At 41.2% G+C, this 287,656-nt stretch overlaps 1 protein-coding gene and 1 long non-coding RNA gene across 3 annotated transcripts; one reads left to right on the forward strand and one right to left on the reverse strand.

Moving 5' to 3' along the window:
- Positions 1 to 97,858: 97,858 nt before the first annotated feature.
- Positions 97,859 to 103,778, reverse strand: LRATD1 (LRAT domain containing 1). 2 transcript variants are annotated; one of them, XM_019970681.2, is made up of 2 exons: positions 103,462 to 103,778; positions 97,859 to 102,547 (listed from the first exon to the last, which is right to left on the reverse strand). In XM_019970681.2, exon 2 carries the CDS (start codon positions 102,509 to 102,511, stop codon positions 101,618 to 101,620), a length of 894 nt encoding a protein of 297 aa, XP_019826240.2. In that variant the 5' UTR covers positions 102,512 to 102,547; positions 103,462 to 103,778; the 3' UTR covers positions 97,859 to 101,617. The 2 variants fall into 2 exon arrangements, with proteins under 2 accessions (XP_019826240.2, XP_019826239.2); XM_019970680.2 differs by having other exon boundaries at positions 103,532 to 103,777.
- Positions 103,779 to 103,976: 198 nt separating this feature from the next.
- Positions 103,977 to 224,338, forward strand: LOC139185826 (uncharacterized). Its single transcript, XR_011569377.1, has 3 exons — positions 103,977 to 105,533; positions 181,202 to 181,301; positions 222,559 to 224,338. It is a non-coding gene; the product is annotated as an uncharacterized lncRNA (long non-coding RNA).
- The last annotated feature ends 63,318 nt before the right edge of the window (positions 224,339 to 287,656 follow it).

Genomic DNA, 287,656 nt, shown 5'->3' on the forward strand with positions numbered 1-287,656 from the left:
AAAGTAATATTCAGCATCTTACATGAATTATTAACAGCCTCTACATACATCTTCTAACTCGATTACAGTGTGTGTTGTACCTCTGCTGTTGAAATTTACCTTCGCACTTCAGTTATTATGTTTGTGGCTAAGGAATGATGGGTCCCCAAGGAGTATTGTGACCCAGAATTGGTTTTCATATGTTGAATACAACTTCCCAGAGTTTTCATATCCATTCACTTGCTGACAACTCATATGTGTATCCATATAAATACAAAATTAAAAGTCTTATTATTGAGATTTCAAGAATATATTAAAAGAAAGAGTACTTGCCTGGACATCGCGTGACCTGAGTTCTAGTCATAGATTTGCTGTTGACTTGCTGGGTGCCTTGGGCAAGTCCCTTTTTGCTTCATGTTCCTCATCTGTGAAGTGAGGATTTGGGAATAGACAAGATTTATTTCCTGCAGAGCACAAGGAGGCTCAGGTCACACACCTGAGAGGCTGGAGGAAAGACAGCTGCAGAAACTCATCGAGAATTTGGCCAATGAGACATGCTTCTGGAACTGAACAAGCCATAGGCAAGTGTAGTTTTCCAATGGGAGGAGAGGATGGTGGTTAGATTTCACCTTGTGACTAGAACTTATTCAGAAGGAAACGGATCATTCCACTGTCAGCCATCCTGAACAAGAAATACTGTGGTTCTTAGTAGTAAGGGAGAGGAAGATTTTCTTCTTAGTGTAGACTGAAAGTCTGTGTCCCCCCAAATTCATGTTGAAATCCTAGTCCCAGGGTGATGATATTAGGAGGTGGGACTTGGGGAAGTGATTAGGTCATAGGGGTGGAGCAAAGTCGCTCAGTTGTGTCTGACTCTTTGCGACCCCATGGACAATAGCCAACCAGGCTCCTTCATCCATGGGATTTTCCAGGCAAGAGTACTGGAGTGGGGTGCCATTTCCTTCTTGAGGGGATCATCCCGACTCAGCGATCAAACCCAGGTCTCCCACATTGTAGGCAGACACTTTACCATCTGAGCCACCAGGGAAGTCCATAAGCAGGATTAGTGCCCTTATAAAAGGGCCCAGAGAAGGCTCCCTCCCCCCTTCCACTATGTAAGTACACAGTGAGAAGATGGCTGTCTAAGAACCAACAAGCAATCCTCATTAGATACTGAATGGGTCCATGCACTGATCTTGGATTTCATAGCCTTCAGAACTGTGAGAAGTAACTGTCTGCTGTTTATAAGCCACCAGCTTATGGTGTTCTCCTGTGCTCTGTTGCTCAGTCACGTACAAGTCTTTGCAACCTCATGGACTGTAGCCTGCCAGACGCCTCTGTCCATGGAATTTTCCAAGCAAGAATACTGGGGTGTGTTGCCATTAGCTCCTCCAGGGGATCTTCCTGACCCCGGGATCACCACTGAGCCACCTGGGAAGTTCTGTGGTGTTTTTTAGAGTGGCTTAAGCTGATTGAGACATATATCTACTTGAAATCTAAACTCACACATGTGGAGATGACTTGAAAGGTCTTGGGTAAAGGTAGAGTTCACAAGAAATGGGGCAGGAGTTGAGTAAGGATTTTGAGGTTGGATTTGTGTCAACAGGTTTTATTTACAGCTTCTAGAAAATGCAAATTATCCTTTCTCCTTTGTTAGATACTGGGGTCTTCAGCATGTCTTTTTGACATAACTTGGGTCTGAGTTCTATTATGGGGAATTAAAGAGATCAGTGTACCTACCTGTGATACAAGCTGATACAAGCTGGGGTCTTAGGGAGGTCAATACTTCTCAGACAGACATCAGAAGCTATAGAGGAAGCATCATGGAGACTTGCCCAGGAATCTGGGTGGAAGGACTGGAGGAACTTGTTTCAGGGCTCATGAGATGCAATCTTCTGGGAAGCTCTGAGATTTAACAGGTGAGAGCAGGATCCATGTCTGGGGCAGGCTAGGGAGCTAAGATCATCTTACACTCCATGCTGAAGATCTTAGCTTTCATCTAGGAAATGGGAGGCGCTCAGAGTCTTTGGAGCCAGGTGTCCATTATCATCTTTATATTTCATAAAGGAAACTGTGAAGACAGTGTAAAGTGGTAATGGGGAAGAGAAATGGAAATTGGTCCAGTGTCACTCTTTGCATTCTCTGTCAGGTTTCATAAATTCCAGGAACTCAGGTTTGGGGCTACAGATGTCTAGAGTAGCCAGTCTGGTGATCTTGAGTTCTCATTTTGAACATCAGGTTGTCCAGATTTCCTAGTCCCTTTAAACTCCTCAGTAGAGCAGAGCACAGGTGACTCACATCTCTAAGTTTGCATTTAATGCATTGATAAGCATCACTATTTGAAATCTTCAAAAAGAAGGAGAGTGAAAACACATTATGTGTGTGTATATGTGTGCATGTGCAGGTGCATGTTGTCTGCCTGTGTGAGTGCACACCCAAGTGTGTGTACTGCTTGGATTTTACAGCATGAAACCTCAAGTGCAGGATGAAGAAAGTGCCAGCCCAGGAGTTAGAATACCTGTGCTCTTATTCCTGCTCCTCCTGTGCTGTGCTCAGCCACTCAGTTGTGTCTGACCCCATGGACTGTAGCCCGCCACACTCCTCTGTCCACGGGATTTCCCAGTCAAGAATACTGGAGTGGGTTGCCATTTTCTGCTCCAGGGGATCTTTCTGACCTAGACATCAGACCTGCGTTTCTTGTGACTCCTGAATTGGCAGGCAGATTCTTTACCAGTAACATCATCTGGGAAGCCCACTGTTATTCTTGCCCTGTGCCAATTAGCCATTTAACTCTGGGTAGATCACGGCTTACCTAGGAGTCTCCTTCCTTCTCTGTCGAATGGAAATAGGGAGTGAACTAGACTTCCAAGCACTGTATCAAATATTACATTTTTATTTTATAAATAATATCTTCCATCATAACTTAGAACTGGCACAGAGTTTACAGACATTGTAAACTGCTTAAACTCCGTGGCATGCCATATATTTTATGTAAGAAAAAAATAAATAACAGAAACAGAGGGAAGACTATATTGCATTTGACCTTGGCAGTTTCATTTTTAGAAATGTTTTCAAAATGGCATGAACAAGCAAAAAAATAATCTAAGCAAACAACTGAGAGACCTTTTACCATGGAAACCATGAGACAATAGAGATTGTGCTGTGGAAATGAATGAAACTGACAGTATGAACATGTAATACGCTGGGAACATTTCTGCTTTGCAGAAGACTTGGAAAAAATAAGGTCTTTTGGTATCTGCCCATCAATAAGGAATGAAGGTCTGAATTCCAAAATACGATATTAAACTCACTTATATTAAAATAAGACAAAGTTTGATAAATGTTGGAGCAAAATATTTCAACAGAAAAATTTTTCAACAACAAAATATTGAGGTTTTGGACCAAATAATTCTTCATTGTTGGGCGGGGGCGGGGGTGGGGGCACTGTCCTGGGCATTGTAGCATGTTTTACCAACATCTCTGGCCACAAACTAGAAGCAAGTAGCATCGTTTCCCTCATCCCCACATTGTAGAAATTAAAAATATCTCCAAGTACTACTGAATATTCCCTGGAGAACAAAACTACTCCCATTTGAGCATCACTGTCCTAGAGTCAGGATTTTTAAAGAGTAAGTAAGCATCGTATTTTCTTCTCAGGTGGCTCAGTGTTAAGGAACCCGACTGCCAATGTAGGAGACTTGGATCCAATCCCTGGGTTGGGAAGATCCCCTGGAGGAGGAAATGGCAACCCACTTCAGTATCCTTGCCTGGGAAATCCCAGGGACAGAGGAACCTGGCAGGCTACAGTCCCTAATAGGATCACAGAATCAGACGCAATTGAGTGACTGAGCATGCACACAAGTATAAGATTTAGAGCCAGACAGACCTGGATTTGATTCTTGGTCCTGCTATTTACTAGCTGTTTAATCTCAGAAGAGTTACTTGTCCTTCCTAAGCTTTGGTTTCTTCATCTGTAAAATGGTGATAATATTGACAATCTCCCAATGTATCATAAGGATCAAGTTAGATAGAGTGTAAAGGGTCTAGAATGTAGGTGCCTGGTGTGGGAAAGCCATGCTGGTGATAAATAGGAAAAAAGGGGAATGCAAGCCCTATGCTTGGTGGGGCTATTTCTCCACTCTTTTCCAGCAACATATTGGGCACCTACCAACCTGGGGAGCTCATCTTTCAGTGTCATATCTTTTTGCCTTTTCATACTATTCATGGGGTTCTCAAGTCAAGAATACTGAAGTGGTTTGCTATTCCCTTCTCAAGTGGACCACATTTTGTCAGAACTCTCTACCATGACCCATCCATCTTGGGTAGTCTATACGGCATGGCTCTTAGTTTCATAGTTAGACAAGGCTGTGATCCAAGTGATCAGTTTGGCTGCTGCTGCTGCGTCACTTCAGTCGTGTCCGACTCTGTGTGACCCCATAGACGGCAGCCCACCAGGCTCCCCCGTCCCTGGGATTCTCCAGGCAAGAACACTGGAGTGGGTTGCCATTTCCTTCTCCAATGCATGACAGTGAAAAGTGAAAGTGAAGCTGCCCAGTCATGTCCGACTCTTGGCGACCCCATGAACTGCAAACTACCAGGCTCCTCTGTCCATGGGATTTTCCAGGCAAGAGTACTGGAGTGGGGTGCCACTCCAGTACTGATTGCCTTCTCCGGATCAGTTTGGCTAGTTTTCTGTAATTGTGATTTTCATTCTGTCTGTCCTCTGATGGATAAGGATAAGATGCTGGGAAAGATTGAAGGCAGGAGGAGAAGGGGACAACAGAGGATGAGATGGTTGGATGGCATCACTGACTCGATGGACATGAGTTTGAGCAAGCTCCAGGAGCTGGTGATGGACAGGGAAGCCTGGTGTGTTTCAGTCCATGGGGTCACAAAGCATTGGGCATGACTGACTGACTGAATTGATTGAAGCCCTACTCTAGGTTAGGAAAAGGCACATATCACAAAGAGTTGTTTGCATTTATATATGGTTGCAGAAGCCAACATCACAACCTGAAATGTTCACTGCACCTTTAATCACAGTAAAGAAAAGAAGGAAACCACAGTAAAGAAAGCAGAGGTGATGTTTACTGGGCATCACCAGTAATCATCAACCAGTATCACTGTATAACCCCCTGGGCATCCAACACTATGCTAACTCCTTTCTGTTCATCACCTTCCTTGGTCTGTCACTACCTGTGTGTGATATTCATTTATGAGGCCAGCTTTCAGATTAGATAACTGAGGCTCTGAGAGGTAAAGGATCCTATCTGGAATCACACAGTAATGTCAGGTTTGTTCAGTTTCAGAGTCCCTAACTTCACTTCCCCCAAAGATGAGGGGGGAGGCCAGGGATACAGCTTTGAAATCATCATATTTGAATAAGAGGAGAATTAACATGAATTTGAAAGGGGTTGACTCTGCCAGTGACAAATCTTGCTTGAACATAAATCATGATAGCTAAGTGAGTTTGTCTCAAGACACCAGGTTACAGAGACAATGAGAAGTGTTCAGAGAGGATGGGACTCAGTTTGCAGAAGACAGAGCGTGTTTTTCTCATGGATTCACTGCACAAGAAAAGCTAATGCCATACATTTAATACAATTAATTTATTCTAATATACAATTAAAAATCTGGCTAACTAGATTCTCCTGTGTCAGCTTTCTTCTGTAAAAGCTGTGCCTAAGAGAAATCTTTCTTCCAGTCTTCCCTGGTCCCAATCTTTCACACTGGGAAAGGGGAAACCCTGATTCATGGGTCAGATAATTGGGTTGTATTGCCTTTGAAATATTGGTGCATGGTAGGAATGGTTTCCAATTACAGCAGACTGAGTGCACAGTCCCAGCACTGTTCTATTTAAATAACTGCTGAATCGCCAGGGCTGCTTTCCTGTTTCTAGCTCCCTGAACAAGTAAATAATGGAAAGAGAGAGAAAAAAATAAATCATCTCTTGTAATAAATAACCATACAACCTGGGGTTGGAACCTCGTTTCTTGATCATATTTCCTCCCCTACCCCAACTACTTTTTTCCTAATAGAACTCTGAAATACAAGTTGCCTTTTAAAATAAAATTTAGAATCAAAAATTTTGCTTTTATATTTAGGAAAGCTTCCAGCAGCATGTTGCAGTGGGAAATAATACCAGCTTTGGAGTCAGATTTTGTGGTGAATCCCAGTTGTTAACAGGCAGTGTAGTTATGGAGTTTGAATTGCTTGGGATTTGACATCAGACCAACCTGTCAGGGAACTTAAATCTCTGTGAGCATCTGTAAAATGGGTAGGTTTTCATATGACTGGCAGGGTGGGGAATCAGGATAATTTATACGGAATCTCTAGCATAGTTCCTGCTATAGAGCAGTCATTTAATAAAGGGACAGATATTTTTCATGTTATCAATTTCCTTATTAGACATAAACATATAAATAGGTTATTATTCAATTTAAGTTATAAAATGTACAGAGCTGGTAAAATGGAAGTTATACTAAAGGCAGATACACAGATGAACTTAAAAAAGAGAATTTGATGTGGACCAGAGTTTGGCATTCTTTTAGGAATGACATGTCGCATTTGTGAGCTGTATTATGACACGTGGGTGATGGGGCTGGTTGGTAGTCTTGATCTAACACTTAGTTACCAGGGGGAGAGATAGGAGGGTTGCGATGGGGTGTCGAGGGGCCTGGGAGCACAGGCTTTCTGTCTGTATGCCCCCAGAGTCACCATGATAAGGGGGGAGCTTTTTGATGACATTCCCTCTGACTGACTAGCCCAGGGAGGTAGAGACAAGTGCGCTAAGCGGGCAAGAGGATTTAAAAAAAGGATTGCAGAAGTCCACTAGATGACCTGATTTAAAGGAATCATTTGGTCCAGGCCCAGCAGATGTTTGAATTCCTACTACATCTTGCCAGCAAGATATCTCCCAGCCTCTACTTGGGCACCTCAGCAGTGGTGAGCTCACGGTTTCCAAAAGTGATCAGTTGTGAACATCAGAGAAGAGATTTCTTCTCTAGATGGAACCTGGCCATGTTTGCCTGTTGTGCATTCTCAGGTCCTTCTTCTAACCTCTGGGGTCACCCAAAGTCAGTCTGTTTTCTCCTTCCAGTGGGGCTTTCTGGATCTCCATGGCACCTGCCATCTCCTCTGCATCTCACTCAGCATCCCCAGGTCTCTGATGGCTTATTCAAGGCTGTGCTGAATGTAAAGCATACTTGCAATTCCAGTGAAGGCGTGGAGAAGCTGTAACCTTGGGTGGAAGTGGATCTTGCTAGAAGCTGGGAATCTCTGTACTTCCCGTATGCACCTGAGGACACAGAGGTGTGTCCTTGTTGGCAGAGAGAGCGTGAGAGGAGGACCTGAATGACCTTGCAGGTCACTTGAGCTGTATATGTGTCACTTCTTGTGAAATGAGGACGATAGTATGTCTTAAATTTGCAAAGCTCAAGTGAAAAAATGTGTGTGAAAATACTGCGTGAGTTGTGAACCATCTGACCCATTGATAGTAGATCTCATGACAGTGGCTGAAGGCATTCCATGGTCATCTCTCTTTTTTAAATTAGTCCCAGAGAAATTTCCCAGAAGTGTTGCTAACCCCAAGAGTTTCCTCAGACTTGTGCTTTTGCTCTGGCTTGTTTGTAAAAGTTGGTCATTCCAGGTACTTGACTGGGCACACAGATCATAGATAGATGACTTTGTCATTGCCCAAGCCAAATGTGGCATGAAATAATTCTAGCTGGAATTTAGGTCAGTCTCCTTCCTTAATGATGAAAAGTCCCCAGAGATTTGCCATTGAAAACACAGAGGGTGTGTTTTCTTCCTGTCATTGGCATTGGCTCACTTTGCTAAATAGTGCTGCTAATTCAGCTGTGATAGCTTTGATGGTTGACCTAGAAATTGGCTACAGCCCAGCACCAGACTGCTATCGCTTAATCACCAAGGACTCCTTGACTACAGAGGATGGAATGTTCTCCACCGTCTCTTGCTTACATCCAGGTCTTCTGCTGGGTGCCAGGGAACAGGAGACAAACTCTAGATCAGTGGGAGATGTAGACAGAGCCACAATCACAGTAACCAGGAAAGTGCTAGAAGAGAGGTTACACATGCTTTGGGAAGGGGAGGGACACCTTCCACCCTCAGCCTGGGCAGAAGTTTCTCCTCTTCTCTGGACCCCACCTCAATGTTTATATATGCCTCTGTTTCCTATAGCAGCATTTACCCTGTGGTATCTATGAGTTGGCTTCATGTTCTTGATACTCATTTGACTGAGCACCCTTAAAAGCTGGGTCTACTGATCAGGCTTTTATTAACAAGCATGGTTTCTGACACAGTAGTCAATAACTGTGCAGTGAATGGCAATTGAGATTGAAGAAATGTTTCTTGAAGAAACTTCTGGAAGCTGTATCTTGAAGCAATAGGCTCACCATTCCTTCTATGGGCTAAAAGGGATGGTGAGCACTTTGAATCAAGGCTGGGAGGTGGGAGAGCCTGACTTCTTTGGCTTAGAGGCTGGGATCCAAGTTCATTATTGTTTGTGGAATGCCCATCCAGGACACTGGACATCATTCAGAACTTATTGATTAACCAGAACATCTTGGAACACATGTATTGTCTGATGTCCATTGTCAACATCAGATAATGGACATTGTAAATAAATAAATTGTAAATAAGTAAATAAATTGCTAGAGTACTTAAAGCAAAGTGACTAAACTGGGACTTGGGATTCCCTGGCTCTGAAGGCCATTGTATCTCAGACAAGGCATCTGAACTATATGTATTGGATGTCCATTGTCAACCTGAATTTCATACCCTTCTGAACCTGCCCACCCTGAACACACATGCCCCCACACCTAGTAACCTATTCCAAGGGCATCTTTCTCTGGAAGTTGTTCTCTTCCTCAGTCTAATCTCTGGGCAACATGCTTTAATCAGAGATTGATTCAACAGAGGACATTAGAAATCACTGACTTACGATCTTTGTAAGGAAACAAGGCCCATATGGGTGTTTCCTGGTCCAGCGTCCCTGAAAGCAGGAAGGGTGGGGGTGAGCAGATCCAAGTTTCCTAGTTTGTTTTATTCCAATTGCCTCTATGCACAAAGGATTCCAGGGAATGTGTGGTTCCGCTTCAAAGCTGCTACCGAAGAGATTGTAACATATGGCAGGTAGTTTTAATTGTAGAAATTAAGGACACTATCCTTAGATGGGGAAACTCATTCTGGAAAAGTGATTTCTATGTTGACAAAATATCTAACTCCACCCATCTGTCACTCCAGTTACTTACACAGCACCCATGCCTGGTTTCCCCTAGATTCTGTCCTTCAGAGGCATGCGGGTATCAGATCAACAGTGGCCACATGTCAGCTGTCCATCGTGATACTAAGAAAGTCCAGGATCTGGGCCTTTACCCAGATCTGGACCTGTCTGGACCTGTCTCACCAGGTCCCAGACCACACATACAGAATAAAGAACTTACTGAATGAGTAATTTTCAAGCACCTTCCTATGGGGAACATAAGATCCAGAGCTGTGGAGGTTGCAACCTTCACCCAGGATCTCCTCTGCTCTCCAGGGCCACACCACATGCTCTGAGCATCTACCATGGGCCCGATCCTGCTATGGCATGCTCATATTTGTTATCTAACTTAACTAGCTGAGTGATCCTGGGAGGTAAAGATTAGTTCCCCTATTTGCAGATGAGTGCAGTGTCATTAAAGTCAGCTAAGAGATGCGCCTAAAGTGAAAAATCGAGCATCTGGTACCTTTTAGCAGTTTGAAACAGGGTGAACAGAAGGTAACAAGCATTAAGTTGGAACTGATAGTGTAAGAAAGAGTAGGCAGGGGGTAAATTCAACTTTGGTTGGAAATAGGACATCAGGCTACTTCTTAATGCAGCTGCTCTCTACAGAGTCAGTAAGAAAGTTGTTTGTCTTAGCCTGACGTTGCTGATGAAGTTCAAGAGGGCAGGTGGCCGTCTGTGTGGAGCAGGGGATATAGGGAAGAGAAGGTAGGTGGGCTGGTGGGGGACATCTCCCCAGTGGCCTTGACATCTGACTCTGAGGCCCAGATCCTGGATTTTCTTAGTACCACCACGGACAGCTGACAGGTGGCCAAACCCTCACTGATGTCCTGAAAGAGTAGTGTATGAACAGATGCCAATTTAGACTGATAATCAAAGGTATCCTTTTCTGAGTAAGATGGCTGTGTCCTTCATACAGGGCACCTCTTCATCTAATATCAAGGTAACCTGGGAATTTGTAATTGTCAACAAGAGTGCTTGATGAGCTTGGAATGAAAGCAAAAGAAGGCAATTGGTTTAGTTTTCCAAAAAAGTTCATTTGGGTTTTGATGGGGAAGATCCTTTGGAGAAGGAAATGGCAATCCACTCCAGTATTCTTGCCTGGAAAAATCCCATGAACAGAGGAGCCTGGCAAGCTACAGTCCATGGGTTGCAAAGAGTCGGACACGACTGAAGAAACTTAGCATGCATAGAAAAACACGAGCAAACTTTTTGACCAACCCAATATACAATCCTGGGCTTGGGAAGTTCTGGCTCACAGGCTAACTCTGACCTGCCACCTGTTTTTGTAAATAAAGTTTTATAGAACATGGCCAGACCCATTTATTTATAGGTGGCCCTGGCTGTTTTCATGTTAGAACAGCAGAGTTGAGTAGTTGCAAGAGACCACATGGGCTGCAAAGTCTACAATAATAACTGTTTTGTCCTTTACAGGAAAAGTTCGTCAACCCCTATTCTAGTTCATATGCTTGCTGCCCCTTGTTTTCTTGTTTCCAAGTACTCTGATTAATTCTATTTCTCTAGATCTCCTGAATCTGTCTCTCTTCTCATTCACATGGTTTTTTCCCTTAGGAATCTTAAAGAATTGCAGATGACTTCCCCCAAATCAAAGAAATGTGGGCAAAAGAGGACATAATTGGCTCATACAGTATAGTCAAGGTTGAGATGGCTTTGTAAACATCTGCAATCATAGACATTGGAACCACAAAGTATTTTGCATTCTCTGAACCTCTTTTTTTTTTTTTTTTGATCTGTGAACTATTCTCGCCGACTATAGGAGGCTACTTCTCACTGGGGGGTGTGACTGTTGGCTGCTTTGGGTCTTAATATATGAAGGGGTTTCCTTCCCTAGCTCAGGTTGAAAAGCCTTAGAAGGGCTTCCAGACCAGTCTAGCTTTATTCATGTACCCACTGCTTGGGACCAATCAATGTGGCCAGTGGTGGAAGGTAGTGAGGAGCTATCATCCTGGGTCCAGATTGGCTTCTGTGGATGTGGTCTGATAGTAGAAGGAACCCAGAAGATACAGGGCCTGTGGGCTGGGCCCCTTTATCGAACTATCACTCATATCGGATTTGCACCAGCCCCACCTGCTTCCTTCAAGCCCACAGCTAATCTCTTTAGACCAACTGCAGTTGGTCTCAGCTCACTCCATTCAGGTCATTCTGGGCACTGCTGCAGGAGGATTGCTAAATGCAATCTGATTATATCCCTACATTTGAGCTTAAAATGCTGAGATTATTTCCATCCCCACCTTCTCCCCCATGGCCTAGTGACCAGTAGGAAAAACTCATGATCCACTCTTGCTTATCAGTTTCAGTCCTTCTCTTATCACTTCCCTGCACATACCCTTCATTCCAATCAGATCCATAGGTAGTTCCTCACATGTGTCTGTGGAAAAGGCAATGGCAACCCTCTCCAGTACTCTTGCCTGGAAAATCCCATGAATGGAGGAGCCTGGTAGGCTGCAGTCCATAGGGTTGCGAAGAGTTGGACACGACTGAGTGACTTCACTTTCACTTTTCACTTTCATGCATTGGAGAAGGAAATGGCAACCTACTCCAGTGTTCTTGCCTGGAGAATCCCAGGGACGGAGGAGCCTGGTGGGCTGCTGTCTATGGGGTCGCAGAGTCAGACATGACTGAAGTGACTTAGCAGTAGCAGCACATATGTCTGTGAATTGCATGCTGCTCTCTGTGCCCAGAATATTCTGCCATCCCTATCTATCCAGTGAGCTTCTGACTCCGAGCTTCCTTCTTAAATCCTTAGGATGCCCCAGCAGGATGGATGCTCCTTTTCGGGCCTCTCACACCCTCTGTGCTTCTTGCTGTCATGGGCTTATCGCACTGCTCCAGAGTTCTCTGTTTGTTGTTGTCTTCATTTGCTGCCAGCTCCAGTTGGTGCTTCGCGCACCTTTGTGCTCACATACGGCACCAGGACTGCGACAACTGTTTTCTGGATGAAGCACTTCTGCTCCCCAACCTTCCCCCAAGGTAATGTCCTCTAGTGGTTAATGCCCTCCTACAACACCCCAGGTTTCTTTTCTCAATTCCTCTATCTCATCACTTATTTAAAATAGTATCTTCTCATTCTAAGCTCATCAGTTATTTAAAATAGCATCTTCTCTCTTTCCTATGCCAGCCTCAGTGAATAAGTTCTGGTCAAGTAGCAGCTACCCTGGACCTAGTCTTTTCTGCGTCTCCTGGTTCTTAGTGCCAAACATACCTTGTTTTCATTCCCAAGTACCCATCTAGATTGCCACTTTGGGAAAATAATCTATTATGGTTTTGTTTGAGAAAAAAATCCCTATAGTGTGATACACACACAAGTAGGTATATATCCATGTATTATATTTATATAATATGTGTACACACCTGATGTAATATACATATATCAGTAATTCTCAGAAATGCCTCAGATCCAAATGGGATATTTCCAGGTGACTCTGGAAATTGAGGGCAAGAGAAGGGAGTGACAGGATTAGATGGACAGATGGCATCACTGACTCAATGGACACGAGTTTAAGCAAACTCTGGGAGATACTAAAGGACAGGGAAGTCAGGCGTGCTGCAGTCCACAGGGTCACAAAGAGTCAGACACAACTGACTGACTGAACAATAAGGTGACTCTGGAGCAGATTAAAAGGCCTAACAGAGTTATAGCCTGGGGACTCCCATTAAAAAGCTGTACATTCTACTTATATAAACTTTCTGTATTTCAAGATTTAGAGAGAATAGGATTTGGAATCACAAGTCCCGGAATTCAGTCTGAGTCTCCCTTTTCTGTGTAATCACAGAGAAATGGTACTTCATTGGCAGGAGTCTTTATTTCTGCACTTAACGTAATAATTACCTCTCACCGATGAGTGACCAAAGTTAAGGGAGAATGTAAAGGGAAGTGATTTATAAACTGCAAAATGCTGTAAAAACATCAGTTATTACAGATACGGGAATCTAAGAATTCAAACGCGGAATATTTAAAGTGATCTCCATGGGGAAATACATTTTCAGCCCTCCCCGCCACAATCTGATATTTCCCCTAACAAAGTATGGCATGGAGCGTCCTGGGTACCTTAATTACCTGGTGGCTGACAGCCGCGTGCGGATTCTGGCAGGTTTCAGACAGAAACTAAACAGGCGCTCACAGATGCGGCTGTCTCTTCCCGGGTCCCCTCAGTGGGGACCGGCAGCTGCTTTGAAATGTGACTCTGCTTTTGTGAAATTCTCCCGACGGAAGCTTTATTATTATCCTTCCTTTTCCTCCGGACGGCCATTTTCCCCGACAATTCCAGGCCGATCTGCGAGAACAAAGATTCTCTCTGAGAGAACAAAGATTCTCCGCTGAGAATCAGAGATGCTCTGTGAATAGGAGGGGCGGGGCCGCAGGTTTCTGAGGTCTGTTCACACCTCAGATGGAGCCTGCAGACAGGTCCTAACAATGCCGGCAGCTGTTGGAGATGAAAAGACCGTGCAACTCGTCAGAGGGTTTTGGCAGCGATGCTGGGAGATTTGTGGAACGGCTCAGCAGCCTTCCTTTCCCCGAATTTGGAAGAAAACCAGCTTGAGCACTGTTGGGAAGGAGATAACAGGAGGGAGAGTGGTGGGTGAGGAAGTCAGAATTTACCAGAAGTCTCTGGGTCTCGGCATTTGCTCCCTTTGCCTTGATCGTATCAGTGTTTATAAATAGCTTGTGTTTTTCCTTGAGCTGTAGGTAGCACTTAGGAATCTACCACACATGGGGTGAAACCGGGAAATAATGACCTGCAAGGGTTTCTAGTAGATGTGTGTACCCTGCCCCCTGCAAAGGACAGAGTTTTTCAAGTGACTTATTTCCCATTCTAACTCCAGCAAGCTCCAGGCGGTAGACCCAACACACACATATGGTCTGTGCCCCATCAATATTAAAAATGCATTAGACAGTCTCAGTTTTTCTTTTGTATTTTCTAAGACTTGTCCATCACCAATGAATAGATCCTATTTGTAGAGAAAGAACAGCTTTAAAATGACAAAACCAGAACATTTCTCCAAATCCTGGGAAGGGCTGGCACTTTAAAAAAATAACCAGCGACAAGAAAATTTCAAGTGAGTTGTCTTGGACGCCTGTCAGATTTGCAGGCTCATGGCTCTCTCTCTCTTTCTCTCTCTCTCTCTCTCTGAGTCTGTGCATCCCAGATGGAGTGGTTTCTGTAGAAAAACAATCATGGTTCTATTCAGGAGAGCTTCTTTGGCAAGAAAATGATGATCGAACTGATGCTATTATGACATAACGTAGGAGTTTATAATTGCAATTTGTTATGAAACAGTTGGACTGAATCCCAAGGATGGGTATTTTAGTGCTTCATGGAGAAAATGGAAAGAAAAGCATTGGCAAGGACGGATGGGGGCTTGTAGGAAGTCTGGCTGCTTGGTTATTTACCTTGGTGAAACCACAAAAGTTCCGGTCTGCCCCCTCAGTCTCACAGCTCTGGAAACTCAACCAATGTCCCAGGGGTGACCATATTCGAGAAGGCCAGTTAATACTGAGTAAGGGTTTCCCAGGCGGTGCTAGTGGTAAAGAACCTGCCTTTTAATGCAGGACACACAGAAGACACCAGTTCAATCCCCGCATTGAGAAGATCCCCTGTAAGAGGAAATGCAACCCACTCCAGTATTCTGGCCTGGGAAATCCCATGGACAGAGGAGACTGACAGGCTATAGTCCATAACGCAAAGAGTTGGATATGACTGAAGCAAGTTAGCATACTGAATAAACTCAGGTATAGACTCTGGGAACAACACTGTTTATTTACCAGGGGAAATAGAACTGACAGACAGGCCCCAGCCGTTCTTCCCGGCATAATCAGTTCATGCCCTATAGGCAAACTCCGCAGGGAGGCCAAACTCCCAGCAAGCCTGGTATCTGGAAAAGGCCAAGTTTCATTAACCGTGGGTAGGTCTCATGCATCTACCATCACAATACGTAATGCTCAGTGTTGGGATAATGGAATCATTCTTGAAGTCTGCAATGGGACACCTTTGGCCCTAGGGCACCATGGACAGCCCCTCCAGTGGCCCCCTCAACTTTCCATTATTGACATTCTTCTCCCACCAACCCTGCCATCTTTCTTTAATTGTGATAGCACTTACAATTACATTAAAATTGGGACCAGGCCAATCATTTGGCATCTCTTCAGAGTGATATTTGTCAAATATTTGCTCAGCACTTCTATAGAGGAGAAACTGAGCTGTGTGTAGGGGAGAGGCTGGGAAGCAGGGCTCAGCATCTGTAGCTCAGGTGCTTCCTCTCTGGACCAGCCTAGACTTTCCCTTCCAACCAACAGTGCTTGGCAGACAACTGGATCTACCTTCCCAAGAAGACAGCTTAAAGGTCATCTATTATTTGTTGATCTAGGTGGCTCAGATGGAATAAAGAATCTGCCTACAATGCAGGAGACCTGATTTCGATCCCTGGGTCAGGAAGATTCTCTGGAGAAGGGACTTGCTACCCACTCCAGTATTCTTGCTGAGAAATTCCCATGGACAGAGGAGCCTTGTGGGCTACAGTTATGGGGTCATAAAGAGTTGGGCATAACTGAATGACTAATACGTTATTAGTTGAGTCTGGCTTAACGTAAGATTCTCTCTAACCACAAGCTATTCCATGAAAGAGATTCTCCTAGATTAAATTCACTTTCTTCTAAAACACACGCAACCACACACACTTCTTTTTAACCCAAGGATCTTTCAGAACATCTTTGAATCAATGCTATAGGCAGCTACTTGCTGGCTTGCTCCTGACTCCAGCTAAATTCAGAGATAATTCTTTGCCTAGCCTAGGAACCCTTTGCTCTGTTTATGATGTAGACTAAATAGACTTGTATATCTCTAAAACCTGAGGATTTATTTTATTTTACCTTTATTAAAAAAACAATTCTATCATCATCCATCCATCCATGCAGCAAACATTAGCTTCTAAGATGTGCCCAGCATGAGTTAAATATATAAAGAAGGATAACACACAGTCAGTTCCCCCAAGAGCCATGTTGACCGAGGGAGACAGGTGGGTAAACAGGTCCTTGTAACTCAGCATGGTGAGGACAGCAGTAAGAAATGCCAGGGAACTTGGGAAAACAGAGAAAGAAGGGAACTCACCTGGGAACCGTGGGTGGCTAGATTTGGAGAAGCTTCCTTGGAGGGGCTGCTGGAGAACAAGCAGCCAGTCTCAGGTCAGGGGAGGGCATCTTAGAGTAGGAACCTGATCTTACCCATTATGAGCTGGCTCCATGGTTTAATTCCCAAGGCAGCATGAGCTCTGGTTTTCCAGTTTTCACCCTGAGGAGGGTGATGGTGGTAGTGATCTCTCTCTTGCCCAAGCTCTTCCTACACAAGTGTGAGAACCACACTGAGTGATAAAACTCCTGGATCTAATAATAACCATTAGAAGATGTCCAATACTTTATTATTTATTAAGCAAATTATGGCAGTGATTTTCAGCAGGACTGACTCTACTCCCAGGTGACCTTTGGTATTGTCCAGAGGCATTTTGTATTGTCATACTGGGTGCTGGGAGGTTCTTACTGGCTTTGATTTGGTACAAAGATGGTGTGAAACATCCTACAAATCACAGGCCCTGTGCCCCGCAGCAAACATTTATCTAATGCAAAGCATCAGTAGTATCAAGGTTGAGAAAACGTGTCTTGAGATTACCTCCATGTTTAAAAAGAGAGAATGAGTTCCAAGGTCTAACTCTATTTAAATTAGCTGTGTGATCTTTGGCAAATCATTTAATCCTGAGCTCTAATTCTCCTACTCGTAAAATGAATATCAATTTTTAGATTGAAAAAAGTGAAAGTGTTAGTCACTCAGTCGTGTCTGACTCTTTGTGACCCCATGGACTAAAGCACATCAGGCTCCTCTGTCCATGAAATTTCCAGGCAAGAAGGAGTGGGTAGCCATTCTCTTCTCCAGGGGATCTTCCCAAGCCAGGGACTGAACCCAGGTTTTCTGCATTGCAATAAGATTTTTTTTTTTTTTTTTTACTGTCTGAGCCACCACGGAAGCCCATTTTTAAGATTAAATGATTTATCAAATCATTTCCAGATTTAAGATCTGTGAGACCAAGGATTCAAATGTAGATTTCAATTGGCAAATCAGCAAACAGAATTTTCCTGCTGCAGAAGTTACTGTTGTAATTGACTGGTTCTCAGTACTGTTTTATTTGTACAATCAATAAAAGCTTCACTCAGCTGGGCACTTGAGGGTGTTTTCAATATATGTGGCTAAGGCAGGAGGAGAAGGAGGTGACAGAGGATGAGACAGTTGGATAGGATCACCAACCCAATGGACATGAGTTTGAGCAAACTCTGGGAGATAGTGGAGGACAGAGGAGTCTGGAGTGCTGCAGTTCGTGGGGTCGCAAAGAATCAGACATGACTTAGCAACTGATAACAACAGAAGGCTGGCTTTCCAGAAGGCACTGCTCTCTCCCTCCATCTTTGTCCTCCTCCACAGCAGAAGCTGTGAGTTCAAGTTACCCTCAGGACCATCTAGCAATTTAACCAGGACAGAACAACTCCTAGGGTGAGTGTTGAGATCATTAAAGTTTATCTGTGTCTGTCAGAACCACCCCCGCCTCTTCCCACATAGGTTTTCCAAACACTCCATCACCTGACCACCCACACATCCTGCCCTCAGATGCAGGTGACTATGTCATGGTGTTCTGGGAAAAGGGTGTGGAGAGTAGCCTCTTTGAAGGCTAAGACTGTTGCTAAAATACAGTGGAAATAATAACTTAACTCGCTGAACTCTTATTATGTACTTTCTATATGACATTCTGAATGATGAGTAGTATCCTTCATACTTTTCAGATAGGGAACCTGAGGCTTGGAGAGATTAACTTGCTTTGATTTTTTTTTTTTTTTGCTTTATTTTGGAAGGAATGATGAAAACGACACATTGTGAGTGTGAAATTTGAAACTATTAAATTTATGGTCCAGATGAGATGGAGGAGAGAGTGCCTGTTGAGTAGTTTTTCTTTTAAAAAATTTATGTTTAATTGGGGGATAAATGCTTTTCAACATTGTATTGGCTTCTGCCATATGTCAACATGAATCAGCCATAGGTATACATATGTCCCCTCCCTCTTGAACCTCCCTCACACCTCCCACCCCATCCCGCCCTACTGGGTTGTCACAGAGCACCAGATTTGAGCTCCCTGAATCATATAACAAATTTCTACTCGTTCTCTACTTTGCATATGGTAGTATACATGTTTCAATGCTACTGTGTCTATTCATCTTGCCCTCCCCTTCCCCCACGGTGCCCATAAGTCTATTCTCTATGTCTGTGTCTGTTGAGTCGTCTTTACAACATTTGATCCATATGTGTACCAGGACTGATGACAGAAAAACATCGTCTTTTAAGCCTAACTAGTCACACTTACAAAATAGAGGTAATAATTCTTGTCTTAGACACTGAATGTTATATGTTAAATGTAAATTATGAAGCCTAGACTATAGTAGGTGCTCAATAAATAATGGTAGCTGTCATTACTGCTATCTGTTCCTCAGTGCAGGTTTGATTTCTAATACCTTCAAAGCTGAAAAGAGGCAGATAACTGGAAGAATGCTGAATTACAACACATGAGGTTGCTTAGCATCAGCAGTTTTTATACATGAGCCAGACTAATTTAACTGAATACCCCCCACATGTATTCTCAGTCCTACAAATTCACTGGGGTTGGTCTATGAAAATTATGTGGCAAATTCTTATTCTGTCAGATTTATAAATTGAGTCATTTTTTGACCATATTATCTGCCAGTTTATTCAACTCCCTTTGTTCCCATTCTAAATTCATTCTTGAAGGAAATGTTTCATATTCAGATTTGATAAAAATAAATCTAGTTCTTTCTCTGCATTAGGTACCCAGCTAGGCACTGTCATTCATTCTGTGGGTTCCCATGGAGATCCTTCCCAGTGGGACTACAAAGTTGAGGATTCTTATTGATCCTCGACAATTTAATGCCCCAGTAGAAAAAGAATCTGATATCAGCCTCTCTCTCTCTCCTGTTGCTGCCATGGGGAAAGCAAGAGCCAGTGGAGAAGGCAGGTGTAAGGTGGAAACCTTCCCCAGTCTGCTAAAAAATCATTGCCCTCTGTTCAACAGAGTTAGAGAAAGTTACAACCACTGCATGAGTGCTTTCCAGTTACAAAGGCAAGGCCTTGTTTTTTTACTAGCTAATGGATGCTTCATGATTCAAAATGAATAGAATTGCTTTGCACTTCTTAACATATATTCTGTTTAGGTGCCGTTTTCAGTTTTCTCAAGAAAAGTGATACAGGATGGAATCGTGCCCCCACCCTCAAATCCCTGTTTACCCAGAACTTCAGAATGTAATCTTATTTTGAAGGTATAATTTAAGGTGAGGTCATATTAGAGTAGGATGGACATCAAATCCAATGTGACTGGTGTATTTATAAGATTAAAGATACAGCATACAAGGAAGATCCCTGTATGATGGCAGACACAGATTGGAGTGATGAATCTCAAAGCCAAGAAATGCCAAGGATTTCTGGTAACCCCTAGAAGCTAGGAGAAAACCAGGGTAGAGATTCTTCTTCAGAGTGCTCACAAGACACCAACCCTGCTGAGATCTTGATTTTGTACTTCTAGCCTCCAGAACTATGGAATGATACATTTCTGTTGAACCAGCCATCCAGTTTGTGATAATTTGTTATAGCAGCCATGGGGAACTAATACAGATGCCTTGTTTATAAAATCTCAGTAAAGAACTGCATTGACCTTAATCAAAAATGAAAAATTTCCCTCATCATTTCTCTTTTGACATGTTAGTCTCAAATTTGTTTACTGAAGTAAACAAGTACAAACATCTTACTTCCTAACTCCTGAACTCAAAATAAGTTTTTTACATAATCATTCATGATGCTCCCTGATGATGTATTTAAGGGGAAGAGGGAACATATAATTAAGAAGAGCAAAGTATTTTAAGCCTATGCTGCTGATGTTTTTGTAATTATGATTTACTCTCCTGTATTGTTGCTTTTTTGAAAAAAAAAAAAAAAAAGTCTCAGGTGAAAATGTTTGACCAGGAAGAATGATTAACAGGTCTAAGTAAAATGTGGTCTCTAAATAACCTCACGTAGGCAGATGACACCACCCTTATGGCAAAAAGTGAAGAGGAACTAAAAAGCCTCTTGATGAAAGTGAAAGAGGAGAATGAAAAAGTTGGCTTAAAGCTCAACATTCAGAAAACGAAGATCATGGCATCTGGTCCCATCACTTTATGGGAAATAGATGGTGAAACAGTGGAAACAGTGTCAGACTTTATTTTTTGGGGCTCCAAAATCACTGCAGATGGTGATTGCAGCCATGAAATGAAAAGACGCTTACTCCTTGGAAGGAAAGTTATGACCAACCTAGATAGCATATTCAAAAGCAGAGACATTACTTTGCCATCAAAGGTCCATCTAGTCAAGGCTATGGTTTTTCCAGTGGTCATGTATGGATGTGAGAGTTGGACTGTGAAGAAAGCTGAGCACCAAAGAGTTGATGCTTTTGAACTGTGGTGTTGGAGAAGACTCTTGAGAGTCCCTTGGACTGCAAGGAGATCCAACCAGTCCATTCTAAAGGAGATCAGTCCTGGGTGTTCATTGGAAGGACTGATCCTGAGGCTGAAACTCCAATACTTTGGCTGCCTCATGGGAAGAGTTGACTCATTGGAAAAGACCCTGATGCTGGGAGGGATTAGGGGCAGGAGGAGAAGGGGATGACAGAGAATGAGATGGCTGGATGGCATCACCTACTCAATGCACATGAGTTTGGGTGAACTCCAGGAGTTGGTGATGGACAGGGAGTCCTGGTATGCTGTGATTCATGGGGTCGCAAAGAGTTGAACACGACTGAGTGACTGAACTGAACTCAACTAAAAAAAGGAACCTTATTGCGATTCTTTGGAACCAGAAATATTTGAACTCCAATGGACCCAGGGAACAATCAAAATTCACCACCATCATCATCTAATAAATACCACTTTTCTTTAATCTGCCAGGATACCTGCCATACACTACAGTGACACAGAAACCTTTGAATAGAGATAATTTCCTGGATGGAATTTTCCAGTTACTAGAAAGTTATCACAACATGCCTTCCTAGTTAAAAATTCTCCTTGGGTCTTCATTGGACTGTTGTTTTGTTTTTCAATTGACCTTTGTTCTAAATTGAACTTGAGCAAAAATAATGGGATTTGATATGACAATAAGATATTGGTTCAGTTTTCTATTACCAAGAGAATTCAATTTCTGGTGTGAAGAGTGCCTGTGGGTCTTGCTGAGTGCATCCCAATATATGATTAATGTGTTAACGGAGAAGTGATGTTTTAAAGGAGGAGCTTATGGTTTAAATTCTATCCAGCCTCAAAACAACCAAGAAAATAAGCAACACCAGTCACTTCTTATCAGAACCACCATCCTAGTACTGGACTTCAAATCTTTGTTCTTTTTGACTCTATAGGAGACATGAAAGAAAACTAGGTCATTTCAAACTCAATCCTGAGGACACATAGAACATGTGTGCAACTTTAGAGTACTGTAAGGCATAGTCTGTTAGGAAATTGACATGTAGGAAGAATGCAGCAACAGAGTTTTGGGATTGGTATTCAGAAAAAAGTGTGAAAAGTCCAGAGGTTGGGTCATTTCCAACCATAGCATTGTCTTTAGACTTTTTTGTATAGTCAAGTAGATACTGAGCAGAGATAAAATCTAAAAGGAAAGATGAGGTGAGTGGTGGGTTATTGAAATCTGATTTCTGATTTCTGTCTAAGGAGAACAATGAAACAAAGACAAGAAGGCCTCTAAACATCCCCAGTTTTTTCTCATGGTATAGCTGAACCCGACAGTCTCATTTCTGACGATTTCATCTCCTGGGATTTAAAATACAAGGTGATCACCTATAAGGCATCTTCGTATTTATTTTTTCACTTACCCTCCCCTACACTCATGCGTATACACAGAGAACTATGGGTAAATACCTAAACTGTTTTACCCGAGACTCAGTAGTTAAATACATTTCTCTAAATAACACAGCTAGTAAATAAGTGAGTTGAGATTCAACTATTAATCTGATTCCAAATCTGAGTTTTTCCAAGTCTACTTTGTCATCTTGAAAAATCCCTGGAAAGCTACTTCCTTTGACAGTTCTGAAAGGCTAATCAATACAAATCTAATTTCTGGGCTAGTTGTGAATGTTAATATAGCACTAGCAAATTAGCTAGTGTGGAATTACATTTTTACTAAAATTTATCAAATTTATATCTTTTCTGTTTTGAACATCAACAGACACATTTTAATTCCTGAAGAACTCTCCCTCTTCGGCCACACAGGCACATTTCTTTAAACAGAATCTTTTAGGGAATACAGAATAATTTCTAATGCCTATTTCACTGAAGGTGTTCACATGGGAACAAGCGATTCAACCGTATTACTCTAAATTACCTGGGAGCTAGAGATGGTACATTTCTCCATGTAACTGAACACAGGATGAAGGCAATGATGTCAACAATCTTAAAATGTCAAACTAACTTCCAACGTGTATTGTTGAACTTCTCTGTAGTAATTTAATTAGTTTAAGTAAAACATCATTAATTCAGTTCTTTGGAGGATAAATCCTGGCTCACCACTCTGAGTTGATCAAGTGCTTCATTAGCATCAGGTTAACTTCATTAGCAACTACTCCAAATAAATGAGGTCATAATATTAACCAAAAATAATACTACAATGTACCAGGCACACCATATGCATTATTGCCTTGAATTCTCACAAAACTTTATGAAATGACATTGACTCTACTCATTTTTTTTCTTTTAATCAGCAATACTTTAGATAAGAAACTGCAGGGTTAGGAGAATTTAGATATGGGGACGAGAGTCCACAGCTAGACCTAGAATTCAGACTTCATTTATGTGACTCAAAGTGCATGCTCATGATCTTAACCCAGATATAAACCTCAATATATGTTTCCCCTGCTCTCTCAAAGTTGTTGCTTAGTTGCTGAGTCATGTCTGACCCTGTGACCCCATGGACAGAAGCACACCAGGCTCCTCTATCCTGCACTATCTCCCAAAGTTTGCTCAGACTCATGTCCATTGAGGCAGTGATGCCATCCAATCATCTCATCCTCTGCCACCCCTTTCTCCTTTGGCCTCAATCTTTGCCAGCATCAGGATATTTTCCAATGAGGCAGCACTTTGTATCAGGTCACCAGAGTATTAGAGCTTCAGCATCAGTCCTTCTAATGAATATTCAAGACTGATTTCCTTTAGGATTGACTGATTTGATCTCCTTGCATTTAGGATTGACTGGTTTGATCTCCTTGCAGTCCAAGGGACTCTCAAGAGTCTTCTCCAACACCACAGTTCAAAAGCATCAATTCTTCAGTGCTCAGCTCTCTTTGTAGTCCAACTCTCACATCCATACATGACTACTGGAAAAAATCAAAGTTTTGACTATACGCCTCCTTGTTGGCAAAGTGATATCTCTGCTTTTTAATATGCTGTCTAGGTTTGTTGTATATTTCCTTCCAAGGAGCAAGCATCTTTTAATTTCATGGCTGCTATCTCTGTCCACAGTAATTTTGGAGCCCAAGAAAACAAAATTTGTCACTGCTTCCACTTTTTCCCCTTCTATTTGCCATGAAGTGATGGAACCAGACACCATAATCTTAGTTTTTTTCATGTTGAGTTTCAGGCCAGTTTTTGGACTCTTCTTTCACCCTCATCAAGAGGATCTTTAGTTCTTCTCATTTTCTGCCATTAGAGAAGTATCATCTGCAAATCTGAGGTTGTTGATATTTCTCAGAAAGCAGAGTGTTGCTAAAACCTATTGTAAACTAAAATAGTGTTCAATGAAGAAGCAATCCACTTAGGACACATCTTGCTAACGAATGCACAGAATAAATCCAGATAAAGATGCTCACAAGCACAGTTCAAATCCTTAGGAGTTTGGTGCTGAGACGCTGAGTGTGGTTTGTGGGGAGGAGCCTGACGATGCCTGTCTCCCTGCTCGGGCACACTCTACCTCTATTGTTACTTGCTACAAAATCAGCACTAAATGCCACTTATGCTTTTCAACTTTTGTAAATGGGAAAATCCTCTTCTGATTTCTTTTGGGTAGCGTAACAAGTACTAATGTAGGTCTCTTATAAAAACGAAGTGCTATAAAGTGAACTTTTGCAATGCAGTGGGTATCTGAGGACTCAATATTTTGTTTCCTTCTTGGTGGCTGAAGTGGTAGATTGGGGAGGCATGTGAAATGTTAGAGACCATGTTACTTACTACTCAAGCATCATCCAAAAAATATTTTTTGAGTCATTATTAAATGCCAAACACTATACTGTTTGTTGCTGATATAGAAAATAAATTTTTGTTGCTTAAACATTTAAGGAACCCAGCCTGTGTACTTTGTTATAGCAGCCATAGCAAACTAGTACAAGGAGTAGAGAAAAGGGGTTCTGTTATTTTTTAATCTGGAAAACTGAGAATATATATGTGTTGTTATTGTTGTTCAGTGGCTAAGTTGTATGTGACTCTTTGTGCCCCCTGAACTGCAGCATGCAGTTTTCCCTGTCTGTCACCGTCTCCCAGAATTTGCTCAAATTCATATTCATTGAGTTGGTGATGCTATCTAACCATCTCATCCTCTGCCACTTCCTTCTCATTTTGCCTTCAATCTTTCCCAGCATGAGGGTCTTTTCCAATGAGTCAGCTCTTCTCATCAGGTGACCAAAGTATTGGAGCTTCAGCTTCAACATCAGTCCTTCCAATGAATATTCAGAGTTGAGTTCCTTTAGGATTGACTTGTTTGATCTCCTTGAAGTCCAAGGGACTCTCAAGAGCCTTCTCCAGCACTACAGTTTGAAAGCATCAGTTCTTTGGTGCTCAGCCTTCTTTATCGTCCAACTCTCACGTCTGTACATGACTACTGGAAATATCATAGCTTTGACTTTATGGACCCTTGTTGGCAAAGTGATATCTTTGCTTTTTAATACACTGTCTAGGTGTGTCATAGCTTTCCTTCCAAGGAGCAAGCATCTTTTAATGTCTGCAGTCACTTCAGTGATATACTTATCTATATTTTTATGTAATATATATGAAATATTGTATGTGTCATATGTATACTTTTAAGAGAGTAGTTAGCTAGGAGGGAAAAGATAATGAGTTTCAAGGGCATAAATATTTATTAATTTGTCTCTTCACTGACTCTACATGGAGACTGGCTCATTCTAAAACTTGTGCATGGATGCTTAGTTGCTTCAGTTGTGTCTGATTCTTTGTGACCCTATGGACTATAGCCCACCAGGCTCCTCTGTCCATGGTATTTCCCAGGAAAGAATACTGGAATGGGTTGCCATGCTCTCCTCCAGGGGATCTTCCCAACCCAGGGATCTAAAACTTGGGTCTCTTACATCTACCTGCATTGGCAGATGAGTTCTTTATCATGAGTGTCACCTGGGAAGCCCTTCTAAAACTCAACTGAGGTCAATTGTAAAACTGCTGGCTATATGTCATTTAATGTGTGGCATGGCATTTTGCAGGTGACCTGGCCCTGTCTGTGCTCTTTCTTCACTTTGGTCAAAATAAGGAGGAAATTTCCCTACTGTAATGTCAGTCCAAGGTTGAAATATGCCTGGGCCCTTCTCCCCCTCCAGTGTTCTAATAAAGGTGCCAGGGCTGTTCAGAGGTGGGAATCATGTTTAACAGACCTGCAGCTGCTTTTAACTTCACAGAAGTAATTGAGATTTATGAACTTCTTATTAGCTCCTTAAAACAAAATGAGGAACTTGGAATTCCCATCTGTCATGATTAAGGAGGGAAGAATTTATTTTTGCTCTTAAAAATCTTACTTTCATAAAAATGATCCCTTTTCACCTTTCTCCTTTTCTATAACTTGGGGAGCAGTACCCCCATGAAGAATTAAAAATGAGTTAAGAGTAGAAAAACGGAAAGCCCAAATCTTTGTTTTTAATTTGGCAAATATGTTGAACATTTAGTATGTGCCAGAAATCCTGCCAGGCTCTAAGGATACAAAAATGAATAAAACAAGGCCCCTGATCTCAGCTGGAAAAAAAGTTCTGACTTAAATATATTATGTTTTGCACCTACTATGTGTCCAGAAATTTAGATAATTTTCTCAGTTTTCAAAATTATGCTTCAAGGTCATTTTCAAGAAAGATTAAATTGCCCAAGGTTGAATAGTGGTGAATGTGAGTTGATCCCAGTTCTGACTAGATTTTTAGGAGACTGGACTATTCTTTGGTTCAGGCATCACAGATGGCTTGGAGGAACCTTTGAACTCTTGCGTCAAGTCAAACCAAGCAGAGTTGGCTGGTTCCTGAGAGGCCAGCAGTGTTGGGAGTTTACCTGGGGAATATGGTGCCTGGGCAGATCCGCAGAGGGCCATGGTGTGTATGCATGTGTATGTGGGTGGAGGAGATTTTTCCCCACTCCTGTCTTGCAGTGGATTGTGGTCTTGCTTGTGCAATTTTCCCTGGAGTCTATTTTGTGAAATATAATTGAAATTGAAACGCCAGTGATTTTTAATCATACTCTCAATTTATACCTCATGTAACCATATGCCAGTGTTCTCGGAGTGTTACAGGGATACGAATTATGCTGAAATTGGATTAGGCAAATACACATTTTCCTTAAAAAATAGATACCCAGAGCAGTAATTTAATTCCACCAACTGTAAAGATTCTCTCAGAAACACTCTGTGTATCTTATCAGCAGTTCATTGTGAATTTTCTTCTAGGCTACTTTCTCTGCCTTTTCATTTTCTTCCAGAATTCACTGTATTTAACAAACATTAGCAACTGTAGGAAGTCAATTTATATCAAAACCATCCCTAAATAGAAGAAAAACAGGTTTTCAGAGAAGACTATCAAGACCCTTCTTCTGTTCTCCAATTTGGGGGAAAGAAAAATAGAATGCAATTAAGTACCATTTTCCTTCAAGTAGATTCTTTAAGCTATATCATAACTTGAGTATTTAAACAGTTATTAGACCAGAGCTTCAGATCCTGACAGGCTGTGAGAAAAGTACTATCTATTGTTCGATAATAGCATTATCGTGTTTTGGGGACACTAATATGAGCAAACTCTACTGAAAGGGTGTGCTGATTCTGGGTATTATCACTCTGTACATTCTGTTGACATAATTTCTTGCTACTCACAAACACTGAGCTTTAAATATTAGGATAATAATAACTCCAATTCCAAGTGTGGGTTTTTTCCCCCATACCACCAAGAAATTAACTTCATTCTGACACTACCTCCCCAGATACGGCTTCAGATCTTGCAGGTTAAAGGTTCAGGCTCACAAGAGTGCTTCCTCCACCCCCGATCCCCAATCTCCTGCCGCTTAAGGAACTGGTTCTAAATCATGTGTTCCCAGACACCCTCCTCAGGTTTGATTAATTTACTCAAGTGGCTCACAAAACTCAGGGAAACATTTTGCTTCCTAGACTGCCTGTTTATTTTAGAGGGTATAACTTAGGAACAGACAGGTGGAAAAGCTGCATAAGGCAAAGCATGTGGGAAAGGACTGGGAGCTTCTCGAATCTCCACCAGCCCAGAAGCTCTCAGAACCACATTCTTCTGGGGAATTTTATGGAAGCTTCATTACATAGACATGATAGATTAAAACCACTGGGCACCAGTGGTTGAACTCAACCTCCTCCTTGGAGGTCACGGTGGGACTGGAAGTCCAAACCCTCCAATCACATGCTTGGTTCCTTTGGCAGCCAGTGCAGTACAGATATCACCTCATTAACACAAATTCCAGTGTGGTTAAAGGGATTTGTTATGGTTATCAGTTTTAAATATAGCAGTGTGGACCTGTCCATCCCAAACTCCCTAACTATCCCTTCCCCCATCCATCCCCTTGGCCAACCATAAGTTTGTTCTCTAAGACCGTGAGTCTCTTTCTGTAGGTTCATTTGTATGATTTCTTTTTAGATTCCCCATATAAGGGATATCACATTGGTGAATATATAAGTGTTTTTTTTTTTTTTAACATTTTTTGTTTTGTTATGAATATCATGACAACTTTGTCCATCTTATCACTTAGGAAATTTTGAAGCTTTTAGGAGCTCTGTGCCAGAAACAGAGACAAAAACCAAATACATGTTTTTTGTTATAAATCACAATATGACAAACACATACTGTAACAGGAAAAGAAATAATATTGGAGCATAGCTGCTGCTGCTGCCAAGTCACTTCAGTCGTGTCCAACTCTGTGCGACTCCATAGATGGCAGCCCACCAGGCTCCCCCATCCCTGGGATTCTCCAGGCAAGAACACTGGAGTAGGTTGCCATTTCCTTCTCCAATGCATGAAAGTGAAAAGTGAAAGTGAAGTCGCTCAGTCGTATCTGACTCTTAGCAACCCCATGGATTGTAGCCTTCCAGGCTCCTCCATCCATGGGATTTTCTAGGCAAGAGTACTGGAGTAGGGTGCCATTACCTTCTCCAAACGGAGCATAGAGTCTTCTGCAAATAATTCACTGGGTATCTTTCTTATTGCTTCAGCAGTGACACTGTGGTGTGGGCACAGTTGTGGCTTCTATCATCAGATGGACTGAGTCTGTGTCCTGTCCCACACCTTCCCAGTTGTGTGACCTTGGCCTAGCTACTTAACTTCTCTGGGTCTCAGATTTCTCAACAGTTTTTCTGTGAGGATTAAATGAACTAACATATGTGAAGTACTTCTAATAATGCATGTAGTACTATTGAACAAGTGTTTCCTACTGTCATTTCAACACCATTTAATTGGCTAAGTGTACTTGGTTGTCACAGGCAAAATAATGGTTCCTGGAATCTCTAAATATTACCTCACACAGCAAAAAGGGACTTTTCAGATGAGATTAAGTTAAGGATTCTGAGATGGGGAGATTATCCCAGATAATCTAGGTGGGCCCATGGGGAAATACATAAAGGGGCTTCCTTGGTGGCTCAGATGCTAAAGAATCTGCCTGCAATGCAGAAGAAGGGGTTCGATCCCTGGGTCAGGAAGATCCCCTGGAGAAGGAAATGACAATCCACTCCAGTACTTTTGCCTGGGAAATCCCATGAATAGAGGAGCCTGGTGAGCCACCAGTCCATAGGGTTGCAAAGAGTCAGACATGACTGAGTAACTAAACTTTCAGTAGGGGAAAAGAGGAAGTCAAGAGGGTCGATGACAGAAGGAAATGTGACAACGGAAACAGGTCAGAGTGCTACTGATTGTTCATTTTGAAGGCGGAAGGGAGGCTCTCAAGCTGAAAGAAGCAAGGAAACTGCTTCTCTAGAGCTTCTGGAAGGACTGCAGCCCTGCCAACAGCCTGATTTAGTGAAACTTCTGGCCTCTGGAACTATCAGATGATGAATAGTAAAGTTGAGTGAGCCACTTTCCCAGTGAAAACTTGTTACAGCAACTATAGTATACTAATACATTGGGCTATTCATCAACTATTGTTCCCTGTTGCTTCCAACATGAAACAGGCAGCATGGCTGAAAGTTTAGGTATCCTCACACTATGACTCCTAGGCCACATGCTTTACTGGTCTATAACAACATGGATTCTGATCAGCAGAGAGAGGAAGAGTGCTGTTACTTCTACTGAAATGAACCCTGTATTTGTGCGGCCTATGCAGGGGGGGATACTCTTTGAGAGAAAAGTTACCTGTAGCAACACTCCCAAGAGAGATGGCTTAGCTTAGTCTGTTGAGACCCAAGAATCAATGAAGAACCATGATGGATATTGTCTTCATATCTTGATCCTCTTTGTTAATGTCCTCCCTCTCTTTTGGGAAACCCAAACTGATTACATAAGGAGAAATAAATTTTTCAGATTACAAATTCTTTTTATTCACAAATAAGAGTGAAAATCTGGACATGATGGTAAGTCACCAATCTGTGCCACAGTGGATGTTTTTTAGTAAGATATCTGCAGAAAAGTGGTTACATTTATGCTATAAGAAAAATAATAAGTTCCCTCCTTTCTTAGTGATTTATATTTGTGGAAGTTTAGCAACCTATCCGATACCTACTCATAAATTATTCCACAATAGATCTGGTGCAAGTCACCAGAAGGGTAAATAGAGATGGCATAGGAAATTCAACTCAGCACAGCTATTTACTGAACACCTATGAGGAGCAGTCAATTTTGAAGAGATAGAGTGTCTAGTCTCAAGGAGTTCACTGTGCAAGCCTGGAACAGCAAGTGTTTAATAAATTTTATAGAATGAATGAAGAAGATTTAACTGAGGAGCAAGAATGTTGTGTGAGGAGATCACTGATTGAGGATAGAGTACAAATATAACACCAAGGAGTGATGAAGTTGAGGAAGGGTGCAGAGACAGACAAGAGGGAAGACTTCATGGGAAGTTAATCCTGAGTTATGTTATCAAAGATAAGTACAGGTTTCCAGTGCAGGAAAGGTGAAGTAGAATCCAGAAAAGCTTGGCCATCAGCATCCTTTATGCTCACAGTCACTCAGTTGTATCCAATTCTGAGACCCGATGTACTCCAGCCCACCAGGCTCCTCTGTCCATAGGGTTTTCAAGGCAAGAATACTACAGTGGGTTGTCTTTTCCTTCTCCAGGGGATCTTCCTGATCCAGGGATCAAACCTGTGTCTCCTGCATTGGCAGGTGGATTCTTTATCACTGGAGCCACCTGGGAAGCATTCTAGTCTTCACTAAATGCCATCTCTGTTGATCAGAAGATTGCACCTGCAGACAATCATTGAGGAAGCTGCCCTTCCTGCCCCCCACCCCAGCACCCCAATCCATACTTCTAAATGACTCCATGAAGCAGAAACTGGCATATGCCTCACCAAAGGAATTGGAAGTCCCCACATCTCTTAACCTGCCAATTACTTGAAAAGTTCCACGTGATTTTTGCCAGTGAATTTATTTGTATGCTCCATTTACTGCCTGAAGTGTGTTGAAGAATTTTTTTCCTGATTTTTAGAAGTTTATAGTCATCACCAGAAGAAACTTATTGGAGATATTTAAACATATGCATCATCACTTGTCAAGAACCTCTAGCCTCTCATTAAACTGGCAGTAAAGACACAGGCAAAGCAATATTATAAGAGTAATAAAGTCAAGTTATGTTATTTTCTTCAAAAAAATTATCTTTTCTTAGTAAAAATTTTAGGGGGAATCTTTCAAATTAAAAACAAATTCATAAATGGATGTTGAATTTTGTCAAAGGCTTTCTCTGCAACTATTGAGATGACCATATGGTTTTTATTTTTCAATTTGTTAATGTGGTATATTACATTGATTGATTTGCAGATATTGAAGAATCCTTGCATCCCTGGGATAAAGTCCACTTGGTCATGATGTATGATCTTTTAAATAAGTTTTTGGATTCTGTTTGCTAGAATTTTATTAAGGATTTTTGCATCTATGTTCATCAGTGATATTGGCCTGCAGTATTCTTTTTTTGTGGCATCTTTGTCAGGTATTGGTATTAGGGTGATGATGGCCTCAGAATGAGTTTGGAAGTTGACCTTTCTCTGCAATTTTCTGGAAGTGTTTGAGAAGGTAGATTTTTGGTAAGAATTTTTGGTAGAACTTTTGGCTAAATTTTTGGCAGAATTCAGCTGTGAAGTCATCTGGTCTAGGGCTTTTGTTTGCTGGAAGATTTCTGATTACAGTTTCAATTTCCATGCTTGTGATGGGTCTGTTAAGATTTTCTATTTCTTCCTGGTTCAGTTTTGGGAAGTTGTACTTTTCTAAGAATTTGTCCATTTCTTCCAAGTTATCCATTTTATTGGCATATAGTAGCTGATAGTAGTCTCTTATGATCCTTTATATTTCTGTGTTGTCTGTAACATAATAAAAGCTATATATGACAAACCCACAGCAAACATTATCCTCAATGGTGAAAAATTGAAAGCATTTCCCCTAAAGTCAGGAACAAGACAAGGATGCCCACTCTCACCACTACTATTCAACATAGTTTTGGAAGTTTTGGCCACAACAATCAGAGAGAAAAAGAAATAAAAGGAATCCAGATTGGAAAAAAAGAAGTAAAACTCTCACTGTTTGCAGATGACATGATCCTCTACGTAGAAAACCCTAAAGACTCCACCAGAAAATTACTAGAGCTAATCAGTGAATATAGTAAAGTTTCAGGATATAAAATCAACACACAGAAATCCCTTGCATTCCTATACACTAATAATGAGAAAATAGAAAGAGAAATTAAGGAAACAATTCCATTCACCATTGCAATGAAAAGAATAAAATACTTAGGAATATATATATACCTAAAGAGACAAAAGACTTATATATAGAAAACTATAAAACACTGCTGAAAGAAATCAAAGAGGACACAAATAGATGGAGAAATATATTGTGTTCATGGATCGAAAGAATCAATATAGTGAAAATGAGTATACTACCAAAGCAATTTATAGATTCAATACAATCCCTATCAAGCTACCAATGGTATTTTTCACAGATCTAGAATAAATATTTTCACAGTTTGTATGGAAATACAAAAAACCTCGAATAGCCAAAGCAATTTGAGAAAGAAAAATGGAACTGGAGGAATCAAGCTGCCTGACTTCAGGCTCTACTACAAAGCCACAGTCATCAAGACAGTATGGTACTGGCACAAAGACATAAATATAGATCAATGGAACAAAATAGAAAGCCCAGAGATAAATCCATGCACGTATGGACACCTTATCTTTGACAAAGGAGGCAAAAATATACAATGGATTAAAGACAATCTCTTTGACAAGTGGTGCTGGGAAAACTGGTCAACCACTTGTAAAAGAATGAAACTAGAGCATTTTCTAACACCATACACAAAAATAAACTCAAAATGGATTAAAGATCTAAACATAAGACCAGAAACGATAAAACTCCTAGAAGAGAACATAGGCAAAACACTCTCCGACATACATCACAGCAGGATCCTCTATGACCCACCTCCCAGAATACTGGAAATAAAAGCAAAAATAAACAAATGGGACCTAATTAAACTTAAAAGCTTCTGCACAACAAAGGAAACTATAAGCAAGGTGAAAAGACAGCCTTCAGAATGGCAGAAAATAATAGCAAACGAAGCAACAGACAAACAACTAATCTCAAAAATATACAAGCAACTCCTACAGCTCAATTCCAGAAAAATAAACGACCCAATCAAAAAATGGGCCAAAGAACTAAATAGACGTTTCTCCAAAGAAGACATACAGATGGCTAACAAACACATGAAAAGATGCTCAACATCACTCATTATCAGGGAAATGCAAATCAAAACCACCGTGAGATACCATTTCACGCCAGTCAGAATGGCTGCGATCCAAAAGTCTACAAGCAATAAATGCTGGAGAGGGTGTGGAGAAAAGGGAACCCTCTTACACTGTTGGTCGGAATGCAAACTAGTACAGCCACTATGGAGAACAGTGTGGAGATTCCTTAAAAAACTGGAAATAGAACTGCCTTATGATCCAGCAATCCCACTGCTGGGCATACACACTGAGGAAACCAGAAGGGAAAGAGACACGTGTACCCCAATGTTCATCACAGCACTGTTTATAATAGCCAGGACATGGAAGCAACCTAGATGTCCATCAGCAGAAGAATGGATAAGAAAGTGGTGGTACATATACACAATGGAGTATTACTCAGCCATTAAAAAGAATATATTTGAATCAGTTCTAATGAGGTGGATGAAATTGGAACCTATTATACAGAATGAAATAAGCCTGAAATAAAAACACCGATACAGTATACTAACACATATATATGGAATTTAGAAAGATGATAATGATAACCCTGTATGCGAAACAGCAAAAGAGACACAGATGTATAGAACAGTCTTTTGGACTCTGTGAGAGAGGGCAAGGGTGGGATGATTTGGGAGAAAGACACTGAAACATGTATATTATCATATGTGAAACGAATCACCAGTCCAGGTTCGATGCATGATACAGGGTGCTTGGGGCTGGTGCACTGGGATGACCCAGAGGGATGGGATGGGGAGGGAGGTGGGAGCGGGGTTCAGGATGGGGAACACATGTACACCCGTGGCAGATTCATGTTGATGTATGGCAAAACCAATACAATATTTTAAAGTAATTAGCCTCCAATTAAAATAAATACGTTTATATTAAAAAAAAAAAAAAACAAATTCAGAATGAAGCCAGTAGTATTTCCCTTGATAAAGTTTTAACCTTGGTGGTTGAGGTTGTGGTGTCTGGATATTATTAATGAAGAATCTGGAATCTTAATATAAATCCCTAGGAATCCAGTAGGTTATCAACAAAGAAAGATATCTGATCCTCAAGTTGACTAGTGTTTATCAAACTTGTCTCTTTTTCTTAATATTTAAAGTTATATATATGTGTGTGTGTGTGTGTGTGTGTGTGTGTGTGTGTGTGTGTGTGTTTAACATTCCTTCGTAGAAGTAAAAACTGGTAGGGAATTTGTTCATTGTGGTGTTCTCTTGGGTACCTAATTTTTTCCTTGCCTCCTTGGAGTCTCAATACTTCAACACTCTGTTTCTCATCTTACACATCAGTTCAGGATATAAGATCTGAATAAACTAGACCTGTGTTATCCCTCTATTCATAATAAGATAGAACTGCTACATGCCAAAATTCATTAAATTAGTTTCTGTTTTGTAACTATTGTTGGGTGATTTTCCACCTCTTAATTTCATAAAAATATTATTTACTTCTTAAGTGATTTAAGTTGACTCGAGGAGAAACTTTTTATCTTTTAAACTTATTTTTCTTTTCTTCAATTCTACCTACTTTCTTCCAAGTGTAGTCAGGACATATCCAATATCATGAGACCTCTAATTCCAAATCCTGATTCTGAAATTTCAAGTTCCAAATCTCATATAGAATTTAGTTTAAAAATTTTTGTATTTACCTTTTTAAAGGAAAACTAGTGAAGTAATTTTAAAAATTGTATTATTAAATATTTCCTTTGTTATAAACTGCTGTGAGAATCCTAGATATTTCAGGCAAAACCAAGGTACTTAGAACAGCTTTGTGTTAGAGCAATCTTAAAATGACTGAGATTCAAAAGTTTAAAAAAGTAAAGAGCTTAGGGAAATGAGTCATCCCCCGGGGTAAATAGAAGTGAAGTTGTTTTTCTAAATGTAAAAGGGTTTTTTTTTTTTTTTTTTTTTTTTAAATAAGGGATTGAAATGCACAGGGAGTATTTTTAAATCTTGTGCTACACAAGCTGAAAGCTCTGGAAATCTACTTCTATTTTTGTCATGTAAATTCTCTGAATGGGCTTAAAGGTCCTGATTCTGTAGTTAGGACCAGCAGGTGTACTTGCAGGCACTTCAAAATCCATAAGGAAATGTTTCTGGGCAAAGAAAGGGACAGGGAGAGGAGGGCTGGGTTGAGAAAAGATGGGCGATGGGGAGAAGGAGATACTGAAAGCTCCAATTTGACAAGAGGTCTGAAATGCTCCAATGGTAGAAACAGTTCTGTGCCTCAACTTTTGGATTTTTAATTGAAATTTCTTCTTTTATTCTCAGGTATTTTAAAATTTGATGTTTGTGTTTTCTACATATTTCGTTGCATTCCAAAATCCCTCTTCTTCCACAAGGGAAATATTAATTGGGACTCTTTTTAATTGGTTTCTTCAATTCTATGGTATTGTTTCTCTAGCTCACTCTCTCAAAATCGGGTTCTTCTTTTTTTTAATTTTATTTAACTTTACAATATTGTATTGGTTTTGCCATATATCAAAATGAATCTGCCACAGGTATACATGTGTTCCCCATCCTGAACCCTCCTCCCTCCTCCCTCCCCATACCATCCCTCTGGGTCGTCCCAGTGCACCAGCCCCAAGCATCCAGTATCATGCATCGAACCTGGACTGGCGACTCGTTTCATATATGATATTATACATATTTCAATGCCATTCTCCCAAATCATCCCACCCTCTCCCTCTCCCACAGAGCCCAAAAGACTGACATCAGTGTCTCTTTTGCTGTCTCGTATACAGGGTTATTGTTACCATCTTTCTAAATTCCATACATATGCGTTAGTATACTGTATTGGTGTTTTTCTTTCTGACTTACTTCACTCTGTATGATAGGCTCCAGTTTCATCCACCTCATTAGAACTGATTCAAATATATTCTTTTTAATGGCTGAGTAATACTCCATTGTGTATATGTACCACCACTTTCTTATCCATTCTTCTGCTGATGGACATCTAGGTTGCTTCCATGTCCTGGCTATTATAAACAGTGCTGTGATGAACATTGGGGTACACGTGTCTCTTTCCCTTCTGGTTTCCTCAGTGTGTATGCCCAGCAGTGGGATTGCTGGATCATAAGGCAGTTCTATTTCCAGTTTTTTAAGGAATCTCCACACTGTTCTCCATAGTGGCTGTACTAGTTTGCATTCCGACCAACAGTGTAAGAGGGTTCCCTTTTCTCCACACCCTCTCCAGCATTTATTGCTTGTAGACTTTTGGATCGCAGCCATTCTGACTGGCGTGAAATGGTATCTCACGGTGGTTTTGATTTGCATTTCTCTGATAATGAGTGATGTTGAGCATCTTTTCATGTGTTTGTTAGCCATCTGTATGTCTTCTTTGGAGAAACGTCTATTTAGTTCTTTGGCCCATTTTTTGATTGGGTCGTTTATTTTTCTGGAATTGAGCTGTAGGAGTTGCTTGTATATTTTTGAGATTAGTTGTTTGTCTGTTGCTTCGTTTGCTATTATTTTCTGCCATTCTGAAGGCTGTCTTTTCACCTTGCTTATAGTTTCCTTTGTTGTGCAGAAGCTTTTAAGTTTAATTAGGTCCCATTTGTTTATTTTTGCTTTTATTTCCAATATTCTGGGAGGTGGGTCATAGAGGATCCTGCTGTGATGTATGTCGGAGAGTGTTTTGCCTATGTTCTCTTCTAGGAGTTTAATCGTTTCTGGTCTTATGTTTAGATCTTTAATCCATTTTGAGTTTATTTTTGTGTATGGTGTTAGAAAATGCTCTAGTTTCATTCTTTTACAAGTGGTTGACCAGTTTTCCCAGCACCACTTGTTAAAGAGATTGTCTTTAATCTATTGTATATATTCTTACCTCCTTTGTCAAAGATAAGGTGTCCATATGTGCGTGGATTTATCTCTGGGCTTTCTATTTTGTTCCATTGATCTATATTTATGTCTTTGTGCCAGTACCATACTGTCTTGATGACTGTGGCTTTATAGTAGAGCCTGAAGTCAGGCAGCTTGATTCCTCCAGTTCAATTCTTCTTTCTCAAGATAGCTTTGGCTATTCGAGGTTTTTTGTATTTCCATACAGATTGTGAAATTATTTGTTCTAGTTCTGTGAAGAATACCGTTGGTAGCTTGATAGGGATTGCATTTAATCTATAAATTGCTTTGGGTAGTATACTCATTTTCACTATATTGATTCTTCGAATCCATGAACATGGTATATTTCTCCTTCTATTAGTGTCCTCTTTGATTTCTTTCACTAATGTTTTATACTTTTCTATATATAGGTCTTTAGTCTCTTTAGGTAGATATATTCCTAAGTATTTTATTCTTTTTGTTGCAATGGTGAATGGAATTGTTTCCTTAATTTCTCTTTCTATTTTCTCATTATTAGTGTATAGGAATGCAAGGGATTTCTGTGTGTTGATTTTATATCCTGCAACTTTACTATATTCATTGATTAGTTCTAGTAATTTTCTGGTGGAGTCTTTAGGGTTTTCTATGTAGAGGATCATGTCATCTGCAAACAGTGAGAGTTTTACTTCTTCTTTTCCAATTTGGATTCCTTTTATTTCTTTTTCTGCTCTGATTGCTGTGGCCAAATCTTCCAAAACTATGTTGAATAAAATCAGGTTCTTGAGTGATAAGAAATTTTGGATAATGTCCAGCAGCAGACTTTAATTTTGTTCTTCTGTCTGAAAGAAAACACCTTGTTGTATTGTAAATGGACCTAGTAAGTTTCCAAGGCATAGTTTAAATGTTTCTTTCTACTATCATTTTATTTTTGCCGTTAATCGGAACTATAGCTTTTATTTCCTAAATATTTGTTTAGTCCCTTTTGCACTTAATTTGAAAACAGAATGTTAAAGGTATGAAGGACATCAGAAATCAAACAATATAATATCTCTTCCAAAATAGGAATCTCCTCTGAAAAAAATGAAGTAGAAAGTGATTTTTCTGTGTTTCACATACTTATTGTCTGGTCTTTAGTCTTGGAGATTTTTTACTATTTCTGTTGTTGTTCAGTCCCTAAGTCATATCTGACTCTTTGCAACTCCATGGACTGCAGCATCCCTGGAGGCTCCCCTGTCCACCATTATCTCCTAGAGTTTGTTCAGATTCATGTCCTTTGAGTTGGTGATACTATCTAACCACCTCATCCTCTGCTATTCCCTTCTTTTGCCTTTAATCTTTACCAGCATTAGGGTCTTTTCTAATGAGTTGCCTCATTGCATCAGGTGGCCAAAGTATTGGAGTTTCAGCTTCAACATCCGTCCTTCCAGTGAATATCCAGGGTTGATTTCTTTTAGGGTTGACTGGTTTGATTTCCTTGCTGCCCAAGGGACTCTCAAGAGTCTTCTCCAGCACCACAATTTGAAAGCATCGATTCTTTGACACTCAGCCTTCTTTATGGTCCAACTCTCACGTCCATACATGACTACTGGAAAAATCACATCTTTGACTATACAGACCTTTGTCAGCAAGGTGATGTCTCTGCTTTTTAAATGCATTGTCTAGGTTTGTTATAGCTTCCCTTCCAAGGAGCAAGTGTCTTTGAATTTCATGGCTGCAGTAACCATCCAGAATGATTTTGGAGCCTAAGAAAATTTATCACTGCTTCCACTTTTTCCCCTTCTATTTGCCATGAAATGATGGGACCAGATGTCATGATTTTAGTTCTTTGAATGTTGAGTTTCAAGTAACCTTTTTCTCTCTCCTCTTTCACCCTCATCAAGAGACTCTTTAGTTCTTTGCTTTCTGTCATTAGAGTGGCATCATCTGCATATCTGAGGTTGTTGATATTTCTCTAAGCTATAAGCCCTCTCCCCTAAAAAAATTGACATTTCAATTCATAACACAATTCTTAAAGGATTTGTCAGCTTCTTGGGCCCCATTCTGGACTACCAGAGATTTCTGTAGGTCTCAAGAGAGGGACCCCTCCTTGTATTCAAGGCTTCTACAAAGTGATCATCAAGCCCTTCCCCCATGATTCTTTCTCCAGCAAAAAAGAACCTATGACTTACCCACGTAGCTCATTCTATTCTTGATCTACTCCTTAGAATGTTCTTCCTCTTGTTGAGTCTAAATGTGTCTTCCTTCAATTCTACCAGAGGTCTTTTTTCTACTACTTGAATTTCTACAAGACAACTGACTACTCTTCCCTATGACAACTCTTCACATCTTTGATGACAGAATTAATAGTCACCCCCGGGTCTTATTTTAAGTGTCCTGAATTTTTCCAGTCCTTATTTTGCCTAGTTTTCAACTCTTCTCACTAACCTCACTACTGTATCACAGAAAAGATTTGCAAACCTGGGACATGAGTTTGACGAGCTGGTGGGGGGCCAGCCACAGGGTTAATAGTTTTCATGCAAGGAAAAGGTTTGCAGAGGTCTTATAACTTAAGATAAGCAAAAATGTTTCAAGGTTCCCTGCTAGGGAAACTAATAAGAATAGTGGATTGTCACAGCTATAATTTGTTAACTCATATTTCTGGGGGATGAAGACAAAATTCTGACAAGTGAAGTGAAAGTCACTCAGTCATGTCCAGCTACCCCATGGACTCTACAGTCCATGGAATTATCCAGGCCAGAATACTGGAGTGGGTAGCCATTCCCTTTTCCAAGGGAACTTCCCAACCCTAGGATCAAACCCAGGGCTCCCGTAGTGCAGGTGGATTCTTTACCATCTGAGCCACCAGGGAAGCCCCAAAGCATCAATTCTTCAACAGTAACTGTGTTAAAGGTGAAAGGCAGAATAAACAGCCATGTATCTCTAAGCATTTTAACAGATACACTGTACACATCCAATGATAGGCAGGCCAGTTGGCTCATAAAAGACTAAAAGGACATTGTTTGAAGGTAAAGGAAAGGAAGCATTTTGTGTTTAAGGAAGATGTTTTTAAACCAAGGAACATAATACAGTGTTCAGATTCTAGCTCTACTCCTTAGTAGCTCTGTAAAATAGAGCAAATTGTTTGAACTTTCACATTCTCAACTGTTGCATTAAGAACAATAAAGCAAAAGTGGTGGTAATACTGCTACTGCCTAAGGAGGTATTTATAGAGTCTACATTAAACAATGAATGTTCATTACTGATATCTGAAGGGAGGGGCATAGAGATGGTTACATTCCCTTCTTCCTTTCCTCAGTTTATAGACTCACCTTTTCCAAAGTGCTATGTCATTATTCCTTCATTTCAATCTATGTCTAATTCTGAAGCAATGAGTGGGCCAAGAATTATTATCCATATTTTCTTATAGGGAATCTGAGACACAGAGCAGTGAAGTGCCTAAAACTGTAAAGCAAGTTTATGGTAAAAGCAAATTTAACTCCAGATCTATTAAGTGAATAAATTTAATTTTTTCCATACTACTGACTTTTATAAGAGGAGAGCTTTTGTAAGAGGAGATTAAAATTTCCCAGAGATAGCAGGATAAGGTAGTATCCAAAATGCCAAAGCCCCATCACCATATGCAGAGTTTATAAAAGAAATGGTTGAGAACTGGTTCTTGGACTCTTGGATTCATCAGTTACATGCAGTTACATGAAACAACCTTTGAAAAGAAGTCAGAGTGGCTCTCACTCCCGCCCATAAGGCTAGGAATTGCTCTCCCACTGCAAACAACTAGGAATTGGTAAAAATGCATCAAACATTTGCTCTAAGACATTGGGCAACACACAGTGCAAGACTCTGTGATCTCTGAGAGAAGGGAACAGGTCTATTGGGCTCTGTTATCACCCCCTGGAGGCATTTTCCAGATCCCAGAGGAAGGAAGGGCAGCTTAAACAAAGTCCCAGATTTCTCTGAATGGGAAAACAGAAATCAAAAGCCTAAGGAGAGAGAAGTGAATAGAAACAATCTGCAGAAGCACCCTCAGGAATCTCTGGCTAAATATTGATGTATACATTCATGATGTAAAACTCCAACAGGCTGACTGATTCCCAGAGTTCACAGAAGGATGGAAATAATTCGAATCCCCATCAGCTTAACGAAGGCAATGGCAACCCACTCCAGCACTCTTGCCTGGAAAATCCCATGCACGGAGAAGCCTGGTAGGCTGCAGTCCATGGGGTCGCTAAGAGTCGGACACGACTGAGTGACTTCACTTTCACTTTTCACTTTCATGCATTGGAGAAGGACATGGCAACCCACTCCAGTGTTCTTGCCGTGAGAATCCCAGGAACGGGAGAGCCTGGTGGGCTGCCGTCTATGGGGTCACACAGAGTCGGACACGACTGAAGCGACTTAGCAGCAGCAGCAGCAGCTTAAGGGAGGAGACATCATAACACAGAGAAGTGGGTAAAGTCCTCAGAAGGACATAGCTTTTGTGCTTAGTATAGCCTTGGTTACTTAGTTTTACATTAGAAGGTGCTCTGGATACATGGCTTCCCTGATAGCTCAGTTGGTAAAGAATCTGCCTACAATGCAGGAGACCATGGTTAGATTCCTAGGTCAGGAATCCTAGGTCAGTGGGTAGGCTACCCACTCCAGTATTCTTGAACTTCCCTTGTGGCTCAGCTGGTAAAGAATCTGCCTGCAATATGGGAGACCTGGGTTTCATCCCTGGGTTGGGAAGATCCCCTGGAGAAGGGAAAGTCTATTCTGGCTTGGAGAATTCCATGGACTGTATAGTTCATAGGGCCATAAGGAGCCAAACACGACTGAGTGACTCTCACTTTCACTTTCTGGATATGTACTAACAAACTTACAGACAAGCCTTGAAAGGATCAATCTTATCCTAAGTCATGTAACTGACACAAAATCTAGCACCCAACAAGCTAAAAGTTGTGATGTCTAATAGACAATCATATATTACTTGGCATTTCCTGAAACCAAAAGAGAGGGGTTATAGAGATGAAAGAGTCAAGATATGTGACATTGCGGGGAGCCGGTGAGGCATTCCACTCATGACAAAGGTCATGAGGAAGGAGGCTCGGCATACGAAAAGGCGGGATCGAGCCTCAGGAGTCCCCCCGGATATTCTCGAGCATTTTCCCCCAAAAAACCAGAGTCTGCCTACTTTATTGCTTTGTGCTCTCACCTCTGACTTTACTAGGGGCTGTCCCCTACCACCATCTCACTCTCTCTCTGTCAAAGAGTTAACTTACAGCTCCAATTAATAAAGTTCCTGGGCAATTAGGAGTGTTTAAATCCAAACCCCTCAGATGGCTCTCTAACTTGCCTGACAAGTTTACCCGGACTCCTGCAGCTATGCATACGATTGTTTACAGTCTCCTAGCCTCCAGAGGCACGGGAAGCTTAAGATATTCAAATAGCTTAGAGCCTCTCAGAGAGTTAAAAACTGTCAGAATAAACTAGTAAAGGATTTCATTGATGAGTCAATGCTTGTTGCCAAGTTTTCACATCCCCTGAATTGTATCCTTGAATATGTATTAATTAATAGTTGGTATATAGTAAAAAATAAGTAGTGGCCTTGGTGTTAGTAACTTTAGACCCTTAAGGTAATAAATTCTTTCTTTGTTGTAAACCCATTACACATCCGCCCTATAGGAATGCAATTTTATCTTTGGAAGATGGTGCCAAACCTTAAAATAATTACTCTTAGAGAAAATAAGTCTTTGTTGATAAGTCCTTGTCAAGAGTCATAAAATGTTAGTAGGCCTTCTGGCCAGAAGATGATGTAAATCACCTAAACCATTTGTATACGGTAAATTTGCAGGAAAGAAACCTTGGTTTTTGATAAGAATCAAAGACTGCTGACTTTGCATCCCCTATTATCCTCTATGTGTAACTTAGGGTATAAAAGCCCCTGTTAAAAATAAAGCTATGGGCCTTGTTCACCAGCGCTTGGTCTCCCCATGTCATTCTTCCCTTTAACTTCCAGCTGAGTCTCCATCTGGAGCGCGGAACCCACCACGCTTACTAATTATGCCTGGGCTTCTAAGACCCACTCGAGAAGGTGTCTAGGGTGAAGCACCTTCCGCTATTCGAGAGGGCGCCTGCGGCCTATGTAAGTGGTGCAAACTTCTTGTCTTGAAGTTTTATTGGTCTCCCGCATAAACCAAGCTACTCAGCTTCTTTTCTCCACTGAATTTTCCTACTGAGCTATCCTCATTCTATTGTTCTCTATATCTCTAATTAGCATATAAATAGTCGCCTAGGCCGTCTCTCCTTCGAATACCCTGGATCAGCTGGGGCTGGTCCCCGGCAGTGACATTTTTCTTGAGAAAGAGGAGTTGCTATGCTGTGGGTCTCTACCCTTTCTATACTCAAGGGGAAAGGAAAGACAAAAATCTCCTTTGCATTCAGCCCTGTGTGAGTGTGAGTGTGAGTGTCAGTGAGAGAGAGAGAGAGAGTGTGTGTGTGTGTGTGTGTGTGTGTGTGTGTGTTTGTGTTATGTAGGGATGTGGGGGTGCAACCAGTAGATCATTTGGAGAGTTTGAAAGAATTCCCTGTCCTTGAGAGATCAAAGGATGGAGAGAGCTCAAGCGGCTTTGGTAGCAGGATAATGGAGCCTGTCTTGTACTCCGCAGTTTCAGAGAAATCGATGTGTGAATGTCTCCTATGAATCAGATATGGTGACATGAGCAAGAAATCCATTGTGTCCTTTTGGTTCCTGTCAAATAAACCATGCCCAAAGACCGGGTTTTTCTAGTAAGAGGTGAGTGCCAGAGTCCAGGGAGCTGAGGATGAACTTGCTCTGTCCAGGTCAAAGAATGGCTTGAACAGAGTTCTCCATCATGGGATTACCCATTAAAAAGGCACATTGATCTTGACTATTAGCCAGAACAGAAAGGAGGCAGTCATGTGTCGAGTAAACTTTCCTATCACCTATTTCTTCTCTCTACCAGCTTTCACTCAGGCAAGTTGGAGAGTGCAGTTAGCTAGTAGGGAACAAGATGAGTGGAAAAGAGCTGACCTCATCCTATCTTCTTTCTTAAAAGAAGGTAGACATAGGTTTTAGCCAGAGGAAGGAGGAAGGAAAATCCACCCTCTGATTAACATCTCGAACTGGTCACTCTGTTGTTGTTCAGTCACTAAGTCATGTTCAACTCTTTGCAACCCCAAGGACAGTAGCATGCTAGGCTTCCCTGTCCTTCACTGTCTCCCAAGAAGTGAAGAAGTGAAGTGAAGTCGCTCAGTCGTGTCCGACTCTTTGCGACCCCATGGACTGTAGCCTACAATGCTCCTCTGTCCATGGGATTATTCAGGCAAGAGAACTGGAGTGGGTTGCCATTTCCTTCTCCAGAGAATCTTCCCAACCCAGGGATCAAACCTGAGCCTCCCGCATTGTAGACAGATGCTTTACCATCTGAGCCACTAGGGAAGTCCTCACTATATCCCAGAGTTTGCTCAAACTCATGTACATTGAGTCAGTAATGTTATCTAACCATCTCATCCTCTGCTGCACCCTTCTCCTCTTGCCCTTAGCTTGTAATTTAAAATGAGAGATTCTGTTACCTATGAGTAAGCCAGAAAAGACATGGAATATGCTCCTTCTAGTAATCAGAGAAAGATTAATTCTTTTAAACACATTTTAAAAGAAAAGCAGGAGACAAGTAAAATAAACACACAGAACTCTGTGGTCAATCAACCAGTAATATTTCCTAAAACAAAATGGAGCTCTGCCCATCAGTGCCTATTGAGGCTTGTTTTGATATAGCTGCTTATCAGTCTGTCTGTTTAAAATGAATCCTCAATCCTGCTGATGTTAACGCTTACTGTGTGCATTCTGCATCTGATAATAAGTAAGGTTTTGTGATAGGAAACACTTCTCTTCTCAAGGACAGTGCACTTTAACAGGAAAGGCAGCCTTGTAAACAAACATACTGAGGGTCTATGCTATGTGCAACAATAAAATCTTATCTGGAGAAATAGATTTTTTTTTTGGTCCCACTAAGTTATATTTTTCATTAAGATAAATAATCAAAATGTGCCTTGGTATACGGGTAAGAAAACTTGTGATTTTTGTTTGTTTGTTAAGAAGCTTAATAAAAACCATCTTCTCCCTTCCTGGTAAGGAGAGCTAGTTTGGGGTGGAGGGGTAAAGATTTCTCAAGAAGTCCAGGATCTAATGAAGGAATAGAAGATCCTCCATCTTTCTCTCCCTTTCAGCTGAGCAAACCCTAGAATTCTTGGTCAGTTCATGGGTAAGAAACCCCGGTGGTTCATAAAGAGCCTGCCTGCAATACAGGAGACCTGGGTTTGATCCCTTGGTCAGGAAGATCCCCTGGAGAAGGGACTGGCAACCCACTCCAGTATTCTTGACTGGAGAATCCCATGGACCGAGGAGCCAGGTGGGCTACAGTCCATGGGGTAGCAAAGAGTCAAACACGACTGAGCAATTAACACTTTCTCTCACTTTCATGGGTAGGAACAGGGTAAGGAGAGTAGGTGAGGCTGGAAAAAGCTCAAATGGAGGACAATGGACTTTTCTGAAGTGTGAGATTTGAGTGGCTCATGGGAAACATACTGGAGATGTGATTATAACTTGCATGTTTATCTGGGAGAGCAAAGGTTGTGTCTGCTACATATAGAACCACAGAGAAAGAAATGACTAGCATTGCCCATAGGTCAGGGAGGCTTCCAAAGTGCTATTGGATCTAATTAAGAAGCAGCCTGCAAGCTCATTGATGACAAAATCTGGAGCCGGGAGAGGGAGCCAGGGGCCAGGACATGAAGGGAAGGATTTTGAATTTTATACCAAGTGTGATGAGAAAACATGGAGGATCCTGAGCAGAAGAGAAATTCAATCAGATTTATGATTTAAGAAGAACATAAACTAACATGACTGCTGGACTGATAATATAATTATGGTGGCAGGGGGGAGGGCCGGGGCAAGGGTGTGAAAAGGAGAACAGTTAGGAGTCAATCACAGGGTTCCAAGTACCCACCCAGTATTCTTGCCTGGAGAATTCCATGAACAGAGGAGCCTGGCAGGTTACAGTCTGTGGGGTCACAAAGAGTTGGATATTACTAAATGACTAAAATTTTCACTTTCAAGTAGAGGATGGTATTTCCCTGGACTAAAAGTACAGTCGTATAGAGCTATAAAAGACTGAGAAGTAGTAGAACTGGGGTGTATTTGAAAGATAGAGCTTCTGAGATTTGTTGATAAACTAGATGTGTAGAAAGAGACCAAAAAAAAAAAAAAAAAAAGATTCAGTCTGAGCAGTGGGTGAATGGAAATATTGTTTACCTTAAGCAGGAAAGAGTAGGACATCAATAGGTTCGGAGGGGAACTTGAATGATTCTGTTTTACTTAAAAGATGGTTTTCAGATCAGATCAGTCACTCAGTCATGTTCGACTCTTTGCGACCCCATGAATCGCAGCACGCCAGGCCTCCCTGTCCATCACCAACTCCCAGAGTTCACTGAGACTCACGTCCATCGAGTCAGTGATGCCATTCAGCCATCTCATCCTCTGTCGTCCCCTTCTCCTCCTGCACCCAAACCCTCCCAGCATCAGGGTCTTTTCCAATGAATCAACTCTTCGCATGAGGTGGCCAAAGTACTGGAGTTTCAGTTTTAGCATCATTCCTTCCAAAGAAATCCCAGATTACAATTAGATAAGAACATGGAGAAAGTAGTTTGATACAGGAGTCTTGAGTTCAGAAGAGAAATCTGGTTGCAGATATAAAGTTGGGAGTTGCCAGCATATATGGAAATAGGATTTAATGCGATGATTCTGGGTGAGGTCCCCTAAGGAATGCAAGTTAGGTTAAAAGTAGAAGCAAGAGGAAGAAACCCTGGAACACTGCAGCATTTAGAGAGAAGGATTTCATTTAGATGAGAAGGATTCAACAGCCGATGGGACAACTTATAGAAAGAGACCAGAGAAGCTTTTGTCCTGAAAGTCAATGAGGACATATCTTGAAAAGGAAGATGATATCTACCATGTCAAATGTGGCTAAGGATTGACCACTGAGTTCAACAGCAGGGAAATAATGGCAATATCTATCTCAGTGGAGCAATGGACATGGAAATTGGATAGGAATGGTTTTAAGGGAAAATAGAGAAACTAAAAAACACTTACTCCTTGGAAGGAAAGTTATGACCAACCTAGATAGCATATTCAAAAGCAGAGACATTACTTTGCCAACAAAGGTCCGTCTAGTCAAGGCTATGGTTTTTCCTGTGGTCATGTATGGATGTGAGAGTTGGACTGTGAAGAAGGCTGAGTGCCAAAGAATTGATGCTTTTGAAGTGTGGTGTTGGAGAAGACTCTTGAGAGTCCCTTGGACTGCAAGGAGATCCAACCAGTCCATTCTGAAGGAGATCAGTCCTGGCATTTCTTTGGAGGGAATGATGCTGAAGCTGAAACTCCAGTACTTTGGCCACCTCATGCGACGAATTGACTCATTGGAAAAGACTCTGATGGTGGGAGGGTTTGGGGGCAGGAGGAGAAGGGGACGACAGAGGATGAGATGGCTGGATGGCATCACTGACTCGATGGACGTGAGTCTGAGTGAACTCTGGAAGTTGGTGATGGACAGGGAGGCCTGGTGTGCTGCGATTCATGGGGTCGCAGAGAGTCGGGTACAACTGAGCGACTGAACTGAAATGAGAGAAACTAAAGCTTTGCAAATGGCACAGTCTTATTCCTTTTTATGGCTTAGTAATATTCCACTGTATATATGTGCCACAGCTTCTGTATTCATTGACATATAGGCTGCTTCTATGTCCTGACTATTATAAATAGTGCTGCCATGAACATTGGGGTGCATGTATCATTTGGAGAAAGAGGGGGTAGGATAAATTGAGAGATTGGGATTCACATAGATACACTACTATGTATAAAATAGATAACTAATGAGAATCAACCATATAGTACAGGGAACTCCATCCAGTGCTCTGTGGTGACCTAAATGGGAAGGAAATACATAAAAAGAGAGAATATATGTATAAGTGATCCACACAGTCAAAGGCTTTGGCATAGTCAATAAAGCAGAAATAGATGTTTTATTGGAACTCTCTTGCTTTTTCAATAATCCAGCAGATGTTAATAATTTGATTTCTGGTTCCTCTGCCTTTTCTAAAACCAGCTTGAACATCTGGAAGTTCACAGTTCATGTATTGCTGAAGCCTGGCTTGGGGAATTTTGAGCATTACTTTACTAGCATGTGAGATGAGGACAATTGTGTGGTAGTTTGAGCATTCTTTGGCTTTGCTTTTCTTTGGGACTGGAATGAAAACTGAACTTTTCCAATCCTGTGGCCACTGCTGAGCTTTCCAAATTTGCTAACGTATTGAGTGCAGCACTTTCAGAGCATCATCTTTTAGGATTTGAAATAGCTCAATGGGAATTCCATCACCTCCACTAGCTTTGTTCGTAGTGATCTTCCTAAGGCCCACTTGACTTTACATTCTAGGATATCTGGCTCTAGGTGAGTGATCACACCAACGTGATTATCTTGGTTGTGAAGATCTTTTTTTGTACAGTTCTTCTGTGTATTCTTGCCACCTCTTCTTAATATCTTCTGCTTCTGTTAGGTCTATATCATTTCTGTCTTGTTTTTGCTGACTGTGTAGGGCTTCTCTATCTTTGGCTGCAAAGAATATAATCAATATGATTTTGGTATTGGCCATCTGGTGATGTCCATGTGTAGAGTCTTCTCTTGTGTTGTTGGAAGAGGGTGTTTGCTATGACCAGTGCTTTCTCTTGGCAAAACTCTATTAGCCTTTGCTCTGCTTCATTCTGTATTCCAAGGCCAAATTTGCCTGTTATTCCAGGTGTTTCTTGACTTCCTACTTTTGCATTCCAGTCCCCTAAAATGAAAAGGACATCTTTTTGAAACAGATGGGAATACCAGACCACCTGACCTGTATCTTGAGAAACCTGTATGCAGGTTAGGAAGCAACAGTTAGAACTGGACATGGAACAAGAGACTGGTTCCAAATAGGAAAAGGAGTATGTCAAGGCTGTATATCATTACTCTGCTTGTTTAACTTATATGCAGAAATGCTGGGCTGGAAGAAGCACAGGCTGGAATCAAGATTTCCAGGAGAAATATTAATAACCTCAGATACGCAGATGAAACCACACTTATGGTAGAAAGTGAAGAAGAACTAAAGAGCCTCTTGATGAAAGTGAAAGAGGAGAGTGAAAGAGTTGGCTTAAAGCTCAACATTCAGAAAACTAAGATCATGACATCTGGTCCCATCACTACATGGCAAATAGATGGGAAAACAGTGGAAACAGTGGCTGACTATAATTTTTGGGCTCCAAAATCAGTGTAGATGGTGATTTCAGACATGAAATTAAAGGACACTTACTCCTTGGAAGGAAAGTTATGACCAACCTAGACAGCATATTCAAAAGCAGAGACATTACTTTGTCAACGAAGGCCCGTCTGGTCCAGGCTATGGTTTTTCCAGTAGTCATGTATAGATGTGAGAGTTGGACTATAAAGACAGCTGAGTGCCGAAGAATTGATGCTTTTGAACTGTGGTGCTGGAGAAGACCCTTGAGAGTCCCTTGGAGTGCAAGGAGATCCTGCCAGACCATCCTAAAGGAGATCAGTCCTGGGTGTTCATTGGAGGGACTGATGTTGAAGCTGAAACTCCAGTACTTTGGCCACCTGATGTGAAGAGCTGACTCATTGGAAAAGATCCTGATGCTGGGAAAGATTGAGGGCAGGAGGAGAAGGGGACGACAGAGGATGAGATGGTTGGATGGCATCACCGACTCAATGGACATGAGTTTGGGTAAACTCCGAAAGTTGGTGATGGATAGAGAGTCCTGGAGTGCTGTGATTCAGGGGGTCATAAATAGTCGGACACAACTAAGTGACTGAACTGACTAACTGACTGATATGTATACATATGGCTATTTCACTTTGCTGTACAAACAGGAAATAGCACAGCATTGTAAGGCAACTATAGTCCAATGAAAGATTTTTTTTTTAAAGCTGAAGATAGTCTTGTCAACAAAAGATTAATCAGCTGATGTAAGAAAGAAATGAAATATTTTATTTGAGCCAAATTTGAGGATTATAACTAGGAAAGAGCATCTCAGAGAGCTCTGAGAATTGTTCCACCCATTAGAAGTCAAGGCGCAGTTATATACGTTTTTTGAGACAGAGGGCTACATATCAAATGATGTATTATTGACAGTTCACATAATCCAGACTTAAGCATCATCATCGTGGGTCATGTGACTCCCTTGCAAGATCAAGAAGCTATGCTGTCTTTTAAGGAGCTGTCTTGTTGATGCTGGGAGAATGTTACTTTTTATGATTGAGCAGGTATTCCTGCTGATGAGGGGAGATGTGGTTGAGAAGTCATGCAAATACACAGTGTGCAGTAAGGGAAGAGAGAAGGCCAGAGGGCAGAGAAGACTTTTTATTTTAACATTCTTCTTGTCTTGCCATAAAATGTGAATTTTATTTCACAGTCACAATAGACAACTATTGCAAAGGGGAGCAAGAAAGTCAGGAGGGAGATGGAATCAAAAAGTTTTTTGATAAGGGCTCTTACAGGAGGTTTTTATGTAGATGAGGGTAAACCAACCAAGACTGAAACATTTGATGATGCAGAAGACAAAAATGAGAACTGCAGAAGTAATAGTCTTGAGCTGATAAAAACAGATATGATTAAGTGCCTAAGAGAAGGCAGGGGGATGGACAGCATGTTCACTGTCACAGGAATGAGGCGAGGGAGGCTGTATGATCAGAGACTGTGCTGCGATTTCAGTGTTATGCACTCTTGTGATGGCTTAGGTCATTTAAAGTGGCTGTCTATCCAGACAGATCAACACTCTTGCTGTTTCCAGCTGTTAAAAGTCTGTTATACCATGATTAGGTACAGATAGTAGGCAGGTTTATAGATTCAGTGGTGGAAGAATGGAGCCACTTCTTGTGGTGGTTCTAGTTTGTTAATGAAATAAGAAGTAAATGCCAGCAGCTGAGAGAAAGAAAGGACTAGGGTTGATTTTGAGGTTTGAGGAAGAAGGATATGCTAAGAAACAGTGACATCAGAGAATGAGAGAACCAATAAAATAAATGCATTTGTGTTTGGAGTAGCATTTAAGGTCCATTTGAAGTTTATAATTATGAATTTAAATTGAGATTTGGCATATGAATGTGGGTTTTTCCCCCCAATCCAGTTTTGTTTAACTGTTTGAATGTGAGTATAAAATAGATTGAGAGTTGGGTGTAAACATTGTTGTTGTGTTGCCAAGACTAGAGAGAGGTGTGCGAGACTAGAGAGAGGTGTGCGAGTTGAAAGTTGATGCAAGAGAAAGGTAGTGATGGATCAGAAATCAAAGCCAGAAGCGAGAGGACACAAGGACAACGGTTATAGAAAGATAGTGAAAAGGTGATAAGGTCACTTGCTTTGAGATTTTGCTGAGCTCATGGAGATTTTGGAACCAGGTTATTGAAGAAGGAGGGATATTAAGTGTAGTATTGGAGTGGGGATATGTAGACAGAGATTCAGTTCAATTCAGTTGCTCAGCTGTGTCCGACTCTTTGTGATCTCATGGACTGCAGCACGCCAGGCTTCCCTGCTGCTGCTGCTAAGTCGCTTTAGTCATGTCCAACTCTATGCGACCCCATAGATGGCAGCCCACCAGGCTTCTCCATCTCTGGGATTCTCCAGGCAAGAATACTGGAGTGGGTTGCCATTTCCTTCTCCAATGCATGCATGCATGCTAAGTTGCTTCAGTCGTGTCTGACTCTGTGCAACCCATAGACTGCAGCCCACCAGGCTCCTCCATCCCTGGGATTCTCCAGGCAAGAATACTGGGTTGGGTTGCCATTTCCTTCTCTAAGGCTTCCCTGTCCAGCACCAACTCCTGGAGCTTACTCAAACTCTAACCATCTCATCCTCTGTCATCCCCTTCTCCTCCTGCCCTCAATCTTTCCCAGCATCAGGGTATTTTCAAATGAGTCAGTTCTTCGCCTCAGGTGGCCAAAGTATTGGAGCTTCAGCTTCAGCATCAGTCCTTCCAATGAATATTCAGGACTGATTTCCTTTAGAATGAACTGGTTGCATCTCCTTGCAGTCCAAGGGACTCTCAGGAGTCTTCTCAAACATTGCAGTTCAAAAGCATCAATTTTTTGGCACTCAGCTTTCTTTATAGTCCAACTTTCACATCCTTACATGACTACTAGAAAAACCAGAGCTTTGAACCTTTGTTGCAAAGTAATGTTTCTGCTTTTTAATACGCTGTCTAGTTTGGTCATAGCTTTTCTTCCAAGGAGCAAGCATCTTTTAATTTCATGACTGCAGTCACCATCTGCAGTGATTTTGGAGCCCCCCAAAATAAAGTCTCTCACTGTTTCCCTTGTTTCCCCATTTATTTGCCATGAAGTGATGGGAACAGATGCCATGATTATAGTTTTCTGAATGTTGAGCTTTAAGCCAACTTTTTCACTCTCCTCTTTTACTTGCATCAAGAGGCTCTTTAATTCTTCTTCACTTTCTGCCATAAGTGTGGTGTCATCTGCATATCTGAGATATTGACATTTTTTATATTATTGATATTTCTCCCAGCAATCTTGATTCCAGCTTGTGCTTCATCCAGCCCAGCATTTCTCATGATGTACTCTGCATATGTTAATTAAGCAGGGTGACAATATACAGCCTTGACATACTCCTTTCCTGATTTGGAACTAGTCTGTTGTTCCATGTCCAGTTCTAATTGTTGCCTCTTGATCTGCATACAGATTTCTCAGGAGGCAGGTCAGACGGTCTGGTATTCCCATCTCTTGAAGAATTTTCCACAGTTTGTTGTGACCCACACAGTTAAAGGCTTTGGTGTAGTCAACAAAGCAGAAGTAGATGCTTTTCTGGAACTCTCTTTCTTTTTTGATGATCCAGAGTATGTTGGCAATTTGATCTTTGGTTCCTCTGCCTTTTCTAAATCCAAGTTGATCATCTGGAAGTTCATGGTTCATGTAGTGTTGAAGCCTGGCTTGGAGAATTTTGAGCATTACTTTGCTAGTGTGTGAGATGAGTGCAATTGTGTGGTAGTTTGAACATTCTTTGGCATTGCCTTTCTTTGGGATTGGAATGAAAACTGACCTTTTCCTTTTCTGGGGCCACTGCTTAGTTTTCCAGATTAGATGGCATATTGAGTGCAGCACTTTCACAGCATCATCTTTTAGGACTTGAGAACCCCATGAACAGTGTGAAGAGGCAAGAAGGTAGGACACTGAAAGAGGAACTCCCCAGGTCAGTAGGTGCCCAATATGCTACCGGAGCTCAGTGGAGAAATAACTCCAGAAAGAATGAAGAGACGGAGCCAAAGCAACAACACCACCCAGTTGTGGATGTGACTGCTGATGGAAGTAAAGTCTGATGCTGTAAAGAGCAATATGGCATAGGAACCTGGAATGTTAGGTCCATGAATCAAGGCAAACTGGAAGTGGTCAAACAGGAGATGGCAAGAGTGAACATTGACATTTTAGGAATCAGTGAACTAAAATGGACTGGAATGGGTGAATTTAACTCAGATGACCATTATATCTACTACTGTGGGCAAGAATCCCTTAGAAGAAATGGAGTAGCCATCATAGTCAACAGAAGAGTCCAAAATGCAGTGCTTGGATGCAATCTCAAAAATGACAGAATGATCTGTGTTCATTTCCAAGGCAAACCATTCAATATCACGGTAATCCAGGCCTATGCCCCAACCAGTAATGCTGAAGAAGCTGAAGTTGAACGGTTCTATGAAGATCTACAAGACCTTCTAGAACTAACACCCCCAAAAGATGTCCTTTTCATTATAGGGGGCCAGAACGCAAAAGTAGGAAATAAAGAGATACCTGGAGTAACAGGTAAATCTGGCCTTGGAGTACAAAACGAAGCATGTCAAAGGCTAATAAAGTTTTGCCACAAGAACACACTGATCATAGCAAACACTCTTTTCCAAAAACACAAGAGAAGACGCTACACATGGACATCACAAGATGGTCAACACCAAAATCAGATCGATTATATTCTTTGTAGCCAAAGATGGAGAAGCTCTATACAGTCAGCAAAGACAAGACTGGGAGCCGACTGTGGCTCAGATAATGAACTCCATATTGCCAAATTCAGACTTAAATTGAAAGTAGGGAAAACCACTAGACAGAGATTGGGAGACTTATAATGGGACTTTTGAAAGAAGCGCATTATCAACAGTGACAAAGTCTAAGGAGGTAACAATGGCAGTCAGTGATAAGTGAAGTAGAAATGAATTTTTGGAGGTGAGGAATTGAGAGCAGTGTTTTGGTTTGGCTGTCTGACCATATTTCAAAATCAACATGAAGGAAGACAGGAATGTAAGTGGAGAAGCAGAATGACCCAGAAGTCCTCAATGGATAAAAGGGAGAAGGTGAAGCTCAAGGGTGACTCTTAGGGAAGCATGTAGGTGAACATATTTGCATCAAAATAGCTGATGGTTTTTAGGTGAGTTGAAAGAACCAAATCTGGAAATGTTAATGGAGAACCTAGGGAACTCTTAATCCTAGCTTCAAATCCTATAATCAGAGCATAGCAGAGAAAGTACTAGCAGCTTGTTAGGGCCACAAATATAATTCCTCACCCCAGAGTCCAATGAACTACAGAGAATGAGCAAGGAAATTGACATCACACTGAGCTGAATTCAAATTCTACCTCTTCCAGTCACCAGCCCTGGACAAGCTACTTAGTAATCTCCCTGAGGATCAGTTCTGTCATCTCCAAGATGGATGGAAGTCATGTGAGAAAGTGTGTGGGATGCTTCTCTTCAAACTGTGAATTACACCCCACCCCACCCCCAGCCCCACTACTTGCCTGTCAAACACTCTTGCTCCCAGTCACCAGTCAGGCCTCTCTCACTTATAGATCCACAAGTTATTTGTGCAATTGATTATTTATTCAAAACAATTTACTGGGCCAACATTATGCTGGGTCTTATGAGGATGAATAAAGCCCAAGATTCCAGGCCTTCCCAACTGTGGATACTGTATTTGATGACTGTAGTCCCTGACATGCACATATGGTCTAAAAACATTTTCACATCGATCCCTATGATATAGTTTTGAAAAGAGTTCAGAGAGGTTGACTGGTCCAAGCCAACAAGTGATGAGTCTGGGATCCAGTCACAGGGTCCTGACTCTCTAGACACATTGCCCTTTCTACCATGTCATTTCCGTGGGCATCTGATTTTCTGGCTATGTATGTGTGTTTTACAAAAATAGACTTCGTGTTATACATGTGCCTTGTCCATATGCTTCTTTATGGAGAAAATCAATTAGTCCAAGAGACAAGTGCAGCCTAAGGCCATCTTTAGAAAGAAGTAGAAGAAAAAAAAAATGCTGCTCAATCTGATGAATTTGGTGAGATAATAAGGGAAAGAGTTTTGGGCTTCTCTGGTGGCTCAGCGGGTAAAGAATCTGCCCACAGTAGAGGATACCTGGGTTCAATCCCTGGATCAGGAAGATCCCCTGGAGAAGGAAATGACAACCCACTTCAGTTTTCTTGCCTGGAGAATTCCATAGACAGAGGAGCTTGGTGGGGCTACAGTCCATGAGGTCGCAAAGAGTCAGACACGACTGAGAGACTAACACGTTCAAGTGTTTTTATGAAAATGTAAAAGTAAAAATGTAAGGTGGTATTTTTATAGACAGGATGATGTGGCAGAAGTTAGAAAAACCACAACTACCAACCTGGGTAACATGTAACCAGTCTTGCTCAAGGTACCCTTTCTTGGCTGAGGTTTCCTCATCCATAAAATTGAATCTGTGATACACTCTCTTAAGGATTGTCATGTGACTCAGTTGAGATGAGAATAAAAAAATATTCTTTTTAAAAAAAATGATTTACCCCAAAATGGACCTTCATATATTTGGACTTTGGAAGAGGTGTCCAACAGACTGATCCCCAGGAGTGGTTCAAGTGGGAAAGTTGGGGTAGAGCTGTAACAGCAGGTGGTCGCCCTGGGACCATGGCAGGAATGTGGTGTTGGTTGTATTCAGAGACAATGAATTATGCTTCCTAGAAACTCCTGGCGAGCAGTGAGTGATGCAGGTGTGGTCACTCGGGTGGTATCTGCAGGGAGCCTAAGGACAGCTGCTGGGATGGCCTTTGAAGAGTGGCACTGTGCCCCCCTCTCTTTTTCCTCTCTCCTCAGTAAACCCATTCACAGAAAGAACCAAATAACTCACAGAGGTTCAAGTCTGACTTTTGTCCATAGAGCCTCTATATTTTAGCATGGTATCGAGCCTTGATTTAAATCATTGCATCTCTAAATGTGGCCTTCCTTTCAGAAGGGACTGAATGGAGATATTTTGAAGAGGGCTTGGGGGGAGAGAAGAGGCTGCTGGGAACTCTAAAGAGCTCTAAAACCATGTTGCTAATCTCCTCTTTGTCTTGATCTCACCTCCATCGGCCAGCATGAAACTGGATACACACAGAGGTTCTCATCAGTGCTGATGACTGAGCCCAAAGTGTTGGTGATGGTTGGGGTGGGGGATATTTTCAGGGTCACAGGAAAGCAACCTGATAGAATTCAGGACACAATTCAGCTTGCAGGTCCACAGAATTGGTCACCCTTGTATTTTATGTCCTATATCCCATTATGAAAGAGTCTTATTTCCTTTTGTAAATAACTTAAGTATCTTCAGTTCACTTCTAGTGTATATTTCACCTTTAAAAGTCCTTTGCATTCTTTTTTGTTGGTTATTTATTTATTTATTTATTTTTGGTTCCCTTCATGACTAAGCACAGACCACCCAGGACACTGATGCAGAATGCTGTTGGAGGGCAATTTCTGTTTTTTCCTGCATTTCCTCATTTAGAAGATAAATTTAACTTTCGCCTCCTGATACTGTGCTGTACACAGTTGGACTTGGCATTTTTGCTGAAAACTATGAGTCATTTTTCATAAACAGGGATTGTCAAAAGTGCCTGATTCATATTATAACAACAAATACAGAAAAAGCCCCAAACTGAATGAGCTCAAAACTTTCAGGTGTTCTACAAAGATAGGGGGGTGAGGGATCACAGTCTTTGGAGAAGTCACTTGATTATTCAGGTCTTGGTTATTTCATATTTAAAATTAGGATAATAGGAATATAAAAGCTATGCCATTAATCTCAAAAAAACCATCTCATGGTTAGTGGGCAGTATTATTTGCAGATTTTGCATTATTCTTCTGTTTCTAAAATGTTATATATAAAATTGGCTATTAGTACAGTCTTTTACTTTACAGGTTATTTACACTGTTGTGTTTCAAGAATAAATCATTTTTTAGAAAAGAAAATATCATATATTCAGTACTAAAATTGGGATGTTTTAAAGTACTAGTAGAATAATATTGAATAGTGCAGACAATTTAAGGAAGCATCCAGACAAGACCCAGTTCAGACTGTGCTGGGTGATTGTGAGTCTACTGGGAATGTATTATTTGGGATAGGGGAAGATTTTGTTTAGGAGTTTTCCAACTCTAGAATACAACAAAGTGAACACTGTAAGATAATTATGTAGAACAAATGGAAACAATTATGTACTATGTGAACTATAAACTCATACAGTTCTACATCTGTGCCAAAATTGATAGCCTAGGGAATGTACTTCACCAAGTGAATATAATTTTACATAGTCAGATCCCATAGGAGAATTCAACTAATCAACTTCAACTGATTCTAGAGAGGCTTTTACCAAAGAATGAGAATGCAGTGACCAGTTTTGGTAATTGTTGATGTTCAGTCACCAAGTCATTTCTGACTCTGTGACCCTATGAGCTGCACACCAGGCTTCCCTGTCCTTCACTATCTCCCAGAGTTTGCTCAAACTCATGTCCAATGAGTCAATGATGCCATCCAAACATCTCATCCTGTGTCGCTCCCTTCTCCTCTTGCCTTCAATCTTTCTCAGCACCAGGGTCTTTTCCAGTGAGTGAGCTCTTTCGATCACGTGGCCAAAGTATTGGAGCTTCAGCTTCAGCATCAGTCCTTCCAATGAATATTCAGGGTTGATTTCGTTTAGGGTTGACTGGTTTGATCTCCTTTCTGTTTGGGAATAGTAGAAAACTATGTAGTATTTTAAAAGCAGCAGAGGTAGGGGTTGAGGTAGATTTACTCATTGAAAGTAACTCATTATAACTGAATAACAATTGTGTTATTGTAACATAATTAAATTATACAGCAGACACTCATGAGTGTAATGAGTGTCTACTGTCCTTTTTCTCTTAAAAATATTAGAGGCACAGTGTATTCAACTAAAGGTCTCCCATCCAAGTGAACCCCTTTAAAGAATTCTCTAACACCAAAGACATATTTCTCTAGATACAAAGAAAGTCAGGATATAGTCTTATTAGCTCAAATATTATGAACTATAAATCACATAGAAAACACAGAACATAGAAACCATATAGCTTAATGTTTCATTTTAGAAGTTGAGAAATTGAGACCTGGAGGAAAGGACTTCATTGCCTGGCTTTCTTTGTATCTATAGAAAGGTGGTGGTATGAGTCTAGTGATAGTGAAGTGGGGCTTTTGGTCCAATCTTTCCATTCTTCCTGAGTGAAAGCCAGATATGATAGCTGGAGCTTCAGCAACTACTTTCTTACCATGGGTGATTCTTGAGGATGGAAACCCGTGTGCTGCAGATGACAGCCTAGAAAGATTCAGTCTCTAAGAGTGGCAGATAGCCTGGAATTGACTGTATCTTGACTTATTTTATAGATTTCTTATCTTGTTTAATCAGTTTCATAAGGTCTTTTGTTAAAGGCAGCTGAACCAATCTGAACTGATATAAAACCATGAATTAAAAAAAAAAAGTGAGAAGAAATATAAATTGGTACCAAAATAAGAAGATAAAAGATACATAGGAGATCTCAGAAGAATGTTCTGTTCCAGTTCTTAGAGGAAAAAGAAAAAAGGGTTTGTTCTTTCTGAGACCAAAGGAACTCTCCATGGTTCTGCCTTGGGAATTGGGGATGGTGGAAACCTCAAAGTAAATCATGTTTATTTGGCCTTTGCTGCTTTCAGTGTGTACTTTTCCTCTGGGAACTTCTTAGAGAGGAAAGATGGTAAAAGGCAGAATAAAAGAGTTTATGTTCTAACCTAACAATATCTTGATAACATGTCTTCAATGATAGCTATGATCTTGGTGCAATTTGTAGTACTCAAATACAAGGGCCATGCAAAGTGAGGGCTGTGAGCTATAATTTTCATTTGTCATTGTTCAGTCACTCAGTCATGTCTGACTTTTTATGACCCCATAGACTGCAGCATGTCAGGCTTCCCTGTCCTTCACCATCACCTACAGCTTGCTCAAACTCATGTCCATTGAGTTGGTGATGCCATCCAACCGTCTCATCCTCTGTCATTCCCTTCTTTTCCTGCCTCAGTCTTTCCCAGCATCAGGGTCTTTTCCAATGAGTCAGTTGTTTGCATCAGATGGCCAAAGTATTGGAGCTTCAGTATCAATCCTTCCAATGAATATTCAGGACTGATTTCCTTTAGGATTGAGTCTTGTCCATTCAATAATGAATTCAACAATTCAATAATCTTCATTTGAAAACTGCTAAATAACCCCATAAATTATAAGTACATTATTCCTGATCATAATGGTAATGCATAACAGAACTAGAGTTTAAACTCAGATAGGATTCTGAAGGGGAAAGATTGAGGACAAGTGGAGAAGAGGGCAGCAGAGAATAAGATGGTTAGATAGCATCACCGACAACAACTATAACTCTGAAATCTGAAAACTATCAATAGTTGTAACTGTACATCATTGAAAAACAACCAAACCAATCTGTCATTTATTTCATAACCACTCTGGGTCCAGTAGCATCTATACATTTTACAGGGATTATTGTTTCAATCTTGAGAACAATGTTATACATAACAAAACAGAAGTCCACAGACACTTAGTAGTATGTTCAAAGCCACATGGTTATTATGTAGAAGAGGTGGGATTCAAACCTAGCTCTTGCTAGCTCCAAAATATGTACTATTTCCACTACAATATAAGGGTCTTCTCACAGGGATGTAGACAGTATATAGCTTGAACATTCAGTTCAGTTCAGTCGCCCAATTGTGTCCAACTCTTTTTGACCCCATGGACTGCAACATGCCAGGCCTCCCTGTCCATCACCAACTCCTGGAGTTTACTCAAACTCATGTCCATTGAGTCAGTGATGCCATCCAACCATCTCATCCTCTGTCACCCTCTTCTCCTCCTGCCTTCAATCTTTCCCAGCATCAGGGTCTTTTCAAATGAGTCAGCTCTTCGCATCAGACATCCTGGAATGTGAAGTCAAGTGGGCCTTAGGAAGCTTGAGCATTAGACACTGGGATTTTGGAATCAAGGTTGGCATCCAGATATGGTAACTGTGGCATAGAATATGGTCAGTCAAAGGTATGGCTTTTCCGGTAGTCATGTATGGATGTGAGAGTGGACTGTAAAGAAGGCTGAGCGCTGAAGAATTGATACTTTGGAACTGAGGTGCTAGAGAAGACTCTGAACAGTCCCTTAGGCTTCAAGGAGATCAAACCAGTCAGTCCTAAAGGAAATCAACCCTGAATATTCACTGGAAGGACTGATGCTGAAGCTCCAAGATTTTGGTCATCTGATATGAAGAGCCGACTCATTGGAAAAGACACTAAGGCTGGAAAATATTGAAGGCAAAAGGAGAAGGGAATGGCAGAGGATGAGAAGGTTAGATAGCATCACCAATTCAATGGACATGAATTTGAACAAGCTCCGGGAGATAGTGAAAGACAGAGAAGCCTGGCCTGCTGCAGTCCATGGGATCATAAAGAGTTGAGCACGACTTAGTGACTGAACAACAACAAAAAGAGAACATGGGCACTCGTGTGGAGTCTAGTGTGCAGAGCTAGAGCTGTCTGCATCCTGTCTGCTTGGTAAAATTGTGCATTAGCAGGGGGTGAGTGAGGACTCCCTTGGTGGTCCAGTGGTTAAGACTCCATGCTTCCAGTGCTGGGGGTGAAGGTTTGATCCCTGGTCAGGGAACGAAGATCCCACATGCCATATGGTGTGGCCCCCCAAATTTTATATATATATATATATATATATATATAATCATTAAAAAAAGAGAGACTGAGTGATTTTAGTTCTGAGAGAAAAGGGGAAGGTCTTGGCTTCTCTGTTTGTGACCAATGTTTCAAGGACACTGTATTGAAGTGGCCTCCTAAGTTTAGAAATTCTAGAAAAGAGAGACCTTGAGGCCCAGAACAAGGCTGCACTCTTCTCTCAGGAAGCTGCTTTTAGAAAAAGAACCTTCTCTGAGCCACTCACCCATTCTGTGGTGCTTTTTCAGGCTTTTCAAGCAGTTCAAATGAAATTTGAAAGCCTGTGCAACTAATATGAATAAGCAGACACTTAATGATAGATAAAAGTCTGCATTATACCGTGTTATACCCCACCCAAGACTGGGGGTCAGGAAACCACCTTCTGCTCCCTGTTGGCCATCTACTTCCACAAGACCATGGACAGCTTACTTTTCTCTGGGTCTCAGCTTCTCTGTCTATACAATAAGATGCTTTTTCAGTTCAGTTCAGTTGCTCAGTCATGTCCAACTCTTTGTGACCCCATGGACTGCAGCACACCCTCCCTGTCCATCACCAACTCCCAGAGTTTACCCAAATTCATGTCCATTGAGTCAGTGATGCCATCCAACCATCTCATCCTCTGTCGTCCCTTTCTCCTCCTGTCCTCAATCTTTCCCAGCATTAGGGTCTTTTCAAATGAGTCAGCTCTTCGCCTCAGGTGGCCAAAGTACTAGAGTTTCAGCTTCAACATCAGTCCTTCCAATGAACACTCAGGACTGATTTCCTTTAGGATGGACTGGTTGGATATCCTTGCTGTCCAAGGGACTCTCAAGAGTCTTCTCCAACACCACAGTTCAAAAGCATCAATTCTTCTATGCTCAGCTTTCTTTATAGTTCAACTCTCACATCCATACATGACTACTGGAAAAACCATAGCCTTAACTAGACAGCTTTGTTGGCAAAGTAATGTCTCTGCTTTTTAATAGGCTGCCTAGGTTGGTCATAACTTTCCTTCCAAGGAGTAAGTGTCTTTTAATTTCATGGCTGCAGTCACCATCTGCAGTGTTTTTGGAGCCCCCCAAAATAAGGTCAGCCACTGTTTCCACTGTTTCCCCATCTATTTACCATGTTGTAATGGGACCAGATGCCATTAGTATAAACGTTTCTCTTAGTTTTCTCAGGACTGATCAAATTTTAAAACTGAAAACTTTAGTCTTTTTTCCCGGACCCACCCCATCCAGTCTCAGGCAAACAAGGATGGTCAGTCTCCCCACCATTAGGATATGTGATGTCAGCACTGCCTCCCCCTTCCTCTCTCGTCTTGGGTTTCCCGTCTCTAAAATTCTTAATTTGAATTTACTGAGAGGTCTAAGGCATGGCATCACTAACCGTTCTGATATCTAGTCTTCTGTCCCATGTTCTGAGAAATCCCTCAGTCCTGGGCAAACAGGGAGAAATGATCACCCTGTGGACAGGGCTCTTTCCTGTCCTGATCTCCTGGTACTCGATACCACAGGGACAGCACATGCCCATGTGGGCCCAGCCTGATTAACATCCCCCTCCCCTGCTCTCAAAACACTGTGAAGTGGAAGGGCTGAGCTGGCTGTGTTTACAGCCTCGTGGTAAGATCTTCAAAGATTTCTCTTCTCAGTAAAATCTATGCAAAACTATTTAGTAAGACCACAATTAAATCAATGCCCTGATTTCACACATGTGTTTGCACAGGAAATTAGCTCACATAGTTTTCTAATGAGTGGCTTTAATCAAGCTCAAAAGAAAGAGCTGGACTCTAGTATAAATCAAATTACCTTATTTCTAGAGATAATCCTATGACCCTCAACCGAGTGGCAGATAGTATGAAGAAGACTCAGCCTAGCATGTCCAGGATAAAGGTCAATATAGGCAAGCCAGCGTGGTTAGTCTTAGGATTCCTTGGGGGTGGAGAAGAAATAGCCTAGGATACGGAGCAGAAAACTTGGAATCAATTGCTGGCCCCACTGATTGCTTGGCTTGGATTCTTCAATTACTGTCTTTGGGCTTGAATTCAAGGAACCTCACTACCTTTCTGTCTAAAATGATGAGAGTGCAGTGGTGGATTATATTACAGTTCAAAATACTCCCTGCCCCTCCCAGGGGTGCCTCTCCCTAAGGGGTCACTCCTGTGTGGGCATTATCCTTGCCACCCATTGATATCAGGCTTAACCTTATGTTATCCAAGGGGATGTGAGCAGAAGCTTTGGAAGGTGATTGTGCTTTGCCATCATCTCTTTTCTCTCTGCATCAGGACCAGTGTATTAATTTGCTAGGCTGCATCAACAAAGTACAGCGAACTGTGTGGTTTAAACAAGAGGAATGACTTCGTCTCACAGACTGGAGGCTGGAGATCAGGGTGTCAGCATGGTTTCTTCATAGGTTTGTGAGAATGTGTTCCATGCCTCTACCCTGGCTTTCGGCAGCCCACTGACACTCTTTGGCATTCCTTGGCTTGAAGGTGTATCACTTTGATCTCTTCCTTTATGTTCACATGGTATTCTCCCTGTGTGAGTCTCTGTCTCTGTGTCCAAATGTCCCCCCTTGTATGAGGACATTAGTCATTTTGGATTAAGGCCCACTCTCATGAACTCATCTTAATTTGATCAACTAAAAAGATTCTTTTTTCAGATAAGGTCATACTCACAGGTACTGATGGGTTGTTGTTGTTTAGTCACTAAGTCATGTCTGACTCTTTTGCAACACCATGGGCTGTAGCCTGTCAGGCTCCTCTGTCCATGGGATTCTCCAGGCAAGAATACTGGAGTGGGTTGCCATTTCCTTATCCAGGCGATCCTCCTGACTCAGGGATTGAACTTGTGTCTCCTGCATTGGCAGGCTAAGTCTTTATCACTGAGCCACCAGGGAACACAGGGAACTATATTCAACATCTTGTGATAAACCATAAGGGAAAAGAATATTTTTAAAAGGAATATATAAGTGTGTATATCTGGGTCACTTTTTTGTACAGCAGAGATTGATACAACATTGTAAATCAACTATACTTCAATTAAAAAAGATACATGAGTGACAGAAATCTGAAGGGATAAAAATATACATAATTATGGCTTCCAGTCAAAAATCTCAAAGCAAATTAACATCAGCTTCCATTCATAAAATTTCATGCCATTTTTCTCTTCTTTAGGAACCAAACTTTGATTTTTCTTGGCATATTATTCTCCAGATAGTTCAAAACCAAACCAAGCAATACATTTCCCAGCATCACTTATAGTTAAATGTGGCCACCTCTGTTTTGTTCCATGAGAAAAAATACAGATGCCATGTGTGATGACCAGGTACGTTCCTAATTTGGTCTGTCTTGCTACCTGATGGTTTAGGATTCAACATCTTTTGGAAGACACAATTCCTGATGACCAGCAATAGTACAATGCGGCTGCACTCTCATCCTGAATTCTGGAGTGGAAATATTGTGGAGCAAAGACACAGCGAGCCCATACTGGACATATATACGAGCGAGAAAGAAATCTTTGTTGTCACAAGTCCCTTTGATTAAGGCATTTTTACTGCTGCAGAAAAACAGAAAACAACTCTGTGACATTGTTGTGAAAATGAAATTAGACAAGGTCCATGAAAGAGCTTTGAAACTTACATATCCCTATATGGAAGTGAGGAGTAGTCTGAATATTTTTTTCCAGCTCCCAGCCCAATCATAATGGAATCTCATCTTGTGATATTGAGATCCCCAATATTCACCCGGAACAGCCCTAAATTCTGAGACAGAAGGTCTTTCTGACCTTGGCTCTAGCATCACTTGATGTTGGACTGCTCTTTCTTGATTCTGAGGTTCAGTGTCTCCCTCCGTAAAGTGAGCAATTTGTACTTTTCATGATTTCAAGAGCCCCTTCCAACTCTGACACCATGTGCTTTGCTCACATTCATCAAAATTTGTTGGATGGGTTAGATCGGTCTGGTCTGGCCCAGAATCATTTAGCTGTCAAACGTTTGGCTTTTGGAGGCACAGTTTTTTTTGTTTGTTTGTTTTTTGTTTTGAAGGGCAGCTGTGTCTGAATAGCTAATGGATTTAATCAAGGGGGCAGTAAATGCTGCCTCCTGAAGATATGATGATGTCAAAGAAAAAGAATTATTTCAGAAAGCTCCAATCATGGGAAATGAATGGAATTGTCTGCCTGAGGCAGAAGGGGCTGCAAAATGCCTGCCCCAGTGATTGGGGTTTCTTTGAGAAATAACAGGTTCTGGGAGAAGTGGCCAACTGTGGTCTGCCTTAGAGAGAGTGAGTAACCTCAGACTGCTCAGCTCACAGGGGCGAAGAAATGCTAGCTGACTCTAATAACCTTTATGACCCCAGGCAACTCAACTTCTGGGGGCGGCAGTTTGCTCATCTGAAAAATGGGTCTAAAGGGAGATGTTCATGAGGATCACAGGAATTCAGATAAGGTACATGGAATGGTTTGGAAATTTGACAGGTTTTGAAAATCCTGTTTTTTAAAGGAGTGCATGGTAAAATGAAGAGCGAGCTTTGGAGGGAGCTGTGGGTTTTAATCCCAGATCTCCCAATTACCCTGGACAAATTACCTAACCCATCAGAGCTCAGGCTTCCTCATCTGTAAAATAGGGGTAATTATTCCTACCCCATCAGGCTATTGAGAAAATTACACAAGATTTAAAAAATCTCCTAGCAGAGCATCGTATGCATATCAAATGACAGTAGTTTTTATGTTTTATTGGTTTTTGATGGACTTGAAAGTAATATATAAAACTAAAATTAGGAAGGAATTTTGTACGTCTCCTCCTCCATCATTTTGCAGATGAGATGACATTGATACAAAGGGAAATTGAATGTCTTGTTCAAGGTCACACATCTAGTAAGTTGAACAAGTGGCACTAGAGCCCATGTTTCCTAAAACTTTTTTTTGATGGTTTTTTCTACTTTTCCACACTTTAAGTGAATGTATTTTATTCCAAACACATAGAGTTAATGTGTCTATCACATATAAAACCCATGCTCAGAACTCCTAGGCCCTACCTCTTTACAACCCTTTGCCAAGTCAGTCCACTATAGGTGGATTGAAAGGAATTAGCCTGGCTGATGAAATTAGAACTTCCCAAGATGTGCTGATTGCTTGTCTTGGTTCTAGTTTTAATCTTGATAAATAATGTGTATTTGTCATGGAATGAACATTTCACACTTTCTTCTCTTTCATGTTTGGACTTTACCTTTGGGCTGTTGAAACACTGCTAAGGTATGTGGTAGTGGGCAGGTATAGGTTAGGGTCAGGGTGAAGATCAGATCAGATCAGTTGCTCAGTCGTGTCCGACTCTTTGCAACCCCATGAATCACAGCACGCCAGGCCTCCCTGTCCATCACCAACTCCCGGAGTTCACTGAGACTCACTTCCATCGAGTCAGTGATGCCATGCAGCCATCTCATCCTCTGTCGTCCCCTTCTTCTCTTGCCCCCAATCCCTCCCAGCATCAGAGTCTTTTCCAATGAGTCAACTCTTCACATGAGGTGGCCAAAGTATTGGAGTTTCAGCTTTAGCATCATTCCTTCCAAAGAAATGCCAGGGCTGATCTCCTTCAGAACGGACTGGTTGGATCTCCTTGCAGTCCAAGGAACTCTCAAGAGTCTTCTCCAACACCACACTTCAAAAGCATCAATTTTTGGCGCTCAGCCTTCTTCACAGTCCAACTCTCACATCCATACATGACCACAGGAAAAACCATAGCCTTGACTAGACGAACCTTTGTTGGCAAAGTAATGTCTCTGCTTTTGAATATGCTATCTAGGTTGGTTATAACTTTCCTTCCAAGGAGTAAGCCTCTTTTAATTTCATGGTTGCAGTCACCATCTGTAGTGATTTTGGAGCCCAGAAAAATAAAGTCTGACACTGTTTCCACTGTTTCCCCATCTATTTCCCATGAAGTGATGGGGCCAGATGCCATGATCTTCATTTTCTGAATGTTGAGCTTTAAGCCAACTTTTTCACTCTCCACTTTCACTCTCATTAAGAGGCTTTGTAGTTCCTCTTCACTTTCTGCCATAAGGGTGGTGTCATCTGCATATCTGAGGTCGTTGATATTTCTCCCGGCAATCTTGATTCCAGCTTGTGTTTCTTCCAGTCCAGCGTTTCTCATGATGTACTTTGCATATAAGTTAAATAAACAGGGTGACAATATACAGCCTTGATGGACTCCTTTTCCTATTTGGAAACAGTCTGTTGTTCCATGTTCAGTTCTAACTGTTGCTTCCTGACCTGCATACAAATTTCTCAAGAGGCAAATCAGGTGGTCTGGTATTCCCATCTCTCAGAATTTTCCACAGTTTATTGTGATCCACACAGTCAAAGGCTTTGGCATAGTCAATAAAGCAGAAATAGATGCTTTTCTGGAACTGTCTTGCTTTTTCCATGATCCAGCGGATGTTGGCAATTTGATCTGTGGTTCCTCTGCCTTTTCTAAAACCAGCTTGAACATCAGGAAGTTCACGGTTCACATATTGCTGAAGCCTGGCTTGGAGAATTTTGAGCATTACTTTACTAGCATGTGAGATGAGTGCAATTGTGCCGTAGTTTGAGCATTCTTTGGCATTGCCTTTCTTTGGGATTGGAATGAAAACTGACCTTTTCCAGTCCTGTGGCCACTGCTGAGTTTTCCAAATTTGCTGGCATATTGAGTGCAGCACTTTCACAGCATCATCTTTCAGGACTTGGAATAGCTCAACTGGAATTCCATCACCTCCACTAGCTTTGTTCGTAGTGATGCTTTCTAAGGCCCACTTGACTTCACATTCCAGGATGTCTGGCTCTAGGTGAGTGATCAAACCATCGTGATTATCTTGGTTGTGAAGATCTTTTTTGTACAGTTCTTCTGTGTATTCTTGCCATCTCTTCTTAATATCTTCTGCTTCTGTTAGGTCCATACCATTTCTGTCCTTTATCGAGCCCATCTTTGCATGAAATGTTCCTTTGGTATCTCTGATTTTCTTGAAGAGATTTCTAGTCTTTCCCATTCTGTTGTTTTCCTCTATTTCTTTGCATTGATCGCTGAAGAAGGCTTTCTTATCTCTTCTTGCTGTTCTTTGGAACTCTGCATTCAATGTTTATATCTTTCCTTTTTTCCTTTGCTTTTCGCTTCTCTTCTTTTCACAGCTATTTGTAAGGCCTCCCCAGACAGCCATTTTGCTTTTTTGCATTTCTTTTCCATGGGGATGGTCTTGATCCCTGTCTCCTGTACAGTGTCATGAACCTCATTCCATAGTTCATCAGGCACTCTATCTATCAGATCTAGGCCCTTAAATCTATTTCTTACTTCCACTGTATAATCCTAAGGGATTTGATTTAGGTCATACCTGAATGGTCTAGTGGTTTTTCCTACTTTCTTCAACTTAAGTCTGAATTTGGCAATAAGGAGTTCATGGTCTAAGCCACAGTCAGCTCCTGGTCTTGTTTTTGCTGATTGTATAGAGCTTATCCATCTGTGGCTGCAAAGAATATAATCAATCTGATTTCAGTGTTGATCATCTGGTGATGTCCATGTATAGAGTCTTCTCTTGTGTTGTTGGAAGAGGGTGTTTGTTATGACCAGTGCATTTTCTTGGCAAAACTCTATTAGCCCTGCTTCATTCCGTATTCCAAGGCCAAATTTGCCTGTTACTCCAGGTGTTTCTTGACTTCCTACTTTTGCATTCCAGTCCCCTATAATGAAAAGGACATCTTTTTTGGGTGTTCTAAAAGGTCTTGTAGGTCTTCAACTTCAGCTTCTTCAGCGTTACTGGTTGGGGCATAGACTTGGATTACTGTGATATTGAATGGTTTGCCTTGGAAACGAACAGAGATCATTCTGTCATTTTTGAGATTGCATCCAAGTACTGCATTTCAGACTCTTCTGTTGACCATGATGGCTACTCCATTTCTTCTGAGGGATTCCTGCCCGCAGTAGTAGATATAATGGTCATCTGAGTTAAATTCACTCATTCCAGTCCATTTCAGTTCGCTGATTCCTAGAATGTCGACATTCACTCTTGCCATCTCTTGTTTGACCACTTTCAATTTGCCTTGATTCATGGACCTGACATTCCAGGTTCCTCTGCAATATTGCTCTTTACAGCATCGGACCTTGCTTCTATCACCAGTCACATCCACAGCTGGGTATTCTTTTTGCTTTGGCTCCATCCCTTCATTCTTTCTGGAGTTATTTCTCCACTGATCTCCAGTGGCATATTGGGCACCTACTGACCTGGGGAGTTTCTCTTTCAGTATCCTGTCATTTTGCCTTTTCATACTGTTCATGGGGTTCTCAAGGCAAGAATACTGAAGTGGTTTGCCATTCCCTTCTCCAGTGGACCAAATTCTGTGAAGGAATACAGCATATGCCATTAGGGGAATTCTTGAGAGGAGCTTTCACAAATCATGTTATATTCTCCCCTCCCATGACCAACAGTTCCTCCAGTCAACTCACCATATCCCGAAAGTCTCTCTCATGAAATCATATGCCCTTTTCTGGGACACTTGGAAATTGCTAATGTGGCCACTGATTTGAGTGGTGATCAGGAGGCATGTAATTAGGAAACAATGCTTACTTGCTCTTTTTCTCTGCTGGGGGCACTCCCTAGCTCATGATAAACGATCCCCCCACCCTTGTAAGCCTTGAGGAGAAAATGCATACCATTTTTTCCACTTTACTGTCTCCTCCCCAGAGGGGAAGGGACCTACATGATTGATACCATCTAGGAGTAGGCCCTAATGATGCACAGGTCCCTCTCTGCTCTCCCTCGCCTGCAGGACACAGGTGTCTCCAGCTCCTTGTTCACATGAAGATAACTCACCAGGAGAAGCTCTGCTGCTGGCGTGGGAAGCCTTAGAACCTCCTGGGATGCTGCTATGACTGAGCAAGTACATTCCATTGCAGCCGTAAGGGTTGGGAGAGGAGCTGGTAGAAAGAATAGACTAGAAAGCACATTTGGGCCTGGTACCAACCAACTCCAACCTCCGGTCCAGTTCACCCGCAAACAAGTTGACATTCTGATCCTGACTCTTATGTACATTTCTTAGTAGGTTCTGAAGTCACTTTAGGTTCTCATATATTTAGCCAATAAATATTTGACTGTCCCCACCTCCCAAGCACTGCCAACTCCTGGGGATGGAGAGAAAATTAAGACCTGGTCTCTGCCCTCAAGCAAGCCATGGGATTGATTATGTACTCAGAGAATCAGGGTATAGGGTGGTGGTTCTAGGTTTTGTACAGGATGCTATAGGAGCAGAGAAAATGGGGTTTCTAGAGAGACTTGAAAAGCTGGAGGAGGTTTCCTGGAGGAGACCACGTGACCTGAGTAATGAAGATATAGGAGGCATTAATTAAAGCAAAACATGAGGATTGAATGGGAAGAAGATAATCTAGGACACAGTAGCCTGTTTGAAAGTCTCATGTGTGAGCACCTTGCAATTGGATATTACAAGTGGTTCAAGGTTGCTAGGACTTAGAGCACAAGGAGGGATTATCCTTATTGTGTTCAAAATTCAGTTTAAGTGCTTGTTATATGTCCAAAGAGTGATGGCTTATTCTCTCCTCCTCTCCAGGATCCTCTCTGCAAGCTTCCCCTTTGCTTTATCTCATTACAATTAAGCTGTTCATTTCTTTAAATTTTGTTTTATTGGAGGATAATTGCTTTACAATATTGTGTTGGCCTCTGCCGTATGCTAACCACAAATATACTTATTTTCCCTCCCTCCTGAACTTCCCTCCCATCTCCTACCCTGTCCCACCCCTCCAGGTTGTCCAAGAGCACTGGGTTGAGCTCCCAGTGAAAGTGAAAGTGAAAGTCACTCAGTCCTGTCTGACTTTTTGCGACCCCATGGACTACAGAGTCCATGAAATTCTCCAGGCTAGAATACTAGAATGGATAGCCTTTCCCTTCTTCGGGGGATCTTCCCAACCCGGGAATCAAACTGGGGGGTCTCCTGCATTGCAGGCAGATTCTTTACCAACTGGACTATCCCCCTGTGTCAAATAGCAAATTCCCACTTGCTATCTGTTTTGCATTTGGCAATGTATGTGTTTCCATGCTGTTCTCTCAATTCAACCCACCCTATCCTTTCCCCACTGTGTCCATTATACACAGTGAAGTAAGTCAGAAAGAGAAAGACAAATATTGTATGTTGATGCATGTGTGTGGAATCTAGAAAGATGGTACTGATGGATCTATGTGCAGGGCAGCCATGGGGACGCAAACATAGCAAACGGACTTGTAAGCTGATCGTTGTACACGGTTTCTATCTGTGCGCTGTACCTGTCACTGGAGTCTGGTTTTTATTTTGAGCCTCACTATCCTTCTGCTGTAGGCTGGACTGTCGAATGCGTCACTCTTTCCTATGGAATTTGGCCATTGTCTCCACCAAAGGTAGTGGATTTCGTCTGCCTGAGGCTCAGGCATGTGCTTGCTTTCCCCAGTGGGCTCTGAGTAGATGTGGTAGAAGCTGCGACTCGAAGTACGCTGTGCATGTGGCCTTTCTCTCTCACCTCTCCATCTGCCTTGAGATTCCCTCTTCCCGCCTTATGCCTGCTAGCTGCATCACTTCAGCCCGCATCCAAGAATGAGACGCTTGGAGCAGGTCTGAAGATGGGCACAAACTGGATCTAAAACTTAAAGCCCAGCTGCCCAGTCAAGCCCAGTCAAGGTCAGCCCCACCTGACCTGAGGATGAGAAGCAAGCCCAGCTGGGATCAGTAGGTCCACTCACATCTGACTCCGAAAAATAAGCTTCGTCTACATCATCAAGATTGGGGATTGTTTCTTATACAGAAATGGCTGAAATGTCCTCCGTATTTCTTTGGCCCATGTTTGCCTAGGGCATTGCTTTGCAAACTTTCAAATGCTCTACACCTGACTGACCAGGCAGTTGGTCAATCCATTCTTCTCTAGCTCTTTTCCTCTCTGTGAGACATTCTGTACAACCACAAAGCTCATTCTCTACACAGACCCTGGTCTAGGGACAAAGCGAGAACAGACAGCTCCCAGGCTGGCGGAGGAGACAGGAAATAACAGTGGATACAGAGAAATGGCCTAGAGTGCTCAGGAGAGTAAAATGTGAAAGGCTGTGTCTAGACTGGCCATGGGATGCATAAGCGAGCCTGCACAGGGTGAAGCTGGCCTGGGGGATGGGCCCTAGGCTCTTTCGAAAGGATGATGAAAAGAGTTTGAGGCCTGTCTCATTCTCTTGTTCTGCTTTTGTTATCTTTTGGATCTCAAGCACAGGCTTTTCCAACTCTGCCTTTAAGGTATCACTTGTTTTCTGATGCTTAGTACTTTATCTGTCAAATGATGCAAAAGCTTACATGTCACAGTGGTTTTGAAATGGTTGCATGATATAATAGATAAACATATACTCTGGAAAACCCCAGAAAAGTACATCATTGTAAGAAGTGATCATTGGTCTCACCAAGAGTGAAAAAGTATTTGGAAAAAAATACATTAGAAATTTTACAAAGTTAGAGACGATGACTTTGTCATAATTTACCAAATTCAGTTTTAGATAACTTTCCGCAGTTGCACAGCTTTGAACTGGTAACATGACATTGTTTGCATCCCTTATTCAAATTGATCTACTTGTCTCTGAAGGGGTCTCGTGACCCACACAGAAGGGCAGCAGCAAAACTCTCCTGCTAAATCCCTTGGGATGGGGAGGGTCCTCCTAGGAAGGGGATTAGGATGTGAAAACTGTCCTCTGCCATTCCCTATATTGAGCAGACACCCAGGCACTAGTTCCCAATGCCAGGGGAGGCCTGCCACATACATAATGGATTTATAAAAAGAAGGGTAGAATTGATCAATTCAAGCCATGATTTAAAAAATAGATTAAGAATAAATCTTAGAAAGTTCTGTGCAAAAACATTTGATTGCCTAAAAAAAAAACAAAAAAACCCTAATTTTCTTTGTAAACATAAATGACTTAAAGTGATTCTAGAAGAATGAAAAACCTGAAACAAACATGGAATTGAAAAAAGTTAGTAGAAAAATTATGCCTCCTATATGATCCCAGGCTTGGACAGTTTTACATATCTTATGATTTCATGTATGCTATTGAAATTGTTCCCAAGCACAGAAGAGCAAGAAATATCTACAGATATATTTCACCAGAGCCTGAGATTATTAATACAGGAAAAGAAACCAGGATCTCACCTGCAATTTTGACAATGCAGGTGGTGGGGGGAACCTTTATACAATAAAATGCTGAGAAATTGAAATCTAGAATGATATTTAAAGATTAGTATACCATGACTGAATTAGGTTTTATTCTTAGGACAAAAGATTGTTATAAAATTAGTTGTATCATTTTAGTACATCTTATTGATGTATTAGAGAGGAAACATTTTTAATCATCTGAAAAATTGCTAAGAAATCATTTAATGAAATTCATCACCCACCCATTCCAGATTAATGAGAAAAGGAAAACACACACAATGATGTGTAGTGAACTGAGAATACAAAGATAATTCCTAAACATTATAAAGAATATCTAAAATCAAGAACTAACTGAATACTAATGTTGGATCATTACAAACATTCCCATTAAAATTAAGAGCAAGCCAAGATTTTTTAAAATGCCCATTGTCACACCCTTTCAAGAAACCTTAGACAATTTAGTAATATATGCAACAGATATAAATGTTTCAGTGATTAGAAAGAAAAGTAAAATGATCATTGGTGGAAGATGGTATGATTGCTCATATAGTTGACCAAAGATGGCTAATTACCTAGGATATCCAGGAAAACCAGCAACCTGTTAAATGATTGTTTTTTCTCAATTCAAAGTGGTGCTAATCTGAAAGAATAAGTAAATAGGAAAGGAAAATTTGAGGTTGAGGGAAATCTTGAATGTTCTTCTTACCAGATGTTAAAAAAATTTTTTTAAATGATGATGATTAAAACAGCATCGTGCTGTTGCCTCGTTCAAACAGATGCCACACACAAACTGGGTAACTGGAGGAGAGTTCAAAAAGGGGACTGCTGACAAAAGTGTGGAAATTTAGAAGGGCTTGTGCAATATCTAGGCCAGCGACAGTCAAGAGCCCTTAGGCCTGGGGGGAGGGGAGAGTGGTTACAAAACCACCAAGAGGAGCACAGTGGGGTGAAGGACACTGACAGGAGTGAGTCCTCCAGCAGAGGGACATGCCAGCCCAAGGCCACGTGGCCAGGAAGAAACCAAGGAACAAAAACACCAACCTCAATCCTCCTCCCTCCGTCTCCTGGTCTCCTGTGAGATCTCCAACCAGAAGCCAGGGTGCAAAGGGACCATTTCTTTGTTTCTTTTCTTGTTTCTTTTCTTTCGTTTTTCTTTCTTTTTTGAAAATTTTCAGGTACGGTTTTCAGGGTTGTTTTATTTTTTTTTTCTAGTTAAAGTTTTAAAAAAGTTTTGCAAAACTATAGATTTATATGCATTTCCATTAAATCCGTGAGATTCTTTTGTCTCCCCAGGGATAACGTCTTGCAAATTATTTTAAAATATCATAACCATGAAATTGACACACATACAATCGTGTTTAGATGTCCCCCGTTTTACATGTACTTATGCATGTATTTGTTACTTACGTTTATGCAGTTCTACCGTGCATAGGTTCATGAATCCACCACCAGTGTCAAGATACAATTTCATTACCACAAAGATCCTCTGTGTTGCCCAAATATAATCACAAATCCTTTCCTCTTACCTCTTGATTCCTGTACCATGACAACCACTAATATTCTCTTCATTTCTATAATGTCATGTAAATGTTACATAAATGAAGCCTGTTAATGCAGACCATAAAGGTCAGCAGATTGAGGACAGAGTGGGACAGACTGCATAGATCCATAGATCCAGAGGTCCATCTTGAATGACAACTAAAAATACCATGCTAAATGCTGCCAAAATTGACAAAGGACCAAAACAGATAGTCTAAAAGTAAACCCTAATATATTTATTCATTCATTCAACAAATATTCATTGAGTGCTTACTCAACACACCAGGGCATCAGTGTAAGTCAATAAGAAAAGTAAGCCTATTCAGTAAATAGCACTAAGAAACTGAGTTCAGTTCAGTTGTCACTCAGTCATGTCTGACTCCCTGTGACCCCATGGACTGCAGCACGCCAGGTTTCCCTGTTGTCACCAACTCCCAGAGCTTGCTCAAACTCATGCCCATCGAGTTGGTGATGACATCCAACCATCTCATTTGTCCGCTTCTCCTCCTGCCTTCAATCTTTCCCAGTATCAGGGTCTTTTGCAGTGAGTCAGTTCTTTGCATCAGGTGGCCAAAAGATTGGAGTTTCACCTTCAGCATCAGTCCTTCCAATGAATATTCAGGACTGATTTCCTTTAGGATGGACTGGTTTGATCTCCTTGCAGTCCAAGGGACTCTCAAGAGTACTAACACCACAGTTCAAAAGCATCAATTCTTTGGCACTCGGCTTTCTTTATAGTCCAACTCTCACATCCATACACAACTACTGGAAAAACGAACTGAGTAGCCTTTGGAAAAATCAGACCAGTGCCTGTGCAGAATGTTGTAAAAGGGCTCATTCAGTACCTACCCTCCCCCTCTTTCTAGCTTGACTTCTTGTACCATAGAGGCTGGGAAGCCTAAAATCACAGGCTATATAATATAGTAATTGATTTGCTCTAATGTTACAAGGAATGCTCCTAGGGGCATAGATTTCTGGAGCCAGACAATCTGGGTACAAATAACAACTCTGCCATCCATTAACTGCTTGGTGCGGGGCAATTTGGAGGAGGAAATGGCCACTGACTCCAATATTCTTTCTTGCCTGAGAAATCCCATGGACAGAGGAGCCTGGAGGGCCACAGTCCATGGGATTGCAAAAGAGAAACAACTTAGTGACTGAACAAGGACAACAGTGGGGCAAGTACTTTTTGTGTCTTGGTTTCCTCATATGGAAAATGAGGATATAGTAGTACCTACCTCGTAGGAGCCTGTAAAAATTAGTTAACATCTATAAAAGCACTGAGAACAATGCCTGGCACTCAGTAAGCATTGTATAGTGTTCACTACTAATAGTCTAATTCTCATAGACTCCCTTGCAGCTAGCATTCAGCATGTGACAGAAGTGCTATCCAGGAGCTACAGTAATATATCATTATACAGGCAGAAGTGGACACCATAAAGTGGCAATGGTTCCCAGGAAGCTTGTTTTTATGGCAGAGACACTTAGTTATTCAGGGATGGTGGTTGTGAAGTTTCTGCTCTCCAGTCCCTAGCATCTAGCAGTAATGGATTCCTCTAATTCCAGTAATTTCCAATGTGACTGGAAATTATTTTTGTCTCTGTATTGCTGTCAACTCTATGGCACCAAGCTATCCTGGTAATTCAATAAATTAGCTTAAACCCCTTAGTAAATCCCTCTCTGCTTAAAGCAGTTAAAATAGCTTTATGTCTGACCAGTCCAGACCATTGCCTTATATCAAAATAAAACTCAGATAATTAAAGATTTGATTGTGAAAAGTAAAGTCATTGAATAAACAATAAAAAATAAATGCCAGTGCTTCAGTTATTGCAGCTTAAAAAAAATAAAACTGTAAATACAAAAACACTAGAGGAAAATCTTGAGAGGTTTGACTACACAGTTTATATGTTAAAGATCATAACTAAAAGTAAGATACATATAAGAGATCAAGAAGATTTCAAGAAGTTTGACAATGGTCATACTCTTAGCATATGATTTATAGAAGTTATTATAAAAATATTAAAGTAGCAGTAAAAATTCTGAAGGACATGATAATTTATATAAAAATAAATGATACACACACACACACACACACACACATATATATACAATATGTATGTACTGGTAACTTGAAAATGCCAATCAGAGCAAGGAATCATTTTTCTTCTTTGACAAATTGCAGCAAATTTTTTTAAGAAAGGATTTATTCTTATTCTGGCAAGGAGATGGGGAAAGTACTCTCATTCTCTGTTGGTAGGAATATAAGTTGGTAAAATCATTTTGGAGGACAATTTGGTAATATTTACCAAGGCTTTAGGGCTTCCCAAGTGGCACTAGTGGTAAAGAATTCGCCTGCCAATGCCAGAGACATAACAGACTCAGATTAGAGACCTGGGTTGGGAAGGTCCCCCAGAGAAGAAAATGACAACCCACTCCAGTGTTCTTGCCTGGAGAATTCAATGGACAGAGGAGCCTGGCAGGCTACAGTCCATGGGCTCACAAAGAGTTGGACACCACTGAAGTGACTTAGCATACAGCACTTTATGCATTCTATTCCTGGCTTTAAAAGCAGGCCACTCAGCCACGCTTCAAGCTGTGTCTGGTATGCAAAAAACAGCTTGACAGCAAACTGGCTCAGGCAGTTGCCAGCAGCCACTCCTGGACTATCATGAGTGTGGCCCACTCTCTGGCCACTGAATCCCAGCTCCAAACACCGACCTTGGATTCAAGAGTTTTGGGACCCTCAGTTACACTAGACTGTTCAGTCTTTAGTTTTCAGATTTGATTTGACATCTCACCCAGTCCTTAGCTCCCACTGCTCTAGTCTCCAGCATTTCCTTCAGTCTGGGATGGGAATGCTGGAGAGTAGAAATTGCAGGAGTTGTGGCTGAAAGGCAAAGGAGAGCAACTACTTAGAGTAATTGGTAGTGATGAGTTCAGCCTTTGAAGGGCTTCTGAGCAAAATGAATCAACATCCAAAATATATACAAACCATTTTATTCTTTAATATCCTTCTTAGTTGACTATTTCAAGGAAATATGTAAAGGAATAATAATAATAAACTGAGATGTGCAAAGCAATTGCTATTGAGTATTTAGAATAATAAAATATGAGAAACAGTCTCAAAGTCCAACTAGTCAGAACACTTTACATTAACATAAGTATTATAAAATAGTTTCCAGTTTCATCGGAAATCAGAAAGCTTGCCCTGCATGAGTGAAAAATGGTGTGACTGTTTTGAGTATAGCTGTACAAAACTTAAAAGCAGAAGGATTAAAAATAGGGAAATATTATAAATGTTGCCAAAGTAGTTCTCTTTGGTTTTCATTGATATAGTTTTAGGATGGTTTAATAGTCAATTTTTTAAACAGTTACTAATGGCAGAAAGCGAAGAAGAACTAAAGAGCCTCTTGATGAAAGTGAAAGAGGAGAGTGAAAAAGTTGGCTTAAAACTCAACATTCAGAAAACTATGATCATGGCATCTGGTCCCATCACTTCATGGCAAATAGATGGGGAAACAGTGGAAACAGTGACCGATTTTATTTTTTTGGGCTCCAAAATCACTGCAAGATGGTGACTGCAGCCATGAAATTAAAAGACACTTGCTCCTTGGAAGAAAAGCTATGACCAACCTAGACGGCATATTAAAAAGCAGTGACATTCTTTGCCAACAAAAGTCTGTCTAGTCAAGGCTATGGTTTTTCCAGTAGTCATGTATGGATGTGAGAATTGGACTATAAAGAAAATTGAGCACTGAAGAATTGGTGCTTTTGAACTGTGGTGTTGGAGAAGACTTGAGAGTCCCTTGGACTGCAAGGAGATCCAACCAGTCCATCTTAAATAAAATCAGCCCTGAATATTTGTTGGAAGGATTGATGCTAAAGCTGAAACTCCAATCCTTTGGCCACCTGATGTGAAGAGCTGACTTATTTGAAAAGACCCTGATGCTGGAAAAGATAGAAGGCGGTAGGAGAAGGGGATGACAGATGATGAGATGGTTGGATGCCATCACTGACTCGATGGCCATCAGTTTGAGTAAACTCCGGGAGTTGGTGTTAGACAGGGGAGGCCTGGCATGCTGCAGTCCATGGGGTCACAAAGAGTTGGACAGAACTGAACAGCTGAACTGAACTGACAGTCTACAAAAATGAAACTTCGATGTCTAATGAACTGTAAACTCATGGACTTGGACTTATATCTTGAGTCTAATTCCCATTTAGTGTAATAGTCAACTATCAGTCAACTATAAACATTGCTTCCAAACGCACCTGACACATTCACCAAGATATACTCTATTGATCATGACTTAAGTCTCAATACATTTCAAAGGGTTGAAATCATATGAAAGGTATTCTGTTTTCAAATTGGAATTAAACTAGAAATTAAAAACAGTAAGATGCCTTGAGAATATTTTATACTTCTAAATAATTCTTGGGTCAAATAAAATAATAATAAACCCCCTAAACTCTCAGATGGTAAAGAATCCACCTGCAATGCGAGAGACCTAGGTTCAATCCCTGGGTTGGGAAGATCCCCTGGAAGAGGGATGGCAACCCACTCCAGTGTTCTTGACTGGAGAATCCCATGGACATAAAAGCCTGGTGGGCTATAGTACATGGAATTGCAAAGAGTCGGACACAACTGAGTGATTAAGTACACACAATTACAAATTATTAGAATTGAAGGCACATCACTATACAGTCTATAGGCATTCAAAGACAGTGAATATCCATATAAAACTTTATGTTAATGAAATTAACAACTTTCTGAAATTCACATGTTCCATGAAAATCTTGATAGGTTATTGGAATGCAGTCAAGTTGCTAATATCTGGTCAAAGGGTGCCACACATTCATACCTGACTGGTAATCATTTGTCCAGTCTATTCCACCATCTCTCCAATCTGCTCCCATCTTTCTGACTTAAAATCTTAAAGGCTATAGTTTGCCAACAGGATAATGTCCTGGATTCTTAATTTGAAGATTAAAAACCAAATGTACTTCGTGACCTGTTTCTTACTTGCTTTTTCAGCTTCCTTTCTTTTCATTCTCTCCTATATCTTACGCTTCAGCTATAAAACATACAAAAAATTACATTTTATTGATTCTGAAGTTTAAATGTTCACAATTCCATATCTCTGATATTGGGATGTGTTTTGTGATTGTCTTAGTGGTACCTATAATAATAATGATAATGAAATACCCTTAGATGTTATGCTTTCTTTCATGCCTTTTTGATTAAACACAGAGAATTCCGTCTCCCTTCTTTTTCCTTATTTTATGCAACTGACCTGAATGCTCAATAGTTATCACAAATGTCATCTCCAGTTTCAGATTTTCCTTAACAGAAAACAAATGTTTATTGAGTACCTGTTATGTGCTAGGCTCCATGTTATATACTTTACTTATGACATCTCTTTTATCTTTTGTGGTCACTTGATGAGCAGGAGGCATTATCCAAGATTCACAGAGGTTAACTAAATTCCACAAAAGTCATGCAGCTCACTAAAAAAATGGCACAATTGGAATAGAACACAAGTCTGTTTGCTTCTAAATCCTCTGTCCTTCCTGTGACATCACAATGCTTTTCCTAACAATGCCCATTATTTGTCAAATTAGCCATACTTTTCTCAGAGTTCTTACAGTATCTATTTCATTGTATTATAATGATTTTCCCCTATCTTTCTGATTTATGAGAGGCTTCCCTGGTGGCTTAATAGGTAAAGAATCTTCTTGCAATGCAGGAGACCTGGGTTCGATCCCTGCTTTGGGACGACCCCTTGGAGAAGGGAATGGCAACCCACTCCAGTATTCTTGCCTGGAGAATCCCTTGGGCAGAGATGCCTGGCTGGCTACAGTCCATGGGGTTGCGAAGAGTCGGTCACAACTGAGTGACTAACACTAAAAATACTGTATTCCTAGATTCTTAAGACTTAGTAGGATGCCTGGTATACAGAAATACCAAATAGTAAATATTTTAAAGAATGAATGAATGAGGTATCCTTGACCCTGAGATTTTCCAGGTCCTTATGCTTCTTCTAGCCATACACAGTAGAGGTACTATCAGTGACACTGAAAAAATAAATACTTGGAAACTAGGATTATGAGCTAGAATTTAGAAATGTGAACTCTATAGCCATGATAACAAATGATTTTCAGCCCAACATTAACACTGTCTATTGCTAATTTATCAGAGTATTGGGCTCAGAAGGATTCCGGGGCTGTATTAGCTCAGTGAAAAGTACAGCAATGGAAATCTGCTTCTTTGCTAGGCAGTGTTCCTGTGATATATTTGCCATCAGCACATCTATTTCTCTCCATCCTTGGGGCCTTTACATTCCCTGTTCCCTCTATTTGAAAAGGTCTTCCTTTAGATAGGGCTATCTGTCACTCCCTTACTTTCTTGAAAATTTTGTTTAAAGATTCATTTGGTAGGAAAGTAGACCCACCACTCACTCTAAACTAGCATGTTTTCCACTCCATCACTCACTCTACCCTTTGAGTACTGTATTATTATTTCTTGCACTTATGGGCATTTTACATTACATGATATGCATGTGCTTATTCATTTATTGTTTATCTCCCCCTTCCCCCCTCCATGTGAGCTCTGAGAGGACAGAGACTTAGTTCTGCTCACTCAGGAACCCAAGAGTGCTGACCACATGGTTCACATGGAATCAATAACAAAGCCATCAGTATGATATTCTTTCTTTCCTCTTCTTTCATGGCAATAACAGCAGACAATCAGTGTGAGAAAAGACACTTATGTCCTCAAAGAATATTTTATATTTAAGGTAGGTCAATTTTATAAATTCCATATCCTTGGTCTGATATATTCTGGATCTCTGATCCTTTATAATTCTCTTATTCTTTTCTAATTCTTACACTTCTTTTTCATCTCTCTCTTTACATTTTTGCCAATAGAGACATTTCTGTTTCTCCAACAAGAGAGATTTTTAAGACATGTTTAGCCATTCAGTCCAAAGAACTGCCCTCTTTATTTCCTTAATGGATGATTTTTGATGATTTCAGATGATTAACCCCTATGGTTTTAATCACTTTTCCAAATATTTCCTATGGAAACAGTCCACCAACTGGGCCATACTATGGTGAATTGAGCTGATTTTTCAGTATTTCAAGGTCAGCCTGGGTAGCAGCTTGTGAAGTGAAAGTTAGTCATGTGTGACTCTTTGCGACCCCATGGGCTGTGTACCCTGCCAGGCTTTTCTGTCCATGGAATTCTCTAGGCAAGGATACTGGAGTGGGTAGTTGTTCCCTTCTCTGGGGGATCTTCCCAACCCAGAGATTGAACCCAGGTCTCCCACATTGCAGTCAGATTATTTACCGTCTGAGCCACCAGTAGAGGTTGAATTTTCCTCCTTTCAATGTTAGGCCTTCTGTTAGATGCAGAATCAAGTTAAGAGGAGAAGAAAGCAGTTCTGTCTTGAATATTATCGTTAAATTTAAAAACCCTGGGAAAGAGGATTTACAGTTGCGGCATTCGGCCTCTATGTTACACACTCTCCAATTATGGTGCAGCTCTTCTCTGGTGGCTCAGGCAGTAAAGAATCTGCCTGCAATAAGGGAGCCCAGGTTCAATCCCTGAGCCAGAAAGATCCCCTAGAGAAGGAAATGGCTACCTACTCCATATTCTTGTCTGGAGAATTCCTTTGACAGAGGAGCCTGGTGGGCTATATTCTATGGGGTACCAAAGAGTCGGACATGACTGAGCAACTAACGCTTCCACTTTTCAATCATGGTACAAGGTTCCAATAACACATTTAAGAAGTATATTAGTTAGAATATAGTTTCTCTGCCTTGTGACAAAGGTCCAAAATGGAAGTTCTTTATTATAGGATAGAAGTTATTTTGCTTTTTCCTTGATGTCTAAGCTTCTATGGCAACTGTCTGTCAAGAATCTCTCAGGAAGCCAGGCTTCTTTTCTATAACATTCTCCAACATTCTCAGGGATTTATGTCTGTCAACAAGGCCATGTTGCCCACTATTTCATCTACATCCCAGCCAGCAGACAGCAGGAAATAGAGTTAAAAGGATATACCCACTCTGCTCACATCTCACTTGTCAGAACTTGATCACATGAATACACTTAGGTACAGGGACGGCTTAGACACATTGTGTTTATTCTTGGAAACCATGTAGACAGCCAAATATGAGTTATTTCCATTGTCGAAAGGGAAAAGAGTTCGGTTACAGGCATACATCTCACAGATTTTCTCACAGGAAGAGAGGGTGGGTTTTTTTCTGGAGTCAAGAACCATCAGTGGAATACTTAAAATTCTTCTCATTGATTTCCCTGATGGTCCAGGGTATGTCATACAGCAGTGGTTTCTAGGCAACTAACTGGTTATTTAGATGGAATCACTAGAAACTGTTCCTCAGTTTTGTAGGTTTGGAAATATATAGTCAAGGATTGATGCTAAACAGGCTCTCAAAAGTTTAATATGTAAACCAGATTAAAATGTGATTTAAAATGAGGAAAATAACTACTGATTCACATGGGTAGTTTGTGACATATATAGTTGGATCATATGGGAAGTTACTAGGAAAGCCAAGGGATAACAGGAGTTTTGCTTGTTGAGTATAAAGAACAACAAAAAAAGAACTAGCTCTTTTTAAGTCAGTAAAGTTTATCGTCAAAAAGAAGAAATGTAGGTGACTTCCTGGAAGCTCGCATAATATATCATCTTAGATCTAGGAGGGTATTTAAAGATTGTTTAATTTAGTCTCCAATTTTTAGAGATTGAAACCAGAAGTTCAACATGGGAATATGACTTGTTGTAAAGAAAAAAAAAATCGCAGCTCATTAGAGGCAGAACCACAGCAAAAACAAAACAAATGAAAATAAAACAAAATCTCAAGTCCAATACAAGCAGGAATCTTTTCTAGTTCAATTTATACTAGATTTCATTTATTGTTTTATTTATTTAGTCATTTTAAACATAAAAAAACATCCTTATTTAAGTAGAGAAAAACACAACCCCACAGTTTCCACCCAGATTAAGAAACAGAATGTCATCAGTACCTTAGAAGTCCTCCTCATGCTCCTCCCAGTCTACTCCCACCCAAAGGTAACTACTTTTCTTATGTTGTTCAGCCGCTAAGTCGTGTCCTTCTCTTTATGACCCCCTTGGACTGCAGCATGCCAGACTTCCCTGTCCTTCACTATCTTGCGGAGTTGGTATCAGATTCATGTCCACTGAGTCGGTGATGCTATCTAACCGTATCATCCTCTGCTGCCTTCTTCTCCTTTTGCCTTCAATCTTTCCCAGGATCAGAGTTTTTTCCAATGAGTTGGCTCTTTGCATCAGGTGGCCAAAGCATTGGGGCTTCAGCTTCAGCATCAGTCCTTCCAATGCATATTCAGAGTTGATTTCCTTTGCCATAGATTTGTTTTGCTGTTTTTTTTAACTTCTTCTTTTGATCAGCATTAAGTTAGTGAGCCTTATCCATATGATTTCATGTAAGCATAATTTATTGATATTTATTGTGATAGAACAGACCACTGGACACAGCACACATTACTAATCCATTCTAGTGCTGAAGGTTTGAGTTTTTCTCAGCCCTTTGCTATTACTAATAATACTATTAATATTTTTAAACACATCTTTTATTATACCTATGTATGCATTTCTAGGAACTTATACCTATGTGAGATCTCTAGGTCACAGTATATGAGTATTTCCAAATGTAGTAGACATGGAAATTGTCCAGAGGGCTGGTATCAATGTAAATGCCCATCAATAGTGTTTATGACATTTGCTGACAGGGTTCCTGGAGTTTCACATTTCCACCAGCACTTAGTATTGCCGATCTTTTTCAGTCCGGCCTGTGGTTGGTGAATACTGTAAAGTAGAAGTAAAAAGAAATTCCTCAACTCAATAAAGGTCCATCTTTTAAAGCTCTGCCAACAAAGGTCCATCTAGTCAAAGGTCTGCCAACATAAGGTCTGCTGTCAAAGGTCCGTCTAGTCAAGGCTATGGTTTTTCCAGTTGTTATATATGGACGTGAGAGCTGGACTATAAAGAAAGCTGAGTGCCGAAGAATTGATGCTTTTGAACTCTGGTATTGGAGAAGACTCTTGAAAGTCCCTTGGACTACCAGGAGATCCAACCAGTCCATTCTAAAGGAGATCAGTCCTGGGTGTTCATTGGAAGGACTGATGCTGAAGCTGAAACTACAGTACTTTGGCCACCTGATGCAAAAAACTGACCCATTTGAAAAGACCCTGATGCTGGGAAAGATTGAAGGCAGGAGGAGAAGGGGATGACAGAGGATGAGATGGTTGGATGGCATCACCGACTCGATGAACATGAGTTTGGGTGAATTCCAGGAGTTGGTGATGGACAGGGAGGCCTGGTGTGCTGTGATTCATGGGGTCGCAAAGAGTCGGACATGACTGAGCGGCTGAACTGAACTGAACTGAACATATGTGCACAGGCTTGCCTGGTGGCTCAGTGGTAAAGAATCCACCTGCAATTCAGGAGATGCAGGAGACATGGGTTCAATCCCTGGATCAGGAAGATCCCCTAGAGGAGGGCATGGCAACCCACTCTGGTATTCTGGCCAGGAAAATTCCATGGACAGAAGAGCCTGGTGGGCTAAAGTCCCTGAGATTGCAAAGAGTCAGATACGACTGAAGTGAATTAGCAACATATGTGGACACAAAATAAAAAGGTATGCTTACATGACCACATACAAAAAAAAAAGGAATATATACATGTATATATGTATATATGTTTATCAAGCACATTAGACTGTATTAGACAAGCATATTAGGGATAAAGGGAATGAATGAGACTGGAAATAAAAGGAAATCAATCAATTGATTGATAAAATTTTCATGGGTCAATGATGATGACGTACCAAGAGCATAGACATAAACCCACCCTCCACAGCTGAGCATCCTTAATTGTTAGCTCTTTTATTTATTTATTTTTTTTGAAATTATGTGTCAGTGTGTATGCAAATCCTAAAGTCTTTCATATCCATCTACCAAGTAGCCCATATTGAGAAATATATTCTAAGGAAAGAACCCCATGAACTGTAGCCCACCAGGCTCCTCTGTCCATGGAATTATCCAGGCAAGAATACTGGAGTAGGTAGCCATTTCCTTCTGCAGGGGATCTTCCCAACCCTGGGATCAAACCCAGGTCTCCTACATTGCGGCAGATTCTTTACTGTCTGAGCCACCAGGGAAGCCCAACATTCTAAGGAAAGAGCTCAAAATATAGACAAAGACTCTACCCAAAGATATTATAGCATGGTTTTCAATACCAAACAGTATAAACAATGTAAAACTTAATAATAAAGATAATGACTAAACAAACCATGGCATATCTACTTAATATAATACTTTGCAACCATTAAAATGATGCTTACATGAAATTAGCATTGACACTGGTGATGCTTTAGCATATTAATAAGTAAAATATGTCATAAAAATTTATTTCTATGAATACAGGTAAAATGGAGATGTGCACTGGAATATTATTAGAGGAAAATATGTATAGGTGAAAAGTGGTTTTATATGGGTAGTACAACTATGGACAGTTTTTTTCTTCCTGCATTTTTTGAACATAATTTAATGTACAATTATTACTTGCAAAAATGTAAGACAAATTATACCAAGAAAGCAAGCACGGCTCCCAGTTTAATGCAAATTTTGTAAGAAACATGACCAATTATGAGCTGTCAGTACTTTTCTGGGGCACAAGGAGACAGAACAAATGATGAATCCCCAGGGCTAAGGGACAGCCAGGGAGTGCTGGTTTCTATAAAGTGAGTAATAGAGAGTAAAACTGGATGCTTTGAGAAAGCCACTAAGATAGAAAAGAGATGGGACACAAGTGAAACTAGAAAAACCCCACTGTAGATGGCAGAGAACTGATACACAACCCTTAATCCACACTGCAGATATTGAAAGGGCGGGTTTTTGAGGGAATGCACCAAGTCATAAGTCGTCCCCCACCCCAAACAAGAAGTGGGCTGGAACAATCATGTCTGACTTCAAGGGTAAAACAGTTAACTGCAAGTATGATGCCCATTAACAGAAGGGAACACAGATAATAGAGACCTGGATCTCTGTGAAGGATGGGAGAACAATTCCCGGAAAATTCTCTGACAGTAGAAGTACATCCACAGATGGTCCTTATAGGATTCCATACAGTTTAGACATAATAACTGAATAAAAAAACTGGGTAGATGCAGTTGTCCTTTCTTTTCTAGAATAGTTCTTATTTCCATTTATAAAAAAAATAGTCCCGTTCATCTTCCTCAGAGTACTTCTGTTTGGATGAAATTTCCGTAGCCCTCTGATTTTTATCAAAAACATTTTGAACAACTACTGTCTATTTGAAATTATGCTAAGAGGGGTTTAAAAAAATGAGTAAGACAATATTCATTCTCTTCAAAGATTTACTGTCTAAGTGGAGACAAGGCAAACTCATTCATGAGTTAGAAAACCTGTAATCTCAATGGTAAAAAAAAAAAATCACTTAATATCTTAAGTGATTGATTGCCTTTTATGTACAAAGCACTGTGGGTGGACAATTTACAGCCATTTTAAAATTTAATTTCATCTTAACCCTGTTAGTTAGAGTTCAAGATCTCCTTTTCAGATGTGAAATGACAGGAGCCTAAGGCAGTGATTTGTCCAAGATCACATAGCCAGAAAGCACAGAGTCAGATGTATAGCCATGTGGTTTTCAAAATCCAGTGTTCTTTTCATTATGCGCACCTTCTGTTAGAGGGTTTACTTACTGAATTTTATCTATTCAGCTTTGATCTCCAGTGAGTTCATGAGAAATAACTAATCCCATTCAGAAATGGAAATGGAATGGGTTGAGTCATAAGATATTCTTTCATGAGACTGGCCATGGGTAACCATCAACTCATTGCAGCATCTCATGGTAACACTCTCCTAGCTAAGTTAGACAGGCCTCTTTACATGTATAAATATGTCCATCCTTCAGTCAGATCTCTGCAGGGCCTGACGCATGCCATTGCCCTGCTGTTAGGACCAATCAGCCACTAAATAGGCATTCATTTGTGTAATTATTACAGCCTGTTGTCAGAAAAATTTAATTGCACTCAAGTCTACATTTTTAAAATCCAGAATTTTAGACTTATAAGAAATTCGAGACAGTATGTACTGACTTGTTGGTATTGTTGTTCTGCCTATTTTTGAGAGATATTTCCCCAAACACTATAAAGCAGCATAATGTTTATTGACCAATAAATGAACAGTTCTCTGAGGACTGCCTTGGATTCTGGTGATGGATATAAACTCCTTGAATATCATCCAACGTGTGCATCTCAGTTTCTGAAGTTCAGGATGAAAAACAGAAGAATCACAGTATTGAAGCTTGATTTCATTTTGGCTTTTAGACATGCATTTGAGATTTCCATTACAGGAGATAGAATATCAAGTCTAGGTGACTAGTATACGTATTGTACAGCTGGTCCAGACTTGCAATGGGTTTGTGATTTTGAATACCCTAATACATACTTCTCTTAGATATGTTACTTTGAAAAAATGAAGAGTTCATCTTGTTTAAAAAAAATTATTGAAATATATGTGCTGTGTGCTCAGTTGCTCAGTTGTATCTGACTCTTTGCAACCCCATAGACTATAGCCCTCCAGATTCCTCTGTCCATGGAATTTTCCAGGCAAGAGTATTGCAGTGGGTTGCCATTTCCTAATCCAGGAGATCTTCCCTCTTCAGAGATTGAACCCACATCTCTTGCATCTCCTACATTAGCAGGCAGATTCTTTCCTGCTGTACCCCCTGGGAAGTCCTTACTGGAATATAATTGACATATGCCTGGTGGGCTGCCATCTATGGGGTCGCACAGAGTCGGACATGACTGAAATGACTTAGCAGCAGCAATGTTGTGTTAGTTTCTGATGTGCAGTAAAGTGATTCAGTTATATACATATATATTATTTTTCATATTCATTTCCATTGTAATTTATTATAAGATATTGAATATAGTTCCCTGTGCTATACAGTAGGACCCTGTTTACCTAAGAGTTCATCTTTGTTCACCAGCTGCCATCAGAAGTTTAATACAAATAGTCTCACATGTTATCTGGAAACATTAAGACGGTTTTCCCTATAAGAAAACAGTCGAAGGAGACATTTGATTATTCCAGGAAAATCTTGTGAGAGACAAAAATGGCATTGCTTCAGGTCAGAATGCCTAAATTAAAGAGCTGGTTCTACTAAATACAAGATGTGTAATACTGAGGCACCTGCCAAGCCTCAGCACCTTCATTTGTACATAGGGGACAGTAAAACCTGACTGACAGGTTGGTTGTGAGGATGACAATGCGCTATGTAAGCTACACTTGGGGCTTCCCTGTTGGCTCAGCGGTAAAGAATCTGCCTGCTAATGCAGGAGACCCCTTGGAGAAGGGAATGGCTACCCACTCCAGTATTCTTGGAGAATTCCATGGACAGAGGAACCTGGCAGGCTACAGTCCAAGGGGTCTCAGAAGAGTTGGACACTACTTAGCAACTAGAACAAAGACTAAAATAAACAATCTACACTTTTCTGAGCAAACATTAACAGTAGAACTGTTATGTCAACTGATGATGTCAACTTATTTGCTTCCTTAGATTCATTATTATAGACAAATCAAATACTTGGGAAACGACTGTAGCTAAAGAAAGAGCTTGTGAAAGAAATAAAATGACCCTGGCTTTAAAGGTTGGAGACTTAGGATGTTATATTGGTATTTGTTACTTACAATTACTCTGATGGATAGATCCTTGCTATAAGCCATGCATATTAAATTCCACATGTAATCCTGTTGGAAGAATAGAATGACAGCATCAGCAATACTCCTTGAGGGGTCTTGTCAATTTGACAGATTTGACAGGCAGACAAATTTAATTTATTAAAATATTCTGTATGGCATTTTTAAAAGACAGGGGGTTTTTACACTGTAAATGGACTGTTTTCACAGCCTTATTAAAATAAATGCATAAAGTCAGCTGTTTTTCTTTGGAATTCATTAGCATGAGATTCAACACTTAGAGAATGGCAATCCAGTCACTGGTATTTGTGTTCCTGGATATTTTGGCTGTTTCTCAATCTTTGTATGTAATCTGGGATGTCTCCTTTTAAAGCAAATGGGGATTGTACATAAAAAGGAACATTCTGTCTGCATTATTTGTCCAATTTCAGGGAAATATTTACTGAAATTATTAGAAGCATTTAGAAAGCTGATGCTTTTCACCAAAGGCTGTTGGAAACACCTGAGCAAATTTGGGGTTTCTTTAAGTAAGAGAATTAGCTTTGTTTTTCTTCAGAGAAATTCTATTATTTTCATTGAATGAGTATTGTCAAAGTTAACAGATTTCCCGTTTTCTTTCCAAAGGTCATTTAAAAATTAAACACAATATGCTATAAATTGAAATATTTATACAGATGGTGAGCCAGCATCATTTCTTAGAGTTGTCAATTTCCTCTTAGTAGTAGTTTCATTGCAACTATTAATTCTATCTTAGAAAAATGGCTTTAATCTCGACACATTTTGTACACCGTATCTGACCAGTGTCTTCATGGCTTCTGACATTTGGCTGCTTTTTCTCTATAGCCCAGCTTGTCACTCAGGACTGACCAGTGGCCCTGACCTCCTGGTAGTGGCCTTTGCCTTTCTCTTCAAGCAAGAGCTTCATCTCTCAGGTGGCCTAAGATAATCATTGTTTTGGGCCCAGGCCCACTCCAAGAAACCCCTCATTTGCATAGCTTCTCAGAGAATTAGTCCTAACCCTGTGAATTAAATCCTAGACAACCAGTGAATCAATCAATCAAAGATCTTGCCTACAAAGATGCGCTGGGAGGTGAATAAATTGGTAAATTAAATGCTAATAACCTGCCAATCTCAGTAGTTCCACAGCAAAAGGGCTTTGCTTCAGTATATTTAAACCTCACCACTGTAGAATTTGTAGGTCCAAACACTCTAGAAGTAGCATTTTACATAGAAGTGACAGAAGACAGTCTAGTACATCTACATAACATGAAAAGATTGGTCTATTTTCTCAACTATTAACAGAGACTAAACAAAATTGTGTAATTATCTTAAAAAACATCATCCAGATCTTCTTTGCCAATGATTTTATTTCCTGAAGTTGATGTCGACTTTCAAATGCTTCTTCCTTTGACCTTCTATGCTTTATTTTTTCAAATTATAACTTGACAATGACCTATATCCCAGGTTGCAGTGGATTACGGCTAATAGTGTGCTTGTCTCCTTTACCAGATTGAGTTCTTGAAGTCTAGACCATGCTTTGCTTCCACATGATCTAAAACAAGGCTTACCTCTAATAGGAATCAACAAATGTTTAGGGAGTTTTTGATCTCCCATTAGACCATTGATCCAAAAATAGCACTTACTGTTCTCATAGAAGAGTAGTTGCTTCTGAATTAACTGAATTCGATGAAGTCAGCTTTGGCTGAGCAACTAATATGACTAGATATTAGCTATTAAGGAACCAAAGATCAAAAGTCCATGATCCCTGCCTCAAAATTAAAACCTATCTCAGAAGGTGATCTGGTCCCCAATAACTTAAGTAAAATGTTATTTGACTTAGGTTAGGGGCCGAAAATCTGAATATGAACTGGGTGGAGTGAATGTTAAATGTTCCTGTAAAGAACTAGAGGAGCTCTGTGAGAAAGAATTAATTTGGCCGTCTGTGGTCAACGTAGTGGGTGTTTCAGGAAAAGGAGAAGATTTATAGAACAGATAATGCGTGAATTGGGTTTTAAAGGATGAGGAGGATTATGATACAAGGTCAAGGAACGGAGAAGGATGTTCCATACAAATGAAACAGCGTGAACAAAGGCATACAGTGACATGGCTTTTGGGGGGAAACAAGTGGGTCAGCACAGCTAGTGAGATGTATGGTGATGGATAAGAGGATGAAGCTTCAAAGCTGGGGGATAGGGGGCAGAGCGGAGCAGAGCTTCAAGGATGCCATGAGCATGGATTTTGACTAGTAAGCTATGGAAAGTCTTTAAAAACTTTAAGGAAGTAACATGGGCAGAACAGATCTGGGCTGTCAAGCACTTATTTTGTTGGTCTGTAGAGGATGGAGTAACTATCTCTGCTCTTGCTTCCTTGTGTAGACCCTGCCTCATAAAATTATACATGAATAAAACAGCTGCCCACGAGGGGCACTGATTTTTGAAATCAGAATAGTGAGGCTGCATAATGAAAGCTCTCGTCTGCTCTCTCCTCTGAAAATTGCTCTCTGGGCAAAAGCAGTGTTTTACCATAATCCATATTTACCTGGGTTTTGAATCCCAAATTAGTAATCTTTCATTCTCAAGAAGTACTCCATTCTTAAATTATAATGCTCCTTTTCTCAACAGGATATTATAGTTTAAAATATCAAATTAAAATGGCTTTTCTGAAATACAGATAACCCTAACCATGACCAAAACTATATTAAATGTCCAGGGCTGTTAAGAGAATAATAATTGCCTTAAAAAGTACAGGATGCTCTTTCTAAGAGTCCAGGGAAAATATCAAATACAAAACCATATATATTTTATAACACATTAATTGAATTGCATATTTTAGTGCTTAGTTACTCTCCATATCATTTCAAATCATTCTGGCTGTTCAGCCAGCCTGGAGGTCCAAACATCACCTCTCAAAAGAGGCTGATTTTCTTCTGCTCCCCCTGTTGCAATGTCAGGTGAGGAGATTCACACTTGTTATAGGTATATTTGCTCAGTCTAAAATCGGGAGAGAGTTTACTTCCCAAAAGGGGAACAGGACTGGGGCATTTTGTACTGAGTGAACATGGCTGTTGAGGACCCATTTACTAAAGTTCCCCATGTGGGAAATATCTTGTCTCATCTTCACGCCTTTCAAGTCACTCCTCTGTGGCCTTCTAAATCTACAACTCTCAAAGCTATCTTACCTAGGCAGAAATGAAATTACCAAGAGGAGAAAAATCTATATTTCCATCATAATGAAACTCACAAAATTCATGGAGAAATGCTTGTACAGGTATAAGCAGCACAGAGAAAACTTTTCAACTACATAAGGTTAACCTTCCATCATTTGTAGAGTAATGTAATGCAATGTTGTAGGGCTTCCCTGGTGGCTCAGATGGTGAAGAATCCAACTACAATGCAGAAGACCCAAGTTTTCTGGGTTGGGAGCATCCCTTGGAGAAGGGAATGGCTACCCACTCCAGTATCTTGCCTGGAGAATTCCATGGACAGAGGAGCCTGGTAGGGTATAGTCCACAGGGTCACAAAGAGTCAGACATGGCTGAGCAACTGACACTTTATGTTTCATAACACAATATAGATTCCTCATAATCTTGGCTTATTTTCTAAACAAAGATGAATTTTCTTCTGTGTGGTTCTCAAGGAGAATAACATAGAAATTGATACATATCTTTAGCCCATTCCTCCTGTGGTTTGGCTCAGAGTAAGCTGGTGGGCAGGATGCCTCATATACTTAGAAAGTGAAAGTGCTGGTCACTCAGTCGTGTCCAGCTATTTGCGACCCCACGGACTGTAGCCCACCAGGCTCCTCTGTCCACAGAATTCTTCAGGCAAGAATACTGGAGTAGGTTGCCATTCCCTTCTTTACTCATATACTATGGAGGAGTCAATTCTTCTCCCTTCCTCACTTCCTCCCTTTATTCAGTAGGCGCTAACTGAGCATCTATTGCAAAAGCTTGACTTAACTTTACAGTTGCAAGAATGAGTAAGTCCCCAGATTACTCCATCAGAGTTCAGTGTAGGGAGAGACAAGTGTAAACAATATTTGCAGTAGAGGTGAGTCTGGGGGAGGTGTAGGCAAATTCACTGGGAACAAAGGAAATGACCAAAATTATGCTGGGATAGTTTGGAGATAGGCCAGGAAGGGTGGGTGAATAAGGATTTTCCATTCAGAAATCAAGGATGGCGATCAGGTGAAGGAGAACAACATAGAAAGTCATGGAAGAATGAATGAAAACTCCATGTTTTGTAAAATTCTGCAAGTTGAGAGAAATGCAGTTGGTCGTCCACAGGGATTGGACCATGGAGCACCCTGACTGCCATCTAGGACCTTGGCCTTCATCTTGTGAGCAGTGGGTCTCTATTGAGAAAGAACATCATGGCTGTTTGGACAGAACAGCCAGTGGGGGAGACAGGTGAGGAAGCTAGGAAATAGCCAGGTGGAAGGTGAGGACCCAGACTGGATTAGTAGCAGGTGCGATTAAAGACAGTGGTGTAGAATATTTCTGATTGTGTCTAGGAAAGGATTCATCACACACCCAACATGAAGGATGCCATGTTCTATTATCAAAAGAATAGAAGAATAGAGACACAGGAAACACTTCCCTATCCCCATTCGTACAGTCAACTCTCTCGATGATTAGGGACCCTGTGAACTCTTCCTTCTGAGGTTTTTCTTGGATTATGTACTAGTTTCTGGACCTGAATCTGGCTTTGGCCAGATTAAAAGACACATGAGCTATCTGATAAGACTTCCTTGATATGAGTAGGGGATGTATCCTTAGTTTGTTAGCTCTAAAATTACAGAGGTCTCCTAGAGATGGTAAGGTCTTCCCTGAGGAGGGTTGTCAAAAAATATGCTGGATATTCAGCTTCATCTGAATTTCAGATAAACAGATCATTTTAGTATAAGTATTTTTCCAGTAGTCATGTACGGATGTGAGAGTTGGACATAAAGAAGGCTGAGTGCCGAAAAATTGATGCTTTTGAACTGCGGTATTGGAGAAGACTCTTGAGAGTCCCTTGGACAGTAAGGAGATCAAACCATTCCATCCTAAAGGAAATCAAACCTGAATATTCATTGGAAGGACTGATGCTGAAGCTTCAGCTTTGGCCACCTGACCCGAAGAGCAGACTCATTAGAAAATACCCTGATTCTGGAAAAGATTGAGGACAAGAGGAGAAGGTGGTGGCAGAGGATTAGATGGTTGGATGGCATCACTGACTCAACGGACTTGAGTCTGAGCAAACTCCAGGAGATAGTGAAGCACAGGGAAGCCTGGCGTGCTGCAGTTGATGGGGTCTCAAAGAGTTGGACATGACTTAGGATTGAACAATAACAACAATATCCCAAATAGTACATGGAACATACCTATACTAAAATGATTGTTCCCCTTTTACCTGAAATTCAGAAGGAATCGAGTGGCCTATATTTTTATTTGTAAAATGAGGCAACCCTATTCTTGACCTTAGCCACTTTCTGGCTCAGACCTGGGCAAACACATCCGCTGAGAGGCAGAAGGCAGGATGAAATAAAGTATGTGCTGTTAGAAGCTGGAGGATGATTTAGAAAATCATGGCCAGAGCTGCTCATTTCCCAGGAGAATCTGAAAACAATGGGCAAAGAACAGGCATGCTGCAAGACTGTTGGAGGGAAAAAGATTGAATTTTAGAATAATAATGTATTTGTTAAATCAGATACCAGAATACTTACAATAAAGAAGACCACACATTTCCTACTGTGGCCTGAACAGAACATTAATGTCTGTATTATAGGTTAATGGCAAGAATTTCCTAAGGAAGCGGTAGCTTTATACAATCCTTTCTGTTTTTTGGAACATGGAATGTAGATCACACTAACTTCTGAAACATTTATTTTATGCTTAAAATGTAGGATATTGGCTCTATCCACACCTAATATTTTACAAGCTTCTTCCCTTTGAAACAAATTAAGCTCAGAACTCATGTTCACATAAAAACAAAAATAATTGGATTATGAAAGCCAACGGGCAGAGCAATTATTTGGAAATGTTAATATACGAGTAATTTTTATTTAGAAAGTACCCATGACCAAACTCCATCAAATCTAATTTTCCCAGAGAGTTAAACTAACAATCTAGTAAGTTTCTCCCCTGCACATCTGAAGAAAATTTCCAGCAAGAGCTTCAATAATAAGCTTCCTTCTGAAGGAATGATTTTGTGGTTTCATGTGAGAAAAATCTCTCCTTGAAGTAAATGAGAGATGACGCTGTGGAAGTTTTTCTCAGAATTATTTTTGCTTTCCCCCTTTCTAAGCAAATGATAGGAGAAGATCTTTTCTTTGGATTCTTTGATATTTATAATTTTTTTTCCTAGAAGCAAATAATATACAGAATATCCTTTAACTAAAATCAGCCTTAAGCCTCATAAATTATATTTCTGTGAGCTTTCTGAGGTGTGTAGCCATTCCCTTCTCCAGGGGATCTTCTAGATCCAGGGTTTGAACCCAGTTCTCCGGCACAGCAGGCAGATTCTTTACCGGCTGAGCTACTAGGGAAGCCCTCTGAGGTGGGAAACCCTCCAATCTCAGTGAAAGAAATATAGGCTTCTCAGGTGGTACTAGTGGTAAAGAACCCACCTGCCAAAGCAGGAGACATAAGAGATGCGGGTTCAATCCCTGGGTCGGGAAGATCCCCTAGAGAAGGAAATGGCAACCCACTCCAGTGTTCTTGCCTGGAGAATCCCCATGGACAGAAGAGCCTGGAAGGCTATAGTCCATGGGCTTGTACAGAATCGGACACGACTGAAGTGACTGAGCATACGCGCACGCACTCAATGTGTGTATGGTAGCCAGCAAGCCAGGTGGTAGCATTTCTGGTTTTCCGAATGATCAGTATCACTGAGAACAATGTAAGGTGGAGAAATGCCAGTTTTCTACTTACTGAGCAGCTACTATGTGCCCAGTGCACAGTATGTTTATTTGGGTGCTGTCCATGAACACAATAATCACAAAACTCACCTACAAAAAGAGCAGAGAAGACTATTTTTCCTTTTCCCTAACATATTCACAGGCTTAAATCTCTTACATTGCAAGTTCAGATGAGGTAAACATTCAACCTGTCAGTTAGGAAATCAGAGATTTTATAATTTATGAAATGGTCAGAAAATAAGATCTTAGCTTGACTGTCTTCAGTTAGAATGGAGAACAGATATCCCCTGCTGAAAAGCTTATTAGCTTATTTTATCATCTCATAACCCCTCTGCTTCATCTTGTGTCTTCTCTTTTCTAATCTTTATAGCTTTCCTTTGAGTCTTTGTCAGTTTTAGGGAAGCAAGAAACATAGGCTTCTAAAAGTGAGACTAACTGCAGCTCCCACATTTTCTTCTTTTTTATGCTTCATTTTAGGCAGAGCTACATTGAAGTCCCAGTTCCTCATTATCTATTTTGCACCCTGGAACTTTTCTTCCTGTTTTTGTAGATCTCAAGTCACTCTCCATCTTGATTTTAAATCATTTGCATACATGTGTAGGTGTATAAATCTATATCTCCAAATGAATTCACAATTTCTAGCTATATGTATAAATTTATATATATGTGTACACATATGCAGAGGTGCACATATATATATATATAAATGTGTACATGTATACATACATATGTGAATATTTCAATATATATCTATATCTACATATATTCTCCAAATAGCTAGCAATTCTCAACAAAAATATTGAGTTGGGTCTCAGACAACAATTTTCTAAACACAGTTCCTGATGTTTCCAGAAACCTGAAAGCCTGTGTTTTTCACTTGTAGTCCCTTTCTGCATGTGGCAAATCATGTCTGAAAGGCACACCTAACTACATCTCTTCATTTGTTTAAAAAAAGAGAAAGCAGAAGGTTTCAAAAATAGACAAGTAGATAAAAGTTCATTGGGGAGCTCTATTATGTGTGCACAGTAAGTATCAATTTCACTGGAATTTGACCCTGCTACATTTATTACATACCAATGACAATGAATTCTTAGGGGTGTTGAAAGTACACACACTGCATAATCAATAAGGTAATACTGGAAGACAGTTAGGATAAACTGATTACAACACCAATAGCATACTTTTCTGGAAAAAGAATCATTTTCAAACAAAGGCGTTCACCACGGAAACATAACACAAAGAGGAAGTAAATATCAAAATTTTGAAAATCTAGTAAAATCAGGTCGCATTGAACTTACAGCTGCCTCTGTGTTTGATGCTCTAATCTGACACAAGTGTTTTCTAACTTTGCTTCAGTTAATAAAATACAGTCATGACAGGCATTTAAAATTTTTAAATATTGAGGAACTTTATATATATAGGCTAATTAATATACTTTTAATTTAAAATATAAATGCAATACATGTATCTTCTACAAGTTTTTTTTTTTTTTAAACAAAGAGATATACTTTGGGAATAACAGTGTTTTAGGACTGGTTTGTTTAAAGTATGCCTAGTCTCCCTTCTCCCCATTCCAGGCTCCTTTTTTCTTAGTTATCAAATATGTAACAAAGCACTCCGTGAAGTAAAAATATTCATTTGTTTGTTTGTTTTTAGTTATTTGCTCTTCAGAATAACCTTCTGAAAGTGGAGAAAGAATGGGGGTCTTCTAAACCCCATCACTGACAGAACCAACGACCAGCTCAGGCACGCTCAACACCGCGAATATTGCTATAAAGTTCTGTTCTTGTGAAGAAAACTAAAAGCCACTACATTCCCGACTTCTATTAAAATGTCAAGAGGCTTTTTGGCTTAATTTCTGTAATTCTGATAACATCCAGAGATATTATATTCATTAAAAAAAAAAATCAAGTCTGCTGGTGCCATCTTCTAAGAGAAACTCCACCTTGGTGTCATTCCCATTGTTAAGAGCATTCTAAAACTAGACACATTTTCAGCATAAAATATTAGCCTCTTTATGCTGCACAATGACTGGAATTATTCTGCCACTGGTTATTATTAACATTGACCAATAGGTAATAATTATTTCAGTAGGAATGTGAAGAATATACAGACCTTTCAAGTTCCCTTTGAAACTAATGTTTTTCTCTTGTGAATCTATGGAAGTATCATCAACCCAATCCTTAATAGACCAACATTGTCATGAGGGCTAGTTTGGCTGCCAAACCCATTTGTATTGCTAAACTAGTGTCAGAGAGTAGCAAGCTAAGCGATTCCTCTGTTTTAGTGACGCAAAATCAGATTCTATGCCATCAGAGGAAATATATCTCAGTATCAGGTGTGAAAGACCATTGTTTCTTTTGCTAAAGTCCCACGCTCAGAGTGACAGGTGGAAGACAAAATGTCAAGAAGGAGTCCTGGTTGAACAAGTGCTTAGGATAGTATTTAATACAGCAGAGAGCCAAGATACAGTAGGACACAGTAAAGAATGTGGGCTGTGTAGATACAATATAGAATTTCGATTTAGGATCCACCATCTGTTATTTGAAAGGGGGATAAGGGAAATAAATGATTTTCAGTTCTCCATACATGCAAAGATAAGTTCATTATTACAAAAGTTTTGCTGTTGTATGTGCTGAAAGAAAAGCATAGGCGTTTAAACATTTTTTAAAAAATAAATCACTCAATAGGCTTAAGAAAAATACTCTAGTTCATAGTTCATTGATCTGACCTTTTGACTCAAGATCAGGGAATGAATCCAGGCTGAAAACCAAAAAACAAAACAGAGATGAATCATTTTACCATGAAAAAAAAAAAAAAAAAAAAAAGGCATTTCCAGTCTCAGCTAAACTTGACTAGTTTTTATTGCATTATTTTTGAAATGCCAAGAAACTGGCTTTGGCCATAATATTTGCTGTCCAACTAAATCGCAGCTGTCAGTATGTGATTGCTTGCAACAATTAGCTAAACACTGTTATTTGACAAATTCCCTTGAAAGGGAAATAGATGCTGGAGGTGTGTCTAACACACACTGAGTCAAGTAACAAGTTAATCAGAGGGGGCTGCGCACAGGAAGAGAAGTTAGTAAGTCCTTGACCAAGGAAGGGGTTTCAAACAATCTTACTTTTTTGAAAACCATATGTTCCTCCTGATCCTTGAAGTTCTCTCCAGTCAGGAATAAACTGTGGGACTGGCTAAACAGGAGTAGGGGGAGAAAAGCCACCAATTCTACATTCATTTTTTCAGAAGATCAGGGGAAAGGAAGAAAACAAACAATGCAAATATGGGATGGTATACAACAAGGAGAAATTAACACCATGGAACCTGCTAGCAATTTCCACCGAACCAGTACACCCCTTAACTGACAGAAATTCATCACAATATACACACCGATTAAAAACTCCACCATTACTCAGGCTGCCCTTAAAGTAAAAAAAAAAAAAAAAAATGAACCACAATATTCAAAAACAGAATTCTCATAAGGTTTGAGAAAAATAGAGTGAAAAGGCAATGTTAGCTAAGCTCTTAGCTAAATCCACTCTTAATGGCCCCCAGTATTTAAGCTATCATGGATTAAAGCCATGAAAATAAAAATTTCAATTTGAAATTTTATTAGCATGTTGCTAAAATGGTCAATAAAAAACATCAACATGATCGGCTTTGTTGACAAAGTTGGAAAACTGCTCTTTCTGCTTTTAAAACTTTATTTCCACCTCCCCACCTTCTGAGATTTCTGTTATAGACAAGCCAAACCAAACGTACTGGCTATGGTGCTGGAACAATGCTGGTTTCTGGAATGTTGCCATGTCTTCCCCTCCCTCTCCTCCAACCCCTTTAAAAATGTGGTTATTTTGGAAACGCAGCCCTAGGAGGGAGCCATCTAGGGTTGAGAACAGCACCCTCTTGACAAATTCAATTCGCCGACACCTGGCGAACCTTCCCTTTGTCCGGGGTGGGGGGCGGGACCGGTCCTCCTCACCAAAAGAGCTGCGCCTTCAACCTCCCTGGACCTGGAAGGCATTCCTTCTGTCAGCAGGGGAGACTCACAGGCGGATGCGGGTGGGGAGTGGCGTTCGCTTCCCTGGGTGGAAAGATCGGGAGGCAAACCGTAGTTTAGCCCGGAGCCTGGGATAACAATGTCAGGAGACCCGGGGCTGGAGAGCTGAGGAGTCCCGGGCGGCCTCGGGGTAACCTGGCGTCCCGAAGTGCTCTCTTGTGGAATTATTCACAAGTGCAGAAGGGACAGGCTCGATTTCTTGGAAATCCTGCCGTCTGGGGACACATCCATACTGGAGCGGATCGGTGCCCTGACACACTCGATGCTCACCTCCCACCGGCCTTGTGTGTGCACGTTTGGGGCGCGGTGAAGGTCCCTTTTTCTAGGAGTGATCGAGGGTCAGTCACTGACCAGTGACTCGCGGGGGAGGCCTGGTCCCTGCTCCCCTCGGCCCATTATCCAATCCCCACTTACAACCCAAGGTGGGTAGCGCACGCTGGGTCTCCCAACACCATCACCACCCTTAGGGAGCTCCGCCGAGCGCGCACCGCCCTTTGGGTCCCCGGGCGAGTTCCTGGGACTTCTGCCATCGCCAGAGAGGTGCGAGGCTGAGGCTGCCGCCTGGGAAGCTGGCCGCTGCCGGCTGCCCTTAACAGGGGAGCGGGGGTGGTGAATCGCCGGCCTGGAGCCTGGGGGCGGGGAAGGCGCCAGGAGACCGGAGGGGCGGGCGGCTCCCCCCTCCAGACGACTGCTACTCCTTGTCATCCACGAGGTCCGCGAGCTCCTGGAGCACCCGCAGGCGGCCGCTGGCGTCTATGCGGCGCTTCTCGCGGATGAGGTCTTCCAGGCTGTGAAACCTGGCCGTGTGCACCTTGTTGTCGGCCAGGTGCACCTTGAGATAGTACTGCTGCTGCGGGGGCTGCGTGCCGGCCGGCACCTCCCCGCCCGCCTTGAACTCCCGCTTGCCGAAGCGGCACCAGGCTGCGAAGCTCTCTGAGTTCGTCCAGCAGATCTCTTCGCTCTTGAGGCCCAGGTGGCCGCAGGCGTTCTGCACCACCAGCTCAGCCACCAGGGGACGGTAGCGGTACCAGCTATTCACCACTCGGCCCACGTTGGCCGCGCCCGCCTCGTACAGGCTGTCCTGGCGGATCTCGCCTTGGCACAAGTGGATGATCTGCCCGCCGCCCACGTACACGGCCCAGTGCGGGGCGGGCGCGGGCGGCTCCGGCGCGGGCTGCAGCCACAGCAGCTCCAGCAGGTCGCCTGGCTCGCAGAGTGCCGGCAGGGCGGTGACCGCGTAGACGCTCAGGTCGGCGCCTTGCGGGCCGCCGCTCACTTTGGAAAAGATGCATTCCTGGCCCCGAAAGGCGGAGAACTGAGTTTCGTTGAGGACCAGCTGGTGCAGCAGGTGGTGGTGGTGGTGGTGGTGGTGGTGGCGGCTGGGGCTCTCTGGGCAGGGGGCGCAGCCCGGGGGTGCCTTCACGCCGAACTTGTCGGGCTGGCCGCGTTCGTCCAAGTCCTCCTCTTCATCCGAGAAGAAGTAAGCGACCCCGACCCGCAGCTCGTCCTTTTCGATCCCTGACGGGTCCCCGGTGGGCAGCTCGCTGTAGTTGAGGTGGGTGATGCGGTCCAGTTGGTTGCCCATCAATGAGGCGGCGAGGCGAGGGCCAGGAGCAGGGATCTGCAGAAGCACAGGAGACACGCAGAGAACACGATCAGAGTCGCGCCCGGCCCTCCCCAGGACGAGCGGTGGCCCTGGGACCTGGCCGCCCGAGCGCCTGTCCTCGAGTCAACCGTCCCAGCCGAGTGCCCTTTGCCAACCGGGGGCCAGGACTGGCACAGAAGCCACCGGTCCGCGGACAGTCTCACAGTCTCAGACCCTGTACGGGAACCCGGGTCCAACTCCCACAAGAGAAAAGGCAGGAGGGCTGGAGGGCGTGCAGGGTCCTGGTGGGAAGGACAGGTGGGCTGGGGCAGCGTGGGAGTCAGGACACCCGGGAAAGGACGGAGGGCTGGGCTGGGAGAAGGAAGGGACGCCTCTGGTCCCAGAAGAGCTTGGAGCAAGCTGTGTTCACATGTCAGTCCCCACCCTCCCCAGCCCACCCCTCAGTTTTACACTAGATCACACTCCCCGACAGCGCCTCGCACAATGACAATCGCACACATCACAGGCACTCGCTTGACACCAACAAAATTTTGCACACTTGGGAGTCCAGACGCTGACAGGCTGGTACACTGGTGTGATAATGTCACATGCACACACAATGACAAACCTTCGCAACGACACACTCGGACCCCCACCTTCGCACACAATTCCAATCCCACGCTTGCACGCTCGCCCGGGCACGTACATCCATACTCTCAGGCACACCTGCCCACACAGGCAGGTGCACTCTGCCCCTGAGTTCTCTTGTTCCCCCCCACCCCCCTTGCCAGCCGAGTCAATCTGGCTGCGCCAGGGCGAGGCTGCTCTGTCTAAAATAACCTAACAAAGAGGCCAGGGGAGGACGAGGAAGCCGGTGCGGGGTGCATGTGTGCGGCTGTGGGTTGTGTGACGAGGTCCACTTGCAGCCAAAAGACCCCTGTCCCTCCTACCCGGCACAGGGTCCAAACAATCGGACGAAGAAAACACGTTTCCAAGGCAAAGCAAACCGCCTCTTCGTACCCGTGATTTCCCTGCTCCCGAAACCCCAAACTCCTTTAAAGTCTCCTGGTCCCCATGGGTGCCGCGGAGGTGGTGGTGACGAGCGGGTCCTGGGCGGCGAGCGAGGCTGCGGCTCAGTTCTGCCCCGCGTGGATCGGTGCGGTGCGGTCCCCGGCGCGGTGCCCGTGCGCCTGCCGGTCGGCGGTGGCAGGGGCGCCGGCTCCACCTGGGCAGTCCAGACTCTGTTCTGCCTTCGTGCAGCCCCGCGGACGACTCTTAAGTAGCCGAAGCGGCTGGTTCCAGGGCCCGCCCCGGGACGCGCTCATTGGCTGGGGCGAGTGCCCAGGCCCCGTCAATCTCCGCCGGAGGGGGCGGGGTGCAGGGGCGGGACTCCGGTGCGCGCCCCGCCCCGCCCCCGCGCACCGGAGCGCGCGCCGCCCTCGGGAGCGAGGTGTGAGCGCCTGCCGGGAGCGCGCGAAGGGCCGCCGGCTTACCTGGGCGGCCCGCTTGCCTCCGCGCCCAGCAGCTGCTGCTACGGATCGTAACCGAGCGCACCATCCTCCCGGAATGGTACTCTGCCCGGAAGAACAGATCCAAGCAGTGAAGCTGAATCTGGGGGTGAAAAATCCCCACTGCACCCCGAGCACTTGGCGCGGCCCCAGGGCGAGGAACGCCATTGTTAGAGGCGGGCACCTGGGGCCCTGTCGGGGACCCCTGACCCTGGGTTCCTGAAGCCTCCTGGACTAGTCTGGCGCACAGGCACAAACGTTTTTCCTGCTGGGCGCCGATGCCTTTGAAATTGCGCCTGCGAGGTTTGGCTCCTCTCCTTTGACCCGCTTGAAACTGCTGACCTAGCACTTCCGCCTGATTTAAATGGAGCGCGGTGTCAAATGCGAATAAAAAGTCTGACCCCGACGAGCCTCCTCCCTGACTGGGCCTGAGTTTGGCCTCCAATGGTCTGTCTATGAAAGGGGCGCATCAGGATGCCAACAGTGGGACCCAATCTTTTTTTTTTTTTTTTTACAGCCCCTGCTGCTGCTACTGCTGCTAAGTCGCTTCAGTCGTGTCCGACTCTGTGCGACACCATAGGCGGCAGCCCATCAGGCTCCTCCGTCCCTGGGATTCTCCAGGCAAGAACACTGGAGTGGGTTGCCATTTCCTCTTCCAATGCATGAAAGTGAAAAGTGAAAGTGAAGTCGCTCAGTCGTGTCCGACTCTTTGCGACCTCATGGACTGTAGCCTACAAGGCTCCTCCGTGCTTGGGATTCTCCAGGCAAGAGTTCTGGAGTGGAGTGCCATCGCCTTCTCCTTTACAGCCCCTAGAAGTGCCATTGCTAAGGGATTTTTCGTGGGAGAAGGGTGTCCATCTGTAATTAATGATTGCATTTCTGGATGGAAGGTTAATGAATGTGCTCTGGATATTGGATGCTAAAGGATTACTTTCATACCTGTGAAATTTTAGAACAACAGTTTGAAAAGCTTATGATGTTAAGACTTAAAGCGTTCTTAGACATCTAGTTCTACTTTCAAGGCTGGTCTCTTGCAGCTTCTCGGTGGATCCCAACCTCTTTCCACAGGGAGAATTGGGTGCTTCCTCTTTGTGCCTCCTTGGCAGCTGGCACAAACTCTTAAGAGCGCTTACCCCTGTTTCATTACAAACCTCTGTTGACTTTCTTCCTGTTTACAAAGTGAATGACTTGAGGACTGACTTGGGTTTCACGCTTCTTTGTACTGTGGGCCTTTTTTAAGTACCGGTATAGAATGGTTTTCATCAGCAGTAAGGAAAATGAAAACAGTCAACAAGTATTGACCACTTACAAGTTACTAGGCACTATGTTTTGAGGTTTAAGTAAATGACTTAATCTTCCTGCATCTAAGGATTCACTAATATTCCCATGGCAACGAATGAGAAACTGAGGCCCAAATACCCACATCAACAATCGATCCAGGGTCTATAGGATTTCACACCGGTCTTTAACCTTGTTCTACTGTTTATTGAATGAATAAAATCTTGTTGCATAAGGTAAGAAAACTGGTATTCCAGAGAAGTTAGCTGATTGGCCCCAGGTTACATGAGGACTAATACATATTACAAATATTTTTTCGGTAGATGATTCTGCTTAAATATTTTTCAGATTGCAGAGTCTCCTGCTCATGTGTGATTTCTGACAATTTGTGTATATCCCACAGCCTCCAAGTACAGCGATTTATCAAATTAGATGCTTACTAAGTATTGCTGAAAAAAATGGTTTTAAAATGACCATCTGTATACATTTGATGTGTATGAATCTTTTGAAAAACTTGGCCATTGCCCATGTAGGAGTTATGAGAATACCAGCTGCCATCCTTGGAGCTGACCACAGCTTGTGATGACATTTTTTAGACTTGCTATAAATAATAAGCAACTGATTTGGGCCCTGTAGTCAAGAGAATTGAACAAGTGGCTTCAGAAATCAAAAGTGAGTTATTGGCCTGGTTATAAACTGGACTTCAGGGATCTCTGGGAGAAGTATCTGAAGAGTTCATTACTGGTGTCTGAGAGGAAATCATTGGAAGTAGCTCAGATCAGCAGCAGCAGCAGCAGATCTTGACACTGAATAACTTTTTTTGTCCTCTGTCCATCCCAAGATAAAGTCCTGTGCACAAACATTTACAATATATTTGTATGGGATGCTGTGTTCTGTCCTCCTGTCCTATTCTTCACTGTTTCAGACTACATTGTAAGCAGACTGCTCTTCTTTGCTTACTTTTCCATCATTCAAAAGGATAATTAACAAAACATTGTTAGGGCTCTAAAAGATGGAGGTACCGCTAGATGGCCGGGGTCCAAGTTCCCCAGTGACTGTCTGCATTGGGTTGTGATGTGAGGGAGAAACTAATCTTCATGGGTTAAGCCATCAGAAAACATTGTGGCTATTTGTAACAGCAAGTAGCCTGTCCTGATCTGTAGTCTCTCCTTTATTTTAGAACACCAAATATCCCATCCCCCACCCTTTCTCTCTTAGTGTCTGTCCTCACTGTTGAGGTGGGCTTTCCAATAATGGAATTTCTGAAGGATCACAGCATCTTCACCCACCTAGAACTCAAAGAAATCCACAATGGATGTGTCTCCTCTAGGTACTACCCCATGTCTCCCTCCTACTTTTTTCTCTAAATTTTCATTCACCTCCTTGTAAGTAACTTATGCATCTTTCTAAATATCTTCCCAGCCTTCTACTTTTTTTTGGACCACAAAAATGGCAACTAAGACTAAAGGGATTCCTAGTAACCTGCTCCCCCTTAATCTCTTTTCATGCACTGACATTCTGACTTTCCATTTCTTCTTAAGTGAACTCTTCCAACTTTGCTTTGCACATTTTCTGAGTTTCTTCTTACCACTGGATGTTCTTATTAAGGTATCTTTGGAAGAAAGTGTTCATTGCTCAGTCGTGTCTGACTCTTTGTGAGTCTGTGCACTGTACCCTGTCAGTCTCCTCTGTCCATGGGATTCTCCAGGCAAGAATACTGGAGTAGGTTGTCATTCCCTTCTCCAGGGGATCTTCCTGACCCAGGGACTGAACCCAGGACTCCTGCACTGCAGGCAGATCCTTTGCTATATGAGCCACCAGGAGGAGCTTAAAGTATCTTTCATGGCTTCTTATCATTTTACCAGTAAAGAATCAATGAATATCCCCTGGGTAAAACTTTAGCACTTGTGGGTTTAGCATTTTGCTGGACATGGATTATACAAAGATGTCTCAACCCAGTATGAATCTCTCCAATGTGTTCTCTATAGATTTTAGGAGACTGCATGCCTTTTGCACGGGTCCACTTCTACATGGTAGTGATGGTGGAGCTCTGGGTAGCCCTGGGTCACTATTACTACCGCTGCCTCCTGTCCAGAATGTCTTTCCCTGGCTTCCTCAGCTAGCTTCGACTCAAAATTTATAATCCTTTCAAGCCTCTCCCACATGTCTGTCCCCTCACCATTCTAAAGGAGACTGTCTTTTATGCTCCCATGGTACCTTGTACCTACTGGTAATGAGATGTGTCACATGTATTGAAATGCTTATGAAATCAAATTTATATCATTGGTTGATTTTCTTCTCTTTCTTCCTTAAGGAGACTAAGAATTATGTGGGGAAGAGCCCCAAATCTAGTTCGAATCTGTAGTCCCTTTGCTTAGCATGAAGTTTAGTGCATAGTGGATACTTGATAGGTGCATCTTATCTGACTCACTGCCTGCATGAACCATGATCACTGTTTCAGTTACTGAGCTGACACTGTTTGTTTCAGTTTTCAAGAACCTGAGTACTCTGACACCTGGAGTATGTTCTCAATTAGATGATGTGCAAGACGGTTTCCCCTGTGATGTGTAGCACTGGGTTTCCAATGGTCCTCTGGCATCATCCAGGACTTTGATGCAAATACAGATTCCCAGGCTCTGACCCAGATGTAGTGAAACTTAATCTCGGTATGGGCTCTAGGGATCTATACATTTAAACAGTTTCCCTTCACATTCTAGATGTGGCAGAGTGATAAGCTCTACTCAAATGCAAGAAATTATTATTCTCCTGAGACAGCCCTTGAAGGTAGGCACTTAACAAATACTTGGAATTAGGTTCTCTCGACATCCTGTGGTCCATCTTTAATAGAAGCAAGCTTCATTTTAGACTGATCATATTAAACTAGTAAATGTGTATGTTTTCATTCAAAAGTGAGTGAAGTCGATTGGCTTTTTAAAAGTTATATTGTAGTCCTGGGGTAGAGCTGTGGATTTCTCTTAGTTTTCTTTTGATTCAAGCCCTGTGCTCTAGCCCGCTGTGCTAAGAGGCTGTGGTTAGAGCAGAAACATGAATGACAAGGAAACTCTGCTCCCAGGTACATTCCTTGTTTGCCTGCTGATTGATTGATGATGAAAATCCTGGCTTTGCCTTTCGCATTGCTTCTGAATTTCCCTCCTATGGCTGTTCCTTTTCTGATCCCATTTTTCTCAAAGATCGATTCATTGTCCTGGCTCTGAATGCCACTCCCTTGTACCTCAGTCTTTCAATCACCTCTTCTCTTCACCTTCGTTTATGATCTTAGTTATCATACTAGCTCCTTCCCACTTGCATGGAAACACTTTTAAGTCTCTCCCATCTTAGAAACACCCCTAACTAAACATCTCCCTTGATAAGTCCTCCTGTCTTGAAAGAATGGTCAGTACACATTTACCCTACCCCACCACAGGCTCTCTTCTGTACCCGTATTGCCAATATACAGCTCTTACCAGAAACACCAGTGATCCATTACCTGATGGATTCTTTTGGCTTCTTACTTTATTTGGCTTCCCAGAAGCAGGTGACACAGCTGACAACTTCCTCCTTCTTGACATAAGTTCTTCTTTCACTTTTCACTGTGTACACTCTCCTTGTTTCCCTTCAGCTTCTCTGGCTGTTCCTCTTTCTATGTTTTGTGGGCTCATTTCCTTCAACTTGTCTTTTCTTGAGAGTTGCTTTTCTTGAGAGTTCTCTTCCCAGTTTGTTCTCATCATGAGATCTTGTCCCCTGCTATTGACTTTCATCATCTTTCCATGTCATGACTCCCTAGCGGAAATCTCCAGATTCCATCTCTCTCCTGAACTGTCTGGAAGACATGACCCGAGGGTGTCCCACAGAGACCTAAAGGGCAGGATGTCCCTGGCTGAGCACTGAGACATGCTTGCCCTTAGGGTTTTCCTTTTGTGGATGGGCACTGTTGCCCTCCTAGTGTTTTGAGCTGATGCCTGGGCATCATCTACCACTTTCCCTCATCCTCAGGTTACATTAGGACCATGCAACCTCCTGCTGTTTCTCCCGTGTGACTGTTTTTCTTATCCCTCCTCTTTAGTCCATTTCGGGCTGCCACCTCCTTGGTCCCAGCCACTAGGAACTCCCATCTAAATCACTGCCACAGACTGAGTTGTTTTTTCTGACCCCAGGATTGCTCCACAGTCATCTCCCGCATTGTAACCAGAGTGATTTCTTTTTTTTTCATTTTCATTTTATATTGAAGTATAGTTGGTAAACAATGTTGTATTAATTTCAGGTATACAGCAATGTGATTCAGTTATAAATATACATCTGTCTATTCTTTTTCAAATTTGTTTCCCATTTAGCTTATTACAAAATATTGAATAGAGTTCATTGTGCTATACAGTAGGTCAGAGTGATTTCTAAAATTTGGTGGTGGGGTGGGGTGCCTCCCCTGCCTGACTCTCCTTCCCATCCTCAGTAATTCCATCAACCTTAAGAAAACATCCCAAGTCCATGTGGCAGCTCCAAGATCTTGCCCTTGCTTGCTTCTCCACCTCCTCTTTTGTTAGTCACCTTCTTGCATCTTGCAGGGCTTTCCTGGTGACTCAGATGGTAAAGAATCTGCCTGCAACACAGGAGACTTAGGTTAGATCCCTGGGTTAGGAAGATTCTCTAGAGAAGGGAATAAGTACTCAGTCCAGTATTCTTGCCTGGAGAATTCCATGGTCAGGGGAGCCTGTCGAGCTACAGTCTCTGGGGTTGCAAAGAGTTGGACACAACTGAGTAGCTAGCAGTTTCTTTTTCTCTTGCATCTTGCTTCAGCCTTCCCAGTTCAACTCAGTTGTTTGTTTTTGCCTTATCCTCTGCTTCATTGCTCTTTCTTGTGTTACTGCTTCTGATCCCTTTGCTAAGATTCTTTCTTCCAATCGCCCCCTGGCAAGAAAGTTTTTTAGGTTCTACTTCCTCCTGGTGGCCCTCTCTGCCTTACCACATCTGTCTTAGATTCCATTCACATTGCACTCTGATCCCTCCCAGTTATATTGACACTGCCTATTTATTTATTTATATGCATGAGCTCTTTAAGACGAGTGACTGTATCTACACTGTTGCTACCAGTATCCCCAGCCCTGAGTGCTTTCGGAGCTGCAGGGTGGAGGTTTAATGCATAGGTATGAATAGAATTGAATGGATAGTGATAGCTTATGGGAATCAGAGGAATTTTCTCTCCCTCTCTCTCTCTCCCCTTCCCCTTTCCCCTGCCCCCACCATCCCCCTCTATTCCCTCTACCCATCCTTCCCGTTCCATTTAAATTCCCTTACAACCTATACCACAGGGATGGGCAGCTCTGGTAAACTTGTGATAGTGAAGTGAAGTGAAAGTCGTTCAGTCGTATCCGACTCTTTGCGACCCCATGGACTATACAGTCCCTGGAATTCTCTAGGCCAGAAGACTGGAATGGGTAGCCTTTCCCTTCTCCAGGGCATCTTCCCAACCCAGGGGTTGAACTCAGGGCTCCCGCATTGCAGGTAGATTCTTTATCAGCTGAGCCACCAGGGAAGCCCAAACCTGTGACAAATGCATTGCTAAACGATAGAGACACTTCAGAATTCAGTGGAGGGGAAAGTGTTTATTTTAAAACAGTCATGAGGGTGATTCATTTTGCTGTACAGTAGAAACTAACACAACATTGTAAAGTAACTGTCCTCCAATAAAAACTAATTAAAAAAAAGAGTGAAGTAGCCACTTAGATTTACCTCTCCCCTGTTCTTTAGGGCTTTTCCTTTGGGTGTCATGGTGCATTGTTTTAACTGCCAATGCTGATTCATTTTCTTTTCCTTGCTCAGTAATTATATTGATTGTAATGAGATATTTATTTATTTAATGAGATATTTATTTATTTTCCAGTTGTCAAAAGTTTGGATCTGATTACAGACATAGCACATAGTTCATAAAGTGTGGTTTCTTATTTAAAAACATATGCTTAACATACCACTGCTGCTAAAACGTATTCAGCATATTTCTAAACTCCAAGGGCAGGGAGCTTCATGTGTATGTGTTCTTCTGTTCCCACTCCACCATCCCTCTGGCTCTAATGTTGCCCTAATTGCTCTCTGTGTCTTTGCCTTTGATCCTAACGTCTGAGCTTGTCCTCGTATTGTAGGGCAGTTTTCATAGATCAGTTCTCTTTTAGAATAGCTGGGTTCAGACTCTGGCGCCATTATTATTAGTTGTTTGGCCTTGGCTGATATGCTTAATCCCTATGTACCTCAGTCTATTCATCTTTGAAATAGGAATAATAATAATACAGTATTTTTCCTTAAGGGGTTTGGTGAGTATTAAGTGAGATAATGGGCTTCCCTTGTAGCTCAGTTGGTAAAGAGTCTGACTGCAATGCAGGAGACCTGGGTTCAATCCCTGGCTGAGGAAGATCCGCTGGAGAAGGGAATGGCAACCCACTCCAGTATTCTTGCCTGGAGAAGCCCATGAAGAGAGGAGCCTGGTGGGCTCCAGTCTATGGGGTCATAAGAGTCAGACACAACTGAGCGACTAAGCACGCAAGCACTCACACAAGTGAGATTATACATTATAAGCACCTAGACCACAATTCTGTATGGCCCAGACAGAATTTATTAACTATTAAAGAATTCTGCCCTACTGGGCCCATAGCATTTTTTCTTCTCTATATTCCTCCTTTATAATATTATGTATTATCCTCTTAATAATACAGAATGTTAAAAAAAATCTACTTCTGCTTTATTGACTATGCTAAAGCCTTTTACTGTGTGATTCACAACAAACTATGGAAGATTCTTAATGAGGTGGGAATACCAGACCACCTTACCTGCCTCCTGAGAAACCTGTATGCAGGACAAGGAGCAACAGTTAGAATTGGACATGGAACAACAGACTGGTTCCAAATTGGGAAAGCAGTACTTCAAGGCTGTATGTTATCACTCTGCTTATTTAACTTACATGCAGAGTACAACATGTGAAATGCAGGGCTGGATGAAGCAGAAGCTGGAATCAAGATTGCTGGGAGAAGTATTAACAACCTCAGCTATACAGATGATACCACTTTAGTGGCAGAAAGTGAAGAGGAACTAAAGAGCCTCTTGATGAAGGTGAAAGAGTAGAGTGAAAAAGCTGGCTTAAAACTCAACATTCAAAAACAAAGATCATGGCATCCAGTCATATCACCTGATGGCAGATAGATGGGGAAAATGTGGAAACAGTGTCAGATCTCATTTTCTTGGTCTCTGAAATCAATGCAGACCGTGACTGCAGCCACAAAATTAAAAGAAGCTTGCTCCTTGATAGAATAGCTATGACAAACCTAGACAGTGTATTAAAAAGCAGACACATCACTTTGCTGACATAGGTCCAGATAATCAGAGCTATGGTTTTTCCAATAGTCATGTACGGATGTGAGAGTTGGACCATAAAGAAGGCTGAATACTGAAGAATTGATGCTTTTGAACTGTGGTGTTGGAAAAGGGACTCTTGAGAGTCCCTTGGACAGCAAGGAAATAAAACCAGTCAATCCTAAAGGAAATCAGTCCTGAATATTCATTGGAAGGGCTGATGCTAAAGCTGAAGTTCCAGTACTTCAGCCACCTGATGCAAAGAGCTGACTTATTGGAAAAGATCCTGATGCTGTGAAAGGTTGAAGGCAAGAGGAGAAGGAGATGACAGAGTATGAGATGGTTGGATGGAATCACTGATTCAATGGACATGAGTTTGAGCAAACTCAGGGAGACAGTGAAGGACAGAGAAGCCTGGCATGCTGCAGTCCATGGAGTCACAAAGAGTTGGATACAACTTAGCGATTAAACAACAATCCTCTTATAATTATTATTATACTAGTGCTCATAGTGTTAAGTCTGAATATTAGACCCAGATTATACCTTCATTGGGCTTCCCTTGTAACTCAGATGGTAAAGGATCTGCCTACCATACAAGAGATCCAGGTTCAACCCCTGGGTCAGCAAGATCTCCTGGAGAAGGGTATGTCAACCCACTCCAGTATTCTTGCCTGGAAAATTCCATGGACATGCTTCCTGTTCTGAGAGGCTGACAGGCTACAGTCCTGACAGGCTAAAATCCATAGGGTCACAAAGAGTCAGACATGTCTGAGCAACTAACACTTTTTCACTTTCACATACCTTAGATACTGTCCATAACGTTAACTTCACATTTGATTGAAAAAGGAAGTATTGAGCATGTACTACTCTGAACCAGGCATAGGGCTTGGGCTTGAGGATTCAAAAGTAAAGAGGATACATTCCTTCTTCTTAGTGAAGCTGTTGTATATGGAGAGTTGGCTGGATATGATCCAATACAAATAAATGGAAGTAATAAAGTGTTTTAAAAGCATGTAAAAGCACAGAGGGAATTATTAACTAAGAGATTGGGAGGAGGCAATCTTACAGAAAGGCTTTGCAGGAGGAATATGATTTTTTTTTTTTTTCTAAGCAGGAAAGAGTGGAGGCCTTTCTGAGAAAAGGAGCAGCATGTGTAAATGCTCGAGAGTTGTGAAAATATGTGATATTTCCAGAAAGCCTCCAAGTAGTTTGTTAGAATGTGAACTAGATGTGGCTGTGTCAGGAAGGGACCCTTATGCTATACCATTTTAGAAGTGGTTTTTCGGAAGGTCATTCTGGCCCATAGTGTCAGATCTATACTGAAGGGGAGAGAAGCCAGAGTTGGGGAGAGGATGGATGGGGATGTGGCAAGAGATAGCTCCAGTTGCTAGAACTAACACCATAGGCTGGCTTCAACCACCTGCATGCATGTCTCATGGTTCAGGAAGCTGAAAGTTCAAGATCAGGGATGATCAGAAATGCCATGTACTGGTGAGAACCTCTTTCTGGCTCGCAGACATCGTCTTCTTGCCGTGTAGTCACATGTTGGAGGGAGTGACAGAGAGTGAAAGTAGTGAGAGGAAGGGAGCTTTCCTATCTCTTCTTCTTAAGGGCACTAATGCGACCACGAAAGCTTTACCTCCCCCAGGCTCCAACTCCAGATACCATCACAATGGGGATTTGAGCTTCCACATATGAATCTTGGGGAGACACAGACATTCAGTCCACGGCAGCAGGAGGGCCTGAGATAAGGTAGAGGATGAGATGGTTGGATAGCATCACAGGTGCAATGGACATGCGTTTGAGCAAACTCTGGGAGATACTGAGGAACAGGAAAGCCTGGAATCCTGAAATTCACAGGGTCACAAAGAGTTGGACACGACTTGGCGACTAAACAAAAACCACAAAGTGGGGGCTTTGAGATATCCATAGGAAGCAGACTTCATAGGGATTAGTGGCCATTTGGATAATTGGATATGAGATGAACTGGAAGACTTCCACTTTCTAGATTGGACTTCTGGGTTACACTTGGGTTACCTGGAGAGTCTGGCTTCATAGACCACAAGGCTGCTCAGTGAAAAAAGATGTCTACTGCTTTACCAATAACTCCTAACTCTCTAAAATATGACCCTCCCCTAGCTGTTTCTGTTTACCCGTTTTCCATTATTCACTTCCTGTTGTTCAGGAGGGCTTGTTTGCTTTGTTATTGTTCAGTCGCTCAGTGGTGTCTGCCCTTGGAGCCTTGATCACAGTGTTCCTTCTCTTGGCATGTGCTCTGTATTCTCCCTTAATTCATTCTTGAGTGTGACTCTAATCTTACCTCTCTAGGAGAATTTTCCCCAGCCACTCAGAAGGACACTGCTGTCTGTTCCATCTGCTTTTCCCATCCATCTCATTGGTTTTCTGAGGCAGATGCAATGCTGTATTCTCACTGCCATCTCTCCTGCTGGATATGCAGGGACATCTTTTGTCTCCAGCTTCCTTGTACTTAAAATTCCATCCTTTGAGCCCAAGTCCTCACTGGTGGAAATGTGAGTAGATGTGCTGTGTGCCGTGTAGTCTGAGGCAGCTAAAAGAACTAAGAGTGCTGGGAGCTCTCTGGATTTTGCCTGTCTTGTCTGAGTTTGAAGGCGGAACTCTAAAATGGTGACATGAAAATGGAAGTGACCAGGGATGACAGTTGTCAAGGGGAGAGGATTGGCTTAAATTGTTGTTGTTTAGTCACAAAGTCATGTCTGATTCTTTGCAGCTCCATGGACTGTAGCCTGCCAGGTTCCTCTGTCCATGGGATTTCCCAGGCAAGAATACTGGAGTGGGTTGCCATTTCCTTCTCCAGAGTATCTTCCCAACCCAGGGATTGAACCCATGTCTTCTGCATTGGCAGGCAGATTCTTTACCTTTCCGTACCAGGGAAGCCCTAGCTATAAAATTACATTTCATATAAATGACCAAAAACAGCACAATAGCTTTCTTGTGCTAAACTAAAAAGATCTGGGCAGTAATTTGTTAACACAGCGAATCATGGTATCTGACTAATATGACCACTAATAACCTGATGTCCTCTTGTGGTATAAAAATAAAATCAGGGATCCCTTTTTATCTAACACTGTGCTTTTCTTCTTTTTTTTTGGTAAGTATCTTTTGAATGAAATTGAACATAGATGGCAAGGAAAAAAGGCTTTCTCAGATGAGAGATAAAGTAATAACCAAATGCTAACAGCCTCGTCCCACTCTTGTTTTCCCCACTTTTTTTTTTTTTTTTTTAACACATACTTCCTTTCAGTGAGTGCCTTATCTTTTATATCTGAATCTGTTTCTTCCTTTGGGCTTCCCTTGTGGCTCAGCTGGTAAAGAATCTGCCTGCAATGCAAGAACCTGGGTTTGATTCTTGGGTTGGAAAGATCCCCTGGAGAAGGGAAAGGTACCTACTCCAGTATTCTGGCCTGGAAAATTCCACGGACTGTATAGTCCATGGGGTTGCAAAGAGTCGAACACAACTGAGTGACTTTCACTGTTTCTTCAGGTCAGCAAATGAACAGTATTAATTGGTCAGAATGTTTCACTGGATTATCCTTTTCTTTTATGAAGAGAGATTGAAGGAATGATATTTATCTGCTCCTGACTATTAAATCTTTTGGTAGAAGTAAGCATGCACATGTGTTATTATTTTTGTTGTTGTTGTTTAAGGGACAGAGGGATTCTGACCTCCGTCAAGGTGTTGTTAAGTGTTGCTGTGCTGCCGATGAGCTTGGTCCCTGCTTTTCCCACTTGTGTATAACACAATCTTTTATTTCATTTTTTCTTAACATCTCTATTCTGGTGGAATGCCACCAATTTCATATGTGTATACATTGCCTCCTGCCCTTGGGGACCCTCATTAAAATGAGATGTTTTAACTAAAATGAAACACATACAGTCTCCTCTGGTCCTGCTATTTTGTCATGAAGACCTCATGTCTTCATGTGACTGATTTTTCAAATTTATTATCCTAAAAGTGATTTTATATATATCACAAGTGAGGAGGAGGAAGAGGAAGGGTGACAGAGGATGAGATGGTTGGATGGCATCACTGACTCAATGGACGTGAGTTTGAGCAAACTCTAGGAGATAGTGAAGGACAGGGAAGCCTGGTATGCTGCATTCCATGGGGTTGCAAAGAGTTGGACATGACTTAGCGACTGAACAACAACAAATAATTACTACTACTACTACTAATAAATGACTGAAAAGCAAGGAGAAATTCCATCTGGATGAGAATGGTTATTTATAAAATCCTCAAGTTGTCTTCTTCCAGGTCAAAATACTAGCAGAATCATTCAAGGTTCTTAGGACTTGTTTCAGTAGAAAATTCAAACCATAGCGCTTTGTGTTTTATTTCTGTTTTCTTGTTTTTAAGTATAAGTTGCATGTTCAAACTGAATTCTCTCTCTGATTATGGAAAGTTTGTGCTTATCAGGCTTTGTAATATTTTTTTATTTCCTTTTTCTTTGTGCTCAAGTTTCCTTCTGGAATGCAAGGAGAATGACTAGCAAGAAGAGTTAGTTTTCTTTCCTTTTTCAGCTCTGTTGTAATAACGAGAGGGACCTGGTTCTGGAGTGGGGATTGGGAGATTTGAGTCCTTTTTTGGCTGTGAAATCACTGAGTGGCTTTGAATGAACACATGTGTTCTTATGGTACTTGTTTATCATGTGAATTAGGTGGGAAGCATAGGGATTGCTTATTTGAATTCTATAGGGGAGGACCTCAGGCTCTGAGAGGGGAGGGATCAGGCATAATGTCAGTGAAGGAGTTGTTGCTACAATGTTAGTGAAGGGAGATAATGAGCTGCTGGAGAATCTGGTTCAATCCTTGGGTCAGGAAGATCTCCCAGAAGAGGAAATCCCACTCCAGTATTCTTGCCTGGGAAATCCTATGGACAGAGGACCCTGGTGGGCTATGGAGCGTGGGGTCGCAAAGAGTCGGACACGACTGAAGCGACTGAGTACAAGCGTACTGAGCACACTCAGAACGAGCGACTGACTACGAGTACTGAAAACTTGACACGTTCATAAGTACTAATAGGACCTGACGAAATGCTTTGTATGAATGGCTTAAGAGTGTGTAAGGGTGGGGGCAGTCCTCCAGTGGAAGACAGGGCATTTGGACAGATAGTTGGGTGGAAGGAACATGGCACTGGAGCTCAGGAGATACTGGTGCTTGTCCTGGTTCTCCCATAGATGTGTTAAGTCAACTGAGGAAGGTCACTTGCCTAGTCTCGGTCTGTTTCTTTACCCACAAAATTAGAAAAATGGGTCAGGTGACTTGTAGAATTACTTGGATGCTCTAACATGCCGACTCAAATATATAGAGACACTATACTAGAAAATAAGGACGGAATGAATAATTTTAGAACAATGGCATATCTTACTACCTTGATGATTCTAAAAATTCTTTATAGGTAACATTGTGCTGAAATCAAATCATCTGTCTGAGGTTCTACAATGTTGGGGGAATGTAGAGCTGAGAGATGCTTGAGATACAGAGTTAATAAAAATAATCCTGTTTGTAGTATTTTTAATGTCACATGACCATGGAGTGAAGGACAAAGCCTTGTTTCTACCTCTCAGGCTCTCTTTTTCTCTCCTGTCACCAAGTGTCATGATGGAATAGGAGTTGGTCACCTTGGCTCCATTAGTTTTATGATCTCAGATAAATGCTCAGTTTCTTCCATTAAAATAGCAACAATATGACCAACTTTACCCTTTCCCAGGGATTCTTATGAGAATCACATGTGAGAACTTAAGTGCAAGCATTTACCAACCGTAGAGTACTATAGAAAGACCCTTTTTAGTGACTACATGTGTTCTGTTCATGGTCTCTGGTCATTCATATGTCTGTGAGAACAATGACCAACTCCCCTTGCCTGGATCACTGGACTCTGGCTTCAGTGTTGGGCTTAGAGAAAAAAGAGAAACTATTATTGTTAGTTTTATCTAAATCCCTGAGTTTGCTGGCTTACTTCCCAGAACATCATCAAAATGGAGTATGAACTTATGTGGTTGGCCAGCCCAGCATGGAAAGTAAATATTCAGATGTCATCTCTGTTGGAAGCTGTACACAATTAAAGGAGCAACACTTACCCACCATTATTACCTGCCCATTTCTTATCACAGCGTGTGACCTTGAACAAGTCACTTCCTCTCTGGGTCTGAGTTTCTTGCTCCTTCAGATTTTAAGGGGTTAGACAGGATGACTTCTGGATTCTATCCAACCCCTTAATTCCACAAGGTTTTTAAGTGATGAGTTTATGTACATATAAGACAGAGTCAGGGATCCTCCTGTGTAATTGTGCTTGGAGCTAGTGCGTCCCTGGGCTACCAGGGCTGAGGGCACAGGCTGGCCTGGCCACTGATGTTTTCCCATTTCCCTCCCACCATCCCCAACCCAGCTGAGACAAATGGGCTTGATTGGAACACAGGCCTGTTGTGCGTTAAGTCCTGCCATGCTCTCAGAGAGATGATACCAGGTCTGAAATCTTGAACATGACCATGTTGCTGCTGCTGCTAAGTCACTTCAGCCGTGTCTGACTCTGTGTGACCCCAGAGACGGCAGCCCATCAGGCTTCCCCGTCCCTGGGATTCTCCAGGCAAGAACACTGGAGTGGGTTGCCATTTCCTTCTCCAATGCATGAAAGTGAAAAGTGAAAGTGAAGTCACTCACTCGTGTCTGACTAGCGACCCCATGGACTGCAGCCCACCAGGCTCCTCTGTCCATGGGATTTTCCAGGCAAAAGTACTGGAGTGGGGTGCCATTGCCTTCTCCGATGACCATGTTAGCAGTAGTGAATCAGAATCTCTGGGTAAAGATTGGAGTCAAGTCCAAAATGCTACAATGCTCACTAAAGCTCCTGGGTCCAGTGCCTGCCCCTGGAAAGCAGCTCTGTATCTTCCACCTGTGTGGGCAGGGCCAGGCACTGAACTCTGTTCTCCAGTGTCCCCTCCCTGAGAGCAATGGTCATGGCACACCTACCAGTTAGGGAACTTTGATAATCAGGTAAGATAATGCATGGTACTAGGAGGCAAAACCGAAAGAAAAGCAAGGCCATTATTATCCTAAGGAGAGCACAGTGGTTTCTACTGGGTAGGAGGGAGGGAAGGCCATACTTCTGTCTGGGTTCTGGTTTAATACTGTTCTTATTATTTTAGCTTGGATGGCATTTATGTGGCAGATAACTTCCCGATTAGTCATTAAACACGCTATTTTACGTACCTTTCTGTGTCCCCATTTATGCACAGTTTTCAAATGCTAAAATGTTAGTACATGCACACGACATAAAGTGCCTAGCAAATGTAAGCATTTAGTGAGTGCTTTTACTGGTGCCATTGTCCCCAGCTGACTGAAACAAGCCAAGAATGGCACCCCTCATTTTGCAATCAGGCCCCAAGAGCTGAAAGAGCTCACAGATGGAGAGAAGCCTTCATAAGCAGCTTGGTGGTCAGATGTTGAGTTCCAACTCTATCTCTGATCCTTACATCAGTATGGAAAATTTGTTTCTGTCTGAGCCTCAGTCACATTCTCTCTCTCTCTCAGACATCGTTAAGGTCTTTGCTCTATGGCCAACACCGAGTATAAAACCAAAGATAAAATGACAAGGCATTCAGACCTTTTGAGGGATTAGATGTCTACCATGGGTAACAGTCATGTAAATGAATCAGTACTCTAATGTGTTTCTCATCTGGAGGCCTGAAAATGCATCTGGAGGCACATTACACATCCTTGGAAATGTTATGAAAGAACATAATCAGTGGGTTCAAGTTAAAAGTCTGTGGGGCTGTGGGTTTCTAAACCAGCTTCTGAAAGACAGGTGTGATGTTAGTTGACAAAGTAGAGTGGGAAGGATGTTTCAAATCCAGGTTTTGCATTTTAAGCAGAGTGATTTTTTTTCTTTCTCCCCTAGACATGTAAATGACAGGGCAATATTACCACAAGTGAGAAAAGATGTGCTTACCTGTCCATTTATGCTATGTCTCCTTTAAAGCATGTTTAAATATTGTCATTTTGTAAGAACTTCCTGGGATTTCAGAATAAACCAATTCCTTGTTTTTATAATCTGAAAAAGAAAATAATTTCAGCCTCCCCAAATCATTGAAATTTATATTAGTTTTGGATTTCTATTTTTATGGGGAAGACTTTTGTTTCAACAGAATTTCTTCCTTAAATGTGTTATTTAATTGGCTATGTACACTGTTAATTGTTTCTGTGTTAGCGTTTTTACCCTTTTATCTTCCCAGTAAAGAGCAGCATGAGCTTTAAAACACAGTATGCTGCTAAGTCGCTTCAGTCGTGTCCGACTCCGTGCAACCCCATAGACGGCAGCCCACCAGGCTCCCATGTCCCTGGGATTCTCCAGGCAAGAACACCGGAGTGGGTTGCCATTTCCTTCTCCAATGCATGAAAGTGAAAAGTGAAAGGGAAGTCGCTCAGTTATGTCCCTGCAGGGGATGATTTCTTAAAAATTAATATGAGAGTCAATACATTAAATGAATCATGGGACTCATTTAAAAAACTTTGGTGTGTAGGCTAATCCAGCATTTTCAGCTAATGTGTCTGGATGCACTGCCAGGCATCCAGGAAACTGCAAAATGCAAAGCACACCAATGGTCGTCTCCCAGATCATCTCGCTCTTTTTCTGTACCTCGATGCTGCTTCTGGGCTCCCTCCCTGCCCCTCTCCACATCCTTACTGCCCTCCTGCTGGACCTGTTGGCCAGATCCCATCCCTCCCACTGCTGAAACCCATCTTCCAATGTTCTCCAGCAGAACCCTTGCTGTCTCCCAACGTCTCTTCCAAAATTCCCTCCTCAATCATCTCCTTTGTCCACTTGGTCATGACACACATTCCATAAATATTTTGGAAGATCAAAAGGCTGTTATGACTGTCTCAACCATTGAGGAGTCAATTGACCAGTGGAGGGAAAACCGAGAATCTACTAAAAAAAATACAGACACCTTAAGGAAAATGACACATACATCATCTTAGAAAGTCCTTACAATCTCTGAATTACAGCACCTAGAAGCCGTAAGAACTGACATGATAGAAATATGTGTGTGATAGAGTTGAGGCACTTCCCAGATAAATTCCTGCTCATTCAGAGTTTGGTTTCTGAGTCCTATGATAGAAGAAAAGATACTAGAATATGATAAATATAAAATGATAGAACTGAAACAAAAAAGGTAAGGCATATGACTGTATATACTCTATCAGAGAAAGGTATTATTGCCTTTAACCAATAAGTAGTTGATTTAAAGACTGGTGGACTTGTTTGATGGACATAATAGTATCACCATTACCTGCTCCCCCTTCGCTACGAAGACATAACAGTTGTGGACTTTAGTCTCCTCTCACTTGGCTAGGACAGCGTGATTAGTCTTGGAAGTGACATCTGTCACCCCAGGCTGAGACAGTGACAGGCCTACTTGCAGTTCTTTGGCCTGCAGCTCTTTCCCTGTCAAGCAGGAGGCTTCATGTTGAGAGAGTGGGGTCACACGATTGCATTAGGCTGCCCTGCTGAACAGCCGCAAGGCTGCCACTCAGACCTGCCTTGGAATTGGTGTGAATGAGATGGAAACCTCTATGAGATGATCAGAGTTGTTTGTTCCTGCAGTATAACCTGGTTTCCCTTGGTGAATGCATCTACCATGGGGACTGGTGCTGAAGGAAGGATGTGCTGAATTCCATGGCTCTCTGATTTGTGGAAGTGGTGTTTTGGAGCAATTGGTTCTTTCTTGTATTTACATTAAGTCCCCTACATATGAACCTTCAAGTTGGAAGTTTTCAAAGATGTGAACATGCATTCGCATGTCCAATCACATGAACTAGTTCACATCTCTACATTGTCATATGCATGTATTGATTACAAGTCGTCATGCTTTTGTGTACTTCACTATATAGTACTGTCTAGAGTGGGCTTCCCTGGTGGCTCAGTGGTAAAGAATCCACCTGCCAAGAAGGAGATATGGGTTTGATCCCTTGGTTGGGAAGATTCCCTGTAAAAGGAAATGGCAACTCACTCTAGTACTCTTGCTTAGGAAACCCCATAGATTGAGGAGCCTGTTGGGCTACAATCCACAGGGTCACAGGAGAGTCAGACATGACGTAATGACTAAAATAGCAACAACTGTATAAAGTCTAGTAGTACAGTATCTTTATTTCAAGCTCAGGGAAAAGTGTGAAAAGTATTATAAACATATTACAGTACAGTACTATACAGCTGATTGTGTTAGTTGGATACCTAGGCTAAATTTTTTGGGCTTAAAAACAAATTGGACTTATAAATGTGCTCTCAGAAGGAAATTTGTATGTAGGGCACTTACTCCACTTCTTAATGTCTTCCTCTGTCCAGAGCAGAATACAAATGTCAGCCACATCTATGTGTCGAAATGAAAACAGCCCCATTTTGACCTCTCAAGTCTGAAATGTTGATCACGCCCATTTTGAAAGAATAATTGGTTCCAAGGTGCCTTCAGCCATTCCTAAAAATATTTTTTAGTTAGGTTCTTTCCTCAGGAAATTGCACAAATGGCTTGAGGGAAAGAAGAGAGTCAACACTGACCACTCACGTGATTAATTACAGGACTTAGTATAAGTGACCAGCAGTATTTATGGGTACCTTGGAGAGATTAACGCTGGTTAAATACACAGGTAGAGGAAGCAGATTAATGAATGATTCAGCGGCTGGGACAGGGGTCGGAGCATTTTTCAGTGGAGCCATTAATAAGCATTTCTACCTCCACATTACATGTGAGGGATCACACTTTAATCCTTTAAATGCTTTCACTCTCTGTAATTAGGCAATTAGTTTAGGGAACAACATAACAAATACAGGAGGAGAAAGAAAACCAACAAATGCATATGAATAAGTAAGAGCCTTTTATTTTATACCAAATCAGTACTTTCTATTTCTTTTCTTAGTGAGGTGGAACAAGCTTCCCAGGAGTCTTACAGCTTTTCCACAAAGACGGGGGCCGGTTTTGCACCGCTAAACAAAAGCATGGCAGGTCGCCCAGAACTCGAACCTCATGGAACTTCATTAAGGGCCTTTCAGCTTATTCTGAAGCAGGGTGTTAGGGGAGAAGTAAAGGGTGGGTGCTGGAAAGCTGTCTGCAAGGTAGACACCAGATCTTAAAGGGGCTTTGAGAGCCGTCCTTGATTAAAGAATGCCTTGGTATACCTTCTGTATCATTCTGCTCCTTCTCTCTCCTTCCTGCCTTCAATTACCGGCTTTTTTATTCCTTTCTCTTTTTGTGACCTTGTCTTGCCTTCACAGCAGGCCTAGTTGCTAAGGGATATTTAAAACCTTGCCTTGGAGAAGTTTACAATTTACTTGGAGTTTGAGGAATAAGATGTAGACTTATAAGAAATGAACTAATTATGAGACAGTATAAGCTTTGTACCAAATCAGTGAGGCATGCAATGAGGTCAACACAGGCCTTCAGAGCACTGGCTCGAGACTCATCTTTTCTCCTTCTGCTACCCTCCTCCAATACACACACCTTGATTTTTTTTTTCCTTTTCCTCCAGATCCATGGCCTGGGTCTGCTACAGTGCAGCTCTGACCTTTGGTGATACTCATGCTACAGATCATTTGTAAAATATATCATCTTGTCCATGTGTATGTAACATAAGGGCAACAGTTATTAACCCAGAAAGATGATTCTCAAAAAGATTTTGTGTGATGAGAAAATGGCTGATTATTATTTGTTCCTTGAGTTGCAAGTGATATGACATCCTGGGGAGAAGGAGCAGACAGGCTAAGATAACCCACAAAACAAAGAGCCTAGAAGGATTGGAAAAGCATGGGTCATGGTGAGAGGATCTTGGTTTACCCCTTTGGAAGCCATGGCTTTAGACAGAGACTGGTTTCAGTTTTTAGGTTCTTGAAGTTTCTTCTGTGGTCATTCATTCCTCAAGAAACTATGAAAAACTCTGCTGGTTTCTTTCTTTCTTGTTTTCTTTTCTTCCCTCCCTCCTTCCCCCACTTCCCTCTCTCCCTCTCTTCCCTTTTTCTTTTTCTTCCTTCCTCCCTATCTCCATTCCTCCATCCTTTCCTTTCTTTCTCCCTCCCTCTTTCCCTCATTCCTCCCTGTCTAACACTAAACATGCAACTTAATCTTGCAACAAAAAATTTAATTGCATAACACAGTATTGTTAACTCTAAGTGTGATGGCATACAGCAGATCTCTAGAACATGTCTGTGGATGGAAGAATGGATAAAGAAAATGTGATGTACACATACAGTATAATGCTGTCTAGCCTTAACAAAGAAGGAAATTCTGCCATTTACAATGTAGATGGAATTGGAAGGAGAAGGCAATGGCACCCCACTCCAGTACTCTTGCCTGGAAAATCCCATGGACAGAGGAGCCTGGTAGGCTGCAGTTCATGGGGTCGCTAAAAGTCGGACATGACTGAATGACTTCTGTTTCACTTTTCACTTTCATGTATTAGAGAAGGAAATGGCAACTCACTCCAGTGTTCTTGTTTGGAGAATCCCAGGGACAGGGGAGCCTGGTGGGCTGCCGTCTATGGGGTCACACAGTCAGACACGACTGAAGCAACTTAGCAGCAGCAGCAGCAGATAGGATTGGAGGACATTCTGCTGAGTGAAATATAAGCCAGTCACGGAATCACAGAGCTGCTTGATTCAACTGATATAATGAACCTAAAATAGTCAAACTTGTAGACACAGAGTAGAATCGTGGTTACCAGGGGCTGGGGTTGGGGGGAGGAAGTGGGGAGCTGCTGTTCAAGGGGCAGAAAGGTTCAGTTCTGATGATTTCTTCATATCCTAGCAGTAGCCACTTGACAGGGGCCAGGGGCCAGGCCTGGATTCTCCACCTCATCCTTCCCAGACAGCCAGGCCCCCTGGAAAGTGACTGGTCACTTTCTCTAAGGGCTTCCCTGGTGGCTCAGTGGTAAAGAGCTCACCTGCCAATGCAGGAGACCTAGGCTCCATCCCTGGGTTAGGAAGATCCCCTGGAGAAGGAAATGGCAACCCATTCCAGTATTCTTGCCTGGGAAATACCATGGACAGAGAAGCCTGGTGGGCTGCACTCCATGGCATCTCAAAAGAGTCAGACACAACATGGCAACTAAAATAACATCTTTTTAGAGCTTTCACCTCTCATGGTTCTCATGGCTCTTCCCCCAGTGGGTTGTGTTTCCTTGACCCTGGGAACTTGTGGCAAATCTCACTCTGCTCTTTAGAAGATTTGACTTAACCCTTTAGTCTCCTGCTCCATGTACCCTGGGATTTAGTGCATCTTTTGATGGTGGAAAAATGGACTCTTTCAGGCCATGCCCAATTTTGTCACTGCAGGTGTTTGCACGGACATCAGCTCTGCTGGATTCTGTCTTGCAGTAGAGGCCCTCTGGCTGCCCTAGCCTGGGTTCTCAACTGTCAGCCTTCGCCCACAAACAGCAAACACGTCTTCAAAAGGCAAGAAGTCCCCAGTGTTCCTCTCCAAGGGGTTTCCTTCTCCAGAGATTTTTGGTCTTAATCTTATCCCTCTTGGATTATCTAATTCTTTGAAATATGTATTTTCTTGTTTCAATTTATTTTGCTTTTCTGATTTTGTGTGTTTGTGTGTGGAATCATTGTGGTGTCTTGAAGATTTCTGCTTTGCTCAGAAACAAAAGTTCTCAAAATGTGTTTTCAAATTTACTGGAGGCAGAGTTCTAACATTTTTGCCTCAAAACTTTATTAGGCTGTATTAGGCAGGACCAACCAGCCAACCAACAAATAAATAACACTGGAGGGGGTCAAGATTTCACACACAGTTACTATGCATCTAACTGGGTATTTCTAAATCGACAATTGACATATACCTTTTAAAAATATAGCATTGAACAATTTATTGGACCCAGTGGTAGAGCTGTTACTAATTTTCACATTTAAAATTTTCCCTGCTCCATTTTTATTAAGAGAAAAAAATAACTGAACACTGAATTTCACCAGAATGAAACACTATTTCACCAGTGTTTTTAAAATATACACAAGAAACAAAAGATGAAAAATGAAGCCACTAAATACTTTCTAGAAAAAAAAAACTTTTCTTAATTCTCTGATTTCTGTAAGACTCATTGCTTAACTGTAATACTGCTCAACTTTGCTCTAGATGGCTAGCATCTTTTTGTGAGGAAGGAAAATTTCACCTTCTCAATCTGGGTCTCAGTGTGCCTGAAATGAAGGGTTTGGATTGCATGGTATGTAAAGTGTTTTTTCTTTGACTACTTTTATGAAATGAGTTTTTTTTTTTTTTTGGGAGAGAGATACTTTTTTTTTTCTTAATAAATCAGTTAGCATAACCGAACTTACTTTTTAAAATCCCATATCAGTAAGTGTGATCCTTCTTCCCAGCCCCAGGTTTATCCAGTATCTAAAACTTCTCTAACTTAGTAAAACTATAGTAGTGCACTCCTAATACAGAAAGTCTTCATTATTATCTTTTATTCAACTCTGCATGGCAGGATCCCCTTCTGAAACTTTCTGGAGCTATTTTAATGAGGAGTCAAAACTGAACAAATCTCCATTCATCCGAAGCTAAGCCAAAGTTGACTTAAATTTCAAGGTTAAATTGATGCAGTGATTAACTGGTTAGATGAAACACATTGAACAATACTTATTTTAATGCTTCAAAACTGTAATTTATTTTGAACATAATATTGTGCTTTATCTTTTCATGGAAAAAGTTTAAGTGGCTTTTGAACATCAGAAGTAAAATTCTAATCTCTTGTTTGTGACCAACAGAGCCACAGATGTTCATCAATCAAAGAAATTGTTGGGTATTTCTTTTCAATGGTTGGAATGCAGCACAGCGTGGTCTAGATAATCAATACAGCAACTTCATGATGTATTATAATCCTGTGCTGCCTTTCTCAAGGAGCCCGAGACAATATGCAATGGATTAAAATTTAGGAGGCTTGGATTCTAGCCAAGATTTACCATCAGCCAACTCAAAGATGGTCCAGAATCACGTCTCTTCTGGGCTTGACTTAATCTGGGCTGCAAAAATGGGGTGGGATTTGGGGGGGAGGATGTTGTAGTTTCATTGGTTCTCAAGAGCAAACAGAGAGGAGACAATTTGTCTTTCCTGGGAGTTTTGGGAAATTACAAAGGAGTTTCTGGCTGTCACAATGACTGGGGGATGTGGAAGGCAGTTGGAAAGCTTGAGGCTTAGACATGTTAAAGTTTTCCACCTGTTTGAAGAATTATTTCAACCCAAAAGCTCCTGTGTCCTTTTTCTTGGGAGAAACACCAGCAGATGAGTGCTCAAGTTTTTTCTGGCATTAGTGTTCTTAAAAAGACTCCTATGGGGACTTCTTCTGTCCTCTAGCAGCTTTATGTGATTCTACTTTTCCCAGACTAGACTCCCAGACTTTCTAGAGCTCATGTCAAGAATGCCCATCTATAAATTTCCCTGCTTTCCTTCTTCAGATGTCTCTGAAATTATAAGCCAGGATCCCCAAGGCTTTTTTCTGTAATCATGTGGTTATCAAACATGTACAGTTATTCTGGTCATTTTCAATTTCAGAGTCTAAAGAACTGACTCTGAGTTCTTCTTTTTACCCCCAGAGGAAAAGGTCATGGGAAGCATTGTCCTTCTGAACTGGAGTGCTCCTCACCAAGCTAAAATGCCCTTTATTTGTCACAGTCCTTTCCAGTGATTCTTTGTTCCATGAATCTCTTTGACAGTCTGCTTAAGGGGATTTCGTGCGGTGTGTGTGTTCTCAATTGTGTCTGACTCTTTACAACCCCATGAACTGTAGCCCACCGGGTTCCTCTGTCTGTGGGGTTGTCCAGGCAAGAATACTGGAGTGGGTTGCTATTTCCTTCTCCAGGGGACCTTTCTGACCCAAGGACTGAACCTGTGTCTTTTGCATCTCCTTCACTGGCAGGTGGCTTCTTTACCACTAGCGTCACCGGGGAAGCCGGTTCACGGAGTTTAGCAGGAGGTTTGAGGAGGGTGGAGGGGAGACTGAGGGACTGGGGTTCAGCTACTGAGTCAGGCATCCTTGCTGAGATCCTCTTCCTTAAACCCTTAACCTTCCTTGTTCCACTAAGGTTGCAATGCCTTTCTCAATAACTTCCAACGACTTCCTGAAGTATGAAACTTGATTCGGGCCAAAATAAACATTCCCACGGTCTAACTTGCATTATATTCAAAGTGATCTGGAATCACAGTGACCCAGTGCCTCAGGTACTTGGCTTGAAACTCTCATACCCACCGTGTGCTCCTGAGAATACCATTTTATTTCTTTAGTATCCGTGCCCTTTATAAATGATGAGGAATGGTCTCTACCGTACTTATTATGGAGGACTTCATTTTTTAAGAAACACAGGGCCCAAGGGAAGCACTATCAAAAAGGGATTCTGTGGTCAACTGAGTTTGAGAAATTCTGAATACTCTTAGAGATTCAAAATGGATACCAGTATTTTAAAGAGACCTGAGTAGATTGCAGAAAAGCATTTTTTTAAAAATTTAACTTAATGCTTCTTAAGTGTCTTTGAATCAGAAGTTATTTGATCTTTTTCTCCCCCACTACCTAGCCCATGGAATATACTTAGAGGAATGTTGTTATGGAGTATTTTAAAGTCAAAGTGGATGAAGAAAATATGAAAGTTATTTAGACATCTAATAACCATTTCTCAAGCATAGGTTGTTCAAACACACTTTTAAGAGTATCTTGCTTGATTCCCCGATAGTATACTTTCTGCTGGAAACATATAAGGTTTAGCATTTCTCCTCTATTTGCTCATTTACTTTTAACTCTGATAAAACAACAAGGGTAATATGATACAAAAACTTTGGCCACACAACAAGCCAGATTCCAAGATCCTAATACCATCACACTCTTGAATGTTTCAGTCCACTCCTCTCTTGCTCTTCATCTTCTCCTGCATCTTCCACTTTCTCTTTCTTTTATTATTTCCCCTGCCTCCCTTTTCCCTTTTCCTTTACTCCTTCTGATAACTGAGCATAGCCTTTTGGTTTAGGTCAACCAAGTGTTATGAGCCCTTAGTTATTGAGAAGAGCACTATGATGATTATGGAGTGAAAAAGAGATATGGCTTAGGTATTGCTCTCAAAAATCTTACTTTCTAGTAGAGAAGATGTATATGGAACACATGATTCTAGCTGAGTTTGGCCCATATAATAGTGGGATTCCCTCTAAGATATAGGATGTAGCCTTGCCAAAGGAAGGGTTGACTTTGCTGGGAAAGGTGTAAAAGACCTTGTTCATTGAATACTTCACAGAGTGTGGGATGTCTGAGCAAGAATGTCAGCAGTTCCTCTATAGTCAAGAGTAGGAAGGTGGATCCAGCAGAGAGGGTAGCATGGAGGAAGCCTCTGAGATATTAAAGTGCAATGTGTACGTTGAACACACAAACCATTCAAGTAAGTTGCAAAAATATGGAGAGAGGAAAGCTAAGACTACATTATGAGGGGACTGTATTTTTACTGCCCTTGGGATAGTGGTCTTCCAACTTTTTTAAAGAATAGCAAGGAGAGATAAGAAAGCCTTCCTCAGCAATCAATGCAAAGAAAGAGAGGAAAACAACAGAATGGGAAAGACTAGAGATCTCTTCAAGAAAATTAGAGATAGCAAGGGAACATTTCATGCAAAGATGGGCTTGATAAAGGACAGAAATGGTATGGACCTAACAGAAGCAGAAGATATTAAGAAGAGGTGGCAAGAATACACAGAAGAACTGTACAAAAAAGATCTTCACAACCAAGATAATCACGATGGTGTGATCACTCACCTAGAGCCAGACATCCTGGAATGTGAAGTCAAGTGGGCCTTAGAAAGCATCACTATGAACAACGCTAGTGGAGGTGATGCAATTCCAGTTGAGCTATTTCAAATCCTGCAGATGATGCAGTGAAAGTGCTGCACTCAATATGCCAGCCAATTTGGAAAACTCATCAGTGGCCACAGGACTGGAAAAGGTCAGTTTTCATCCCAATCCCAAAAAAGACAATGCCAAAGAATGCTCAAACTACCACACAATTGCACTCTCACATGCTAGTAAAGTAATGCTCAAAATTCTCCAAGCCAGGCTTCAGCAATATGTGAACCATGAACTTCTAGATGTTTAAGCTGGTTTTAGAAAAGGCAGAGGAACCAGAGATTAAATCACCAACATCTGCTGGATCATTGGAAAAGCAAGAGAGTTCCAGAAAAAACATCTATTTCTGCTTTATTGACTATGCCAAAGCCTTTGACTGTGTGGATCACAATAAACTGTGGAAAATTCTGAAAGAGATGGGAATACCAGACCACTTGACCTGCCTCTTGAGAAACCTATATGCAGGTCAGGAAGCAACAGTTAGAACTGGACATGGAACAACAGACTGGTTCCAAATAGGAAAAGGAGTACATCAAGGCTGTATATTGTCACCCTGCTTATTTAACTTATATGCAGAGTACATCATGAGAAATGCTGGGCTGGAGGAAGCACAAGCTGGAATTAAGATTGCTGGGAGAAATATCAATAACCTCAGATATGCACATGACACCCCCCTTATGGCAGAAAGTAAAGAAGAACTAAAAAGCCTCTTGATGAAAGTGAAAGAGGAGAGTGAAAAAGTTGGCTTAAAGCTCAACATTCAGAAAATGAAGATGATGGCATCTGGTCCCATCACTTCATGGGAAATAGATGGGGAAACAGTGGGAACAGTGTCAGACTTTATTTTTTGGGGCTCCAAAATCACTGCAGGTGGTGATTGCAGCCATGAAATAAAAAGACACTCCTTGGAAGTAAAGTTATGACCAACCTAGATAGCATATTAAAAAGAAGAGACATTACTTTGCCAACAAAGGTCCATCTAGTCAAGGCTATGGTTTTTCCAGTGGTCATGTATGGATGTGAAAGTTGGACTGTGAAGAAAGCTGATTGCCGAAGAATTGATGCTTTTGAACTGTGGTGTTGGAGAAGACTCTTGAGAGTCCCTTGGACTGCAAGGAGATCCAACCAGTCCATTCTAAAGGAGATCAGTCCTGGGTGTTCTTTGGAAGAACTGATGCTAAAGCTGAAACTCCAATACTTTGGCCACCTGATGCAAAGAGTTGACTCATTAGAAAAGACTCAGATGCTGGGAGGGATTGGGGGCAGGAGGAGAAGGGGATGACAGAGGATGAGATGGCTGGATGTCATTACTGACTCGATGGACATGAGTTTGGGTAAACTCTGAAGCTGGTGATGGACAGGGAGGTGTGCTACAATTCATGGGATCGCAAAGAGTTGGACATGACTGAGTGACTGAACTGAACTGACCTGAACTTTTTTAAGCCTTGAAACTCCTTGACATTTTACCTGGAAGCCCAGATTTTGCTTGGTAGTGCAAAAATAGAGCAAGGGCACCGCTACAGGCAGGCGCTATTTGGAATTTGCTGCAGTAGAACATGGTCACATTTGTGTTTTCTACTAGAAACTGAATACGTTTTCTTTAGAGGATGAAAATTTTCCCAAATTACGGAAAAGGAAAGGGGCAAAGGAAAACATTGACTTTCTGGGATCCTTATTTTAGATGAAAGGCCATGATCCATCTTTCTGTTCAGTCACACGTGGTAGCAACTTTCAAGAAAAAGAAGTGCTGATGTACACTGGCTCACTCTGCTATTAAGTGTGCTGGAACATATTTTAAAAACAGTTTAGAACTAAAATCATACGCATTTATGCCTTCTATTCCTTTGAGGCCTTTTAGAGACAGACAAGTCTGAACTGCGTTTATTCACGTGGGAGCAGAATTATCTTTGATTACTAAGTGCTTTCTGCTTCCATGAAAGCTATAATAAACCCCTGCTGGATCCATGGAGGTAGGTGTGGGCTTGTGAAATCAAGGATGGGGAACGTTTGGCTGAAAGGAAATTTCTTAAAAATATTACAAAAAATTGGTTTGAATGTGAAAGTGTTAGAGAAAGCTTTGGGTTACTTTATTGACATCCCTGGGTTGGCATCCCTTAAGAGAGAGTATCATACCATACTTACATGGATATCTTCCATCCACCCCCACATGATGTGAAGGGTTTTAACATCTTTAGCTCTGCCCATGGCAATACCAGGGGTTTCCCTGGTGGCTCAGCAGTAAAGAATCTGCCTGCAATGCAGGAGGCACAGGAGACGTAGGTTTGACTCTGGGGTCAGGAAGATGTGCTGGAGGAGGAAATGGCAACCCACTGCAGTATTCTTGCCTGGAAAATTCCATGGACAAAGGAGCCTAGCGGGCTACAGTCCATGGGGTCACAAAGAGTCAAACACGTCTGAGTGATTGAACACACACACATATATGTACACAGATATGGCAATGCCACAAACACAGAAAAATGTTCTGACCTGGCTTTATCAGCTTTTTACTCTGTATCTTGGCTCTTTTCTTCAATGTATACAGAAATGCAACACTGAGGCCTTGGTGTGTTTTTCCTATTTGGTTTTTAAATTTCTCTCTTTTTTTTTTTTTACAGAGTAATTCATCTTTACTACAGGTTAGTTTAAAAAACATTTATGCAAAAAGAAGAAATTAAAATCTACTGGTAATAACAACTCTAGAAATAACTACTATCAACACTTTAGAGTATATCTTTATATTTTTCTAGATTTTTTTCCCTTCCACATACATATTCAATGTTTATTTGAGAAATGAGAATCATGCTACACAAATGGTTTTGTTACCCAATTTTCTCAATTTAAATACATAAAAAACAAAAATAATTTTGAAGTCAATAAATATAGTTTGCTTTGCAACATTGCTTTGTAAAGCGTTTTATTTTATATTGGAGTCTAGCCTGTTGACAATGTTGTGACAGTCTCAGGTGCACAGCAGAGCAGCTCAGTCACACACAGACAGGTATCCATTCTCCCCCAACTCCCCTCCCATCCAGGCTGCCTCAGCACATTGGGCAGAGTTCCGCGTTCTATACAGTAGGTCCTTGTTGATTATTTTAAATATAGCGATGTGCACATGTTGCTTTGATGTGGGTACAGTGCTATTACTTTCTAAAGATAGACCCCAATTTATTTAAACAAACTTTTATTTTTAGGTACTTGGTTTCCAGGCTTGCCTTCTTAGAACAGTGCTAGAAAACTTCCTACCAGCTAAAATTTGCCTTCATTTATCCTTGTCTCCTTAGGACAATCTACTCAAGTGGAATTTCTGGGTCAAAGGCTCTGTATACTGTCAACACTGTTGGCATGCTTTATAAAACTGCCCTCAAGAATGAAGGCTATTCTTGTTTGTACTCCAAATGTGAATATATGAGGGCACTTATTTCCAATCAACATTACCAGTTCTATTAATGTTGTTTTGGTCAGTTTAATATCATTTTAAATTCCTGGGACTCCCTCCCTCTTCCACGTTTTGGGTCTAATAGAACATGTGCTCAAAAGGATGAGTTGAGAGGTCAAGGAGATAAATGAGGCAGAGAAGGACTGTTTAGGAGGGCTCAGTGATGTATTCACTGCTGCTGCTGCTAAGTCGCTTCAGTCGTGTCCAACTCTGTGCGACCCCATAGAGGGCAGCCCACCAGGCTCCCCCGTCCCTGGGATTCTCCAGGCAAGAACACTGGAGTGGGTTGCCATTTCCTTCTCCAATGCATGAAAGTGAAAAGTGAAAGTGAAGTTGCTCAGTCGTGTCCAACTCCTAGCGACCCCATGGACTGCAGCCTACCAGGCCGATTCTCCAGGCAAGAGTACTGGAGTGAGGAGCCATTGCCTTCTCTGATGTATTCACAGTTGATTTAATTTCATTTTGAAGATGTACCTCCTTGAAAGAGTTTATTGATGCGCTTTATATTTGAATTGTAGAAGATGCAGGATAAGGAGGAGCTTATTTAGAAACCAAGGTGATTTTCTGCATTCCAAGGGAGGTCTCTTGTCAGGTAGAGAGAAAGAGATGCCTCAAGAACTCTGCAAGTCCGTTAGGAGCAGTGTTAAGTCAGGAGGGCTTGAGACATGGTGCAGGGAATCCAAGAGGTTGGACAATTAAAAGAGTAAGCCTAATCATTGGCTAAAACTTGGAGATACTAAAAGGAGAAGAGTGATCCCTTCTAGGGACTTTCCACTGAGCCTTATGTTGGTATCACTGCCGCGTATGGAGCCTTGCTTTTTGTTCTGGATTGAAGAGCAATAGAATGTGATGATGGGCTTCCCTGGTGGCTCAGATGGTAAAGAATCTGCCTGCAGTGCTGGAGACCTGGGTTTGATCCCTGGGTTAGGAAGATCCCATGGAAGAGGGTATGGCAACCCACTCCAGTATTCTTGCCTGGAGAATCCCATGGACAGAGGAGCCTGGCGGGCTGCAGTCCACGGGGTCGCAAAGAGTCAGACACGACTGAGCGACTATGCACAGCACAGCAGACAGCGTCATGGTGAACTGTGTTGTGGGTGGAGAATCAGAATTATGACCCTGCCCTTTGCCTGCTTATTGAGTCTGAGTTATTCTCTAAAGTGTTTCCAGGTCTGTGAGGAATGAGGACGGTCCTGTGTGAGGATTCATGAGACAGTTTGTAGCAGTCAGCACCAAGCCTGGAATTATAGTAATAGTGACCCTCCATCCAAAGCAGCTGTTATGTTTACTTTGGCACTGTGCCCTCAGATAACATAAAGGCTTCTTGGATCCCCTGGAGGTGACTCACTGGGTCACAGAGGATGACAAACTTCGTCCCACCATTTACCAGTGTTCACAGTGTCCTGCTGAGCAGAGAACATAGGAGAACTTTCTCTCCTGTTTTCTTAAATTGAATCATTTTGCTTTATTTTCTTGGGAATGCTTCATTGTCCTCCAAATGAAGTAGAAGTCATACCACCTCTCGCGTCTCCCTCTCGTGTTGGTGGCTGGAAAACTCAAGGGTGAACGTGTGGTCCATCTCTATCTACTGTGTAGAGCTTCACAGAATTCATCCCACATACCAGCCACCCTGCTGGCTGTAACTTATCTTCCTTATATTTATTCCTCACCTGCTTGCATTTCCTCAAACTTAATCTTATCTTGTATGTATGCTGTAAACAACCTTGAATTGCTTTCAGAACAAAAAGCAAGGTAGAATGAAAGAAATAAAAATAAAAGAGAAAATAAAGCTCAGCTCTGGTACACCCATTCTGAGATAAATCCTATTTATATATTTATATGTTGTTATCATTTTCTCCCATTCCCTTTCCTTCTCATTGATGCCATTTCCATCCATCCATCCATATCTCCATCTATTCATCTAACTTAACTGTAGATGTGCAGTGTATGATTTTCAGATAGCGTTAGCCCATGAACAGTTTCTTTCATCTTAAAAAGTTCATCATAAAATGACTTTTAATGGCCGTCTAGCCCTCTTCTTGCCTGGAGAATCCCAGGCACAGGGGAGCCTGGTGGGCTGCCGTCTATGGGGTCGCACAGAGTCGGACACGACTGAAGTGACTTAGCATAGCCCTCTATCATGTAGATAAGCCATAGTTCATTACCTACTCTTCTGTTATTAAAATTTAGGGTTTTTTCCTTTGCTTCATAACCTTTATCTTTATAATCATTCCTTATACATTTTTAGAGCATTTTATTTTATTTATTCTTTTTTTATTTCAATTGACTAGGTCTGAGTTGCAGTATGCAGGATCTTTGTTGCCTCACGTGGGGGCTTTCATTGTGGCCTATGGATGCTCTAGTTGTTGTGTGCAGGCTTAGTTGCTCCATGGCACGTGAGATCTTAGTTCCCCAACCAGGGATTGAACCCACATCCCCTACATTACAAGGTGAATTCTAAACCACTGGACCACCAGGGAAGTTCTCTTATACACTTTTGTATAATGCTTTATTTTTGTTTGTTACAAAACGCGTTCATATACATTATTGGTGATCATCTTCTTCCTATTCAAAGAAGTAAAATGAAAGCATAAAATCATTAGTGCCTGTCCAGCAGAGTTGAGGGCCAGGAGGTGGGATTCCCTGTATCAGCAAGGAAGCAGGTCTATAAGACATGGAAAAAATATTTTCTCCCTTTAGCACCATAGACAGAGAGCTTCTCCAGAGAGATTGTTGAGGCATATAGATGATGGTTAGGGATGAATCTGGGCCACATGGTGCTTCCCCTTCCTCAAACTTCCAGAGGTTATCTCTGCTGATCGCCATCTAGGATGGAGGAGAGGATCCTTGCTAGGCATAGCTCCTGGTGGGTCAGGAGTTGAGAGACTCATCAGACCTTTCTCAAAGACCTTATCCCTTTTTTCCTGGTTTGCAGCCAAAATCTGAGATCCCCAGATATTCCCAGGTTTTGGGTTAGATGTTTTCCTTGCTCAGCTGGGCAAAACCTAAAGGACATTTTTAAACAGGATCTTTGAATTTTCAGCTTGTATCTTTCATTAAAGATTAGGAGCAGCATTTTTAAATGCCTCTGCCTCAGAGGTCCCCACTTGTAGCTGGTGATCTGCCTCTGTAGTTTTAGGAGAATGTCCTATCTACAGCTGCTGACTGTAGTTGTCCCTCGGTAACCAGGGGGATTGGTTTCAGAAATCTGTGAGGATCCCAAAATCTTTAGATGCTCAAGCTCCTTATATAAGATGGTGTAGTACAGCATCTGTGGATACAGAGAACCGACTGTATTTCCTGCTGCTGTTGGAATCAGACTAATATCTCCTTCAAAAACAACCACGTTGGGATTTCTCTGGTGGTCTAGTGATTAAGACCTCATGCTTCCAATGCAGGGGACTTGGGTTTGATACCTGGTCAGGGAACTGAGATCCCACATGCCACATGGTGTGGCAAAAACAAAAAAACACTACCATGTTGTCTGCACAGATCCTTCAGGCTGTGGTAAGATCTATGTTTACAAACACAGCCCTTGTTTGTGCTGTTTTCCAAGAAGCAGGTCTCCGTGGACTCTAGACTGGCATGTTTATCAGCTGTGACACTTTGAACACCAGTTATGACCTCAGTTTTCATGTCTGTCATACAGAAAACACTTCTTCCTTATAGTTCTTGTTGGTGAAGACTGAGATACCTGTGGCCGAAGGATATATTGTTTGCGAACATGCCTATCACTTTTTTGCCACAGTTATTTGACTTTGATTCAAGTGTTTGACCTGGGCACACCAGTGGGAAGCCTTCAACAGAGCAGATGATTACCAAGCACTTGATCTGTGGCTGTGACCAGCCCAGGGCCTTCTCAACAAGCTGACAAGGTAGATTGTATCATCTACCCCTATCCATTGAGAAGTTTCATGACTCAGCCAGATTTGAAGCTAGAAAAACAAAGTCGTGGTTGGAACTTAGGTAGAGTCTGGCTGTAGAACCTGTTTTCTTGTCCACCCAAGTGTATTGCTGAAAACCCAACAAATGGTTAAGAATGTGTTTCTCTTTAAAGATGCTCTTTAGCCCTGAGTATAGCTAGGCATTGGTCTCCCTGGCTTGGTATCACATCCCACTGCCAGCCCCATATCTCCTTGTCCCTCCCATCCAATCATGATGCCATCCCAGATGGCCTTCCTCTGCCACCAGCTACATTTATTCCTGACAGAGTGTAAACAGGGGCCTGTGAACATGTGCTGGTGTTTACTTCTCGGTAGAGTCTCGGTAGAGTTGGCCCCAGGGGAACCAACCCTTCATGTTCCAAAGGAGGGGGTTTGTGACCAAGCACATCAGCTATATAAACTGGGTCTTGTTCCATACAGAAAACTCCTGGGTGGATCCTTCCAGGAGATACTGTTAAACTTTTATTTTGTAAATCTTTACTCATGCCATATTTTAATGGGTACACTATTCTTTTGGCATCAGTTATGAGTTGGTTTTGAAACAGTTCAATTTTAAACCAGCTGGGATGACTTCTGATATCTCCATTCCTTTGGGGTGACTCCGCCAAGGTTTCATTCTGTTCCAATTTGTGTGCTCTTTGGAAGAAAAGTAATGACCGACATAGATAGCATACTAAAAAGCAGAGACATTACTTTGCCAACAAAGGTCTGTCTAATCAAAGCTTTGATTTTTCCAGTAGTCATGTATGGATGTGAGAGTTGGACTATAAAGAAAGCTGAGCATAGAAGAATTGATGCTTTTGAACTGTGGTGTTGGAGAAGACTCTTGAGAGTCCCTTGGACTGCAAGGAGATCCAACCAGTCCATCCTAAAGGAAATCAGTCCTGAGTGTTCATTGGAAGGACTGATGCTGAAGCTGAAACTCCAATGCTTTGGCCACCTGATGTGAAGAACTGACTCATTTGAAAAGACCCTGATGTTGGGAAAGATTGAAGGCGGGAGGAGAAGGGAGTGACAGAGGATGAGATGGTTGGAGGGCATCACGGACTCAATGGACATGAGTTTGGGTAAGGTCTGGGAGTTGGTGATGGACAGGGAGGCCTGGCATGCTGTAGTCCATGGGGTCACAAAGAGTCAGACACGACCGAGACACTGAACTGATATGCCCCTCTGGCAATGCAGAAAGTGACTCCTTAGCTAATACAGCATTGCCGTATTTATCATGGAAATCAGGTGCCTGTTTCCAGTGGCTCTGCCTTGACAATGTTTGCTGAATGCTTTGAACTCAGAGATGACTCAGAGGTGTGTGCTATTGGCCAACGGCGACGTGGTGGAGCTGAAAACAGAACTGTGGCAATAGCAGCTGCTACTGTTTTGCACCTTCACCAAGTACCCTTACCTTTTGAAAACGAGACTGCCAGACTTTTAACTAAACTTCCAAGTGTGGTGTTTAGAGGCTAACTTTTGTCCCACAAAACTTACCTAGCAATGTTTGATCCACAAAACATCTTACCTGGTTTCTCCCTGAGGGCTCACCATAGCGAGTTCATGAGGGAGGCCAGCAGCTTCCCCCCTGTCCCTGTTTCTCTCTTCCCTCCTCTTTGCTTTATTGAGTTCCTACACCAGGGGCTTCCCTGGTGGCTTGGACAGTAAAGAATATGCCTGCAATGGGGAGACCTGGGTTTGATCCCTGGGTCAGGAAGAGCCCCTGGAGGAGGGCATGGCTACTCACTCCAGTATTCATGCCTAGAGAATCCCATGGACAGAGGAGCCTGGTGAGCTACAATCCACGAGGTCGCAAAGAGTCAGACATGACTGAGCAACTAACAACAACAACACTGCGCTCGGTTTTGAGAATTAAAAGTGCAAGAGACAAATCTTTCTCGCTTTCCTGTTGAGTTCTCACGGGTGGTAAGTGGGGCTGTGCTTTGAACTTGAGTCTCTTGCTGGCCAAGCCAGGACATGCTCTCCACACAAGATGGCTTTCCAAACAGCTGCCAAACACTGCTTTCAGCATCGAGTTCTGGCATCGGTAACACAAAAGAGCTTGGATAAACCTCTTACTGAGACGATGGGTTCTAGGACTGACTTTCCGCATCCCTAGGGAATGGCTCATATCATTCATGTCAATCAATCATGTTGCATCTGATCAAACTTTTCTGAGGTCTTAGTCAAGGCTTCCAAAGTCACTTCTTGCAGAAATAGGAGTGGCTAAAGTCAAGACCTGTGTGTCCTGCTGGTGCTTCTAAAGCAGGACAGCTCTCTTGTAATTCATCCGTCCATCGATTCATTAATTTGTTCATTTTTAAACAGGGAGGCCCCCATGGTAATGGAGTGCGCTTACTATGAAACTTCTGTCTCTAGAATACAAATGCTCCCTCCCCCCACCCCCAGCCCCACTCCTATTTCCCAGTGATAATGAGTAGCAGCCCTGACAGTCAGTCTTCCTCTATACAATCTTCCTCCTCCTCCTAGCACTGGGTCTTGCAGTACTCCCGAGGATGGGAGGGGAAGGGTGTTCTCTAATTGGCAGAGGAGATGCCGGTGGCTGAGGAGGAGGTGACCTTGGTGAGTTGCATCCTTGCACAAGTAACTGCTCCAAGTCCCCCTCCCACAGTGGCTACAGACCCAGGACGCTGTCATTCTCCGCTGCAGTGAATCTTCAGCGTGGGGCTGCCCACTCCCCTGTGCTGTGCTCAGGGAAGAGGCAACAGCCACATTAGTAACAAAATTTGATTGAAAGGATACTCAGCAAAGATCTGGGCTGAGGTAGACCAGTGGTCATGCTGCCACTTATCGACAAGGACATCAGGAATGCAGCATAGTGAGGAGGCAGGGTCTCTCCAGCAGAAATGTTGAGCTGTCAGGACAGGGGCTCAGAAGGCTGACCCACGACAAAGATGGGTCCACAGCTAGTGTTTTGTGCTGGCCTCTAAGGTCAGAAAACAAACATTTTGAGCTGGAGTTTTTAAGCACAGCCACCTCTCCAAGTGTTGGAGGTAAAACATGTTCAGGCAATTGTTTGTTACTTTAGGAACCCAGATCTCCCCCTTCCTTTCCCTTGCTCGGGGTGAGCTTTCTCTTAACTTGAAAACACAAAGGGTCTCATCAGATCTTCTTTCTCAAGAGGATGATTCTACTGATCGCTTTCTGAGGAGGTCCCCCTGGGGATTCCCCAGTGATTCTCACTCCTGCCAACATTGTGACATGATTTGTCATATTTTTGTGAAAAGGAAGAAAAAGAAACGCTATTCCCATAGATAATCTGCCAGCGTCCATTTATCTGTTTAGTCATGTGGCAAACCCCAAGGGCCAGGAGTTTGTCAATAAACCATGGATATTCCCGACCTGGTCCCAGTGATGATTTGTTCACGTTTCTCATGTTCTGCTGGATCTACCTGGCTTCCACTACCTGGACTTTGTCCCCTGTTATTGGCTGAAGCACAGTCCTCACAATTGGTGGCTGAAGTGAGTTTCTCCCGCTTGATGCTGGGCACCCTTAGGACACAGCTTGTACTTGACTTCCTGGCCCTTTACTTTCCTGGTTCCTCTTGGCAGCTCCTCTGAATTACTGGACTCTTGAATTTCACTCTGGGGTTAGCCAGGCCTTAGCATCCTCGATGGGGCTGTGCTTACTGTGCCCTGTATGACAAATTGTTTAGAGCCCCATAAACCCAGGACAACACATTTTCAGAATTAGATTATTTCTAAAGTGTGCTTTTTTAAGTAACCTTTTTGAGAGGGACGGGGCTGGGGTTTAGCTTACCTTATTGGCAAATTATAAAACATAAATAGCATTTGAGTCCATTTGAGAAGCAATCTCCCTTCTTTTCATCCCCACTCCACCACTGCCCAATGTCCAAAATGCCCTTGATCCCAGATGGCTCAATGGACCATGAACAATAAAATTGAAAGAATTTCTCCTAAATGAATCCCCTCAATGACTAATTTCAAAGAGCACTAATCTACCATGAGAGCTTCTTCTTTGAGACCTGTCTTTGTCACTGGTTCGTTGGGAGACTCGTATGTCATTAACCTCTGGGATCCTCTTGTCCACACTTCAGAAACAAAGGACACAGCGCGAGTATTCTAAAGGGATGTGCATCATTAAGGATAGAACATGAACAGATAACCAGACCTTTGATTGTATATAATTTTGTGTTTACTATATGGATAAACCTTGATATTTAGACAGTAACAGAATTATGTGACTCTCTACATAGCCATTTGAAGTTAATAAGGCGGTGGATCTTAATTACCTACATTAGTTTAGCCTGGTAAAGTAAAATGAAACCATTTCCATGCATTGTCTTTCAATCTGCTATTAACAGCAGAGAGAGCCAAATATTCATATACTTGGTCAGTGACCACTGACTCCAGGCTGCTTTAATTCATGGCTGTATTTTCATCTCAGACTCACAGAGCTTCCAGCTCCAGAATAAGCCTCAACATTCTCTCTTAAAATAAGAATGAGAGAAATGTAAGGATTTAATAATACTCTTGCACAACATGTGAAATGGCAAATCTTAAAAACCTTTCCTTGGGCTATTAAACAGAGAAGGCAATGGTACCCCACTCCAGTACCCTTGCCTGGAAAATCCCATGGACGGAGGAGCCTTGTAGGCTGCAGTCCTTGGGGTCGCTGAGGGTCGGACACAACTGAGTGACTTAAATTTCACTTTTCACTTTCATGCATTGAAGGAGGAAATGGCAACCCACTCCAGTGTTCTTGCCTGGAGAATCCCAGGGACTGCGGGGCCTGGTGGGCTGCCGTCTGTGGGGTCGCACAGAGTCAGACACGACTGAAGTGACTTAGCAGCAGCATGCTATTAAATAGCTCTGAGTCCATCACACTCTCCTTCCTTAGCTCTTAAAATATTGAGTCTGCAAATATGTCAGTAAGGAAATTGCCATGAGAGTAGAGAAATACCTGGGAGTAAGGTCATCCTTATTTAAGGTGCCTTACACTGTCTGGATTCTCATGAAGTGTGGCACACACCCCCATCAGCATTACGAGACCTGAAGGATTTTGTTGTTGTTGTTCAGTTGCTAAGTCATGTCCAACTCTGTGCAACCCCATGAACTGCAATACAACAGACTTCCCTCTCCTTCACTATCTCCTGGAGTTTGCTCAAAATATCCATTGAGTTGATAATGCTACCTAACCATCTCATCCTCTGCCACTGCTTTTGCCTTCATTCTTTCCCAGCATCAAGGTCTTTTCCAATCAGTCGGCTCCTTGCCTCAGGTGGCCAAAGTACTGGAGTTTCAGCTTCAGCATCAGTCCTTCCGATGAATATTCAGGGTTGATTTCCTTTAGGATTGACTGGTTTGATCTCCTGGCAGTCCAAGGGACTCTCAAGAGTCTTCTCCAACACCACAGTTCAAAAGCATAAATTCTTTGGCACTCAGCTTTCTTTATAGTCCAACTCTCACATCCATACATGACTACTGGAAAAACTATAGTTTTGACTAGATGGACCTTTGTCAGCAAAATGATGTCCTTGCTTTTGAATACACTGTCTAGGTTTGTCATATAGCTTTCCTTCTGAGGAACAAGTGTCTTAGGGACCACCTAATTCACCTCCTCATCAGGTCCATTTTGCTGATAGGGAAACTGAGTCTCAGTGGGGCCAAATGTCTTGTCCCCACTTATGTAGCACTTAGTAGCAATTTAGAACTGGAATCCAGGGTTTTGACTCCCATTCTGTTACCAAAATGTATGTGCTTAATTTGATGAAGTGGAATTTAAAATGCTGGGAGTGGAAGGGAAAGAATTTCAAAAGATTAACCAAAGAAAAGAAAGATTTTCCCAACTGGGCTCCAAGCCCTTTGATGCAGGCAAAGCCTTGGAAGTGAAACTTGGTTAAGTTTCCTTGTGCGGCTCTACAGACTTACGCTCCTCTTTGTACCTGGGAAGATAGTGCATTATTCATGCAAACGGAATTTGTTTGTTCTGAAACTCTGCAGAGAAGGGGAAAAACAAGTTAATGGCAAAATTAAGAGAAGGAGTGATCATGGCTGTGCTTTGGCAGAACAACCCTGAACAGCCACCTGAAGTGAGAGGTGGAAGGCCTCCTTGGAAAAGGAGCCCAGATGAAGACTTTAATGAGAGCAGTTCTATTGATGTGTCTAGAATCCTGCGTACAGTGCTGCCTCTGGTGTCCCTGCCTTTCAAGTTTGAAGGCATTTCAGTACTAGACACGGCAGTCAAAATGATGTGAAGTCTATCTGTCCTTATTGTGTGTTTTAAATGTTGAACGTAAGTAAATGTTTTCATGCTGTAAGATGTTAGGATGGTACAATAAGGTAGGCTAGAGGGCTTTACAAAGTGGAAATATCTGAATGTAGAAACGAGGACTATTAACCACTTAGTAATTAACAGGTGGCTTTCCTGGTGGCTCAGCGTAAAAGAATCCGTCTGCCAATGCAGGCGGCACAGGTTCAATCCCTGGGTCAGGAAAATCCCCTGGAGAAGGAAATGACAACCCACTTCAGTGCTCTTGCCTGGAAAATCCATGGACAAAGGAGGTTGGCAGGATACAGTCTATGGGGTCCCAAGAGAGTTGGACACAGCTTAGCAACCAAATCGCAACAAAATTAATAGGCGCTTGCTTAAAGTCTAGGCACCTGCCAGGAATCACATGTTACTAAATATGTTGAATAGAATTTCTCAACAGGTGCTTTACAGACACCTGCAGATGACTCATCTGAAGCCCTTGATAAGTGCAAAGCCATAGGCAACTTCTGGGGCTTCCATAGACAATCCAAGGGTTGTATTTGAACATTTGCATTGCTAACCTGCTTCCTGGGGGCTTCCGATACAGGAGACTAGAGGATGGAACTCTTCTTTTCCCTTCCAAGCTGCTTTCTCCATTTGATGCGTAGCACTGAACGTGAGATTAAAGTAGGTCGAAAGACGGTCTGAGGCAAGTTGTGACTGGCCTTGTTTTCCATGCTAGCTAACAGGCTTTACTTAATAGGAATAGGTAGCTAAAGTAAAATACTAAGCTTGACTTCCAGAAAAATGACCCTGAAAGATAGCAGCGAGAAGACTGATATCCATAATCCAGAATTGGTTCTCAGTGACTCTTTCTCATTTTTTCATATTACTGCAAAATCATTTGGTAGGAAAGAAACGTGGGCTTCCCAGATGGCTCAGTGATGAAGAATCTGCCTGCCAACGCCAGAGGAGAGGCAGGTTCAATGCCTGGGTTGGGAAGATCTCCTAGAGAAGGCAATGGGAACCTACTGCAGTATTCTTGCCTGGAGAATCCCATGGACAGAGGAGCCTGGTGGGCTACAGTCCGTGGGGTCTCAAAGAGTTGGACATTACTTAGGCATTAAAGAGCAACAACAAGGGAAGAAATATATAAACTCCTCCCCCCCACCCCACCCTAGGCATCTCTTTCTCTCTCCACAAAAAGAAAGTCTTGGAGTGGGCTTTTTTCTTTCTCTTCATGTTTGCCCTCTTCCACATGTAGAGAAGTAACTATTCTGATTCCTGTAATATGCCCTTGTTTATAGTGCAGTGGTTCTGTATTAGGGTGTGCAGTAGAATCACCTGGAGGGCCTGTGAAATGGAACGTCTAGGCCCCGCCCCTGGGGATTTCTGATTGGTGGGTCTGGGCCCAATAAGCTTGTGTTTCCAAGTTCCCAGGTGGTGCCAATGCTGCGCCACCAAGTCTCAGACTGGGAACCACCGATTTAGGTCCACAGTCTCCTCCCTAGAAGCCTCAGGAAACAGTAAGTATTTTCTTTTTCCCTTTTGAGTTTTAAAAACAATAACCCCATGCAACAGGAAAGAAGAGGGTCAGGGGTTGGGGCTACCATCCCTTTGGTCTGTAGTTGAGAAAGGGGGCCTCCGTTCAGGGCTCGGGGAGAAAAGGCTCAGCCGCAAAACTTGGAAATGGGAGTCTCGCACCCTTTGGCCTGTGTTTGAGGGTGAGGGAGCAAGGCACCTCTAAGGGTTCTAGTCTTTGCTTCTGGGGCCCAAGAAAAGGTGCAGTGGAACGCCCAGGCTCTCTGGGGGAGGCTGGCTCTTCTGGGCTGGCTGAAGAAGTCTGGCTCTTCTGGGGCTTGTTCTGGAACAAGGGAAAGGAGGCTCAGACCATCCTGTTGGCCCAAATCATGCCCTGAGCCCTGCATTCAACTGCCAGGTCAGTGTCTTCCAGGTGGCAGACTCAAGTGGGTGAGCCGTTTTCTTTTTCAGTGAGTTAAACTCATCTCTGCTGGTCGTCGTTCCATTTTGAGGAGGCCCCTGCTCCACCTTTTCGGTCTAGGATGCCTTGTGTATGTCAACATGGGCCTCTTGGTGGGTTTAGCTGCTTCACTTAGGTCTAGTTAGACTGAGAGGCTTGTGTTGGGGCCTAGGCCCAAGTAGAAGCTCTAGTCTGTTTACTGTTTGATACTTCTATTCACGAGATTTCAGACAGGAAGACAGCATGAGGGGCAAGTCATAGGAATGGAGCAGCAAACATTTCATCATACTCTGTGCCATGCAGAAAGAAAGTTAACTTTCTGGAGAATCCGAGTCCTTGCTCACGTGAGCTGCTAGGCTAAGCGTTGGCCTAGAAAGCTGGAGCAGGTTGTGTATGGTATTGCCATGACAGGCTGATATTATATTACTGAACATATCATCAGTGAACAAATAAAAAGGAAGATTTCCCCAACTTGGTGGACAGAGGCAGAAAGGCTATTAGATGGAAAAACCTTGAGAACATCCTGAATGTCTGAAGCAGACTGTTTTCAGGCATGAAGTTTGGTCAGTTTTACTAGAGCAGAATTGGTTTTTTAAAAAGCGTGTTTTCATCTACCAATCCCAAACTCCCAGTCTATCCCGCTTCCTCCCTGTACCCTTGGCAACCATAAGTCATGTCTATGAATCTGCCTGTGTTTTGTATATAGATTCATTTGTGCCACATGTAAGTGATACGTGTGGTATTTGTCTTTCTCAAAAAAAAAAAAAAAAAAAAAAGGCAAAAAAAGTGCATGTTTTTATTGTCAGTTCAAAGACAGATGAGCAGAATAGTGGGAAACAAACAAACAAACAAAAACTGAAGGAGGATGTGCCCATTGAAATGGGGCGAGAGAGGGATTTTCTTAGCCAGAGACTGAGAACTCAAAATCTGAGAACACGGATATGAGTGGGAGAAATATGTGCACCATATTTAATTGCTTTTAGAGGAAGAACTAAGAATGAAGAGGATGATTTAGTGGTTACTAGACCAGAGACTGGATTTCTCCCCTGTTTTAGCCACGTTAATCAGCACATTCTTAGAGTGAGCCAGGATGGTTCCCAGAGAAAGACTGTCTGGAGGACATTGTTGAGAGACCTCCTCTTAGCAGCAGCTGGGGGAGGTGGGGAGAAGTGGCCTGCCAGTCCTGAGGGCAGATGGAAACCACCCCCACACCTGGGACAGACGCGTAACGAGGGTACATGAGATTCATGCAGATTGCTAAAGGAATATCAGCATAACATATTTACTGAGTTTTTAAGATACAGCGGCTAGTGAGAACAGGTGTGTTACATCCTACGAGGAGAACACAGCTAGGACATTCAGGGAGTAGAGAGATTTAGGACAGATAACATCCTAAATTTCGGCTGTAAAGGTCAACATGATTGAAATGAGATCCCCTGGGTGGCAGGTCACATTTATTTTTGGCCAGCCTGGAACTGACTGCATTTTTATCTCTCAGGCTGGGGACACAATGAAATCCTCTGAAGGTGTTGAGTGCTTAGCCCAAGAGCAAAGTGAAAGGAAGGCAAGCCGGGTTTTCCCTTGAGCAGGGCTAGCCCCACATCTGGTTTAGAAGAAAGAGAAGCAACTTAGAAAGTAGGTTAGAACATTTTAAATTTCACTTGGCCTGCTGAGAAGGAGGAGGGGGAAAAAGAAAAGAACCAGAACACTCAGAGACCTAGCCTTTGTGATAGAAAAATGAGGAAAGAAATTTCACTGCTAGGGAAATAGAACAGGTGAGCCAAGACCTGGCCAATGCAGAGGTTGAGAGAGAGGAAGATTTGCTGGGGAAGCATGTGGTCTAAGGCGTATTGATTCTTGCTGGTCCCCAGAAGCACACAAGCTTTTGGAAATACATGAATTTGCTGAAGGTAATTTTAAACTGAGACAAACATGGAAAACCAAGGACTGTCCTTAAGAGAGAAGCTTCCTAAGCCTGCGTAATACAAGAACAAGAGGTAGAAGCAATAGCCAGTCATACACAGAAATAAATATGCCTTAGTGTCTTGCTGGGGTTGGATAACATCACGGGGAAGCAAGGCAGTGAGGTTGGTTTGGTGAGCTTCCTGTGAGAAATACGATAAATGTGAGGAAACCTCCTAAGAGCCCATGCCACTGGTGCATAGAAACTGTACACTGAGAGCTTTAGGTGAGGTCTGAACCTACAGTTCCGAACAGAGGTGGCATTTCAGAGGGCCGGGTAACCTAGGAGAGTGTGTCTTTGCAAGTGCAATTGTCTAAATCAGAGAAGAAGCTGTATGATAGACGGATTCTCCCCCTGCACACCCCCACCCATAAATCATAAGGTCACAGTTGGCCTCTCAATAGAAGATTGATAATATAAGGATTAGGATATGGACATCTTACTGGAGTTGGGGAGGGGTGTTATTCTACCAAACACGGGGAGCAAGGATCTTCAAATTCAGTCCTCTAAACTTTATAAAGCAGAGAGATTTTCAGCTTATTTCTTCTCTTGGAAAGTAATGGGGAAAGTGAAAGTGAAGTCGCTCTGTTGTGTCTGACTCTTTGCGACCCCATAGACTGTAGCCTACCAGGCTTCTCTGTCCATGGGATTTTCCAGGCAATAGTAATGGAGTGGATTGCCATTTCCTTCTCCAGGGGATCTTCCCAACCCAGGGCTCGAACCCGGGTCTCCTGCATTGTAGACAGACACTTTACTGTCTGAACCACGAGGGAAGTCCAAGTAATGGGGAATACACATTCAAATTTGAGGCATTTTTTTTTTTAATGCTACTATTAATTGTTTATCCTCATAGGTGATATTTGGATGATATACTGCGGAATGAGAAAAGGGGAAGAAATGATGGCCTAGGATGCTACCTGTGATGCTAATTTAACTAATGTCTGACTCTTCCCGAGGACCTCTGGGGACAAGAGCTGCACTGCCCACATTGTAGGAGTGGCCCTTGTCGGCCTGGGCTCAAAGTCAGAATCCAGACCCTGCAATGAACTGATGATCGATCACAGCCTTCCTGGCTGCCAGGGTCTTGGCCTTTAGACCCAATGGGTTAAGAGGCAACAAAAATTAGGGAGAAGAGGAAGACACAGTCAACCTTTTATTCCAGTGTCAAGAAAGACTCTGTTCTTTTCCCCAGGAGGGGGACTATTGCAGTGAGCCACTTCAGATTTTCTCTCTAGCAGTTTTCTTGAGTTTCTACGCATCTGATTCCTGAGAGTCATTCTCTCTCTCTGCTTGCCTCAAGGCTCCATAATTCCTTTCTGCTTCCTGTATCAATGTGATAAGACTCCACTGACCTTTTGTCCCAGTACAGCTTCTTAGCTTGTGACCAGATGAAAGAATCTGATAAAGCCTTCCCGTAGGTCCCATTAGCATGAAGAGGGATGGGGTGAGGGAGTCACACTGGTCCTCAGACCCAAGTAGTAGTCTCCAAACCGACTCTTTTCAGAAACCCTACATTGGTGGTTCCTATACAATTTCTAAGATTCACAAAGTTGTTACTTTGATCCCCACTGACTTTTAATTCTTTGAAATTGCATTCAAAGGTTAAACCCAGTGGGATTGGGTGCTGTGCTAAATCACTTCAGTCATGTCCAACTCTTTGCGACCCCATGGACTGTAGCCCAACAGGCTCCTCTGTCCAGGGATTATCCAGGCAAGAATACTGGAGTGGGTAACCATTTCCTTCTCCAGGGAATCTTCCCCACCCAGGGATCGAAACTGCGTCTCTTATGTCTCTCGCACTGGCAGGCAGGTTCTTTATCACAGTGCTACCTGATTGGGGGTGGGGGAGTCCTCAAACCTACAACATATCTAGGTTGGAAATAGAGATCCTTGAAAGCAGAAGCAAAAAGATGTTAAAACACTGCTCTCGTCCTACCAGAGCTGTGATCTAAATTAATACCCACAGCTTTGTAAACACATATGCATGTTCATGGAATCGTCACCCACAAGGCTGTGATCTTCATCATTATCATCTTCATTAAAAGCAGATGGCAGCAACGTGTTGCCTACACATTTAGATAATGTTTAAATAATTCCTGGAAAAACAGCCCAGCAGCCTAAACTATTCTTTAAGGAGCTTCAGTGGGAGCTGGAGGGGGAAGGGGTTTTTATACAGTGGCTCTAAAAGATTAATTTATGGCCTAGGAAGATGAAGTATTGAAACTGGAAAAACATAAAACCCAAAAGATACTAAAATCTCATCAATATCATTGGGATAAATTTTTGAGCTGTACCATTTTTATTTGATTTTTTTCCCATTACAAAAGTATTTGGTTTCTTATAGATTTGGAAACCATAGAAAAGCAAATACACATGCATTCAAATGTGTCCCATTTCTACCCAGGAATCATTGCTATTTAGGATTGTGGTGACTGTGCTTTCGCTATATACAGCCTAGCCCTTCCACTCTGGGGCTATCCTTGAACTTCTGTATAAACACTTTGGGGACCATCCTTGAACACTCCTATATAAACACTATGTAAAGACTCTAGGATTCCCTGGTGGCTGAGACAGTAAAGAGTCTGCCTGCAATGTGGGAGACCCAGGTTCAATCCCCAGGTTGGGAAGATTCCCTGGAGAAGGAAATGGCAACCCACTCCAGTACTCTTGCCTGGAAAATCCCATGGATGGAGGAGCTTGGCAGGCTACAGTCCATGGGGGGTGGGGAGGGGTCACAAACAGTCGGACACGACTGAGCGACTTCACTTTCAAACACTCTGGGCCTCTCAGAACAGCTCCCAGAACTTTCTGTTTTGGTGTCTTTCCCTGGTTATGCTCCCTGCATCAGCCAAATTTTGTGTTCTGCTTCTCCAGTGACAAAGCAAATCTCAGTTTTCTGGAACACTTGTTATACTTTGTTTGCATCCCAGCCCCAGAACCTTGAAGGCAGGAACCCTTCTGTGCTCTGCAGGCAGATACTGAGGAGAGGGAGGATCAACCCTACTGGTCTGCTGAGAATTTGTTATTTTTTGAATGCAGCATGTTTTTCAACTAGTTTTTCCCCTGATAACACAAGATGCCTTGAAATCTGTATTATTTATTTTTCCTTTTAGAGACAAAAGTTCATTAGAAATAGCCTACGCTTATATCCTCTGTAGACAAATTTCAAAATCAGAATAAACCGATCTTCCCTGCATCATTATTTTTCTTCTTTACTATATGTTAAAGAGTGAGCAGAAAGTTTTTTTTTTTTTTTTACATACTATTTTTAGGGCTCAAACACCAAAAAAAAAAAAAAAAAAAAGTTAGCTGCTACAACAACTCAATTTTAAAATGATATTACAATTCTAAAATGAAATATATCTTTCAAATTTTTGGCCATTGAATAGCCAGTTTTGTTTTTTTCCAGTTGGCTTCTTTACTAGTTGTTCAGTCTCCCCCTTCAGAATAGTTGTAAAAGCTATTTACTATAAGCTGTGGCTATTACTAGGATTAAGTATTTTCCTGGACAAACAAAAATATTTTTGTGTAGTGATTATTTTCAGGGGCGTTTATTTGATCTCTTCAGGAACTCTGTGGTGCAAATGAACCAGGGTGTTGTTTCTATTGTGTGAGGAGGAAACCAGTTCACAGAATGTTTCATAACTTGATTTTCCTTTCTTGTGGAGTATCTCGGACTTTTAATAACATACATAAGCCCGTGACTTACACTGGTGGATGGTCACTGTGGTGACCTCAAGGCCACACAGCTCATGGATGGCAGGCCTGAGACCAACCATCCTGTATCCAGGTCTATCACTGTTGGTAATTCACATCCCTTTCTATCCAAGAGAACTACAGTCGTTTCTATTTAGGTGACTTAAGAAACATACGAGACCCTTGACTGGAGAGCTTTTGCTGTACAGACAATTCTCATGTTTGAAAAGCTTTATACTGGTGTTGGTGCTTCACAACTGTGTCTAAACCCATCAGTCGCTCAGCAGAGAGCATGCTGGGAGGATGGAGGGAAAAATGAGCACCATGATGTCTTCCCAGTTCTGGAGGGTCCTCTGGAATGCAATCTCCTAGAGCTTGTTATTAATTCATCCAACAAATATTTATTAAGCACTTGCTGTGGTTCAGAGCCTGCTCTAGTGCAGGACATAAAGCAGTGAATAAAAGAGACAAATAGCCCTTCTTCCTGGCGCTCACATTTTTATAATTGTCTTGGGATTTTATTTTTGTTTATATTGCTGTTAAAGCCTGCCTTTAACACCACGTATCTGAATGTGATCACTGTGACTGATAATTTTCATGGCAGGAGAATCCTTATTGTTTACTAGTTGCTTACTTGCCAGGCACCATGCTAAGCGAGTCACCCCTTATCTCATGTAATCCTGGTAACCTCTGTGTCTCAGGCTGGCATTGTAATTTAAAATTACACTCTATAAAATTAGTACATAGTAGGTCCAGGATTTTCACATAGGTCTGACTCCTAATCCTTTACCGCTCTCCACACTGGCTTCTGTTAAGAATTGTTGTCTTAGATTGAAGATCCAAGCTACTAGTTCAGAGTGAAAATTGAAATTGCTTTTTGTTTTATTATCAGATAAATTCAAAATAAATTAGCCTTCAAATCAGATGGAAAGATACATTCATCCTTTAAGTCCTATTGTGAGGAGGTGAATTACAAATGGAAACTTCAGGGCAGAGGATGTGTGTTTCATCACTTTTCTAGCTTATCAGGTATGTTTCCTTTAAAAATACATTTATTTTTGGCTGCTGAGTCTTTGTTGCTGGGCACTGGCTTTCTCTAGTTGCAGAGATCAGGGGCTACTCTCCAGTTGGAGCATGCAGGCTTCTGGTTCCAGTGGCTTCTCTCGTTATGGAGCAAGGGCTCCATGGTGCACAGGCTTCAGCTGTTGTGGCACATGAGCTTAGTAGCTGTGCTGCGTGGGTTAGTTGCTCCATTGGCATGTGGGATCATCCCTGGACCAGGGATCAACATGGTGTCCCCTGCATTGCAAGGCAGATTCCTAACCACTGGACCACCAGGGAAGCCTTTATCATGTAAGTTTCTGCTACTGTTGAAAACGGTACAAGATAACCATGGTTAGCAATTGTCTTCCATTCTTTGTGGTCTATCAAGATTACACAGTAGACCATATTGCATAAGGTAAAATTATTGCCCATATTTATTTTTGACTTTATCTTTGTTGGAAAATACACATTGTAACTTAAGCTTATATTAAAAACATTAATTTATGCTGAGGCAAGTGAATTAGTAGAGGCTGACAGATCTGTGTATGACATTTTGCAGCTCTTCCATAACCCAGGTCTTTGATCATCCGTATAACCCCTGACTCAAATTTTTCTTATGAAATGTTTGCCTGCTTTAATATCTGTTACTATTAACTGTTAACTGTGCCCTGTCATTGTGATTTCAACCATGAATTCAGCATAGCTGTGCATTCTAGGATTAGAGGCAGTTTAGATCGTCACAAATGTAGAAACAAGCATAATGTAGTGGGGGGAAATTAATGAAGAAAGAGTATCATGTGATATTAATAGTGCTATTTATTGTGAGAGCATCATACGGCAGGTACTCCTGGATAGTAGTTTACACACATTATCTCATTCAGTCTTTACAGCAGCCCAATCTAAGACATAATTGATGCTGAGAAGTTATAACTTGCATGTGGTTGTACTGCTTAAAGGTATTCAGTCAGGATTGCTGCTGCTGCTGCTAAGTCACTTCTGTTGTATCCGACTCTGTGCGACCCCATGGGCAGCAGCCCACCAGGCTCCTCTGTTCCTGGGATTCTCCAGGCAAGAATACTTGAGTGGGTTGCCATTTCCTTCTCCATCAGTCAGAATTGGACTTCAGGTGATTTAACTCTTCTCCACCATGTGACGGTGTCATGAGAACTCAGAAGTAGGAGAAATTAAGGCAGACTAGAGAGACAGGAAGGCTTCATGGAGGCAATTTCTATACACTTAAGTAAAACTTGCAACTAATATTTGAATCCCACTTGCATCCCTTGAGCATTGTAGGTGTAACTGGACAGTTTTGTAGCTACTTCCTTAATTATACTAAGATTAGATAATCATGTGAGCATTACTATTGGTAATTAGTTATCTAATCAAATAGTTGTAATGATCGCACTTCTCTGTATCTTATGTCTTATTTATATTTAAATCTGTGCACATTGTATTGTGGTTATCTTCATTTTTTTTGGTAACAGCCACAGAATGCTGAGGTTTGATTTCAAAGTTGTCTTCTTGTATTTTGTCTCAGATTCTAAGATTGCACAAAAAAGAAATTATATAACATTTCATGATATTCTTAATTAGAAAAAAAAAATTGTGACAATGTACAGGTATTTAGCAGAGAAAGCAATGGCACCCCACTCCAGTACTCTTGCCTGGAAAATCCCATGGATGAAGGAGCCTGGTGGGCTACATACAGTCCATGGGGTCGCTAAGAGTTGGACACAACTGAGCGACTTCACTTTCACTTTTCACTTTCATGCATTGGAGAAGGAAATGGCAGCCCACTCCAGTGTTCTTGCCTGGAGAATCCCAGGGACGGGGAAGCCTGGTGGGCTGCCGTCTATGGGGTCGCACAGAGTCGGACACGACTGAAGCGACTTAGCAGAAGCACAGGTATTTAGAAAAAATCATTAGGTACCTTGACCTTTATCATGACAAGTTTTATTATGAAGTCAATTGAAACAATGCTCTCTTTGGCTTTACAGTGCACCTGTTCTCTGCCCAGACCCATGACTGATCTTTACTGCTTTGTTATATGAATCGGAAAAATTTCCCCTCTAGATTTTTTACATTGCTCGGCAGGGGAACGTGCCTTGCTAAGTAGAGGTAGGCATCTCTTCCTTGGGTGAACGCAGCCTGGAAACAGCACACAAGCTTGGCAGGTGAGAAGAAGGGTGGACAGCAGCCCCTAGTATCCCCTACTTCATGTGAAACACACAAATGACACAATCATGCATGTTTGTGCCTGTCTCTAGAAGGAATACCTGAAAGAGTGCTGAGTATTTTGCATTCAGTTCTCATGGATCTATAGTAACTGTTAGCACGTAGTGAGGAAACTGACTCAGGCAAGCAAAGAACACAGCTATTATGTGTGGGAGCCAGGATTCAGACCAAGGTCGGATTAATTCTAAAGTCTGCCTCATTCTTGCTGATCAACTCACACCTTATCTCTGCTCTGCAAAAATTTTCAAATTTGTTGGTGTCACAAACAACATTCATGGAAAAAAACAGCAAACCAAACCTTCTATTCCTTGTGCACCTTGAATGCTTCTCCATTTCTTTGCTTGTGTTCAATCTCTTCCTTCTACAAGAAGCCCCTGTTTCTTCTTACTTGTGTTCAAATCCTACTTATTCTTCTAGATAGTGATCTTATGCTACCCTCTCCATAAAGCTTCTCTTGATTCACTTTGATAGGGAAATAATTTTTCTCCTACAAATCACCAAAGCACATCCTTCTACCATTCTTCTGGATCTAATCTTGCTTGAACTTGCACTATAGCTGTGTGTTTATATGCTTTTTCCCCTCCCCATGGTCGACTATAAAGTTTTGAATGTTACTTATATAGAACTACTCTCTTTATCACCACTGCCTGGCACAGTGTTAGAGATCAAGTTATTTGACTCAATGAATAAATTCTTGAATGAATGAGTTAATCAACACTAATCAATGTTTCTTTTGAATAAAATAGTTCTCAAGCAACCCATATCACTGGAAATGACAAAATTTGGATAAGATACTTTAGAAAAATCTTTAAATATCTTGGAATCTTTAAAGGGCTGACATTGCAAATGTTATGGGTTGAATTATACTCCCTCCCCAAATTCATATGTTGAGGTCTTAACCCCCTTCAGACTGTGACTTTGTTTGGAAATAGGATCACTTAACATGTAATTCATTGTTAGGAAGCTAGAGAGAAGCAATGCATGATCTATAGAGGAATAATTTAAACAACAGGGGCTTCTTTATCTGAAGTCATGGAAGCCAGAAAGAAGTAGCACAAAATATTTCAAAGACTGAAGGAAAAGAACTGTCTGCTCTGGATTTTATAGGTGGCAAAAATATTCTGCAGGAATGAAGGAAAACAAAATATAATGAAAGAAAACAGAATTTGTTGCTATCAGAACACCCATTCAGTTCAGTTTAGTCACTCAGTCGTGTCCGACTCTTTGCAACCCCGTGAATCGCAGCACGCCAGGCCTCCCTGTCCATCACCAACTCCCGGAGTTCACTCAGACTCACATCCATCAAGTCGGTGATGCCATCCAGCCATCTCAACCTCTGTCATCCCCTTCTCCTCCTGCCCCCAATCCCTCCCAGCATCAGTCTTTTCCAATGAGTCAACTCTTCACATGAGGTGGCCAAAGTATTGGAGTTTCAGCTTTAGCATAAGTCCTTCCAAAGAAATCCCAGGGCTGATCTCCTTCAGAATGGACTGGTTGGATCTCCTTGCAGTCCAGGGGATTCTGAAGAGTCTTCTCCCACACCACAGTTCAAAAGCATCAATTCTTTGGCACTCAGCTTTCTTCACAGTCCAACTCTCACATCCATACATGACTACTGGAAAAACCATAGCCTTGACTAGACGGACCTTTGTTGGCAAAGTAATGTCTCTGCTTTTCAATATGCTATCTAGGTTGGTCATAACTTTCCATTTAAGCGTGGCTAAAAGAACTTTTCTCAACAGGAAAGAAATAACAAAAGAAGGAGGTGGGCTTAGAGAAGAAAGAAAGAATGATGAAGCATGTAAATCTGGAGATAAAAGGCTTCCTTCTGAGAATGAGTTTTTTAAAATTATGTTTGGTTGAAGCAAAAATTATGATATTATCTGATGTGGTGCTTAATGCATCTATTAATAGAAGAAATGATTAACTTGCTGCTGCTGCTGCTAAGTCGCTTCAGTCATGTCCGACTCTGTGCGACCCCATGGACAGCAGCCCAACAGACTCCCACGTCTCTGGGATTCTCCAGGCAAGAATACTGGAGTGGGTTGCCATTTCCTTCTCCAATGCATTATTTATATATTAAAAGTGAGGTGAATAAAGGGACCTGTATGGAATTAAGATTTTACTTGACATGGTAAAGTGTCAATATTGGAGATTCTATGTTATGTGCATGTATTGAAATACACAGAGTAATGACTAAAATACTATTTGAAGTGATACATTAAAAAATTTTATATATAAATCAAGGTGAAAATTTAAAACTATTTAAGTAACCCACAAGGAGGCAAGAAAAAGGGGACTGAAGGATGAAAACCAGAACCACCAAACTGAAAATAAATAATAATGGTAGATTTATGCTCCACCATATCAATAATTAATTTAAATGTAAACAGTCTAAATACACCAATTAAAATATTGATGGAGTGGGTGAAAGACAGGACCTAACTTTATGCCTCTGTGAGAAATTCACTAAAACAAAACAAGATAGGTGTGTTTAACATAAAGGGATGGGGAAAAAATTCAGCATGAAGCATTATGTGCTGTGTAAGGTGTGCTTACATAGCACATGGGTCTAGAATGTTCTTGAATGTCTTCCCTGTCAAGCCTAATGTCTAAGTGGAGTTTTCTAGGGTCACTCAACTCACTTGCTCACTCACCCCTGCACTGTGACATCAGGTTAAAATAAATTATTCTTGCCAAATTCATCAGTCATCTTCATGGTATAAAGTTGACATGTGTGTTTCTGATACCTTTTATTATTTGATCACTTCGTAGTATTTGGCAGAGAAGACTACTTCTTTTGAAACTCAATTCTTTTGTCCTGAATTGATACTGTTTTCTTCTTTTCTTTGACTTCCTTCTCAGTATATATTTTTTTAAATACTAAAGTTACATCTTGTGGACATTTTTCTTCATATTCTGCATACTCTTGAGAGTAATCTCATAAATTTCTTCAGCTTATTTTTGGGCTTAGGTTTTGTGTGTGTGTGGCTTCTATCTGGTAACACTCTGAGATTTTTTTGTCAATACCATCCTATCCTCTGAGCTCCTGATTTATGTATCCAACCAGACACTTGTTAACCATCTTGCTGACTAATAGACATCATAACCCAACATATCTAAAATGTAATATGCATAGTGATTTTAAAATCTGCTTTGTGTCCAGTTTCCTGTTTCAGTGAATGGCACCAGCATCCATTCAGCTGTTCTAAATTTAGTTATGCGTGTCATTTTTTTTTAATTGAAATATAGTTGATTTACAGACTTCCAAGGTGACTCAGTTGGTAAAGAATCCACCACCAATACAAGAGATGCAAGAGACATGGGTTCAATCCCTGGGTAGGGAAGATCCCTTGAAGCAAGAAATGGCAAACCACTCCAGTATTCTTGCCTGGAAAATCCCATGGACAGAGGAGCCTGGTGGGATTGCAAAGAGTTGGACATGACTGAACATGCACACTTAATCACTTAAGTGTGCATTAACTGCACACTTAACTCCATGTGCTGCTGCTGTTAAGTGTGCAGTTAACTGCAGTGTTGTGTTAATTTCTGTTGTATAGCACAGCGATTTACCTTTACATATATATATATACACACACACACACGTATATGTGTGTATGTATACACATTCTTTTTCATACTCTTCTCCATTATGGTTTATCACAGGATATTAAATATAGTTCTCTGTGCTTTGCAGTAGAACCGTGTTTATCCATTCTTCATGTAACAGTTTGCATCTGCTAATCCAAAACTCCCAATCCGTCCCTCCCCAAGCCTGCTTCCCCTTGGCAGCCACAGCCCACTGTCTGTGAATCTGTTTCTGTTTCATAGGTAGTTCATTGGTGTCCTATTTTAAATTCTCTATATATGTGATATAGAATATCTCTTTCTCTTCTAATTTATTTCACTTAATATAATAATCTCTAGGTCCATCCATGTTGCCCCAAATAGCACTATTTCATCCTTTTTTATGGATGAGTAATATTCCATTGTATATATGAACCACACCTTCCTTGTCCATTCATTTCTGTCAATGGATATTTATGGAAGGTTGCTTGGCTATTGTGAATACTGCTGATTTGAACAAGGATACATGTATCTTTTTGAATTAGAGTTTTGTCTGGATATATGACCAGGAGTGGGATGGCTGGGTCATATGGCAATTCTATTTTTAGTTTTTTGAGGAGCCACTATATACTGTTTCCACAGTGGCTGCATCACCTTAAACTCCCCCCAACAGTTTAGGAGGGGTCACTTTTCTCCACATTGGGCATCATTCTTGATTCTTCAATGGATGCAGATTAAGGTCTTATTTCTCTGTTACATGTCTACTTTTCAACATTTTGACAGCCATCACCCCCCACCCCCAGATTTTGCAGGCACCATCTTTTATTTGAGTGACTGCCTCTAATTTTGCTGCTCCTCCCCATTCTCTGCAATGCTTCCTACCTGACTCTATTTTTCCTTTACTCAGAAGGGTCATGTCGCTCACATACTACTCTCTTACTGGCTTCCCAATTCCCACTAGAATTTAGTCCAAACTCTTTAATATGGGAATCATGAGTGCATGCCATTTGGGAGCCCAGGGCATCTAACCTGGTGATTTACTACTTAAAGAACATGCTTAATCCTCCATTCCACAGAAAGCCCATCTTCTGCCTTCTATTTCAGACTTCTAGAGAAGTTTAGAGGCTTTTTGGTCATCTGGTTCCTTTTCTCCATTGAGTTTCTGGTTGATCTATTTTATATGCCAAACACTCCCTATGTACTGGGCTTCATTTTGGAGGGCCCCCTCCTGATTTTTTAAAATTCTTCCAATATAACTTTAATGCAAGGCTATCACTGACTGAGGGCTTCCCTGGCAGCTCAGTGGTAAAGAATACACCTGCCAATGCAGAAGACGTGGGTTTGATCCCTGGGTCAGGAAGATCCCCTAGAGAAGGAAATGATAACACATTCTTGCCTGGAAACCCCCATAGACTGGGGAGCCAGGCAGGCTACAATCCATAGGGTCACAGAGGAGTCAGACACAGCTTAGAGACTAAACAACAATAATGGCTAACTTAACTGAAGTGACAGTGTGTGACACTGAAGGCTTATAGCACAGTAGTTGGAATAACTTGAAACTGCATAGTAGTTATCACTGTCATAAGCATTATTTGGCTTCACTCCCCATTCCCCTCCACTCTCTCTGCTAGAACACTCCCCTCACCTCTCTCTCTCTCGCTCATTCTGTGGTTTGATTGCCCTCCTGCACTCCTGGTCCTGGGCAGGACATGCCCTTGCTCATAGAGACCCTTCTGCTCTTGCTGCTTCCCACCTCAGTGTGCTGCTTCCCACACCCCTCCTCTTCTCCTTTCTGAAGCAACAGATCCATCATGATGTTCTCCTAAACAAACAATCAATTGCTTCAGAGGTAAGTTGCTTTATTCCCCCAGAATAAAGAACAACAACTTTAGCAGATACCTAGTTTACTAAAGAGCAGTCTTAATTCCAGCTACATGCTATGCACACAGCTCTACATGGCCCTGACTCTGCGCCCATCCTCTGCTTTGAGCATTCCTAAGGACAGCATTTTCACTTTGCTGATCTTTTCTGCCCTTGTGTATTTTCTTCTCTGCTTCTTGGAACTCCTTACCACCACTCTATTTCCTAGTTAAGACTTTCAAAAGTCAGATTTTATTTATTTATTTTTTAATTTAATTTTATTTTTAAACTTTACAATATTGTATTGGTTCTGCCATATATGGAAATGAATCCACCACAGGCATACATGTGTTCCCCATCCTGAACCCTCCTCCCTCCTCCCTCCCCATACCATCCTTCTGGGTCGTCCCAGTGCACCAGCCCCAAGCATCCCGTATCATGCATTAAACCTGGACTGGCAACTCGTTCCATATATGATATTATACGTATTTCAATGCCATTCTCCCAAATCATCCCACCCTCCCCCTCTCCCACAGAGTCCATAAGACTGTTCTATACATCAGTGTCTCTTTTGCTGTCTCATACACAGGGTTATTGTTACCATCTTTCTAAATTCCATATATATGCGTTAGTATACTGTATTGGTGTTTTTCTTTCTGGCTTATTTCACAAAAGTCAGATTTTAAGTTAATTCCTCCATCCAGGCTTCCCTGATGCTCTGGATTAGGTTGGGTGCTCCTGACATGTCTTCAAATGGCTCTGGGTTTTTCTTCCCTTGGCAAGTACCTGCGCTTCGTTGCAGTGATCTGCCTGCTCCCTGAGGGAGGGGCTGTGTTGTCCTCACCTCTGGACACTGTGTCAGGTGTAGTCCCTGGCCCATTATCAAAGTAAAAAACAAGGATGGCCAGATGGTTGTTGCCCAGCCCTGCTATATTAATATCATGTGATTGCAGGCAGTTTTCTTCAAAAGTAAAGCAAAAGACACTCTGCTTTTTTTACAGTTGCTAAGAAAAGTGGAACAGATTCAGTCTTTCCTATTAGATTCATCATTTTCCTAGAATATCTTCATTTAAAGCAGGCATTCAGATATAGCCAGGTTACTAGAGGAGTAATTTGGCTAATCCATGTAGCATGAATTTTCTATTACATTTGTCTACAATGGGCTTCATTTATATGCTATTTTATTTTGCCTCATTTGAGCTAATTGTTCTTGAAATATTCTATATTCTTCTATTAAGACAAACTTAGTTTTTCAGAGCATTAGTCTCTTGTGAGAAAGCTTTTTGAACCTTTAAGGATAAAAGAACCTCAATCTCATTTTTTCCATCCCAAAACCTTTGATAATTTATTTTAAAATTATTTAGCTCATGTTTTTTAAATATTATATCATAGTACCATGTGATTTTTTAACCAGAGATTTCAGAATTACCTATGGTTTTAAGCCAGTTTTGCAAAATGGGGATAATTAAAACTCTTCAGAACACAAAAGTGTTTCAGATAACTATGTCAAGGGACCCTCCAGCTACAGGAGAATGCAGACAATTGTATCCCCAGTTTACAGGGGACAGCATGAAAGTATAGAACCTTAATACAAGGAAAGCATTTGTAATTTTCTTTAACTTTGTAAATAAATAGAATTTCATAGTTTGATATTGTATTTTCATATAAATGTCACATTAAAATAAAACTAAAACAAGAAAATTTTAAGATAATATAGTTGTCTTAAACACAGTTTAAAAAGAGAAATGAAACTTTGGGGCAGAGTACTCGGCAGTACAAATGTACTGAAGACTTTTAGTTTCCTTTCCATGAAGTTAATCATTTGACTAAGGTGGTAAAAATATGAACTGACCTTCACATTTAAAATCGATATTAACCTTCTCTAAATACAACATTCAGTTAAGGAAAGCCATTTTTTAAGACTCAACTATAATGTATGTAGATATGTGTGTGTGTGTGTGTGTGTGTATGTGTGTATAGGTTTGTAGCATTTTAAATGTAAAGTTCCACTGAATTTTAGAGCAAAAAGGGATCTTTCAGATCTGCTAGTTTTGTGAAATTTCAAAGAATTGCAGTATTCTGAAGATGTCTGGAGATGTAGCCTAGGAGTTCCTAAGTACAATTTAATGTCTTGATTCTGATGTGTGAGGAAATTTTCATCAATCCTTAATCCAAGAGAAAAAAAATACCAAATTTTTAAAAACATTCAATTACATTTGAAAAATGTTTTTTCTACTATTTTGATTGTTTCATGTTTTTAAAATTAAAAACATACCTCTTTATTTGGGGCAATAAAAATTGACAATCCTTCTCCCCTTTCTCTGGGCTTGTGTATGGAATTTTATTTTAGCTTGTGATATCAAGCGATTTGACACTAAAGGATATTAGTCACTGCTGTTGCCTCCTAAGGTAAAGGCAGGTAAGCTGAGGCCAGAGGTGTGAGATGATTTGTTCTAGATTGTAGTTTAGAACCCAGGTCCCCTAATTCATAGAGCAGGTCTGTTCCTACTCCCTGTGCTGCCTCAGAAAGCATGGGATGCACGCACGCACGCACGCACGCACACACACACACACACACACACACACAGTGGGATATTTTGTGTTGTTTTTGTTCAGTCACTAAGTTGTGTTTGACTCTTTGAGACCTCATGGGCTGCAGCACGCCAGGCTCCTCTGTCTTCCATTATCTCCTGCAGTTTGCTCAGATTCTTGTCCATTGAGTCAGTGATGCCATTTAACTATCTCAACTGCTGCCATCCCCTTCTCTTTTTTTGGAGTATGTAATGGAATATTACTCAGCCATAAAAAAGAAACAGTGCCATTTGCAGGAACCTGGATGGACCTAGAGATTATCATACAAGTGAAGTCAAACAGAGAAAGACAAATATCGTATGATATCACTTACATGTGGAATCTTAAAAAAATGATATAAATGAACTTATTTACAAAACAGAAAGAGACTCACAAACTTAGAAAAACAAACTTATGGTTACCAAAGGGGACAGCTATGTGTGTGGGGGGTAGGGGATAAATTAGGAGATTGAGATTAACATATACACACTATTATATATGAAATAGATAACCAACAAGGGCCTACTGTATGCTTTAGGGAACACTTTTCAATACTCTGTAATTACCTATATGGGAAAAGAACCTGGAAAATAATAAGTATACACATGTTGTTGTTGTTTAGTCACTAAATAGTGTGTAACTTTGTGTGATCTGGTGGACTGTAGTCCACCAGGCTCCTCTGTCCATGGAATCTTCCAGGGAAGAATGCCAGAGTGGGTTGTTATTCCCTTCTCCAGGGGATCTTTCCGGCCCAGGGATCAAACCTGCATCTCCTACAATGGTAGGTGGATTCTTAGCACTGAGCCACCAGGGAAGCCCAGATATATATGTATAACTAAATCACTTTGTTGTACACCTGAAACGAACACAAGTTTATAAACCAACTATACTCCAATATAAAATAAACATTTAAAAACAAATAGAGAGAAAGCATGGGGTAGCTTCTCTCCCCCTTCTGTGCCAAATACAACAGTGGGAAGCTGAGTAGTCCATTAAGATCCTATTCACTAATTCATAAGGTGTTAAAAATTAAACCTATCTCTTTTGTCAAGTACCTTTCCTTTATTTAATTATCCAATCACAACAGATTCAGTTGACTAATAACCCTTGTTACATGTATTTCCAGCTTATCAATAAGGTCCATCGGGGTACTGTAGTGTATGTGAAAGAAAGTTTATTTGAAAATTATTGGAGCATTTACAATGAAGGTAAATAAAGCCGGCCTGGTCTCAACAGGAGAATAGTGGGAAATTCATGAGGAGGGAAAATTACTTTCAATAGTAATTTTAAGTAGATTCAGTCTCCAGCATTGAGCCTATGGAAGATAACATCTTAAATACAAATTTCATTCTCTGATGGCAGAAAAACTCTTAAACAGCTGGAGTCCAGGGAAGAAAATAGCCTGGAGTAGGGTACAATTCCAAAACATACAATAAAACCAAGCGCCTGATATTTTTATTTAGTAATTTATCTTGAAAGGGAGGCAAGTAAATATTTAAAAAACAAAGTCAATAATTTTCTTTTTATTTGTTCAGACAAATGAAAAGGTCAGTCGCCGAACTCCTGAGATGATGAGCTCTCAGGAGACAGGACCACCGCAGTGATTTTTTTTTTCTTTTGTTTTGTAATTTCTGCCAGTTTGCAAAGAGCATGTACATTTACATAATATAAAGCAATGTGTTATCAATACAGCAAAACGCAGGATACAGCATCTGGAGTTGGCAAAATTAACTGGACCTAAGGGGGAATTAACTCTTTTAGACTACACTAAATGTTCCCAGGACCTCTAGAAACTAGGCATTGTGGAGGTTGATGACAGGAACAGATGTTTCCTGCGATGCCTACCATTTCTGCAGATGGTACATACAAGGTGCAAAAAAAAAAAAAATTGAACAGCAAGAAATTAGAAATAATCCCTATGTTTCTATGAGGCACTAATATTTTATGAAACACATTCAGTCAGAATCTCAAACCATTCCTGTGATAAAGTGCAGGTAACACATGTGGGAGAAATGAGGTTCAGAAGCTTCCAGGAGCTTTCTCTAGTGGAAACTGGTATCATGTGACTCCAGATTTGGCCTCCCTGGCACATTCCTCCACTCCATACCCAACAAATGTGTTCTTCTTAAAATTATTATTCAATTGCCTTGGGAAATGCTTGCATTTCAAGATTTGCTTTCCAAGCTCCAAGCACATTCATTTTATCTGGAAGATGGCTATTGCTTTCTCCCAAAGCCTGTCATGACCACGTACTCAGAGTCTTGGGATGGGAATCTTGCAGATAAGGGTATGAAGTAAAGAGTTTGCCCAAACTCCAGGCCAGATCCAACCCCATGATTTGTTAACCATGTCTCTGGGCTTTCAGTTGAATTCTTTCCAAAACAACCTGTTCCTTCTCAAAGCTTCTTTCTTTTACTTTCTGACTCTCTGTAACTTCTTTCTGACTCTTTGCAACCCTTTGGACTGTAGCCCACCAGGTTTTTCTGTCCATGGGATTCTCTGGGCAAGATTAATGGAGTAGGTTTCCATGCCCTTCTCCAGGGGATCTTCCTGACCCAGGAATAGTCCTAAAACCCTTGTCTAACGTTGAGGGTTGACAAGTCACATGATATAAGGAGATGAGTATGCATAGAAAGGTTCGAAGAACTAAGATGGCTCCATTTCAGTCTTGCTGGGGTTTCCCTGGCACTGATGCTCTGACCTTCCTCTTCCCTGATCCATCTCCAGCAGCATAGGGAAATTTCTTGAGTTCCATTTTGCAGTGAGATTTCCTGTTAATTTTGGTGTCTGTAAACTTCTGGGGAGATCTTTTAGCTTAATGATCTTGTGACCTTAGTTGCTTAGTTGCTGACTTGTATTTGCATTTCATTCATATTTTAAAACAAATGAAATTCAGCATATCCCCCACCCCCCACCCCCTGCCAAACTCTTAAGACATATACCCTTTTGTTCTGCCTTACAGTTATCCTGGGTTCTGGAATAAATCATGATATGAGTAAGGACTTTGAGAGAGACAAAGATTCAACTACAGATGCTTAATTTATGATAGATTCAGTTAAAATGCTTTGATTTCAGAGAGCTCATCTGAATGTTATCAGAAGGAAGCAGAGTATGAGGCTTGGGATATGCAACTAGAAGCTCTCATCCTAATTTTACCACTAAGTTGCTCTGTAAACTCTGGGCAAGTCACTCTCTGTGAGCCCAATGGATTAGATGGGGTTAAGGCTGCTATTCTCAAGTCGCTGGTAACAAAAATGCTTCACTGGAAATTCTTGACAGGTGTCTGCTGCTTCCATATCTCTGGGAAACAGGCTATAAACATATACATAAAAACACATTCTCCCTTAGGTTTTTGGAAATGACTGTTAATCAGGTTCTTGAAGCATTTGACAAGTCTCAGACAGAGTTCTCTAATCCTAACCCTGGAGGTTTGGCAAGGTTCACCAGTTATGTTCTTACTTATTTCTGACTATTGGCTAGTTATGGAGTGGCAGGCATCTTAATTGTATGTTAATTAGGAGTTGATTACATTAACTCCTATTGTAGCAGCGAGTAATTATTAGCTTTCAAAGAAAAAGCTATTTTAGTTTAAGTAGCCCACACAGTTTTTCAGGTGAAAAAGAATACACTATGAGACCTTAGAGCAGAACTCTCAATGTCTCCAGATGTTCCATCCCTTGAACTTCAGGACAGAATGTGTCTTGGAGAGCAGGTCAATCATGCAACTTAGACTTCTTCTAAGAGGGGGTTATAAACACGTCAGGGCATTGGAGTAGACACCTGGGGTTTGGAGTTGAGCTTCCTTGTCTTACAATGTCTTTGATCTTGGACAAGCTCCATGTTTGATTTGAGAGTTGCCACTGGGTTGTTGCTGGGAGGGATGGGCCGCTCAGAAGCATGACCGAGATGAGATACCCGACACCAGAGGTCAGGGGAGGCGGCTGGGAGGAGCTACCCCACGTCCAAGGAGCAGTGGCTGCACGGGCACAGGAGGGCCTAAAGGAGCTAATCCATGTTCAAGGTCAGGAGGGGCGGCTGTGAGGAGATAACCCTCGTCCAAGGTAAGGAGCAGAAGCTGCGCTTTGCTGGAGCAACTGTGAAGAGATACCCCACATCTAAGGTAAGAGAAACCCAAGTAAGATGGTAGATGTTGTGAGAGGCATCAGAGGACAGACACACTGAAACCATAATCACAGAAAACTAGTCAGTCTAATCATACAGACCACAGCCTTGTCTAACTCAATGAAACTAAGCCATGCCATGTGGGGCCACCCAAGATGGGCGGGTCATGGTGGAGAGGTCTGACAGAATGTGGTCCACTGGAGAAGGGAATGGCAAACCACTTCAGTATTCTTGCCTTGAGAACCCCATGAACAGTATGAAAAGGCAAAATGATAAGATACTAAAAGAGAAACTTCCCAGGTCGGTATGTTCCCAATATGCTACTGGAGATCAGTGGAGAAATAACTCCAGAAAGAATGAAAAGATGGAGCCAAAGCAAAAACAATACCCAGCTGTGGATGTGACTGGTGATAGAAGCAAGGTCTGATGTTGTAAAGAGCAATATGGCATAGGAACCTGGAATGTCAGGTCCATGAATCAAGGCAAATTGGAAGTAGTCAAACAGGAGATGGCAAGATTGAACATTGACATTCTAGGAATCAGCGAACTGAAATGGACTGGAATGGGTGAATTTAACTCAGATGACCATTATATCTACTACTGCGGGCAGGAATCCCTTAGAAGAAATGGAGTAGCCATTATGGTCAACAAAAGAGTCCGAAATGCAGTACTTGGATGCAATCTCAAAAACGACAGAATGATCTTTGTTTGTTTCCAAGGCAGACCATTCAATATCACAGTAATCCAAGTCTATGCCCCAACCAGTAACACGGTTCTATGAAGACCTACAAGACCTTTTAGAACTAACACCCCCAAAAGATGTCCTTTTCATTATAGGGGACTGGAATGCAAAAGTAGGAAGTCAAGAAACACCTGGGGTAACAGGCAAATTTGGCCTTGGAACATGGAATGAAGCAGGGAAAAGGCTAATAGAGTTTTGCCAAGAGAACACACTGGTCATAGCAAACACTTTCTTCCAAGAACACAAGAGAAGTCTCTACATATGGACATCACCAGACAGTCAACACTGAAATCAGATTGATTATATTCTTTGCAGCCAAAGATGGAGAAGCTCTATACAGTCAGCAAAAACAAGACCAGGAGCTGACTGTGGCTCAGATCATGAATTCCTTATTGCCGAAATCAGACTTAAATTGAAGAAAGTAGGGAAAACCACTAGACCATTCAGGTAAGACCTAAATCAAATTCCTTAATGATTATACAGTGGAAGTGAGATGAGATTATCCCCTAAATATAGATTTAAGGCACATAGATAGAGTGCCTGATGAACCATGGACGGAGGTTTGTGACACTGTACAAGAGACAGGGATCATCACCATCCCCATGGAAAACAAATGCAAAAAAGCAAAATGGCTGTCTGGGGAGGTCTTACAAATAGCTGTGAAAAGGAGAGAAGTGAAAAGCAAAGGAGAAAAGAAAGATATAAGCATCTAAATGCAGAGTTCCAAAGAATAGCAAGAAGAGATAAGAAAGCCTTCTTTAGCAATCAATGCAAAGAAATAGAGGAAAACAACAGAATGGGAAAGACTAGAGATCTCTTCAAGAAAATTAGAGATACCAAGGGAACATTTCATGCAAAGATGGGCTCCATAAAGGACATAAATGGTATGGACCTAACAGAAGCAGAAGATATTAAGAAGTGGCAAGAATACACAGAAGTACTGTACAAAAAAGATCTTCACGACCCAGATAATCACAATGGTGTGATCACTCACCTAGAGCCAGACATCCTGGAATGTGAAGTCAAGTGGGCCTTAGAAAGCATCACTATGAACAAAGCTAGTGGAGGTGACGGAATTCCAGTTGAGCTATTTCAAATCCTGGAAGATGATGCTGTGAAAGTGCTGCACTCAATATGCCAGCCAATTTGGAAAACTCAGCAGTGGCCCCAGGACTGGAAAATGTCAGTTTTCATTCCAATCCCAAAGAAAGGCAATGCCAAAGAATGCTCAAACTACCGCACAGTTGAACTCATCTCACATGCTAGTAAAGTAATGCTCAAAATTCTCCAAGCCAGGCTTCAGCAATACATGAACTGTGAACTTCCAGATGTTCCAGCTGGTTTTAGAAAAGGCAGAGGAACCAGAAATCAAACTGCCAACATTTGCTGGATCATCGAAAAAGCAAGAGAGTTCCAGAAAAATATCTATTTCTGCTTTATTGACTATGCCAAAGCCTTTGACTGTGTGGATCACAATAAACTGTGGAAAATTCTGAAAGAGATGGGAATCCCAGACCACCTGACCTGCCTCTTGAGAAACCTGTATGCAGGTCAGGAAGCAACAGTTAGAACTGGACATGGAACAACAGACTGATTCCAAATAGGAAAAGGAGTACATCAAGGCTGTATATTGTCACCCTGCTTATTTAACTTCTATGCAGAGTACATCATGAGAAACGTTGGGCTGGAAGAAGCACAGGCTGGAATCAAGATTGCCAGGAGAAATATCAATAACCTCAGATATGCAGATGACACCACCCTTATGGCAAGTGAAGAGGAACTAAAAAGCCTCTTGATGAAAGTGAAAGAGGAGAGTTAAAGAGTTGGCTTAAAGCTCAACATTCAGAAAACGAAGATCATGGCATCTGGTCCCATCACTTCATGGGAAATAGATGTGGAAACAGTGTCAGACTTTATTTTTTTGTGCTCCAAAATCACTGCAGATGGTGATTGCAGCCATGAAATTAAAAGACTCTTATTCCTTGAAAGGAAAGTTATGACCAACATAGATAGTATATTGAAAAGCAGAGACATTACTTTGCCAACAAGGTCCATCTAGTCAAGGCTATGGTTTTTCCATTGGTCATGTATGGATGTGAAAGTTGGACTGTGAAGAAAGCTGATTGCCGAAGAATTGATGCTTTTGAACTGTGGTGTTGGAGAAGACTCTTGAGAGTCCCTTGGACTGCAAGGAGATCCAACCAGTCCATCCTAAAGGAGATCAGTCCTGGGTGTTCTTTGGAAGGACTGATGCTAAAGCGGAAACTCCAATACTTTGGCCACCTGATGTGAAGAGTTGACTCATGGAAAAGACTCTGATTCTGGGAGGGATTGGGAGCAGGAGGAGAAGGGGATGATGTTGGATGAGATGGCTGGATGTCATTACTGACTCGATGGACATGAGTTTGGGTGAACTCTGGGAGTTGGTGATGGACAGGGAGGCCTGGCATGCTGCAATTCATGGGGTCGCAAAGAGTCAGACACAACTGAGCAACTGAACTGAACTGGGTTATTGTGAAACTCAGATGAACGTATGAAAATGCTTAAAGTGAAGAAGTGAAGTTGCCTGGTCATGTCCGACTCTTTGCAACCCCTTGGACTGTAGCCTACCAGGCTTCTCCATCCATGGGATTCTCCAGGCAAGAATACTGGAGTGGGTTACCATTTCCTTCTCCAGGGAATTTTCCCAACCCAGGGATGAACCCAGCTCTCCTGCATTGGAGGCAGACACTTTAACCTCTGAGCAACCAGGGAAGCCCAAGAAAATGCTTAGAAACCACAAATACATGTGCAAGGATTCACTGCTACCTGTTCTGTCCATGCAAAGTTATCTCTCATTATCCTCCAGAGCAAAGACAATTTCCAAACCACTCAAGACAGAACTGGCTTATAGGTAACTCTGATAGATGTAAGATGCACAGGGTAGGGTTCAGGTTTATACGCTGAAATGACAGAAGATGTTCCAAAAAGAAGTGACTCATGCTGACTCCTCGGGAGACCTGGAGGAAATTAGGCTTCCTTCTTGGCACATTTCAGGGAGAGGCAGGGCTAGACTCCCTCCTCCACTGTGATTCTAGGGTTAAGGGTCCTTACCCCCGAGGTGCTTGAGAAATCTTCCTTCCATTTTTCTATCTTTTCCACATCCTTGTTGGAGGATAGAACACTTGTCATGCCCACAGCCCACATGGACAGAGGATTTGGAGATAGGCTAATGGCACAGGCTTGACAGATAGCTCTCTCTTAAATTCTGGGTCCATATCAATAGCTTCAAGTCCTTCTTAAGTTGCCCTCAGTTCAGTTACTCAGTCATGTCCAACTCTTTGAGACTGCATGGACTGCAGCATGGCAGGCCTCCCTGTTCATCACCAACTCCTGGAGCTTGCTCAAACTCATGTCCATCGAGTCAGTGATGCCATCCAACCATCTTATACACTGTCACCTCCTTCTCCTCCTGCCTTCAATCTTTTCCAACATTAGGGTCTTTTCTAATAAATGAGTTCTTCCCATCAGGTGGCCAAAGTATTGGAACTTCAGCATCAGGCCTTCCAATGAATATTCGGGACTGATTTCCTTTAGGATGGACTGGTTGGATCTCCTTGCAGTCCAAGGGACTCTCAAGAGTCTTCGCCAACACCACAGTTCAAATGCATCAATTCTTTGATGTTCAGCTTTCTTTATGGCCCAGCTCTCACATCCATACATGGCTACTGGAAAAACCATAGCTTTGACTAGATGGACCTTTGTTGGCAAAGTAATGTCTCTGCTTTTTAATATGCTGTTTAGGTTGGTCATAGCTTTTCTTGCCCTAGGTGAAGGCAAAAGATAATTTCTCATCCAAAGAACAGACATCTTGAAACCAGACTGTTTAAGGAGCTCTTGTCCCTTGAGTCACCATATATTATCAGGTTGGCAAGGAACTGACTTGGGTGCCATTTTTTGCCTCTGACACTGTCTACTAGATGCTCATCCTCTCTTCTCCCTGCACTCTAGTTCCTGCCAAATGTAGGAGCCAGTGGCATCCTCATCCATGTTTTCATTTGTTTCTTCTCTTTGCTCTTCTTCCTTTTTTTTTTTTTTGCTTCTTCATAATAGTAATAATGATTATTAGTACAGCAAGTCTCTTATATATGGATGGATTCCATTCTGAGAGCACGTTCATAAGTCCAGTTTGTAAATCCAACCAAGTTAGCCCAGCTACCCAACGAATACAACAGGCTATATAGTACTATACTGTAATAGGTTAATAATACTTTTTACACAAATAATACATAAAAAACATAAAGCACAACAAAATGAAGAGCATTTTTAGAGTACAGTACCTTGAAAAGTATAATAATAGGATACAACAGCTGGCATACAGGGGCTGGCATCGAGTGACCAGGCAAGAAGAGTTATTGACTGGGGGAGCGAGAGGAGGTGGGAGATGGTGGAGCTGAAAGATCATCAGCAATAGGAGACCAAGGGCAGCATGCAATTTCAGCCACACCTGATACTGATGGCACAGGTTCCTTGCTGGATTCAGTTCTATCTAACCTCTTGAGAAAATGACCCAGTGATCTCTGGGTGGTGGCTCTTTTGTTCTCATCATAGATGACATGGTAACACTGGATTGCATTCTGAACAGCTTCTGCAACCATCCCTTACTTTTCGACATTCAGGTCCTGTGCCTCACAAACTATGGGATCAAACCACACACCAATTTAGCCAAAGAGCCCTCTCAGGATTTTCTCTAAGATCCCCAATGTAGAGAAATGATGCCATTTCCTGACTTGATGCAGTTTTGGAAACTTTCCTAGTGACCTACTCCATTTGGAATGATTGACTTTACTATGTAGGAATTGCCTTTGGTGGTGATGGGGGAATTGTTTTAGGGAGACCTTGGAAGGCTTTGCGCTTCCTGCTCCCTAACCATCCCACTGTGGCATACAGAACCCTCCCTTTCACATGGTGAGATGAAGTTTAGGAGACCAAACCTAACAGGAGTTGATTCAGTTCAGTTCAGTTGCTCAGTCATGTCTGACTATTTGCAACCCCATGAACTGCAGCATGCCAGGCCTCCCTGTCCATCACCAACTCCCAGAGTTTACTCAGATTCATGTCCATTGAGTCTGTGATGCCATCCAACTATCTCATCCTCTGTCGTCCCCTTCTCCCCCTGCCTTCAATCTTTCCCAGCATCAGGGTCTTTTCAAATGAGTCAGCTCTTTGCATCAGGTGGCCAAAGTATTGGAGTTTCAGTTTCCACATTAGTCCTTCCAATGAGTACCCAGGACTGATCTCCTTTAGGATGGACTGGTTGGATCTCCTTGCAGTCCAAGGGACTATCAAGAGTCTTCTCCAACACCACAGTTCAAAAGCATCAATTCTTCAGTGCTCAGCTTTCTTTAGAGTCCAACTCTCACATACATACATGACTGCTGGAAAAATCATAGCCTTAACTAGATGGACCTTTGTTGGTAAAGTAATATCTCTGCCTTTTAATATGCTGCCTAGGTTGGTCATAACTTTCCTTCCAAGGAGTAAGCGTCTTTTAATGTCATGGCTGCAATCACCATCTGCAGTGATTTTGGAGCCCCCCAAAATAAGGTCAGCCACTGTTTCCACTGTTTTCCCATCTATTTGCCCTGAAGTGATGGGACCAGATGCCATGATCTTAGTTTTCTGAATGTTGATCTTTAAGCCAACTTTTTCACTCTCCTCTTTTACTTTCATCAAGAGGCTCTTCAGTTCTTCACTTCCTGCCATAAGGGTGTGTCATCTGCATATCTGAGGTTACTGATACAGTGACTGCTGTTGTGGGCTGTGCCCTGTGTGTCAAGGTCCTAGCCCTCTGTTAACTAGCCATCACCATCTGGGCTCTCTGGAGCCTTGTAAAATGAGAATATGAAGCTCTGTGATCACTCCAAATATTCTGAGATTTCACATTCTGTTTAAATTTGAGGTATAACTGATACAGTTCATCTTCCCAGGGCAACTTTCAGTAGAGAGTTGTCTGGGAGTGTGTATCTCAAGGAGGCCAGGAAGATGTGCCCAGTGGGTGAGGATAGAGGAAAACAGGAAAACAGCCATGGCTGGCAGGCTATGCTGGGACAGACACCATCTTTCTGGATGCTCAGTGCTAAGCTCCACCCATCTAAGAAGTCCAGCATCAGTTGTATATGCCCGTGACATTGTTAAACTCCCCTCCGTGCCTACACCCTCTGGAGACCATCATTTCCCTTCCTGGCTGTACTTCAGAATTCATCAACAGGTCAATCTGCTAGTCTGTATCCTGCCCACATGAGTAGATTCTGTGCCAAGCTTTGGCTTTCTCACTTTCCCTCTCTGACAGTCCACCTGCTTGGTCCTGCTGGGAGTGGGTCAGCCTGCCATCTGCCCAGGGCTCCAGGTAGGGAAACAGAGAAGGCATGGTTTGAAAGGAAACCTCCTCATTTACATGTGGCAGAAGCAGTTTCATGGTGGAAGCAATGTGTAGTTTTATTGTCTACAAATTGCCAACTCAGACCTCAACGTGAGGTCAGGTAAAGGGAAGACAAACAATAAAAATCATAACCTTGAAATGTACTGGGAACAGATAATTTTAGGAGCAGTCATCCTCTGGATTAATTATGGAATTATTATTAGTATACTACCAAAGAAATTACCTTTTAATGCTTTGAAGCTATTTCCTCTTCTTGAAACAGAGAATCAAATCCAGAAAGAATATTTATTCCAGGAAGACCACCTACTTTCAAAGAACAATCTTGCCTCTGTTTATGTAAACTTCCCAGTTGAATACCATCCTCCCAGCTTTTGCTAACATGCTTGTACATTATGCAGGAGCCATTTGGGTTGTGAAACCAGTTTACAAATAAAGAGATTTCAGAGATCTGTTTAACAAGAAAGCAAAATTAGTGATCAAAGAATTCAGTTGATTAGAAGGGGACCAGAAAAACTTGGGAGATAAGAAGAGACAGAAATGAAGGGGAAGATGATGACGTGGGTGTTAATGATCAAACCAAAAACCAGACAGCCCTAAGGCCTCAGGAAGACAGACTCATTCCCTCTCAGTGCTATTAGGAGACTGGGAACTGAGAGGCTGATGACACAAGGGTTGCACTTTTCTGCTTACAAAGTTCTTTCACTTACATCAATTCCTTTGATCTTTTCAGCAATCTGCAAATAAAGCAGACCCATTTCACAGATGAGATGGACCAGAGAAGTGACTTGCCCAAAGAAACACAGCTTGTTTTTTAACACAGTCATGATAGTCAGTCCATATCAGTGAACTCCACCTAATCTGTGCTTTCCATCAAGTCCACCTTCTCCATCAGTGAAGACATTATTCTGTTGTAATATAACTGGAGAGAGATCTCGCACACCTTTGGGCAGCCTGTAGTGGTGCCCATTCCTGATAACCAGACTTCCTCAGCAATCTCTTTCCAGAAATTACATTCTTAATTTCTTATGCTTTCTTTTTATCTTTTTCTTATGTTTTCTTTTGATTTCTTGCTTTGTTTTAATTTTTCATATAATTTTTGTTTTACATTGGAGTATAGTTGCTTTACAATGTTGTTTCAGGTGCACAGCAAAGTGATTCAGTTATACATATACACGGGCTTCCCTTGTGGCTCATCTGGTAAAGAATCCGCCTGCAATGCAGGAGACCTGGGTTTGATCCCTGGGTTGGGAAGATCCCCTGGAGAAAGGAAAGGCTACCCACTCCAGTATTCTGGCTTGGAGAATTCCCTGGGCTCTGTAGTCCATGGGGTCACAGAGTCGGACACGACTGAGTGACTTTAACTTTTTTCATACATATATATATATCCATTCTTTTTTAGACTCTTTTCCATGTAGGTTATTAAAGAATATTGAGTAGACTTCCTTGTGCTATACACTGGGTGTTTGTTGTTTATCTGTTTTATATGTAGTAGTGTGTACATGTTCATCTCAAGCTCCTACGCTTTCTTGGAAAAGGCAGATAGCATTCAAAGATTAATTTCCAAAGAGAAAGGCAACAAGGTGGGATGGAGGAAAGATAGATGGAAACTGTGATGGGAACACATTCTCTGGAATATCCTTCAACACTGAGTACAGAACTGCACCCAAACACCTCACCTTGGCACCTAAAACCCCTTCACTTTCCCATCCTTATATTCCCAACCTTGCTGCTGCTGCTAAGTCACTTCAGTCATGTCCGACTCTGTGCAACCCCAAAGACGGCAGCCCACCAGGCTCCCCCATCCCTGGGATTCTCCAGACAAGAATACTGGAGTGGGTTGCCATTTCCTTCTCCAATGGGTGAAAGTGAAAAGTGAAAGTGAAGTCGCTCAGTCGTGTCCGACTCTTAGTGACCCCATGGACTGCAGCCTACCAGGCTCCTCCGTCCATGGGATTCCTTAGATGTGGCCTAATCAAGGCACATACCATCACTGGTTGCTTCCCAGAGTACCCTGCATTCTCTCATCACTTCTCCACAGGAATCTCACTCTTAACAAAAATCCACCTCTCTGTTCTGTGTCCTTCCTTCTCTTCCTTCTTTGTTTTGGAACTTTATCCTATACTAATTGTAAGAATGGCTAGCATTAAACACAGTGTTTACTGGTTTTTCTATTGCTACTATAATATGTTGGGTTGGCCAAAACTTTCCTTTAGATTTTTCCATAAGATGGTATGAAAAACCCAAACAGATTTTTAGCCAACCAGATATTCCCATAAAGCGAATGGCTTAAAGCGATGCATATTCGTTTTCTAACAGTTCTATGGGTTACAAGTCTGCAGTGGTTCTCACTGGACTGAAATTCAGGTTTGAATTAGGGCTGTGTTCCTTCTGGAGGCCTTAGCGGGGAGTCTGTTTGCTTGCCTCTTTCAGCTTTTAGAGGCGATGTGTCTCCCAGGACTCACAGTCTTCTTCCTCCTTATTCGAAGCCAGCAGTGCTGGGCCTTTTCATGCCACCGTGTTTCTTTTAGCTCTCTTCTGCTGGGCTTCTCCACTGTAAGGACCCTGAGGCTTCCACACTGGAAGCAGGGCCTTCACCAGGTTGTTTACCGTTGTAACCTCAGGGACTGACAATAGTGAATGAAGGCTCTGTGTATACGTCACCTCCCCAAGCCGCTTTTCCAAATGTCCGCTTCTAGAGTCCATCTTGATACGTGATGCTAGGTTGTCAACTCCTGGGAGGGCTGTCTCAGAGCCTTACTTCCCAAGGTGTGCCTCACTGTACCCAGAACAGTGTGCACCCCAAACTACAAAGCCTGGGGGCCTTGCAGTTTCTAGCATCATTGGAATTACTTTGCCTAATCCCATGGCAGGGTACAGATCCAAATACTTTAGAATGCTCTTTCCAGCTCTTTCCTCCTCCAAGTCTGATGGGCGTTGATAAAAGAGTGAATAAACTTTTCTAAATCTTTCCCAAGCCCCATCATCCTATTGATCCTTCACCAGAAATGACTCCTGAACTCAGAACTGAGGAATTTCAAGCACAAAGGGTCATCACCCCACTGAAATGCCTGGTCAACTCCCACTTAAGATTCACAGGCTTGAATGTGCTATTGGCCAGCCTTCCCACTTGAGAGTCCTGGACTGAATGCAAAATTTCTTCCTGAAAACTCTGAAGATAAACCCCAAGGAAAACCAACTGCCTTCCCCAAAACCCTACTTCCTTTCCTTCCCCTACTTTCCTTTAAAAATCAATTTCTGATATCTTACAGAGTAATTAATACATGGAATTTGGAGTCAGAAAGACCTGGATTCAAATCACAGGACAGCTGTTTCCTAGGTTGATCTAGAGGAAAATGCTTTCTTCTGAGCAGGGTCACCGGGCATAGCTCTGAGGGCTGTTCACTGCACAACCTCAGTGGACGCTGTTCACGTAGCCCACCATGAAAACAGCACCCTCTAGAGTGGCATGCTGCAACAGCACCATCTGAGCTGTACTAGGTTGAAGGCTTCCCAGGTGGCGCTTGTGGTAAAGAACATGCCTGCCAATGAGAAGATGCAGGAGACTGAAGTTCTATCTCTGGGTCAGGAAGATCTCCTGGAAGAGAGCATGGCAGCCCACTACAGTATTCTGGCTTGGAGAATCCCATGGACAGAAGAGCTGCAGTCCATAGGGTGGCAGAGTCAGGAGTGACTGAAGCAACTTAGCAAGCACACGCATGCTACTAGGCTGAAGTTAGATCAGCTGCCACATGTGTTGGTTATGGAGGTGGGTTGACAATATTGTAGTTCAAGCCCTTGGTGTCTATTAAGGCCACAATAAATATCAGTGCATTTTTATGGTTTGAAGCTGGTTTGGGAATGTTCTCATCTACACTGGGCTGAGAGCATTTTCTGCCACCACTCACGAGTGGGTCCTTTAAGCCTTTTCAGTGCACACAAACATATAATTTGGCTCATGATGGATTGAGGCTGATTATTGTTTACGATGGAGTGTTGTGCTTTCATCTGGGCCGACTCATTAGACACAGAGAATGAGACAGGTGCTGCTCCATGGAGTGGTGACACCACATACAGCCTCTCTGCCTTGTCACTCTGGTTTGGGCACAAGGGAAAGAATGTTCCAGGGCAAATACCACTGCCTGGGTGATCTTTCCACATCTTGACTCTGAGTACATTGCCTTCCCATTGAGCTCATTTTCCATAGCAAAGAAGGAGTCTCACTCCATTTGTGATATGTACCCACTGCTGGCTTTCAGGCACTATGCCTGCCCCTTCCCTTTCACCCCTTTCTGGACATGCTGATAAGAAAGCCTGGCACACCCTCCAGCTGCAATTCTGGGCTGTGTGCACAGTGGTTTCTGCTCCAGCCCCTAACCATTTGCCCCTTTCTTTACTCAAGCTATTCCTTAGCAGTCTGGGTGTCTCTCCTGTTCATCCTAGAAGTTTTGTTATGTGAATATCAGTCTTATAATTTTGGTCCATGTGTAGCATCATCAGTTTCAATATCAGAATTAATTTTTTTCCTATTTTTTTTATTGGAGGCCAATTGCTTTAAAATATTGTGTTGGTTTCTGCCATACATCAATATGAATCAGCCACACATCAACATGAATCAGCCACAGGGATGTGTGTATGTGTGTATGTGTGTGTATATGTATGTCACTCCTGAACCCCCTTCCCAGTGGGGAGTTGATCACATCCTCCACTGGGTGCCCACACAGCATTAATTTTGCCTTTTAATGTTTTGATTTGGAGGCAACCAGGATAGAAGAAAAGAACAGTACACATGAGGCTGAAAGATTTGAGTTTGAGTCTTCACTTACCTGGCTATCAGCTGTATGGTGGTAGTGAAATGACTTACACACTATCACTTTTTTGAAACGGGCAGTGTGATGAGTCAGTGGATGAAGTCTTTAAAGTGCCAAATGCCATGTCCACATATGGTAGTTGCTGGGTCATGCTGATTCAATGGGATAATGACTTCATAGTGACTAGAATATGGAATAATGACTTTAAAGTGCTTAACACAATGCTTGGCACATAGTAGGTATCCAACAAAAGTGAGCTTGCTTTCTATTCACCCTGAGGTTCCTCTATCACCAGTAAGGAATTCAGTGATAGCCCTCTACTGCTTGCTCAGCTAATCTGTGTGTTCTGTCCAAACTTTGCACAGGGTCACCTATCTGAAAGTAAACTCATACCAGGAGAGAGCACCTGATTTCTTGATGCTAAGGGTTCATGAAAGGGGCAAGGAGGCATCATTGTCTGGAGTTGCCATCACCTGATCTGGACAATAGGCCTTGAGACTATCATTGGCCATTTCCTCAAAGGTCAGGTAAAAAGAGGAAACCAGATATTTGGATGTGAGTGAAAAAAGTGCCCATCTCATGGAAGAACAGAACTGCAGTGGCAGATTTGCTAAAACACAAATTGTGACTCAGACTTCTACAAAAGTGCACTTTGAAAGGAAGGAGTAAGCAGAACAGAGAGGAGAAATCACACTTTAGGATGGATTTAGTGTGGGGCTCAGCATCTTAAATGAAAAGGCAATGGTTGAGAAGGGAATCCTGAAACTCCAATACTTTGGCCACCTCATGCAAAGAGTTGACTCATTGGAAAAGACCCTGATGCTGGGAGGGATTAGGGGCAGCAGGAGAAAGGGATGACAGAGGATGAGATGACTGGATGGCATCACTGACTCTATGGACATGAGTTTGAGTGAACTCTGGGAGTTGATGATGGACAGGGAGGCCTGGCGTGCTGCGATTCATGAGGTCGCAAAGAGTTGGACACGACTGAGCGACTGAACTGAACTGATAGTTATGAAACCCTGTATAATGCAAGGTCTTGTCATTTTGAAGATAGCATTAAGAGTAATGATAGTTAACATGATCTTCTTTTGCTATATGGCAACAAAGATATGAGTGCTTATCTTTCCTTTCTCTTTTTAGCTCAATTTCCCCCTTATGCCCAGTTCTTTGCTGTTTACAGAGAGAGATGTGATAATCCCAAAGTTAGGTTTAATGTTCATTAATACACAGAAAACTCTTCTTTCAAAGGAATGACTCTGTTTTCTGGCCACCCCTCCTTTATGGAAGAAGAAAATTCTAGATTGTCAGAGCCAGAGATTCCCCTGAAGAATCCAACCCCCTGTTCCTAGAGATGAGGAGACCAAGGCCTAATGAGATGAAATATCTTACCTATGGTCATACAACCAGTTAAAGATTGTAGCACCTGCCCTTCTTCCCCTGTGTTCTACCACATACTACCCAAGCAATCATTTCTCAATATCAAGAGGAATGTTTTTAATCCATTTGTATATTTAATGTGAACTTGAGTTTTCCTAAACTTCTATCTGGGTCACTGATAACACACTTTTTCATTGACCCTGTTGTACTTTGTGGTCCTTCATCAAGTCTTAAAATGCAAGGAGAGCCTAAGTTCTATGCCTGAGCATCTCTCACAAGGTGGGAATTCCCTTTGTCACATTTCTGATGAGTAAACATCTAGTTTTCTTTAACAGTTCCAGTGGCAAAGAGCCAGTGCTGACTCTAAGTTGTTCTGCTTTTTCTTAGTCACTTTTAATACAATACCCTTGATTCAAGCCAGCCTATCCTTTCATCATCATGTTTATCTTATTCAAAAACTTAAATCCTTTCCTCTTAGACCAGAAACATTTTTCTCAAGAGAACATTTTCTTGCTTTCTCCCAAGTTTTCTTGACCCTGTTCTATTGTGTTTTTTTTTTGATCCATCAATGGTTCGTCTTTTAAAAATTGGAGCTTATTGCAGGGCTTGGAGAATTGTTTGCAAAAATGAACAATCCCGCCTATTTTGCCTTCTTTCTGATGATTAGTCATTGTGTGTTCTTTTCTTCAGTGTCACAACAACCTCATGGAAGAGGCAGTAGGGGGATGCTGCTGCAGATGGTGCGTGAGAGAGGAAGAAGTTCCTTCATTCAGAGGCATCCACTCAACTGGTAAGAGACTTCAGACTTGCACATTGATCAGTATCATTCAAGGTCAGTTTTGTTTTCTATTGATACAATACTGTGTGTGCCATCCTCATGAAAACATTGCTTTGCACCTGTGACTACTTTTGGGAATGGAAGGACATTTTGGGGGAATGTGGGATGGATCTTCGCATCCATAAAATCCATCCAAGATTATATCCACCCCCCTCCCCCATGTCTTGTTGATGTGACAAGAGCCACCAGGAAGTACAGGAAATTTTATTCTATACACTGTGTCTATTTTAAGTAGCTCACTCCCTCTCATAGCTAGCCTAGATCTCTTAGAATGGAAGCACAGTTGTTTTTGTTTTTTTTTGCAGATTGTGCACAGCTTCCCAAATTCATAACTGTCACTCGCATTTGATTTCCACGCTGGAATCTTGCCTATGAAATGTGTACAACTGTTCCTAGGTAGTTTCTCAGTTTTAGGTTAATTCCAATCATGTTGAGAAAAAACACACTTGTGAGACATAAGCTCAGCTTTTTGATTGTGAGAACTGACATTTTTTCCTTTAATTCTAGAAAGAATGAGAAATTAGTTGGGAGGGATGGAGGAGAGACAGCAGCTTTGGCAGTTGGCACAGTGCAGGGCAGTGAACGGGGAAGAAGGTACCTCTCTCTGTTCTCTGGCCCTCAGCATCAATGTTGGTAAGATAGGCGTCCTGATATTGACCTGCTCGTCTTCCTGTATATTGTGAAATAGCATGTGATTTCCCCCCTCATGGTGCTGGAAACACAGGAATCTCTTGGCAAATGGTGATTTCTTGTTTTATGACAAATGAGATCAAACACGAAACATGCTCTGTAAACTTCAAAGGTCTCATTACTATTGTATTGCTGAGAGTTTCACTCCTTAATTAAAGGCCACTCCCTTGACGTTTTTGGAACAGCATTAAATCCCAAAAGCTGCCTTTGATCTCCCTGACGAGGTCACACCCAGGTTTTTAAATACAGTTATAATCTTCAACTAATCATAGTATACATGCTGACAGCTTGCTGGCTAGAACGGGGTGAGTATAAACCAACAGTCTTACCCACCACTTCTGTCTCTCCATTCTTGGATTAATCAGATAAGAAGTGAGAAAGAGCTCCGACTTTCCTCTTTTGGAGGGCTTCCTGCAAAACAAGTCATTCTGGTCTAGGAAGCTCTGCAGTCCTACCTAATCCTTCTCGGGGGTGGGTAGGCAGAGAACAGGAGTCAGCACAGTGTTGAAAGCATGAGTTTTAGAATCAGACAGGTGGGCTGATTCAAGTCCAAGATTAGCCATTCCCCTGCTGTAGAGTAAGCGGTAGGTTATTTCATCACACTGAGTCTATTTCCCTCGCCTAAAAAAGGGAACCAAACTGCCTACTCATTGCGTTCCTGGGAGATGGAAAGGGATGATATGTGTGCTGTACTGACTTCATATCAGGGTTTCTTTTCAGACTCTCTCTATGTACACTGATGACTGCCTCATCAGAGTGCTTTTCTTTCCTGTGCAGAGGAATCTGCCCCCTCCCAGTCCCAGAAAGGGGCTCTTTCCACTCAAATGGCTTTGGTCTGCTTAAAGGGCCAAAAAGAACAAAATCCTCATAGGCTTATTCATTCATTCACTCATTCAATCTATGGACTCCCATCAAGATCCTCCAATATGAGATACAGGTTAATTGGAAATTATATTCCATGTTAATATACTAACCAATCTCTGGGACTGTATCAGAAAATAATCATTTAAGCAATGTCTTAATTTGATAGTAGAACCTCTGAGATGTTTTGTATTTTGGAAATGATATAAATCCTTCATATGCTTTCAGACATGTTTGAGTGATTCATTTATACTCTCATGTATCTCAGAAGCTTGCAAAATTATTTTATTTGAATGCAATAAATATGTATACATGTCTATATCTAATCTATCTCTTATATCCTTGGGAATAATATAGTCATGTCATGTTTCCATTATCCAGACAGATCCCTGGAAACAAAGGGCAGTGTGTTATTTACTAGCAAAATAATTCTAGATCTACTGTATATAAGGATTTTCGCTTTTCTCAGCCAAAGTGAAACACAGTTAACCCATGCTGGCATTTTTTGTTGAATAAATATTTACGAAATGGCAACTTCAAGGTGAGCCTGAGGAATTCCTCAACTCTGCCATTCCTGTTGAGCCTTTTCCAAAAGTCTCCTCAGGCAAAGCCAGATGTTGAATATTGTTGGTATGCTGTGGAGGGAATGTTATAGTTAAAAGGCAGATATTAAATCCAAAAGTAGTTGTTGGCTTAAGGAGGCAACAAAGCTCCTGATTGGACTTGTAAAGTCAAGTAGAGGATGAGAAAGAAAGGAGGCAGGTGTGGAAGGCATGTTGCATCTTTGTGTCTCTTGTTGAAACCCTAAACTCCATTCCCTACCCTGCCCCCTGAAGGTAATTAGGTCATGGAGGAGGAGCCCTCATGATGATATTCAGTCAGTTCAGTCGCTCAGTCGTGTCTGACTCTTTGCAACCCCATGAATCGCAGCATGCCAGGCCTCCCTGTCCATCACCAGCTCCCGCAGTTCACCCAGACCCACGTCCATCGAGTCAGTGATGCCATCCAGCCATCTCATCCTCTGTCGTCCCCTTCTCCTCCTGCCCCCAATCCCTCCCAGCATCAGAGTCTTTTCCAATGAGTCAACTCTTTGCATGAGGTGGCCAAAGTACTGGAGTTTCAGCTTTAGCATCATTCCTTCCAAAGAAAGCCCAGGGCTGATCTTCAGAATGGACTGGTTGGATCTCCTTGCAGTTCAAGGGACTCTCAAGAGTCTTCTCCAACACCACAGTTCAAAAGCATCAATTCTTCAGTGCTCAGCCTTCTTCACAGTCCAACTCTCACATCCATACATGACCACAGGAAAAACCATAGCCTTAACTAGACGAACCTTTGTTGGCAAAGTAATGTCTCTGCTTTTGAATATGCTATCTCGGTTGGTCATAACTTTCCTTCCAAGGAGTAAGCGTCTTTTAATTTCATGGCTGCAGTCACCATCTGCAGTGATTTTGGAGCCCCCCAAAAATAAAGTCTGACACTGTTTCCACTGTTTCCCCATCTATTTCCCATGAAGTGATGGGACCAGATGCCATGATCTTCGTTTTCTGAATGTTGAGCTTTAAGCCAACTTTTTCACTCTCCCCTTTCACTTTCATCAAGAGGCTTTTGAGTTCCTCTTCACTTTCTGCCATAGGGTGGTGTCATCTGCATATCTGAGGTTATTGATATTTCTCCCCGCAATCTTGATTCCAGCCTGTGTTTCTTACATGATGATATTAGTGCTCTTATAAAGAAGAGAGATTAGAGAGCTTACTCTGTCCACTTCATATTCCTTCCCGTGTGAAGACAGAACAAGAAGGTGGCCATCTGCAAACTGAGAAGAGAGCTCTCACCAGACCTAGCCAGGCTAGCACCCTGATCACAGACTTCCAGCCTCCAGAGCTGTAAGAACTTTCCATATAAGCTGTAAGTCAGTTCATTGTATTTTGTCACAGCAGCAGGGACTGACTGCAATAAAGTAGAAGAAGCATTTTGCTGCATGTAGAAGAATCATATATACAGCAGTGCATATGATTAAGATGGTGTAGATTAAGTGGTGTAGATGGATTCAAAGCATGGAAGACCAATGCCTGAGACATTGTTTTTTATTCCAACAATCAACAAGCCTTTACTGAGTATTACTGCATGGCCAACTGGAGATACAATATGAAAATATTATTCCCCTTAAGCAGTTTTGTCCACTGGTTGTACCCATTCATGCACTACCCAGCATACAGGTCAAGGGTTCATCTTGTCTGGTGTGTCTCTAATGTAGCTTAACATGTACCAGACAGTCATAGTTTAATGCTATTTGGTGCTTAGCTTTGATACTTACCTCCTCTCTCTCTCTCTATTTCTGTTTCTTCATGAGAAATAAGTATCTGGCTAAAATTTGATTTACCAGTTAACTCTTCTACAGGGATAAAAAGTGTTTGTCAAAAGAGGAGCTGCTCTCCCTGCTGGTTGTATTTTTCACTGTAAATTAATTAAATGATATGGGTTCAGCTTTGACAGATTGATTGTCTCTTTGCATCCTGGGGGAAAAATCAGGGTCCAATCTTGGACTGGTGAGGTAAATGCATATGGTGGGTATTCAAGAACAAATACTTCTTAACACCTTTTCTACTCTTCTCTGAGCAACAGCATACTTAGATATAGTAGGAAAGGGCACAAAAAATATGGTAGGCACTATGGAAAGGAGTGAAATGAGGTCTGTTCAGGAGACACCCTAGCTCCTGTTCTGACACAAATGCACAGAGTGATTCTTGGCAAATGGCTTAAAAAGACTATAACTTTTTCTGATGTCCTGAAAAGCAATAATATCTAGTCCTACTCCAGAGTCTTCTAAGGATATAAAACTAAGAAATAATTATAGTATGAATAATTATAAGAAATTATTATAGTATGAATAAATGTAAAAAAAAAAGCTTCATTTGTGATTATCATCCATGGCAGTGAGTCAGAATCACCTGTTGTGAATTTTATTTTATTTTTTGTTGTGAATTTTAAAAATCACAAATAACCAGGTTCTAACTCAGACTTCCTGAGTCATCTCACCCTCACCTTCACTATTCCCTACCCACCATACACAGAAAATGGATACACATGATATGAAAAAGAGGCAGAGTTGGAAGAGGCCATCCTGGGTTTCACATGAGCCATATTTTCAAAGTGAGACTGCTAAATTGAGAGTCTCTTTAAGGAAGGAAGCAGGGGTGGCTTTGTGTCTAGTTATGTGCCCTTCAGCCTGAAATGGTGTGTTGTTGCTGCTGCTGCTAAGTCGCTTCAGTTGTGTCTGACTCTGTGCTACTCCATAGACGGCAGCCCATCAGGCTCCACCATCCATGAGATTCTCCAGGCAAGAACACTGGAGTGGGTTGCCATTTCCTTCTCCAATGCATGAAAGTGAAAAGTGAAAGTGAAGTCGCTCAGTTGTGTCCGACTCTTAGCGACCCCACGGATTGTAGCCTACCAGGCTCCTCCATCCATGGGATTTTCCAGGCAAGAGTACTGGAGTGGGGTGCCATTGCCTTGTGTTAGCCAGTGTGTTAGCCACAGTCTAACCCAGAGCAAAGGCACCTGAGCAATGGCAGGAGACAGGGTCTGGATATTAGGATTTTAGTCTCTGCTAGTCATGGAGAAGGCAATGGCAACCCACTCTAGTACTCTTGCCTGGAAAATCCCATGGGCAGAGGAGCCTGGTAGGCTGCAGTCCATGGGGTCACGAAGAGTCGGAGACGACTGAGCGACTTCACTTTCACTTTTCACTTTCATGCATTGGGGAAGGAAATGGCAGCCCACTCCAGTGTTCTTGCCTGGAGAATCCCAGGGATGGGGGAGCCTGGTGGGCTGCCGTCTATGGGGTTGCACAGAATTGGACACGACTGAAGTGACTTAGCTGCAGCAGCAGCAGCAGTCATAGCTATGTGACCTTGGGCAAATCACTTTCTCTCTCTAATCTCTGATTTCTTGATCTGCAAATAAGGTGATATAATACGGTGACCCTTAATGTTTTCTGAAGTACAGATTCTCAGGGGACAGATTTGGGCTTGAATTCTGGCCCCAGCATTTATTTTTGACTGTATGCAAATTAAGTGGCACCTAGTCTGTTCATTTCCTTCTGTTTTCTGCTCTGTTTCAAACTGTGCTGTGTGTCTAATAGCAACATTTACTTCTGGTCTACCCTCTTCCCATTTTGCTCTCAATTAAATATACAGAATGATGATGACCAAACATGTAATGAAATGAGAGAAAGCCTGAGCTATGATCACAACTTCTGGTTCTAAAAGGTCTGAAACATGCAACATCTTAAGACAGTGCCTCTAAGGAGATATTGGCATTAACCACTCTGTCAAACATTATCATTTACAAAGTACTTTCCAAAACATGTTATCATTTGAACTTTCTAGCCATTCTGAGAATCAGACAGGCACAGATTGTTTTCCTCTTCTGCTGTGGGTGCATCTCAGGCCCAGAGATTTTAAATGACCAAGTCTACCTCACTTCTTATTCATAACAACATTAATCATTATTTGTAATACAATATATATGGTGTTCTTCCATGTTCAAACTCTTTCTGTATAATGTCACAGCATCTATAAATAGCACATTGAAGTAAAATTCAACCTTGCCAGCCCATTTTACAAACCTGAAGAGCCCTCATTTCTGAGAGATTAACTCATTTTTCCAAGTTCATGAAATGAGATAAGTAGCAGCTTCAAGAAATTTATTCTCTGAACTCTCTTCTTCCGTCCTTTGGAAACTATATTGACCGTGTCTTTAATTACTTTGGTAGTTTCATCGATTGATCATCTTTTTTGAAAGAATTATTTGATAGAATCGACAAATCAGACAACAAAGAAGAGTGGTCCTATTTGTGCTTATTTCATGCCTCTTGGAAATATCAAGACACACCAAGAGAAAGATCATCTCATCAACCCAAAGAATTCTTCACATCAGTTTCATTCATTGACAGAGAATAGTCCCTAAACCCAGATGTCATCCACTGAAGTGTTTAGATACAGGTCATTTCTGAACTGCACACCAGGATCACCCCATGTGGTTTCAAGTTACTTCAATCTGATATTTTGACTTGCACATGAACTCTATGTGTTGAGAAAGTCATTGATCTGAATTTTGTGATGGCTGCTAAATGCTGTTATGAGTTACAAAAATAAACCAGAGAGACAAATCAGAGATTTCTATCCCAAGTTCAGGGCCTCCCTGGTGGCTCAGTGGTAAAGAATCTGACTGCCAATGCAGGAGATGCAGGTCTGATCCCAGGGTCAGGAAGATCACCTGGAGTAGGATCTTTTCCTTTTTTTAGAGACTTTTTTTTTTTAATGTGGATCATTTTTAAAGTCTTTATTGAATTTGTTACATTATTGCTTCCTTTTTATGTTTTGGTTTTTTGGTCCCAAGGCATATGAGATCTTAGCTCTCCAACTGAGGATCAAAGCCGCACTCCCTGTGTTACAAAATCTTAACCACTGGACCTCCAGGGAAGTCCTGAGCTGCTTTCTATAATCAGTAGACTTACCTTATAACCATTTGAATTATTAGGTATGTGGCATTTCTCCAGAATTTTCAGTGGCATAGAATAACTGTAGCTTTTGGTACAAGTAAAAGATACAATATCAAAGATTTTTAAATGGTTTAGCAGCTCAGAAAAGAAAAATCATCTCAATTCAACAGTGTTCCCACCTGTTTGTGCATTTAATCCAGGTTCCTCTTTATGAGTTTTGGCTCTTGCTCAGTGAATTCTTTTTGCTGCTCTTTGTTCTGTTTATAGATGTATTTTGTTGAGTCTCCAAATGAGAAAAAAAAATTACAAAGAAGAAAAGACCGTTTACATGTTATGATTTATTGTCAAAATGGTTATGGTGGTGAGTGGGGATTCACTCTAGTTTATGAATAATATATTTACACTATTATGTCTCCTGGTAAATTTATAAGATTGATGTTCAAAAGAAAGAGACTCTAAGCATGATGAATTGCTACCACATAAAGGTAGTCAATCTTTATCAGCTTCCAACCAAAATGAGCTAGAATGGTTGCAGAAATGCCATGAGAGCTTTCCAACTGGTGCTTTCTCCTGTATTCTTCCAATTCTTTTGGAAAAGAGATATTAAGCATCAGATCCACATTTTGTGATAACTTGGGTGGGCTCAGCCTCAGTGGATGCTGGGATTTATTAATACAGAAACAGAAGCAAAATCTACAATTCAGTTAGAAGTAGGGCTTTTGGAGTAACTGAAGGGTTGAAATTTCAGCAGTTGAACTCACATTGTATTCAAATAGGCAGTGAATTTCATTTAGATTCAAGCTGGTGTTAAGGAAATGGATGTAGATGGAGCCAGGCAGCATCAATTTTCTGAATGGTGACTTTTTGTAGCTAGAAGGAGTATAGCATTCTGGTTTCTTCATTCAACTTATGTTCCTTTAGTGCCTACAGTGACCCAAGCATGGCCACGGGCCTTGGATACATCAAAGTACAAAATGAATGAGTTCTTGCCTTCAGGAAACTTACATGCTACTGGGAGGAAGATAGAAAGAAATTAATAAATAGGTAAGTAGGTAGGAAGTCAGATGATGAAACTGTGCTGAAAAGTGAAGCAGGATAATAGGAATGAGAGGGTGGCTAGAAGGATGATTTGCTTTTTTCATTTTAATATTTGGAAAGACCTTGTGGATTAAAAGGATATTTGAGGGAAAGCATGAAGGAAGTGAAGGAGCAAGCCATATGGATACCCGCTAGGAGCATTCCAGGTAATGGAGCAAGGCCCAGAAAGGTATTGGGGGTGGAAGTAAGCTCAGTGGGTGTTTAGATGGTTGGAATGGAAACAGCATCAGAAAGGGATGCAAAGATGGACGACAGTGCCTGCATCTGTGGGGAGCAGTGGTGGAGTATGGAAAGAAGGACAGACAGTAGGGAGAAACAGAAGATATCTATGTACTGAACATTCCAGAGCACATACTGATGACCTTCTACATCCTGGGCTCTAGTGGGATTCAGAGCAACCAGATCCTTATACATATCTGTCTTGTTTCTATTCTAGCTGTGCTAAATATCTCGGGAACATCAAAGAAATACCACCAAATGTCCATCTTCTTTATTCAGATCCCAGGCCACTTGGCCTCACCAACCACACACCTCACTCCAGGTCCATCTTCCTAGGACTGCCCTTCTGCTCAAAAAGTGGTTTAAGCCTCTGAGCCTTCCTGCAGCTGAAACCGGATCTGCTCGTTTTCAGCTTCTCACTTGGTTCCAACTTCTATCTTCTTTCTTCAGCTTGGTCAGTTGATCAAATATTTTCTTATGAATACCCCTTCCACTCCACCACATCTTTAGAGACTTCTCCTTTCCACCAGCTCCAGGGTCATCTATTATTCTGTTTCCTCCTGGCCTTGCAGGCTATCACAGGATGTGAGGAACATAGCATCTCTGCCCTTCAGAATCCTTCAGAAAGGGAACACCTGCCCACTCACTGATATACATTGAGGGAGTCCCAGATGTAGGCTTTTTTACTGAAATGGATAAAGTGTGTTTGGAGTAGAACTTCTACCTGCCAAGGGAAGATCATAGAGGGTCATTGACAAAAGTAACCTTTGGTTTGGGCCTTGAAGGATAAGTGATATTGTAGGAGGAAAAAGGCAGAGAAGGCAATGGTACCCCAGTCCAGTACTCTTGCCTGGAAAATCCCATGGATGGAGGAGCTTGGTAGGCTGCAGTCCGTGGGGTCGCTAAGAGTCGGACACGACTGAGCGACTTCACTTTTAATTTTCACTTTCCTGCATTGGAGAAGGAAATGGCAACCCACTCCAGTGTTCTTGCCTGGAGAATCCCAGGGACGGGGGAGCCTGGTGGGCTGCCGTCTATGAGGTCACACAGAGTTGGACACGACTGAAGTGACTTAGCAGCAGCAGTAGCAGGAGGAAAAAGGGGTGAGGTTAGGAAAATACATTCCTAACCAGATTGGCAGAAGGAGCCAATCATACAAATATCTTCTTATGCATTCCTATTCCTTCCATTCCCCTCTTATGCCATTGTACTATGGCCTGGTTTACCTACATGTCTAGCCCTGCATGATATTTATTGATAATTTTATATGAATAAGGTAAACGCATGCCATCCTTTACTTCTATAGCTATTCTTCCATTTGGTTGGTTGGTTGGTTGCTTCCTTCCTGCTATGTCCAAGAATTCTTCCTGAACTGAAGCCAGCAAACTCGGTGCACACCTTTATGCTGATTTCTTCACTGTTTGGCCCTGGGTGATACACTGCTTGCTATAACTCTTGTCTATGTGTGTTGCTGAGGAAAGCAAAGGGAGGGCAGAGAAATCTGCATTCTGGTTCTCATTCTCTCCTTTACTGACCTATGGCAAGTGCTTCGGTAAGGTAGCTCACCTGCCAAGACATAGGAGATTGGATAAAATGTCCCTTCCAAATCTGAAAAGCAAGAGTCTATGGCTTTGAGAGACAAATCACATTGGGGTAGGAGAATAAGTTTACTCTCTCGTGGAGCCTGTGCCCTTCCAATAAATTAGCAGCAAATATCACTTTTGTCAGAGGTTCCTGCACAGGTTTTGGATCTACTGTTAACTTTCTACATGACCTTGACTAAGTCTTTTCCATACATTTATCTTTGGTTTTCCTTACCTACAAATAAGTGGTAAGAATAGCCGTGTCATATACAGTGAAGTGAAATGAAAGTTGCTTAGTCCTGTCTGACTCTTTGCAATCCCATGGACTATGGAGAGGATTAAATGAAATAAAGTATAAAGATGCACCATGTATAACTTTGAGAAATGTTTGAGTTACAGCCACACAAAGGAAATATTCAGTACTTGTTGTTACAATGGAGCTTTTATGTGGTTGGGTTGGACATAATTGTAACTATCAGCTGACTCTCCATTGTCTGAAATGAGGGATTCTTCTGTTGCAGAGATAAATTTCAACACAGTTCAACTCAGTGGCAAGGCTGCTGCTGAGCTTGCAAGCTTAAGGACATCCTAGAGAATCCATAATTAACTCAGTGTTTAGTAGAGTATCATTCATACTTAGGAATATTTAGCACAAGGACGTGAAGAGCCAGGCTTGCAGTTGCAATATTAAAAAAAAAAATCAATGACTTCATAAACATATCTGTAATCATTAGAAGTTCTCAATAAACCATAATGAAATTTATTATTATTTCACCTATAAGACTAAATAGATTTGCAGATGGATAAGGATCAGCTCAGCTCATCTCCTCCCGTGAAGTTGCCAATTCAGATCTGCCCACTGCAATATATTCAGGAGTGATTTGCTGCAAATTAGGTCAAGTGCCTTCACATTACAACTTTCTGCTAAAGACACTTTCCTAATGGGTCCTGTTTCTTCCTGGGTCTTCAAAGTCGTCTTTTGTTTTTGTTCTGAATTTCAAAAGAGCTTAGGAGAGTTTAAAGTAATCCAATGAAATGAAATATAGTTGATTAAGCAATGTAAAGAAAAATGAATTTCAAAGCCAGAAAATTAAAACTTGAGTAGCTTATAGTCAGGCAGAAAAAGCAGTGAAAAACATGGTGAAAGATGTATTCATTCAACATACATTTACTTATGTTTATTTATTAAGTATTTATTATATTTTAAGGATCAGAATATGAGTAAAACCTGGCACTTGCCTCTGAGATATTCCTGGTTCATCCAGAGTGACAGATTTGTGCTGGGAGTGTATATGAAGGACTTGAAGCTTGGGAAGTATTTTAGTTTTCTCTGGATGCTCTAACAAATCACCACCTTCTTAGTGACTTGATGCAGATTTACTATCATGAAGGTCTGTAGGCCACAAGTCCAACATAGGTCTCTCTAGGCTAAAATAATGGAGCAGGGTGGGCTACAGTGTTCTCTGGAGGATCCAGGGGAGAATTCAGTGTCTAGAGGCTGGCCTCCTCCCTCAGCTCACAGTTCATTTCCTCCATCTTCAAAATTCCAAGGTCAAAATGTTAGTAGGGTTGGTTTCTCCTGAGAGCTATGAGAAAGAATCTGTTGCAGGTGTCTCACCTGACTTTGGATGGTCTGTTGGCAATCTTTGGCATCCCTTGCCTTGCAGTAACATGACTCTGACCTCTGCCTCCAACTTCCCATAATCTTCTCTCTGTATGTGTTTATTTGTGTCCAAATTTCCCCCATTTATAAGGGTACCATTCATACTGGAGATTGAAGGCAAAAGGCGAGGGGGGCAGCAGAGGATGAGATGGTTAGATAGCATCACCAACTCAATGGACATGAGTTTGAGCAAACTCCAGGAGATGGTGGAGGACAGAGGAACCTGGTGTGCTGCAGTCCTTGGGGTTGCAAAGAGTCAGACACAACTTAGTGACTGAACAGCAACAAAGTCATACTGCATTAGGGGGGCCAGTGTACTCAAGTATGACCTCATCTTAACAAGTTACATCTTCAGTCACTCTGTTTTCAGATAAGGTCCTGTGCTGAGATTCTTGGGGATAGGATTTCAACATGTGAATTTGGAGGGACATGGTTCAAGCTATTCCAGGACCCCTGTGGTGACACAGGGCCCATCCAGATAATCGAGAATAGTCTCTCCATTACTTAAGTAAGCAGATCCTTACTCTGTTATATCTGCAAGGTAACAGGTAAGATATTTACAGGCTCTGTGGATTATAATGTGGAGCTCTCTGGGGGGCTGTTATTCTGTCTACTATAGAAGAAGGCTTCTGGGGTTAAGTTATTATTGAGGACCAAAAGAAAGGAAAAAAAAGGGAACTATTGTATGAAATCATGTGTGTGAAACTTTTGAAAATTGTAAAGCCCTGTAGAATTTAAAGAATCTTTCATTTATTAAAAGAAAAGTTAAAAAAAGAACAAGCAGGGATTCATCAAATGAAGGAGATTTGGGGTGGAGGACACTGCAGGCAGAAGGAGTCACAGCCTCAGGATATTGTGGAAAACAATAGTGCATTCCACAAACCACGAAGACCCATGAAGCAGAAAGCTTTCGTGCTCAGCCTTTATTCTCCTCAATTTCACTTGATAGGCTACTCTTTCCATCTTAAAGCATCTTCTCCTGGTTTCTATGACACCACAGTCGGCCTGTTTGCCTTTAACCGCTGTTTCTATTCCTTCTCATCTTCTCTAGGGGTGGCAAATCCGAGCTGCCGGCCAAATTCGCTTGCTGCCTCCTTTTTGTAGATAAAGTTTTCTTGGAACACAGCCATGCCCATTTATTTCTGTCAGTGGCTGCTTCCATGATACAATAGCAGAGTTGAGGAGACACAGGCAAGACAGCATAGCCTTCAGAGGTGAACGTGAAACCATGTAACTCAGGTTGGGACTTGAACCTGTGGGCTGGGCTTCAAACCCAGCAAAACTCAGGCTGGGACTTGAACCTATGGTCTTTAACTGAAATCATGCCCCTGGTCTCAGGACCTAATGCAGCTCTTTGATATCACAGAAAGAGTTCAATGAGAGACAAAGGGATAGGTAAGAAGTGAATTTATTTAGAGAGAAACACACTCAGTCTCAGAAGGTGAGAGCAGCCCTAGGGTATGGGGCTGTCAGATTTTATAAGGGTGGATAATTTCATAGGCTAATGAGGGGGAGGAGTGTTCTAGCTATTTTGGGTAAAGGGTGGGAATGTCCAGGAATTGGGCCACCACCCATTTTTTGACCTTTAAGGTTGGCCTTTGAACTGTCAGGGCCCCTGTGGGTGTGTCATTTAGCTCACTGATGTGTTACAATTAGTATAAACTGAGACTCAAGGTCTAGTGGAAGTTGACTCATTGGCCACCTTGGACCTGTTTGGTTCTAATCAGTTTGTGTTGTGTCCTCAGGTTATGTCATCCTTTTAAAAGTTGTGCCCTGCCCCCTCCCCTCCAGTTTCAAAAGTATTTGTTGCCTGGCCTTTTAGAGAGAGAGTTTCCCAATCCCTGATCTGCTTGGCAGGATTCTTCTCTTTACTTTAGAGGGTCCAGAATTCAAACTTATCCATCTTCCCTTTTCTACCCACATGCTTTAAGTGATCTTAGTCAGTTTCCTGTCTTTAATTACCATCTTCCTGCCAATTCTGACCCATCCCCTGTGAATTTCAGATACAAATATCAGACAGCCCTCTCAACATCTCCACTTGGATAACTAATACAGGTTTTTGTTTGTTGTTCAGTTGCTAAATCATGCCCAACTCTTTGTGACCCCATGGACTGTTGCAGTGTGTCAGCCTCCTCTGTCCTTCACTATCTCCTGGAGTTTGCTCAGATTCATGTCCATTGAGTCGGACATGCATGGACATCTGGAATATGTTCACATTTTTTACTATCCACATTAAATTTTTTCATTCAATATTGCAGATACTTCTGCATGCTAACAAGTGTATATTAGTTTTTTTAAACCATGTGTAATTGCCACAGACTAGCATATTTTCTGAATAGACAACAATTTTCTTAACCATTCCCCTAAAGATGAGCACTTGTTCCCTTGGTATCATCAACACCCTGTGATGATGTCCACTGCATGCATTTTCACCACTTGAGTTTTTATAGGGCCAACTTTTGGTCAGTGTTCGAAGTAAGGCAGGACTAACTGTTGAAATATAGAAAACTTGTACCTAATTGTATACAACTGACAAGTCTGCACTACTCAGGAAGTACCACATGTGCCTCAAGTCTCAGCCCCCTTGGGACCCTTCACCCTTTCCTCACAGCCTGGAACCAAAGACCAATCCTTGCCTTAGCAAGGTCCCACCTAGGCAGACACTGTGTGAGGTCACTCCCATTCCAGGTCACTTCCATGATATAACAGTTTTGAATGTTTGATTATAAAACCTGTGTTACTAAGGCCTTAAAATCGATAAAAAGTTAGAGTGGGTAGCCATTCTCTTCTCCAGGGAATCTTCCCAGTGCAGGTCTCCTGCACTGCAGGCGAATTCTTAACCAGCTGAGCCGCAAGGAAAGCCCACTCATTTGGGTATGTATTGCCAAAATTCTTCCTAAAAAATATGTTGCAGTTGAGCATTTATATGTCCCGAGAATGGGAAGGTTATTTAATTATAACTTAACCAACACTTGGGCTACTCTGATAGATAGCTCGGTAAAGAATCCTCCTGGAATGCAGGAGACCCTGGTTCGATTCCTGGGTTGGGAAGATCCCCCAGAGAAGGGAAGGGCTACCCACTCCAGTATTCTTGGGTTTCCCTTGTGACTTGTAACAGGATGGTGTAACTTGAAACCACATTGAGAATCCAGTTTCAGGCTCATAAAGTCATCTAGCATTTTCCTACCTCACATGGTAATTTAAAAAGATGAAAACTTATAATATCTACAGGAGCATTTTAAATGTCAATAAGTATAAGCCAAATGTAAAAGACTGTCGCAAACCATTGCAATTTATAGTTGTTCTATACCAGTTTTAGGTACTGGCATCTCACATTCAAGACCCTTCAAAATCAGACCCAAATCTACCTAACTATCTGTATTTCTACTTTTTCCCAGCTTAGACTTTAACTCCAATTAAACAAAATGAATCACTCCCTCCTACATGTACCAAGTCCATATCCAAGTTCCGCCCCTGCACCCCACACCTCAGTGTTCACTCTCTGGTATTTTCTTCCATCTTCCCTATACTGGTAGAAGTTTTTTGAATTTTTATCCATTTGTTAAGTTCCAGCTTCAAGTTACTTTCATCCCACATATGCTTCTCTTTTATCAATAGTATGAGCATGTGCTAAGTTGCTTCGATTGTGTCCAACTCATTTCGACCCTATGGACTTTAACCTGCTAGGCACCTCTGTCCATGGGATTCTCCAAGCAAGAATATTGAAATGAGTTGCCATGCCCTCCTCCAGGGGATCTTCCTGACCCAGGGATTGAACCTGGTTCTCCTGTGCTGCAGCCAGATTCTTTACTGCTGAGCCACCAGGGAAGCCAGTGGATAGTATGGTTATAGTGTAAACAAATGTTTTGGTATAACTAATTAAGTTACCAGGATATATGGGGTTAATTCCATTGGGGCAATTTACTACTTTAGAATCTTTGGTAAAACACTTGGCTTCCCTCATATAAATGGAGCTAAGGACTGTCCCTCACTTGGTCTCACCAGACGAGCCAGTGAGTCAGTCAACCTTAGGAGCTGTATGAGGAGCTGCAGAACATAAAAATGAACATGACAGACCTACTGTCCTCAGATCAGAGTCTCCTAGGATAGACAGACAATTAACAATAATGCCACTGAGTCCTGGGTACGCCATGCTCTGGGAATACAAAATACCCTGCCAGATATTTTCAGCAAAAATATTTATCTTAATAATAAGACAGATCCTCACACCTGCCAGTGAGAATGTTTGGATACACATGGGAAGTCTGAGTTCACTTGCCGTAGATTGAATACCTGCATTAGGAGAAATGCAACCATGCAGGAAAAACTCTTTCAACTCAATGTAGCGAGCAGGTGTGGCCCCAGTTCCCCTGCATCATTGGTCCAAAGTGGTGTGCTATGGATTCTGAAGGAAGAGGTGGAAAGTGGTCAAGATCACGTGTCTTCTGGATGATAGAGACAGGAATCATGTCCACTTCCCATTTGGAGTAAATGGAAGCAGAGTGAGTGATTTACCTTGTATTAATATGAGCAAATGGAGCACTCATGGGAACTTGTTTAGAACATTAGTGTACTGTCTCTTCAAATTAAGGACTTCTGAGAATTAAAGGTTCTGAGAAACCCCCATGACTCACAAGATTGTATGTTCTTGCTGAGTGATCAGGCATCTAACCCCCTGAATGTTAAATGACGAGGAATACATAAGGGCGTGGCTGATTGCTTTAATGAAACGCAGGTATTCACAGCGAAGGTAACTTGGTGAGAGAGAGAGAACCAGAGACAGCAAGGATTTCCAAAAGAGAGCTGCCCTCCACTTAATGCAATTTCAGGCTTTGAAGAATCCCAGAGCTATCTGGTAAAAATAAGTTTGTGAAGAATCGTTCAAATGTGAATAGGTCTGAATCCTGTTTCAACGTTTTGAAGCATCCTTGTATATTGAAATGACTGAGAATCTACCCTAAAAACAGTTAAACTTTAAAAGGAATTAATTCTAAAATCACATGAGCCTGTTCATATATGTGTGTGTGTGTGTGTGTATAAATCCTCTGAGTCATTATTAAACAAAAAATTTAAAAATAAAATGAAAAATCATGACCTTGTCTGGACTAAGAAACAATTATTTACCTATTTAGGGAAATAGCTTTACATTCTGGTCCTTTTGGGTAACCACAGAAAGATGAGATGTATAAGATATTTACACTAAATCATTGTGTTTTGCAAGTTTAATACCCAGTGTTTTTAGACTGGCAATTTGGAGCTAACATAAACGAGACTGTTGGACCTGAAAAGGTCATTGACCATGAATTCAAATCCAGTTTCTTACAGATGAGAAAAATAAAGCCAGATAAGGGACTGACTCTCTTTAAATCTTTAAACTATGCAGAAGTAGCTGATAGAAAATATGCCAGAACTCAGGAACATGGAATAGATGTAATTTCAAATGCAAGTCTGATATTATCAAGCTCAATTATAAAATTTTAACCCTCAATTTCCGTATAAGATAGGCATTTTCTGTGAAGCACACTGATTTAAATGAAAAAAACAAAGAGGTGGGGGGAAGGCAAAGAACTCTAAACTTAACTGGTTTTCTTCACTGAATACAACAAACCAAAAACTGGTTCAAATTATTCAGAAGCGAAGGTAATCCTCTACATGAAAAATATCAAAATTAAAGTCTGGTCTAATTCAAATGATTGTTATCATAATCTTACCATCTGGAACCCATGTTCTCTAAAAAAAAAATTTATCATGAAATTGAGAGTTTTGTAGAAAACCCAGTATTTACTTTCTTGGTCTGAAAGTTGAGATCAATAGCATAATTTCTTAACATTCTGATGAAGAAATGATCCTCAATCTTAAAATAATTAAACTCCCTGGTGGCTCAGTGGTAAAGAATCCTCCTGCAAATGTATGAGACGCAGGTTCGCTCCCTGAGCTGGGAAGAGTCCACAGGCCACGTGGAGCAACTAAGTCCATATGCCACAACTACTGAGCCTGTGCTCTGCAACAAGAGAAACCACTGCTATGAGAAACCATCACACCATAACTAGAGTAGCTCCCGGTCTCCACAACTAGAGAAAAGTCCATGCAGCAGTGAAGACCCAGCACAGCCAAAAATAATAAATAAAGTTATTTTAAAAAATAAACTCACAGCATGAGTTAAAATATGCCAGATTTTATGACTGATCCATAAAAGTAGTTGGGTGTTTTTTCTTCCTCATGAAAGTTCTCTTGAGTAGGACAGAGAATTCCTGAAAGAGAGGGAAAGTATATCCTACCTCAAAAAGGGTCTGTGCCTCAATTATGGGGAGCTGGATGGATGGAAGGATGGAGCCAGAGGAACAGCTGCCTTTGGTTGGGAGGACATCCAATCCAGAGCAAGGTGTGCAAACCACATGAAGACTTCAAGCGTAAATTCAAACGATGATCAAGGGCAATGTTCCATATGAGAACCTAAGTGCCAAAAGGCTACTGGAAGAAATGAGAAGAGTCTTGAGGTTGTGAATTATTTCCTTTGCCTCACAGGTGCAGTGGCAGCTGGGGATCTGGATCAAGTGCTCTGGGAAAAGAAGTTGGCTGGAATGCAGGGGCGGGTGTTTGGTTCCAGTCACACAGCACTGGGACCAAAGTGAAGCACATCTCAATGCAGACAAGGAAACACTTCCCTTGGGAAAAACAGGGCAGTGTTTAAAGAGAATCACCAATGCACTGGGCTAAAAAGAGGCTCAACGTGTGAAGGTTCCAGATTTGTTACAGGAAGAGGGAAAGAGTAGGGATATAAAGAAAGCCAAAGAAAGAACATGAGAAAGTGGATGAAGGAGAGAAAAGAAGAGGGTATTAGGGAGGGGAGAGAAGAGAAAGAACAGATCTTAGAAATTCAGATTCTCTCAAAGCAGACACTGCAAGATAATGAGACACTTAAGTCCTACAGGACTCTGGTTCTCACCCCAGATGTGAGCCCAGTACAGTAGGGATACATGGAATTTGTCATGAGACATGGAGTCTTGCTCAATCACTTACTAGATGGATACCACTGAGTGAATCACCTTCTCTACACGTTTGTTGTCTCCTGCATAAAATTCAAATGAAAGATGTATTTATGGTCTTACTGTGAACATGAAGAAACATACATAAACCTGTTTTGTAAGGCATGCATCATTCTGCACATGGCCATTATCTTGCTATACTTGTAGATCATGTAATGTTCAGTAATGTTTTCCTTTAGTCTCCTTAGAAAGCACAGTTATCAAGAGGCGGTTGTGAATGGAAAGCTAAGAAATGGGTGAATCCTCACAAATCAGAAGCTAGCCATGGGGTTCAGTGCCAGTGCAGGTGTGACCTTCACCTGTCCTGTCCCAGACTTTGTACCAGAGGTGGAGCAGGAGCCAGGGGTGTTGCAGAGACATTCTCAAATTCTTGGTTCTCTTAGTTAAGTGGTACAAGGAAAGTGGCTGATGGTAAACTATAGAAAACACACCCCTTCACCTTTCCATGGCTACGTAGTTCAAATTCTGGACTTCGTGTCTCCAAGTACCAATTTTCTTGGTATGTGTATGTGCTCAGCTCTGTCCAACTCTGCAACCCCATGGACTGTAGCCCACCAGGCTCCTCTGTCCGTAGAATTTCCCAGGCAAGAATACTGGAGTGGGTTGCCACTTCTTCCCCTAGAGGATCTTCCTGACACAGGGATCAAAGCCTCATCTTTTGTGTCTCCTGCATTGGCAGGTGGGTTCTTTACCAATAGTGCCATGTTTACAAATACTAACCAGTTAAAAAAAAGAAGAAGAATGAATTTCTTTTATTTTAAATGAACAGATTTTGCATGGATTCATTTTTTTTTTCTCCCAAAGGAGCTTGGAGATAAAAATACAACCTGAGGGACTGGTTTTTCCCTTTGTACTGAGCCTGGAGAGCATAGCATTTGAAGTCCATGAGGCTTATTTGAAATCTGGCCCAGGTCGTGCAATTGGTAAAGAGTCTGCCTGTCAATGCAGGTGATGTGGGTTCAATCCCTGGGTTGGGAAGATCCCATGGAGAAGGAAATGGCAACTTGCTACTGTTTTCTTGCCTAGAATATTCCATGGACAGAGGAGCCTAGCAGGGCTACAGTCGGGATCACAGAGTCTGAGATGACTGAGCACACGCTTGTTGGCTTCATTCTATCTAAACTGTGACCTGGGTGGGGAGGGGTCAACCATCAGACTGGGACAAGGATTCCTGTCTCCAGTATTCATGGCACCTGCCTGCACCTCCTATGAGTTCCTCTTCAATAGCAGCTGAGTCTCAAATTTGGGCACATATTGGACTAACTGGGGCTTCCCTGATAGCTCAGTTGGTAAAGAATTCACCTGCAATGCGGGAGACCCAGGTTCGATCCCTGGATTGGGAAGATGCCCTGGAGAAGGTAAAGGCTACCCACTCTAGTATTCTAGCTTGGAAAATTCCATGGACTGTATAGTCCATGGAGTCGCAAAGAGTTGGACACGACTGAGTGGCTTTCACTTTCACTTTAGGACTACCTGGGGACTTTTTAAAATTCCAGTGTCTCCCCCACCCCCGATTCAAGTAAAACAGAATCTCCTGGGACCCAGGCATTACTACTGCTTCTAGCTACTCAGCAGACAAGTTTGAAAACTTATGTTCTAGAGTCAACCTTTCCCATGCCTTGAGGAAAATATCGAATTTTGTATTAATGTCAATAATAGGGGCTCAATTGAAGGAGTCCCTGTTCTCCTTGGGCTGTGGCAACAAGCACTTTCCCTGTCTTATTCTACCCTGGTCCTCACTGCAGCTTCTAAAGCAAATGCTGCTATTATTCCCATTTTACAGCAGAGCCACAGGATGCCTGTCCAAGAGAGACACCTTGATCAAGGCCAAGAGGCAGGGTCCAGAGTAGAACCTGGAGCTCTCATGGACGAGGCTCTACTGCATCCCTAACCTGACAGGCAGGCCTTCTGTGGCTCAGAGAGGAGTCACTGTTTGGCTAGTGAGTGTCTCTTAATCTCTGCTCATGACTCAATAAAAAATTCATTATAGATCAAGACAGCTGACCTTACGGTGTGAGTCTTCCATCAATTGCATATGTGTACTGGACTTACACATGATGCCAATGTGGGGTGCCAAGGGAGAACATTGACTTTTGCAAAGTTTCCCAAAGGGCTATTTTTAGGAAAACACAGGGCTGCTACACATAGTTTTGTTTTAAGGCTGGTTCCACTTGATTCTATTGACTGACTATCAAGATGCTAAGACTTCGTTATGGCAGAAAGCAAATAAGAACTATAGAGCCTTTTGATGAAGGTGAAAGAGGAGAGTGAAAAAAGTTGGCTTGAAACTCAACATTCAGAAAACTAAGATCATGGCATCTGGTCCCATCACTTTGTGGCAAATAGATGGAGAAACCCTGGAAACAGTGACAGACTTTATTTTGGGGGACTCCAAAATCATTGCAGATGGTGACTGAAGCCATGAAATTAAAAGACACTTGCTCCTTGGAAGAAAGGTTATGACCAACCTAGACAGCATATTAAAAAGCAGTGACATTATTTTGCCAACAAAGGTCCTTCTAGTCAAATCTATGGTTTTTCCAGTAGTCATGTATGGATGTGAAAGTTGGACTGTAAAGAAAGCTGAGCACCAAAGAATTGATGATTTTGAACTGTGATGTTGGAGAAGACTCTTGAGAGTTCCTTGGACTGCAAGGACATCCAACCAGTCCATCCTAAAGGAAATCAATCCTGAATGTTCATTGGAAGGACTGATGCTAAAGCGGAAACTCCAATACTTTGGCCACCTGATGTGAGGAACTGACTCATTTGAAAAGACCCTGATGCTGGTAATGATTGAAGGCAGGAGGAGAAGGGGATGACAGAGGATGAGATGGTTGGATGGCATCACTGACTCAATGGACATGAGTTTGAATTGCTCCAGGAGTTAGTGATAGGGAAGCCTGGCATGCTGCAGTCCATGGGGTCGAACAGAGTCGGACGTGACCGAGTGACTGAACTGAACTGGAAACTTCATAGGACATGTCCATCCATGCCATCACAACCTAACTTCCCACAGGAGGACCTGAAATCCAGCCCGAGCTTTTATCTGCTGTCTCCTCCAAAGTAAACCTGAAAGAGGATGAAAACCATGTAGGGTGAGAAATAGTTCTTTTTCATAGTTATTTTAGGATAGATTTTGATAAACAGAAGTCCAAGGACAAGTTTTCAGAGGTCTTGAAGTTCTCTACAAGACTTTAAAAAAATTGTAATGTCATTGATAATCACTGAACAATTTAAAATAGCATATTCTGAACTATCGGCAAAACTGCTTTATTTCCAAATCTTTTCTCATAGTTTCAGTGTCCAAGTTTGCAATTATATTTACAAATGAGTTGTCACCAGTCAGACAGGGCTACTTTAACTGTCCCAGGCTAATGAGAAAAAAACAAAGGCAGATTTAGTAGGCACAGGATGATCTGCCGAGTGAACTCTAAATGACATCACTCTGAACTGCGGGATGAAGGCTCTGAAAAAGTCCAAAAAGTGGTGAAGAAAATGAACTTCAGTCCAACAGATTGGAAAAGGCATACACAAATTAAAGGAATAGTCCACATCACAGCCCTAGTGCAAGCAGCAATTTAGTTTCAACACAATTAATAACTCTTGACAATTTAAATTATTTTTGCTTTGGTAATTTGTTTGGTTTTAGCTTGTTAATTTGTTTTGACTTCAAAGTAGTATGAATTAAAAACATAACAACTTTAGATCTAGTTTTGTGTGGATGCGTATTTAAACAATACGAGGATAAAATAATTTAATTCCATATTGCAGGGTGTGTGAAAACATTTATCTTTAAAAGGATCCATGCACACTGAAGTTTGATTCGGACTAGTGTGTAAATTTAGCTCTCATGGTGTTGGGTGAGTTCCTGAGGGGGACCATGCCCTAACAGAAAAAGCTCCCCGTGGACCAAGGATGGGAAATTCATGGCATGCAACATTTTGCACTATTTCACTGACATTTAAGAGATTTTGTTTTAAGCTGTTCATCTAATTTCTCTCTTCTTAGACTCATGTTAATGTTCCAATTAAATAGAAAATGAGGAAATAGAAAAAAAAGAAAGATGTGTTTTTAATAAATTGAATTTCCATTTGGGTTTTATTAAAATCGCCATGGGAAAGTTTGTCTCAGAAAATAATGATATCAGTGATCATTCCTATTCTTGTGATTAAAAAAAGGAGGCACTATTAGGTGTGGACAAAGTGTGGGCAACATAGTAGGCAGTGCCACTCACTGGGGAACAGGGTCAGGGCAGGAATGATCTTGCTCCCTTGTGAATTCCTCACACCCCAAACAGGTCCTAACGTAGGATGGGGAAGTGCTTGCTGGTTAATTGCCATGTCTAACTTGGCACGCCACCCTCCAGGATTCACAGCTGGAATGTTCCCACAGCCCTGCCCCTGCATTTAGGATCCAGTGAAGCAACTCCAAGACAGACCTCCTACAATTCAGCTCAAGTCGGCCTAGAGGTATATATATCCCATTCTCTGCTCCTGGTAACACGTCTCCGGATTCTGAACTTCTAGTTCAGGAAAAGGGGCCCTAAACCAATCTTGTTCTCTGGAGATCAGCAGGCTTTTTTCTGAATTTATCCTCCTAGGTCCTCTAGTGTCAGTCACCTGCCCTCCTCTACCTCTGCCCACTCAGCTGCCAGGTGATGCCATTGCTCATGAAGGAGGTGGCAGACACAGAGATTGAGACTCTGGGCTGAGCAGACATGTGGTGACTTGTTCAAGGGAGAAAACAGGTATGCAGCTTTGTATGTGTCTGGATTTGCCCAAGTTATTTATTCACCATCTCTGGCTCTGAGTTTTCATCTGTAAAATGAGCTTAAAAATAATTTATAAACCAGTTATGAGGAGCAAATGAGTTAATTTGTATAAAGCATTTGGAACAATGGCTGACTCAACTAAGCATGCAAAAATACAGGCTGTATTTTTTTTTAGTTCTCTCATATGCCCACGGAGAAGGGGACGACAGAGGATAAGATGGTTGGATGGCATCATCGACTCAATGGACATGAGTTTGGGTGGACTCCGGGAGTTGGTGATGGACAGGGAGGCCTGGTGTGCTGTGGTTCATGGAGTCGCAAAGAGTTGGACATGACTGAGCAACTGAACTGAACTGAACTATGCCCACACTCATGCCAGATGGCCCTGGTACTGATCATACACCACCCAGGAAACCACTCCAGCCACTGAATTCTGGTTTTCTGATATACTTTCTCCTTCCTTCTCTGGTTAACTGCTATCCTCTTCCCTACTTGAGGGTCCTTATCATCAGGTCCTTCATTCAGTTCAGTTCAGTTGCTCAGTTGTGTCCGACTCTTTGCAACCCCATGAACTGCAGCACACCAGGCCTCCCTGTCCATCACCAACTCCCAGAGCTTGCTCAAACTCATGTCTATCGAGTCGGTGATGCCATCTGACCATCTCATCCTCTGTCACCCACTTCTTCTCCTGCCTTCAACCTTTCCCAGTGTCAAGGTCTTTTCTAATGAGTCAGTTCTTTGCATCAGGTGGCCAAAATATTGGAGCTTCAGCATCAGTCCTTCCAATGAATATTCAAGACTGATCTCCTTTAGGATGGACTGGTTGGTTCTCCTTGCAGTCCAAGGGACTCTCAAGAGTCTTCTCCAACACCACAGTTCAAAAGCATCAATTCTTTGGTGCTCAGCTTTCTTTATAGTCCAACTCTCACATCCATACATGACTACTGGTAAAACCATAGCTTCGACTAGACAATCCTTCATTAAAGAAAGAGAAGGGGACAACAGAGGATGAGATGGCTGGATAGCATCACTGACTCGATGGATGTGAGTCTTGAGTGAACTCCAGGAGTTGGTGATGGACAGGGAGGCCTGGTGTGCTGCGATTCATGGGGTCGCAAAGAGTCAGACATGACTGAGCGACTGAACTGAACTGAACTGAACTAGTGTTTCATAGTCTTTACTCCCTTTAGGGTCCTAGGTTGGCCTGACCCTCCCCTTATAGAAAGGGGGAAACAATGGGAGCCATCACTGGCAGGTCCTTTTTGCCTCTGCACATGCTGAAAACCACACTCACACAGCACAGTATCTACAGAGGAAGCTACAGAGTTCCTTTCTGTTTTGAGTGTTTTTGCAAATATTTTTCATACTACCGAAAGGAGGACTGGAGTCAAGCAAATAAGACCCGGGTTCGATACCTGTGTTGGGAAGATCCCCTGGAAGAGAAAATAGCAACCAACCCTCGTACTCTTGCCTGGAAAATCCTGTAGACAGAAGAGCCTGGAGGGGTATGGTCCCTAGGGTCACAAAAGAGTCAAACATGACTTAGGGACTAAACAACAAACATGGCACTTTAATAAATACTGTATGTTAGAAACTCTGAGTTTGGGGTCGATTTGTTTTTACAAGGTTGGAATTGAAAACTTAAAGACACATTTACTTTGGGGATCCTCATCACCAGTCACTGTGATGCTCCCCTCTGTACCTCTAGGACAGATAGTGGGAAGTGACAAAATAAAAGCTGAGTGCTCGTCAGTAGTAGCTATTGCAGAAGGGCTCAGTATATGCCATCACCCACAGATGCAGAATTCAGTGCTATGAGGGCTCTTGTGCTCTTTACTCCAGTATTTTATATGGGTCAGGAAAATCTAGCTCAAACCTTTTCAGAATCAGTGTTAATCTTGTCTTTAGAATGTTCTTCTTTCTTCTTTGTTTAATCACTTACATTCTAGATCTATCTTCAGGAATGACTTTGAACTATTCTCATCAGCCTCCATGTAGCAGCCCTCCCAGTGTGTAAAGACATTGTCCCTGAGTGTTTCTCATTCCCTCCTGGGAGTTCAGGGCGGTGGAGAGCGGAATAGGAAAACCATTGCCTGAGATGACAACCTGTAATTTCGGCTAATTGTCTCTCAAGTTTCTCTTCCTTCCTCATCCTGAGACTGACCCTGATGGCCAGTGTCTAAGCACTGCTTCTAGTGGATCAGTCAACCAAAGATAACTCAAGACTGAGACCATGTATACTCAAACTATGTTCTGAAGAAAAGGTGGGGGGAGGCATTGGCACAGTGTCTATTCAGAATTCATACAGAGAATTCTGTTCATTCATTCTGTTAATTTTTGAGAGTTTGATATTGAAACTCCAACTAGAAATCTTAATTTATCTACTTAAAAATAATTGTAATATATAGTGAAACTATATGTAATCTTGTTCTGTATTTTCCAAGCCTCCTATAAATGTTTTATCATACTTTTAATCTAAAAAAATAAAAATTAAAAAAAATTCAGAGAATTTCATCTTTGATGTGTTTACATACTGAGCTTCTGTGCAGTTTCATTTTAAATAACTCATCCAATTTAAAAAAGTTAGAAAACATAGCACCCTATCCCATTTATAATTTATCCAATTAGAATAACCTTTTCACAAACTCGACTCAAGACTTTTAGGCCATGAAATTTGCATATCTCATTCGAATGTGAAGATGTTGATATGCTATATATTTACAATAGAAGAGTCACACCAAAAATTGTAACAGACGAATCTTGAAATGAAAACTGTGAGCTGTTTTTTTTTTTTTTTTAGGTGTAGATTTTAATATAAAGGGCCACTTAATAGAATCCTTTTCACTAAAAATCAGAAATATATCTGATACTTTTATTTTCTATGATTTCATTTACATGATATTCTTAAAAAGCAAAAATTTAGGGATAAAAATTAGATCAGTGATAGCCCAAGTGAATTTATTGGGGTAATGAAATTGTTCTGTATGTCTTGATTATGGTTTGGGTATATGACAATATGTACTTGCAAAACATAGATTTTTTTTTTAAAAAAAAAAGGGTAAATTTTCCTTTTTTTTTTTTGCAGGAAAATCACACATCAGAGGATATACTTTTACTTACAGAAAATATATGATATTGAATTCATCAAAATTAAAACTTTTGTACTACAAATGACAGCATTCCATACAGTGAAACACAGGCACAGAATTTTTAAAAAAAGATAAATCATTTGTCTCATAACAGACTATCCTGAATAAATACAGAGTACTCTTGAAAGTGAAAGTTGCTAAGTCATATCTGACTCTTTGTGGGCCCATGGACTGTAGCTCCCCGTCTCCTCTGTCCATGTAATTCTCCAGGCAAGAATACTGGAATGGGTAGCCGTTCTCTTCTCCAGGGGATCTTCCCAACCTAGGAATTGAACCAGGGCTTCCCTGGTGGCTCAGAGGGTAAAGCATCTGCCTACAATGCCGGACACCTGGGTTCGATCCCTGGGTTGGGAAGATCCCTTGGAGAAGGAAATGGCAACCCATTCCAGTACTCTTGCCTGGAAAATCCCATGGACGGAGAAGCCTGGTAGGCTACAGTCCATGGGGTCGCAGAGTCAGACACTACTGAGTGACTTCACTTTCACTTTCACTCCTGCATTGTAGGCAGATTCTTTATCTGCTGAACTACCAGGGAAACCAAAGAGTGCTCTTACAACTTAATATGTTTAAAAGGTCAGTAGAGAAAGTACATGGCTAGACACTTCTCCAAAGATACACAAATGACTGAGGGGTTGGGGGCGGGAGGAGAAGCGGATGACAGAGGATGAGATGGCTGGATGGCATCACCGACTTGATGGACATGAGTTTGAGTGAACTCCAGGAGTTGGTGATGGACAGGGAGGCCTGGCGTGCTGCGATTCATGGGGTTGCAAAGAGTCAGACACAACTGAGTGAACTGAACTAAACTGAATAAGCACATAAAATTGATTACCATCACTAGATGTTATCAAAACCAGAATAAGATGGCACCTCATACCCACTATTATATCTACAAAGAAGAGACAATAACATGTGTTGATGAGGATACAGAGAAACTGTAACTTTCATATTTTGCTGGTAGGAAGATAAAATGGTGTAACTGCTACCTTTAAAAAGTTTGGCAATTCCTCAAAATTTTAAACACAGTTTTGTATGACTCAGAAGTCCCACTCTTGGTTATTTACACCAAAGAAACATAAATATATGTATACACAAAAATTGTACATGGATTTTCCCTAGTTTTTTACTAAGGTAAAAAACACAGGACATAAAATGTATTATCTTGGCCATTTTTAAGTGTGCAGTTCAGTAGTATAAAATACATTCATAATGTTGTGTGACCATCACTACCATCCATCTCCAGATCTCTGTAATTTTGTACAGCTAAAAGTCTACACCTATTCAGTAATAATTTCCCATTTCCTCCACTTCATAGCTCCTGGCAACCACCATTCTATTTTTTGTCTCTCTGATTTTGACTTCAATAGGCATCTCATGTAAATGAAATCATACAGTCTTTGTCTTTTTGTGACTGATATATTTCACTTAGCATACTGTTTTTATGGTTTATTCATGTTGTAGCATATGTCAGAATTTCCTTCTTTTTTAAGGCTGAATAATATTCCTCTGGATGTGTATGACACATTTTGCTTATCCATTCATCCTTCAGTGGACATATGGGTTGCTTCCACAACTTAGCTACCGTGAATAATTTTGCTATGAACACAGGTATACAAATCTCTCTTCAGAACTCTGTTTTTAATTCTCTGGGATATATATTCAGAAATGGGATTCCAGGCTCATGTACATGATTGTTTATTGCAATGTTATTCATATTAGTCAAAAGTAGAAATAATCCAAATGTCCATAAACTGATAAATGGATAAATAAAGTGTGACGTATCCATACAATGAAACTATTACCCTGCACTATAAAGGAATTACTCATACATGTTACTACATGAATAAACTTTGAAAACATAGGGTCAAGTTAAACTGGCCAGCCACAGAAGACCATATATTGTATAATTCTATTTATATAAAATATTCATAGTTGGCAAATTTATAGAGACAGAAATCAGATTAATGCTGACCAGGTAATGGAGTAGGGGAAAATTAATAAGTACTGATTGCTAATGAATGCATGCATGCTTAGTCGCTCAGTTGTGTCCAACTCCTTGTGATCCCATGGGCCATAATCTGCCAGGCTCCTCTGGCCATGGGATCCTCCAGGCCAGAATACTGGTATCGGTAGCTCTTCCCTTCTCCAGGGGATTTTCCTAACACCAGTGATTGAACCCAGGTCTCCTGTATTGCAGGTGGATTCTTTATTGTCTGGAGTGATGCAAATGTGCTAAAATTGGTTTGTGGTGATGATTGCCTGAAGTCTGTGACTATGAAACTGAATCTGTAAAAGCAATTCAATTGTGCACTTGTATATATCAATAAAACTCTTACAATAATTATACCCCAATAAACCTGACTCAAAAGAGAAACAACTTTAAACTTCCAAAGTTCAAAGAGGGCAAAACACACAAGCAAAAAGTTTCTCTTTTAAAGGAATAAAAATAACCAATACCATATTCAAGGATGTTCAATTTATCAATTGTCAAACTAATATAAATAAACCAAAAATGAAATCTGTTTTCTCCAATAAGATTCACAAAAATGAAAGATTGGCAATAACCAGTGTTGATGAAAATGAAAGTGTGTAAAAGTCGCTCATTCGTTTCCAACTCTGCAAATTCTTCAGGCCAGAATACTGGAATGTAAATGACATGACTTAGCAGCCGCAGCAGCAGCAGCAGCAGAAAGAACTAGAATCTCCTGGAACAGGTTGTATAGTTCTGAGTGGTTTCCCCCCTAAATTTTACATAACTTTTCCATGGCAGAAAAAGAATCTATAATAAGGAATACACATCCATACACTATAGTACAGTGTTTGTGCTTTTTCATTCCAAAGCTAATTATTAAAAAAGGCTCAGTCTGGTTATACCCTCCCCCTTTGAATCAGTCTTATGTGACTGAAATAACTAATAGCATGCCATAGCCATGACTTCTGAGACTAGGGTCATAAAAGCAATACAGCTTCCAGTTGTCTCAGGACACTTGCCTTAGAGAGTTGACTTGAAGAAGTCTGAGGCTGCCATCTTGTCAGGAAGCCCAAACTAACTCATGTAGAGAAAACATGCAGAGAACTACTCAGAGTAGATGAAAAGAAGAGAAGAGATGAACAGTTAGCTCCCAGGGGCTTTAGCCTTCCACTGTTCCAGCCCCAGCCACTCTCTGCCTATAACTACATAAGAAACACCAAGTCAACAATGCCCAACTAAGCACCTCCCCAAATCCTGACACCCCCAAATCATAGAGATAAATGACTGTTATTGTTTTAGGCAATTTGGGGGAGTTGTTATATAGTCACAGATATTGAACAGAGAAAGAGAATACTAACCCAGAACAGAACACATAGAATACTACTCTCAGTAAGTTCTAATTTAGTGAGAAAATAATCACTCAATAAATTACCTAAATTACCTAAATAATTATAAAGGAGATAGCTATAAGTGCTACAAGAGAAAAGCAATTAGAGTATAGGAACTCAGAGAAAGGGAAGAGCAGGTCTTCAAGAAGTTAACATCAAAACTCTCAAAGAGGAGTCAATGAAGGCGCTTAAAGTGATGAAATTTGGACATGTGGAGGTGAGGAAATTCCAGGTAAAACAAACAGGTTATCCACAAATGTGTAACTAGTTCAATACATTACTTGCACATTTCTCAATTATAATGGCCAGTTCAAATCCTATGGGACAAGATTAGCATTTCTATGACATCTTTTGTCATTTTTCCTTATGGCAAAATAACCTTATATTTTTGCATTCAATTTGGAACTCATATCCATTTTATTTGATATATATTATTTTGAGAGTTGAGATTTATGACATCCTTTGTAGTCATAAAAACCACATTGCCATGAGCCTGTCCCTCTGGCAGGATTGGTAAAAAATAGAAAGAATGATTTTCTATGGCACCCCACTCCAGTACTCTTGCCTGGAAAATCCCATGGACGGAGGAGCCTAGTAGGCTGCAGTCCATGGGGTTGCTAGGAGTCAGACACGACTGAGCGACTTCCCTTTCACTTTTCACTTTCGTGCATTGGAGAAGGAAATGGCAACCCACTCCAGTGTTCTTGCCTGGAGAATCCCAGGGACGGGGGAGCCTGGTGGGCTGCCGTCTATGGGGTCACACAGAATCGGACATGACTGAAGTGACTTAGCAGCAGAAAGAATGATACACTGCTATGCTTAAAATGGACAGCCAACAAGGACCTATTGTATAGCACATGGAACTCTGATCAGTGTTATGTGGTGGGCTGGATGGGAGGGGTGCTGGGGGAGAATAGATATGTGTATGTGTATGGCTGAGTCCCCTCACTGTTCACGTGAAACTGTCACAGCATTGTTCTTCAACTATCTGCCAATACAAAATAAAAAAGTTTAAAAAAATACTACAGAGTAAATAATAAAGAAGAAAAAGCATTTTATAAGAAAAGAAAAAAAAAGAAGAAGAATGAGACATCGTCCTGATCTTAACCTCACAGTGGCACTTCAGGGTACCTGACCTTATAACAAAGGTGAATGAAGAGATGACAAAAGGCAGGAATGAGGGAATTAACATCCATGCCTGAGGGGGTCTGGGAAAGCAACCTTTTAACTGAATCATTAAGGACTCAGTTATGCCAGGCAGGAAGAGAAAGACTTCCAGGCACAGAAGACAGAAAGAAAAATGGCCCCCAAACATAAAGCATGGTGTGTTTTGGGAACTGCAAATAGTTCAGTAGACCCAAGAGCAATATTTAAGTGGGGAAGAGAAGACTGGAGAAGGCAGCAGGAGCCAGTGTGCTGAGGAGTTTGGACTCCATCCCAAAGGTGACAGGGAGAATCTTTGAAAGGTCACGTGTTATTGGGTCCACACATTCAAATTGTAATTATTTCTCCCACAGCCAATTTCTCTACGTATGGTTTCTGGGACTAGAATGCAATCTTTGATGAAAAGCCATCTCACTTTTGCCTACTTTAAAATTCTGTCATCCATCTCCCCAGTGGATGGCATTCACCCTAACGATGGGATCTAATATAGCCTGAAAGAAATGCCACCTTACAGGAATCAGAGGCAGTCTATTCCAAAGTGTTTTCCACTGACTGTTCTTGCTGGAAATGTGGTTTCTCATGCCATGAAACTTTGATGATTCCATAAAGACACTAATTGTAGTTATTTATGGACTGTGGCTCTGTCATCCCCATTCTATCTCCTAGAGATGGATTAATTACAAATTGAGGACCCCCCTCACCCCTACAAAAACCACATTATTAGCCTGTTCCCACTGTTAGGAAATCTGGTGGTAAATAATTCAAGATAAATACAATCCCAGTGGGGAATTGCAAGTACCTATACTTCATGACCTGTGACATCCCTTGCGACGTGTGATGCTGTGCTGAGGGGACCATGGGCTCCGTAATGAGCCCTCACATATTAGCACTGCTTCCCTCGGTTTGTCTTTTCTGATCTGCCTGAAGCCTTGTCATTCATCATCCTTGGCAATGAAGGACAACTCTTCCAGAAAACTCATTCCCATATTTCTTCTCTTCTGTAAGACTGATGATGCTCTAAATGTTTTAGAACTGCCCCCCCCCCACCCCCGTTCAGGTCCTTTAGAGTGCCGGGAAGACAGTTTACATTCAGCCACCATTGATGAGTGAAGATATCTGGTTTTATTCTATTGGGGAAAAAAACCCTTCCTGAGTAATTAATAATTCTGGATTTTGCATGGTAAACAGTGCGGAATGGGTCTAGTCTCAAGGAGTTTACTGTATAGCTCTGTATTGTCGAAAAAAGAGAAACATTAAAAATTACAGTATGGCAAAGCTGGAAAATGGAGAAGGAAATAGCAACCCACTCCAGTATTCCTGCCTGGGAAATTCCAAGGACAGATGAGCCTGGCAGGCTAGTCAGTGGGGTTGTAAAAGAGTTGGATAGGTCTGAGAGACCAAACAACAACAATAAAGCTGAAGAAATGTTTCACACACACATCCTTTGAAGACTTCTGGATATTGCTGCTACTTGGGTATGCTAGCTGGTGGGAGTATAATTTGTTCTCAGGGTTGATAATTTGGTTTTCCTAAATTTCTCTATCAGTCTTTGTCCTGATGCCTGTCTCTAGGGTGAGTACTTTTAATATATTTGGTTCCGAAGTAAATAATTTACATTCTTATGTCATTTAATTCCTACAACAAACCTGTAGAGAAGTATTGGTAACCTAATTTTACTAATGAGGAGATCAAAGTTTCAAGAGGTTTGGTAACTTGCTCCAGGTTACAGGGTTGGCTTGTGGAATTGCTTAGCCCACAGTCCTGGGCTGTGTGTCTTGAAAGGTCTTCCTCTTATTCACTGTTCTAAGCAAGTTACCTCAGACACCTGTGTAAAATAGTTTCTGGAAGTTTCCTCTTGCTTAGGGTTTTAAGCAGGAGGAAATGGCACCCCACTCCAGTACTCTTGCCTGGAGAATCCCATGGACAGAGGAGCCTGGTGGGCTGCAGTCCATGGGGTCGTGAAGAGTCGGACAAGACTGAGCGACTTCACTTTCACTTTTCATTTTCATGCATTGGAGAAGGAAATGGAAACCCACTCCAGAACTCTTGCCTGGAGAATCCCAGGGACGGGGGAGCCTGGTGGGCTGCCGTCTATGGGGTCGCACAGAGTTGGACACAATTGAAGTGACTTAGCAGCAGCAGCAATAGGGTTTTAAGAAAAAGGGTTGCTTGGTGCTTATGAAGCTTGTTCATCTAGTTCAGTTATTTTAGTAAATGTTAATATGGAAGACAGATCTTAGCTATGGTCATCTGTCCTTTGAGATTTGGATAAAATTGACTCAGTTGTCTGCTTGCACTTAACTTTTATGTCCTATGTTTGCCTTTCTCCTTACCCATCCAGGAGTGGAATTCAATTTGTGCTCTGTGAGTTCTCTTAGAAATGTCTGCAGTAAATAATAAACTTCATTAAAAATTTGGGGGCCAGTGATTGTGTTTTAATTTGTCGCACTGAAAATCAAGTAAAATTAAATACTATGCATACCATAAAATTAAATATATAAATTTAATTACAGGAAGAATCGAGTGGTTAGAGTTTATTATTCACAGTACAAAGACAAGGTACAAATCAAAGTTATCTTTCACTTTGTATCATATATTTTATCTTTAAAATATCATATCTGAGATGCCGGTCTTTCTGACATCTCACCACTTGAAAATACTTCCTCTTGCTGCCTTTCTCAGGCTTGCCACTTCTCTTCAAAAGCCTCCTTGCAGCTCAGATGCTCTCACTTTTTGCACATGTAGACTTTATTTATTTTCTAAGTGGCTTATAAATGTGCTCTTCAAAGAAAAAGGCCATTTTACCTCTTTACTCACCTTTTAGTAACCTGGCAGATCTGTAAGTATTTTGCTGTTGTTCTGTTGCTAAGTAGTGTCTGACTCTTTGCGACCCCATGGACTGCAGCATGCCCTGCTCCCCTGGTCCTTCACTGTCTTTCAGATTTTGCTCAAATTCATGTCCATTGAGTTGGTAATGCCATCCAGCCATCTCATCCTCTGTCGCCCCTTTCTCCTCTTGCCCTCAATCTTTCCTAGCATCAGAGTCTTTTCCAATGAATCAGTTCTTTGCATCAGGTGGCCAAAATATTGGAGTCTCAGCTTTGTCATCGGTCCTTCCAATGAATATTCAGGGTTGATTTCCTTTAGGATTGATGGTTTGTAAGTACTTAAGTTTTATCATTTCTTCTTCCCTTCTAAGTCTTCATCAGGTAAAGACATGAGACTGACCATTTTCTTTCCTTAATATCCATACTGCTGCTGCTGCTAAGTCGCTTCAGTCGTGTCCCACTCTGTGTGACCCCATAGATGGCAGCCCACCAGGCTCCTCTGTCCCTGGGATTCTCCAGGCAAGAATACTGGAGTGGGTTGCCATTTCCTTCTCCAACTATCCATACAATGCCCCCCAAATAGTCAAAGGTATAAGCTTCTACCATAAGATCTGGTTTCATGTATTTACTTTAAAATATTTTTTCTTGCTGCATATTCACATACTACACAGATACACAAAGTCTAAGTAATCTTCTGTTACCATTTTTCACACAGCTCCTCACTAAGGAGTAGAGGGAAACTCTAAGATGATCCTTTTTCATTTGACTTTGGGCATTGTCCAATTCTACTGATTCTCTTGCCTAGGTTCCATCTTCATCCCTACTGCACATTGGACTGTGTATACTTACTTGCACTTTTATGGATCATTTGAAGAAACTGTTTAGTCTTTTGAGCTTAGTGGAGGAGATGGCTGAAGTTTTGCATGATAGGATCAGCTGAGCACTAGACTTTATATAGGATTAGATAGCAGAATGCCAACTGGACTTCTGTTAATACAATAGCTGTGCAACACTATTGTATTAAGCATGTGATAAGCATGTTATCTCTCAAAGCTTCATTTTTCTTATGGTAAAATAAGGAAACAACAAGTATTGTGAAGAGTAGAATTAAAATCATTCTAGGGGGAGCATTAGCATGGTACTTGGCATATAGAAAATGCTCAACAAATGCAAGTTGCTAATCTCATTATTATTTCTACTGTTTCCAAAAAGAACTGTGGATATTTGTCTCTATTTCTTTGGGCTGCCCTGGTGGCTCAGTAGTTAAGAATCTGCTTGCAAATACAGGAGACCAGAATTTGACTGCTGGGGTTGGGAAGATCCCCTGGGAGGAAATGGCAACCCACACCAGTATTCTTGTCTGAAAATTCCATGGACAGAGACGCCTGACAGGCTACAGTCCATAGGATTGCAAAGACTCAGAAATGACTGAGTGATCATGACATTGATGATTTATTTCTTTAGGAATAATGCCACACCTTAGTAAAGATCCATAGCTCCCTGTTTCTTCATGAAATGCTCTATTCTCCAGCCTACTGTTTATGTGTTCTGCCCCTAAAGGGAGGTTTATCCTCTCTTACACAGAAATGAACTCTGCACAGAAAATGGCTGCCTTGACCCTTTCTGTACAATACTATTTTAATCAAAATTTTATTCTAAACTTTACCTTGCCCAGTATTGAAGCTTTAGGTGTACCTCTGGTGAATCATTTCTTCCTGTCATTATATTTGCTACATTAGTTCATATTATGCTATTTTATGGGGCGGCGGCCAAGAGGAGTTACCTCATGCCCGAGGTCTGGGGTGGAGGTCTAGAGGAGTAACCCCACGTCCAAGGAGTGGCAGCTGTGTGGGCGTAGGAGGGCCGAGAGGAGCTATTCCACATTCAAGGTCAGGAGGGGCGGCCATGAGGAGATAACCCTGGTCGAAGGTAAGGAGCAACACCTGCGCTTTGCTGGAGCAGCCCTGAAGAGATACCCCATGTCCAAGGTAAGAGAAATCCAAGTAAGATTGTAGGTGTTGTGAGAAGGCATTGGAGGGCAGACATACTGAAACCATAATCACAGAAAACTAGTCAATCTGATCACATGGACCACAGCCTTGTCTAACTCAATGAAACTAAGCCATGCCACTGGGGCCACCCAAGACGGGCGGGTCATGGTGGAGAAGTCTGACAGAATGTGGTCCACTGGTGAAGGGAATGGCAAACCACTTCAGTATTCTTGCCTTGAGAACCCCATGAACAGTATGAAAAGGCAAAATGATAGGATACTGAAAGAGGAACTCTCCAGGTCGGTAGGTGCCCAATATGCTACTGGAGATCAGTGGAGAAATAACTCCAGAAAGTATGAAGGGATGAAGCCAAGCAAAAACAATACCCAGTTGTGGATGTGACTGGTGATAGAAGTAAGGTCTGATGCTGTAAAGAGCAACATTGCATAGGAGCCTGGAATGTTCGGTCTATGAATCAAGGCAAATTGGAAGTGGTCAAACAGGAGATGGCAAGAGTGAACATCAACATTCTAGGAATCAGTGAACTAAAATGGACTGGGATGGGTGAATTTAACTCAGATGATCATTGTATCCACTACTGCGGGCAGGAATCCCTCAGAAGAAATGGAGTAGCCATCATGGTCAACAAAAGAGTCCGAAATGAAGTACTTGGATGCAATCTCAAAAATGACAGAATGATCTCTGTTCGTTTCCAAGGCAAACCATTCAATATCACAGTAATACAAGCCTATGCCCTAACCAGTAATGCTGAAGAAGCTGAAGTTAAACGGTTCCATGAAGACCTATAAGACCTTTTAGAACTAACACCCAAAAAAGATGTCCTTTTCATTATAGGGGATTGGAATGCAAAAGTAGGAAGTTAAGAAACACCTGGAGTAACAGGCAAATTTAGCCTTGGATTGTGGAATGAAGTAGGGCAAAGGCTAATAGAGTTCTGCCAAGAGAATGCACTGGTCATAGCAAACATCCTCTTCCAACAACACAAGAGAAGTCTCTACACATGGACATCACCAGATGGTCAACACCGGAATCTGATTGATTATATTCTTTGCAGCCAAAGATGGAAAAGCTCTATACAGTTAGCAAAAACAAGACTGGGGGCTGAACTGTGGCTCAGATCATGAACTCCTTATTGCCAAATTCAGACTTAAATGGAAGAAAGTAGGGGAAATCACTAGACCATTCAGATATGACTTAAATCAAATTCCTTATGATTATACAGTGGAAGTAAGAAATAGATTTAAGGGACTAGATCTGATAGACAGAGTGCCTGATGAACTATGGACGGAGGTTCATGACACTGTACAGGAGACAGGGATCAAGACCATCCCCATGGAAAACAAATGCAAAAAAGCAAAATGGCTGTCTGGAGAGGCCTTACAAATAGCTGTGAAAAGAAGAGAAGCGAAAAGCAAAGGAGAAACAGAAAGATATATGCATCTGAATGCAGAGTTCCAAAGAATAGCAAGGAGAGATAAGAAAGCCTCCCTCAGTGATCAATGCAAAGAAATAGAGGAAAACAACAGAATGGGAAAGACTAGAGATCTCTTCAAGAAGATTAGAGATACCAAGGGAATATTTCATACAAAGATGGGCTCCATAAAGGACAGAAATGGTATGGACCTAACAGAAGCAGAATATATTAAGAAGAGGTGGCAAGAATACACAGAAGAACTGTACAAAAAAGATTTTCATGACCCAGATAATCATGATGGTGTGATCACTCACCTAGAGCCAGACATCCTGGAATGTGAAGTCAAGTGGGCCTTAGAAAGCATCACTATGAACAAAGTTAGTGGAGGCAATGGAATTCCAGTTGAGCTATTTCAAATCCTGAAAGATGATGCTGTGAAAGTGCTGCACTCAATATGCCAGCCAATTTGGAAAACTCAGCAGTGGCCACAGGACTGGAAAATGTCAGTTTTCATTCCAATCCCAAAGACAGGCAATGCCCAAGAATGCCAAAGAATGCTCAAACTACCGCACAATTGCACTCATCTCACCAGCTAGTAAAGTAATGCTCAAAATTCCCCAAGCCAGGCTTCAGTAATATGTGAACCATGAACATCCAGATCTTCAAGCTGGTTTTAGAAAAGGCAGAGGAACCAGAGATCAAATTGCCAACATCTGCTGGATCATCAAAAAAGCAAGAGTGTTCCAGAAAAAGCATCTATTTCTGCTTTCTTGACTGTGTGGATCACAATAAACTGTGGAAAATTCTGAAAGAGATGGGAATACCAGACCACCTGACCTGCCTCATGAGAAACCTATATGCAGGTCAGGAAGCAACAGTTAGAACTGGACATGGAACAACAGATTGGTTCCAAACAGGAAAAAGAGTACATCAAGGCTATATATTGTCACCCTGCTTATTTAACTTCTGTGCAGAGTACATCATGAGAAACGCTGGGCTGGAAGAAGCCCAAGCCGGAATCAAGATTTCCGGGAGAAATCTCAATAACCTCAGATATGCAGATGACACCACCCTTATGGCAGAAAGTGAAGAGGAACTAAAGAACCTCTTGATAAAAGTGAAAGGGGAGAGTGAAAAAGTTGGCTTAAAGCTCAACATTCAGAAAACTAAGATCGTGGCATCTGGTCCCATCACTTCATGGGAAGTAGATGGGAAAATAGTGGAAGCAGTGTCAGACTTTATTTTTTAGGGTGACAAAATCACTGCAGATGGTGATTTCAGCCATGAAATTAAAAGAAGCTTACTGCTTGGAAGGAAAGTTATGACGAACCTAAATAGCATATTAAAAAGCAGAGACATTAGTTTGCCAACAAAGGTCCATCTAGTCAAGGCTATGTTTTTTCCAGTGGTCATGTATGGATGTAAGAGTTGGACTGTGAAGAAAGCTAGCACCAAAGAATTGATGCTTTTGAACTGTGGTGTTGGAGAAGACTCTTGAGAGTCCCTTGGTCTGCAAGGAGATCCAACCAGTCCATTCTAATGGAGATCAGTCCTGGGTGTTCTTTGGAAGGACTGATGGTAAAGCTGAAACCCCAATACTTTGGCCACCTCATGCGCAGAGTTGACTCATTGGAAAGACCCTGATGCTGGGAGGGATTGGGGGCAGGAGGAGAAGGGGATGACAGAGATGAGACGGTTGGATGGTATCACTGACTCGATGGGCATGAGTTTGTGTAGACTCCGGGAGTTGGTGATGCACAGGGAGGCCTGGCGTGCTGTGATTCATGGGGTCGCAAAGAGTCGGACATGACTGAGTGACTGAACTGAACTGATAGAGAATGAACTGGAGATGAGAGGCTGAGCCACATGTGCTCAGCCACATGTGAGGCCACATGTGAGTGCAGGCATGTAACTAGTCAATAGCTTCCCCAAAGTTCCTTTCACAGAAGGGTGCAAAAACATGTTTGCTCTTTGAATAAATCACTGAACAAATCTTTATTGTTCAATGAGATTGTGATTAAATCTATGGATGTTCAGAGAGATTTTAAAATGGTAGGTTCATTATTAGGTCAAAGGATAAACCTTGTCCTTTTCAGTAAAATCTTTACCCATCTGTGAAACACTGACAAGTAATTAGCAAGAAAATGTGAAAATATACTCAGGTTGATCTCTGTGCCTTCTCCACCCCTCTCTGTAACAGGGAAATCCAATGATGTTTTTCTCCCTGAACAGCTAGATAAAAACACAATGAATTGTGTGCAATTCAGTGAGAGAATGAGAACATTAGATTTTCCATCCTGGATGTGAATTAAAAGCCATAAGAACTTTTACTGACTTCATTTGGAAAATAGAATCTTCTTCCAGAAAGGCTGAGCACTGCTGCAAAGACTAAGGCAGGCTCTCAATTATTCCTCTGAGGAGGACGTTTGGCACTTCAGAGCAATTCAATTCGAGTCTCGGAGAAAAGGGGACCTCCGAGGTCACCTCAATGTGCCTCACCACAGGTACCAAGCTGCTCACAGAAGTTGTCATTTATCCAGGGAACACAGCATCCCAACTCTCTCAGGAGGAGGCAGCTTGATTCAGCGGCTGAGATTCTAAAATCCCCTGGATGATTCTCAGCTTGGACCCTTCTCTTCATCACTACGAATTAATTTTAGCTCAAGTCTTACCACTTCTTCTCTAGGCTCTGGCATCAGGCTTATAGGTCTCTATCTGGCATCTAGTCCCCATTCCACTCAATCACAAATGCCCAACATTCTTTTTTTTTTAATTTATTTTTTAATGGGGAGATAATTGCTTTACAAAGTTGTGTTAGTCTTTTCCATACAACAGTGCAAATCAGTCACAATTTGAGCCCCAAAATTCTTTTAAACTATAAATATGGTCATGTTTATTCTCTACTCAGAATGTTTCAACTCTCTGCATGGCCTTCAAAGACATAAATGTTTTGGTCTCTGTCTACCTGTCCCATTGCATTCTCTTTCTTGCATTTTATGTTCCACTGGTACTGACATCTCTGGGCCTCTACCCACACTGTTGTCTTTTTGGCAACCTTGTCCTTCCTCCTCCACATTGTTCAGCCATCAACTCTTCCCAAATGCATGTCTCCCCCTACGCTGCTGGGCTCAGGGTCCTGTTTTTCCCTGGGAACATCCTATGCTTACCTTCCCAAAGGATTTTCTCCTTCAGTGAAATCATCATTGGAGGACTAAACATTGATTCTGATCTGGCTTCAATATGTTGTTTTAAATTTGAATTCAGATCCTTTCAAGCTTTGGTTTTCAATAGATGCTCTGTGACTGAACATATGAGAGACAGTTTCTATAATGATTTAATACATACTTCTTTCAACTGGGCTTTCCTGGTGGCTCAGCTGGTAAAGAATTTGCCTACAATGTAGGAGACTTGGATTCAATCCCTGGGTTTGTTAGATCCCCTGGAGAAGAGAACCGCTGCCCACTCCAATTTTCTGGCCTGGAGAATTCCATGGACTGTATAGTCCATGGGGTCATAAAGGGTCAGACATGACTGAGCAACTTTCACTTTTTTAAATTGAGGTATATTGGTCTTAAAATATTATATTAGTTTCAGGTATACAACATAATGATTTAGTATTTTCACAGATTACAAACCATAGAAAGTTATTATAAAATGTTGACCATATTCCCTGTGCTGTACAACATAGCCTTCTGACTTATTTTATTTTATAGCTGGCAGTTTGTACCTTTTAATCCCCTTCATGTATTTTGCCTCTCTTTTTATCCCTTTCCCTTTCAGTGCTAGCTTGTTCTCTGTAAGTTTGCTTCTATTTTGCTGTATTTGTTCATTTATTTTGTTTTTAGATTCTGCTGCTGCTGCTGCTGCTGCTGCTAAGTCACTTCAGTTGTGTCCAACTCTGTGCGACCCCATAGACGGCAGCCCACCAGGCTCCCCTGTCCCTGGGATTCTCCAGGCAAGAACACAGGAGTGGGTTGCCATTCCTTCTCCAATGCATGAAAGTGAAAAGTGAAAGTGAAGTCACTCAGTCATGTCCGACTTTTAGTGACCCCATGGACTGCAGCCCATCAGGCTCCTCCATCCATGGAATTTTCCAGGCAAGAGTACTGGAGTGGGTTCCCATTGCCTTCTCCATTTTAGATTCTATATATAAGTGAAAACAGATTTTTATCTTCCTCTGTCTGATTTTTTTCACTAACTATAGTAACCTCCAGGTCTATATGTGTTGCAAATAACAAGATTTCATTCTTTTATATAGCTGCATAATTTTCCAGTGTGTGTACATCTATCTCATATCTTTTTTATCCATCTGTTTGTTGATGAACACTTAGGTTGCTTCTGTTATCTCGGCTATTGTAAATATGCTGCAATAAAAATTAAAACTAACTTTTCAAATGAGTGTTTTCATTTTCTTTAGATGTATGCCCAGGAGTAGAATTGCTGGATCACATGGTAGTTCTATTTTTAATTTTTCTGAGGAACCTGCCTACTGTTCTCCATAGCAGCTGCACCAATTTACCTATTTACATTCCTATCGACAGTGTACTAGGAGCCCTGGTCTTCATATCTCTCTGATACTTGTTACTTCTTGTCTTTAGGACTACTGTCATCCTAACAACTGTGAGGTGGTATCTCACACTGGTTTTGATGTGCATTTTCCTGATGATTAGTGGTGGGGAGCATCTTTTCATGTGCCGGCTGGCCATCTACATGTCTTTTTGGAAAAACGACTCTCTCTTCTTCAATTCTGAATGATAACTTTGCTGGGTCATATCATTGGTTGTAGTTTTTGTTTTTTGTTTTTTTTCCCTCCCCCCTCTTTAAGAACTTTAAATAAATCATTCTGCTCCCCTCTGGCCTATAAAATTTCTGAAGAAAAATAAACTTATAGCTTTATGGAAGCTCCCTCCTCTGTGACTCTCTGTTTTGCTCTTGCTGCCTTTAAAATTTTCTTTTTAAACTTTTGCTGTTTTAATTATGATATGTTTTGGTGTTGGCCTCCTTGGATTCATCTTATTTGGGACTCGCTTTGATTCCTAGACCTGCATTTCTTCTTCAGGTAAGGGGACACTTTCTGTCTCTCTTCTCTTTCTGGGAATCCTATAATGAAAGTGTTAGTATATTATATGTTGTCCCAGTGGGCCCTTATCCTCATTATTATTTTTTTCTTTTTTCTGTCCTGGTTTCCACTATCCTATCTTTCAGTCCATTTATGTGTTCTTCTGGATTGTCTAATTTGCTGTTTCTTCTTTCTAATGTGATTTTCACTTAGATTGTTGTACTCTTTAGCTGTGATTCATTCTTTTTTTTACATTTTCTAATTCTTTCTTAAAGTTCTTACTGCATTCCTCAATTCTGATTTCAGTAAGAATTCTTAGGACTATCATTCTGAATTCTTTGTCAAGTAAATTAGTTATCTCAGTTTCATTAGTTTCCACCCTCCCCTTAGATTTTATCTTGTTCTTTAGTTTGGAATATAGTCTGTCTTACTTCTTTTGTTTCACTTTCCCTGTTTTTCTCTGTGAAATCAGACAAAGCAGTTACCTATTCTGCTCTTGAAGTAGTATCCTTATGTATGCAGTCTGCATATGCCCAGTGGCTCTTCTGGAAGAGTTGGAGCTAAAAAGAGCATAGGCTGAGGCTTTTCCTGGAGTATTCCAGGGTCCTTGCCTTGGAGGGTGTTATTTGGATCTAGGAAGAGGTGGAAGGGGTTAGAGATAGCACCCAGGTCAGGCTGGGGTTTCTCCCCAAGGCTTGCTGGTGACCGATGCCTTGGCAGTGGGTGAGGCCAGAGCTGGAGCCTGGTGTGAACCACTGCTTCTCCTGGGGCATGCTGGCAGTCACTGCCTTGGGCTGAGGAACTGGAACAGAAGCCTGATATGGGACAAGTGGAATGCTGGGGCAGCTAGGTATGCCAGACAGAGCACCAGGCACTTTTCAGTCTGCTACCTCTGCATTGGCACTGCGAGAGAGTAAGTCTGTGTGTGTGCCTTTAAGAGCAGTCTCAATTTCCTAAAGGCTTCCAGTAAGCCTCACTGATTTTCAAAGTCAATCAAGGGCACTCTTCTTCCTTGTGCCGGACCTCAGCACTGGGATGCCCAGTATGGGGTCTGAATCCCTCGCTTTTTAGAGAAATTTGAGCTTGTGGGTTGCCTGCTGGGGGGTTGGATCTGAATTAAGTCATTACTCTTCTCCTACCAGTCTCTGTGTATTTTATATCATTGGTTGTAGAAGAGCTGTTCCGCTACTCTTCAGGTCGTTCTCAGGGAAAGTTATTCTCTATGTTATCAGGCATGTTTGTGGGAGAAGGTGAGCACAGGGTCTTCCTGCTCTGCCACCTTGCTCTCTCTCCAAATGCATTTTCAAGGCCAGCTGGGTTCAGGGCCTTCCTTGGAGGCTCAGACGGTAAAGAATCTGCCTATAAAGCAGGTTCAATCCCTGGGTCATGACGATACCCTAGAGCAGGGAATTGGCAACCCACTCCAGCATTATCGCCTGGAAAATTCCATGGACAGAGGTACCTGGGGGACTACAGTCCATGGGATCGCAAAGAGTCAGACATGACTGAACGACTAACACACAAACTGGGTTCAAATTCAGTTCTGCAAACTACCCGTATGTGTCTTTAAACGATGTTCCTAACTGTGGAAATTAATTTTTTTTTCTCTGGCACACAGATAATACTGTCAATTAGAGTTCTGTTAAGAAATTAAATCATGTGTAAAAGTAAAAAAGTATTTAGAACAAGGAAATATATGTTGATCAATAAATATTAGAAATAATATATCAAATTAAATGTTTTTCAACCTTCTCAGTCACAAACTCTGATTTCTGTTCTTTCATAACATTTTCTTTTTTTCTTGGAGTCTCAGAATTTATATGTGTTCCATGAAGGTCCACACTAGTGTTAGAGAAATAGGGAGAGAGAAGTAGGCAGGTCCTTCTAGTCCACATAAATGTTCGGTCCTGAGGTTGAATTAACAAATGTAAAGTGACTGACACATAATTGATGCTTAAATGTATAGACTGCCTTCTCTCTGTTTTATGAGGTAGATGACAAAACTTGGTTCTTTGTGGTCGTTTCTTTTCTTGGAAAAAGATCTAATGCCAAACTAAGTAGGTAGAATAATGGCTACCCCAAAAATGACCACATCTTAATACTTAGAACTTATGAATATGTAAGATTACATGGCAAAGGGAAATTAAGGAAGCAGATACAATTAAGTTGCTAATTAGCTGACTTAAAACAGAGTGGTTATTGTGGATCATCCATGTGAGCCCAACATACTCGTAAGGGTTCTTGAGCATGGAAGAGGGAGGCAGAAGGGGATTAGAGAAAGAAATATGACAACAGAAGTACGGTCACAGAGAAGTAATGTTGCTGCTTTTGAAGGTAGAAGAATGGAGCCATGAGCCAAGGAATGTGGGTGGCTTTTAGAGAAATTTAAAAAGGAAGAAAATGGATGTAACCCTAGAACTTCTAGAAGGAATGGAGCCCTGCAAATATTCTAGTTCACTGAGACCTGTGTCAGATTTCTGATTGACAGATCTTTAAGATAATAAATTTGTGTTACCACTTAGTCAGCAGTCATTTGTTACAGCAGTAATATAAAATTAATACACAATGTTTGAAGGAAAAAAAATTGGAATTTCTGATGGACAGGAGTTTCAAGTTTTGATTATAGGGCATTGTATCAGTAATTAAACAAAATTGCCTATAAAGTAAGGAAATGGATTTCTTGAGACCATGAATGTTCGTAGCACATAAATCCTAACAGCTTATATGTTTCTCATTCTTTATATTTTTGTCAGCAGTCTGCAGGGAAAGTCAAAGTGCCTTCAACAGTCATGAGAATGTTAAGGGCCTGCCATGGTCTTGCTCTCCCTGTGTGTAAGGGTAAATTTAATGCTGGTGAGAAAGAGATGTTAGGGAAGCAGTTCTGTAAGATGCTGCACATGTGTTAATCATTTCACATGACAATGATGAGCAATGACGACCATTAATTGTTTAGCATATTTCAGGGGCTGTATATTATTAGATTTCACCATTACAAGAGAAAAAATATATGAAAGAGACATTATTTGTTGCTGTTCAGTTGCTAAGTTGTGTCTGACTCTTTCCCATGGACTGCAGCGTGCCAGGCTTTCCTGTCCTTCACTATCTCCCGGAGTTGGCTCAAATTCACGTCTGTTGAGTTAGTGATGCCATCCAACCATCTCATCCTCTGCCTCCCTCTTCTCCTTTTGCCTATTTGTAAAATAGGAAACTAAAATACAGAGAGGCTAAGTGACTCATCCAAAGGTGCAGAACTCATAAATCATGGGGCTATTACCCATATTTAGGTCTTTGTGACCCAAGACTGTGCTTTGTATACTGTTTTGTACTGTTTTCCTAACAAGCCACATGTCTATTTTTCATATTGGGATAAAAAAGCAACTGGAATTGTGCTAAAATTTGTATCACACCTTAGGTTATGAAATCTGCCCCCCTGCCATGAAACCAGTCCTGTACACAGAGCTATTTGATACATTAGATATTCAATGCTCACTATTTCTAATAAATGTTGGACGTCAATCTGCTGCTTATGGTAACAAAGAGCTATTATTTCACTACAATGTCATCACACAAAATGTCATTGTATTTTCCCAGGCACAGTGCTGTGATATACACAGTAACACTAAACTCAGAGGTGATTAGGACATTTTCCCAGAACAAAGTGTGTCCCAGAAGAAACAATGTGATGTGGCTTATCCTGGTGTGTTATTTTCTCCGGAGCACTTGTCTCCTCCCCCTGAGAGCTCACATATTTTAAGCTTCACAAATAACACTTTGCAGAGGACTGTGAAATGAAAGGCCCACACCATGATGGAGGACTCTAGGGGGCATGTGTGTGTGTCTGCTTTCCTTAGGCAGATTCTGAAAAGGCGCGGAATGTGGGAGGTGTTATGGTAGGTTTCCTGATGCCTAGGGAGCATGAAAGGATTCCTTCGTCAACCTTATTTTTTTGCAGGACTTCAAAGGGAGGCCAAGAAAGAATAGGTTTGGGAGCTGTCAGGCTAGAAATTCACCAACTACTCTGTTTCAATTGTGTTTTGAGTCCAGTGCTCCCCATGACCTCATGCTGTGCTGGAAACTGACAAGGGTGCTGAGCACACCTGTTTGTCGAAACTTGACTAGATTGCCACCAGGGTTTTTTTGTTTTTGTTTTTCTTTTCATCTCATTCTATGCACACTCACCTGGAAGGGAAGATAGTGACTAAGGAACCAGCAGATAAGAGATTTGAATCTTTTACGATTAATCTATATATTATATCCCCAAGACGTTGGAGATGAGAAGTCATGCTTTTATTATGTTAATCGTTGTAATTAAATATACTCAATGTACTCAAAAGCCAAGTGCCTCCTGTTACAAAGAAAATATTGTATTTTTTTCTTCTTTCTAGACCATGCCACTTCCACACATCCTGTGGATAACATAAATAACTGTTACCCTGCCCTTGAGAAACTTAGCTAACTGGGGAGAAAAGGCCTCACATGTGGCAAAACCCAGAGGTATTTAAGGTACCTACCACAGGAAGGTGGCACTTAACACCTAAGGAAGGCTTGGGGATTTCCAAGCAGCTCAGTGGTAAAGAATCTGCTTGCAGTGCAGTAGATGCAAGTTTGACCCCTGGGTTGGGTTAGTGTTAGTCGCTCAATCGTGTCTGACTTTGCAACCCCAGGGACTGTAACCCACCAGGCTCCTCTGTCCATGGGATTCTCCAGGGAAAAATACTAGAGTGGGTTGCCATTCCCTTCTCCAAGGGATCTTCCTGACCCAGGGATCAAACTTGAGTCTCCTGTATTGCAGGCAGATTCTTTACCGTCTGAGCCCAGGAAGATCCCCTGGGAAGGAAATGGCAATCCACTTCAGTATTCTTGCCTGGGAAATCCCATGGACAGAGGAGCCTTGTAGACTACAGTCCATAGAGTCTCAAAAGAGTCGGAGACAACTTAGCAACTAAACAACCATCACAGTGGCTTAACACATTAAAGAACTGAGAATTATTTGAGTATAAAAGAGAATCTGCTGTATTAATGTCATGGCCAATGCATGTCATATTTCCAAAGGAGGACATAGCACTAGGAGTCAGAATTACTTGGGAATGTTCCAGAAGGCAGTGAGTGTATAAGCTGAACTTTAAGGAAATCAGTAGAGGTTGAAGGGGTAGAGAAGAAAAACAGGGGCATTCTAGGTGGCAAGGCTGCTACATGCCTATCCACATGTACCCAGGCAGGTCTGGATGAAGTTGAGGCTTTTTAACGAGAGGAATGAGAAAGGGGTAGGAAAGGCAGGTTAGGCAAGGCCTTGAGTGTTCTTGCAAAAGTCTACACCTAGTTCTACAGGTAAAGGCTGCACTTGGCAAGTTGTGTTTTCCTTTAAGCATGGGCTGAGGAGCACTGGTGATGGTAAATGTGACACTCTGGGTGACGGAGGGACAGAGGATAGGGATGTCCAGCTGGGAAGGTCGTTTAATTGACCCAACAGGGAGAAAAAGGAGCATGAGAACAAATATGTGGCCCACTAAAGGCTAAATGCCTTCCATACAAGATCCCATTTTTATCCTTTGGAGATCCTTCATAATGGATATGGCTCTCCTTACTTTAAAGATGAAGAAACTGAAGCTTGGGCAAGTATTTTAATGAGCTTCAAGTCAAAAGACTACTATTTTAGTAGAACTTTTCTTGGCTCTAAATCTCTTGTTCTTTCCACTTTGTCAGGCTGCTAGGAACTCAAGAGCAAAAAGTGACTGCATGTCCCAATTCAACCCCCACACCGCAAGTGCCAATAACAGAGCTCACATCCTCCTCACAGACACACAAACATGTTCCAATCACCCACCTCCACTCTTCCCAAAAGGCTGGGAAAGGGAATCAGAACATGGAGCATAATAAATACCCTCAGTAGGAAGAAGAGGATTCTTCTTTTGTTTATTAACTGAAGTCATCTCTTTACTGAATTCCACCATGGTGATCTCATGATCTAACACGCCTATAAGCCTTTTGGGGTGCTCTGGGTAAGATATGTTTCTTTATATTTTCCTTTTGGAATTTTGAAAGGCAGGCTGTAATTAAATTCCTTTTTTTTTCCACCTTGATGTCACCCGTTCTCACATGCACAACCACAGCTATTCAAATCCTGCATACTATATAACAACACCCTCCCAGGAATGATGGCTGTATCCTGGAATGATCTATTTGGTGTCTCTCTCTCATACCCAGCTGAGAGATGTTTGAGACTAAGGTGATTGCTTTTTTAAAAAATATGCTTTCCTAAGTTCTAGATTTTGATATAACCTCTTAATATACTTAAGTGAAGTATAGGTTAAGAACTGTGACTACATCTATAGCACAATAAACAGCTAGGCATTTCAAAAATTTTCGCAAGATAAGAAAATCAGTGGATTCAGTTGTTTACAATGGTTAAACAATCCGACACATTTAGGTTAATGTGGATCATTCCCTGTTGTGAAGGCTTAGTATTTGTAGATGCTCATCTTATATAGTAAATAAACCCAAACAGGAAACCAACATTTCTTACCAGATAATCTCAGTCCTAGGTATTTTATTATATTGAATTATCTTTGCAATGAATCTGTTATTTTTAGCAACTTTACAATTTGTATATTTTATGTATCAATATGTATTTTATGACAAACTATTAGGGCTTCCCTGGTGGCTCAGACGGTAAAGCGTCTGCCTGCAATGTGGGAGACCCAGGTTCGATCCCTGGTTCGGGAAGATCCTCTGGAGAAGGAAATGGCAACCCACTCCAGTACTCTTGCCTGGAAAATCCCATGGACGGAGGAGCCTGGTGGGCTACAGTCTATGGGGTCACAAAGAGTCGGACACGACTGAGTGACTTCACTCACTCATATAAAAATATAGAGCTATTGTTCTTTAATTATTAGGTAATTAATTTTTGTTTCTCCCTTGGTGTTATTTTAAAAATTTGTTTCAATTCATCATGTTGCTTCACAAAAACAAATGAGACAGCAAGTGACTTGAGTTTTAGTTTCTCTCTACCATATACTGAATGTGATACTGAACAAGCCATTTCTCCCCTTATGAATCAAGTTCTTCACCTGTAAAATGAGTTACTCTAAATAAGTGTTACAGTTTGACCAACTCTCAAATTTCCAGGCAAGGAAAAGTGGTATGGTTATATCTGAGTGCCAGTGTGTATCAACCTTGGAGGTTTCCAGAAGTCATAAACCAGCCCGGCAGGTTTGACCTGATTGATATCTTTCCTGGCCTAGAATCTCAGCTTGGCTGCCTGCTTGGCTCCCACCCAAACTTCCTGGCAGCCCGTCTAATGTTCAAGCATTCTGCCTAGGTGGTCTTGGAAGAGGTAAATATGCTGAAATGAAAGTTTCTGGTTTCCAAATTTTCACCATTAAGAACTTTAAGTTTAACTGTGTTTAAAGTTAAGTTTAACTTAACTTTAACTGTGTTAAGTTGCTCCTCTAAGAATTTCTTTAGTTTTTAAAGTTTTGCTAAGTAAACTTCATTATTCTTGTAATGATTCTTATTCCTATATTTGTGTTAACAAAGGGATATTAAACTGTTTATCTGGGCTCCTGGTAGAACAGTGATTACCAGTGTGACACTCTAGTTGAAAGCAACAAACTTCAGTTATTATTTCATGTGATCTGTGTGGAGGTAAATGTAAGATTTCCAATTGTGACATGACCTTACATAAGGATAAAGAAAACAGATCTGGAGGAATGTTGGGTTAGGAAAGGATGCTGACGCCATAGTCCTTTGTTCCAGATACAGGGGAAGGAAAATTCTTAGGGCCTAGCCAAGCTGTGGTTAGATCAGAGGTGATGCACATATACAGGCAAGTTTGTTCACCAGAAAAATGCAGACTTGAATGAAACAGCATAGAGAACCCAAAAAGGGGCATTGGGGAAGTACAGAAAAATATGAAGAGAGTATTTAAGAACCAACAATATGTGGAATAACCTAAAATGACAGTCATGGGGTAGAGTAACTAATCCCAAGGTTTGAAACAATATTTTGGCATAAAGTTACTTTAATATAATGTTAATTCAGTGTAAGGTGAGAAAATTCCATCTGGTGCAGTGTGTCTGGTCAGCTGGGGCAGTAAATTGATACGTGTTTTCACACTCTTGGATTGGAAGAATTAATACTGTTAAAATGGCCACACCACCCAAAGCACCCTACAGATATAATGTGATTCCTATCAAATTACCCATGACATTTTTCACAGAACTTGAAATAACCCTAAAATGTATATGAAACCACACAAGACCCAAAATTGTCAGAGCAATCCTGAAGAAAAAGAGCAAAGCAGGAGGCATAACCCTCTCAGACTTCAGACAATACTACAGAGCTATTATAGATACTATCAAAATGGCATAGTATTGTACAAAAACAGATTTATGGATCAGTTGAACAGAATAGAGAGCCCAGAAATAAATTCACACACCTATGGTTAATCATCAACACAGGAGGCAAGAATACACAGTGGGAGAAAGAATGAGGTCAACAAGTGGTGTCAGAAAAGCTGGACAACTACATGTTAATTAATGAAGTTAGAACACTCCCTTTCCCTGTACATAAAAATAAACTCAAAATGATTTAAAGACTTAAACACAAGACTTGACACCATAAAACTCCTAGAAGATATCATAGGCAAAATATTCTAACATATATTGTACCAATGTTTTCTTAGGTAAGTCTCCCAAGGCAAAAGGAATAAAAACAAAAATAAACAAATGGGACCTAATCAAAATTATAGATGGCCAATAGGTACATGGAAAAATGTTCAACATAATTATTACAGAAATGCAAATCATAACTGCAATGAGGTACCACATCATACTGGTCAGAATGGCCATCGCTAAAATGTTTACAGATAAATGCTGGAGAGAGTGTAGAGAAAAAGGAAACTCCTACACTGTTGGTGGAAATGTAAGTTGGTGCAGCCACTATGGAAATTAGTATAGAGGTTTCTCAGAAAACTAGCAAAGAATTGCTGTATGATCCATTGATCCCACTCCTGGGTAAAACTATAATTCAAAAAGATACATGCACTCCTATGTTCACAGCAGCACTATTCACAATAGTTAAGACAAAGAAGTAACCTAAATGTCTGTCAACAGATGAACGGATAAGGAAGATGTGGTGTGTGTGTGTATATATATATATATATATATATATAATGAAATACTACACAACCATGAAAATGAATGAAATAATGCCATTTGCAGCAACATGGATGCAACTACAGATTATCATACTACATCAGAAAGACAATATCATATGGTATAATTTTTATGTGGAATCTAATGTATGACATAGATGAACCTTTAGATGAAACGGAAATAGACTCACAGACAGAGAGAGTAGACTTGTGGTTGCTACTGGGGAGGGCACTGGGGGAGGGAGGTTGGGGTTAGCAGATGTAAGTTATTATGTAACTTACAACTTACAGAATGGATAAACAAAAAGGTCCAAGTGTATAGCACAGAGGACTATATTTAATATCCTATGATAAACCATAATGGAAAAGAGTTTATTAAAAAAGAATGTACATATATATATATATGTATGTATGTATATATATAAAACTGAATCACTTTGTTGTATAACAAATTAACACAGCACTGTAAGTCAACTATACATAAATTTAAAAAATTAAGAAAAAAAGTTGATATGGGTTCTGTTATTCCTGAGGTAAGTGTGAGAAAGGACCTCAAGTCTTCAGAAGCCTGGTATGTAACCACTGAAACAAAAATGAATGTTGATTAAACTGTTCTGATTATTTGGAATTTCAAGACTTAGATTAGATACGTGAATGATCGCTAATTTGTCAACTGATGATCTAACATCTGTAGAAGAATTCAAGTAAAGTCTGAGTAGAGAATGGCTGTGGCATCCTCATCATCCTGAGAATGGAGTGGAGTAGAGCAGACAGACTTCCTGGACTTCCCTGGTGGCTCAGATAGTAAAGCGTCTGTCTACAATGTGAGAGACCTGGGTTCGATCCCTGGGTTAGGAAGATTCCCTGGAGAAGGAAATGGCAACCCACTCCAGTACTTCTTGCCTTGAAAATCCCATGGACGGAGGAGCTTGGTGCAGGCTACTATCCATGGGGTCTCAGAGTCGGGCATGACTGAGCGACTTCACTTCAGAGCAGACAGAGACAATAGAGTACGGCCATGTTATGTAACATTCTCTAAGGTTGGTGTGAGGGAGGCCAGCCTGCTAAAGAAATATCACAGCACTGATGTATAGATGGCATCCTTGATTCTTAATGACACATAGGTACAGCTCAGACCTGGTATGGAGCCGGAGAAAAACAGGATCTGGGGCCCCAATTACTAGGAGATCCAATGATGGTCTCAGAATAGGGCCTTATCATGCAAGAATGAACCCAGGAGTAGAGATCATGTTAAGTCACTGAGCCCCACCTAACACCCCTCTCAATTTATGTTTAAGGAAACTGAGGCCCAATGAAGTATTGTGGTTTGCTCGAGTTCATATAAATAGAGAAATGAGTCTGAGTTTTCTAATCTTCTTTCCAGTAATTCACACTGGCTCACCCATAAATTGACAAGACCCCAGAAAAGCCCTTGAGTTGTGGCAGCCTCAAAAGTTTCCATGGTGTTCTGTTAGACTGCCTTCTCCTAAAATACACTCCAAACTGTACCACCAAATGATGTTGTTTTTCCTCTTGAAGTTGTTAGGAATCTTCTGGTCTCATCTGACAAGTGGAGCAGAACTTATAGGCTTTGCAAAGGTCTTTCATTAGCCAAATACAGGAGAGCCTCATTAATTTGAGTGCATCAGTGAAGACCTATCAAATAAGGTATTTGAGCCAAGCTAATCCTTGACCCCAAAACCAGGAGCGCAAAGAAACACCAACAGCAATCTGTGGAACTAGAACACTGAAGTATTTCCAGATATTTTATTAGATTCAAATTCCTTGCTAAGTCCTAAATTAGTCTGCATTATGCAATATTTAAATATAAATAAACTTTTTTTTTTTTAGTTGTATATAATAACCAGGAGGAGAAGGGGATGACAGAGGATGAGATGATGGGATAGCATCACCGACTCAATGGATATGAGTTTGAGCAACCTCTGGGAGTTGGTGATGGATAGGCAAGCCTGGAGTGCTGCAGTCCATGGGGGTTGCAAAGAGTCAGACATGACTGAGCAACTGAACTGAACTGAACTGAATTAGCCTTGGACATTCTTACCTAATAAAGGTTCTAGTAGGTCTATATCAAAGACTTAGTTTGGTTGTACACAGATTCCTATTTGTGTAAAGAATGAATGTGTGTGTGCTCAGTTGCTCAATCATGTCCAACTGTTTGCACACCCATGAATGTAGCCCACCAGGCTTCCCTGTCCATGGGGTTTTTCAGGCAAGAATACTGGAATGGGTTGCCATTTCTTACTCCAGGGTATCTTCCTGACCCAGGGATTGAACCTGTGACTCTTGTGTCTCCTGCATTGGCAGGTGGATTCTTTATACCCCTAGTGCCACCTGGGAAGCCCAAAGAATGAATATTCATTATTATCTCCCTTTTGTTTTTCAATCTAAGATTCAATGAACTTAATGTTGGGAAAATTCAACTTCAGACAATTCAATTCAGTAATCTTTAATACCATTTGCCAGTCACTCAACTAGTTCAATGGATTTTGAAACAAATTAAGTTTAATTTTCTGTGGAAAACTGAAGGACAGGCTTGAGATTTTTCTATGGAAATTTATCTGCAATTTAGCAGTGTTCTAAATACAGAGGTTGGCAAACTTTTTCTGTAAAAGAATATATTTTTAAGTTTTGCAGGCTACATATGATCTTTGTCTCATATCTCTTTCTTCCTTATCCCTATCACCCAACCCCTGCCCAAACTCTTTAAAAATACTTTTAAAAGTTCTACCTATGGGTCACACAAAAACAAACATGGCCAGGTTTGTCCCACAGGGAATAGGTTGCTCATCCCTATATGAGTCTGAGTGACATGCCCTGTAGGTTTGATATCAGATTATTTTGTCTTCTCTTCATACATGAGTCTATAACTAATTTACTCACAATACATCAATCTGAACTTAGAGGTGATCCCAAACACTGGTGCTTAATTTGTTGAAGCGGTCATAGACATGGACATAAAATTTACTATATAGCTTATACACTACCTGTAAAAAGAGAATTTTGCGTAAAATTCAGAAGGCTCATTGAATGTCTAGATCTATTAATAGGTTCTAGGTTAAGGAAAACATGTTCTAGATGGTTCTTTTTTTAATCCCCTGCCCCCACCGCCAAACAGACAAATAGTGATACAGATATCTTTTTCTAAGAGAACTTTGGGTAAAGTGAACAGCATTCTTAGCATATGAAATTTTAAAAGTCTGGCTAGTATGCCTTTCATGGAGTGTTTGCCAATTTGTTGATTTTGCTATATTTAGATATTTAGCTAATTGAGTTTGTTTGCTATTATAAATAATATGGTGAACATCTTTGTGTATAAAACTTTCTGCTTTGTGACTAAGTATTTTTCTCATCAGTGGAATAACTGGATCCAAGAATCAAAAGAGGAAAGATTTTTAAAATTTTGTTAAACACAACACCAAAGATAGTTATCAAATCGCAAGAGAACAAAAGAGGAAGGGAAGAAATTAGACCTACAGAAACAAATCCAAAACAATAGGAACATACATGTTGATAATTACCTTAAATATAAATGGATTAAATGCTCCATCCAAAAAGACAGACTTGCCGAATGGATACAAAACAAGGCCCGTTTTTATGCTGTCTACGAGAGTCCCACTTTAGATCTAGGGACACGTGCAGACTGAAAGTGAGGGGGCGAAAAAGGGTTTCCATGGAAATGGAAACCAAAAGAAAGCTGGAATAGCAATATTCATATCAGAACAAATAGACTTTAAAGACTGTTACAAGAGACAGAGAAGGACACTACATAACAATTGAGGGATCAATCCAGAAGAAGATAAAACAGTTGTAAATATATATGCATCCAACATAGGAGCACCTCAATATATAAGACAAATGCTAACAGCCATAAAAGGGGAGATCAACAGTAATACAATAATAGTGGTGGGCTTTACACCCCTACTTATACCAATGGACAGATCAGACAGAAAATCTATAAGGAAACAGAGTCTTAAATGACACATTAGACGTGCTGCTGCTGCTGCTAAGCCACTTCAGTCGTGTCCGACTCAGTGCGACCCCATAGACGAGAGCCTACCAGGCTCCCCCGTCCCTGGGATTCTCCAGGCAAGAACACTGGAGTGGGTTGCCATTTCCTTCTCCAGTGTATGAAAGTGAAAAGTGAAAGTGAAGTCACTCAGTCGTGTCTGACTCTTAGCGACCCCATGGACTGCAGACCATCAGGCTCCTCCGTCCATGGGATTTTCCAGGCAAGAGTACTGGAGTGGGGTGCCATTGCCTTCTCCAGACACATTAGACCAGATAGGCTTAATTCACAGTTATAGGACATTCCATCCAGAAGCAACAGAATACACTGACTTCTCAAGTACACATGGAACATTCTCCAGGATAGATCACATCTTGTGGTCACTGGGGGAAAACGGCAGGGGTGGGGGAGGGATAATTTGGGAGATTGGGGTTGACATATACACACTACTATATATAAAATAGGCAACTAATAAGGACCTACTGTAGAGCACAGGGAACTCGCCTCAATACTACATAGTGGCCTAAATGGGAAAAGCACCTAAAACAGAGTGTGCGTGTGTGTGTGTGTAACTGATTCACTTTTCTGTACACCTGAAACTAACACAACACTGCAAACCAACTATATTCCAATAAAAATTTAAAAAATAAAATTTTGGACCACAAAAATAATTTTGTTGTTAATTCATAGTGCTAAATCAGTTATATATATTTTATGCATAATTGTATATAGAGATTTTAATTTGTATGTACATATAATTTATTTTGGTCATCATAGGAAACCTTCAGGTGTTGTAGAGAGTGCAACATTATTTATGGTGCTTACCCCAAACACCACTTTTGATTTAAGTGCTCTATACACGGTCTAAAGAATATGTATTCTAATCACCTTGTCTCGTGAGTAACAAGAATCCTAATACTCTGAATGCTTAGCTTTGTCTCAGTGAACAGTGAATCTTGAGATCTTTATGGTTTGATATTATCTTGATAGAAATTAATTAAATTTCTGGTAGAAATCACTTTGGTAGAATTTTCATTAATCCATCTATTCACTCAAAAAGTATCATTTAATATCTGTTTTATACAGTCATGTTCTAGGAAGGTGACTACATCATAACATCATTAGTGGCAATAATAATATTTAAACAATAGGGAATTTTTTTATTATATAGCACATACAATGCACCACCCATTGTTTTAAGTCCTTTTCTATATATTAACTTATTCTGCTCTGTGAGGTAAATGATTTTAGCATTCCATTTTACAGATGAGAAAACTGAGGACTAGAGAAGTTTATGAATAAACCTCAAATCATCTACAAAGTAAACCTGAGAGACAATATTTAAACTCAGAAAATCAAAATCAATAGTTCCTGGACTCACAACTGTCTCATGCTAATACAGTGTGAGTATTCTTTATGAGGTGAAGAGTTTCCTATTTCAATGTTTAAGTCATCTACATAGATGAAACTTTGTTTACAACAGAGAAGATTAAGATGAAGAAGAAGTGATACTAGATCATGAGCTTGTATGTTTTTCTTTTCCTAGGCGTAAGTCCAAGTAAACTTCCAACCCGCAGATGCACGAACTCTTCCCTAAATAGACACACTCAGAAGACCCTCTGGCCCAGATTCAAGTAACATCAAATGTTTTTTCAAAGCGTTCATGTGCTGGTCTCCAGGCATGCCATTTCCCAGAAGGTTCTTTTGTTTTATCCCCCAAGACTCCCCTGATTTTGGTTCCATATATTTTGCCTGTTATCCTCAGGACCTTGCATAAGTTCCCAGGTCTTAATGTAACCTCACAATAGGATCTGAAGGGAGTGAATCCTCAGTGGCTAACACTGTTGGGAAGTCTATTAAAGAAACACTTTCCTTATGAAGAGAAAATCTGTACCCTGCCTCTAGATCATTCTTAGCTCCAGCACTACTTGAGAAGCTATAATTCTAAGTGCTTAAATCTGTTCAAGAAACTCCGAGAGAGCAGAAACACACATTTTGGAGTCTATACACACTGGAGTCAGGCTCTTACCTTTACCCCTTACTAACTGTGTGACTTCGACAAGGAATTTCATTACTGGTTTCCTTATCTGAACACTAGGGTTAAATGTCCCATATTAAGAGATCACAGATATGAAGAATGAATAATATTTATTGGGTAGTTAGTACTCAATAATTAGTAGTGTATTCTCTTCTCTCCAGACTTTTAAAAAAATACATACTTAGTGATTAATTGGAAGAACAGGAAATACTGATTGCTGAGAACTTAACTCCTTAGGATAGATGAATTAAAATAAGTTAACAGCCTCATCAAAGTTATTTTTAGGTTGTTAAATGCAGATTTTGCTCCAAATTAGCATCAGAACAATCTTCCTAAAACACACCTTCAAATATTTCCTTCAAGTTCTCATCATCTCTCCATGGCTCTTCACAGCCTACAGGATTAAGTCCAAGACTCTTGGCTGGGCATTCAAGACCCTACATAACATTGAATGATGTTTAAAGTCCTAGGCCTAATCACTTCCCCTTGTGTAATTATGGTCCAGCAAACTAGAAATATTCATTATTCCTTCCTATAAGATACTTTCCTGATTCTATGCCTTTGTGCCTCCTGTGTCTTACTCTTGGCACATTCTCTCTGTATTTCTCTGCCTGGTGATTAGTCCATTCTTGAAAGCCTCTCTTTATAAGCAATTACCCTTGGCCTCCACAACTTCATGTTTCAACAAACACAAATTATTCCCCTTTTCACTTCTCCGTGGTATTTTGTGCTCCCTCTATCAGAATGTCTTGTATTCCACCTTGAACTTACTTGAGGGTGTGGTCAGCTACTTCCTTTTAGTTCATGGGCTCAAGAGCAGACCTGAGATTTCATTAACTACTGTTAAACTGGGCACAGGGCCTGGTACAGTGGTCTATCCTCAGCAAATGTTTGACTGAATGAAATAGATAAGTGGAACATAAAAACTTTGGCCCCAGAGTTGTTCACCTTGATTCTAATCCTAGTTGGTATTTCTGTGATCTTGGGAAAGTCTTTTGTCTACAATAGAAAATGTGGTCAGCAGCTTTCAAAATTAGGCTTCACCAATCACTTCATGGGAAATAGACGGGGAAACAGTGGAAACAGTGTCAGACTTAATTTTTTGGGCTCCAAAATCACTGCAGATGGTGACTGCAGCCATGAAATTAAAAGACGCTTACTCCTTGGAAGGAAAGTTATGACCAACCTAGATAGCATATTGAAAAGCAGAGACATTACTTTGCCAACAAAGGTCCGTCTAGTCAAGGCTATGGTTTTTCCAGTGGTCATGTATGGATGTGAGAGTTGGACTGTGAAGAAAGCTGTGCGCTGAAGAATTAATGCTTTTGAACTGTGGTGTTGGAGAAGACTCTTGAGAGTCCCTTGGACTGCAAGGAGATCCAACCAGTCCATTCTAAAGGAGATCAGCCCTGGGTGTTCTTTGGAAGGAATGATGCTAAAGCTGAAACTCCAGTACTTTGGCCAACTCATGAGAAGAGTCGACTCATTGGAAAAGACTCTGATGCTGGGAGGGATTGGGGGCAGGAGGAGAAGGGGACGACAGAGGTTGAGATGGCTGGATGGCATCACCGACTCAATGGACGTGAGTTTGAGTGAACTCTGGGAGATGATGATGGGTAGGGAGGCCTGGAGTGCTGCGATTCATGGCGTTGCAAAGAGCTGGACATGACTGAGCGACTGAACTGAACTGAACTGAACTGAAGCCAAACAAGTTCAGTGAAGTCCTTTTGGCTCAAATCTGGGGTGAGAGGAAATTGCAGGCTGCTTCTCCTGTTTCAACTAGCCAAGTTCATTTTTCAGCTATTCATGTCAGGGATACCCAGATGAGCTTTTATTTAAAGAAAATATTTTATACATGAAACCAATTAAACTATGAGATTGGTGAATCTGTGAGGATCTTTCCATTTTGCACTGCTCAATCTGTCATAAATACACACACATTGAGAGACATTTTAGAATGCTGCTCCATAATAATTGGGACTGTTTCAAAACTTCTTCAAATTCAGAAATGAAGGGGCAGACCCATAGAGCTTCCTGAATAGTTAATACGTGTTTTGAGTACCTGTGCTGTGCACTGTGCTCAAGGTGTCCAGCTCTGTGCAACCCCATGGACTTTACCCCCCAGGCTCCTCTGTCCCTGGAATCTTCTAAGCAAGAATACTGGAATGGGTTGCATGCCCTCCTCCAGGGGTATCTTCCTGACCCAATGATCAAACCCGCATCTCTTGCATCTCTTGCATTGGCAGGTGGAGTCTTTACTACTGTCACCTGAGAAGCCCTTTGAGTACCTACTAAGCTCCAGTTCAGTGCTAGAAATTTTACTTAGGTTATATCTACTTTCAAAATCTACATCATAGATGTACATTTTCACACTTTACATGTGACAAAGAAAATAGAGTAAAAATGCATCCTATCAAACAGCCAAGAGGAGGTGAATCCTAACAGAAATCAGGTATGACCAGCCTAAAAGCACGCACTCCTTCTCTTGGAGGACACTTAAATCAATACAAATAGATTCTGTGAATTAAAACACACATACACAAAATAATGGGGCAGTTTCGGAAACACCTCTCTACCCCTCATTTGTAAGATGTATCTGTTATTTGGAGAGTAGCAGTGACTCTGACAGCCTCATTACAATTTCCCATCAGAGGTTCAGTTCAGACCAATGAATGGAATGATTATAAAGCCTGTTCCTGTGCTATGCAACTCACATTTGCTGAGCCAGGAGCAATTTTTACCGAGCTGGCTTGCCTATATTGGAATTGTATTCACTGCCCAGAAAACCGGCAGGAGGGCTTTAGCTAAACTACCCAGCAGGAAACAAAGCCCAGCTTGGTCCTGGAAAGAGGGAGATGGAGCAGGCTTAAGAGGGGTGGGGGGTTAGGTGGGGATCTGAGGAGTTCAGTTACTGACACAGAGCTTCTTGATGGCTCTGTTGAATCACATTTACAAAAGAAACTTTGGATGCAAAATGCAAAGCAGTAGATGCAGGCAGGCAGTAAAGTGGGATTTTGTGGATTTTAGTTTGAGATCATTTGAAGAATTATGTTTTAGTACTAATATCTTGTCCCAAACAGAGTGTCATGAGCTACATCCCTGAGGATGGAACACATAGGAACTTGGACATCATTTAGTGCCGAAGAGTCAATTTGTTTTGATTGTATTTCACTTTGATGAGAAAAATTCCCTGGACAACACACCATCTTTTATTCAGTTGAAACCCGAGGGCTTCCCTGTTGGCTCACTGATAAAGTGTCTGCCTGCCAATGCAGGAGACACAGACTTGATCCCTGGTCCAGGAAGATCCCACATGCCATATGGCAACTAAGCCTGTGTGCCACAACTGCTGAGCCTGTGCTCTAGCTCTCAGGAGCCACAACTACTGAAGCTTGAATGTCCTAGAGCCTGTGCTCCACAACAAGAGCAGCCCCACTTGCCACAAGCCTGTGCACAGCAATGAAGACTCAGTACAGCCAAAAATAAAAAACAGGAACCTGAAACTGACCAGGACCCTGTGGGGCCTTCCCAGGAAAGAGTCCTCCCTCAAATCCTATGCTTCAGCTCCTTTCTCAAGTATTGAGTTGGCCAAAAAGTTCCTTTGGGCTTTTCCTAAGAAATTTTGGGAAACTCTGAGTGAACTGTTTTGGCCAACCCAATACCTAGACAATAGGATCTGACACTTATTTCCTGAGTTTTCAGATGCTAAAATCGTAGCTTCCCGGGTAGCTCAGCTGGTAAAGAATCTGCCTGCCATGCAGGAGACCCAGGTTCGATTCCTGCATATGGGACAATCCCCTGGAAAAGGGATAGTCTACCCACTCCAGTATTCATGGGCTTCCGTGATGGCTCAGATGGTAAAGAATCCATCTGCAATGCGTGAGACCTGGGTTCAATCCCTGGGTTGGGAAGATCATCAAAAAACCACCACCGAATGGCAGAAATGAGCTACTTGATGGCAAAAAGCAAGGAGCCCCCAGACCTTCTGGCACCTAAAGACTATTCATCGTCAACCAATGAAGGAACTGTTCACAAGTAAATAACATCCCCAGAATGCTACTCCCTCACCTGGCCTTTAAAAAAGCTTTGCTGAAATCCTTCAGGAGTTTGGGGTTTGGGGGAGCATGAGTCACCTGTTCTCCTTGCTCAGCACAGCAATAAAATTTTCTCTGCTCCCAATTCCAGTGTTTCCATCTTTTGGCCTCACTCTGCATCAGGCACACAAACTTGCATCTGACAACAAACTCGGGTACCAAAATGAAGTCAAAATAAAAGCAAACCTTAGAAGAGAGATTGTTATACACATGACGTAACAGTAGGGTACGGATGAGTCATGTACGAGCCATGAGGACCGTGACCCTGGCCCACTTTCCTCAAGGCTGTGTTCTCACTCAGAACAGGACTGACCCAAAACATTTGCTCAGGGAAATCTTTTTTTGTGATTGAATGAATCACTGTGAAAATAGTGTTTTACAATCTAGTCATTAGACAAATGGAAAACCACATTATTGTTTTAAATGTGTACCTCCACACCTCAGAGAGTTAATCAAAGCACCTGCAATACTGACAGCAGCAGAGGTCAATTAACAACAGTTTTTAATTTAAAAGCAAGAATAACAGTAATTGAAAAGCACAACTAACTCAGAACAGTCTGATGCTTTGTACATAACACAACACATAGGAACTTTGATTATTGGCAAGTATTCTTATGCTATAAGAACTCTCCAAATTTACCAGGCGTAGGGGCCAGATTTATTGGTAGAATACTGAATTTAGAGTCCTCATAAAACTCGGATAATAATTTTGATATGGAAATGACATTTTAGCTGCTTAATAGATTATTTAAGGGCTTCCCAGGTGGCACAGTGATAAAGAATCTGCCTGACAATGTAGGAGACACCGGTTCGGGTTCAATTCCTGGGTCAAGGAGATGCCCTGGAGAAGGAAATGGCAACCCACTCCAGTATTCTTTCCTAGAAAATCCCATGGACAGAGGAGCCTGGCAGGTTACAGTCTATGGGGTCACAAACAACTGGACATGACTGAGCGACTGAAGACACACAAAAACAATAAATTATTTACAACTTATGTGTTTTTAAATGAATGGCCATTGATGTGGATTCTCAATTATTCATAAAAGGGCTTATGGTTTTGGATTGGATAACAACCTGGGGACTTGGGGAGCATCCCCTCAGTCACGGGTGGTGGCCTCATGACCGAAATATGACAATGTCCATGTCAGTATAGTAGTTTAGTAGTTAGTATAGTAGTAGTATAGTAGTTAGTAGTAGTATTGCTAAGTCACTTCATTCATGTTCGACTCTGTGTGACCCCATAGACGGCAGCCCACCAGGCTTCACCGTCCCTGGGATTCTCCAGGCAAGAACACTGGAGTGGATTGCCATTTCCTTCTCCAATGCATGAAAGTGAAAAGTGAAAGTGAGGTCGCTCAGTCGTGTCTGACCCTCAGCGACCCCATGGACTGCACCCTTCCAGGCTCCTCTGTCCATGGGATTTTCCAGGCAAGAGTACTGGAGTGGGGTGCCATTGCCTTCTCCGAGTAGTAGTATAGTAGTAGTATAATAGTATAGTAGTTTCAGAGAGCACCTTTTGGGAGCAGAGAGCAAGTAAGAAGCCACAAGAGGAGATCTGGGCCTCAGCCAAACTGCTGCATATTTAAAACCTATTCAGTAAAGGTTTTTTTTTTTTTTTTTTTGTAGTGGTGTTGTTTTATGGTGCAATTTCTTATGGAGTCTGTTTATAAAAGAGTGAATCTGGGTGTGTGACCTATGATTTCTAGAGAAAAATGTTTGCTGGTGAGAGTTTATTCTCTCAGGAAGAAGTAGGAACAGTTAGATGATGCTCTGGGAAAAGTGGGTGACAGGATCCTCCCATCTCAAGTCCTTCAGTGTGTTTTCTTTCTCACTGAGCGGTCATGTTTAGGGTAGATGAGAGGTCAGAACATACAGATGAGGCTGCACAAACACAAGAGATCCTCAATGTGTCCTCGAGGGCCACTGGGTAACACTCTTCTCAAGGGCTGGTTGAGGATAGAAGGATGCAGTATCCTACAACTTCCCTAGGAAGATACTTCCAAAGACCCAAGGGATGTGGGATTTTCACTTAATCAGTATCCACCCAGGTAAACCAGGAACTTTGCGAACGTAGGTACAGAGCAGAGTAGTGGGGATCAGATCATGTAATTCTTTGATCAGGAATTTAGATTTAATAAAAACAATGGAAAGTCATCAGTTGAAGGTGATTTGCATAGAAATGATGGGATCTATATCTAAAGATTCTTCCTACAGTATATGAATATGGGAGGCAGAGCTGAGAGTCTACTCAATTTCCACACATACCTTTATACACATATTTCAATTTCCATGTCATAGCTCTCACAATTTTATATCTTTTCCTATAAAACTACCCTTCAAAGAAACAAATACACTCTCACCCTCTCCCCATAAAGAGGAGACAAAAATACCAACCATCATTGATTTCCAATTTAAATAACATTCAGAATATCTGCCTCTGGGCAATGATATTTACTCCTCAAACTCAAATCCCACTTGAACATACTATAATCTAAAAACTAAACTGTAAACCACCACCAAACTCTTAATAAACACACTAGGAGGAAAGGAAGAGAGAGGAAAGTGATTAATATTTACATGTAATATGTTTACATGTAAGGGAGTTGTGTATACAACTGTATACTACACACACTTACACAACAAGCAAGAAATAAAACATGCAAAGTCGCTACAGTTCTGTTCATTGTAACTGGCCATGAAGTTTTAGGTGATGCCTGTAATTTATTTTTTCATTATCTCTTCCACATACCCTTTCTCCTCACCTAGTTCCTCACCTGGCTTCCTGAAAGACAACAGACAATAGATGGCAATAGACCTCAACTTAAATGGTAATAGACTTCAACTCAACAACAAAACATAAATAGCCCAATACAAAATGGGCAGAAGACCTAAACAGACATTTTTCCAAGGAGAAATACAAATGGCCAGTAGGCATATGAGAAGATGCACAATGGTCCTAAGTATTAGAGAAATGCAAATCAAAACAACAATGAGGTATCGCCTCACATCAGTCAGAATGGCCATCATCAAAATGCCTGCAAATAACACATGCTAGAGAGGATGTGGAGAGAAGGGAACCCTCCTACACTGTTGTTGGAAATGTAAGTTGGTACAGCCACTATGTACAGTATGGAGGTTCCTCAGGAAACTAAAAATAGAATTACCATATGATCCAGTAATCCCACTCCTAGGCATAGATCCAGACAAAACTGTAATTCAAAAGATACATGTATTCCTATATTCATAGCAGTACTATTCACAATAGCCAAGACATGGAAATGACTTAAATGCTCCACTGACATATGAATGCATCAGGAAGATGTGATATATATATACACAATAGAATATTACTTAGCCATCAGATCAGATCAGATAAGTCGCTCAGTCGTGTCTGACTCTTTGCGACTGCATGAATCGCAGCATGCCAGGCCTCCCTGTCCATCACCAGCTCCTGGAGTTCACTCAGACTCATGTCCATCAAGTCAGTGATGCCATCCAGCCACCTCATCCTCTGTCGTCCTCTTCTCCTCCTGCCCTCAATCCCTCCCAGCATCAGAGTCTTTTCCAATGAGTCAACTCTTCACATGAGGTGGCCAAAGTACTGGAGTTTCAGCTTCAGCATCATTCCTTCCAAAGAAATGCCATCTTCAGCAATATGGATGCAACTAAGATTATTATACTAAGTAAATCAGAAAGAGAAAGACAAATCCCATATGATATCACTTATATGCAGAATCTAAAATATGACACAAATAAACTTATCTCTGAAACATAAGCAGACTCAGACCTAGAAACAGACCTGTGGTTGCTCAGGAGAAAGAGTTTAGGGGAAGGATGGAGTGGGAGACTGGGTTAGCAGTTACAGGCTGTTATATACAGAATGGATGAACAAGAAAATCATACTGTAGAGCACAGAGAACAATATTCACTATCCTGTGATAAACCATAATAGAAAAGAATATTAAAAATTATGTATATATATATGTGTAATTGATCACTTTGCTGTGCAAAAGAAATAAACACACTATAAATCCACTATACCTCAATAAGGAAAAAAAAACAAAAAAACAAAAACAGGCAGCAGAAATGATCCCTCAAAAAAATCCAAAAAACAAAGCACATGGTCCTGACTTGGAATTATTTGTAATTTTTCATGAATTCTATTGTTATATATGAGAGTACTAAGAGGCATAACTTGCCAACAAAGGTTCATATAATCAAAGTTATGTTTTTTCCAGTAGTCATGTAAGACTTGGAGCATAAAGAAGGCTGAATGCCAAAGAGTTGATGATTTTGAGCTGTGGTGTTGGAGAAGACTCTTACGAGTCCCTTGGATTGCAAGATCAAACTAGCCAGTCTTAAATCAATCCTGAATATTCATGGGAAGGACTGATGTTGAAGCTGAAGCTGCAATACTCTGGCCACCTGATGCAAAGAGCCAATTCATTAGAAAAGACCCTGATGTTGGGAAAGACTGAAGGCAGGAAGAGAAAGGGGAGACAGGATGAGATGGTTGAATGGCATCCCTGACTCAATGGACATAAGTTTGAACAAGCTCTGGAAGATGGTGATGGACAGGGAACCCTGGTATGCTACAGTCCATGGGGTCACAAAGAGTTGGACACAACTGTGACTGAATAACAACAACAAAGAGGCCTCCCATCTAACCAAAGGCCTTCTTACCCTAAATTAGATCACAAATAATCCCTCTTTGGTAAACTAAATCAATCATTCCCAGCCAATTCTGGAGCCACTGGTTTAGTGACATCTGGAGTTTAAAATGGCCAAGGGGGTTAATTAAAGGAACAGCTAAGCAAACCTCCACCAACTGCATAAGGACCCTATTTTGATATTGGGTACTCTGCTGCTGCTGCTAAGTCACTTTAGTCGTGTCCAACTCTGTGTGACCCCATAGATGGCAGCCCACCAGGCTCCCCATCCCTGGGATTCTCCAGGCAAGAACACTGGAGTGGGTTGCCACTTCCTTCTCCAATGCATGAAAGTGAAAAGTGAAAGTGAAGTCGCTCAGTCGTGTCCGATTCCCAGCGATCCCATGGACTCCAGCCTACCAGGCTCCTCCGTCCATGGGATTCTCCAGGCAAGAGTACTGGAGTGGGTTGCCATTGGGTACCCTATGCCCTCAGAAATCCCTGAGGCTCCATGGAGAGGAAGTTTAAGACTTTTTTCTTTCCTTTCCAGATAGCTAGTATTGCATTCAAATGATGTTGTCATAAAGTGTCACCTAACTTGCATACTTTGAAGCCTATGTTGACCACGGGGCTAAAAAATGGTCATTTCTGAAGCTTAGAACAGCTCTGTAACCTAGACATATGGTTCAATATGGCACTATGTGACATGATATATTTGAGTGACTGGGAGGTTATAAATAAAAGAGCATTTAAGATGGTAAAAAAAAAAAAAAATGACCAAAGGGCAATCTTAACTTCCAAACTAGTCCCTTGTTGGAAGCTCAAAACTGTTAAGTGGTATCAAAAATATAGCGAATAATGAAAGTGGTTACTTCTCTTTCTCCCACCTCATTCCAAGGTCCATGTTTCTGACCACTAGAGAAGTAAACTCATAGACTGATGGCTGATTCAAACCATATACTGCACCCCCAGGAATGCTGTCTCACAATTACGACTGGAACTGAACTTTTAATGGTCCATTCTATGCCTGTCAGGCCAGATGATTTGGGGGTGAGAGGATATACGGAAAAAGCAGAAAATTTTATAAGTGTGAGCCTACTGATAGATGTCTTATGCTTTAAGTGAGTACTGTGGTCACAAGCCATGTTGTGTGGAATACCATGTCAAAGAAGAAGGCTTTCTGTGGGTTCAGGATGGTTAGGCTAGCATACTGATAGTAGTCAGGGGAGGTAACTCCATATCCAAAGTATACAATTATTCTGGGGATGAAAAATTATAGGCACTCCTTGTTGGATGAAGTCCACTATAATCAAGGTGGCTGGTTGGTCCTCTGAGGGAATGGTGTCACTTACTAGGGCTCATTATTGGTCTCTGCTGTTGGAAAGGAAGGCAATCAGCACTGGAAGTAGCCATGTCATCCTTGGAGCGGGGAAACACATGTTTTGAGCCCATGCACAGCCTCTATCTCATGCTCCATGACCTCCATGTGCACCCAAAGTAAACCTGGCATTGTGCCAAGGTGGGTGTGAAGCAGAGTAGTGGGGATCAGATCATGCATAGCTTTGTGGTCCTTTGGTCAAGCATTTGGATTTACTGAAGAACAATGGAAAGTCCTTGGTGGAAGATGGTTTGCATAGGAATCTATATCTAAAGGTTGTTCCTATAGGATATGAATATGGGAGGCAAAGCTGGGAGTCCATTCAATTTATATACATATTTGAACTTCCACTCAATATACGTAACAATTTTATATTGCTTCCTATAGAATTATCCTTCAAAGAAATAAATACACTCTCACCCTCTCCCCATAAACTGGCATACAGAAAATACCAAGAATCATTGATTTCTAGACCCAGTAAGCAAGTACTAAGGTGGCTGGGGCAAGATACAAAGAGTCACACAAACAGTCATTTTGTCCATTTCTTTTGCAGTAGATGCCCTGGGTTAAGCAGTGACAGGAAACAAATATCGTCATACTTTGTGCCTATTCTAAGAGTTCATCCTTAGGCTACTCATCACAAGTTGACATCCTTCTGCACACCTTGACATTTCATCAAATAAGAACATTGCATTCCATAAACCATCTTACAAAGAGTTCCACAGAACCAGAAAAGAAAGAAAAGCATTGTTTATTGCAGAATATTTTGATAATTTGCAGGATAAATCCAGAAACTGGTAATAGAATTAAGAAGTACTACTGAATTCAAGATCAACATTCAAAAGTAAATGACAACCTTATACTCCAACATTTAATAGAAGATATTATTCACAACAGCAACTTAAATTGTAAGGCATATGGAAAGAAACCTAAGGGAACCTTATAATATCCATATTAAAAAAGTTGTAAAACACCACTGAGAGAGATTCATTTCAACAAGATTTATTTAAATAAGCATATGAGCATGTAGCAATCTAATTTGTTTATGGATAGGAAACCTCACTTAAAATAATAATCCATATATTCAAGGCTGGTCAGTTCTCCCTTAAAATAATCCATATGTTCAAGACTATGTAGAACAAAATCTCAGCATGGTTTTTCATGTCACTAAGTAATCTACTTCTAAAATTACTGGACAAAACAATAATCTATTATTTTTCAAAATGATTATAAAGTATATATTTAAAATAACCAAGATAACTTGCCCTATTAGACTTAAGACCTTATAAAACTATGGTAATTAAAGCATTCAGGCAGAGGCTTAGAGGTCAACAGATAAAGGGAATCAATGAGAGAGACAAGAAGATGATTCAGGCACATATGGAAATTAGTTCCTGGTGCGTATGGCATACAAATCCTGTGTGATGACTGTTCAATAAAAGATATAGTGACACAGTTAGCTTGCCTCATAGAAAATACAACCTAAAGCACTACTTCACATCATTCAGAAAATAAACTGCGAATACATAAAATACCTAATTTATAAAATCAAAATGGTAATATACTTAAAAGAAAATGCAGGGCTTCCCTGGTGGCTCAGTGGTAAAGAATCCACCTGCCAACACAGGAGACAAGCGTTCGAGCCTTGATCAGGGAAGATCCCACATGTTGTGGAGCAGCTAAGCCCACACTTAACCCCTGAGCTTGCACTCTAGAGCCTGGGATTCACAACTACTGAGCTCATGTGCCACAAGTACTAAAGCCTGCACACCCAAGAGCCTGCACTCCGCAACAAGAGAAGCCACCACAGAGAGTAGTCCGTGCTTGCTGCAACTAGAGACAGTTCACGGACCGCAGCAAAGGCCTAGCATGGCCAAGAATAAATAAGTAAAACGTAGAAGAAATGTCTTTAGGATGTCTAAAAATGTGAATGTTTCTTACCTAAGACAGATTAAAAAGCAAACAAAGAAAAAGAAAAGATCAATAATTCTGATTATACCAGAATTTTAAATGGCTGTAGGATAAAAATACCATACACAAAGTTTGAAAAAGGCTACATATGGAGAGGATATTTCCATTAAACAGCAAAAATCAATATTTAAAAGAAAAATAATCCAACAGAAAAAAAAGGAACAAAAGAGTTAACTGAACTGAACTACCAGTCCCAGACGTGGAAATAGCCGATAGATATGAAAACACAGGCAACCTCGCAGGAAATCAGGAAAGTAGGAATTGAAACAAGGAGAGGCTTCTGCACTTGCATCAGATGACTGACAAAACTCAGTAAGATATTACACAGTGTTAGTCAAGATGAGGGCAAACCAACGTTTTCATACTCTCTGTAGCATGAATATTAACTTATAAACCTAATTTAGAGAACAATTAGAAACCTAATGAAATTGAAATGAACATATCCTGTTATAAAGCCAATCTGATCCTTTGTTTACGCTACAGAAAAATTCACATACTAAGAGAGTAGAACTTTAGCATTCTCACAACCAAAAAAAAATATTACTAATAATTGTGTGAGGTGATGGATGTGCTAAATCAAATAAACTGTGGAGTGACATATACAACATGATAGTATTGAGGCAAATTAATAGGGGAGGGAAAAACACACACACACACACACCTAAAAAGTGGTATGGAAGGAAACACCCAAGTCAAAATAGAAGCTTCCTGAAGAGAGGGAGACTTAATTGTGTAACAAAGGAATTACCTGCTCCCATGCATTGTATAATTGGTGCTTACATGGTAAAATATTTTTATTAATTCTTGTTGTCAGGTATTGGCATTTACTTCTCAATCTTTTTCAACTTTTCAAAATTAAAACACACACAGAGCTCTCAGTGACTGCTAAAGAATGGAAGAAAACTGTGGAGACTGGCTCTTGAAAAGTCTGATTATTAGCAGAGAACTGAGAAATGGGACAGCTCGTGGAGTAAACCTGTGGGAGATACAGAGTCAAGGGATTTTTTTTTTTCTATATGGCAAAGGCAAGAGAATGTTCCTGAGAACATTCACTAGAAAATAATAGAAATAGAAAGATTCACTAGAGAAGCTAAGATTTTTTTTAATTGAAATATAGTTGATTTACAATGTTGTGTTAGTTTCAGGTGTACAGCAAAGGGATTCAGTTTTATACACACACACAAGTGATTCACTTATATACATGTATCTGTTGTATATAATGGGCTTCCCTGAAAGCTCATGGGTTTCCCTGGTGGCTCAGTCAGTAAAGAATCCATCTGCAATTCAGGAGACCTGGGTTTGATACTGGGTCAGAAAGACCCCTTGGAGAAGGAAATGGCAACCCATTCTGGTATTTTTGCCTGGAAAAATCCCATGGACAGAGGAACCTGGTACAGTCCATGGGGTTGCAAGAGGTAGACAGGACTTATGACTAAATCACCACATACATACATTAAAATTATATATATATATATATATATATATATATATATATATATATTCTTTTAATGGTGCAGTAAAGAGTAACTAGCTAAAGACGAAAGCTGTTGAAAAGCAAGAAGGAAAGACATCTCATTGTGGAGTCATTGAAAGGTAGTGAGATGCTTTCTCCATTGAAAATAGAAAAGATACAATGGTGGAAGTTTATCTAGGTTTGGTGATGTGAAGAATGTTATAGTCTTCCCCTTTCTGGGTGGCTGTTTCTCCTGACAGATTTGGGGAAGTCAGCTGAAACAGTGTCTTGTAATCACCATGGGAAGCCAGAAGTTACCCAGTTCTGCTGTCACTGTGACTGAAGGCCAGTCCTGGTAGAAAATATGAGTCTGCAAAGACAGTGGGTTGATATGTAGTATACTGTGGTGGACAGAGAAGGGAACTTCACACAAAAATTGTGCAGACTTTAAGCCATGTCCTACCCCCAGGGTCAGGTTTCATGCATGCATGCAGGTGCTTTTTGGCTTCTTGTGTTGTAATTACTCCCATGTCCACATCTGTTCCTCCGGCAAAAGGTTTCTATCTGCAGCAACCATTGGTACAAGGAAAGTTAAACTTCCTTTCTCTTTTCTTAGAAACTTATTTCAAAAAGAATGTTAATGGGACACATAAGAAGCTTAGAAGTAGTGAATGGAGACATGTCTTAGCTTTAAAATTTATGAATCTAGACTTCTACCCCTGAGAGATGAATGCTAGCTGTCATCCAGTATATATTAAGAGGGCACCCATGCCAAAAAGATAAAGCAATTCACATCTGATGACTTCAATTTTCGGTTTGAAATATGAACCCAGGTCATCAGCTGAGAGTGATGAAGAGATGGTTTGAGAAGAGAATTACCTTTGAGATAGTCATCTTGGATCATGAAAAAAAAGAGATATTAGAGACACATGCAAGGACTCTTGGAAATTCTCATTTCAAGTTAATGATCATGTAGGGAAAACAAAACTTGTTAGCATACATGTGTGACTTTTCTCAGCCAGAATCAGCTGCTCAGGTATAGATCTTGAGGATATGAATCATAATTTTTATCTAGGATGAGGAAAATAGAGGAATATAAAGATCAAATTAAGAAATTAGTAATAACGATAATAATGAACCAAGCAATTCATGTCCAAACAGCTGCAAAGTGAGTAATTCAATGGCAGTGAGAAAGTGATGACATCATCAGCTTGAATACCTGATGAGGCTTAAAAAAAAAAAAAGGTGCTGGGATAAATAGGGGTTCTTAAAAGCAAGAAAAATAGGAAATCATGGATGAAAATTAGGATGTTTACTGTTGTAACTTCAGATGTTACCTAGTGTGAGATGATGATAAATCACAGAATATAGGTTCCTACTGGGGTGCAAATAAATTAGTGGGGTTGAAGAGATAACAAACTGAAAGAATGTTGGAGGATTAATTCATATAGATATTGAGGTCTCTGACAACAGGAATTGAGATAGAAAGACTATGGTCCTAGAGGTAAAAAGAAATGAAGAGAAGATAAGTTCCTTCATAGAGGACAGAGACCAGGGAGAAAGAAGGGGTCCAAAACTGGTAACAGAAGCCTCAAAAGAGCAGAAGATCTGTCCACACTCCCCCAAAGAAGGAAGGGCATAAATGATCTGAAACTAGCAATAAGGAACAAGTGGACACATAACCAAACTCTTGGCCCTCAGATGACAGGGGGGAAAACACAAACCCACAATCAGCTTAATTTTGTAAAGAGCTGCAAGCAAAGTAATGTCCTCATGGACAGCCTTATTTTTAGTTCAGTTAGGTAGTAGAAAGAATATTCAGAAAAAGAGGTTCACAGTAAGAACACTAGAGATAACAGTTCAGAATCTGACCAATGGAAGATTTGGAGAAAAAAGTGGACAACTGATTCAGATGAGGGGACCTATACAGGGCAGTAGGGGAGAAAAGCAACGTTGGTAGTTGCTGCCTAGGGGCAAGGATTTCAACAGAAACCCAATAAAAACCCTTGTAAGTTACTGTGTGTACACTGACAAACTGATTCTAAAGTGTAAATGGAGAGGCAAAAGACCAAGCAGCCAACACAAGAACAAAGTTGGAGGACTAATGCTATCCAACTACTATAGCCTTATTATAAAACTACAGGAATCAAGAGTGTGGTATTGGGGAAAGAATAAACAGATCAGTGGAATAAAAGATCCCAGAAATAGACATACACAACTACATTCAATTGATCTTTGCCAGGGGAGCAAAAGCAATTCAATGGAGAAAAGATAGTCTCCAAACGACCTTAGAACTGGACATTCACGTGGGAAAAAGTGGATAAAGACTGATCTTGGGGTTTCCCTTGTGGCTCAGTGGTAAAGAATCCATCTGTCAATGCAGGAGATGTGGGTTTGATCTCTGGGTTGGGAAGATGCCCTGGAGAAGGAAATGCAACCCACTCCTGTATTCATCCCTGAGAAATCCCATGAACAGAGGAGGCTGGCAGGCTATAGTTCATGGGATCTCAACAGAGTCAGATACAACTTAGTAGCTAAACAACGACAGATTTTATATCTTCCACAAAAATTTTCTCAAAGTGGATCATACACTTGCATGTAAAATGCAAACCTATGTAACTTCTAGAAGATAACAGGAGAAAATCTAGATGACAAAGGGTTGGCAAAATACTGCCTGCTGGCCAAATCCGGCGGCAACTGTTTTAAGAAGAGTTTTCTTAGATCACAGTCATGCCAATTTGTATACACATTGTCTATGTACATCTTCATACAGCAGCAGACTCCCTGGATACAACAAAAACAGGATAAATAAAAGAAAAAAATGGTAAGTTGGATTTTATTAAAATTTAAAACTTTTTGTCTGCAAAAAACCAAAAAACAAAAAATAAAACACTGTTAATAGAATGAAAAGACAAGCTATAGGCTGGAAGGAAACTGATTTAAACAATACACAAATTTATGTGATAGGTAGCCACAATTAGTTAACCACACTAGGTGATATATTGCTAAACAAAGTACCTTAAAAAGTTGTAGGTTGCAATATTATGGGGCAGCCTGAACAGGAGGGGAGTTTGGAGTAGAAAGGATACATGGATATGTATGGCTGAGTCCCTTCACTATTCACCTGAAACTATCACAAGATTGATAATTGGCTATACCCCAATACAAAATAAAAAGTTTAAAGAAACAAACAAACAAACAAAAATGTGAGAGGCTAGGGAAATAAGACCTCAAAAAAAATGCAAATGTAAACCAAAAAGGAGCAGCAGTTTCAACACTTAATCAGTTCAGTCACTCAGTCATGTCTGACTCTTTGCGACCCCATGGACTGCAGCATGCAAGGCCTTCCTGTCCATCACCAACTCCCAAACTTTACTCAAATTCATGTCCATTGAGTTGGTGATACCATCTAGCCATCTCATCCTGTCATCCCCTTCTCCTCCTGCCCTCACTCTTTCCCAACATCAGGTTCTTTTCAAATGAGTCAGTTCTTTGCATCAGGTGGCCAAAGTATTGGAGTTTCAGCTTCAGCACCAGTCCTTCCAATGAATATTCAAGACTGATTTCCTTTAGGATGGACTAGTTGGACCTCCTTTCAGTCCAAGGGACTCTCAAGAGTCTTCTCCAACACCACAGTTCAAAAGCATTAATTCTTTGGTGCCCAGCTTTCTTTATAGTCCAACTCTCACATCCATACATGACTACTGAAAAAACCATAGCTTTGACTAGATACACCTTTGTTGGTAAAGTAATGTCTCTGCTTTTTAATATGCTGTCTATATTGGTCATAACTTTTCTCCCAAGGAACAAGTGGCTTTTAATTTCATGGCTTCAATCATCATCTGCAGTGATTTTGGAGCCCCCCAAAATAAAATCTGTCACCGTTTCAACACTTAGTATTAGGAATCATAAAAAGAAAAAACTCCACTTTACAATTATTAATGAGATAATCAGAGAAATTATGGCTTCATGTTTGTACATGTTAAACAATAAAGGGTAATATTGTATTAGACAGAAATTAAATACTATAAAAACAAATGATAAAAATACAACATGAATGGGAATATTTAACATAATTTTTTTCATTGTTTACAGATTATATAGAGCAATCATGCATAGATATAGAGTCGGGGCTGGAAAATATTTTCTGTAAAGGGACAGACCGTAAATACTTTCGACTTTGTGGTTTTACGGTCTCTACTGAAAACTGCTTACCTCTGTTGCTGCTGTATGAAGATGGACATAGACAATGTGTAAACAAATTAGCATGACTGTGATCTAAGAAAACTATTTATAAAACAGTTGCATCTGGATATGGCCAGCATGTAGTACTTTGCGAACCCCTAGTATTAAGTATCTGAATAGCAATACTCCCATCTCAATTAAGCCAATTTGTTTTTACACACATTTGCACACATATAAAACTCTATACCCTTTACATGGAGACTGTATCCTCTTATCAAATGCTACCATTCATGTACTGCATTTTAAAGAACAATAATTGTTTAGAAATAGAAATAATCAAATTTGCAACTCAATAACAGCACAACTTAATAACAGCACAAACAGCAAAAGTAGAAAATTTTAAAAGCAACCAATTATTTTTTAAAAGCTTTCTCTTGACCATTCTTGGACCAAGCAAGGTCATGTATCTAGTGCAAAATATCTAGTAAATAATGCCAATGACATCACTGTAGTTCAATTTGTATAGTTCATACCAGCACTGAATAACTAAGTTATGAAATAAAGCGAAGAATATTCTAGGGGAAAAAAAAAAACAAAACCCTGAAGCTTTAAATGGTTTCATTTTAATTAAGAAACAGTTAAATTGGAATATTTTCCCAGAGTTCATAACTATATTCAAATAACTCACCTGAGCAGATCCTACTTAACAGTTGCAGAATAGGCAAACCAAGGGAGCAGCACCATGACAAATTTTACTTTGTATGAAGAAATCTATTTCTGCAAGAATCTGCTGTGTTTTTCATGACTGTGCTAAGAAGTGCTGGACTTCACCTCATTACAACAGAACTCCCATCCTGAGACACCTGCTGAGGGATTCAACAATGATTTATGTATGTGCTAAGGGGAATCACAGAAGCTAACTGTCAATATGATCAGAGATTTCTATTTGTAAAAGTGAACAGACAAGCAAAAACCACCAGACACGTGAAGAAAATAAGCCACTTTAAAGATGCTTACCTGAGAAGCCATACTAAATGTCACCTAATAAAAAATAATTTAAGATACAGGAAAATCACAGTGGGAAATAAATTCAATCTATATATACATATAGACACATTTGAGGTGCTAATCAAGTGCTAAAAAAAAAACCCTGGCTTCTTTTGGCAAAGGAGAAATTTAAAAAATATATTAAAACCTAAAATTAAAAGCATTAAGTAGTGAGTATCATAATGGAAAGAATTGCATACCGAATTAACAAAAAGATGGCCAAAATTCTCCCTAAATTCAAAGCACACAGATAGAGGAATAAAAATTATGGGAGATGTGTATAATAAACCAGAAAAAAAAAAAAAAAAAAAAACTCCGGATTTGGGGGAAGGGAGAGAATTGTGAGTCAAAAGTTTGTTATAAACTATATTATTATTAAGGAAAAAAAATTAAATCCATGTAAAACCTCAGAAGAACACATTCACAAATCTTTCTGGGAAAAAAAGGGTTATTTCATGTTAGTACCTGAGTAGAAAAATCAATAATATATATAGTTGTAGTCCAGTTTGGCAGTCTTGGGGAGACTACAAGGACAGAAGGGAAGGGAAGGTAAGACACCTACACCCAATCAGCTTGACAGCTCCATGGAATTAAAGTCACCCTGTGGTGAACAGTTTAAGGCAGTAATTGGCAGAAGAGAATGGTAGTACCTCATGGAACTGAAAAGAGAATGAAGTGTTCCCAAAATGGCAACAAATTCAAAGAGCTCAAGAGAGATAGCAGAATCAAAACTTTAGTTTATTCCAATGAAAGATAGGCATACTTTTATAAAGATGGGAGGGAAAACCAGATGCTTTAAAAATGATGAATGGATGACATTGATGGGTGAGTGGGTAAATGTATAATACAATAGATATATATACATGAACATCAGTAGAAAGCATTCTGGATCCAAAAATTAGACATGATTTATGGGGACTTTTTTTTTTTTTGGTTTTAAGTGTTTAAATTGCTGTAAAGTGGTATAATAAGCACCTATTTCTTTCATGAGAGAAAAAGTCTTTATATCTTTAAAACAGAACATTAATACTTCTTTTGTCTAACTTAGCATGGTTTAAAAATTGCATTAGAAGTCCTCATCATCAAGTTGATAAAGAACATCTATAGAAAACTTACAGCTAAATCATGCCTCATGGTGAGAAACTAGAAGGTTTCCCACCAAGATCAGGAACAAGGAAAGGATGTCCCTTCTCACCACTCCTTTTCAACATTATACCAAATTTCCTACTTAATACAATGAGACAAGAAAAGGAAATAAGAGGTACACAGAACTGGGTAGGAAGAAATAAACTGTCTTTGTTCTTAGATGACATGACTATGTAGCAAATCCAAAAGAACCATCATAAAAAAAGTCCTACAACTAACAAGCAATTATAAAAAGGCTGCAGAATACAAGATTAATATATGAAAGTCAACTGTTTTCCTATATACTAGCAATGAGCAAGTGGATTTGAAATTAAAAACACAATGCCATTTAAATTAGTATACCAAAAAATGAAACATTTAGGTATATATAAACATAACAACAAAGGTCTGTCTAGTCAAGGCTATGGTTTTTCCAGTGGTCATGTATGGATGTGAGAGTTGGACTGTAAAGAAAGCTGAGCGCGGAAGAATTGATGCTTTTGAACTGTGGTGTTGGAGAAGACTCTTGAGAGTCCCTTGGACTGCAAGGAGATCCAACTAGTATATCCTAAAGGAGATCAGTCCTTGGTGTTCATTGGAAGGACTGATGTTGAAGCTGAAACTCCAATACTTTGGCCACCTGATGTGAAGAACTGACTCATTTGAAAAGACCCTGATGCTGGGAAAGATTGAGGGCAGGAGAAGAAGGGAATGACAGAGGATGAGATGGTTGGATGGCATCACCAACTCAATGGACGTGAGTTTGGGTAAACTCTGGGAGTTGGTGATGGACAGGGAGGCCTGATATGCTGTGGCTCATGGGGTTGCAAAGAGTCGGACACGACTGAGCGACTGGACTGAACTGAGAAACCTAACAAAATATCTACAATATTTATAATGAGAAATTATATAATATTGGGCTTCCCTGGTAGCTTTATATTATAATATTATATATTTATTTATATTACACTATATTTATGATACATTTACTATATTATATAAAACTTTATTATAATATTATAATATATAGTGTATATTGTAATATATTGGGCTTTCCTGGTGGCTCAGCTGGTAAAGAATCTGTCTGCAAGGTGGGAGACCAGAGTTCAATCCCTGGGTTGGGAAGATACCCTGAAGAAGAGAATGGCTACCCAGTCCAGTATTCTGGCCTGGAGAATTCCATGGACTGTACAGTCCATGAGGTTGCAAAGAGTCAGACACGACTGAATGACTTTCACTTCACAAGTCTCTGATTAAAGGAGTCAAATAAGAACTGAATGAACAGAAAGAGATTCCATTTTCATGGATAGGCAGACAATATTCTCAAGATATTATTTTTCCTAACTTGATCTAATAATTCAACATAAACCCAGTCTCAGTGTTTTTTTTTTTCCTTTGTGGACATTGACAAACTGATTTTTTGTTGTTGTTCTTCTAAAGATTTTATTTTTCTTTTATATTTAGGTCTATGATGTATTTAAAATTCTTAATATTTTTTAAAAATTTTATTTTATTTAACTTTACAATATTGTATTGGTTTTGCTATATATCAAAATGAATCTGCCACAGGTATACATGTGTTCCCCATTCTGAACCCTCCTCCCTTCTCCCTCCCCATACCATCCCTCTGGGTTGTCCCAGTGCACCAGCCCCAAGCATCCAGTATCGTGCATCAAACCTGGACTGGCGACTCATTTCATATATGATATTATACATATTTCAATGCCATTCTCCCACATCCCACCCTTTCCCTCTCCCACAGAGTCCAAAAGACTGTTCTATACATCGGTGTCTCTTTTGCTGTCTTGTATACAGGGTTATTGTTACCATCTTTTAATTCATATATATGCTTAGTATACTGTATTGGTGTTTTTCTTTCTGGCTTACTTCACTCTGTATAATAGGCTCCAGTTTCATCCACCTCATTAGAACTGATTCAAATGTATTCTTTTTAATGGCTGAGTAATACTCCATTGTGTATATGTACCACAGCTTTCTTATCCATTCATCTGCTGATGGACATCTAGGTTGCTTCCATGTCCTGGCTATTATAAACAGTGCTGTGATGAACAATGGGGTACACGTGTCTCTTTCCCTTCTGGTTTCCTCAGTGTGTATGCCCAGCAATGGGATTGCTGGATCATAAGGCAGTTCTATTTCCAGTTTTTTAAGGAATCTCCACACTGTTCTCCATAGTGGCTGTACTAGTTTGTATTCCCACCAGCAGTGTAAGAGGGTTCCCTTTTCTCCACACCCTCTCCAGCATTTATTGTTTGTAGACTTTTGGATCACAACCATTCTACACTGAAACCAAGCACCACACAAGGGCCAACAAGTTCCAGGGCAAGACATACCAAGCAAATTCTCCAGCAACACAGGAACACAGCCCTGAGCTCCAATATACAGGCTGCCCAAAGTCACCCCAAAACCATAGAAATCTCATAACTCATTACTGGACACTTCGTTGCAGTGAAGTACAGAGAGAAGAAATCCAGCTCCACCCACCAGAACACTGACACAAGCTTCCCTAACCAAGAAACCTTGACAAGCCACCTGTACAAACCCACACACAGCGAGGAAATGCCACAATAAAGAGAACTCCACAAACTGCCAGAATACAGAAAGGACACCCCAAACTCAGAAATTTAAACAAGATGAAGAGACAGAGGAATACCCAACAGGTAAAGGAACAGGATAAATGCCCACCAAACCAAACAAAAGAGGAAGAGATAGGGAATCTACCTGATAAAGAATTCCAAATAATGATAGTGAAATTGATCCAAAATCTTGAAATCAAAATGGAATCACAGATAAATAGCCTGGAGACAAGGATTGAGAAGATGCAAGAAAGATTTAACAAAGACCTAGAAGAAATAAAAAAGAGTCAATATATAATGAATAATGCAATAAATGAGATCAAAAACACTCTGGAGGCAACATATAGTAGAATAACAGAGGCAGAAGAAAGGATTAGTGAATTAGAAGATAGAATGGTAGAAATAAATGAATCAGAGAGGATAAAAGAAAAATGAATTAAAAGAAATGAGGACAATCTCAGAGACCTCCAGGACAATATTAAATGCTACAACATTTGAATCATAGGGGTCCCAGAAGAAGAAGACAAAAAGAAAGACCATAAGAAAATACTTGAGGAGATAATAGTTGAAAACTTCCCTAAAATGGGGAAGGAAATAATCACTCAAGTCCAAGAATCCCAGAGAGTCCCAAACAGGATAAACCCAAGGCGAAACACTCCAAGACACATATTAATCAAATTAACAAAGATCAAACACAGAGAACAAATATTAAAAGCAGCAAGGGAAAGACAACAAATAACACACAAGGGAATTCCCATAAGGATAACAGCTGATCTTTCAAAAGAAACTCTTCAAGCCAGGAGGGAATGGCAAGACATACTTAAAGTGATGAAAGAAAATAACCTACAGCCCAGATTATTGTACCCAGCAAGGATCTTATTCAAATATGAAGGAGAAATCAAAAGCTTTACAGACAAGCAAAAGCTGAGAGAATTCAGCACCACCAAACCAGCTCTCCAACAAATACTAAAGGATATTCTCTAGACAGGAAACACAAAAAGGGTGTATAAATTCGAACCCAAAGCAATAAAGTAAATGGCAACGGGATCATACTTATCAATAATTACCTTAAACGTAAATAGGTTGAATGCCCCAACCAAAAGACAAAGACTGGCTGAATGGATACAAAAACAAGACCCCTACATATGTTGTCTACAAGAGGCCCACCTCAAAACAGGGGACACATACAGACTGAAAGTCAAGGGCTGGAAAAAGATTTTCCATGCAAATAGGGACCAAAAGAAAGCAGGAGTAGCAATACTCATATCAGATAAAATAGACTTTAAAACAAAGGCTGTGAAAAGAGAAAAAGAAGGTCACTACATAATGATCAAAGAATCAATCCAAGAAGATATAACAATTATAAATATATATGCACCCAACATAGGAGCACCGCAATATGTAAGACAAATGCTAACAAGTATGAAAGGGGAAATCAACAATAACACAATAATAGTGGGAGACTTTAATACCCCACTCACACCTATGGATAGATCAACTAAACAGAAAATTAACAAAGAAACACAAACTTTAAATGATACAATAGACCAGTTAGACCTAATTGATATCTATAGGACATTTCATCCCAAAACAATGAATTTCACCTTTTTCTCAAGCACACATGGAACCTTCTCCAGGATAGATCACATCCTGGGCCATAAACCTAGCCTTGGTAAATTCAAAAAAATTGAAATCATTCCAAGCATCTTTTCTGACAAACTGATTTTAAAGTTTATATGCAAAGGCAAAATAAAAAGCAGAATAGCCAACACAATACTGAAGAACAAAATTGAAGGACTGACACTACCCAACTTCAAGCCTTATTACAAAGCTACAACAATCAAGAGAGTATAGATTTGGTGAAAAAATTGACAAATTAATGGAAAAGAATAGAAAGCCCAGAAACAGATATCCATACATGCAGTTAGCTCGTCTTTGACAATAGAGCTGAGACAATACAATAGAGCAAAGGCAATGTTTTCAACAAATAGTGCTGGAACAAGCTGATATCCATGTGTTAAAAAAAAAAAAAAAAAAGAATCCAAACATAGACTTTACACCCTTCGTGAAAATTAAAATTGATCACAGACTAAAACATAAAACTATAAAACTCATAGAATACAATGCTGGAGAAAATCTAGATGGCCTTGGATATGACAATGACTTTTTAGATACAACACAAAAGGCAAAATCCATGAAAAAAAGGATTGATAATATGGTCTTCATTGAAATTAAAATCTTCTGAAATGCAAAAGTACTGTCAAAAGCATGAGAAGACAAATGACAGTGTGAAAATATTTCCAAAAGATACCTGATAAAAGATTGCTCTGCATAGTATACAAATAATTCATAAAACTCAACAATATGAAAACAAATAGCCCAATTAAAAAAGGTCCAAAGCTCTTAACAAACACCTCACCAAAAAGACATACAGATGACAAATAAGCCTACAAAAAGATGCCACACATCAACTGTTATCAGGGAAATGCAAATTAAAACAATAAGATACTACTATGTACCTATTAAAATAGCCAAAATCCAAAATGCTGATAACATCAAATGTGGGCAAAGACATGGAGCATCAGGAATCTATTTTATTACTCGTGAAAATGCAAAATGGTACGGCTACTTTGAAGACAGTTGCAGTTTTCTACAAAATTAAACATTCTCTTAGCATGCAATCCAACAATTGCTCTCCTTTATATTTACCCAAATTGATTATGTTTACAGCAGCTTTATTCATAACTGCCAAAACCTGGAAGCAACCAAGATGCTTTTCAGTAGTCTAATGGATAAACTGTGGTACACCCTGACAATGAAGTGTTTTTTGAATGAAGTATTATTTCTAAAAAGAAATGAGCAATCAAACTATGAAAAATACATGGAAGAAACTTAGATGCATATTACTAAGCAAAATAAGCCAGTCTGAAAAAGATACTCTATCATCCCAACTATATGACATCCTAGAAAACAAAACTACAGAGATAATTAAAGGATCAGAGATTGTCATAGGTTGAGGGAAAAGAGGAATGTACAAGTAGAACATTAAGGACACTTTAGGGCAGTGAAACTACTTTTTATGATAATATAATGGTGAACATATATTGTTATATAACCCATAGAATGTACAAAAAGCAACAGCAAACCCTAATGTAAACTGAGGAATTTGGATGATCGTGAAACATCATGTAGTTTCATCAACGTACTACTCTGGTGTAGGATGCTGATGATAGAGGGGGCTGTGACTCTGTAGGGACAGTAAGTATATGAGAAATCTCAGTACCTTTTACTCATTTTTGCTCTGAACTGAAAACTGCTTTAAAAAGTAAAGTCTATTAAAAAAAATCCTACTCATCAGATAACCTAGTTATGACTTGAAAAAGAGTTAATCACACAAAATTATGGTTAAAAAATAAAACTCTTGTTTGTATTCTGATTCAAGAGTCCTATGCACAGATCAGTATGTACCAAATCCTGAAATCCAAAGCATCTGTATTGGGAAAAATCTTCTTTTACTTCACATCTATTCTCCAACTATTTATATCACTTCAATTTATTTAATTTCTGGAAAGAACTGGAAAGCAAAACTCTACTTGTCACTTGAAAGATTTACTTCCATGTTTTGCAGCAAGTTACTCCTGGCCAAGTCAAGCAAATAAGTACTACAGAACTGGTAAAAAATCCATTTTTTCTGAATGTGAAATTTTTCTCTATTTACAAGTTCAAACATTTAGTAAGGCAACTCGGAAGTGAATTAATCAAATTCAAAGTATAATAAAGTAAACTGAGAATCCTCTGATTTCAGGGTACGCTTAGCTTTTTTCATAATTTTAAAAATAAAGTACCACAATTGCAAAGAGAACAAAAGGACAATCAGTCTCAGTTACAGAAAAAGTATTATTTTTTAGTAATTTGTTTAATATGATAAATACCATATTGCATAGAAAATTGTGCTCAGGATACCTAACTGAAGGTCAGATCAATGTTAAAGGAAATGAATTTAGTCTTTTTCTCATTTTCCCTCTTCCTAATGGTAGTAACTCACATGCACAGTCTTCAAAATAAACACCTGTCTCCCTTATAGCCCTCCCACCGCTGCTCTGTAGGGACACTCTGCTTGTCAGGCTCTCCTAACACAGCATGAGGTAACTGGTCCATTTGCTAGGCAGTGCGTAATTTTCAAAGTTTGGATGGAGGATAAGAAGCGTACTAGAAATAAGATACTTTAAAGCAAACATAAAAGAACAGTGTCTAATGTAACCAATATAGTGCTCAGTCATGTCTGACTCTCTGTGACTCTATGAACTCTAGCCCACCAGGCTCCTCTGTCCATGGGATTTTCCAGACAAGAATACTGGAGTGAGTTGCCATTTCCTTCTCCAGGGGATCTTCCCAACCCATGGATCGATCTTGCATCTTCTGTCTCTTCTGTACTGGCAGGAAGATTTTTTACCACTGTGCTACCTGGGAAGCCCAATGTAGGATTCTCCACAAAATGAGAATATAAATAAAGTCATATTTTTATTTTTCCCTGCAAATCACTGGAATCCCATTTTCTTACTAGCAAGAAGTCTAACACTCTGCTCTAAATCTTAATATGTGTACCCTATCCCTTGAATTGTTCAAGAACCTCGGGTTCATGCTTGACCCAAAGAGCTAAACCCTGTGTTAATGCCACACATGGAGTAAACTGGATTCCAGTTAGCCTGTTACTATTACAGAGCTCTTGGATCACACTATCTCTTTACTGAAGTTTACCTACACAATCAGATTGGTGATGCTCATCTACCATAGCAATGATAATTTCTGCTTGTTGAAGCCCAAGTTCATCACAGGGGCATGACTCCACATTTTTGAATGTGGTACCCGGTTGATAGCACTTTCAATCTTAGCATGCATGTCCCAGAGGAAAACAGTCCAGAAGCTTCATAGCAATAATCTAGAATTATTATGTCTCTTCACTCTTGTCCCACTTAATCAACTTTCCAAAAGCAATGGGTCACCACCTTTTCAAATTTTCTGGAAAATAAGAACCTCATTAAACCTTCTTGTTGTTGTTGTTATTTAGTCACTAAGTTATTTCTGACTCTTTGTGACCCCATGGGCTGTAGTCTGCCAGGCTCCTTTGTTCATGGGATTCCCAAGGCAAGAATAGTGGAATGGGTTACCACTTCTTTCTCCAGGGGATCTTCCCAGACCATGGATCGAACTCAAGTCTCCTGTGTCTCCTGCATTGGCAGGTGGAGTCTTTACCACTAAGCCACCTGGGAAGCCCCATTAAATCACATTCCTGGACAATTAAAGATACTTTTTCTCCACCCAAGTTTGTCAGGGGCCCTAACTAAATGATGGAAAGATGATTTGCTATGGAACTTCTTAGAATCCTTAGGAACTTCAAGGTGACTCTCCACTCTGGCTTGTACAAAGAAGAAAAGCACTCTGTTGCCGAAGAAAGAAAAATGAAACTCTGATCACCTCCAGGGAAACCCTCTGGTAAAGCATCTGGTTACACTAAGAATAGAAACTTTTGTTTTCCCTGTTTTCTGAAAAGATAGTAATTTATCAAAATGATACTCTCTACTTACCATTGTGTGCTATACTCCCACTCACCACTTATTTTGTCAATCTGTTATATCACTATACAAGAGCAGGGAAAACTGATAGCTATCAATGCATCTATTTAGTGCCATTTAACTTACATGATCTCCTTTGATCCTCCCAAATAATACTGTGATGAATTGTTATGAATAAACAGTGACTCTCTGAAAGGACTGATGTTGAAGCTGAGGTTCCAATATTTTGGCCATCTGATGCGAAGGGCTGCTTCATCAGAAAAGATCCTGATGCTGGGAAAGATTGAAGGCAAGAAGAAAAGGGTGTGACAGAGGATGAATGGTTGGATGGCATCACTGACTCAATGGACATGAGTTTGAGCAAACTCTGGGAGGTAGTGAAGGACAGGCGTGCTGCGGTTCACGGGATTGCAAAGAGTCAGACACGACTTAGCAACTGAGCAGAGACAATGACTCATCAAGCTGAGTTGCCTCCTTAAAACTGCAGCCGTATGGGTTTAGGGCAGGATTTGAACCAGTCTTACTCAAGGCTAAGGCCCATATCCTGCCTATTATCCCAAACTATATAATTACCCTAATTTAAGAGGAAAGGAAAATGAATCTCAGAGATATCAAATAACAGGCCTAAGCTACAATTGATCTCGCAACTTAAAGGATCTGACCTAAGAGTCAAACCCTCCAAAAGCTGGGCCTGTTTCCACAGCATTTTTCTCCTTTCAAAGAATAAGAACAAAGTCACATCGCATTAGTGGCCACGTCCGGCTCTAAGACATTTCCTTTCTTTCTGTCAGCATCAGAATGGAGAGAGACAGGTACTAGTGAAGACCATCAGTCATTTGGGAGAAACCCTGAATGGGGCCCATTAGCCATAAAAACAGGATGTTTGGGGACACCTTTCAGAAATTCTGTCTCAGAGACCTTTTCAATCAATGATGACCTTGTCTCTGTTATCAGCGTACTGTCAGCAAGCACTTAGGGAACTCACCTGCCTGCTAAAATGCCCCGTAGACCAATGGAACATTTTCCTCAATCAGAAGCAGAGAGTCAGAGGCTCTTCCTGATTACCTCAAGAGCCAGAGTAGCCTCCGCAGGTCAGCTGGAGGCTGGCTGCCTGTCCCTCTCTCTGACTTTGTCAGCATGGACGTGACCCGTTGTGGATGAAGAATTTAAGAAGAAAAACTCCAAGGTCTTTCCCTCCATTAACCTCTGAGAATATTTAACATTTTCACTTTTAGTTACAAAAACAAGCAAACAGAAACCTCCTTTATTTTAAAGGCAAGTGGTTTCTCCAAGGGAGACTTAGACCAGGTAGAAAACCTTCAGTCAAGTAACCAATGTTGGAATCTACCATTATCAGACACGATCCCATATGCTCTTTATAAATGACTGCATTTAAGCCTTGTGGAAAAGCACAGGAGAGTCTTGGGCTTCAGCGTGTGTAGCTTAAGAAGTTTAACACTGGCAGCCAACTGGGGGCAGAGCTCTCTTTTTATGGCACGAAGTGCCATCCTGGAAAACCCCTACAGAGGGTATAAGAATGAGACACAGGCAAGTATGGCAGGGGGGTGCCAGGGAACCTGAGAAGTGTAGGATTTCTCCTAAAGGAGTACAATCCTACACTCACACCCACCTCAGCTGTCCTCTTCCCCTTTCTAAACCCAGAGTGGACACAGGTCTAGTGAGCTGTGAGGCAGAACAGCAGCGTCCTGATAATCCCTGCCTTCGTTCAGTCAGTAAGAAGCTGGTGACTCCAAGCGACTGGTTACGCTCCCTGGGCCTCAATTTGCACATCCATAAAGGGTGACTCTGAATAAAGAATCTGCAAGACTCTACAGTTCTAATACTCTGAGTTTGTCATCCTCAAATACAGAGGGCTATCACAACTCTATAGGTTGACATAAAATATAAATTGTATATATTAATAATCAATGATTAATGAATGGAAACGAATTGGCATGATACGTAATTTTTCTCTATAACCTTAGACTCAGTTCACTGAGGATTAGAGAAGTGTCAAACTCAGAATATGAACTTTCATAACACAAATTGTTCCTGCTTTGGGGATGGCAAATGCTAAATATTAACTAATATTTTTATAATGTTTTACAGTTATAATGTTTTAATATTTTATAATGTTTATACAACCCACATATATTATGTTATTAGATCTTCACAAGTCTTTGAAATCAACATTAATGTTCCCAGTTAACATCATTAAGACCCAGGAAGTAAAACTGAGTTTGCCCAGAGGGACAGGGCTAGTAGGAGAGCGCAAAGCCAGGGCCAAATCCTTGCCTTGACTCCAAATCTCATGTTCTTTACACATGTACACGTTCTCTTAAGATTAATGATCAACAGAATCCATTTTTTACTGTACAGTGAATTAAAATTCAACATTTACCCTCAAAGGCATCACTAGATCTATTTGGAATATGACAACATTTTTGAATAGTCTGAGGTTAATTATTTATTATGGGGCCCTAAAGTTAAAGCTTTTCATTTTATAAATGCAGAGATGAGAAGAAAAAGAAGTTGGAATAATTCCACATTTCACCATTGAAAAGTGAATCATTTTTTTTTTTTTTTTTTTTTGAGCTAAAGGTTCAATGTGTACCCAAATGTAGGCTTGACTCAATTCTGAACTGTCAAAACATGTTTTCCTGCCCAGAGCTAAAACTGTTTCTAATATACCTTTCAAACACTGTGACCAAACTGACAAAGTTTCCAAGTCCTTCTGTTGTTTAAATGAAGCAAAATTTTTTCTTGAAAAATTAAAAAAAAAAATTAAAATACCATAAACCCATTTCTTCCTGAGGGAAAAAGAACTAGCCTTGGGGAGCTTTAAGTGGGCATCATTTCCTTCAAAAGAGAGAAGTATTAGCTACAATTTACTTTCCCTATCTGTCAAGGTGTTCTCTGTGGGAGGGTCAGAGATGGCAGAGACCCTGTGGGACAGGAAGGGCGTGGGCATTCCCTTGGGCCCTGTAGCTGGCTGGAGATGCCAGTCATGTGGAGTGACAACCCAGGACAAGGCACTGATTCAAACCTGGAGTTGTGAGTAGTGTAAAACAGAAGCAGATGGAGTCAAGATTTTAGTGCTCCTAAACTTCCTAACAACATCCCGTGGGTCAGAGCCCTCTCAAGGCCGAGGAGGAAGGGCCTGGGTCTCCCTTACTGAGTAGCAGGGAGAAGCAGGGCTCACAGGCCCCACCTCAATGCCAGTGTACAAGGAGAGAATTGTCTGACTGAGTCTCTGGCAGGGACAGGGAAGGAGAAGCAGGAAGTGACCTCCAGGCTGGGCCTCAGGAGGACATCTACTCTGAAGGTCCTCTTGTCTCCACTACAAACCATGTCCCCAACCACAACCGTGTCTGTGAGGATTAAGACAACCAGCTTTTGGTCCTAGGTGTAGACATTAAACTCTGGTATTAAGCAAGGAGTGAAACCAAGCAGGACTTCGTGGCACACTCCTAGGTACAAAAGCCCCATTGTGTCCCCATTTCTTGTTTGTAGAAAAAGTCTCTTGTTTCCTTGGCCTTTCCTGAATCCCAAACAGCAGACTCAAGCAGTTACTAATTAGGGAAGTGAGAGAACACAGAAACAAAGGAATAGCAAATCAAGAAAAAAAAAAGTAATAACATCGTAAAAAATAGTTCAGTGATAAAACAGAGTCCTAGTTCCTCCTCAGGGCATACACATAACAATCTGATGTGAATCTTTGAGTTGTTCTGCAGAACCAAAGATCCCCACACCCAGGTGGAGGACTGTGACTACCCATTTTTCCCACAAGCATGGAGTCCCCAGACTGGCTGGAACCAGGAGACTGATGATTAAGATTCCTGAAACATTACCCTGTTACCTCACCAACAACTAACCAGAAGAAAGGCCACGAGCTGCATTCCTCATCTCCAGATCTTGCCTTTAAAAATCCCCTTCCCTGAAAGCCGTCGAGGAGTTTGGGTCTTTTGAGCATGAGCCGCCCATTCTCCTTGCTTGGCACCCTGAAATAAATGCTGTGCTCTCCTCTACCACAACCCAGGGTCAGTAGACCAGCTTTGCTGCACAGCAGACAAGCAGACCCAAGTTCAGTTCAGTAACAGGAGAAACTCCTTTTGAGGGCTTCAGGTTCCTTAATCACATAAGGAAGAGGGGATCACTTGCTACATCTTCCTGTCTGAATTACTGTGAAAGTGCCCTAGGAATAAACTCCTGAAAATGTAGATCAGAACGATGTAAATAGTACAGTACCATCAGTCTTAGGCATCGAAGTAAAATTATAACATGGAGTGCAATAATGTACTCAAAATTTATGTAAATAAAGACACAGATGGAAAAACAAAAACACAGAAATCTTGAAATTTGTGCATCTTCTTCTTCCACTTGGGGATAGAGTTTCAAAATGCTGGATTGCACACATCACAGTTATCAATTCAGATCATAAACAGCTTTCATGAAAGGGTCCCTCTGAGTGCACCAGGCTCTAAAGCCCCATGAAAAGTTCTCTAAAAGTTTAACAGACTGTGAGTAGGTCCTTGAGGGAGAATTAACTGGTTCTCTCTTGGGGGCGGGGGCGGGGCATGGGAAACCAATGAGAATGTTCACTTAAAATAGTCTTACATCTATCCCTGATCTCAAGGAACACTTTTGAAATTTCCCTGAGATAATGACTTGAAGAAAAATGTTTAAAAATAAAATTTTGTCATTTCTGTGGGTTACTTTTATTCTCCCTCATTATGTCCCCAGCGTTTTTGGCAACCCAAACTTCTAATCACATTCTTCTGATGACAGAGGTCAGGTATCCTTACACCAATCTAACAAAAGTTGTCTGTGCTACACTATAGCACAGGGAGCTCTGCTCAATGCTCTGTGGTGACCTAAATGGGAAGGAAATCCAAAAGAGAGAGGATATATGTATACATATAGCTGATTTACTTTTCCATATGGAAGAAACTAACACAACATTGTAAAGCAATTATATGCCAATAAAAAATTAAAAAAATTAAAAACATAAATAAAAAGTTGTCTGAAGGCTTGTCTGTGTATGTACATTTTTTTCCCAAAAGAAGAATACCATATATTGGGTTCTTATAATATTACTGTTGTTAAATATTACCATTCATGCATGTTTGTTAATTAATAGCAACTGCACTGGACTCACTAAGCTAAAATAGGAACTGGTTTCCAAACTAAATAACAAACCATGTTGAATCCCTTACTTGGTCAAAGCCCTTGTCATGTATTATCAAGGAGGATCTCTCAAAGCAGTGTGGGCTGGCGTTCTTGGTGCCTGTCCCAAGTCTTCTCCAAATAAAGGGTAGATTTCTCTCTTGAAAAATTTAGAGAGAAGGTCATCACTAATAATCTGTACTATATATAAATTTACATATTTAGTTATGTGTGTGTGTGCATTCAGTTATATTCAGTTCTTTGCAACCGCATAGACTGTAGCCCAACAAGCTTCTCTTTCCATGGAATTCTCTAGACAAGAATACTGGAGTGTGTTGCCATTTCCTTCTCCTGGGGATCTTCCTGATCCAGAGATCAAACCCACATTTCTTGTGTCTCCTGCATTGGCATGCAGATTCTTTACCACAGTAACACATGGGAAGCCCATATTTAGTTATAAATGTATCAATAACTATGTATTTATGTGTCATAGTTTTTGATGAAAGGCTTGAAGCCAAGAGAATGAAAAGTTCATTCATTGTTTTATTTATCCATAGTATCTTGTAGAGAAACTCAAACAAACTCTTTGGCCAACTCTATAATTTAAGGGTTTGCTAGGTGGTGCTGGTGGTAAAGAATCCACCTGCCAATGCAGGAGACTTAAGAGACATGGGTTCAATCACTGGATTGGGAAGATCTCCTCAAGGAGGGCATGGCAACCTACTCCAGTATTCTTGCCTGGAGAATCCCATTGACAGAGGAGCCTGGCAGGCTAAGGTTGCAAAGAGTTGGACACAATTGAAGAGACTTAGCACTTACAATATAAAGTATTTAAATCTACTTTATCTCATGTGATCTTTATAGCAATCCTTGCACTTGACCCTCCCTCATTCTAAAAATGAGGAAACTGGGTACTCAGAGATTCAGGGAGGTAACTGATCTCAATGCAACACACACAAGTACTTTTGAACCAGGAAACAAATCAACAGAACTCAATGTTTCCCTAGAATGATCCATCAAGAACAATCTTGAGAGCTTATTAAAATTCAGATCCTGGGCTTCATTCCTCACCACCTGAGTCTGACCTTCCTTTCTGTTCCATTATTTCATCTGTAAATAAAGCAAGTATCAAAGATCATAGGGACATTGTAAAGACTAAATGACATCATTTAGATAGGTTCCTTGGCTAGGACTTGGCATTAAAAAGAAATTTATCAATTATGTGTTGAATCTGCTGAATACCTCATTTTCATCCACCTGCTTACATTTAGGTGAACACTAATCCCTTTAGCAAGGCTTTCATGGTCCATCCCCCATATGTTTCTAAGGAAAGATTTTCAGTGCTCCCCCTCCTTCTTACTTTATCTCTGCTCAGCTGTACTTCTTCAAGAAGCCCTCATGACTCTGCACTCAGGGCTGATCTATCCCTTACACACAGTGGCCATGTACACGGTTTTCACAATACATTTAGGGGCACATGAAAATGTTTTATTTCTTGAAACATCAGAAAAGTTAGTAACATGAGCCTGGATTATATTCATCTTCATACCATCACATTAGAGCAGAAAGAGAAAAATAAGAGAGAGAAGAGGGGAGGAGGAAGAGGGAGGGGAAAGGAGAGAAACTGATGGAAGAAGGGGCTTGTGAAGACAAAAATGTTCAGGGTCCACAAAGTCATAATGAGCCCAGCCCCCAACTTCCCTCATTCCTTTCCCTGGTTATCTTCCACCCATCATTTAAGACTCAGCTGGGGGTGGGGTCAACTTCTACAATAAGACTTCATTAAAACAAGTGAGAGAAACCAAGAGAAACAAAAAAAAAAAAAAGAAAGAAAGAAGAGAAAACCTAATAATCAGAGTCATTAGAAGACCAAGCTCAAGTCACAGTCCCCTGTGTCAGTAAGAACTATGATGAGAGAATGGGAAGCTTCTGTTCTTGCAAGGCTGTCAGGGGAGAAAAATGCAAAATGAGCAAAGCTGTATATCCAGGCAGGAGTCAAACCCAAATTACTTTACAAACATAATGAGGAATGAGAGAAATCTATAGAATCTCATTTCCTGCTCCTGGTTATAGAGAACACTTATTTACCAATCAATTCTAATAATTGATTAGCTAATAAGAGGCTGCTTTCACAGCTGAAGGCAACAGTGGGGCCACCACCACTAGAAAAGAGCTTCTCTTTTGGAGGGAGGAAAAAAGCCAGCCAGAAGAATGAGGTGGCGAGAACACCTTTCCATCAAGAGAATCACCTTATGAGGCAAACGCTTCCTGTTTCATTATGAAAATGCCTTTGACTTTTCAAGAATTCAGACTGCTGTCTTTGCCAATCACTCACATTTTTTTTTCTTTTTTACATTTTCCTACAAGTCCAAAAGTAGCCCTACTTTTCACTGAAAGTTCAGAACAGATTACTTCTACAATCGAATTTATTCTCTCATTCTTTCATTTTATTAATATTGGATAAGAACAAAAGACAAATATAAATATTTAAGTTATCAAATCAGATACCTATCTACTGAGAATATACATGGAATTCTTTAATGAATAAATAAGATTCACTTGTAATTATTACTTTTGTTTACTATAGGAGCTGAGAAATAGCTCCTACTAAATTCACTGTCTTATGTATTAGGCTATTAATTTGCTTATAAAAATGAGTCTTCCTAAGTAAAATATGCATGGGTTTTTGACTAAGTGGAGTAGAAACAGAGATGATTTCACAGTATTTCTGCTTACTTTTAAGGTGTTTAAAGATTTCAAATGGCAGTTTGCTACTACTCATAATCTTGATAAATGGCCATGCCTGCTGAACATCAGAACTACTTGTGGTTGGGAAATCTAAATAATGTAACCACAAATAAGTGGTTAAAATATTTTAAACAGGCAAGTTTCATTTTATTGCTATAATTTTCTGTGGTTGTAAACTCCCGTAACTGGTCTCTCCTCTAATTCCTCTCCTCATGCAGAAAAGGAGGCTGAGAGCTATTCATTCTGGTGGTTGTCACTAGTTGTAAAGAGTGGCTATTATTCTTTAGCAAAGGTTTATTAAATTACTGCTATTTCAGGATCAGTTTGATATATCAAACTCCTATCAGTACTTGGAATATACTAGATAATGTCATTGCTAATTTTTTATGGGATAAAGAGAAAGACCCATAAAGTACTGACATTAAGCCAAGAAGTCATTTTCTCCTACCTAAACCATGAAGTTTGAGAAATTTCTTTTCATCAAAATGTAACTGAAAAGTTGGCTCTTTGCAGCCAACATAGGATATCCCCATAGAGAGCTAGCTGAGTTGTTTCCTGTATTTGCAACAAAGTGAAGAAGAATGATGATCACTAGCCAAAGTAGTCAACAACATGCAGTTGAAGAAAACCTTATTTTATTTTTGTCTGTTTTTCTTCTGCTTTATTAAAATATAATTGACATGAAACACTGTGTAAGTTTAAGGATTTCAGTTTTTAAAAAAATCTACATTCTATAGATCACCAGCTCTCAGTTGTCCAAAATGAATTCACCAATAAGAAATCCCTCAAAAGTTAAAAAAAAAAAAAAGGGAAGAATAAGTTTATCCTTGTTTGCTCTGCTTGGAACATTCCTAAAAATACATGTCATGAGCTTTAACACTGAATATTGAAGGAGGAAAACGTTCAGGCATGCTCTTCTCTGTTGGTGATTTGTTTTTGTTTTCTTTACATCTCATTGAAGAATTCATTATATCTACCTGGTCTGCTTTTTCTTTTCTTTGTTTTCAATAAGTCTTTTATATTCCAGAGGTGATCTACCCACCTAAAATCCAATAGTACTTCCAACAGGCTACAAATGTGATTTGGTCTTTGCTTTACTTCTGATAATTTTGTTTTGTAAGTTCTAAAACCTTTTTACTCCTCACCATCAAATTGGTTCAGCTAGTTTTAGAAAATATTTGGATACCCTTACCTTAATTTCTGCTAGAATTATACTCCATCAGATTGTAGTTTAATTCATTTCCTTAAAGGTTACTACTAATTTAAACTGTTTCACTGGAGGAGTGCTTTAGAAATGTTGTTTTTAGATCAGTTTTCTTTCTTTCTTTCTTTCTTTTTAAATCAAGGTTTTGTGTAATTTCAAAGAAGTAGGTAGGATTACATTTATTTTTTGAACACAGTTCAGTTTGATTCTCACAGCTATTTCTCAAAGAAGTATCATTCAAGAGAGCTCTCAAATCAATGCCGTTCACTCCGAGGAATGCTTTGTGTTCATGCTCTATCTTTTGCATCCAGTTACCAAGAACAGCTCCATATTTCTCCAGTAATCACACTACTACTGAGCAATTGCATCATAGTACTATAGATATAATTGGGTAGTTTCAATTTCAAACTGAAAATTACAATTTTCACAAAAAAAACTAATAAAGACTAAAAGAACGATAGTTCCAAAAATATGAAACCATGGTGTTTAACTAAAATAGTATCTTTTAAGCTATTACGTGCCCTGGGACTACCAAACAAGGGAAGCTCCTGCTGGAACAAGTGAGGCAGGAAAAAGCACTATGGTTTGGTCAGAAGAGTAGTAGCCAAACTCAGCTCCACCTCTTGCTGTGCAGCCTTGTGTGAAGAATAGACCTCTCTGAGCCTTATCTGTGTGATGGCTTTGGTCCAGAAGATGCTCCAGATTTCTCCTTGCTCATAGCATTTTGGACAACTAACTGACATTTTACAATTTTTAACTTTAAGATAAAATTAAGTCCATTTCAAGAGATTTAGATATCCCAGGGAGGAACTGTCTTTGTGATATACATATCCATTGCTAGGCATAAATATGATGCTACCTTCTGTATTCTGAATCTGTGACTAAGAACATGATGAAAATTTAGAATAGATTAGGAGGTTGATTAAATAAAATATATCAGCTTTTTATGTCAACCCTGTCTCTGAAAAAAAAAGACAAAACTTGGGCTCATGCAATTGTTTGATAGCACACTGTCTATCTGCCTGAAGGAGCAAGCTTCCAGAGTACCTGTCTACAGTGGGGAGACTACTGAGTTCCATTACCATAGCCCTGAAAACAGATTTTATTTTCTTGGGATCCAAAATCACTATTGATGGTGACTGAAGCCATGAAATTTCTTCCAAATTGCTTTTTGGAAGAAAAGCTATGACAAAGCTTAATAAGCAGAAACACCACTTTGCTGACAAAAGTCCATATTGTCAAAGCTACGGTTTTTTCAGCAGTCATGTACGGATGTGAGAGTTGGACCATAAAGGCCGAAGAACTGACACTTGCAAATCGTGGTGCTGGAGAAGACTGTTGTGAGTCCCTTGGAGTGCAAGAAGATCAAACCAGTCCATCCTAAAGGAAATCAACTCTGAATATTCATTGGAAGGACTGATGCTGGAGCTGAAGTTCCAATACTTTAGCCACCTGGTGCGAAGAGCCGACTCATTGGAAAAGACTCTGATGCTGGGAAAGTTTGAAAGCAAAAGGAGAAGGGGATGACAGAGGATGAAATGGTTAGATAGCATCACCGACTCAATAGACATGAATTTGAGCAAACTCCAGGAAATAGCAGAGGACAGAGGAGTCTGGCGTGCTGCAGTCCATGGGGTTGCAAATTGTTGGACACAACTTAGTGAGTGAAGAACAATGAGAACGGGAAAGATACTACCTGTCAATATCTTCACTCTGACCTCCATCAGCTGGATACCAACAGATGCAAGAACTCCATTTCCTTGTAGTTTATTATCTCTTATTCATGTTGGCAGTTCTTTCCAAGCATCTTATCTTTGTTGCAAGGGTTTTTCACTTAAAAATGCACGTTACTAAACTAGCAAATACCTAAGGTTGCCTTACCCACTGCCTCATGGTCTCTCTTCTGTTACCCCTAGTTACTGCTGTTGAGTGATGCTTGCCTTGTCTTCAGCCTGTTCCTCTCCCAGGTGATTTTTCTGAAAGCCAGTGTCCTGAATAGATTCATTTACCCATTGCCAGGCCTGGGCTCCCCAAATCCTCCCTTTCCAGCCCTGTATAATCTGTAAATAGTCACCCTCCCCTGCTCTCCTTTGCCCAAAGCTGCATGTAACGGCTGTAATCTCTTCCCCTGTGTCATTCCTCTAATCCTTTCATTAGTCTCCTTTGCCTTTGTGATATTTATTTCTACTATTATCAACTTCCTGTTCTTTGTATAGAAAGTAGCAACAGAAGCCAGATTCAGGCAGTGCAGAGCTAGCCTCACATACAAGTGCAGAGAAAGAGACCCAGGTGGAAACCTGGGGTAAGTTGAGTTCCCACCAACTTCCTGCAAGATCTTGGGCAAGTCACAAAGGTGCTACCAACCAAGGTTCACTTAAAACCTCCCTATATCTGGGCAGAAGCATGGAATAGAATTCTCATTCACTAGAGAGCTTCATGCAACAAGCTGTTGTTGTTGAGTCCATAAGTCGTTTCCAACTCTTCATGATCCCGTGAACTACAGCACGCCAAGCTTTCCTGTCTGTCCTTCACTATTTCTGGAGTTTGCTCAAACTCAAGTCCATTGAGTCAGTGATGTCATCCAAACATCTCATCCTCTGTAGTTCCCTTCTCCTCTTGCCCTCAATCTTTCCTAGCACAGGGTCTTTTCTAATGAGTCAGCTTTTTGCATCAGGTGGCTAAAGTATTGGAGCTTCCGTATCAGTCCTTCCAGTGAATATGCAGGGTTGATTTCCTTTAGGATTGACTGATTTGATCTCCTTGCTGTCCCAGGGACTCTCAAGAGTCTTCTCCAGCACCACAGTTTGAAAGCATCAATTCTTCAGCGTTCAGCCTTCTTTCTACTGGGGGAATGCAAATGCATGAAAATCAATCTTGAGAACTTATTCTGGCCATACTTATCTTCAATATTTAATTTTCTTTCAGAAATGACATACTCATAGATTTCTCCATATCAGAGATTGCTTATTTACCTTATCATTAACTTACATTTTTTCACCATATCAGTGTGTTGCTTCCTTAAGGAATTGAATCAAAGGCACCCCACTAAATGTGGAGTCATTCTCACCATCAAGCCAAAGGAGAAAACCCAAAAAGCCAGTCAGCTTCAGTTTCTCAAAACATACAAACGGCAACAACAGCAAAATACCTAAAGAAAAATGAGAGAAGAAAACCGTGCTCCCTTATTGATAATTCAAGGTTGTTAACCAAAGCCTTCACACCCACTCTGAGTCTCTGCGTCGCCAACAAGTCCTCCATTTCCCAGGCATCAGAGGAGTGCAAATTAGATCATATATTTGAAGTACTTGGTCTCCTTGTAGGAGAGGGGCTATATAAATCCTCAGGGCTGTCACTTTCTATTCTTCCCATGCATTTGACCTTAGCTCAGTGAAAGTAATTTATAACTGGTTTGTAAGGGCACCTGAAAGCAGCTCCATTCACCACTCAGGTAAAGAGGCCTGAGGCAGGAAGCACTTGGCAGACACACTCCCTTGACTGCAGGACCCCCCACATGGCTTGAGTAAATATCATCATAAAGACAGTAGCAGCTGTGACGTGCCCTGTGGAGGCGGCTGGCAAGCTACTGCCAGGGTTAAGTTGGGAGGTAACATCAGAGTGCTGCCTCCCAGTTTACCAGGCATCTTCCCCTTACCTGCCCAGTCCATCAAGTGAAAAGAGACAACTATGTTAGAGGGTAGAAGTCCCGCCCGTCATGTATACAGCAGGATCCATTGGAAAGTGTAACTGCAAATTTTTTTTTCCTCAGCGACTGGTTTCAGGGATTTAAGGGAAAACAGATGAGAACAATTCCCCTGAGAAGGCTGATAAAGTAAAACCAACTAAGAATAAACCAGGTTTATTACCTCCCTGCTTTAGTGTCATCATTTTCACCCCAGTATTGTTGCTGTTAAGTCGCTAAATCGTGTTCAACTCTTTGTGAACCCTTGGACTACAGCCCTGCAGGCTCGTCTGTCTATGGGATTTCCCAGGCAAGAATACTGGAGTAGGTTGCGATTCTCTTCTCCAGGGATATTCCTGACCCAGGGATCAAATGTGGATCTCCTGCACCAGCAGGTGGATTCTTTACCACTGAGCCACCTGGAAAGCCCTTCATCCAGGCATGCAAGTCATATATTTCCATCTTCCTTATCACCCACATCCAATGACAATTTTCTATCCGTTGTGTCTCCTGAATGTCCCCCAATTCACCCCTTTATCTATTTCCTACTGTTGTTGCCATCATTAGGACCTCAGGAGCCTGTTTCCTACAGGTTTTCAGAGAAATTCTATGTATTGTGTTGGCCAAAATGTTCATTCGAGTTTTTCTGCAAGATGTTACAAAAATCAGAATGAACTTCTTGGCCAGTCCAGTAGTAGGACTTCTTCCAGTACATCACTCTGATCAGTTGCTTGTGCATTTCAGGAACCAGAGAAACTCTAAAAGGTGAGGTTCAACAAATAAGTCAGGGACGGCTATGGCGAGGGTGAGTAGTGAGCAGCCAGAGAACTTCCTGCTGTCAGAGGCCTAAGGAGGGGTCTGAGCTTTGGCCTCAGGGCAAGGAAGGAGGCATTAAGGGTTAATCACTAACCAGACACCCACCAAGAGTGTTACCCTGCCCTCCCCCCGACCCTATCCCTCTATGTCTCGCCATAAAACACATGCTCACTAAGAATCTAATCCACAGTATATTTTCAGCCTCACCATTTATTTCTCCCACAGAATCAACCAGTAGCCTAAATACAATTTCAGGCTTGCTGTCTTCAATCATCTTTTTCCCCACATCATAATCATTGCCAGTAATACTGTTTCACTCACCCAACCAGCAAATTCTATTTGGTCTTTACAATTTGTAAAGGACAACTTCCTCTTTTGATTTTTTGAGGTCCTCTTATAAGCCTCTATACATCTACTTTGGTGGTTTTCCATCTAAATGCTTTTGCTCACAACTATATTTTATTTGTATTTTTGGTCACTCCACTTAGATTGATTTTTCCCTCCAGGAAAAGCCTAGGTTTGTTAATTATTTTATTCCTACCATCTAGCACCATGACTGAAATACAGTTGCAGTAAGACATACTTTTACTTAAAGCAAATTAAACTACAGGTGATGAGGGATTAGGAAGTGAGAAAGAGAGAAAGAACACACAAGCAATTAAGAATGATCCTCCTCATTCATTCATTCATTCACAGGATAGGCTGTGAGTTTATCCTACATATAAAGAGATAGACACTGAAGTTATAAAGGAACAAAACTTGCCACCAGAAAGTGTCTCTTTGGCATGTAAAATTTTTGAGCTGAAAACAACCAAAGCCCAAAGACTCAGGAAGAAACCTTGACCTTCTCCCTAACCGCAGATGGGGCACCAGTTCTGGGAGGGAAGCAGTCACCACAGATAGTACATAGATAGTATATAAAGTCCATACGGTCACAAAGAGTTGGATACAACTGAAGTGACTTAGCACCTACACTAGGTATGTAGACAGGGAGGAGCCTAGTGAAGTCTGCTTGTTAAAATTCCTATCTGTGTCCCATTGTCACTGCCTGGTCCAGCACACATGTATGCACATGTGTACACACACACACTTATTTTACCAAACATTTGCTTCTCCATTTCCATGTCAATTGCCTTTCTCCCCTTTGAAACCAAACCACTACCCCTGAAAACCTATTTTGTCTTTAGCTGAAGATGGTATTTAAGGTGAGAGTTTCAGACATTTTGGAAAGTTACTCAATTTTCCTGCATCTTCCCCATGTATATGTGTTATTAAAGTTTTGTTTGACTTTCTCCAGTGAATCTGCTTCATGTCAATTATTAGACTTGACAAAAGAACCCAGAAGGGTAGAGGAAAATTTCTTCCTGCTCAACAGTATTATGTGATGTTGGGGTCATGTCTTGGGAAGACGTGCCAAATACCTTCAATATGCCAAAGCGGTACACCAAAATCCCCATGTCCTCCCCATTTTACCAAAAGAGTTATCAGCATACATTGATTCAAAGCAGGCAATGCCAAACCAAAAAGGGTTAGTAGTGCTTCGTCAACAGGAGCTAAAGGCAAGTCTTTAATGAAGAAGACATGAAAGTGAAGCAAATACACGATGTGACTGGTTAGAGCTTAAGTAGTGTCTTATTTGGAAAAGCCTAATTTGCAGCTGTGTGGGCGCAGGAGGGCTGAGAGGAGCTACTCCACGTTCAAGGCCAGGAGGGGCGACCTCGTCCAATGTAAGGAACAGCGGCTGCGCTTTGCTGGAGCAGCCACGAAGAGATACCCCACGTCCAAGATAAGAGAAACCCAAGTGAGACGGTAGGTGTTGCAAGAGGGCATCAGACGGCAGACACACTGAAACCATAATCACAGAAAACTAGCCAATCTGATCACACGGACCACAGCCTTGTCTACCTCAATGAAATTAAGCCATGCCGTGTGGGGCCACCCAAGACGGATGGGTCATGGTGGAGAGGTCTGACAGAATGTGGTCCACTGGAGAAGGGAATGGCAAACCACTTCACTATTCTTGCCTTGAGAACCCCATGAACAGTATGAAAAGGCAAAATGATAGGATACTGATGGAGGAACTCCCCAGGTCGGTAGGTGCCCAATATGCTACAGGAGATCAGTGGAGAAATAACTCCAGAAAGAATGAAGGGATGGAGCCAAAGCAAAAACAATACCCAGTTGTGGATCTGACTGGTGATAGAAGCAAGGTCTGATGCTGTAAAGAGCAATATTGCATAGGAACCTGGAATGTTAGGTCCATGAATCAAGGCAAATTGGAAGTGGTCAAATAGGAGATGGAAAGAGTGAACATCGACATTCTAGGAATCAGCGAACTAAAATGGACTGGAATGGGTGAATTTAACTCAGATGACCGTTATATCTACTACTGTGAGCAGGAATCGCTTAGAAGAAATGGAGTACCCATTATGGCCAACAAAAGAGTCCGAAATGCAGTACTTGGATGCAATCTCAAAAACAACAGAACCATCTCTGTTTGTTTCCAAGGCAAACCATTCAGTATCACAGTAATCCAAGTCTATGCCCCAACCAGTAACACTGAAGAAGCTGAAGTTGAACAGTTCTATGAAGACCTACAAGACATTTTAGAACTAACACCCAAAAAAGATGTCCTTTTCATTATAGGGGGCTAGAATGCAAAAGTAGTAAGTCAAGAAACACCTGGAGTAACAGGCTCATTTGGCCTTGGAGTATGCAATGAAGCAGGGCAAAGGCTAATAGAGTTTTGCCAAGAGAACGCACTGGTCATAATAAACACCTTCTTCCAACAACACAAGAGAAGACTCTACACATGGACATCACCAGATGGCCAACATCAAAATCAGATTGATTATATTCTTGCAGCCAAAGATGCAGAAGCTCTATACAGTCAGCAAAAACAAGACTGGGAGCTGACTGTGGCTCAGATCATGAGCTCCTTATTGCCAAATCCAGACTTAAATTGGAGAAAATAGGGAAAACTACTAGACCATTCAGGTCTGACCTAAATCAAATCCCTTATGAATATACGGTGGAAGTGAGAAATAGATTTAAGGGCCTAGATCTGATAGACAGAGTGACTGATGAACTATGAACGGAGGTTCGTGACATTGTACAGGAGACAGGGATCAAGACCATCCCCATGGAAAAGAAATGCAAAAAAGCAAACTAGCTGTCTGAGGAGCCCTTACAAACAGCTGTGAAAAGAAGAGAAGCTAAAAGCAAAGGAGAAAAGGAAAGATATTCCTATTTGAATGCAGAGTTCCAAAGACTAGCAAGGAGAGATAAGAAAGTCTTAGCAATCAATGCAAAGAAATAGAGGAAAACAACAGAATGGGAAAGACTAGAGATCTCTTCAAGATAATTAGAGATACCAAGGGAACATTTCATGCAAAGACAGGCTTCATAAAGGACAGAAAAGGTATGGACCTAACAGAAGCAGGATATATTAAGAAGAGGTGGCAAGAATACACAGAAGAAGTGTACAAAAAAGATGTTCACGATCCAGATAATCATGATGTTATCACTCACCTAGAGCCAGACATCCTGGAATGTACAGTCAAGTGGGCCTTAGGAAGCATCACTACGAACAAAGCTAGGGGAGGTGATAGAATTCTAGTTGAGATATTTCAAATCCTGGAAGATGATGCTGTGAAAGTGCTGCACTCAATATTCCAGCAAATTTGGAAAACTCAGCAGTGGCCACAGGACTGGAAAATGTCAGTTTTCATTCCAATCCCAAAGAAAGGAAATGCCAAAGAATGCTCGAACGACCACCACAATTGCACTTATCTCACAAGCTAGTAAAGTAATGCTCAAAATTCTCCAAGCCAGGCTTCAGCAATATGTGAACTGTGAACTTCCAGATTTTCAAGCTGGTTTTAGAAAAGGCAGAGGAACCAGGGATCAAATTGCCAACATCTGCTGGATCATTGAAAAAGCAAGAGAGTTCCAGAAAAACATCTATTTCTGTTTTATTGACTATGCCAAAGCCTTTGACTGTGTGGATCACAATAAACTGTGGAAAATTCTGAAAGAGATGGGAATCCCAGACCACCTGACCTGCCTCTTGAGAAACCTATGTGCAGGTCAGGAAGCAACAGTTAGAACTGGTCATGGAACAACAGACTGGTTCCAAATAGGAAAAGGAGTACATCAAGGCTGTATATTGTCACCCTGTTTATTTAACTTATATGCAGAGCACGTCGTGAGAAATGCTGGGCTGGAAGAAGCACAAGCTGGAATCAAGATTGCTGGGAGAAATATCAATAACCTCAGATATGCAGATGACACCACCCTTATGGCAGAAAGTGAAGAGGAACTAAAAATCCTGTTGATTAAAATGAAAGAGGAGAGTGAAAAAATTGGCTTAAAGCTCAACATTTAGAAAACTAAGATCATGGTATCTGGTCCCATCACTTCATGAGAAATAGAAAGGGACATAGTGGAAACCATGTCAGAATTTATTTTGGGGGGCTCCAGATTCATTGCAGATGGTGACTGCAGCCATGAAATAAAAAGACGCTTACTCCTTGGAAGGAAAGTTATGACCAACCTAGATAGCATATTCAAAAGCAGAGATATTACTTTGCCAACAAAGGTCCGTCTAGTCAAGGCTATGGTTTTTCCAGTGGTCACGTATGGATGTGAGACTTGGACTGTGAAGAAAGCTGAGTGCTGAAGAATTGATGCTTTTGAACTGTGGTGTTGGAGAAGACTCTTTCGATTCCCTCGGACTGCAAGGAGATCTAACCAGTCCATCCTAAAGGAGACCAGTCCTGGGTGTTCTTTGGAAGGACTGATGCTGAGGCTGAAACTCCAATACTTTGGCCACCTCATGAGAAGAGTTGACTCATCGGAAAATACCCTGATGCTTGGAGGGATTGAGGGCAGGAGGAGAAGGAACAACAGAGGTTGAGATGGCTGGATGGCATCACTGACTCCATGCACATGAGTTTGAGTGAACCCTGGGAGTTGGTGATGGACAGGGAGGCCTGGCGTGCTGCGATTCATGGGGTCACTAAGAGTTGGACACGACTGAACTGAACTGAATTGGCTATTTGTGATTACTTGTTCTTGAATTTATCAGATTTGAGTGTATGAACACTGGTTTAGGTTTTGGTTCACTTATGTAAGCTACCAAGATATTAGAGCCACACCAACATAATGGCCCCTTGTTTAAAGACAGTAGCAGCCTGCATCTAATATTCAATCTAGAATTATCTTTCCCACATTTAATACATTCACTGCAAGAGACCTTTATAATTTGCCAGAATTTGAGAGATCAGAGAAATTGAAATTTCCAGTAGACAATATTTAAGCTGGATGGCTTTAGTTGGTTTTACCATCCATTTAGATTTTTAAATCCTAATCACCTCTATAGTATCTACAACATGTTGAAGGTACTATTATAGTTTATATGAAACATTTAATACAAAATTTTTAAATGATGACAGTCTCAACCTTTACATAAGATGACCAAAGTTCAGGAAAATGAAACCGCTTACCCAGTTTTTGCACAACCAGTAGCAAAACCAAAACTCAAACCCAAATTGTTTCCAGCCCAAATCATGTGTTTTTCCCCTTGCCTTCTGCTGTCTTCCTATAACCCAATGTCAATGCCCGCCTTTATGTCTTCACTCTTTCAAAACACAACCCTAATATGATTCACTTCAACCAAACTGTTTTTTAAAAATGCAGTTTCCATGGAAAAACTTCCCTCCTGCCCACTCAAGGATTTATAAACCGGCTTTCAAGACCAAAGCACATTTTTCTTCTTAAGCAAATTAATTATAAGCTTTGATTAAAAGCACCTGAACATTTCCTGCTCCACTCTGCTTAGGAGGACTCTGCTATGTGGAAGACCAGACCAAGTCAAGAGTACAAAGATTGTGAACCATTTATCCATTAGTTGAAGTCACTAAAAAGATGGACATATTAGTGCATAGGCATGTTTCTAAGTACTTTCCAGGTGTGCATGTATTTCATTAACTTTATATATATTTTGAGCAGTATGAATATATTTTCACTGACACCGTCAGTGAAATTCCCTTTTCCCTTTCTATCTCCATCACTGTAGACTTAGTTCAGTTCAGTTCAGTTGCTCAGTCTTGTCTGACCTTTTGTGACCTCATGGACTGCAGCATGCCAGGCCTCCCTGTCCATCACCAACTCCCGGAGTCCACCCAAACCCATGTCCATTGAGTCTGTGATGCCATCCAACCATCTCATCCTCTGTCATCCCCTTCTCCTCCTGCCCTCAATCTTTCTCAGTATCAGGGTCTTTTCAAATGAGTCAGCTCTTTGCATCAGGTGGCCAAAGTATTGGAGTTTCAGCTTCAACATCAGTCCTTCCAATGAACACCCAGGACTGATCTCCTTTAGGATGGACTGGTTGGATCTCCTTGCAGTTCGAGGGACTTTCAAGAGTCTTCTCCAACACCACAGTTCAAAAGCATTAATTCTTCAGCACTCAGCTTTCTTTATAGTCCAACTCTCACATCCATATTGATCACTGGAAAAACCATAGCGTTGACTAGATGGACCTTTGTTGGCAAAGTAATGTCTCTGCTTTTTAATATGCTGTCTAGGTTGGTCATAACTTTCCTTCCAAGGAGTAAGCATCTTTTAATTTCATTGCTGCAATCACCATCTGCAGCAATCTTGGAGCCCAGAAAAATAAAGTCAGCCACTGTTTCCCCATGTATTTGCCATGAAGTTATGGGACCAGATGCCACGATCTTTGTTTTCTGAATGTTGAGCTTTAAGCCAATTTTTTCACTCCCCTCTTTCACTTTCATCAAGAGGCTTTTTAGTTCCTCTTCACTTTCTGCCATAAGGGTGGTGTTATCTGCATATCTGAGGTTATTGATATTTCTCTCGGCAATCTTAATACCAGCTTGTGTTTCTTCCAGCCCAGCGTTTCTCATGATGTACTCTGCATATAAGTTAAATAAACAGAGTGACAATATACAGCCTTG

The sequence above is a fragment of the Bos indicus genome, chromosome 11 (assembly GCF_029378745.1).
Source record: "Bos indicus isolate NIAB-ARS_2022 breed Sahiwal x Tharparkar chromosome 11, NIAB-ARS_B.indTharparkar_mat_pri_1.0, whole genome shotgun sequence".
Taxonomy (NCBI): domain Eukaryota; kingdom Metazoa; phylum Chordata; class Mammalia; order Artiodactyla; family Bovidae; genus Bos; species Bos indicus.

What these genes read in the sequence shown, in the direction of transcription:
- LRATD1 (XM_019970681.2), bottom strand. Translation starts at nt 102,511, where the DNA reads ATGGGCAACCAACTGGACCGCATCACCCACCTCAACTACAGCGAGCTG.